This window comes from Hemitrygon akajei, chromosome 12 (assembly GCF_048418815.1).
Source record: "Hemitrygon akajei chromosome 12, sHemAka1.3, whole genome shotgun sequence".
NCBI lineage: Eukaryota > Metazoa > Chordata > Chondrichthyes > Myliobatiformes > Dasyatidae > Hemitrygon > Hemitrygon akajei.
In genome coordinates this window covers 82,637,875-82,882,737 of record NC_133135.1, presented here as the reverse complement: position 1 = coordinate 82,882,737, position 244,863 = coordinate 82,637,875, and the positions used below count along the sequence as shown (strand labels likewise).

The 244,863-nt window shown below is 39.6% G+C and overlaps 1 protein-coding gene across 2 annotated transcripts; it reads right to left on the bottom strand.

Moving 5' to 3' along the window:
* Window positions 1-26,404: 26,404 nt before the first annotated feature.
* On the bottom strand, window positions 26,405-236,540 carry acbd6 (acyl-CoA binding domain containing 6). 2 transcript variants are annotated; one of them, XM_073063610.1, is made up of 8 exons: window positions 236,195-236,540; window positions 224,299-224,363; window positions 223,276-223,372; window positions 176,504-176,583; window positions 160,504-160,606; window positions 157,836-157,925; window positions 45,643-45,673; window positions 26,405-26,677 (listed from the first exon to the last, which is right to left on the bottom strand). In XM_073063610.1, exons 1-8 carry the CDS (start codon window positions 236,399-236,401, stop codon window positions 26,523-26,525), a joined length of 828 nt encoding a protein of 275 aa, XP_072919711.1. In that variant the 5' UTR covers window positions 236,402-236,540; the 3' UTR covers window positions 26,405-26,522. The 2 variants fall into 2 exon arrangements, with proteins under 2 accessions (XP_072919711.1, XP_072919712.1); XM_073063611.1 differs by lacking the exons at window positions 26,405-26,677; window positions 45,643-45,673 and adding an exon at window positions 156,598-156,738.
* Window positions 236,541-244,863: the final 8,323 nt, after the last annotated feature.

Below are 244,863 nucleotides of genomic sequence, written 5' to 3'. Positions count from 1 at the left end.
CACATTACCTCATCTTCGTCTTTGTACATTCCTTGATTATCCACAGGAAATCAGAATGTACTGTTGAATAGACGTTCCTGCCTAATGATAGTATGAAATTGCTATACAGTCATTAAATAAGCTGATTTTAACACAGATAAGAACACCCAAGTGCTTACTGTCGATATTTATATCGACAGAATTTCTATCATCTTGAATTGATTTATCTTTTAATATTGTGCAAGTCATAAACGTTTCTGTTGTCTTTATACTATTTTAGTAAAGACTTTTTTCTCAATCATGTTTTTAAAACCTTTGCTGCTGACAATGCTAAGAGGCCCTAGACCACTCCAGCCATTAATGCAAAAGTATCAAGTAAGAACAGTAGGCCATTTTATAAAGGTTTCTCTGCTCTGCATATAAATTCCAGCTTCACTCCATAACCCCCTCCTTGCACCCCCAAAATGTGATGGAACACCCAATGTACTAAAAATCCACATTATATTTCTAAACTACCCTTATATTCTACATTCTTCTAGATTCAGCGGGTATTACTAAACAGTGAGAGCATTTAAGGTGTTATTCTTAAACCACTACAATGATAGATTGCAGTTAAATGCAAACTGGCAGCATATAAATAGTCTCTGCCAGACTAAAAGTCATACTAAACATTTGAAGTTCAGCTTCTCAAAAGTTGGTAATCTAAGAGACTATTCCCTATAGTACTGTTTGTTCTCTACAGCACATTTTGTTAAACACATCACTCATCAAGATGGTTGGGGGGGGGTGGTTTGCAAGGTGCTGGGAAAGAGGAGTGAGCATATGCAAGAGTTGAACAATAGTTCTAAAGTGACAAAGTTATTTTCAGCATTATTTTTCTAAGTACAGAGTGAATTCAACTAGCCAAGTGTCTTGGTAATGTGAAGATCACATAAAGCTGACTGCTTTCCATGGGTCTCTTAGGCAAGAGTTGATAGTTTGCATTAGAAATGTTGATCTATTTGTTTTGCTTGAAGGAAACATTAAAAAGCAGATTTATTTATTAGGTTGGGATGTAGAATATGGAGTTAGGGGAGTCACTCTACCCCACAACATTGCAGTTTTTATTTATTGATACACAGCCCTTCAAACTACACTGCCCAGAAACCTAGCCCTCCACACCCGATTTTAATCCTAGTCTAATCCCGTGACAAGTTACATTAACCAATTAACTTACCAACCAGTGTGTCTTTGGGCTGTGGCAGGAAACCAGAGCACCCAGAGGAAACCCACACGGTCAGGGGAGAATGTACAACAGGGACTGAACTCGGGTCACAGGTACTGTAAAGCATTGTGCTAACTACCATGCCATCACACACAGTGAGAGGGTACACCACTAGTTGGCACCTTTCTGGGTATCAATGGACTTGAAAAATATGAGATGATGCCTGAGGACTTCGTTTCTGCTCAAGCAGTCAAGGACAATGCTTCTAATAGCATGTGAACTCATGGAAAGGACATGAAGATGCTGACTAGTCTACTGTGCTTGCCTCTTCAATATTGTGGTATAGCATAGTGTTGCTATCTTAACTCACACTCATCACCTAACTCCATATTCTCCATCACAACCTAATCCCTTCAATATTTTAAATACAGTCAACAAACTTTCCCAAAGTGATGGCTTTGTTTGTTTCTCCCTGTCTTGTTAAGTGTAAGCTCTCAAAAGAGGGATTCATTTAGCTTCAGTCCATTGAAGAGTTTCTATGTTAATGCTCTGATGCTTTGATGTTGTTGCTTCAAACTCTTTGACATCATTCACAAATTCATTTTGAGTTTCTAGTTACCTTTGAGTGTCAGTAGCACCACGATGTCACCCCTTTGGTTCTGGCGCTATGGAGGAATCCTGCAATGATCAGCTCTTCAGGTTGGAATTTACTAGGGAGTGCTAGTAGGATTGCACCCAATTGCTAACAACTTCCCCATATGATTATAAAGATATAATCATAGAACTATGCTGCACAAAAACAATCTCTTCCACTCATCCACTGACCACCAACTGCCTCTCTATACTATTATCTTTCACCGGAACTTGTTCAATAGCCTTCTCTGTTTTGGAGATTCAAGTCCACATCTATATGGACTTTCTGAGAGTACTTGCCTCCACTACTCTCTCAGGCAGTGTTGCCGATTTCAACCACACTTTGGGTGAAATGATTTTTTTCTCAGATCCCATCTAAATCTCTTCCTCATCCTAAACCTAAGGCCTCTGACCTTGGACACCACTTCATGGGACAGAGTTTCTTACTTTCTCACAATATTGTAGACCTCCAACATGCTAGTCCTAAAATTGCGGGCCACCCTTTTGCTGGTGGTTTTGTGGTCCAGTGTTGGAGTCATTGTGGAGTTCAGCAGTGGAGACCAAGTTTTCTGCAGTTCCATAAAACAATAGAACCATTGAACATTACAGCACAGAAACAGGCCTTTTGGCCCTTCTTGACTGTGTTGAACCATTTTTCTGCTTGATCCCACTGACCTGCACCCAGCCAATATCCCTCCATACCCCTCTCATCCATGTACCTGTCCAAGCTTTTCTTAAATGTTAAAAGTGAGCCCGCATTTACCACTTCATCTGGCACCTCATTTCACACTCCCACCACTCTCAGTGTGAAGAAGCCCCCCCTAATATTCCCTTTAAACTTTTCCCCCTTCACCCTTAACCCATGTCCTCTGGTTTTTTTCTCCCCTGGCCTCAGTGGAAAAAGCCTGCTTGCATTCACTCTATCTATACCCATCATTATTTTATACACCTCTATCAAGTCTCCCCTCATTCTTCTACACTCCAGGGAATAAAGTCCTAACCTATTCAACCTTTCCTGGTAACTCAGTTTCTCAAGTCCCGGCAGCATCCTTGTAAACCTTCCCTGCACTCTTTCAACCTTGTCACTATCCTTCCTGTAATTCGGTGACCAAAACTGCACACAATACTCCAAATTCGGCCTCACCAATGCCTTATACAACCTCACCATAACATTCCAACTCAATACTTTGATTTATCAAGGCCAATGTACCAAAAGCTCTCTTTATGACCCTATCTACCTGTGACGCCACTTTTAGAGAATTGTGTATCTGTATTCCCAGATCCCTCTGTTCTGCTACACTCCTCAGTGCCCTACCATTTACCTTGCATGTTCTACCTTGGTTTTTCCTTCCAAAGTGCAATACCTCACACTTGTCTGTATTAAACTCCATCTGCCAATTTTCAGCCCATTTTTCCAGCTGGTCCAGATTCCTCTGCAAGCTTTGAAAACTTTCCTCACTGTCCACTACACCTCCAATCTTTGTATCATCAGCAAATTTGCTGATCCAATTTACCACATTATCATCCAGATCATTGATATAGATGACAAGTAACAATGAACCCAGCACTGATCCCTGTGGCACACCACTAGTCACAGGGTTACATCAGGTATCTAAGAGTTACATCAGGTATCTGCCCATTGAACCTAGTCAGACTTGTGCAGGAAAATGTCGGCCCATTAATGTATAAAGACAGCTGTAAAAAGCAATATGTCTTTTGAAAACAAATCTTATTTGCAACCACTTTGAAATGATTAAGAATGTTTCAGTGTTTAAGAGTTATAAAATGCTTTGAATTCTTTTTCTGAATATCAAGTTAGCTTCAGGCAAATGGTACAAATAACAAAATCACTGCTTTCCAGCTTCAGAAACCCAAATTCAATCCTGTTACCAGGTGCTATCTGTATGGAGTTTGCATGTTCTACCTGTGACTGTACGGGTTTCCTCCAGGTATCTTAGTGTCTTCCATATCCCAAGGACATGCAAATTGCCGGGTTAATTGACCACAATAAATCAATCTTGTATGTTTGTGAGCTGTAGAATGTGGGAAAAGTTGATGGAATTGTGGAAAGAATTTTATAGGATTAATGTAAAAGGTTGGCAAGTGGTTGATGTGGACTTGATAGGGTGTGGAGATGTACTGGTAGAATCAAAATGGTATTTTTGTATGTAACAAAATGGAACCTGTATTGTACCAGAGTGCTTTGCTAATGGTGTTCTTGCAACATTATGCAGATGGACTCTGAGAATACGACAAACTGTAGAAAGTTAAGTGGATTTGGTTGCTGGAAAAATGCCAAATATACTAAATAAACAGACTAACAGAATGCACCCTGTTCCTGAACTGGTGCAGGTAGATAACATTTGTGTATAAAAGAGTGACTACACTGGTTTTTCAAAGCTATCACCTACTGTTGTGTGCTGATGGCCTTCCCTTGCAGCAAAAAAAAATACGCTTAATATTGATACACTCTGTGTTAATAGTTGTTTGTTATAAGTCATAATGAAAAAGTGAACAAGGGTCTCCAAGTTTCTATGTCATTTGTCTGAATGACATAGCTGGTAGGTATGGCTTGGCTAGTAGGGGGTTTTGGATCACTATTGAGAATCCAGACAGCTTGGGCAGCCAACAGGACACTAAAGGGACTTGAAGTCTGATCATGCCACATAGGACCACAGTTAGTGTAGGCAGCAAGTTCTGATCCATATCTTGGAATCAACAAAAGCAATTTGCAATTGTTAAGCACACCCAAATGCATTGATATCTTGAGAACCTAGATCAGACTGATGAGTTACTAAATGAAATGCTCTGCTGCAACATTGTGGAGGAACTCAGCTGATCAGGCATCATCTATGGAAATAAATAAACAGTTGGCATTCTGGGCCAAGACCCTTCATCATGTGGCAATTCTCTGGAATGAACTGCCAGAGGAGGTGATAGAAGCAGACATGATTACTATTTTTTAAAAAGTACTGGGCATGTACCTGAATTGGAAGGGCATAGAGGGATATAGGCCCAAAGAAGGCAAAAGGGATTGGCATTGATGGTCATCATAAAAAACACAAAATGGCTGGTTTCCCTTCTGTATGCTTCTATAGTTCTGTAACAGTGCTAGGGAATTCCAGGAATGTGACTGTGCACTAACAAGAGAATGCTGGATGACTGGGAACCCAACTGGATCAGTCACACAATTACTCTGGATATAAGAGCTTCTCAGAGATTGGGTATCCTGTGGAAAATGAGTCACCAGTTGACATCCTAAAATTCCTCCACCACATTCAAGGCACACATGCAAATGCAGTCCCAATACAGCTCAATAAAGCTAAAACACCATCCAGGTCAATGCACCCCATTCACCACCATAAGGTTCATTCCCTTCCCCGCTGGTGTACTGTGTGTGTTATTCTCACTGCAACTCAGGAGTCTATTCAGTCCATCACTTCTCTACTGGCTCCTCATGGAGTAATCACAGCTGCTCTATTCTCTCTAATTTTCCTCTCACTCTGCAATTTTTTTTTGCTCTCACACTTGCATATCAGTTTCCCTTTAATTCTTTTTGGCATCAACCTACACTGATGGACGTTTTATAGACGTCAGTTAATTTCCCAGCTAATCGCTGGGATGTGCAGGAGAGGCAAAGTACCCATGGAAAACCATGCAGTTACATGGAGACCATGCCAACTTCACACAGACAGCAACAGAAATCAGGATCAAATTTGGGAGTCTGGGACCATCAGCCAGCAGTACTGACTGCTGCACAACCAACCTGCCTGTCAGCGCCATTCATAAGATTCACTTCAGTTCTCACCTATAGGTACACCATCACTTACAGTGGGCCCCGCACGTCGCACACCGTCCTCCTGACTTGTGAATGTATCACATTCACTGACTGAATCAAAATACTAGAATTCCCGAGTACCCGCACCATAAGTGTTGCAGGAGTCTCGGGGCCTTCTTGAGAACAGCCAGGATGGGCAATAACTCCTAGTCTTACAAGTGACAGTCACGTTCTGAGCCATAACAATATCAGGTGACCTGGAACTTCGGTGGCGGGGGAGTTATTCCGATGATATTGCTACTGTCAACTTTCTTGCTGGTTGATGTTAGTGGTAGATCAGTTACTTCAGACTATAAGGAACATGTCCTGCTGTTGTAGACACAGCAGTGATACATTGAAATTCCTGATATTGCTGGGGGGAGATCTGCCCAAAGTATTGCCTTCGAGGTGATGAGGAGATAATTGGGGTTTCTCATTAGTGCAGTTGCTTATTACTTAGCATTAATTGAGGGAATAAATATTATTGTCATTTGTTACCCTATGCTGAAGTGAACTGCAAGCTGAAGTGCATATATAAAAAAAACATTTTAATCAGATCTGTCCTTGAGCGATTGGCTTAGCATTATAATCATTGAGTGTTGACGCTTGAAAGCTGTGTTCCATTCTAAGGGAAACTGCAGGCATGTGGTCATTATGCTAAAGAGTCTGTTAGTTACTTGACCCTCATAACCAGTGTGGATGCAAGGCAGCATTAGAGAAACGCATATTTGCCAGGAATGCTGACCTTTCACAATAACAAATGCCAAATGGTGGTTATTGGAAGATGTGAGAATCAAGGAATAAATGCAGCATACAAAATATTCTTGCTTAAAATGAGCATTTTAAATAAATCACATTTAAAATTAGCAGAGCTTTGGCACATGAACTTGCACCGAAATAGCGCTGCCACAGGCAGTATCATTTCATTTTCTAGATTTTAAAGTATTTAATACATCAGCATTAAGAGATTTCAATGAGTGGATTGTGTCAGCTTTTGCTTTGCTATATTTAACAAATATGCATCAAGCACTTTACCCATCTCTAGTTAAGGATCAAAGCAATGTTTAAACATTATTTACTGGGATGTTTCGACAGGTTTTTGGAAAATAAAGCAGATTAAAAGATTTACAAGTGTTTTTGGCTAAGAGCCAGCCCCTCCAAATGGCCACAAAAATCATTCACAAATGCATTTGTGTCTGGAAAAATGACCCTGCTTTTACTAGGTGAGGTTGCTATCATTTGTTTCTCAGCTCTTTGCATATTCTGTTCATTGAGTAAATTGCAAAGCAAAATCCTGCAGTGGCTGAAAATCAGAAATAAAAACAGACTCCAAGGACACGTGATCTCTGTGTGGAGATACGCCTCACGTCACGCAGCTCTGATTGAGGGAGAAAAAGAATTAACATTCTAGCTCAACCAACTTTTATCTGCACAGATCATTGCACTGAAACATCAATTCAAATTGGGGAGAGGAGAAGCAACTTCACTTTAATTTCAGTTGGTCAACATGCTAGTTAGGGAACAGACATGGCATGAAGTCACCATATCATACTGTACACTTGGACCCAGTACTATCTTGAATGACATTCATTGACTTCTGCTTGTTCACTGACATGTATTTTTAAGCATGGATATGCTTTTATTTGTGTGCCTATGTATATTCATACTGTGATAGTCATTGGATAAAAGAATCAAGTAGAAAGTCTACTTTGTCATAATGTAATATCAGTATTTTGAAGACTCAATGTGAATTGATTCAATATTCTGTGTTGTAAATAAACTATAATCTCAAGATGTACATAAATAACATAAGAAATAGGAGATTGCTAGAGCCTTTACCAATTTCTTCATGCCCTCTTTAGCCATAGGTGTGGCCCTGGGGACTGACAAGTGGCTAATGTTGTTTTTATTATTCAAGAATGGAACCAGGATAATCCTGGAAACTATAGGCCAGAGATTCTCACATCAGTGGTAGGTTAAGTTACTGGAGAGAATTCTTAGATATAGGATTTATGAGCATTTGGAAAACCATGGCCTAATTAGGGAGTGCTAGCATAGCTTTGTACGGGGCAAGTCATGTCTTACTAATTTGATTGAGTTTTTGACATGGTGACGAAGATGATTGATGAAGGTAGAGCTATGGATGTTGTCTACGTAGATCTTAGTAAAGCATTTGACAAGATCTCCCACGGGAGGCTGAAACAGAAGATTAAGATGCAGAGGATCCATAGTGAATTGGCAGTTTGGATTCAGAACTGGTTTGCCCATAGAAGACATGGGGTAGTGTGTTTATGTGTGTACATAGTAAAGAGCTTCAGTTCCTAACTTTACCTGTCTTTATTAAGAACAAACATAACAGGTAGTGTTCAAAGGGACTTAATCTAACTGAAGGCTTAAGGTTAGTGGTGTTCAACAGGGATCTGTACTGGGATGTCTACTGACCTTGATGTTAATAAATGACCTAGATGAAAATGTAGATGAGGGGATGATACCAAGATCATTAGAGTTGTGGATAGCGTAGAAGACTGTCAGTGAACACAGTGGGATATAGATCAGTTGCAGATATGGGCAGAGAAATGGCAGATAGAGTTTAACCAGAAAAAATGTGACATGTTTCACCTTGACACGTCAAATGTAAACAGGCAGTACACTGTTAAGGATAAGACCTTTAAAAGTGTTGACGTGCAGAGGGATCTTAGAGTCCAAGTTCATTGGCCTAATTAATAGTTCAGCACAAACTAGATTGACTGATGGGCCATTTTCTGTGCTATAGTGTTCTATGATTGTATGGCTCCCTGAAAGTAGATATACAGGTTGGTAGACTGGTTAAGAAGGCATATGGCATGCTTGTTTTTAATAGGTGAGGCATTGAGTTCAATAAGACCATGGCTGATCTGGCCATAGATTCAAATCCACTTACCGGTCTTTTTCCCATAACCCTTAATTCCTCTGCTATTCAAAATTCTTAAATATGTTCCACAGATTCACTACTTTCTGGGAAAAGCAGCTTCTCCCACCTCAATCATAAATCTATTCCCTCATATCTTGAGGCTATGACCGCTTGCTCTAATCTCACATATCAGTGGAAACAACTCTCTAGCCTCTATCTTATTTATCCTTTTCATAATTTTATATAATTCTATAAGATTCCTTCTCATTCATCAGGATTCCAGCGTGTATAGTTGTAGGTGGCTCAAGCTCTCCTCATAGGCTAACTCCCTTATCTCCAGAATCAAACCTCGTGAGCCTCCTCTCTAGTGCCTCCAAAGTCAGTGTGCCTTTCTTCAAGTAGAAATATAGTACTCCACTGCAGCCTCACAAGCACAGTTGTAGCATTTACCTCCCTGTTTCTAAAGTCAATCCCTCTTGCAATGAAGGGCAACTTTCCATTTGCCATCTTGATAACTGGATGCACCAGCAAACCATCTTTTTGCAATTCATGCACCAGCACATTCAAGTCCTTCTGTACAACAGCATGCTGCAATCTTTCACCATTTGAATAATAATTCTATCTTCTACTTTCCCTTACAAAGTGGTTGACCTCGCATTTAACAACATCGTACTTCATCTGTCAGACCACTTGGCCACTCATTTTATTTATCTAGATCTCTCTGCAGGGTTTCCACATCCTCTGCACAATTTGTTTTTCCACTCAATTTAGTCTCGTCAGCAAACTTAGAAATGGTGCTCTTAGTACACACTTCTAAATTGGTAATGTGTGTTGTGAACAGATATGGGCCCACCGACCCCTGACCGTCAAATACTTATGCCAACTCTCTGCCACCTATTGATCAATAAATAACCTATCCGCGCTAAAATATTACCCCACACCATGTATTGTTCTCTATGAATCAGTGGCACTTTATTGATGCCTTTTGAAAATCCAAGAATACAATATCCACCAGTTCCCTTCTTTGATCGTATAGCATGTCCTAAAGAATTTATGAAGATATTATACACTACAACTCAGAACTCCCAGTCTCCTCTTTTTAAACCCTGCCTTGTATGAAGTACTGGTAGATAATTGTCTCAAAGCCGACAATTCAATTCCTCCCATGGCTGCTGGTTATCATTTCTTCCATCGTTCTCAATTTGAGCCTTTCAACTGCTCATCATACATTTGGTAATAATGGCTTACCCTTAATGGTCTTCTATACTAGGTCTGTTACTGAAAATGAGAAATTGGGGAATGTAAAAAAAAAGAGACCTTGTAGCTCCAGGGGCTTGTAACTAGGACAAAAATGTAGATAATCTCCTAACTTCTTCAACCCTTTACCACTTCCACCTATCATCTCCCTTCTTCTTCTATCATCGCCTTTCATCCCCCCTCCTCCGCTCACCCAACTTCCCCCTCACCAGGACCCAACTATCACCAGGTAGCTTGTGCTCCTCACCCACCCTCCTTTACATTCTGGTCTCTGCCCCCTTCCTTTCCAGTCCTAATGAAGGGTCTCAGCCTGAAACACCGATTGTTCTATTTATAGACGCTTCCTGACCTGCTGAGTTCCTCCAGCATTCTGTGTGTGTTGAAATGTAGATAGCTTGGTTAGTACCTCAGGCAATCAGGACAAAAATGTAAATAGTTTGAGTAGTAAATTTGCAGATGCCAGACTTTTATAAACCTACTGATTACCACAGCTATCTTGACTATGTCCCATCCTATTTCTCTGTAAAAATGCTATTCCCTTTTCTCAGTCCCTTCATTGCTGCCACATCTGTTCCCAGGATAAAGTTTTCATTTCCAAGATATCAGAAATGTCCTCCTCCTTCAAAGAATAGGTTTCCTTCCTCCACCATTGATGCTGCTCTCACCCATATCACCTCCATTGCCCAGATATCCACACTCACTCCTTCTTCCCACCACCTTAACAGGGATAGAGTTCCTCTCATACTCACCTATTATCCCTTGAGCCTCCACATCCAACTCATCATTCTCCACAACTTCTGCCATCTTTCAAAGAATTCTACCACCAAACACATCTTTACCGCCACCCACCCACCCCCCAGTTCTCTATCAGGATAATTTCCTGTGTAATTCACTTGTCCTGTCATCCCTCTACAATAATCTCCCTCCTAACATATATCCCTGCAAGTAAGAGAAATGCTACACCTGCCTATTCACCTCCTCCCTCAACTCCATTCAGGGCCCCAAACAGTCCTTCCAGGTGAAGGAACACTTCACCTTGGGGTTGTCTATTGTATCCAGTTCATTTGATGTGGCTTCCTCTACCTGACGTAAATTGGTCCCTTTTGGAGAGCACCTCAACTCCATCTGCCAAAAACGGAATTTCCCAGTGGCCAAACATTTTAATTCCTATCCTCATTCCTGTTCCAACATGTCAGTCCATGACCTTCTCTTTTGCCACAATGAGGCAACCCTCAGTTTTTTTCTTTATTTTTGTCTTTTCCCTTGACCCTTATCTTTTCTTCTATTCCCCACTCTAGCGTCTTATCTCTTCTCCGCACCTGCCATTTACCAGATCCCCCCCGCCACCCGGGTCCCCTCCTCCTTCCCTTTCCCCTATGGTCCGCTCTACTCTCCTGTCAGATTCCTTCTTCTCCTTCTCTTTACCTTTCCTACACAACTGGCTTCACCAATCACCTTCTAGCTTGTCCTCCCCACATTTTTATTCTGGCATGCTCCCCTTTTGTTTCCAGTCCTGATGAAGGGTCCCAGCACGAAATGTTCACTGTATGTTCATTTTTATAGATGCTGTCTGACCTGCTGTCTCCAGCATTTTGTCTGTGCAATTCCAGAATTTACAGAATCTTGTGTGTTTATGACAGGCTTTGTTGTTTTAATACTAAATGTTATGCTTCCTCCATAGTAGAAGGATGAAAGGCATCAGTAAGTTGATGGTAAACATTCTATCAAGAAAGAAGATTGATAAAATGTATATTATAGAAATAATGACTTGCAGATCAGTTTAAAATGTTGAGGTCATTTTTAAATGACGTCCAAGGAATGGTGACCTCTGGACAGTCTGCAACACCTGGATTAAGCAGGAAGATTATATGTATGAATGAAAGAGACCAATAAGGGATTGGAGCTATTTTGAAGCAAGAGGAAACCACACCAGGAAGAAGTCAGCGGAAATGTGAAGCAACTGAAGATGTTGGAATCTGGAGCACAAAAACAGCTGGAAGATCTCAAGGGGTATAACAACATCTGTGGAGATCTTTGGCTCCACAAACATAGTTCGACCTGCTGCATTCTTCTAGCAGTTAATTTTTGGCAAGAAGATGTCCTTGTAGAGTAGATTAATACAGGAGTGGCAAGTGGTTTAAAACACCAGGAAAAGTGGTGAGAAACAACTGTGTTCAGAATATTAATGACAATAAGATTAAGATTACATATTGAAATAAAATTGGAGAGCAATAGAAAGATGAAGCAGATGCTTCAAAACAAACAGTGATCTTCTTAAAAAAATATCTGTTTAGAGGAAAACATCAGTAAAATAAAGGGAACATGAGGGAAAATTGTTTAAAGCTCTGAAATCTGACAATCGGATTGAATGAATTAGTATATAATTATTTAAGATAAAACTAGTGGTTTGCTTATTAGTAGATGTTTAATAATAGCAATAACAAAACAGCTGAGAATCATAGTTTAATTGAGTAGAGTGTACTGCTGGCAAATGGAGTGAGCTGAGTAACATTATTAGCAAATAATTTTGTCAGACTAAAGCATAATAACATTCCAATGAGCTGACTTTAAACACCATTTATACCTAAAGATTTAACAAATGGGAAAAGAAGTGGTAAGAGCTCTTGGTGTATATTGCATGGCAGAAGCTATTGGAGTGGAGATGGCGATGGAAGGTGCCTCCATGTGTAATTAAAATGTGTTTTTGGAGATCATTTTCCTATGATATGAGTATGATCTTTCAATTTTCTTTCACACATATCTTCATGTCATTCCTGAATGGGATCTTAGAGGCAATGAGAATCGGTGATGGATCATAGTCAGCTGAGTGCTTGTAGCCTCAAAGGTCAGAAGTCTTATGAAGGCCTTGTTGGGGCAGGGTAGAGTGAGTTCTATCCTGCATTTAACCTACGATGCATTTGACCTGGGAGTGCTTCGGGCTGACACTGAGATACTAAAAGAAGAAGGGTGAAAAAATCAATCTAAAATGCCATCCTTCACATTGATTTATATAAAATAAAATGGAAACCATATTATGTTTTGTTTTCAAATTAAATGAATTGATATATAGGAGATGGAATGCACATTTGGCCTGGGCCATTGTGTGATAAAGGATTTTTATCAGGATTGCTGATGCACTTAACTACCAAGTGATCTTCATTAAGTGACAAAAGAGACTAAACAAACTAGGCAATGGTCAAATGTTCTGAGGTATTACTATTCTAAATTATGTCCCAATGCAGTATGACAATAAATGGGTCCCAATATATTGATGACTAATACATTAAATCTACCTATTATGCAATCAAAAGACTAGCTTTTGCAATTCATTCATTTTTTTTTATTTAGCCAATTATTTATTGCACTGTTAATACATTGCCCTGACTGAATTGATTGGCAAGGTAGCAGGTGTAAAGCATTTTATGGCACCATTAGCAGACAGGAAATAGATTTTAAAAATGAAAAATTCCCCCATCAATCTGAAGTAAATGTACAGATTGACTCTAATTTAAAATTTGGAAACAACATGTTTAGTGCACCTTGTAATAAACAGTGCTATTTTTGGCTGAAAAAGCACAGGGAATGTGATTTCATTCAGAACCAAAGTCAAATTCTGGGAAATAAAATAATTCTGATATATTAAAGTTTGTTTAAGTTGAGTAGATACAAAGAATGCTCCCATTTACGAGAAAAGCAAAATTGGAGCTGTCAATATCAGATAGTACGCAATCAAGAAACCAATCCGTCCGTGGAGTGGTTAGAATGCAGAACATGCCATTGTTGAGGGGAATTTCATTGTCCTTTTGAAGAAGCTCAATAAGCATCTGAAATAGAAGGGAATTGATGATTGTGCTAATCCAGTAATTAGCAGAGACCCGGAATAAAGCATATTGCCAGTACAGGCTGCTTCAGCCGTAATGACTTCTAGCCTGACAAAGTCTCAGTATTCATATTCTCATTCTTATACTCAGTTGAATCCCCCAACTGCATTTTTTTCACACAAGATCTCTTTAATCATCCAAATTTAATATCTTGTGCTTCCCCTAATTTCTTTACTGCATTGTTGGCAATTTGACATACAGTCAAATAAAAATCCCAATATCTGGAGTTGTCATTGCCTTCCCAACCCACAAACCATTTGGTTTTCCTTCTTTAAGATATTCCTTATAACAAAACACTTCACTGTTCTTCAATGGTGTTTATCACTTCTTTGGATCTGTTAGCCAATTATCTTACAATGAAGTTTTGATATTTACACAAGTTAAGAGTGTTTGGTAAAGAATATTTCTGATATATATATATATATATAAAAAAAGTTCTATAGCCAAGGCTTCCGATGCTCTCTGATTTATAAAATTATCAACTACATTAAAATATTGAGCTGGAAGAAATAAATATTAATAAATATGAAACCCTACATTTTATAATCCTGAAAGAAAGATTGGTTTTGAACTCCTGAGTATTTGGTATTATGTTTTTGCTACATTACCTACTGTGACCAAACATGATCCTCAAAAAGAGAGTTTCACTGACCTCTTGAGGCAGGGAAAGGATAGCAAGGTGAAGGAATTATGGTTGACAAGAGATTTGGAACATTTAGTGAAAAGGAAGAAGGAAGAATACTTAAGGTTTTGGAAGCAAAAATCAGACAGGGCTCTTGAGAGTTTTAAGATAGTCAGGAAGGAACTTAATAAGAGACTTAGGAGAGCTGGAAGGGAACATCAGAAGGTCTTAGTGATTAGGATTAAGGAAACCCCAAAGCATTCCATATGTATGTGAAGAACAGGGGGATGATGAAAGGATCAATCAGGAATGGAACAGGAAACATATGCCTGGAGTCAGAGGAGGTTGGGAAGATCCTGAATGAGAAACCTAATGTTTATCAAAGTCAAAGTGAAAGTCAAAGTAAATTTGCTATCTAAGTACATATATATCACCATATCCAATCATATCAAAAGTTCCAGTATATCCTTTTTCTTAACCTTGACATGTTCCAGCACATTAGCCTGTACTACGCTGACCTCACATTCATTAAGGTTCCAGTTATCATGGGAAGCGCCGGAAGATATTGCTGCCCTTTTGGCAAAGATGTTTGCAGGAGTACTACCAGAAGATTAGAGAATGGCAAATGTTATTCCTTTGTTCAAGAAAGGTAGTAGGGATAATCCTGGGAATTATACAGCAATAAGTCTTACATTTGCGGTGGTGGGAAAGCTGCTAGAGAGGATTTTTAAAAACAGGGTTTATAAACATTTGGAGGGGCATGGTCTGAATAGGGATAGCCAGCATGGCTTTCTGAGGGCAGGTCATGGCTCATAAGCCTGAATGACTTTTTCAAGGAAGTGACAAAGCAAATTGATGAAGGCAGAGCAGTGAATGTGGTGTATATGGATTTTAGAAGGTGCTTGACAAAGTTCCCATGGTTCGTTGGCTCAATCAGAATGTCAGGAGGCATGGGATCCAGGAAAATTTGGCTGCATAGATTTAGAACTAGTTGGAACATAAAAGGATTAGGGTGGAGGTAGATGGAGCATATTCTGCTTGAAGATCATTGAAAGTGGTGCCTGCGGGGATCTATCCTCGCTGCTGTTTGTGATTTTTATAAATGCCAGATGAGGAAATGGAAGAGTGTGTTAGTCTGCAGATGACACATAGATTGGTGGTGGTGTGGATAGTGTAGAATGTTGTTTCATGTTACAACTAATTAATAGCAATTGCTATTAAACATCAATTGTGTTAACGGCATCTCCAATTCCTAGTCTTATACCAGGGCTGTACAAATCTCATGACATTCAGAATTATGTAACCTCACCTTCCTATCTAATATCTTCATACCTCCGTACAACTTGGCACTCTCAAAAGGTAGCATTGTTTTTGTTTAGTTTAGCAAAATTTGCACAATACCTAATCTTTACCTTATCCATTTTCCTGCCTTCAAGCTTATTGAATACCATAAACATGAGAAAATCTGCAGATGCTGGAAATCCAAAGCAACACACACAAGATGCTGGAGGAACACAGTAGGTCAACAAAGAAAAAATCCCTCCCCCTCCTCTCTTCTTCTCTTCCCCACTTTGGCCTCTTACTTCTTCTCACCTGCCTGTCACCTCCTCCTGGGTCCCTTCCTTACTCCCTTTCTCCTATGGTCCACTCTTCTCTCCTATCAGATCCCTTCTTCTCCAGCCCTTCACCTTTCCTACAAATCTGGCTTTACTTATCAGCTTCTAGCTATCCTTCTTCCCCCCACCTTTATAGTTTGGTGTCTTTTCCCCTTCCTTTCCAGTCATGAAGAAGGATCTTGGCCTGAAACATTGACATTCATTTCCATAGATGCTGCCTGAACTGCTGAGTTCCTCCACCATTTTGTGTGTGTTATTATGGAATACCTTCTTATGGACAAAATAGGACTCAGTTCTTTACTTTTATTAGAGATGTTCTTAAAACAAATCTCTGAGAGTTGCCTGGATGTGATTTATTTTTGGTAGTCATGGTAGTTCTCTTGGTCTTGTATTTGTTAAAGTGTTCGAGGCTCAAACACTAATAACAGATTTTGGTACTTCCCACTCATAGTTAATGAACAGATCTTTCTTAATAGTTTATCCACCCTTAATGCAAATTTGTTAAACAACTGCAAAAGAAAAATCCCTGAATTAAGAGATTGAGGATAATGAAATTTACTTAACTACTTTTTAAAAAATGAACAGGTAAAATCATCAAGCCCTTGAAACATGATTTTTAAGTGTCATCACTCCAGTTTCTTAAGTTGTAATAGCCAAGGAGGGGGAGCCAGTTGTAGTGGGCATAAGCTTCCACTCCCAATAGTGTGCCTCTGGCCTTCACCTGTGGTTTAGATACTAAGCCTGGTGGAACCATTTCTACTTACAAGAAAAAGGGCAAAGGCAGGTTATTGTCAAGTCAAGTCACTTTTTATTGTCATTTTGACCATAACTGCTGGTACAGTACACAGTAAAAATGAGACAACGTTTTTCAGGACCATGGTGTTACATGAAACAATACAAAAACTACACTGAACTACGTAAAAACAACACAGAAAAAAAACTGCACTAGACTACAGACCTACCCAGGACTGCATAAAGTGCACAAAACAATGCAGGCATTACAATAAATGATAATCAAGACAATAGGCACAGTAGAGGGAAGTAAGCTGGTGTCATTCTAGGCTCTGGGTATTGAGGAGTCTGATAGCTTGGGGGAAGAAACTGTTATATAGTCTGGTCGTGAGAGCCCGAATGCTTCGGAGCCTTTTCCCAGACGGCAGGAGGGAGAAGAGTTTGTATGAGGGGTGCGTGGGGTCCTTCATAATGCTGCTTGCTTTGCCGATGCAGCGTGTAGTGTAAATGTCTGTCATGGCGGGAAGAGAGACCCCGATGATCTTCTCAGCTGATCTCACTATCCGCTGCAGAGTCTTGCGATCCGAGATGGTGCAATTTCCGAACCAGGCAGTGATGCAGCTGCTCAGGATGCTCTCAATACAACCCCTGTAGAATGTGATGAGGATGGGGGGTGGGAGATGGACTTTCCTCAGCCTTCGCAGAAAGTAAAGATGCTGCTAGCCAACTTTGCTATGGAGCTGGTGCTGGGAGACCAGGTGAGATTCTCCGCCAGGTGAACACCAAGAAATTTGGTGCTCTTAACAATCTCTACCGAGGAGCCGTCGATGTTCAGCAGAGAGTGGTCGCTCTGTGCCCTCCTGAAGTCAACAAATATCTCTTTTGTTTTGTTCACATTCAGAAACAGGTTGTTGGCTCTGCACCAGTCCATTAGCCGCTGCATCTCCTCTCTGTATGCTGACTCGTCGTTCTTGCTGATGAGACCCACCACGGTCGTGTCATCCACAAATTTGATGTAGTTCGAGCTTTGTGTTGCAGCACAGTCGTGGGTCAGCAGAGTGAACAGCAGTCCTGGGGGGCCCTCGTGCTCAGTGTGATGGTGTTGGAGATGCTGCCTCCAATCTGGACTGACTGAGGTCTCCCAGTCAGGAAGTCTATTATTCAGTTGCAGAGGGAGATGTTCAGGGTCAGTTGGCTCAGTTTTCCAATCAGTTGCCTTAAAGCCAATTGCTCCAGGCAGATAGGGCTTGTCAGCTGTGGTTGGCAGCTCATCTAGGAGCAGGAAGTCTCAGATCTCAAATCTCTGCTGCCTTGCAGCTATACCCACTCATGCAATGGCTTTGTGAATAAACTCTGAGGAAAAATCCGGAGCTGGAGTCCCTATGGCAGTCTTATGTTGAATTCAAAGCTGACTGGCAACTTTGGTGCTAAACCGTATCAGTCTCTGCCTTTCCTTTGAAATCATCAGCTTCATGGGGGGGGGGGGCAGAGACCTACTGCATGGGCAACAGCTTGCTCTCCGTATCATATTGCCCTGGCTTGTGCATCTTCTTTCACAGGTTGGACGCAATATCCACTCTTGACCTTGACCAACTGAGGGCCATATTTCATTTAGTTCTAATTTGTTTTTTGCTGAATTCATTTTGAGTACTTCTGTGACTAATTTGTTTTATCTTTTACAAGATCATTTACCTGTTTTCAACTGACCTTTACTCTTTGAGAGCATCCTGAGCAGCTGCCTGGTTCGGAAATTGCACCATCTTGGATTGCAAGACCCTGCAGCGGATAGTGAGGTCAGCTGAGAAAATCATCGGGGTCTCTCTTCCCGCCATCACGGACATTTACACTACATGCTGCATCCGCAAAGGAAACAGCATTATGAAGGACCCCATGCACCCCTCATACAATCTCTTCTCCCTCCTGCCGTCTGGGAAAAGGCTCCGAAGCATTCGGGCTCTCACGGCCAGACTATGTAACAGTTTCTTCCCCCAAGCTATCAGACTCCTCAATACCCAAAGCCTGGACTGACACCTTGCCCTGTTGTCCTGTTTATTATTTATTGTAATGCCTGCACTGTTTTTGTGCACTTTATGGTGTCCTGTGTAGGTCTGTAGTCTAGTGTAGCTTTCTCTGTGTTGTTTTTTTACGTAGTTCAGTCAAGTTTTTGTACTGTGTCATGTAGCACCATGGTCCTGAAAAACGTTGTCTCATTTTTACTATGCACTGTACCAGCAGTTATGGTCGAAATGAAAATAAAAGTGAATTGACTTGATTGACTTGACTTGACTCTTTAGTACATGATGAAAATAAATATCCTTTATGTTACTTAACTTTGCATCCATTTACTGATCTCTTTATCTTCCCTTTGCATATTTAACTAGTTTTACACTTGTATAAATGTGACTACATTCAACATTATCCGCATCACGTCACACTGATTGACATCCAGTGCGGAGAATCATATATTTTATTCACCAAAATAAGAACATCATGATCTTGAAGAGAGAGTAGAGATTTACAGAAACAGTAACAGAGATTTCATTCTTCTCAGGTTCTCGATATTTAATGCTTATTTATTACTATTATTATTATTGTGCTGTTTTTTTCCTCTTTTGTTTTTGCTCAGTTGTGTTTTGTACATTGGTTGTTTGCCCGCCCTGTTTAGTGTGGTCTTTCATTGGACTAACTGAGTATGCCTGCAAGAAGACGAACCTCAGACTAGTCTATGATGAAACCTTGATAATAAATTTACCTTGAATTTTGAGGTAGACCCCAGAGGTGAGGTTGCCCACCTTGGATCAAAGATTAACGGAACATTTGTTCACTGTGGTAGAAATTATGTACTGTACTGTTTTGAGAGACAGAAAGATAATATGCTAAGGAAGATTTACGATAATTGCAGAACAATATACAGAAGATTACCCTAATCAGGGAAGTGCAGCCGTTTTAAGATAACTAGTAACCAAAAAAAGATTGGGAAGATAATGTTTCTTTTCAGTTAAGCAAATTGTTACTGTTCGAAACACTTTGCCTAATATGATATTACAAGTAGAATTGTTAGCAACTTCCAAATATTCATTGAGCAAATTTGTATAACTATGAGAAAAGTGTGGAGTAAAGGAAGAGCTTTTTAGCCTGCTAGCACAGGCTTAAAAAGCCAAATGAACTCTTTCTCTGGTACATGGCTCTGCTGAAAGGATTCTAATCTCCCTGCAATATATCAACAATTATTTTAGTATATATTACATGTAATTCTGAAGGTATGTTGGAGGCCAAGAAAGAACTTTGATAACACGTGGTGTTCTGAAATACTTCTTGAATTACAATTTCTCCAAGCGAACTCATCTTCATTTATTACTTTTAGAGTCATTATTTGGAAGGCTAAAATTTTCTTAGATGAGAGTTAAGTGATTTGTGAATTACCTAGTTAAATGGAAAAGCAAGAACAGATTGTACATTTTAAGTGGCAATTTAAATTCCAAATTTCTAGGTATAATTTCCCATCCGAGCTAAAATTTATAGCAATTTAAAATTAATCTAAAATTGCTCAGTTCAGCTGTAATTAAATCCAGAAGACACTGAAAGCTGTTTGTGCTTTGCAGCTTTTATTAAGGGGCTCTCCTATCCCAAAGATGCTAATATTGGTTTTATTGGGAACAAATTGCTAATTGGAGGGTATTAATAGTACTTGACAATTTATAACTATATTGTATTCCCATTCCAAAGTTATTTGGGTGGGTGGAGTGGAGATACGTCTCTACCAAAGGAGGTGTAAGATGCACCTTCCCTCCACTAGCCTTGCAGGTCACCCCTGAGCAAGGTGAAGTACCTGCTTAGCCCCCCGTTCAGGGCCATGTGAAGCCATGGGAGCAAGTGCTGGATGGTCAGATGAGTAGCTGGTGCATATCACGTCCTGGTTATGTGACCACTGACACCAGGCAGACAACCTCTGAAGAGTATTGATATTACTCATCTTGTAAAGACACTGCTTAGAAGAAAGAAACGGCAAACTACTTCCGTAGAAAAATTTGCCAAGAACAATCATGGTCATAGAAACTTGATCATCGCCCACGCCATACGAGACGGTACAGAATGAATGAATGATTCCAACGTACAGTGTATAACAAAATAAGAGAAATACTATATCTCTTTGGGTGTGCAAAAACTCCTGTAAATGGGATTAAAAGGCAAAGGGAAGCTCCACTATTAGGAATGGAATATCTGCCAATTTGTTCCTCCAATGAAAACATTCAATCATCTCTGAAATGTTAGTGTCATGTTTTCTGTGACTCCTGACTTGTCCAGAAGGGTAACAGTATCATTGTGGTCAGATTTGCTGGAGTGAAGATTTGAGGATTTAGTCCTTTGAGGCTTCAGCGAGGAGAAGCTTGAGTGAGAGAAGGCGAAAAGCGGTAGGTAGATTTTTTTTCCGTTTAGTTATTGTTTCCTTCTTTACAATTGCACAATAAGAGCAGTAGAGATGTCAGTCAGAACAATGGAATTGTGGGATATGGGAAGGCAGGGATACTCTGATGAATTTACCTGCGAGGTGCATCCAGCTGCAGCTTCCAACATTCTGCATGAAGGAGTTGGAACTGGAACTGGATGAACTCTGGATCAATCAGGAGGCTGAGGGGCTGATAGATTGGACATATAGAGAGGTAGTTACATCCAAGGTGCAGGACACAAACAACTGGGTGACAGCCAGGAAGGTGAAGGATATTAAACAGCCAGTACAGAGTACCCCTGTGGCCATCCCCCTCAACAACAGATATACCACTTTGGATTCCATTAAGGTGATATGGTTTCTGGCACTGAGTCTGGTTCTGTGGCTCAGAGGGAAGGGAGAGAAGAGGCAATTGGTGGTGATAGGGGATTTGTTAGTTAGGGGAACGGAAAGGTGGTTCTGTGAATTAAAACAGGATTTCCAGATAGTATGTTGTCTCCAGGTGCCAGAGTTTGGGACATCCAGATTGAACCCTCATCATTTTTAAATGGGAGGATGAGCAGCCAGAGGTTCTGGTCCAAATATATTCAGGAATTTTTTCTTAATCAGTACATAGAAGTCCCATTGAGAGTGTGTGCAATGGTTGACCTGCTATTAGGAAATGAGACAGGGCAGATGACATAAGTTTGTGTAGGGGAAGAGTTTACATCTACTGATTATAATGCGATTAATTTTGAGATAATTATGTAAAAGGATAGATCTGGTCCTCGGGTTGAGACTAAATTGGAGAAAGGATAGGCTGTTTTGATTGGGCAGGCTGTTTTCTGGCAAAGTCGTGCTTGGTAAATGGGAAACTTTCAAAAGTGAAAATTTGAGAGTACAGAGCTACTTTGTGCCTTTCAGACTAAAAGACAAGGATAACAGGTTTAGCAACCTTGGTTTTTGGGAGATGTTGAGGCCCTGGTGAAAAAAAAAGAGGTGCATAGCAGGTATAGGCAGATAGGACCAAATGAGGTCCCTGAGGAGCAGAAGAAATGCAGAACACTTCAGAAAAAGATCAGGATAGTTTAAAAAAAAGGCACGAGGTTGCTCTAGCAGACAAGCTGAAGGAGGGCTTCTACAGATAAGTTTAGAGCAAAATGATTGCAATTGACATAACTGGTTCTCTGGAAGATCAGAATGGTAAACTATGCATGGAGCCAAAAGAGATGTGGGAGATCTTAAATAGATTTTTTTGCCTCTGTATTTACTTGGGAGATGGGCATAGAGTGTGGTAGAAGTGATACAAAGCAGCAGTGGGGTCATGAACCTGGAACAGATTACTGAGGAGGAGGTATTTGCTGTCTTGAGGTGAGTTAGGGTTGATAGATCCCCATGGCCTGACATGGTGCTCCCTCAGATCCCGTGGGATGCAGGTGCAGAAATTACAGTGGCACTAGGAGAGATAATTAAATTATCCTTAGTGACAGGAGAGATAAGAAAGGATTGGAAGATAGTTAATCTTGTCCTTTGTTTAAGAAGGGCTCTAAGAATAAACCAGGAAATTATAGGCCAGTGAGCCTGATATTAGAAGATGAAAATTATTGGAAGGTATTCTAAGGATCTGGATTGACAGGGACTTATTAAGTATAGTCAACATGCTTTTGTGTATGGTAGGTAGTGTCTAACCAACCTTATAGAGTTTTTCAAGAAATTTACCAGGAAAGTTGATGAAGGCAAGACAGTGTATATTGACCATGGACTTTAGCAAGACCTTTTACAAGGTCTCACTAGGGAGGTTCATCAAGAAGGTTCATTCACTTGGCATTCAAGATGAGATAGGAAATTGGATTAGACACTATCTTTGAGGGAGAAGCCAGAGTGGCAGTAAATGGCTGCCTCTCTGATTGGAAGCCTTTGACTAGTGACAGGGATTGGTGCTGGGTCCGTTTTATTTGTCATCTATATCAATGATCTGAATGATAATATGGTTAACTGGATCAGCAAATTTGCAGATGACATTGAGATTGGGAGTGTAGTGGACCGTGAGGAAGACTATTAAAGATTGATGTACAAAAAAGTTGGATGCACTCAGCAGGTCAGGCAGCATCCGTTGAAAGAAGTGGCTTCTTTCAATGGATGCTGCCCAACCTGCTGAGTTCATCCAGCTTTTTTGTACGTCTTGATTTGACCACAGCATCTGCAGTGTACTTTGTGTTTACTATTAAAGCTTGCAGTGGGATCAGGGACCACTGAAAAAATGGTTTGAAAAATGGCAGAAAAAATTTAATGCAGACAAATGAGAGGTGTTGCACTTTGGGAGGACCAGCCAGGGTAGGTCTTACACAAGGAGTGGTAGAGCACTGAGGACTATGGTAGAACAGAGGGATCTGGGAATATAGGTCCATTATTCGCTGAATGTGGCATCACATGTAGACAGGATCGTAGAGAAAGCTTTTGGCAAATTGGCTTTCAAAGATCAAAGGAGTTGAGACGTTATGTTGAAATTGTACAAGATGTCGGTGAGGCCTAATCTGGAGTGTTGTGTGTAGGTTTGGCCACTTACCTACGGGAAAGATGTAAATAAGATTGAAAGAGTATGGAGAAAATTTACAGGGATGTTGCTGGTGCTGAATAGGTTCCCTGAGTGTCAAGGGAAGATTGAATAGGTTAGAACTTAATTCTCTGGAATGTATAAGATGTAGGAGAGATTTGATAGAGGTATACAAAATTATGAGGCTTACAGATAGGGTAAATGTAAGGAGGCTTTTTACACAGAAGTTGGGTGAGACTACAACTAGAGGTTATGTGATAAGTGTGAAAGGTGAAAAGTTTAAGGGGAACATGAGGGGGATGCCATTTCTATTTCTAGACTTAAGAGAAGTTTGGATAGGTGGATGGGAGGGGTATGGAGGGCTATGGCTGGGTGCAGATTGATGGAACTAGGCAGTTTACATGGTTCAGCAGATACTAGATGGGCTGTGTTGTAGTTTTCCAATGACTGTTAGTGGATTAGAATTCTCAAGATGTAATCTAGTGAAGTATAATGGCAAATTAATTTACATTCAAAGTAATTAATTAAATAAAATCTCCAGAAAAGTGTATCAGTAATGCTAGCTATGAAACAGCTGCTTTGCCGTAAAAAAAAATCTATTTCATTCATTAATTCCTCCTGGGGAAGGAAACCAGCAACTTTTAACTAGTCATGAATTTCTGTGTGATTTCAGACCCTGCAGTATAGCCAGCTTTGAATTGTTCTTTGACATGGCTTCACAAACTAATTTATAGAAAGGACAATTCAAGATGGTGTGTATATACTGTCCTTGCCAATAATCACATCCCGTGAATGAATGGATAAAAATCCCTAATGTTAGAGAACTACAATTAAAATCTTGAGTGCAAAAAGATGTGAACAAGCTGTATGAAGGAGAATGAAAGGGGGAAAAAATGGTGAATTTAAATTGTACTCTTCATCCAGTCATATAGGATATGAAAGGCTGGACTAAAATCTGAAGGAGCATAGTCATTAGTACTTATCATGAGCTACAGTACATGGTAATTGAATGGAATTCAAAGTTTATAATTTACAATACCGTACAGATGATTGTATTAATTAGTGTTACACCATAAGTATAACAAAATCCATCAAATTTCATTTTACATCTCTTTTTACACACATTTTAAATAATTTTGAAGTTAGGGAAAAACCTTTACTGACTGTTATACTTTTGAATCTAATGTTGACTTATCTGAAGATCTAACTGACCAAAAAATGACTGGATGTGTTTCCATACTTCAATTTTCCCCCCTAAATTTATTACTCAGGACTGCAAAAGTACTAACCACTTTATTAAAAACACTCACTGCAATCAATTGCCTGTAACTTCTCTTTCAGAGTTGAGCTTTTGAATTGTTTGTACGCGTACAACCTGGAATTTTTGCATTGTGAACTTGAGTCTTGAAGGTGCAGGGTGGTTGAGGCATGGCTTGTACCAGCCGAATCAAGACGGCTTAGCCCAGGCACAAGAGCAGGGAATGAGCCACTGTTTGCCCATTGCTGGAGCGGATGGAGGCAATTCAATGTGGCTGAACCGAGGTGAGGTGAGCGGAAGTGAGCCAGAGCCCAGATCCGAGAGCAAGGAAAGATCTGAGGTTTGATTGATTTAAATGCTGGGCCTAATCAGAAAGGTGAGGTATGGGGTGAATCAAGACGGTGAGCCTGGACCTGAGAATCTCAAAGCAGTAGGGCACAGGTCTGAGAGCATATTGAAGCAGCAGGACCCAGGTCTGAAAGCAAGGAACGACTCTAAGTTTGGATGATTTAAGTGCCAGGCTAGATTGTCAGGTGTTGGGGCTGGAGGCAAGAAACAGGTCGGTTCTACCTACTGCTCTGTGAGGTTTACTCATCTCTGGGTTGAACTGATACCATGGCCTGCAACTGATGGGCTCCTGAATCAGCTGCTAGCTTCATGTCATGGACTCACTTTTAAGTGCTATCTGCTTGCTTTTATTGTTTGCATGATTTGTTATTTCCCTGAACACTGGGTGTGTGACGGTCTTTTCTTTAAATGGGTTCTACTGGGTTTCTTTCTTTTATGGTTGCCTGTCAGAAGACAAATCTCAAGGTTGTATACGGTATACATACTTAGATAATAAATGTCCTTTGAACTTTGAGAATAATTAATGTTTCTTGATTAATAGCGCCACTTTGGGAGGAATGAGGTTGAGAAACAGTAACTGAGATGACATCTTTGTACTGGGGTTAGACTTTTCAAAGTGTACCTTCTCTACATCAAATAATAAAATCTCAAGATGATACAGTACAGTTTATGAAAATGTGCAGACTGATAACATAACTGTGCAAATCTCATTCAGTGTATTGAAATAAAGGGATTATAATCATCCTGATAGTAATTACAACAGTTTTCTGGAGGTGCAAGAGGTGAGGGTGGTATCAAGGAGGGAAAATAGCTTAATTACTGACCCCATACCAGTATTTCCAATGCAGTAAACAAATAACTTGATTTGAAAATGCAGTAAGCAGGACAGATTTTCTAATTTATGATAAAGATTCTTTGATCTGAAATAGTATCTTTACCTAGCTATTGTCTGACCTGTTTCCAGCCTTTTCCTTTTTTCCAAGTTTTACAAAATCCTCTTGCTGTAAAGAAATTGTTCCATCCACTGACCATTAAGGTGCCAGAATGAAGTGTGTTCCATTCATATTGAATTAAAAATTGCTTAATATTACTTTCAAGTTGTCATGCATTAAAACTCTGTTTTTGGTCTGTTTAATTTGAAGTGTACAATATTTGCTCAAGAAAATAACCAGAAGAAAGCATAACACTGCAGCCATGAATAGCCATTTATTATTGCAGATAGTTAAGTAATAATTACCATGAAATACACTTCGATACACTTTGTCCCCATGCTGTTCATTTGGAGTCAGACACTTGACGATGGTGTCAGCCTTTAGATGAAGCATACTGTCGTAACATTTGTGAGATGTCTTTGGAGTCAGTCACCTCTTCAGGCAGACAACCTTCCCCATCCTGAATTGTAGGATCCGCACCAGAATTCAGTAATAACTCTACAATATCAGCAAATTCACAGGCAGAAGCTGCAAAAAGACAAAGAGAAGGGAGTATCTATTATGTTTCATTGACATAGTCAAAAACTATAAAATAATTGAAGTGAAAGAATCTCAATTTTTTTCTGCAGAAAGCTTAACATTTTTAATAAAATAACACTTCAAAAGGTAAGGAAGTGACTTCTTTGGGATCAGCAATAGTGTAATCAGAATGGTAATGAGGGTAAGTAAGTAAGCTCCTATATGAAATGTAGACAATACTTAAGCATGGGCTTTAAATTGCAAGTTACAATTGTGCCACACAAGTGTCATTCAATGCCTAACTTTTATGTTTAACTATATTACCATTGCTGAGACCTCCAGCTTCAATGGAGAGAGGGGTCACTACTCAACAAACAATTAAATCGAACAACCAAAAAGACATGAGCTGCAAGGGTAGATCACAGCTCAGGTTTTTGGAAGTTGGTGTCTCACTCCCTGACCAGTCAAAGTCTCTACATGGCAAACTATGTGAATGAAGATTTTTACTTGCCTGAATTAGTGCAGCTTCAAGAATAATGCGCATGGGATTTTGCTGGATATCAATCGCATATCTAGGATGACCCTCTCTCTCCTGAATGTATTTTCACTAACAGTTCCCATTAATAGATATGATTTTTAAATGACTATCTATCATCATTTATTGAAGAAAAAAGTGCAGAATACAAATGCTTAACGATAATGAATGACTGATAGATATCATTAATAACCAACATGGGATAACTGGAGTCAGATGGGAATATCAGTGCCAAATTGGGAGGGTGATACCAAATACCATTTTACTGGAAATATAAGAGACTTTATTGTGTGATTAAGGGGGATGGCAAAAGGGCAAATGATAAATCCTTGCTCATAGGAAGAAACTCAATTACTAGATTGCCTTTACAGAGGGATTCAATGTCATCATATGAACAAGGATGGACCTCACAGGCTCAAGGACAGCTTCTATCCCACTGTTATAAAGCTATTGAATGTTTCCTTAGAACAATAAGATGGACTCTTGATCTCACACTCTACCTCTTTGTGACTTTGTATCTTACTGTTTATAACCAGTACACTTTCTCTTTACTTTGCATGTTGTTCTTGTTTTCTCTTATATTACCTCAGTGCACATTCGTCTTTGGACTGTGGGAGTAACCTGGAGCACCCATAGGAAACCCATGTGCATATGGGAAGAACACATAAACTTTCTTACAGAATTGAACTCTAAACTCCAATGCCCCAAGCTATAATAGCGTCACACTATCTGCTATGCTAGCCTGATGCCCATCCAGGACAGAGAAGCCTTGGTACAACTTTACAAAGCATTGGTTAGGCCACAGCAGGAACACTGGTGTGCAGTTCTGTTTGCCACTATAGGAAGAACACGATTACATTGTAGAGGGTCTAAAGGAGATTCAACAGTAGGTTGCCTGAGGTGGAATGTTTTAGTTACGATAAGGATAGATACTCTGGGGGCTGTTTTCCTTGCAGCAGAGGAGGCGGTAGTGGGGAAGGGCAGAATAACTTCTTGTAGGTATATAAAATTAAGAGAGGGATAAATAGGGTAGCGGGCAAGAAATATTGCTTGACAGAAGCTTATTGGATGACAGGTCATAGGTTTAAAGTGATGAGAAAGAGGTTCAGAGGGAATCTGAGAAAAATTATTTTCATTCAGATAGTGGTAAAAATCTGGGACTCGCTGTCTGATAAGGTGGTGGAGACAAGAACTTTCACAATATTTTAATAGCATTTGGAGGAACAATAGCATCATCAAGGCACAGTAGGGTACAGACCAAGTGGTAGTAATTGGGATTAGTATACACAGATACTTGATGTTTACCATAGATAAGGTGGGTTGAAAGTCTTGTGCAACTCTAATAACAAGCATTCAAGTGCATTCTTGAATAATAAGAAAAATAGATCGGCCAGTTGAGTGGTGTCACAACCACAACCTTGCACTCAATGTCAGCAAGACCAAGCAACTGATTATAAAACTTCATGAAGGCGAAGTCCGGAGAACACAAACCAATTCTCATTGAGGAGTTAGCGATGGAATGGATGAGCAGTTTCAAGTTCCTGGGCGTCAACATCTCAGAGGATCTATCCTTGGTTCACCATATTCATGTACTCATGAAGATGGCATGCCAGTGGCTATACAGTACTGTTTTAGGACTTTGAGGAGATTTTGTATGTCACCAAGGTCCCTAGCAAATTTCAAAGAAGTACTGTGGAGAGCACTCTGACTAGTCACATCACAATCTAGCACAGAGACTCCAATACATGGGATCAGAGAGTTCAGAGGTTCTAGACTCAACCAGCCCAACTCAAGCACAAGGTTCCCCACCACTGAGAACATCTTCAATAGGCAGTGTCTCCAGAAGGTGGCATCCATCATTAAGGACCCACCCATCCAGGAAAAGCTCTCTTATCATTACTAATAGCCAAGGAGGTCGGGGGAGGTGGAGTACAGGAGCCTGAAGACCCAAGACCTCAGTATTTTAGGAACAGCTTCTTCCTCTCAGCCATCAGATCTCTGAATGGTCCATAAACACTACCTCGCTGTTCCTCTTTTAGCATTTTTAATTTATTCATTTATTGTAACATAACAATTTTGTATACCTGCACTGTACTGCTGCTACAAAAAAAGTAGATTTCACGACTGACGTCAGTGACAATAGACCTGATTCTGCTTATCATTTCCCTCACTTAGATGACATCAAAAGGATATATCACTCAGTTTTGGTTTCCCCATTAAAGATTTCTAAAGTTCAAAGTCCAAAATAACTTTTATTATTAAAGTACGTATATATCACCATTTACAGCTCTGAGATTCATTTTCCTGCAGGCATACCCAGCAAATCTATAGAGCAGTAACTATAACAGGATCAATGAAAGATCAAATAGAGTGTAGAAGACAACAAACTGTGCAAATGCAAATATAAATAAATAGCAATAAACAACAAGAACATGAAATAACAAGATAAAGAGTCCTTAAAGTGAAATCATTTGTTGTAGAAACATCTCAATAAATGGGCAAGTGAGTATAGAAATCTCCTTTTGTTCAAGACCCGGATGGTTGTGGGGTAGTAACTGTTCTTGAACCATGTGGTGCAAGTCCTGAGCCTCTTGTGCCTTCTACCTGATGGCAGCTGTGAGAAAAGAGCATGGCCTGGGTGGTGAGGATAGCTGACGGTGAATGTTGCATTCCTGTGACAGCCTTTCATGTAGATGTGCTCAGTGACTGGGAGGTTTTTACTCATGATGTACTGGGCTGAACCTCTTTTTTGTTCTTCCCACATCTCTTATTTTCTGTAATTTACAGCATACTTTCTCACTTTTCCGGATTTGAGAAGCAGTCACTCTCTTCACAGATCCTACATGACTAGTATTCCAAAGATTTCCAGTATCTGTGGTTGTTCTTGCTTTTAAAATACTCCTGTAGAGGTTGACAATTCAGTAGAAATGAAATCCTATCCTGGGACTGTACAAACCCCATCATATGAACTATCACTCTGGGCATCATATACAGTACATATTGATGTATATACAAAAGGGAATGCTAACAAATGGTAACACATTAATAGGGTAGTGTTACTTTTTTTATATTTTCTTACGATATGGAAAAATGTTATTTGTCCCAGTGAGTCTATGATGGCTCTCAGAATAATCTCAGTTATTTCCTAGTAATCTATTTTCTCTCATATGCATGTCAACACCACCCAGATTCTTCAAAGTTCAAAGTAAAGTTATTCTTCAAATATACATACGTCACCATATACAACCCTGAGATTGATCTTTTTGTAGGCATACTCAATAAATAAAGAAACACAATTGAATCAATGAAAAACTGCCCCCAATAGGATGGACAAAGTGCAAAAGACAACAAACTGTGCAAATACCAGAGGGGGAGAAAGAAAAATAACAATAAGTAATAAATAAACAATCAATCAATCAATTAATTAATTAATAGATATCACGGAATTTAGTTATAGAGTCTTTGAAAGTGAGTCCAAAGTTTGTGGGAACAGTTCACTGATGGGGTGAGTGAAGTTATCCACTCTGGTTCAAGAGCTTGATAGTTGATGAGTAATAACTTCCTGAATCTGGTGGTGTGAGTCCTGAGGATCCTGTACCTTCTTCCTGATGGCAGCAGTGAGAGCAGAGCATGGCCTGGGTGGTGGGAGTCACTGATGATCAATGCTGCTTTCCTGGCATAGATGTGCTCAATGGTGGGGAGGGCTTTACCCATGATGGACTGGGCTGTACCCACCACTTTTTGTAGGCTTTTCTGTTCAAGGGCATTGGCGTTTCCATACCAGATTCTGATGTGAAGAGTCAATATACTCTCCATCACACACCTATAGAGGTTTGTCAAGATTTCAGATGACATGCCAAATTTTTGCAAATTTCTAAGGAAGTCAAGGCACTGCAGTGCTTTCTTTGCAAAGGCACTTGCATATTGGACCCAGGACTGATCCTCTGACATGATAACATTGAGGAATTTAAAGTTGCTGACCCTCTCCACCTCTGATCCCCTGATGAGGATTGGCTTATGGACATCCAGTTTCCTCCTAATGATGTCAATAACCAGCTCCTTGGTCTTGCAGGCATTGAGTAAGAGGTTGTTGTTACGGTACCACCTAGCCAGATTTTCAATTTCTCTCTTTCTTTGTCACCACCTTTGGTTCAGCCAACGACATATGGCAGTGTGCTTGGTGACATGGTCATAAGTGTAAAATGATTAGAGCAGGGGTCTAAGCACCTGTGCTGATGGAGATTGTGGAAGAGATGTTGTTGCTAATCCAAACTGACTAGGGTCTGCCAGTGAGGAAATCAAAGATTCATTTACACAAAGAGTTATCAAGGCTTAGGTCTTGAAGCTTATTTATTAATTTTGAGGGGATGATAGTATTGAACGCCACGCTGTAGTCAATGAGGAGCATCCTGATGTATGCACCTCTGCTGTCCAGATGTTCCAGGATTGAGTGAAGAGCCAATGCTGTTGATATGTTGTGACGGTAGGCAAATTGGAGTGGATCCAAGTTGCATCTTAGGCAGAAGTTGATATGTTTCATTACCAGCTTCTCAAAATATTTCATCACAGTGGATACAAGTGCTATTGGGTGACAGTCCATGAGGGAGATTACCACTTTCTTCTTAGGCACCAGTATAATTGAAGCTTGCCTGAAGCAGGTGGTTACCTCAGAATGAAGCAAGAGGTTAAAGAAATTGGTGAACACTCCAGCCAGTTGATCAGCACCAGTGTTTAGCACTTGGTCAGGTATTTCATCCGGCCAGGATGTTTTCTGCAGGTTCACCCACCAGAAGGATGCTCTTACATTGACCTCAACATTCTGAAATCACAGGATCATCAGATGCACTGGGAGTTCATGAAGGTGTCTCCAAAGTAAGCATAAGTGTCACTGAACTCATCTGGGAGCCCAACCGTGTTGTTACCTATGCTGCATCATTTCACCTTGTAGGAGGTGATAGCATTCGAGCCTGCCACAACTGTCGAGCTTCCTTCAGTAATCCAAATTTAGTCTGGAATTGCCACTTTGCACATGAGATGGCTTTTCGGAGATTGTATTGCGACCTCTTGTATTTTACTTGGTCACCAAAATGACCTAAGTACCACTGATCTGGCCTGTAGCAGATTGCAGATTTCACGGTCTAAGGTTTTTGGTTAGGGAAGAGTCTCAATGATTTTATAGGGACAAACTCATTTACAACTGCTATAAATTATGTCTGTGATCACTGTGGTGTATTTGTTCAGATCCTCTGATGAGTCCTTGAACATGGCCCAGTGAACCAACTTGAAGGAATCCCGTAGCTACTCCTCCACCTCCCTCTTCATTGTCCTTACCTCTGAAGCCTTGCTCTTTAGCCTTTATCTGTATGCAGGGAGGATGAGGATAGCCATATAATCAGATTGCCCGAAATGCAGTAAGCATTCCTAATTCCAGCAAGCATACAGAAAGCATTCCTAATTGTAGTATAACAATGGTTGAGTGTGTTGGGATCCCTGGTGCTGCAGGCGACATGCTGATGATAATTGGGCAGGGATTTCTTCAAACAGTTCTGATTGAAGAACTCGACAGTAATTTGAAAGGTGTCAGTGTAGGCTGTTTCTTGTTTGTTGATGTTGGCACTCAGTACTGTAAGTACCTGCTTAACATTGGATTTTGCTGGTATGTAAACTGTGGTCAGGATTATGAAGGACAACTCTCTTGGTAAGTAGAATGATTGGCACTTCATTATTGGACGTTCCAGATCGGAGGAACAAGAATGCAACAAGACCGCTACATTCAAGCACCAAGAAGAATTTATCATGAAACACAGACCCCTACCATTTGTCTTTTCTGAATCAGTAATCCAGTCATTCCAGTGTATTGAGAAGCCTTTGGATGTCACCAATGTATCTGCTGTGCCTGGAGTGAGCCATTCATGGATTTCATAGATTCTTCTACCAACTACTTATTTAGTGGGCAATTGAGATACCGGCTGCACATCTTTGGGATATGAGAGGAAAGCTGAGCACTCCAGGGAAAGCCCTGGTGTCAAAGGGAGAAGATACAAACTCCACACAGATAGCAGCCAAGGTTAAGATCGAACTTGGTAAATGGAGCTGTGAGACAACTATGCAACATTGCACCATTTGGTTGCTGGAGATCAATGTTTTGAAAAAAAGAGATTTACCAAGGTTCCTGATTTTGGAAGAGTATATAGAGATCAGGCAAAAGAGAACTGGGATTGAATGTCATGCTCTCCATCACAGAGCTGGACAATGTCTCAGTGGTCAGTTATGCAGCGTGGACACTTAAGGAGGATGGCTAGCATTCATGAAATTGTACCCATCATTAGACTATCTTAAGACAGACAGTAGAAATACAGCATTCGTGTTACGTATTTGCATATGTGTTATTTATAACACAAATACATATACATACTCATTAAACATGCAAAAATTGTATTAACATAAATAATATTCTGAAAGCTTGCATTGTGCAAATTAATTCTATCATAGCAAGCTGTGTATAAAAATTGAAAATAGAAGCTGGCTTATATTAGAAGTCACAGTTCAAAGAATGTTCATGTAATGTATGTGTAAGACTCAGGAGGTTAAGAAGCTGAATTTATGGTGCACTGGGACCCCATTTATCAAATGACAGAACTTTGGCCTTGTGCAGAGAAAAGGGAAAATGAATGTGTGTCTCTGCTAAACTTCATCAACTTGCATTATGCCACTTGTTCAGCTCTTTCTGTCCCTTGATGTCAGGGTCTGTCCTGGTGGGACTGAGGCAGCACACAACAGCAGATGGTGTCTCTGAAGCAAAGGGCTCCGAGGACACAGAGCCCGCCTCATCCCTCTCATGCGAGTCCCTCTCCTCCTCCGAGAACAGCTTGATTTCCTCTGGGACTGCTTGTGGGCAATAACGTAATCTCAGGAGGGCTCTTGTCTACACATCAGGATATTGCTGATTGTTTGAATATACACAAAAAACATTCACACAAACACACATGGATGTCTGCTGGTTTAGAAATATCATCTCCACAATTTAAATCTGATGTTCAGATTACAGAACAGGTTCATTCACATAATCTATCAGAATCACTTAGGTGAGTTAATAGATAATGTGAAGAAGCAGAGTTATTTGCTCAGTCTATTGTGCAAGGTTTGGGGATAGCTGGGAAAATGCAGAGCTTGGGTTAAACTGCAGCTCAAAAGAAAACTGCTGCTGTCTAGAAACTTAATTTCTACGGTATATCTATACCAATTTGTTAACATATTAAGTTCATTTTTAAAACAGAACTCAATTTGCTTGAATAACAAAAATAATCTTTAAACACAACAACTGAGATAGCCAGAATTACACACTTACTTCATATAACCTTGGATTAAAAAATGTTGACCTATGTAGAATATGCATGTGACATAGCAGGCATCTGCAGCTACTTAAATGAAAACTTAGATCATAAGAATATCAGCCAGTATATTGTCAGCCTAATTGCATCCTGAATTTTCAAGCATAAATTTTGTGTATGCACAAAACCAAGCTGAAAGAGAGAGAATGCACAGACTAAGTTTGTGCTGTCATGAATTTGGATGATTATGAGACAATCTAACTGGAGTGTTTTAGATGATCAAATGAGTTGCTCAGATGGATGGTAAGGACCCATTTGCTCTTCTGTCAAGAGAACTGACCAAGGATTAGATGGCCCATCAAGAACAGGCAAAATTGCCAATGAAGTCTTTCCTCAAAATGCGATTAACGGTGGGAGTCAATTTAAAATTTCAAAACAGATTGATAATTCATGGAGTTCTCTATGTACTCCACAGCTTGTGAATGATTGACCTGCATACAAACAACCATTTAGTAAACAGGCCCCAGCGGCGCTGCAGGCATCTTCTGCCATGTGAGCACGAGGTTCCAAACTGCTGGCAGAGGTAGAACCCTAGTGTAACCTAAGGAAGATCTGTAAAGCTCAAGATAGAACCTTGAGCCCACTTAATCTGTCCATCAGCTATTCGTTTGCACTAATCCTGATTGATTCTCTGCACATCACGTAAAATTTTAGAAATCAAAACCACTGCAGCAACTCCTCTAATGAATTAGAGTGGTTCAATGCAGGGTATACTTTTGTCAGGTGAGTATTAAGGTGAGAAGCTGAATATGTGGATTATGGAGTAGCTAAAATATAAAAGAGTAACTGAGTTCTTGAGTGCCACTGCTACTGGTGCAGCAAAGCAGAAATGTGAGCCTTAAAGTACAACCTGAAATGAAGTCTTTTTCACATTTTCTAAACTAATGTAGCTGGGAAACATAAGTCGTGATTTTGACAAATTACTGATTACACATACTATGAACGCTATTCAAAATACACGTCAGAAATTCACCGAGTAAAACAAGACACGGCATCCCTGCTTGAAAATTCAGATTGGTTGTTTAAACAAAAAGAAAAAAAGTCATGCAAAGTTTTCAGTGAACCAACAACTATATCTTTCTGCTCATGGGTTTTTGTATTATACTGTATTCCTCTGCATTATGTTTGCTTAGGTTACAGAAATTCACCCATAAAGAATTTCCAAAACACTACCAAGAAGTTTGAGATACAGAATAAAAATTTGTTCTCATGGAATTTATTTGAGAAGAAAAAAATAACTAAATGAACACAAATTGCAAAATAATCACCAAATATAGCCAATTCTTGTTAAGATTTTCTTGGAATGCGACTCCTCCATAATGTGAGGGTAAACTCGACTTTTAATTCATTACTTCAAACCTAAATAGTCCACCCCTGTATTATATATTGTTTCCAGACACAACCCATTTATTGTTTTAACAGTTTAAAAGGATACAAGATAAAAATCATTGAACCTCACTTAAATCCTGGCACTATTTATGGCTTTATAAAGAAATTTAGCAAGTGAATTAAAATTCTGATGCCAGAATCTATTGTACAAGATGGAGGATTGATGAAGTATTATAAATATGTGGTAAACAAAGTGTGTTGTGAGCTGGGTTAGGAGTTAATTCCACCTAGTCCTGAGCTGAAGGGCACATCTGTAGTTCTCTGAGAATATTGTTACTGATGAAGGCACAATGAGGATTGTTCAGAGGAATTTTAATTTAGAAAGGAGGCAGAAGCCACAGACAGTACATGATTAAAGCTGTTATTCACCTTTACCCTGTTCCATCTTGGATCTAGCAGCTGCACACCCACCCACCAATATTTCACACTTTATCACCACAGGTGACAGCAAAAGGCCAATTCTGATAAAATGGCATTTAATAAGTACTGGAGTCAACAGCTTTAGCCACAATAAGCAAAGTCTGACTCTGAGTTATGCATGTGTTCAATATGTTCAATATGTTCAGTTGAACAATAGCTCCAGCAGGGCAAATAAGTGAAATAAATGCTTTTCACTGTTCCTATATTTCAGTAATTAAGAAAAAATATTTTTGTTCCACAGTTAGTGTGCTAACTTTCTGCAGTTTTCTGGAAGTTACATTGTAAATCTGGGGCAGGCCATTCCAATGGAGAGGAGTGGGCCTGAGGGAGATACAGAAGTTTCATACATTGTTGAATTAAGTTATTCAAAGGTACAGGGGTGCTAATAAGTTTGTGAACCCTGTAGACTTCTCTCTATTTCTGCATAAATATGACCTAAAATGCAATCAGATCTTCATGCAAGTCCTAAAACTAGATGAGAAAAAAAACCACAAAAACATTATACTTGTTCATTACTTATTGCGAAGAATGATCCAATATTACATGTATTTGTTGGAAAAAGTTCGTGAAACTCTGGGATAATGCCTTTTACAAAAGTTATTTGGAGTCTACATATGTTCCAATCAATGAGATGAGATTGGAGGGGAGGGTTGTAGAGGTGCCTTGCCCTACAAAAAAAAACATGCAAGTTACTGACAGAGTCTGCTCCTCTCAAATGTGCACCATGCCTCGATCAAAACAACTTTCAGAGGACCTTAGAAGAAGAATTGTAGAGATGCATGAAGCTGGAAAAGGCTACAATAAGATTTCTAAAGACCTGAGTGTCCATCAGTCCATAGTAAGAGAAATTGTCTACAAATGGAGGGAACTCATGCTGTTGCTACTCTCCATAGGAGTGGACATCCTGCAAAGATCACACCAAAAGCACAATGTGCAAAGCTGAAGGAGGTGAAAAAGAATCATGGGTAACAGCAAAAAGCCTGCAGAAATCTTTAGAACTTGCTGAAGTCTTTGTTCATGTGTCCACTACAAGAAAAACACTGAATAAGAATAGTGTCTACAGAGGAAACCACTGCTCTCCATAAAAAAACGACATTCCTGCATGTCTCAAGTTTGCAAAAGACCAATTGGATGTTCCGGAACACTTCTGGGACAATATTCTGCGGACAGATGAGACAAAAGTTGATCTTTTTGGTAGAAATGCACATTGCTATATTTGCAGGAAAAGGGGCACTGCACACCAACACCAAAACCTCATCCCACCTGTGAAGCATGGTAGAAGGAGTACTTTGGCATGGGGCTATTTTGCTGCCTCAAGGCCTGCAGAGTCTGAAATTGTTGAGGATACAATGAATTCAAAATTGTATCAAGACAATTTACAGGAGAATGTCAGGGCAGCAGTCTATCACCTGAACCTTAATTGAAGTTGGATAATGCAGTAAGACAATGATCCGAAAGTCAAGAGCAAATCAACAGCAGAATGGCTTAAAAAGAAAATTGGTAATTACAAATTTTTATTCCTAAATCTTTTTTTGACATTATTGACTCCAAAATATCCTCGTTATGTGTGGCAGAATAAAAATCCTAGATTAAGTAAAAAATATTTACAGAAGCCTAAGAAGGAAGGTGGTTTGGCTTTGCCAAACCTAAGATTTTACTACTGGGCAGTTAACATTCGATATTTAATATTTTGGACACAAGAATCGGTCATAGTACCTTGCCTACAATGGGTAAATTTGGAGTGTAAATCTGTACAAGACTTTTCATTGTTTTCTATTTTAGGATCTTCGCTTCCTTTTGCTTTATCTAAACTGAATAAACAAATAACTAATCCTACAGTTAAACATACATTACGAATATGGTTTCAATTTCGTAAATTCTTTGGCTTGAATAAGTTTATCTTATCGAGCCTTATTATATCTAACTTTTTTTTCCAGCCCTCTTTTATGGATCAAGCCTTTGTGTTATGGAAAACAAAAGGTATAACATGTTTCCGTGATTTATTTTTAGATAACAGTTTTATGTCCTTTGAACAGCTGTCCAATAAAAATAATTTGCCTAAAACTAATTTTTTTTAGATATTTGCAAGTTAGAAATTTTTTGAATAATATGTTACAGCCTTTTCTGAAAATATGTCCAATGGATATTATAGAAAAAATTCTAGCTCTGAATCCTTGCCAGAAGGGTTTAGTAGCCATCATTTATAATATGATCATGAAAATACAGCCAGGGGTATCAGAAAAAATTAAGAAGGAATGGGAAAAAGAACTTCACTGTCCTGAACCCACTGAGCAGTGGGAGAAAATTTTACAATTAGTTAATTCTTCTTCCATTTGTGCTAAACATGCCCTAATACAATTTAAGGTTGTACATAGGGCTCATATGTCCAAGGACAAACTTGCTCGATTTTATTCTCATGTTAATTCAACCTGTGACACATGTCGTTCTGAAGTCGCTTCATTGACCCACATGTTTTGGTCTTGCCCCTGTTTGCAAAATTATTGGAAAGATATTTTTGGTATTATTTCAACAGTTCTGAACATCAAATTACAACCGCATCCTATTACTGCAATTTTCAGTTTACCAATGGTGGATAATAGTTGTTTATCCCCCTCAGCCCGGTGGATGATTGCATTTGTTACATTAATGGCTAGAAGATCTATCCTATTGAACTGGAAAGAAATTAATCCCTAAACTACATTTCAATGGTTTTCTCAAACTATTTCTTGTTTGAGTTTAGAAAAATTTAGAAGTGTTGTCTTCGACCCTTCAGTTAAATTTGAAGAAACTTGGAGACCATTTATTCAACATTTTCATATGAGCTAAACTGACTTTTCCTAAACCTTATTCTTATCATCTTTAATTATTTGGATAGAGGTGCGGAGTTATTGACACTACTGTGTATATTTGATATAATGCAATGGACCATGTTGGTTAGGTTAGTTTTTTTTTGTTTTTTTTAATTTTTTCCATTTTCTGTAATCACTATGAGTTTGGGAGGTTATTATATATGGATTATTAACTATTCATATTTATACCTTAACCTATTAATTATGTACTCTCAAGCTATTTGTACTCAATGTTTCATTTATGTTTGTTTAAAATCAATGAAAAGATTTAAAAGAAAAAGAAGAAAATTTGTGTTTTTGAATAGCCAAGTCAATGTCCTGACCTTAATCATATAGAAATGTTGTGGAAGGACCTGAAGCAAGCAGTTCATGCAAGAAAGCCCACTAACATCCCAGAATTGAAGCGTTTTGTAAGGAGGAATGGCCTAAAGTTCCTCCAAGCCAATGTGCAGGACTGATCAACAGTTACCGGAAACATTTATAAAGTTATTGCTGTACAAGGCGGTCACACCAGTTGCTGAAAGCAAAGGTTCACATACTTTTTCCAAAAAATACACACAATATTGGATCATTTTTCTTAATAAATAAATGAACAAGTGTAATGCTTCTTGTGTTATTTATTTAATTGGGTTCTCTTTCTCTAGCTTTAGGATTTATGTGAAGATCTGATCATATTTTAGGTTATATTTATGCAGAAATAGAGAAAATTCTACAAGGTTCATAAACTTCCTAGCACCACTATACTTGATAGTGACATTTCAAATATTTTATATTTTAATTTTTGCTAGCACAATTAATTTCTAACAGTTCACTGCTTGTAAATATTTTTAACGTTCAAAGTCTTCATGGATGATAAGGCTAAAAGTGCAGTTTAATTGCCTCTCAAAGCAATTTTGTAGGAGAGTACTGCTTGCATAAATATAATCTGAAAAGCTGGTTTTTAAAACAAAAATTTCCAAGACATCTGTGTTTTGATTCCTTTTCACTTGTTATTATCACCTAGTTGCATCCAAGAGGCAGTTGTGTGTGCTGCCTCTCCACACAACCCAGATCCAGAGTCCCGATGTTGTTTGCGTGGAGTCTGCACGTTCTCTCTGTGATTGCAAAAGTACATGCCAAGACAATGTATAGTTGAGTTTTAGGATGGCAATGGAGGGGCGAATGTTGATGGAAATGTTGGGACAGTAAGCATACATCTAATGGAAAGGTTGGAGCACTGAGAGTTGGCATTCACTTGATGGATCAAATTGCATCCTTCTATGTTGTAAGGAAACAGAGAAACAATAGTTTTAAGATTTATTTCTGAAACTTCCCCGAGTCAATTGAAATGTACTAACATGTGTAAGATGTTTGCTACGGTCCATCTAAGTCTCAACTTGCATAACACATATTCTGTGGGTAGTAAGTCATTTGCTAACTATAGGTCTGTGTGATGGGGTTCAGCAAGCAAAGGGTAGACAACCTAGAAATGTTCCACAGGCAGCAAGCATCCAGTAGAAAGTGTACACTTTGTTCACAGCTTTAGACAATAATGATGAATACACAATTGCTATTAATTCACCTTAAATCATTATTTTCTCCATATTTTAATTCTTGGCAGTGGTTGAATGTAACAATCATAGAACTGATAGATTATAAACAATTAATATTTGAGATATTAGGTAGAATCTCTGACACCTCCTCTTACTTACGCCTGGAACAGGACCCCACCAAAAAACATCAAACCATTGTCTCCCATACCATCACTGCCCTATCAACTCTGGACACCTTCCATCCTCGGCCAAAAAACTCATAATTCCCACACCCCGCACTGCTCGGTTTTACCTCCTCCCCAAGATCCACAAGCCTGACTGTCCTGGTAGGCCTATAGTTTCCTGCCCTGCCCCACCAAACTTGTATCTGCCTACCTGGACTTCATTTTGTCACCCATAGTTCAGTCTCTCCCCACCTACATCCGGGATACAACCCATGCCCTCCATCTCTTCAATAACTTCTAGTTCCCTGGTCCCGACTGCTTCATTTTCACCATGAATGTCCAATCCTTATACACTTCAATTCCCAATTGAGAAGGCCTCAAAGCCCTCCTCCGCTACTTTTTTGACAATAGACCTCACCAATTCCCCAACACCACCACACTCCTCCGGTTGGCCGAACTGGTACTCACACTTAATAACTTCTCTTTCAGCTCTTCCCACTTTCTTCAGACCAAGGGTGTAGCTACGGGCACTCGCATGGGCTCCAGCTATGCCTGCCTCTTCGTGGGTTATATGGAACAGTCTGTGCTCCAAATCTATACTGGTACTGCTCTCCAACTTTTCCTTCGCTACATTGACAACTACATTGGTGCTGCTTCCTGCACCCATGCTGAGGTTGTCAATTTTATCGACTTTGCCTCTAACTTTCACCCAGCCCTCAAATTTACTTGGTCCATCTCGGACACTTCTCTCCCCTTTCTTGATCTCTGGGTCTCCATCTCTGGAGACAGACTATCCACTGACATCTTCTATAAACCCACTGACTCCCATAACTACCTTGATTATACCTCATCCCACCCTGCCAAATGTAAAAATGCTATTCCCCAGTTCCTCTGTCTCCGCCGCATCTGCTCCCAGGATGAGGCTTTCCGTTCCAGGACATCTCAAATGTCCTCTTTCTTTAAGAATCGTGGTTTCCCTTCTGCCGTCATCAATGATGCCCTCACCTGCATCTCCTCCATTTCCCACACTTCAGCCCTCACCCCATCCTCCCGTCACCACAACAGGGACCGTGTTCCCCTTGTCCTCACCTACCACCCCACCAGCCTCCAGATCAAGCATATTATCCTCCGCAACTTCTGCCACCTTCAACAGGACCCCACCACTAAGCACACCTTTCCCTCTCTACCCCTCTCTGCTTTTCGCAGGGATCGTTCCCTCTGCGACTGCCTGGTCCACAAGTCCCTCCCCACAGATCTCCCACCTGGTACTTACCTCTGTAAGTGTAAGTGCTACACCTGTCCCTACACCTCATCTCTTACCACCATTCAGGGCCCCAAACAGTCCTTCCAGGTGAGGCAACACTTCACTTGTGAGTCTGCTGGAGTCGTCTATTGCATCCGGTGCTCCCGGTGCAGCCTCCTCTACATCGGCGAGACCCGACGCAGATTAGGGGACCGCTTCGTCGAGCACCTCCGCTCCATCCGCCACAACAGACAGGATCTCCCGGTTGCCACCCACTTCAACTCTGCCTCTCATTCCCATCTAGATATGTCCATACATGGCCACCTCTACTGCTATGATGAGGTCAAACTCAGGTTGGAGGAGCAACATCTCATACATCGTCTGGGTAGTCTCCAGCCCCTTGGTATGAACAATGAATTCTTCAACTTACGGTAATTCCCTCCCTCTCCCTTCCCCATCACGCTTTCACTCTGCCTCCCCTTCTAGCTGCCTATCACCTCTCTCATGATTCTGCCTTCTTCTACTACCCTTAGTGCTTTCCCCTTACATTCCTTCTTCACCTCTCCTGCTTCCCCTCCCCCACCCCTTGATCTTTCCTCTGATTGGTTTTTCACCTGCACCATACCCCTCCCACCACCTTCTTTATAGGGCACCTGCCCCCTCCTCCTTCAGTCCTGACGAAGGGTCGCGGCCCGAAACGTTGACTGCTCCTTTCAACAGATGCTGCCCGACCTGCTGAGTTCATCCAGCTTGTTTGTACGTGTTTCTATGAACACTTATCTATTATTTAATTACAAATTCCTTTGCACACAACTAAAATTGAGGCAATCTACATAAATTAGGACCTAATACATTGTGGAGAATTTATTTTTACATTCTCCATTATAAAAAGGTGGAAAAATAATTCATAATAGAAATATAAATGAGGACCCTTCCCTTGTTCTGGCAACTATCTGAACCTGAATTAGCTGGGCCAGAGGTAGAGTGTCATGTTTGATTCCTGAGATGAACCATTTTTTGCTCTGCTACCAAGATCTGCCTAATTCTGCAGGCATTCCAATGGCACTTTACATCCTTATTTCAAAACTCTCATCAATCCACTCATATCATATCCTGGCTCTTTTTTGATAGTTTTACAGATTACACAAATTCCACTTATAGTCAGATGTCTGCAGGAAGAATGCATAACTCATGCTGAACAATAAATAGACAAAAAGGTTGTCTGAAATCCTATCCCAAGATGCTGTTGGACTCCGGTGTTGATATGGAACTTTGAAAACACACTGTTTTCATCCATGTGCATATTATTTGATAATGTCAGCAAAGTAACAAACCATTACAGAAATAACAAGATGACTTCAGAGTGTTTAGTTTTGTCCTTAATTGTCACTTGCTCAATATGAATGTTTGTGGAATCATACACGAACAAGTTTTAGACTGCTGATAGGTAACACACACAAAAAAAACTTTCCTGCATCAAAGCATCTTTGTTGCACTAATGGTTGAACATCAAGTATTCCTATCAAACAAACAGGATGGGATGTGGTACAATCAAAAGGATGGTTATGATGAGTAATACTTTTAGATTATAAGAGAGGAAGAGGGAGAAGAGAGAAAGTGTGACAGAGACAGAATCAGTGAAAAAGAGAAAGAGAGAGCCAGCAAGAGAGTGTATAAGTGAAAAGGAGAGGAAGATTCCTCACCCCTCATCAAATCCATTTTTACTGCAGAAATATTTTGAACAAATTTCACAATGGTTCTCTATATCGTCATAAAATCAGGTTGCATGTGTCTACTCTTTGACAGCAAACACATCTATAGCATAAGAAATCAGTTGCCATAATGGTAACTGTTCAACATGTGCCTATGCTGATTTGATTAGACTTTATTAAACTAAAGGTTGATGTTCTATACTTACTTAAGTTGTGCAGCCAAAAGCATGTTCAGAGCAAGGAAAGACTCCCCAGAAATGCTATTTACTGATATCATTGACATCTTACTGGCTTATGCTCTATTAATTGCTGCTAAAACTCCATAGGATGTTAATGCTACAGGAATTACTTAGAGTTGGTAACATCCACGGGGAGTGGTGCACAAGGTGCTGAAGGATTCTGTCTCAACTTCAAGCTTTTGCACAAATCAGCGTTGTTAATGAGCAGAAGTAAGGTGAATGGGTAAGAGCTCACAAAAGCAAGCTATGTTTACTCAGAGAACAAGTTTCCTTCCCAAGCCTACACAATCATTGTCACATTTGGATACCATCTGTGCCATCCTAGGCACCAATCTCACAGTAGGGTGAGAACCACTGCTCTTTGGACAATTTGGTTAGCTTTCTGCTGGTGCCGCCACAACAAATCAAAGGTTACCCAAAATGACCAGGTCTTGACAACGCTGCACACACTCACTAATGGATACAGACCTTTCCAAGCTGCCAAATATACAGGGGCTGAATCCTGTAATGCTTGGACAATATTTAATAATAATTCTGCCATTTACAGCATGTTGCTCTGGGAAAGCCCTGTAGTACCTTATAGAGTGGGTCTCAAGATTCAGGTTATCTTTGAAGCAGAAAAGTGAGGAGGAAGGAAAGAGATCTTGGGTAGATCGTCTCGAAGATCTGGATTAAAGTAAACATTGAGCAACATATCTTCAGTATGAGCAATAAAGTTCAATGTGCTGTGAGTTCTGAGATGCTCTTCTGCACACCACTGTTGTAATGTTGTAATTTGAGTTACTGTTACCTTCCTGTCAGCTTGAACCAGTCTAGTCATTCTTCTCTGACCTCTCTCATAAACAAGGCATTTTCACCCATAGAGCTGCTGCTTATTGTATGTTTTTTGAATCATTCTCTGTAAACTCTAGGGATTGTTCAGCATAAAAATCCCAGGAAATAAGCCGTTTCCGAGATACTCAAACCATTGTTTGGCACCAACAATCACTCCATGGTCAAAATCAATTGGATCACATAACTGTTTATAGTTACTGCTCTGTAGATTTGCTAAGTATGACCGCAGAAGTTGCGGTCATATGATTGGCTGATTAGATATTTACATTAATGAGCAGGTGTACAGGTGTAACTAATGAAGTGGCCATGGAGTGTACTTTATTGTGATTTGCCAACCCATCACGATGTAATAACTGATATATTTTCATTCATGGTCAAGAGAGAAAAACATGTAACTTAAGGGATTAAAATACAGAGAGAAAAAAATTCTGCCTATTATTTTAGAGTCAGCAGTACTACCATACAGTTGCTAGGGAGATACCAATATTAATATCACACTTAACTTGTAGTTTCCATTCTCATTATGACCATAAATCCAGAAATTATTTTGTTAATAAAATAAACTACTGAATTCGAAATTGATTTGATCTAGCCTTCCTTTCAAAATCTGGCAAATAATCTTTGCAATGCAGAATAATTAAAACAAAATCAAATTAACAGACTTACCATAGTGCAATGCTGTTTGTCCTTCACTATCCTGCAATCAGAAGAGACAAGTTTCATTGTATATAATTTGGAAAATCCAGAAAAATAATCTGTGAAACAATTAATACACTTCAATAATTTGACAGGCATTACATTACTGCTTTTATTTATGATACCAAATGAACGGAGAGGCTTTACTGAATTCTTATCCACTGGTTCTTCATTTTTGAGTTTGACTACGTTTCAATGAAACTCACCACACTAGTTGCAAAGGGAACAAAAGTGAAATGTTTTCTCTCATCGGCCCAAAGCGCAAAATGCAGAAGCAAGGCAAACAGCCCAGCAACTTTGAAAATTCTTGTATGTGTGGTTTATTTTTTGAGTCCATGAAAGCATTTGCATTGGGATTGGACAGCTCTGTACCACTTTGAAGGACATGCTGTCATACAAATACACAAATTTAGGATCAGAGTAGGACTCAGAGGCACTCAAGTCTGCTCTGCCATTTGATAATTTCATAGTCAATGTAAATGTAAACTCAGCTCTACCTTCATGGCTACCTGTGGTATTATTTCTTCCCTGGCTTATCTGTATAATAAAAAATATGCAAAGTCTCTACTACTACTGTCTTTTGAGGAAGAAATATACAAAGGCTGTGAAATGTCCAGGATAAACAAAATTCTCTGTCTTAAATGGGTGGCCCCATATATTTAAATGTTTCCATCTGGTCCTCAATTTTCCCTCAAGAGGAAACAACCTTCCATATTGACATTGTTAAATCCACTCAATTTTTTTTTTTAATACAAGAGTCAGGAAGTCATGCTGCAATTATATAAAACTTTGGTTAAGCCGCACTTGAAATATTGTGTGTAATCTGGTTGCCCCATTACAAGGACGTGAAGGCTTAGAAAGCTTGCAAAAGAATTTACCAGGGCACTGTCTGGATAAGAGGAGAAGAGGTTTGACAAACCTAGGATGATTTCTCCATCATCAAAAGCTGAGAAGAAAAATGACAGAGTTTTATAAAATTATAAGTCACAGAGAGGGTATTGAGTCAGAAACTTTTCCTCAGGCTTGAAATATCTAATACCAGAGAGCAAGCATTTAAGGTGAGAATGAGTAAGTTCATTGGAGATGTGTGGGGCAAGTTTATTTTTACACAGACTGGTAGATGCCTAGAAGAGGATGTCAGGGGCGGCAATGGAAAGAAACACAACTGTCGTATTCAAAAAACTTTCAGATACACGTATGAATGTGTAGGGAAATGTACAGATATGGTCATGTACAGGAAAAAGAGATTTAGTTTAATTTGGCATTATGTTTGGCACATACAACATGGGCTGAAGGGTCTGTTCCTGTGCTGTGCTGTACTGTTCTATGCTGTATCATTCCCTCTCAATCTTCTAAATTCCAGATGATACTTACCTAATCTTTCCGCATATGAAAACTCAGCTTTGAGTTTTATTATACCTATTCTGAACTGTTTCCAGTGTGTTACCATCCTACCTTAAATTAGGAGTCAAAGAGGTACTCTCATCCATGACCTTTTTAAATGAAGCATAACTCCCTGCTTTAGTGTTCAAATCGTTTGGCAGCAAACAGTTACATTATTAGCGATCCTCGTTATTTGCAGTACTTGCATACAAACCTTTTGTGAATCATGCAAAAGGATTTGTTATGCCCAGTAGGCAACCTTAAATAAGTGGATAACATTTAAAAAATAACAGCAGGAATACCCATCAGAAGCTGATTTTGGACCTATTTCTGGGCCAGTAATAGAAGGAGGTTTACTCTTTCAAACTGTGTTTGAGTTTAGGTTTGGAATACTTGATTATGATCCCATATATCTACAACTGATTCATTACCAGACTAACAATTCTCATCAAAATCTTCCATAACAAAAACTTACTTTTATGCTACTGTATGTCTGCATAAGTGGATTATTAGCAAAAATAAGTACCAAGACAAAGAAGGTTGCATTAGGACTAAATGACCGAGAGCTTGATGTACGTTGGTGTAGATTTTAAAGTAACTGTGGGAAAGAGAGGTGACAAGACAAAGGAGGGAAGTCCCCAGAATCAGAGGTTTGCTGTTAATTTTGAAGGAAATAGAGAGTTACAGAGGAAATAGATTATCTGAGTCTTTAGCCACTTCATGCAATACCTGGGCTAACCTGTGTTTGATAGAGGTTGAGTTGTTATCTAACATTGGTTGGACCACTAGAGTATTATGTTTAATTTTATTCAGCACATCAGATTCCATGGATTTAGGATTTCAGATATAAAGTTATGCTGGAGAAGTTGGAATGACTGTATTCCTCCACAGAAAGCTGGCAGGGACTCAATAGACTGAATGGCTGTCTCTTGTTCCAAAGCGATTCGATGATTTTTAATCTTTGCACATGTACAGTGTACAAACTCCATAACTAACTAGATGACATCATAACTAAAACAGAATATGTAGGAGAAATAGAGGAGTGTATATTGTCCTAAGAATCCCTGAAAATGTCCACACACTTCTTTACTTGTTCAATATTAATTTCAGAATCAGAATCAGAATCAGGTTTATTATCACCGGCGTGTGATGTGAAATTTGTTAACTTAGCAGCAGCAGTTCAATGCATTACATAACTTAGAAGAAAAAAACACAAAATAAAATAATAATAATAATAATAATAATACTAATAATTAATTAATAAATCGCAGTATATGTATGTTGAATAGATTAAAAATTGTGCAAAAACAGAAATACTAGGTATTAAAAAAGTGAGGTAGTGTCCAAGGGTTCAATATCTATTTAGGAATCGGATGGCAGAGGAGAAGAAGCTCTTCCTGAATGACTGAGTGTGTGCCTTTAGGCTTCTGTACCTTCTACGTGATGGTAACAGTGAGAAAAGGGCATGCATGTATCCAAAATGGAGCCATCTAAATTTACAACCCTCTGTAGCTTCTTTTGGTATTGTGCAGTAGCACCCCCGCGCTCCCTCCCCCATTTACCAGAGAGTGATGCAGCCTGTCAGAATGCTCTCCACAGTACATCCATAGCATTTTTTTAGTGTATTTGTTGATGTACCAAATCTCTTCAAACTCCTAATGAAGTATAGCTGCTGTCTTGCCTGGTCAGACCCCACTTGGGAGTACTGTGCTCAGTTCTGGTTGCCTCACTACAGGACGGATATGGAAGCCATAGAAAGGGTGCAGAGGAGATTTTCAAGGATGTTGCCTGGATTGGGGAGCATGCCTTATGAGAATAGGTTGAGTGAACTCGGCCTTTTCTTCTTGGAATGACAGAGGATGAGAGGTGACCTGATAGAGGTGTGTAAGATGATGAAAGGCATTGATCACGTGGACATTCAGAGGCTTTTTCCCAGGGCTGAAATGGTTGCCACAAGAGGACACAGGTTTAAGGTGCTGGGGAGATGTCAGAGGTAAGTTTTTTACTCAGAGAGTGGCAAGTGTGTGGAATGGGCTGCCGGCAACAGTGATGGAGGTGGATACATAGGGTTTTTTTAAGAGACTTTTGGATAGGTACATGGAGCTTAGAAAAATAGAGGGCTATGGGTAACCCTAGTAATTTCTAAGGTTGGGACATGTTTGGCACAACTTTGTGGGCCGAAGGGCCTGTATTGTGCTGTAGGTTTTCTATGTTTCTATGTTTTATAACTGCATCGATTCAACCATATATGAATATGGCCAAATGAAACTGCGTTCCTCTGGGGCCAGGTTGCAAAGTACATTACCAACAGCACAAAGTACACTGCAAATAGCACAAATAGCAAATATGGTTACGATTTCAGAAAAACATAGTCATAAAGAAAAAGAAAAAAAAAACATGGCAAAGTTTGTGAATGTCATGACTGTAGGTTGTCTTGGTCCAGCTTGTTCTTCCACTGAGTGAACACTGGAGAGCAGCATCGATGGGAGGTGCCAGCTCCCAACCCAGTACTGATTCCAGTGCAGCCACAGCAGCCCCTGCTCTCTCTCCCACGCCACCCCTAGGCGACTGCAACAGGCACCATTCCTTGCCACAATGGAGGATTAATGCTGTAATATTTCATTCTAATGCTGTTCTTTGTCCTGCATGGTGAGCTTATGTTCATTTGTGAATTGTCTAGTCAATTAATCCCTGAGGTCATGGTGAAAGTTTATTGGATTGGGCTGCACTCAGAGAAAAAATAAAGAACGCTTGCTGAGCAAAGTTGCACAGTATGTAAGTCTTTTATGATGACACTTCAAATACGTTAGTATAGTAGCTCCCTAAAGATGTTCTGTGGTTAAGTGTCATAATGAAGGTGAATTGAAATGTAATGTGATGTGTTTCTGATCCGTCATCCAAAGATCTGCAGCTGTAACAATAATTAAAAGTAGCACTGCCAAATCAGAACTGCAACATCACAGAAATACAGAGCAAGTCACGCTCCATCTGATACCACTGTGATGTCTAGAAAGATCTTCCAACAAACAGTTACCAGATACACTATTTTTCTTACTTCAGAAATATATTTCCAACTGTGTCATCAGTGACCATCTGTCAACAGTAAACTCTGGTAGTAGTGAACTGCAGTTCATTTGTTGTGAGGTAGCTATGAGACTAGGATGGGTGGGTGGAGAGGGATTAGTGGTGTTGGTGCATAGAGGTCAGGGATAAGGGAAACTTATTTTTCTCCCTGTCTAGAGTTAATATTCTCCATTAGGACATAGAACAGTGCAGCACAGGAAGAGGCCTTTCAACCCACAATGTTGTGCTGCAATAATCAAATTAGTAACCAACTAAGCTAATCCCTTCTGCCTGCATAATGTCCACATCTTTTCATTTCCTGCACACTCATGTGCCTAAAAGCCTCACAATACGGGTATTCAAGAGACTTCCATCACTAGCACAGGCAGCACATTTCAGGCACCTACCAATCTCTGTGTAAAGAAAACCTGCCCTGCACATCTCCTTTGAATTTACCCCCTCCCTTCTTAAAATGCATACCTTTTGATATTAGATATTTCAACTCCAGGAAAAAGATACCAGCTGCTTACTTTATCTATGGCTCTCATAATCTAAAAAACATCTAAGATCTCCCCTAAGCCTCCACTGCTCCAAAAGAAAGTCTGTCCAAACTCTCCTTATAGCATATGCCTTCTAATCAAGCAGCATCCTGGTAAACCTCGTCTGCACCCTTTCCAAGCCCTCAACATCCTTCCTACAATGGGGCAACCAGAATTGAATGCAGTACTCCAGATGTAGCCTATCTAGGGTTATATATTCCAAACTCTTGAACTCAGATCCTTGACTAATAAAACCAGTAGGGTCGTGCCTTCTTTACCACCCTATCAACCTGTGTAACCACCTTCTGGGAGCTAAGGACTCAGACCCAAACATCTCTCTGCAAATCAACACTGTTAAGGATCTTGTCACTGCAACACTACAACCACTCTTCAGTTGAAACAAGCTACTTGTATGTCAGACATTCAATCTAGAACCATCTGATTAGTATGGCTCTGTACCACAGTGATCAACAAGTAACTTAGAGCAATCAGGAAGCTTAGCTTTGGGTGTTTATTGGAGATTAATGACTGAATATTGAAGGACATGGAGGATAGGAAGATGACTGTTGAGATTATTAACATGCAAGGGAATTTTGAAGTAAAGAAGGAGCTAGTGTTGGGTCTCTTAAAGAGCATTAAGGTGGATATGCTCACAAGGCTAGAGGGAATATATCCCAGGTTTTGAAAGAGGCAAGAGAAGAGATTGCTGGGGCCTTGATCAGTATCTTCGTGCCTTCTCTAGACAAAGGCAAGGTCCTGAGAACTCCTGAGAGTAGCTAATGCTGCTCTATTATTCAAGCAGTGAACAAGGCATAATCCTGGAAATTACAGACTGGCGAGTCTCAAATTCGTGTTAGGGAAGTTACTGGATAGAATTCTTATGGATAGGATTTATGAACATTTGGAAAATCAAGGCCTTGGGAGAGCCAGTATGGCTTTGTGTAGGGTAAGTCACATCTTACTAAATTAACTGTGCTTTTTGACAAGATGATGAGGGTGATAGATGAATATAGAGCTATGGAGTTGCCTACATGGATTTTAGTAAGGATTTTGATAAGGTCCCTCATGGGAGGCTGAAATTGAGGATTATTTTATTTTTATTTTATTTATTTATCGATACTGCATGGAGTAGACCCTTCTGGCCCTTTATGCCACACCCACCTCAACAACCCCTGACAAACCTGAACTAATCAGGGTTAGATTTGCAATGACCAAGTAAACTACCCAGTACACCTTTGGATTGTGGGGGAGAAACCAGTAAAATACAAGGAATCCACCGTGAAATGGCCGTTTGTATTCAGAACTGGCTTGCCCATAGAAGTCAAAGGGTAGAGAGAAGGGACTTATTCTAGCTGGAGATCTGTAATTACTGGTGTTTTGCAAGAATCTGTATCGGGACCTCTGCTGTTTGTGATGTATACCAACCTAGATGAAAATGTAGATGGGTGGGTTAATAAGTTTGAAAATGATTTTTAAAAATTGGTGGTATAGTGGATAGCATAGAAGGTTGACAAAGAATGCAACACTGTATAGATCAGTTGTAGATACGGGAGGATAAAATGGCAGATGGAATTTAACCCAGCCAAATGTGAAGTGTTACACCTTGGTAGGTCAAATGTAAAGAGGCAAGACCCTTAAAAGTGTTGATCAGCAGAGGGATCTTGAGTTCAAGTTCATAGCTCCTGAAAGTGGTTAAGCAGGTTGACAGGGTGGTTAAAAAGGCTTATGGCATGCTCGCCTTTATTAGTCAAGGTACTGAGTTCCAAAGTCAGCTTTATGAAACTCTAGTTAGGCTGCATCTAGACTATTGCATACAATTCTGGTCGCCCCATTATACGAAGGATGTCAAGGCTTTGCAGAGGGTGCAGAAGAGGATGTTGCCTGGATTAGAGGACATATGCTATAACAAGAGGTTGGACAAATTTGGGTTGTTTTCTCTGGTGCACCAGAGACTGAGGAGAGATCCAATAGTTTTGTGAGATTATAGGGGGCACAGATAAAGCAGACAGACAATATCTTTTTCCAAGAGTTGAAATGTCTAATACCAGAGGGCTTGCATTTAAGGTGAGAGGGGTAATTTTAAAGGAGATGTGAGGAGCAAGTTTTTTTTAAACACAGAGTGGTGGGTGCCTGGAATGTGCTGTTTAGGATAGTTGTAGAGGCAGAAACATTACTTTTATAAGACATTTAGATATGCACATGGATGTGAGGAATGGATGAATATGGACATTGTGTAGGCAGTAGAGATTTGTTTAGTTGTCCATTTGATCACTAATTTAATTGGTTCGGCCTTACAGTGGAATGAAGGGTTTGTTCCTGTGCTGTGTTGGTCTGTTCTATGTTGTTGTTCTGGTTCTTTGTTCAGCAAACACTTCAGTGAATATGCTGACTTTTGAGAAACATGAACTTTAAGGCTACTCAATGTTTCACAGATCCTGGAATTCCTTTTTAAATGGTTGGGTTAGTTTAGTATATGATCAGGCAACTAAAAGCATATATGGTGAGCTTTGAGTTTGGGCTATAACAAAGTTACGGAGTAAAACGGCTTAAATTCACTCTAATTGTAATGTAAATGGATCTTAACATGCAGAGCAGAGCTCCATTTACAATCTCAATAATGGGATTTAACTTTGTGGCCAGTTTCCCCATGATTTCTGTGATCTCTGTCTCAGAGGCCAATGTCAGAACATCACTGAGAGGGTGAACCCTCACAAGGCATCAAGCCCAGACAGTGTTCTTGGAAGGGTACTAAATGAATATGGACACTGTGCAGGCAGTAGAGATTAGCTTAATTGGTCATTTGATTACTAATTCAGTTGGCCAACTGGATGGGGTGTTCAAAGACATCTTCAGCTCCTCATTGCTGCAGTCAGAGGATCTCACCTGCTTCAAAAGAGCATTGACCATGCCGGTGCTCAAGAGCAGGGGAGAGTTATCTCAATGCTTATTGCATAGTAGCCCTCACATCTGCTGTGATGAAGTGTTTTCAGAGTTTAGTCATGGTTAGAATCAATTCCTGCCTGAACAAGGACCTGGATCCACTGCAATTTGCCTACTGCCACAACAAATCAACAGCAGTGGCAATATCACTGGCTTTCCACATGAATTTGGAGCATTTAGAGAATGGCAAAACATTCATCAGGCTGTTGCTTATTAATTACAGCTCAGAGTTCAACACCATCAACCATTCAATTCCTATAAACAAGCTTCAAAACCTCCTTCTTCAACTAGATCATCAGCTTTTTAATTGGAGACCACAGTCACGTCACATCTCCTTCCTTGCTGACAATTAACAAGAGGTGCTCCTTAAGGTTGTGTGCTTAGCCCACTGCTCTACTCTCTCTACATTCAGGACTGTGGCTAAACACAGCTCAAATGCCATCTATGAATTCACCAATGACACTACTATTGTTGGCAGAATCACAAATGGTGACAAGAGTGAGCTAGATTGTTTGGTTGAATGGTATCACACACAGTGTCAGCAAGACCTAGGAACGGATTGTGGACTTCAGAAAGAGGACATCAATAAAATACACACTGTAGAAAGGGTGAGTGAGTAGCTTCAATTTTCTCAGCATCACCATCTCAGAAGATTTGTCGGGGTCCTAACATGACGCCATCACAAAAAGGGCACATCAGTGGCTGTACTTCATTAGGAGTTTGAGGAGATTCTCTTGAAAATTTTGACAATTATATGGTGGAGAGCATTCTGACTGGCTGCATCACTCTCCAAAGAGGAGGAAAAAAGAGGCAGCAGAGGGTTGTAGATTTAGCCAGCACCATCATAGGCTGAACCCGCCTCACTATTGAGGCCATCTTCAAAAGGCAGTACCTCAAAAAGATGCATCCATCTTTAAGGACCCTCATCATCTGGGACATGCCCTCTTCACTTTATTAATATCAGGAAGAATGTACAGGAGCCTGAAGACCCACAGTTAATGTTTTAGGAACTGTTCTTCCCCTCTGCCATCAGATTTCTGAATGGTCCATGAACCCATGTACTGTACACTACCTTGTTACTTCTTTTATTCACATTTTTTGGTAGCTTGTCATAATTTATATTTATTGCGCAAAACAGCAAAATAAATTTTGATTCTGATCTGAACCAACTTACTATGGCTCCTCTGATGAAGATTACCATTTGCACTCGGAAAGTATTTGTTCAATTTTCTGTCTCATATCTCAGCTGGATTTTGGCCCGTGTTTGATCTTACTCAATCTCCGTTATTTTAAATATTCAGAATATTAAATATAATCCACACATTGTCAAGTTTCAGCTGGTTTTATCAAGACACATTAGAGTTCTAATCACTTTGTACAAATTGGATTTTCTTTCAATTGAATAAAACAGATGAAAAAAAGAGGATTGGTTAGAAAAGTGGGTTAGAGAACTATCCTTTGGGATCCTCCAGTAGCTTAGTGGGCAAATGCACCATCTGGGATGATCCTCAACATTATGGACAAAGAAATCACAAGGTTACATGCTCAGTTGGTGCCGAATTTGTTAATGCATCCACTTGCCTTCCTCTTATCCAGGAGCACCAAGTCCAATTGTACCCTCTTTCAGACTGCTAAAACATACAATCTCAGTTAAAAAAAACAATATTTCAGTGGGGGTATTTTGGTCTTGAAATACAGGTTGGATTTAATACATATCTATCAAAGATATGCAAGTTAAACCATAGCAGCCAGCCAAATACAGTCAACAGGTCCTCTTGATGTTATTACAGTCAATCGAGACATTTCAAAAATTAAAAAAAGTGACATCTTACAAAAAATGGGCTCTATAAAATTATATAACAAGCTAACTCACAGCTGGTAGACACTTCTATATTTTTCTTCTCTTGTTCTTAGTATGACAATTATTAATGTTATGACTAAGAGTAAGTAGCACAGCTCACAAGCTATACACCAACAAGGGAGTCACTTGCAATGCAGCCGAACCCATCAGATAAGTTTTCTCATTTTTCTCCTAGTCTTTAACTCCTCTTTCAGAGCACTGATAGGATCACTTCAACTGAATTACATAACTGTAGCTGATCTGTATCTTGAATCTGTAACCTGCTTTCTCAAGCTGTTAAAGCAAGAGCTTGGATTAACTTAATCATAGCTATTTAATTTACCTTGGCTTTATCTCAAATTTGCAACATTCCAACATCCTGCATTATGGACTCTGGCTATTAATCAAAGAGTAGTCTTTCTTCTGATTAAGCTGAAGGAGTGCTCTTAGTTGTTCTTCCAGTTGAAGCATATGCAGAAGAACAGTGGAGTACACTATCAAACTCCCAGTTCAGGCCCTAATATAGTGAATAGCCTATGGGAGTAAGATATAGTGAAACCAATTTCCAAGAATGAGTTGTTTTTTTCAGGATATAGAGAGGGAGGTGACAAATGAATAATGGGAGCTCTTAACTCATTTTGAAGTAGCCAGCCTTAGTAGCTGTGCCTTGTAAATTGTTCTTTTTTCTTAATAAATATTAAGCTGTGTAAGGTTCTGCATGTCACGTCTTTGGTAAATTTATTGAAAGCAATCCACAATTTTATGGTGCTAAGTGGTAGAAGTGATAAGACTAATACAAATGATAACTGAAACAACTTTCTAGTGATCCTCGATGTTTGGTTGAGTTCCACTTGCAGGAATCAAAATTTAGAGGAGAAATGCAGAGATGGGTCTTGCTGCTTGCTCAAGAATTCCACTTATAGGAATTTAAAGGAGGTAAAGTAATTGCAACACACAAAAAATGCTGTAGGAACTCTGCTGGTCAGGCAGTATCTATTGAAAAAAATAAACAGTCAACATTTTGTGCCAAGACCTTTCTTCAACACTGGAAAGGAAGGGGAGAAGTAAGAGTAAGAGAGTGGGAGGGGGGAGGGGGGGAAGAAGTACAAAGTGTCAAATGATAGGTGAAACCAGGAGAGGGGGAGAGATGAAGTAAAGAGCTGGGAAGTTGATTCATGAAAGAGATAAAGGGCTGGAGAATAGGGAATCTGATAGGAGAGGACAGAAGATGATGGAAGAAAGGGAAGGGGAGGAGCACCAGAGGAAGGTGATGGGCAGGTAAAGAGATGAGGTGAGAGAGAAAAACAGGAATGGGGAATGGTGAAGGGTGGGGAGGGGGTGGAATTACCGTTACTGGAAATTCAAGAAATCAATGTTCAAGCCATCAGTTTGGAAGCTATGCAGACAGAATCTAAGGTTTTTCTCTTCCAACCTGACTGTGGCCTCATCCTGGCAGCACAGAAGGCCATGGACTGACATATCAGAACGGTAATGGGAAATAGAATTGAAATGGGTGGCCCAGGATCCCACTTTCTGTGTCAGCCAGAGCAAAAGAGTGTGGCAAAGTGAAAAGTCAGCTAATTTGTAGTTAATAGGTAATTGGCTAACTAGTTAAGTATCAGCAGCCAATAAAAAGAAGTTAGGCTCAAGTAGAGAGGCCATTTTGGGAGGGGAATGTTGGTTGTCTAACTATGCACTTTGGTGAGCAATAGAAGGTGAGGTAGGTCTTTCATTGTCTGTTTATCTCCTAAAAGGTTTTTAGTCATGGTTGGTGAGCTCAGAATTGTGTCATGCTCCTCTGGTGTTGGATGTTGGATCCTGGATCCCAGGAAGGCTTCCAGAGTGTCCAACTGAAGCTGCTGACTAATGCATGATGGCCCTGAAGCCATACATGGAGCATTCACATTATGAATGTTGTGGATAATACATTTAGTGAGTTGATCACACCCTCAGGGTTTTGGGAAAGATAGGGAATGAATAACAAACAGGCAGAGCAGTAATAGGAAGTTAGTACAGGAGGCCCCTGCAGTCATCTTGCCCCAAAGCAGATATATTGCTTTAGATACTTTGAGGGGTGATGGCATTTAAGGGGGAAGGTAACAGTAGCCAGGAAAAATATGGCAGGGATCTTAGTAGAGGGACAACTGGTAGTCCCATTTGCCACTATAGAACCTACAAACATTACCAGTTGGTGTGTTGTTTCCCTGATGCAAGAGTCAGGGATGCCCCAGTGTGGCTGCAGGGCATTCTGGAAGGGGAGGGTGAACAGCCAGTTGTCATGGTGCATGTAGGTGCTAATGGTATAGGAAAAAAATGGAAGGTGGTCCTAAAAGCTCAATTTAGAGAGCTAGGTGATAAATTTAATAACACACAAAAATACACCTCATCTACTGTCTGGGTAACCTCCAGCCTGGTGGTATGAACATTGAATTCTCCAATTTCTGGTAATTCTCTCCCCCTCCCCCTTCCCCTATCCCAGGTCCCTCTCTGCCTCTCTCCCCTTTCAACTTTCTGCTTCTTTAACGCTACAGTTCTTTCATGCTTATCCCCTCCCCATCCCCCCTTTATCTTTCCTCTGATTGGTTTTCCACCTGACGCCTCTAGGCCCTACACCCTCCCCTATCTCTATTACTGGGCTTCGGCCCTCTCTTCCCCCCCCCCCCCCCCCCCCATTCCTGATGAAGGGTCTCGGCCTGAAACATTGGCTACTCTTTTCTCACGGATGCTGCCTGACCTGCTGAGTTCTTCCAGTGTTGTGTACGTATTCATAAATTTAATAAATATGTTCTCAAAGGTAATTGCAGGATTGCTACCTATGTCAGATACTAGTGAGAATTGGATTAGCAGTAATTAGGATGAATATGTGGCTTGAACAGTGGTGCAGGAAGGAGGGTTTCAGATTCCTGGGACTTTGGAACAGGTTCTGGAGGTGGGACCAGTACAAAATGGATAGCTACACCTGAGCAAAAATGGGATCAATGTCCAGGGGAATTGTTACTTGTACTGTTGGGGAGAGTTTAAACTAATATGGCAGGTGGATTGGAATCCAGGCAGAAAAACAAGAAGTGATTATAGACACAAAAGCAAAATTTAGAGAAGAGAAAAATGAGTGGGGAGTACAGAAAAGTCAGATGTACTGAACATAAAGGTTACTAGATTCTAGAAGGCCACTGAGTGTAAGGGCACTTTATCTGAATGTCCATAGTATTCAAATGAGTTGAGAAAACTTGTAACACAAATCAGTACAGAGAGGTATGTTCTAGTGGCCATTACAGAAACATGGTTGCAGTGTGAAGATGATTAGGAATTAAATATCCAAGGGTATCAGGTAATATGGGAGGATAGGCAGGAAAGGTAAGGGAGCTGGAGTCACACTCTTAAGGATGCGATCAAGGTAATAGTGAGAGGCAATGTAGGATCTAAGGAGCAGAATGTTGAGGCCATTTGGGTAAAGATTAGTAATAATAAAGGGGGTAAAAATCATTGGTAGGAGTTGTCTTTAGGTCATTAAATAATATTACATTGGCATGGGCAATAAAAGCAATATCTGATGCATATACCGTAAGAAAGGAAATGCAGTTGTCATGAGGGGGGCTTTAACGTGCACATAGGTTAGGCAGATCAAGTCAATTGAACTAGTCTTGAAGAGGACTTCATAGAATACATCCACCACAGCTTTCTTGAACGTACTCGTGAATCTACAAGGGAATATACTATTTTAGATCTGGTCCTGTGCAATGTGATGGGTAATACTGATGATCTTGTAGTTAGGGATCCTCTTAGAAAGAATGACTAATAATGTGATTATAATTTAAAAAAAAATCCAGAAAAATGGAGGATACAATATATGATCTAAAACCAGTGTATTATGCCTAAACAAGGGAAACTACAAAAGGATGAGGGAGGAGCTGGCTAGCATAAACTAGAACACAGGATAAGTTGATGAACAGTGGAAGACTTTCAGATGGATTTTTCATGGTGCCAAACAGGTGTATTCTAGTTAAAAGCAAGGACGGTAAGGAAGAGGAGGAGAGTAAGCCTTAGATAATTAAGGGAAAAGGCATCAAACTAAAAGTACATGTATACAAAGTCACCAATAGTAATGCAAAACTAAAGATGGGAAAATATTAAAATGCAACAAAGAACCATTAAGCAAGCAATAAGGAAAGGTAAGATAGATTATGAAAGTACACTAGCACAAAGTATAAAGGCAGATAGTAACAGTTTTCATTACATAAAGCAGAAAAGGGTGACTGAAGTGAACATAGGTCCCTTGGAAAATTATAAGGGGGAAATGAATGTTGGGTAATTTGGAGAACTTGGTGGTTCACTATTTTATCCTTAATGATAGCTTCAAGCATTTACCTGACTACAGTCTAAGTAACCTTTAGTTACCTGCCTTTTGCCTACATCCTTTTAAACAGTGGCATACCATTCACTGTCTTTCACTCAAACAGTCCAGAGAATTTTTGTAAATTATCACAAACACATCTACAATAACTTTCATTTAATGCATCCCATTAGGACCAGGACACTGGCTGTCTTTACAGCCACCAGTTTTCTCATCATTACTTCTTTAGTGACAGCAATTGTATAGAGGTTCTTACTTCCCATTTCATGCATAACATATCTTTGGCAACTTAGATGTGACGTCCACTGTGATGATCAACAGGGAGGTTATGTGCAAGTGTGTAGGATACTGGTGAGGGTGCACCTGGAATACTGCATACAATTCTATTCTTTCTTGATGAAGATAAACTAGCTTTCAAGGTGGTGCAGAGGAGTTTCAAAAGGTTGATTCTGGAGATGAGGGATGTAGCCCATGAGGAGAGATGAAGTTACCTGGGGCTATACTTGCTGGAATTCAGAAGAATTACAAGGGATCCTTCAGAAACATAAAATTATAAAGGAATAGATAAGATAGAGGTAGTAAAGTTGTTTCTGCTGGTAGGTACAACTTAAACAAGGGAAAATGTCCTCAAGATTTGAGGGGTGGGATGAGGAGAATAGATTTAGGAAAGTTGAGGAGAAACTGCCTTTCCCAGAGTTGTAAATCTGTGGAATTCTCTGATCATGGAAGTAGTAGAGGTTACCTCATTAAATATATTTAAGATTTTTGCATAACGCGGGAATTAAAGGTTATGGGGAAAAGAAACGTAGATGAAGCTGAGTCAGCCATAACCTTATTGAATGGAAGGGCAGATTTGACAGGCCAGATGGACAATTCCTGCTCCTATTTCTTGTATAGTCAATTCCCCCATCATCTTTCTTGTTTATCATTTCCAATTTGCATTTATCTGAAATCAAAAAAGTTGCATTTATCTGGCACAATTATAACCTTAAATAATCCTAAGCAACACAGCTAAATTTGAAGAGGACGACGGAGGAGGAGGAGGAGAAGAAGAAAAAGGCCCTTAACTCTGAGTGGTCATCGGGACGCTGTCGTGATGGCGTTTTTTTAAAGTTTTTTTTTAGAAGGCTTTCTTATTTTTGAGTCCAAGTTGCTAGCTCAATGCTCGACCCAGCACAGATGGAAAGCGTGCAAGGGAGCTGGCTGGATTCGAACTCTGAAGTCTTCGCTCCGAAGTCCAGCGCCATTGCTACTACACCACCAGCCGGCACAAAGGGTTAATAGATTAAGCTAAATTTTGCTCCTAGAATCCTCTTCTGCTTTTCCGATGGTCAAATGGGGTGGGGGGGGGGGGGGTTCAAGGATAAAAATTTTAGAGCATCAAGCACTGCCAGCTGAAGGATGGTCATTGATGATGGAGTAATTCATATTGTTCAAAACTGAGAGTGCAGACATGACAGTAAGTTGCAGATCTGAGGGAATTTGCATAAGAGGGACAAGACCAGGAAGAAATTTTAAATAATAAGTTAATTTTGAAATCAGTGTTTCTGAGTTGGTGGATAATGAAAGCTGATTGCAATAAAAGTAAAGGATGAAGGTGATTAGGAACAAACATGGCAGACTTGAGCAGCCAGATCCAACATAAGCATGAGCAGGGTAACATGGTGCTGGTACTCCAAAGCCTTTTTGCCCATCTGACCCTCAAATCCCCTAGGCTGATGTATTTCAGAATGCAGTTAAGCCCACCACCCCTACTGAGGCATAGGCCTCTGACAGTAGCTCGCCAGAGTTCTCTGTCCTGGGCCAGTGATTCAAGTTATCCTCGGGTGTAGCCAATTTTTTAAAGATCCCTCCTTTCCCAAGGCTGAGATCTTCAGGATTTCTGTTGGCATTTCTGCAGCTCTGAGTTTTTACGGATGGGGCTGCTAGCTGGATGCTCAACCCTCCTCTTTTTGAGGCTCGGCTTCAAACGGTCCATTGTGGAGTTTGAATGTAGATGAACAAAGTTATTTGGTCTTGAATGTAATGAATGACTGAGTATCCACAGGACTCAAGTGCAGAGGACAGTAAAGATTCACAGCACTGAGTAAACAAAAATCTCATCTTAGTCATAAATCCTTAGACTCTCCAGTTCCAGAGAAACAACCTTGCAGTATTTACACTGTCAATCATTTACTGAACCTGACATGATTCAATAAGGAATCTTTTAATAAACATAATTTAAAAAGCACATCTGCGATGTCTCAAGTCTGAGCTTTAACTTTCCACAGGGTGTAAACAAACAGATTCAGTACCTTACCCACGATCTTGAAATGTCCTACTTCATTGACCTAATCTAACATGAGGCCTGACTCACATGGCATATAAACAAAATAGCAAGACTTATGTATATTCAATATATAGTAATGGCTTTCAACTTTAATGTGTATATTCTCATTAGAACAAGGTACTTGCATACACTCTTGTGTATAACCTAAGAAAAATGCACAGGTAGAATTCACACAAGGAAATAACAGCAGGATGTTTAAGAGGAGCATGACAGATTTCAAAACTGTTTAAATATATTTCCAAATCCAAGCTATATCTCAATATACAGTAGATTCCAGTTTATTGGAACACATTGGGACCAGTATATTTAGTACGACACTCAAATTTCTATAGTTGTGCCATGGAGAGCATTCTAACTGGTTGCAGCACTTTCTAGTATGGAAGAGCCACTGCATAGATAAAATGCTTCAGAGAGTGATAAACTCAGCTAGCTTCATCATAGACACTAGTCTTCCCAGCAGCAAGGACACCTTCAAAAGGTGATGCCTCAAATAGGTGGCATCCATCATTAATGACCCTTATTATTATTGATCCCCATCACCCAGGACATGGCCTCTTCTCATTGCTACCATCAAGGAGGAGGTACAAGAGCCTGAAAACACATTCAACATTTCAGGAACAGCTATTTTTGCTCAGCCATCAGATTTCTGAACAGACAGTGAACCCATGAACTATTTTTTTGCCCTTGCACTACTTAATTTAATTTTTCATTTTATATATATATATATATACATACACACACACAATATATATATGTATATGTATTTATGGTAATTTACAGTTTTTGATTATGAATTGCAATGTACTGCTGCCACAAAACAAATTTCATGACATTATGCAAGTAATATTAAACCTGATTCTGTATGCTGCCATGTTATTTTGACTGACTGTAAATAAACAAAATGATTGCAGATACGTGGAGCAGATAATAGATTGTTTTCATACAATGCTTCTGATGATTGCATCCTCCAAATCTTCATTTTCATTGTAACATTCAAGGTAATTATTGATACTTCCAAATTCTTTGTAATTTTGCTGAAGTTGTGAAGTCATTTCATATTCACACCTGGCTGTTTCTGGTATCTCCAAGTTTGAATGTTTGAAACAACAGAAAGCTTTACAGTTCCGTACTGTCCTAATGCTTATGCCTCACCAACAGTGATAAAAAAAATCACTGTTTTTTGAACACAAATACACACAACTGAAGCTATTTAAAAACTGTTCACTCTAGGCACAGTGTAATGTCTAACAGCCACACAAGTGCATGCAACTGATGCTAGTCAGAAACTGTTCCACTACGGTCTCCTTCCCCTACGGTATCCCAATGAACTAAGGAAGTCCCAGCAATTTTCTCAATAGCTCTTGTTCTTTAAGAGTTGTCCCAAATAAGCGAGTGCCCCAATTAACTGATGGCCCAAGTCATTGTATCCACTGTGTTTTTTATATATATGTGTGTATGTATGTATATTATATATATATATATACACACACACATCATACGTAGACTTTCAGTAGATTAAAGAACAACAAGCAGTAGTCAGTACTGGCATGCAAGCAAAACAGAATCCTTCCCAGAATTCTCCAAATAAGTAAGGATGCAATTAGGAATTACACCTGACACACAGTGCAGTGCTTTTAAACAATCTTGTGGCTGATCTAATTGCAGCACAGATGGGATGCAGGCCTGAAGCTGGTTTATCGATTGGGTGAAGTGCCTAATTCTCAACAGCTAAATGGAATATTAAGTCTCTGCTGGCTCAAGCCACAGCATGAAACTTGTTGCATTTAAGTGACATTGTTTAGTGTGTCCTTTAAAACAAATCCTAGAAATAAAAGGCTTAAACTTTCCAGATGCTATAGATTAATTAGTATCCTTTCTTTGTAACAAAAGCTACTGCATCAGACTCCATGAAAATAGATTCTAACCTCTGAAGCCAAGTATAGAAATATTTATATTTTGTCATGTAAATTCAGCACAGCAAATAATGCCAGGAAGTTAATTTTGGAGATAATCTTTACCTGTGAACAGCCTTGTTTATACTGGTATAAATACTGAGTGTGCCTTTCACTTCTTACATTTGACTTTTACCAACACTCTAGTTTTACTTCACCTTTTGAACACTTACTTGATTTTGGCAGGAGGCATTAGAAGACAAGAATAATGTAATTACTGTTACAAGAAGGTGTAAGATTGTCATCATGGAGAGGGGGCTGCATTCATTGCAGTGAATGGTAGGTATATCAGTGGTTTGCAAAAAGATTAGAAGAGTTTAACTGGAGAAGAATCAACCCATCGTGTCAATCTTTGAAGGAGCTACTCAGATAATCCCAGTCTCTTCTTTCCCACATCGTTGCAAGTTTTGTTTTGTTGCTTCAAGTATTCAACCAATTACCTTTTGAATGTTTTGCTTTAGTCTGTTTTCACAGTATTTCTGTATTCCAGATCATTACATTCTCCAAAACATGTTTTATCTCAATCATCACCCCAGCCACCCAGATTTGGTTAGTGAAATATCAAAATTCAATGGGCTCTCATCATTTATAATGCTGCCAATGAAGTAATCTTGCCCTATCTACAAAAATGTCATTCTTTTGAACTTTTCATGGAACTGTACCACAACATTCTCTTTTCTATGGGGAACAATCTCAGCTTCTCCTGTCAATTACTGAAATCCCACACTCCTAGTACTATAGACTTTAATGCACTTTCAGATTATTTACTTGCCAGATTCCCAAGACTTTGTCACCCTGGATCTGCTATCATGCATTTGAGTAAATTTGCTGTGCAACCGGTTAAGTTGAGAATGTTATGATACGATACACTGCTATTTCTCCTGTATACTTTGATTAACAGATCACTACAAAATAATTACATCAATCAGAAAATGTAAGAGCATCAAACATCTAATCCATGCTGCCAATGCAATGGATTACTAAGGCAATGGTACATTATCAGGCGTGCCATTTTCAAATACCACTCAGAATTAACACTTACTCTGAAAGTTCCAGCTATACAGGCAGGTGCATTTTAAGACATCTGGGGAGTCTTCTGAGCATCAGTTCCAAATTTCTTCCAAAGACCATAAGTGGATTTAAAGGGAATTATAGATGCATGAGAGAGGAGCTGACTAAGGTTGATCGGAAGAGGACACCAGCAGGGATGAGGACAGAACAGCAATAATTGGAGTTTCTGAAAGCAATTTGGAAGGTGCAGAACAGATACGTCCCAAAGGAGAGGTAGTACTCTAAATGCAGGATGATGCAACCATGGTTGACGAAGGAAGTCAAAGCCAACGTAAAGGTAAAAGATAGGGCATATGTAGGGCAAAAATTAGTGGAAAGCTAGAAGCTTTTACAACCCAACAGAAAGCAACTAAAAAACCATAAGGAGGGAGAAGATGAAATACGTATGAAGGTCAGGGAGCCAATAATATTCAAGAGGATGTCAAAAGTTTTTTCAGATATATAAATAGTATAAGAGAAGTGAGAATAGATATCAGACGGCTGGAAAGTGATATTAGAGAGGTAGTAGTAGGGGACAAGGAAATGGTGGACAGACTAATTAAGTAGTTTGCATCTGACTTCACTATGGAATGCACTAGCTGTATGCCAGAAGTTCAAGAGTGTCAGGGGGCAGAAATGAGTGCAATCGCTATTACTAAGGAGAAGGTGCTTGGGAAGTTGAAAGGGCTGAAGGTGGATAAGTCACCTGGACCAGATAGACTACACCCCAGGGTTCTGAAAGAGGTGCCTGGGGAGGCATTAGTAACGGTCTTTCATGAATCACTAGATTCTGGCATGGTTCCAGAAAAATGGAACATTGTAAATGTAACTTCACTCTTCAAGAAGAGAGGGAGGCAGACGAAAAGGAATTATAGGCCAGTTAGCCTGACCTCAGTGGTTGGGAAGTTGGAGGTGATTGTTAAGATGAGGTCTCAGTTTACTTGGAGGCACATGATAAAATAGGCCAAAGGCAGCATGGTTTCTTTAGGGGAAAATTTTGCCTGATAAAATCTGTTGGAATTCTTTGAAGAAATAACAAGCAGTACAGACAACATCAGTGGATGGTGTGTACTTAGACTTTCATAAGGCCTTTGAAAAAATACTGCACATGAGGCTGCTTAACAAGATATGAGCCCATAGTATTACATGAAAGATACTAGCATGGATAGAGGATTGGTTGATTGGCAGGAGGCAAAGGGTGGGAATAAAGGGAGCCGTTTCTGGTTGGCTACTGGTGACTAATGGTATTCCACAGGGTTCAGTGTTGAGACTGCTTCTTTTTACATTTGTAACCCCCTGGGTCGCCTCAGGCTTGCTCAGCTCATTCTCGTCTAGGGGAGCAGCCTTCGGCCCCGCCAAACTGGGTAATCAGCTTGTGTGGATGCTGTGTGATGTCCCCACCTCGCCAAAGAACAAACAGGACACCATATGCGATTAAATGATTACAGTTTATAAAGATTATTATAACTAAGTAATTAATAACGATACAGTATACATGAAAGAAAAGAAAGAAAAGGCACCAAACTTATCAAAGTCCAAACCACTTTGTGCACAACCATTGGAGCTCAATTACTGAAGTCTTCTGGCCACCATTCAATCCCCTCCGAACTCCTCGACTCGCAGCTCAGGACCACCTGAAGTGGTCAACCAAGCACATCTATCTTCATCTCCTCTCCTCGGGGTACCTCCTGGCCTTGGACCCCTGCTTGTGGTCTGTTCCTCACCCAGTTTACAGTATCACGTCCTCTCTCTCTCACCCCCTCGCCCCGAATCTCCCCAAAAGCCCGCCAACAATAGCTTACAGACTCAAGAAAGAACAACGTTAATCCCAATTGGTTTACAAAGGAATACAATTCTCGATATCAGTAAATTTTAACCCAAACAAGCTTCCAACACTCTCTCGCAACAAAGAAGCATTCCTACTTCTAACAAAACAAAGAAGCCATTTTGATTAACATACGCAGTAACAAAGAAAAAGAAGACACCCCCCTTTACACATTATATTACAGTGATGTTGGAATTGATGGCTTTGTGTTGTGGCCAAGTTTGTAGATGATACAAAGACAGGTGGAGGGGCAGGTAGTGTTGAAAAAGCAGAGAGGCTGCAGAAGGACAGACAGCTTAGGATGATGGGCCAAGATGGAATACAGTGTTGGGAAGTGTATGGTCATGCACTTTGGTAGAAGGAATGAAAATTATATTTTCTAAACAGGCAGAAAATTCAAAAATCTAAACTGCAAAGGGACTTAAGAGTCTTCATGTAGGATTCCCTTAAGGTTAACTTGCAGGTTGAGTTGGTGTTGAGGAAGGCAAATGCAACGTTAGCTTTCATTTCAAGAGGACTTGAATATAAAAGGATGTAATGCTGAGGCTTTGTAAGGGACCAGTGAGGCCTCACAGACTATTGTGAGCATTTTTGGGCCTCTTATCTAAGACAGGATGTACTTGACTTTGGAGAGAGGGTTCAGTGCGATTCATGAGAATTATTCCAGATTATCGTATGAGCAGCATTTGATGGCTCTGGGCTTCTTCTTGCTGGAAATGAGAAGAATGATAGGGGAATCTCACTGAAACCTATTTACTGTTGAAGGCCTAAATAAAGTGGGCGTAGAGAGGATGCTTCCTATAGTGGGGAGTCAAGAACCAGAGGGCACAATCTCAGACTAGAGGGACATCCATTTACAGTATAACAGAGATAAGGAGGAGTTTCTTTAGCCAGAGGATGGTGAATCTGTGAAATTAATTCCCAGGTCATTGGGTGTATTTAAGGTGGAGGTTGATAGGTTCTTAATTTGTCAGGGCATGAAAGGTTATGGGGAGAAGGCAGGAGAATGGGGTTGAGAGAGAAAAGGGATCAGTCATGATGAAATGGCAGAGCAGACTCAATGGGCTGAATTATCTAATTCTGTTCTTATATTTTATAGTCTTATGGTCTTTATAACTGCAAGTTCCTCCTTTTACCATTACAGGAAACGTTAAGTCAAAATAATGCAAAATAAAACTACCTAGAACTGAATGCCAGTGAATAACTGTAGGCTATCAACGTGACTTACAACACTCATTATTTTCAGATCTGAAATTTATGTAATTTGAATTTCATTATTGTCTCTTACTCTCTCCTAGCCATTTCTTTTTTCTATTATATTCAAAATATATAAGCCTCTTTGATCAGGTATAGACCCTGTTATTTATTCTCACTTATACATTATTATATGTATAAACTATTCAGAATCTCCCACTAACATCCTGTGAAATTCTAGGTTTCTCTCTCTGACCTCCATTATTTAATATACTATCTATCTGAACAACCACCATCTTCCTTCACATTGTGATTTTACAAGGCTATCTTAGTCCATCAGTATGTTAATGCACACTGATTATTAAAAGTGGTGCTTTTAATAATCAGAGTTTCATTTAGAACCCATAATCACAAAATCAATATTGTTTCATAAGCTCACAATTCCCTTTGGCCCCTCAATTACTTTATATTTTTATATTTCCCGAATAGCTTCTGAGTAAAGTACTCAGTAGAGATCCTGGACAACAAATTGGAGAAGTAATGGGATAGGATATGTGTTTGTCCTGCAGATCAGACCAGAATTACTTCTAATATTTGAAGGTTAAATGACCTGTTCCCAGTAATCCATTTGAATAATCACAGCTATACAGTTTACAAAGTTGTGGTCAGGTGGTTCAGTACAAATATATCTCACCTACCTCAACCCAGAGATTAAAAAAAAACAAACAATAGATGTAAGATAAATGGAAGTAGTGCAACCCTCTGCTTCACTCACCTTCCCACAATTTTCAAAAACCACAGGGAATAAATATGTGCTTTGTAAACTGTTGAGATAAAGAACAGAGTACACCAAAGTCCTGGTTCTAATAGATAGATAGATAGATAGATAGATAGATAGATAGATAGATAGATAGATACTTTATTCATCCCCATGGGGAAATTCAACTTTTTTTCCAATGTCCCATACACTTGTTGTAGTATAACTAATTACATACAATACTTAACTCAGTAAAAAAATATTATATGCATCTAAATCACTATCTCAAAAAGCAATACATAATACATATGTATACCATGGTTGAAAATACTCTGTGGGATATTTTACTGAATCAGATCATTGATCTGATCTTATATGGGAGCGCTTGTCAGCATTTTTTTTAAAAAAAGGAATCGAGTCAGTAACAAACTCCATCTTACAATTTCTTGTAACTTTTCATTTTTTGAGAGTTAGGCATCACTAAAAGGGTTAGTATGTATTGACCAGCCATAATTCAAGTTCCGGTTCAAGTTTATTCTAATTTAGCTGTACACATGTATACCACCAAATGAAACAATGTTCCTCAGACCAAGGTGCACAACACAATACAAATAACTCACATAAAACACAAAGTAATATTACCACAAACAAGTTAACAAATAATATTTAGCATTAGGTGCATTTACAACACAAGATAAAAAGTAAATAATAGAATGCTACTGGTGCTTCATACTAGATGAGACCAGGGTGATGGCAGGGAGTTCAGTAATCTCACAATTTGAGGGTGTCACATACACGTAACCCTGTAAAAGTATCAGCAACAACAGAACACACCTGGAGTCTGGTTTCGCTGTTAACAAAACATTATTTTACTAGTAACTATGTCATATAGTAACTTAAACCAGGTAAATCAAGAGTTAAAGGTGTTATGCATATATAGGTGTAAATAAAGTTCCCAAACTTATTGAAGCTCAGGTGGCAAAAGTTACAGTCTTACGAGGGTATGTAAGAAATGTTCAGTTCAGATGCATGGGATTGAAGTGAGAGAGAGAGAGAGAGAGATACTTGTAAGCTGAATAGACAGGTGTCGTAGATCCTCCTCTATGTCCTCCAAATCTTCCAAGTCAGCCAAACGTGTCCAACTTAAGAGCGCCATCTTCAAGTGATAATCTACCAACCCAGGCAAGGGTTAGACACACCAGTAGATTCCACAGGGTTGCCCCTTACACGCACTAATAGTCACGGATTGATTCAAGTTCCACGACATATGAAATAACTTCAACAGTGATTTGCCACAGGGGTGCCTTTCTTCAGTGAACTACCACACCCAGACAAAGGGTAAACACACACATGGTATTCACAAATGTTTTCCCCTCACCAAAGAACCCACTCCTGTTGTTTAACTAAGTGACAATCACACTTTCGCATTTGAATGGAAACAAACTCACCTTCACGGGCTACTTAGAGAGAGTCATTTATCAATAGTATCGATCTTAACTCATCCTTTTTGGGCTACTGAAAGTTTAAACCAGCGAACGACTCACTGGTGTCTTCCATTGACCAAATCCATCTTGACTCTAAATGTGTCTTTCTATGTGTCTGTGACTGTCCTTGTAAATTCAAAACAAGCTGCAGAGAAACCATAACATCGATTGTCCATCAAATAACTCCACCTCTCTCCACCATGGTAACCAAGCAACTCTGCAGTCAGCAGAAATCCAAGTGTCCAAAAGTCAGTCTCATTCTCCTGGCGTTTTAAAGTGACAGTCCACAGAAACAATGAACCCTAGGGGTACATAACAGGGGAAGAAGCTATTTCCAATCCTAACAGTTCATGTCCTAATGCTATGGTATCTCCTGCTGATGGCAGGTGTTCAAAGAGATTTTGGGATAAAGGGGAGGTATCCATGACAATGTTAAGGGCTTTGCATATACAGCACTCCTGATAAATTTCTTGAATGGGTGATAGAAAGACGCTGGTGATTCTCTCAGCAGTCCTCACAATCTTTTATAGAGTCTTATGGTCAGATACCTTGCAATTCCTGTACTAGATGGTGAAGTAGCTAGTCAGGACATTTCAGTGGTGATCCTGTAAAAATAGGTTAGAATTGAATAAACTCTTCTCGGGCTTCCAGCCAGGTACAGGTATCGATTTAACTGACATTTTGATGACCAACTCTGCCATCTTCATCAGGGTATGTCTAGTCCAGTGGTATTTATAACTCCTTAGTCCGAACCTCTTGATTGGTTAGCCCTCATCCAATCAGGTTTCTGCTCTCCCACCTTGTTTACAATCAAATTCCAGTTCTTACTTAAAGCCAGAGCTTTGTCTTTGTTAAAATTCTTTTTCCTCTAGTTTTATTTCAATGGCTTCCTTTACCAGGAGGTTCCAAAAGTTATTGGTGTCACACAGTAGTTTTGTGCTGTCGGTCAATCCTACGGCCATTGCGAATGCAATGTTCTGCTACTGCCGATTTCTCCGGCTAACCCAAACAGATACATCTCCTGTGCTCCTTGATGTAGGTTTCCACCGTGCATCCCATCTGGCTGATGTACGCTGCTACACATTCATGAGGAATCTGGTAAACATCAGCCAACCTGGAAATTAGTAAGAATGGTGGGGGATGGGGTGCAGTGGAGCCTCACTTGCCTCAATCTCCTCAAGAAGTGGCATTTGAGAAGGTGATTAAAGCTGCCTTCTTGAAGAACTGCAGCATTTCAGGTGAATACACTGCCAACAGTGTTGTTGAGGAGGGACTTCCAGGATTTGACCTAGTAACAGTAATGGAATAGAAATTTACTTCCAAATCAGAATGATGTGTGACATGGAGAATCAGATCCTGTGTTCCAATTGATGAAATTTTCTTTCTTGGAGGTAAGGGTAGCAAAGGTAAAGGAACAAGAGAAGGAAAAGCAAAGGGGAAATGAGAGATTGAGAGGTGGAAAGAAAGGTCTGGAACAGTGGAGGCAAAATGGGGAGGGAGGAGCCAGGAAGAATAAGACAGTAAGAGAATATGCTGAGGTTAGATATGTGTAGTTATAAGATAAATGGCAGTGATATATACAATACCTCCATAGGTCTTAAATATAGCAGAAAACTCAACTAGTTGCTCCCCTAGTTTCACTGTTTCCTCTTATTTGTTTCAGGGGTAACAACTCAAAAAGTAATACATTGCCATATACTTGTCTACTAGCTCCCCTCAATGGTTGTAACTGGCGATTGTAGGAAACAGATCCATTTAATTTTGTTCTATAGCAAAGTTCCATGTTATAATATATTATTTGTATATGCATTATGTGCACTCCTAAAATTCTACATCTAATGAGAGCTAACAATCTGAGTCATAAGAACAACTCTTCAACACCAATATCAATACTTATAATACAGCACTGAAATCAAACAGTTTCCCATCATAGTTTAACAAGTCCTAAGTACAGTAATTATTCATTTTTTTTCATGGATCTTCTAACTTTTTTATTAAGTATCTCCATTGCATAGGATTATCTTCCCAGAAACTGGAAAACTACAGTATATAATTGTTTAAAGAAATTTAATTTAATAAAAATCGACACACAATGCACAAAACCTTAAAAAACTATCACCTGCATTTTTTTCTACTGACACCTTGTTCTGGGAAACACTCTGAAAAGGTTGACAGTAATTATGAGTGCAAAGCTTTGATGCAAGAAAATGAAAATTCACTTGAAGGATACAGAATTGTTGGGAGCTTGCTTTCCCCAATTTAGGTCGATATGCGCACAAATCTCAAGAGACAGGGGCCCATAATCCACATCAATGCTTGTGTAAAAAGTATGGATATTGATTTCAAAATAATTTGCCCTGCCTCTTATCCAGCAATATCAATTACTTTTAGGCCTAGGTCAGTCATAGTCCATACTTAAAAACTGACAAATATGAATAATACTGAACGACAGATCGATTGAGCATAAAGGTTCTGTAAATATGACCCAGTCTCTTCTGGAAACCTCAAGCAATCGACTGCAATCGAGAGATAGAATTTAATGCTTAACTTGCGAAAGGGTTAAGTTTCAGCCACTGTCTAATAATATAAGGAGCTAAAACAAATTTCAATCTAAAATCACACATATTCCCTTCAGATGTAGAATTATTTTTTTAACCTTGTCAACAAATAAAGGATTTGACCTTTCCAAGCGTTTAAACATTAAAATGAAAATCTAAAATGATTGAATAAAGGTACAAAATGTTGCTTCAAAGCAGAGAGTTATTTCTGATAATAAATACAGATCAATCTGCAAGAAACCCAGATTGGATCGTGTGGCCCAGACACTTTAAAATGACTGACCTGTCACCGAAAATGTGACAAATAATTCCATTAGAAATGCCCAAAAGTTTGAGCTAGTGTATGTCAGATTGATACAAAGCTTTAGAAACTGTAGTTACATGGTTAAAAGCCATGTAATTTGGATAGGCCCTTGCCTGTATAGTTTGCCATCCAATTTAGTGCAGCAATGAAATTAATGTAATTGGTTACAGTGCCTGGATTGGTAAAAGTAAAAAAAAAGACAAGATGGAATTGAATTCCTGATTATTGTCCAATGCTCCTGCTGGAAATGCCTGTGTGTTGGCAGGACCAGCTGTCACCTATCAGGGCAGAGACGATGATTAATAGTTTGGTGTTGTACCTCATAATACCGCTGAAAAACATCTTGACTGACACATGACAGCACATTCAGATGGGTGAAGATTTCATTTCTTACAATATAGGAGAGGCCATTCAGTTCACTGAGTGAATGCTACCTTTCAGAACAATACCATCAGTCCCACTGTATACCCAGCAGCTCTCAAGATGAAGATCCTTAATTCTCTGCCATCTATCTACACAAGGGAGTTATAGTACAGCACTAAATATCAAACAAGTGATTCCACATGTCAGAATCTCATTAGTTCTTCAGAAATTGAAAAAAAATCTGATTAGCACTATTGTGTTAGAGTTGACATTGAAGACTGCAGTAAATTAAATATTTCTCCAATGAACTATACCAAAGAATGACAGCAGGATTCCTGAATGGCCACATAGCTATGAATAAAGTGCGAATCAGAAATATAGGACACAAACTAGCTGCCATACCTTCTGACTATGAGTAAGACAGAAAAATGCTGTCAGGCAGCATCTATGGAGGGGAATAAATAGTATATGTTTTGTCCTGAGACCTTTCATTAGGACTGGAAATGAATGGGGAAGAAGCCAAAATAAGAAAGTGGGGAAAGAAAAAGGATATAAGCTGGAAGGTGATAGGTGAAGCCAGGAAAGGGGAAAAGGGGGTGAAGTAAGAAGCTGGAGGTGAAAGATAGAAAAGGTAAATAGTTGAAGGAGGAGGAATCTGATAGGACAGGAAAGTGAATGATGGGATAAAGGGAAGGACACCAGAGGGAGGTGATAGGCAGATGAGAAGAAGGGGTAAGAGGGAAGACAGAATGGGGAATGAAGAAGAAAAGGGGGTGGGGATGAAATTACCAGAAGTTGGAGTACTGAAGCTCTGGATACCGAACTGTAAAATGAAGTGTTATTCCTCCAACCTGAGAGCCCTCTGACTCTCAGTCAGATAGTCTGAGGTAGGTCCTCTGACTATGAGCACTATTAGAACACATCCAAACACCAGGAAAAATTTCACAACAAAGCAATTATTCAGGATTTTCCCACCATTATCTTTGGGTCATAATCATTAAGGTGCTTTCACTTTGCACCAACAGGCAGGAATGTGGCCATTCTTAGAGCAGTTAAAGCACAACATGGGGCTGGAGAGAAGATTAAACACAATACCTCTGGAATCAGTGCTGGGACCACTCCATAAATCTGCTAGATACACAAATTTCAACAACTGTTTGAATTTGCTGATGATGCCCAGATCTACAATCTCTCTATTTTGTCTAAATGCAGTATCTTTCCCACATCCTCCTTAATGGCAAATAATCCAGATGTACCATCATTCACTATCTTTGCATTCTCCTCATACATCATCCTTATAACCAAGCTTCATCTGCCTTCTGACCTGCAGCCTTCAAACTAACTCCATTTCTCTCCCTGGTCATTCTCCGCCAACAGTATTTTTGTAACCTCAGTGATTTTTTTTCATCTTTTAAAGATAGTCATGTGATCAGTTCATTTTAGAAATTTTCTTCTCATTCTCTGTTACTCTTTTTTTCAATAACTAACTGCAAATAAAAAATAGGAGCAGGAGTAGGCCTATTGATCCTGCTCCGCCATTCAATAAGATTGTGGCTGATCTGGCCATGGACTCATCTCCACCTATCTGCCTTTTCTCCACAACCCTTAATGCCCCTATTATGCAAAAATCTATCTAACCTTGTCTTAAATATAGTTACTGAGGTAGGCTCCACGGCTTCATTGGGTAGAAAATTCCACAGATTCACCACTCTTTGTAAAAAACAGTTCCTCCTCATCTCTATCCTAAATCTACTCCCCAGAATCTTGAGGCTATATCCCTTTGTTCTCGTCTCATCTACCAGTGGAAACAATTTTCCTGCCTCTATCTTATCCATCCCTTTCATAATTTTATATGCTTTATAAAATCTCCTTCATTCTTCTGAATTCTAGCGAGTACAGTACTAGGCAACTCAATCTCTCCTCATAGTCTAACGCCGTCATCTCTGGAATCAACCTGGTGAACCTCCTCTGCACTGCCTCCAAGGCCAGTATATCCTTTTTCAATAAGGAGACCAGAACTGCACGTAGTACTCCAGCTGCGGCCTCACCAGTACCCAGTACAGAAGCAGCAAAACCTCCCTGCTCTTAAATTCAGTCCCTCTACCACTGAAGACCAACATTCCATTTGCCTTCTTGATAGCCTGCTGCACCTGCAAACCAACCTTTTGTGATTCATGCACAAGGACTTCCAAGTCCCTCTGCACAGCAACATGCTGCAATCTTTTCCCATTTAAATGATAATCTGCTCTTGCATTTTCCCTTCCAAAGTGGATGACCTCGCATTTACCAACATTGTACCTTGCCCACTCACTTAATCTATCTATATCTCTCTGCAGCTCTCCGTATCTTCTGCACATATTCTTAAGTCAAGTCTTACCATTTTAATGATTTTTACATTGTTGTGACTTCAGATATAGGCAACACAATGCAGAAAATATTACTCATTACTTCAAACTGATTTAGTAGTGCTGCTTATGATGTCTGAAGGTGAAGTTCCTGGACCATTAAAAGACAGATCCAAATTGAAAATTATACAATAATGACTCAACTTTCAAAAAATTTCTTGAAGTTCCACACATAAGACAATTGATTAAACTCAGAACTTTGAGAATGCACAAGAAATTTATAAAATAGGAAAGAAGGAATGTTTTCTAGATGAGCCTATAGCACAGCCTGTGAGAGAAGAGGAGAATAAGATGTCTCCCCCCCCCCCCCCCCCCACCTTTCCAGTCCTGAAGAAGGGTCTCGTCCCAAAACATTGACTGTTTGTTCCATGAATGCTGCCTGACTTGCTGAGTTCCTCCAGCATTTCAGCACTTGGTGTTTAAACACAACAGAATCTAAGTGAAGAGGCAGTAATCAAATATTATTTCACTTTAGCATCCCCCACCCATTTCTGGTTGTCAAGGTACAAGAGAAATTTTCCTGCCCTGAGTTCATACAGAAACAGGGTGAAAGACTAATTCCTCTGTCAGGGATCCACTTTATGAGGAAAGATGGCAGAAAGATGAGTTTATTCAGTTTTAAAGAATGCATCCAAAGGATCAATAAATTCAGTTATCAAAATAGGGAAAAACTGTGCAATTATTTAAAAAAATGTTTAAGCTTAAAATAATCTCCAGTTATATTGTTAAAGGTTATTTCACAATTGGAGAAAGACTAAATTTTCACATATCTTTTAAGCCTTTCCAAAATACTGGTGACAACACTCCAGTTCAATCTGATGTCCAGTCATCTCTTCTCTTACCATGGTATCTTTTTGCACTACCTTACTTTCCCTTTTCTGTTTTCTAATTATGATTGATAATTAATTTTTAAAAAATTATATTTACTTTGATTTGTACTCCAGAGAGCGCGAAGTGCAGAATCAAATATCACTGTGATGATTGTACGCTCTAGTATCAATTGTCTGGTGACGATAAAGTAAAGTATCTAGTCTTCACTAGCTACTATAATCCTGTTTATCACCAACAATGATGAGACAGCCTAGAGTGGAGGTGTAAGAGCTTGAGGTCTGGTGCCAGGCAAATAACTTCTTCCTTAACGTCCAAAGTCAAAGTAAATTTATTATCAAAGTACATATATTGTATTCACCATATGCAACGCAAAGTTTTGTTTCCTTCTGGACATACTCAATAAATCCAATAACCATAATTGAATTAATGGAAGACCACAACCAGCAGGACAGACAGTGTGCAAAAGACAACAAACTGTGCAAATACAAAAGAAAAATAATAATACATACATACATAAATAAGTAATAAATACTGAGAACATAAGATGAAAAGTCCTTGAAAGTGAGTCCATAGGTTGTGGGAACAGTTCAGAGATGGGGCAAGTGAAGTTGACTGAAGTTATCCTCCCTGTTTCAAGAGCCTGATGGTTGAGGGGTAATAACTGTTCATGAACCTGGTGGTGTGAGTCCTGAGGTTCCTGTGCCTTCTTCCTGATGGTAGCAGCAAGAAGAGGGCATGGCCTGGGTGGTGGTCCCTGATAATGTCAACAAGACAAAGGAGATGGTTATTGACTTTAGCAGAACACGCACCACTCACCCCTATACATCGGTGAAAAAAGCAGTTTCAAACTCCTGGGAGTGTACATCTCACATAACCTCTCGTGGTGCCAGAACACATCCAACACTGTCAGCAAAACTCACCAACACCTCTACTTTCTGAACAAGCTGAAGAGAGCTGGACTATAAACATCCATTCTCATGTCATTCTATAGATGTGCAGTGGAGAGCATCCCAACAAACTGTGTCACTACTCAGTATGGTGGACAGGAAGGCTCTACTATGGATAGGCAAAACTGCCCATTGCCTCACTGGCACCAGCCTACCTACCATCAAGAAGATATAAACACACACACACACACACACACACACCTACACCTACACGCTGGAAATGGACTAGTGACATCCTGAAGGGTTTCATCCACCCTTCTCATGGACTGTATGTCCCACTCCCATTAAGAAGGAGGCTACGTAGCATCCACATCAGGACCACCAGACTCAAAACCAGTTACTTTCCCCAAGCAATAAGGCTGATTAACACCTCTACCCACTAACCCACCTCTCCATGCCCTCAACCACCACTATATAATTTCCTGTCAGCCACCTTATATACAGTCACTCCTCATGGACACACAATTAATCCAAGTATAAAAGCTATCTCATGTATTTATATTTATTGTCTTTTTTGTTATTATTATGCTTTTTATCTTTTGTGGATATTTTGCTGCATCAGATCCGAAGTAACAATTATTTTGTTCTCCTTTGCACATGTGTACAGGAAAGGACATTAAGCAACCTTGAATCTTTGAAATAGATACAACTTGTACTTTGTGAAGAGACTTTGTTTGCTGCTTCTGTCTGGATCCAATATTTTTTTCTCCATCTTTCTTACAAAGCCTGAGTGGTACTAAAATGCTTCTAAAGAATGCTACCACAATTTATATGTGCTTTGATCCAATGGCCGCAACCCCAACTACTTTATCATATATCACTTACAGACATGCCTGATAGTACTGTAATGCCATTTATCCAGCAACTTACTCCTTTATTCATTTTCCATGTAGAAAACCATCTTGTGTGTCTAATCTCATGAGCAGTTAGACTGCTCCAGTACAGCCAGTACTGATCTTGTTAGGTCCTAATAAAAATGTACTATAGTGTACACTGCTTTTAACTCCCTAACAGAGTTGAGTTTCTATGACACAAGCAATGCAACAATATGAATGGCTGTTTTTACTGTGCCCAGTAAATAGCTTAGCCTTGAACTGTTTTTTTATATATTTTTGACCAACCCATCAGCCGAGGGTCAGGGTCTTTTTTTGTGGATCATGAGCTAATGCTTCATGTGAGATTGATGGAATCAAGAAAATTGGATTGTGTCCACATTTAGTGGGCCATATAGTCATCCTATTAGGGGAACAGCAACAAAAAAGCCTTTCAAATGCCAGTGAATCTTTAGAGTAGTAAGTAATAAAAATGTTAAAATGCAATAAATAAGTGTCAAAAAGTGCAATGCTGATACTAGAAATCTATATACAAAATCAAAAGTTTTGAACACCATCCTCCTAAGTTCCCCTGCAATACACCAATTTTCATTTAGGAAGAGACATAATCACCCACCATGCAAATAAAGGTAACTTTAAACTCAGTCTGCTAAATGCTTGCAAAATCAATGTATTCACAATTCACCAAACATGGTTTGTGAATTGAATCCCAGAGGTCAGTGAGTTAGTGGCTGGTCCACGCTGCATCCCTCAGACCTCGCGTCTGTGCACAGACCACAATTAATCCTTCAGAAGCTCAGCAAGTATGTACTCCAGAAAGCATCTTTCACATTGTGAACCACCGTACACCACACTGCTTCCTTCCAACTCAGAGTCAATACTTAAATCACATAGCATTCCAAAGACAATGGGCCATTGTCAGACAGAACTTTTCTCTGACCGTGAGCCAGTGCTCAACCTAAGTTACCTTGCACCAGTACATGACCCACACCTCCTGCCAACATGTCCATGCATAACCTTTGCTGTCTCCCTTTACCATTAGCCAATAACCAGCCTATACTACACTGTAGTTGGCAATGTCCTCGCAGACATGTGCCAGTAGACAACCCACACTGCTTCTCAGATTGGGAGCACTTCAGAGCCAGCACCACTTAGACTTTGGGGCAAGTGCACATATCAAATCAATTTACAAATACTGAGAACCAGTATACATTGCACATTACTCCTCAGATACTGAGCTTACCGTACTGTTTGTATAAGTAGCTGATCAACTGTAAAACACTATGAAGTAGGATTTCATAATCCTCCATTCCCCTATAAACAAATGGAAGGGTGAAAGGATGCTGAGAGCATTTCAATAAAATATAATGTCAGACATCATAAAATAATTCAGTGTCTAGTGTTGTCAAGACTCTAAAGGGTAAATAATTCTTAGGACATGTGAATCATAAATCGAAGTATTTCTGATACAATTATGGAAACTAATCCACCCCACCAATTAAATGAATGGTACTAGAAGCCTATGAATATATTATAGGCAATTGAACTAACGAGGAGATCGACGTTCCAGTGAAATTGTGCATTAACTGCACATCAAGGTTGTCACAAATTATGTGAATTTCCTCATTGAATAAGCACCTTAGAATTGAAAATTATTGAATCAGATATGATCCTATATTGGTTAGCAATGAAGTTGATCTGATGCAGAATACTGGATCACTATTATGAATAAATGACTTTGGTAAAAGGCAGAATGGTGATAAGTCATTAGTTTAGATGTTCCCCAATGTGTAAAAAAAAATGGCATTAAGATGGTACTGCATGCCAGATCTGTGATTGTCTTGATTCAGGTTGGAGAGGACAGACATTCTGCCTCACATGAATCAGGACTCTGCAGCCACCTAGCATAAAAAATACATCCTCAACTTAAAATCAGATAAGCTGGAAAACAATCCATGAGGTGCTTTGCAGTGGATTTTCCACAAGGTATATGGGAATAATATACTGGGCATGAAGTGTATCTAGTGGGCAACTATACGCTGTGGCAGAGGTGAATTTAGTGGATTCTGGTTAATTGGAACACATTGGGTCCAGTGCATTTTGACCCCATTAAGCGACTGCCCCAATTAGCCAAAATTTTATGGAAATAGTTCAAAGATATAATAGACAAACTACTGTTTAATTGACTAAAAATTTATATATTTAAATGAAATACAGAACAAATTAGTATGCTGCCAATACCTCTGCAGTACTTTAAAACTGTAATTAGTTCCTAATAGTTATCGATGGAGGAACTCGTCTGCCTTGTTCCTTTGACTGTAAATAAACAAAATTAGCACAGTCACCCAGTGCAGATAAAGGACTGCTTTCATACAATGCTTTAGACGATTGCATCCTCCAAATCTTCATTTACATTGTAACATTCAAAATGACTGTAGATACCTTCAAATTCTTTGTAATTCCTAACTTGTTGTAGTGAAATTGTTTCATTTCCACTCCCAGATGGCTCTAGCATCTCTAAGCCTGAATGCTTGAAACCACAGTGAGCAAAACAATTCAGATTTGTCTTACTGCTTATTTCTTGCCAATTATCAGTGACAAAAATCTGTCTTTTTGAACACAAACTCATGCAACTGACGCTATTTCAAAACTGATCACCCTTAGCACAGTGTAGTGTCTAATGGCCATGCAAATGCACACGACTGACGCAAGTTAGAAACTGTTTGGCAACAGTTCTGCCCTAATTAAGCAGCATGTGTCCCAAATAAATAAAGGAAATCCCGACTAGTTTCTTGATTTAAACAAAAAAACAGCTACCCCTATTAACCAGTAGCCCAATTGACTGGAATCCAATGCATTTGGAACAGAAATCATGATAGTCACAACCCTTTCTCATGTAGAAAAGATTCTACCTTGAAAAATACTCCTTGGAACGCCCTGGAAGATTAAAGTAGAATCTTCACTACTAGATATCCACACAGTGGATCAAGCTGGGTTGGAGCCCTTAAGTAATACAACTGCAAACCCTGAACTTCAACAACAGCACATTGGTCTGTTTTAACTCACAATCCTTTCAGTTCTGGTTTATCTATCCAAATTTAACCCAGCACATTGGAAGGAGAGAAAATTCTACTTTCAACTATTTGTAGAGATTTTGCATGAAATGAGATTTGATGGCCTCAAGCAACTAAACCAAAAAATGAATTTGTCCAAAATACCTCAAATGACCAGTTTTGGAGAAGCTATTAAAATGCCCCGAACAGAGTTAGGAAAAGTTATTTTGGTACACTAAGGATTTTAATTTCTGGTTGGTATTACAAAGCAAAACTGTGTGAGCTGGTTTAGCACTGGACCACAGATTAATTGTAAAGAAGTATCAAAAACTTAAACAAATGATAAAAAGGTAAAACCTTCCATTTCTAAGACTGAAATCCAAGCACTAGAACATAGAATAGTACAGAGTGGAACCAGGCCCTTCAGCCCACAATATTATGCCAAACTAAATACATTAGTAAACAAATGGCCAACTAAACTAATCCCCTTGAGCTACACAACGTCCATATCCTTTCTGAATCCTCACATTCATGTGCCTATCTAAATGTCTCTTAAAAGTCTCTAATATATCTGCCTCATCACCACTGTAAAAATACTTGCCCCTCACATCTCCTTTGAATTTACCCCACTTCTCCTTAAATGCATGCCCTCTGGTTTTAGACATATCAATCACAGGAAACAGATACAGTTTATCTATGCCTCCCCTAATCTTATAAACCTCTATCAGATTTCCCCTTTGGCTCCGCAGCTCCAAAAAAAAAAACAACCAAGTTTATTCAACCTCTCATTATAGCACATGCCCTCCTAATCCAGACAGCATCCTGATAATCCTCTTCTGCACCCTCTCTAAAGCCTTGACATTCTTCCTATAATGAGGCAACTAGGACTGTATGCAAAACTCCAGATGCAACCAAACTAGAGTTTTATGAAGTTGAAACATAACTTCCTGACTTTTGAAGTCAGTGCTTTCACTAATAAGAGCAAGCATGCCATATGCATTCTTAACTCTATTAAGAGTTAATAGATCTATTAACTCTATGAACCTGTGTACCACTTTCAGGAAGATATGAACTTAGATCCTAGATCCCTCTGCTCATCAACACTATTAAAGGTCTTGCCCTTACAGTGTACTGTCTTTTTGCATTTGGCTGGGTTAAACTCAATTTGACATTTCTCCGCTGTCATCTGCAACTCATCTATATCCCACTGTATTCTTTGCCAGTCTTCTACGCTATCTACAATATCACTGATCTTCATACAATCTGCAAACTTACTAACCCACCCATTTATATATATCATAAACAGCAGAGGTCCCAGTACAGATCCCTGCGGAACACCATTAACCACAGATCTCTCGCTAGAATAAGTCCCTTCAACCTCTACCCTCTGCCTTCTATGGACACGCCAGTTCTGTATCCAAACCGCCAATTCACCATTGATCCCACATATCTTAATCATCTGAATGAACCTCCCATGACGGACCTTGTCAAATGCCTTAATAGAATCCACGTAGACAACATCCACAGCTCAGTCTTCACCAATCACCTTCGTCAATCAAATCTCAGTCATAAGACATGACTTGCCCCAAACAAAGCCCTGATGGGTCTCCCTTATTAGGCCATGGTTTTCCAAATGCTTATAATTCTTACCCTAAGAATTCTCTCCAGTGACTTCCCTGCTTCTGATGTGAGACTCACCAGTTTATAGTTTCTAGGATTATCCCTGGTTCCCTTCTTGAATAATAGAACAACATTAGTGACTCGCCTGTCCTCCAGGACATCACCTGTACCTAGGCAGGACACAAAGACATTGGTCAAGGCCTCAGCATCTCTTCACTTGCCTCTCTTAGTAACCTGAAGTATATCCCATCAGCTCCAGGGGATCTATCCACCTTAATGCTCTTTAAGGTATAGAGGTGTACAAGATATTAAGAGGAATAGACAGAGTGGACAGCCAGCGCCTCTTCCCCAGGGCACCACTGCTCAGTACAAGAGGACGTGGCTTTAAGGTAAGGGGAGAGAAGTTCAAGGGGGATATTAGAGGAAGGTTTTTCACTCAGAGAGTGGTTGGAGCGTGGAATGCACTGCGTGGAGTCAGTGGTGAAGGCAGATACACTAGTGAAGTTTAAGAGACTGTTAGGTATATGGAGGAATTTAAGGTGGGGGGGTTATATGGGAGGCAGGGTTTGAGGGTCAGCACAACATTGTGGGCCGAAGGGCCTGTAATGTGCTGTACTATTCTATGTTCTAAGAGATCCAGCACCACTTCTTCCTTTACCTGAAAATGTATTTGCATATTAATACTCTTGGCACTGATCTCCCATTCCTCCATGTCCTTCTTCTTGGTAAATATTGATGTAAAGTACTCATTAAGGACCTACCCCCAACTTATTTTACCCTCCCCCCTTTCTATCTATTTCTAAAACATCCAAACCCTGGGAAATTAAGCACCATTTCCCGTCCCTCTCTCAATCAAGTCTCTACAATGGTCACAACATCATAGTTCCATGTGCTGATCCATGCTCTACATTCATCACCTTTACGCATAATATTCCTAGGATCAAAGTACAAATACTTCAAACTATCCACCCATCATATCTATACTTGGCTTCTGTCCATTTTTAGTGGTCCTGACATCTACCTTCCACTTTCTGACCCGATGCTCTGTTTCCAATCTCCTTCTCAAACTAGTTAGCACCAGTAGCACTAGTTAGCACTCCCAAGTAGCACCAGCAAATTTCCCGTATTCGTCTGCCTCCAGTTTAGGTGCAACCAGTCCCTCTTATGTAGGTCACACCAGCCCTAGAAAAGATTCCAATGATCTAACAACCTCAAACCCATTCTATTCTATCATCTTGTTCTTGCTCTGACTAGCACTTGTCCCTAGGATAATCCAGAGATTACAACCTTGGAGTTCCTGCTCTTCAGCCTCTTCCCTAACTCCCTGTACTCCATGCGCAGGACCTCTTCCTCTTTCTACCAATGTCAATGGTGCCAATATGTATCATGACTTCTGGTTTCTCAAACTCCCCCTTGAGGATATTCTGCAGCTTCTCTGAGAAATGCTGGAACCTAGTATCAAGAAGGCAACACACCATCCTGGCTTCTCCTTTGCAATCACAAAATCTCCTGTTCATTAACATAATCAATTCTCTTATCTCTATCATTCTGCCTGACTTTACCCTTCTCTAATAACTCAAGAGCCAGCCACAGTACCAATGGTTTGGTTGCTGCTGCTGTAACCTGAGTGGATACCGCTGGGGGGGAGGGGGAGGCATGACCCAAGAGATATACTTGTTGCTGAGGGGAATGGTCACAGGGGAACCCTGTGCTGATTGATTATTCCCCTTACTTCTCCTGGTGGTCAATCAGCTACTAACTGAAGACTACACTCTGTGACCATTTCAGTAAAAGTTTCATCTTTGAGGTTTTCTCAAAGATGGTCCTGAGTACACCCAGCTCCGGCTGCAGTTCTTTGCCCTGTCAGTCTGGAGCACTTCCTGTCAGTTGGATACACTTCCTGCAGCTATAGTCATCAGGGAGACTGCTAGCTTGCCTACCCTTTGGCCCCAAATTCTCAAACCCAAGTTCCATAATCAAAACAAATGATAGCAAGTGACTCAGCACCCTTAGCCTCTGCCTGTTCTCGCTGAAGCCTGTTGAGCCAAAGCCTGACCACTCTAACAGTGTCCCACTCACAGTGGGATTATCTCACTGATAAGCTTAAAAACAGAAATGACTTCTTTGTTAGCAGATGAAAAAGCAAGGCCTCAGTTTGACATGAAGGAGGATTAGATTCAATTTTGTAAATATATTTACATTCAATATTCATAGTCATAGAGTCATGAAGCACTACAGCACATAAAAAGGCCCTTTGGCCCATCTAGTCTGTGCCAAACCACTAATCTGCCTAATCCCATAGACCTGCACCTGGACCCATAGCCCTCCATACCCTTCCTATCCAAATATCTATCCAAACTTCTCTTAAATGTTGAAAGTGAACCCACATCCACCACTTGTGCTGGTAGCTCATTCCACACCCACCACCCCCTGAATGAAGAAGTTCTCCCTTATATTCTCCTTAAGTGTTTTACCTTTCATCCTTTATCTACTTGTAGTCTCACCCACATCAGTGGGAAAAAAACCGCTGGCATTTACCCTATCTATATCTCTCATAATTTTGAATACAGTACCTGTATCAAATCTCCCCTCAATCTTCTCAGTTCTAGGAAATAAAATCCTAAACCTATTCAACCTTTCCTTTTAACTCAGCTCCTCAAGTCCTGGCAACATCCTTGAAAATTTTCTCTGCACACTTTCAGTCTTATTCACATCTTTGCTATTGGTAGGCGACCAAAACTTCAAACAATACTCCAAATTAGGCCCCACCAACATCTTACACCATTTAACATAGCATCACAATCCCTGTACTCACTACATTGAGTTATAGATAGATAGATAGATAGATAGATAGATACTTTATTCATCCCCATGGGGAAATTCCAACTTTTTTCCAATGTCCCATACACTTGTTGTAGCAAAACTAATTACATACAATACTTAACTCAGTAAAAAATATGATATGCATCTAAATCACTATCTCAAAAGCATTAATAATAGCTTTTAAAAAGTTCTTAAGTCCTGGCGGTAGAATTGTAAAGCCTAATGGCATTGGGGAGTATTGACCTCTTCATCCTGTCTGAGGAGCATTGCATCGATAGTAACCTGTCGCTGAAACTGCTTCTCTGTCTCTGGATGGTGCTATGTAGAGGATGTTCAGAGTTATCCATAATTGACCGTAGCCTACTCAGCGCCCTTCGCTCAGCTACCGATGTTAAACTCTCCAGTACTTTGCCCACGACAGAGCCCGCCTTCCTTACCAGCTTATTAAGACGTGAGGCGTCCCTCTTCTTGATGCTTCCTCCCCAACACGCCACCACAAAGAAGAGGGCGCTCTCCACAACTGACCTATAGAACATCTTCAGCATCTCACCACAGACATTGAATGACGCCAACCTTCTTAGGAAGTACAGTCGCCTCTGTGCCTTCCTGCACAAGGCATCTGTGTTGGCAGTCCAGTCTAGCTTCTCGTCTAACTGTACTCCCAGATACTTGTAGGTCTTAACCTGCTCCACACATTCTCCATTAATGATCACTGGCTCCATATGAGGCCTAGATCTCCTAAAGTCCACCACCATCTCCTTGGTCTTGGTGATATTGAGACGCAGGTAGTTTGAGTTGCACCATATCACAAAGTCCTGTATCAGTTTCCTATACTCCTCCTCCTGTCCATTCCTGACACACCCCACTATGGCCATGTCATCAGCGAACTTCTGCACATGGCAGGACTCCGAGTTATATTGGAAGTCTGATGTGTACAGGGTGAACAGGACTGGAGAGAGTACGGTTCCCTGCGGCGCCCCTGTGCTGCTGACCACCGTGTCAGACCTACAGTCTCCCAACCGCACATACTGAGGTCTATCTGTCAAGTAGTCCACTATCCAATCCACCATGTGAGAGTCTACTCCCATCTCCGTTAGTTTGTGCCTTAAGATCTTGGGCTGGATGGTGTTAAAGGCACTAGAGAAGTCAAGGAATGTAATCCTCACAGCACAACTGACCCCCTCTAGGTGAGAGAGTGATTTGTGCAGCAAATACGTGATAGCATCCTCCACTCCCACCCTCTCCTTATACGCAAACTGAAGAGGATCCTGGGCGTGCCTGGTTTGTGGCCTATGAAGGCCAATGCGCCAAAAGCTTTCTTTACGACCATATCTACCTGTAACATGACTTACAAGGAATTATAGATTTGTATTCCCAGATCTCTCTGTTCTACCACACTCCTCTGTGCCCTACCGCTCACTGTCTAAGACCTACCCTGGACGGTCCTTCCAAAGTGCAACACCTCACATCCGTCTGCATGAAATTCAATCTGGCACTTTGTAGCCCATTTTTCCAGGTGGTCCAGATCCTGCTGCAAGCTTTGATAGTCTTCTTCACTGTCCACTACACTCCTACTCTTGGGGTCATCCATAAATTTGCTGATCCAGTTCAGCACATTATCATCCAGGTCATTGATATTGATGAAGAACACCAATAGTCTTTGCCCTTTCATTTTATGGCTAATAAATTCAATGTTTTGCAGTAATTCAATCAGGTCCTCATGGACCAATTTATTTTCACAAGAAAAAAAGCACTGCCTGGGGTTATGTCTTGGAAAGTTCCTGCTCCAATCTTCTATCTGCACTGATTTGCTTAACCACAGCTGGTACAACAGCTAGAGTATTGTAACCTTGTTCTTAGGCTGTGTATAGGTGAAATAAAAATCAATTATGACTCCTATTCCTGACTGTAGTTTCCACTGAACAACCCCCTGTGCTGCTTTTGACCAAGGAGAGGGTTAACTCCAGCAACGACAGTTCTGTGATCTGTCACTGTCAGAGTTTGCATGGTAGGATAGTATATGGGTGTTAATGATCCTTGAAGATCAGAAGATGAGTAGACATTATCAAGTCACAGGAGGAAAGAAGATGCCTGAAAAAAAAATCAGGATCATATTCTTCACCACTTTCTTCATTGGAATAAATGTATTAATTTGTTTATAAGAAAATCCTTTCAGTACACTCACCCCAAACTACTGCTTGGAAAGAACACTCTTTCAGGATTATGACCCTCCCATTCCTTTATCCCCATCCTCATTTCCTACCTTGGCATTTACCAAAGGTAATCTGTACATTTTGGGTGCGTCTGCAATGCTTTGCTATCAAGATGGGGTGATGTGAGTCTCCATAGAGCTGGGATTCCCACCTGGGGTCCACGGACCACTCAGTTAATGATATGGTATAAAAATGGTTGTGGAACCCCTGCCATAGAGCTACTTCAGAGGTACTGCTGAGGAAAATATTTGCAGATTGGAAGATGCTTGTGAACAAAGAACAATAAATGCAAGGTCACAGCAGTATCAGTGACGAAGGAAACAGAATCAATGTTTCAGGTCAAGGACCCTTTATCAGAACTGGAAGTATACTATGACAAGCATAATGAGTTGTGGTGAGGGGGTAGGTGGGGTTAGGGATGGAGAATAAAGGGAATGCCTGCGACAGTTTGAGGACCAAAGTTGTCACAAGAACAATAACTTTTAAAATGAGCAAAAGAAGAAAGAAACAAAAAGGAAATTGTAGCAGAGACAGAAACTAATATCTAACAAAATACTTGTAGAATCTTAGCTCCTATTCATGAGGACAAGGGAAGCAAGATCCTAAAAACTAACAGGAAAATTACTGTGTTGCTTAATTCTTTTAATCTATGAAGCAGTAAGAATGGATGTGATCAGTTCTATCTTGCAATTGTCATTATATCATCAGAATGCAATCATATTGGGATCTTCCTTTTTACTGACACCAGGTATCAGACTTTCTTATTCACAGTCTCTACCTGCTAGTCTCAGCAAGACCAGTTTCTAGATGAATGTAACATTTGCATTGATGGAAGTTATGGACAATATTTTAACGATAACGTCTGAATGTGTTTTGTCTGTTCAGTAAATATCTACAAACCCCATTTCCAGAAAAGTTGGGATATTTTCCAAAATGCAATAAAAACAAAAATCTGTGATATGTTAATTCACGTGAACCTTTATTTAACTGACAAAAGTACAAAGAAAAGATTTTCAATAGTTTTACTGACCAACTTAATTGTATTTTGTAAATATACACAAATTTAGAATTTGATGGCTGCAACACACTCAACAAAAGTTGGGACAGAGTTCAAATAAGATTGAAAAGTGCACAAAATATTCAAGTAACACCGGTTTGGAAGACACCACATTAAGCAGGCTAATTGTTAGCAGGTGAGGTATCATGACTGGGTATAAAAGTAGCGTCCATCAAAGGCTCAGTCTTTGCAAGGATGGGTCATGGCTCACCCCTTCGTGCTAAAATTCGTGAGAGAATTGTTAGTCAGTTCAAAAGGAACATTTCTCAACGCAAGTTTGCAGAGAATTTAGGTTTTTCAACATCTACAGTACATAATATTGTGAAAAGATTCAGAGAATTCAGAGACATCTCAGTGCGTAAAGGGCAAGGTCGGAAACCACTGTTGAATGCGCGTGATCTTCGAGCCCTCAGGCAGCACTACCGAAGAAACCGTCATGCTACTGTGACAATTATAGCCACCTGGGCTCAGGAGTACTTCGGAAAACCATTGTCACTAAACACAGTCCGTCGCTGCATCCAGAAATGCAACTTGAAACTGTATTACGCAAGGAGGAAGCCATACATCAACTCTATGCAGAAACGCCGGCGAGTTCTCTGGGCCCGAGCTCATCTCAAATGGACCGAAAGACTGTGGAACCGTGTGCTGTGGTCAGATGAGTCCACATTTCAGCTAGTTTTCGGAAAAAACGGGCGTCGAGTTCTCTGTGCCAAAGATGAAAACGACCATCCTGATTGTTGTCAGCAAAAGGTGCAAAAGCCAGCACCTGTGATGGTATGGGGGTGCATCAGTGCCCACGGCATGGGTGAGTTGCATGTATGTGAAGGTACCATTGACTCTGAGGCATATATTAGGATTTGAGAGAGACATATGTTGCCATCAAGGCGACGTCTCTTCCCGGGACATCCATGCTTATTTCAGCAGGACAATGCCAGACCACATTCTGTACGGCTACAACAGCGTGGCTTTATAGACACAGAGTGCGTGTGCTTGACTGGCCTGCTGCCAGTCCAGATCTATCTCCTATTGAAAATGTATGGCGCATCATGAAGAGGAGAATCAGACAACGGAGACCACAGACTGTTGAGCAGCTGAAGACTTATATCAACCAAGAATGGACAAAATTTCCAATTGCTAATCTACTACAATTAGTATCCTCAGTTCCAAAATGATTAAAAAGTGTTGTTAAAAGGAAAGGTGATGTAACACAATGGTAAACGTGCCTCTGTCCCAACTTTTGTTGAGTGTGTTGCAGCCATCAAATTCTAAATTTGTGTATATTTACAAAATACAATTAAGTTGGTCAGTAAAACTATTGAAAATCTTTTCTTTGTACTTTTGTCAGTTAAATAAAGGTTCACGTGAATTAACATATCACAGATTTTTGTTTTTATTGCATTTTGGAAAATATCCCAACTTTTCTGGAAATGGGGTTTGTACTTTTACCTTATTTATTTTTGAAGGTCTTAATATTTCCAGCCTTGCAAAGAACTTCAGATTAGTGTGGATGGATATTCGGTTGGTAGGCCCATGGATGAGGGCTGATGATGCCCCCAGGTCAGTGAGTCCAAGGATCAAAGGTCTGTGCAGTCAAAGTCTGAAGGTTGAAAACTAAAGTGAGCAAGCCCGGCAGTCGAAGTCTGATGTTCACATATCTAAGCCGGGGACTGGAGTTTGAAGGACCTTTTGGAGGTTGGAGACCTATTGGTGAGTGGGAAAGAGCCAAGGGACTTGCTTTGCTGTTGTTTTTGTTTTGTTCCTGTTACTGCGTTGTTGTTATTGTTGGTGCTGTTCTGCTAAACGTTGAGCGTGCTGGAAAATGTAGTGACACTTGTGGGCTGAAATGTACTTGGGTTAAATAAATCTGATCTGGTATGTTATCAATTAAAAGCATGGTCAAAGCTCACTTATAGGAGTAGTATCAATTTTCAGACTATCTGTAAAAATCTGCAAATCTCTTTTGGTACGTCATTATGCTTCATGGCTGATTCCCTTTTGTTTCTATTGTGCTTTTCTCTTCAGGAAATTGTCTTCAACTTAGGCTTAGGTAAAATTCTATAACAAATCCCTACAATTTGATTGTTCAATGAAATGCTTGATGGATGTTAGAATTGCACCAGATAAAGAATATTCTATTAAGAGTCCCTGGACAGGTAAAATAATAAATTTCACAATGTTTTAAAATGGAAGGACGGATGGCAGATTAATAAATTAGATGATAGATGGGTCAGAAGATAAAGTGATGAATGCTTGACAGATAGCTCAGGCAATACTATCTGCTTAATTAAAATAAAAATATATATTTCTATAGAAAGTTTTTTTTACACCAGACAGAGGTGCAGTTAGTGATACTAATATGCATGACTCAGGAAATAACTTATCAATGAAAATCAAGCAAATTTAATACTCAGCAGACTTTGTTTCTGTGATAGGTTACACAACAAATGTTCTGCTTGTAACATACTGTACTCTTCAGACCCAGGGATGCTCAGAATTTCTTTCACAAAGAACCTTACAGCACAGACACAAATCATTTTGCCTAATTGCTGTCTATGCCAGACTTAGTACTCCTAGGATTCATCCACTTCCTTCCTCTAACCCCATCAACATGATTTTCTATTCCTCACTTTCTGTTGTGTTTGTCTAACTTCCTATTATTTTGCCCAATTCACCTCAGTGACCCTTTATGGTTACAATTTCTATATTCCAACCACTCCCTGGGGAACAAAATATTCTTCTGAATTTCTTTTTGGATTTATTGTAATATCTTTTATCTATGAATCTTAATTTTAGATTAATCCACATTAGAAAAGTCTGTCCTGGTCTGTGCTAGGTTAGCCAAATGAACAATGCACTGTGGAGGCAAAATGGTTGAATCATGATTGGTTAGAGGTTACCCCTCCCTCAACCATGGGGCCACTTGATCTTTCATTGATCCAGTCATAGTTACTATTCTATAGATTTGCTGACCATGACCACAGGAAAAATAATTGTATGTGGTGACATATATGTATTCTGATAATAAAATTGACTTTGACTTTGATTAGCAAATAGAAGATGTATCCAATTTTCCACCAACTATTCTAGGCTTATTGCATTCACTGCTTCTCTGAGAGTACTTTTTGAAAGTGATGACTCACAATGAAAAATGAGATGCTGCTCATTCTTGGATACCTGTTGTGAATCGCCACCTCAGGTGATTCCTCTTTTCATGCTTGTTCACTTTCCAGGTTAGTTAGGACACTGACTACCATAAAGCCTTGATAGCTATTCTGCTTGAGAATGATGAACAATGACTATTCATCCAAAATTATCTCCTGGTTTGTTTGTGTTGGTATTATACTACCAAATCCTTAGTGCCTCCTATATGGAACTCTGAAAGGAAAATCTAGTGGGCCTACTTCTGACATAAACACCAGAAAATAAAAAGGCAGAGTGCATCTAATAAATGTAGAAAACTGTTTGCCAGCTGATCCTTAACTTCTTTGAATGAAGACTGTATGAGCCTTAGTGATATATTTTTTAAAATAGTACAACCTCAACATGATAAAAATATTTTCTTGAATCAGTTGCACAAAATTGCTTAACATTATAAATTAATGTGCTTTTCTCCTCTTTACATGACATCTAAGTTAGAGGGACTCAGTTTTAGTAAAACTTTTTTATACATTTCTTAAATATAGATGAAGTGGAAGAAAATTAACTCAATATTTCTGTGCATTACTAGAGATAAAACACTGAACCAATTGGAGCCAATGTAAACTATAGCAGATTAGTCCTTGGACCTGATGGATGCTATTTCAAATTGAATGCAACACCATTGAACACATTTCTGTTTGTATAGTTAAAAGGCAAAAAATTGCAGAGACTGTAAATCTGAAATAAAAGCAGAAGATGTTGAATAACTCAGGTCAGTCAGCATCTGTAGAGAGAGAAATAGAATTAATATCTTACATCATCAACAAAATAGGAAAGTGAGAAAGTAAGCATGCTTTATGATGCAAGTATGAGAGAACAAAGGAAGTAATGCTTCTGATTACACCTAGTTAATGGATAAATTTAGGGAAAAGAGAAAAAGAAAGCTGGGACACTGAGAGGCAGAAGTTGTCAGAAATCAGAAACAAAAGACAAGATTGGAAATTCTTAGCTAAAACGAGTCACATCTGTGGAGAGAGAAAAATTGAGATGATGTTACAGGTGGATCACCTTACATCAGACAGGCCAGTTTTAGAACCAAAACATTTTGGATACAGAACATCAACATTGTTGTCTCTCCATAGATACTGCCTGACCTGAAAAGTATTTCCAACACTTTCAGAATTCCAGCATCTGCCACTGTTTGACTTTCAATTCTCTTTGTCCTATCCCACCCCTCCTTCTCCCTGCAACTTAAACCTTACTTTTCCATTTCTTATGAGGAATCTCTGAATTGAAGGAGTAACTATGTTTCTTTGTTCACAAATGCTGCCTAACCTATGGAACAACTGCAAAACTTTGCCTTTATTTCTGGATTGTTAAACAGCAAACTTTATAATTGACTTCACTCCTATAACTTTCCTAGAACTCTCCAATTCTGATCTCAGGTATACCTGAATTCCTCCATTCCATCACACCTTCAACTGTTCTTGCATGAATCTCCAAAACATCCCCCGCCCCCCCCCCCCCCCGAAAATCTAGTCTGCTTTAAAATATTCTCTGCATCCTAACTCTTTAGTCATTTCTGATCATTCAGCTCAATAACTCTTTTGGATCAGGTTTCATTTAATCTACTCCTGTGAAGCACTTTAGGATATTCTATTAAGTTAAAGCCTCTGGTAACACAGGTTGTTGTTAGGTAAAACACAATCTTATAAAGAATGGCTAACCTTTGACTGAGTAAAACCAGCCATACAAGCCTAGTGCAACCTATGTAAGTGAGGCAGACATAACATTTCCTTTAAAAATGCCAACTTATTTCAAATGAAAAACTTTCACAGACTTACATTTAGAAAGGTGATAAAGAGCTAAGTTATAATGCAGTAAACTAAATTGATTGGTTTTACCACCGTAGGTGATAAAAGAGAACAGAGGCACACAATTCAATGATTGCTTAACATTCACCGCTGGACATCTGTTACATAATTTATTGTTTATTTAAAACTTTTATATTTATTTTTGAGTTATTATTACAGGATAGCATAATGTAGTTGAAGGTATAATAAAGTGATGGTGGATTTGCATCACGTACTACCTTATGCAGTATTCTGAGTATTCAGCAGCAAGTTACCAGGAGAATGCACTTTGATGCAAAATCATTGGATGGATGGAGATAACTTCGTTGTGATTTAGTTTGGTCTATGGACTTTGTGATTTGAGTGTTTTTTTTTGCCGTGCAATATTTTAAAGAAAACAGACTTAAGAAAAGGCAGATGACCTTCGTAAATATTGTAAGATAGTTACTGAAAGGATTAATGCTTCTCATACTCTATCAAAGTCACAATTACAATTGCACACAGATACACTGTATATAGCTTCCAATGTAAGTTAGGTCTCTTGATTTCATGGTCATGGGCAAATTTCATCTACAATTCAAGTGTGTGCAAACTTCCTTTCCTGTCTCTGTGTGATGCTTCAAATTTAGTGTGAAAATTACTTGACTGTTCCTGGGTCACAGGCTATGTTAAGAGGATCAGGCAGGAGAGTGAGCTAATCAAATCAGAGAAGCTCATTGAAGAAACTCCAGCCTGTTTTGTACCTCTTAACATTAACCTTGCCAATCAAAAAGCAAGCAGGAGCGTGCCTGTGCACATTAACTCCTACCCTGTCCTTGAACCAGTACAAAAACCAAACCAATAAGGCCTTCATTCCCTGTGCCAAGAGAGCCCTGGAGATAACTCCAATTCTATTAAAAGAGCTCTCAAGAAAGGCACGCATATTCTTCAGTGCAAGGTCCTGAAAAGAGCTGATGCCATACATATTTATTAGTGCCACCAAAGGAAAACAAATTAAACAGAATAGCCATATATATTGGCCACTGACTATTACCCTTTCTAGCCTATGATGTTAGTGTGTCAAATTCTTTCATTCCCTTATTTAAGTATACAAGCATTTAGGGGCTTCAAGGTTACTCAGTTAATCACATAACCAAATACTGAGGTCCTAACCAGTTAACTATATAAATCAGATAGCCATTTCAATGCTGATTCAGTACATATTCTATGCAGTTAAATCCACTTATCATCATACGCTATTAGCCATAATACATATTCTGAGAGAGTGTGCGTTATGACACACCAAGTGGGATTCAGCAAGAACCTGTTAACAGCCATGTGGGAGTAAGTAACTTTAAATATAATCCAAAATGCTAGGATGATAAAGTACATTTTCCACTCAGCTGTATTAGTGGAGTTAAAAGTAGCCCACAATAAGCAAGCTCCTCAGGGACCAGCAAAGAAAACGAGAAAGCTAACGTAACATATAAATCCAACATAAACTTCAATAGCTCACATATAAATAAAGGCATACAGTGTGTTTACTTTGGTATGACACTGCATTGTGCTGAATTCTGACATAACACCTTATTTTTTTTTAAAAACAAATAAATATTAATGTTAATGCTCCTTCATGCAGTACATTTGGCATTTTATCCTGGTTTACCTTTGCCTTAATCTTTTCTCAGTAAATGAATGTTTTGTAAATGAACTAAAATGATATTTTAGTGGCCACCAGCCAACACAATGGCCAGGCTATTAGATTACTTAAAATTTCAGGTGTTTAAAATTTTCTCCTTTCTTCCTACTCTAACTAAAAGATAATTAATGCCTTTATGAAAGAACTCTAAATAACCAGCGGGTAGATGATGCCCAGATCAATAATTTCCTCTCCTAATCTGTTAGAAATCCTCTCCCTTCTACATGATGCCTCACCAAATAAATATATCATTTGATTGTGGTATGGTTACTTTCACTTTATTGGATTCCAGTTAGGAACAAGAAATTCTAATCCAAAGAGAAATTTAACATCCATTAATAATGACCTAATAAAAATTAGCAAATTCATCCTTGACCAATGATCACACATGGAAATCTCATTTTTTTTCCCCATAGCTGCTGCGTGACCTGCTGAGTTCCTCCAGCGTTTTGTGTGTGTTCCTTAAGGAAGGATATACTGACTTTGGAAGCTGTGCAGAGGAGGTTCACCAGGTTGATTCCAGAGATGAGGGGGTCAGACTATGAGGAGAGATTGAGTAACCTGGAACTGTACTCACTGCAATTTAGAAGGATGAAAGGAGATCTTACAGAAACATATAAAATTATGAAAGGGATAGATAAGATAGAGGCATGAAAGTTGTTTCCACTGGTAGGTGAGACTAGAACTTGGGGACATAGGCTCAAAATTCCGGAGAGTAAATTTAGGACGGAGATGAGGAGGAACTGCTTTTCACATAGAGTGGTGAATCAGTGGAATTCTCTACCCAATGAAACATCAATAAATATATTTAAGACAAGGTTAGATAGATTTTTGCATAGTAGAGGAAGTAATAGTTATGGGGAAAAGGCAGGTAAGTGGAGATGAGTTCACAGTCAGATCAGATGATCATTGAATGTGGAGCATGCTTGAAGGGCCAAATGGCCTACTCCTGCTCCTATTTCTTATATTCTTATGTTCGGAGGACCTGTCCTGGGTCCAGCATATATGTGCAATTATGAACTTGTGCTCAGGGATGTGTGCTTTGCCCACTGCTCTACTCTCTTGACAACCATAACTGTGTGGTTAAGAACAGCTCAGATGCCATCTATAAATTTGCTAACAACTATTGTTGGCAGAATTTCAAATGGTGACAAAAGGGCAGACAGGTGCGAGATATGTCAGCAACAGCCTTGCATTCAACGTCGGTAAGACCAAAGAACTGATTGTGGACTTGAGAAAGGGTAAGATGAGGGAACACACACTAGTCCTCATACAGGGATCAGAAGTGGAAGGAGTGAGCAATTTCTGTGTGTCAACATCTCTGAGGTTTCTATCCTGGGCTCAACATATCAATACAGCTACAAAGAAGGCATGACAGCTAATATATCTCATTAGAAGTTTGAGGAGATTCTGGATGTCACCTGAAACACTCTCAAATTTCTACAGATGCACTGTGGAGAGCAGTCTAACTAGCTGCATCACCATCTGGTATAGAAGAGAGCTACGATACAGGATCAAAATAAGCTGCAGAGAGTTGAACAGTCAGCTCCACCACAGGCATTAATGTCTGTAGTATCCAGGACACTCAAGTAATGATGCCTCAAGAGGCAGCATCCATAATTAAGAACCCCCATCACACAAGACATGCCTATTCTTATTGCTACCATTAGGAAGGAGGTACAGGAGTCTGAAGGCACACCGTCAAAGATTCAGGACCAGCTTCTTCCCCTCTGCCATCCAAATATTCCTTGAAACATAGAAGATTGTGAGGAGATTTAATAGAGGTATACAAAAATATGAGGGGTATAAATGGGGTAATTGCAAGCAAGCTTTTTCCACTGAGGTTGGGTGGGATTACAACCAGAGGTCATGGGTTAAGGGTGAAAGGTGAAATGTTTAAGAGGAACATGAAAGGAAACTTCCTCACTCAGAGAGTCATGAGAATGTGGAACGAGCTGCCAGCACAAGTGGTGCATTTCAACTTTTAAGAGAAGTTTGCAAAAGCACATGGATGGTAGGGATATTGAGAACTATGGTCTCAGTGCAGATCAATGGAAGTAAGCAGCTTAAATAGTTTGGCACAGACTAGATGGGGAAAAGGGCCTGTTTCTGTGCTGTACTTTTCTACGACTATTTCTGAATGGACATTGAACCCATGAACAGTACTTCACTACTTTTTTTATTTTTTATTTTTGCACTACTTATTTAACTACCTTTTAAATATATATATTAACTGTAATTCAGTTTTATTTCTCTATTATTATGTATTGCATTGAACTGCTGCTGCAAAGACACAAATTACATGACATAGGCCGGTGATATTAAACCTGACTCCGATTCTGAAGAAATCCAGCAGCGCCTTTATTTCCTTGGAAGTTTGCGAAGATTCAACATGACATCTAAAACTCTCACAAATTTCTATAGATGTGGAGAGTATAATGACTAGCTGCATCGCAGCTTGTTCTGGAAACATCGTTGCCTTTCAACATGAAATCCTAATAAAAGTAGTGGATAGGGCCCAGTCCATTACAAGAAAGCCCTCCCCATCACTGTGCACTGAGTGTTGTTGCAGGAAAGCAGCATCCATCATCATGGACCCCCACCACCAGGTCACGCTCTTCTCTCACTACAGCCATCAAGAAGGTGGTATAGGAGACTCAGGACTCACATCACCAGGTTTAGGAACAATTATTACTACAGGCTATTGAATCAGAGGGCTAACTTCACTCATCACATCACTGAACCACAACCTATGGATTCACTTTCAAGGATTCTTCATCTCATATTCTCGAGGTTAGCTTGTTTGTTTTTTTATTTATTCATTTATTGAGTATGTTTACAAGAAAATGAATCCCAGGGTTGTATGTGGTGACATGACTGTAATTTGATAACAAATTTACTTTAAACTTTTGGATATGATCCTACAGACTGCAATTCCAATAATTCAGTATTTCCAATAATTCACTATTTCCTCACTGCTACCTAAATCAAGTGCCAGTGGGCTCAGGTGCACAAACATCTGACCCAAGAATAAAAAGTGCAGAGGAAAGCTCCCACAAGACACAACTTTTCCTGCTGTACTTTCACATTAGCTTCTTGCAAAACATCATGGACGGACGGTATGGTAGGACGGCACAGTAGCATAGTGATCAGTGTAACACTATTACGGTGCCAGCATGGGTTTCCTTTGGGTGCTTCAGTTTCCTCTCACATTCCAAAGACACATGGTTAGTGTGACTGAGTAATGGACATGTGATGTTGGCACTGAAAGCGTGGAGACCCTTGCCCAGTACAATCCTTGTTGGTTTGATTTGACACAAAATGATGCACTTCACAATACATTTCAATGTTTTGATTCACATGTGACAAATAAAGCTAATCTTTATCTTTAAATCTTTAAACATCAATCACAATAATAAACATTCAAAGCATCAAACTATAACTGCAAGAACAGAGAAAAAACTATTTAAAAATGTTACCTTCCAATAAATAATACTATTCAGTTTATCTTTGCTAGCCTGCTCAATGTAATGGTCTCTTATAAATTTGTAAATTAAGAAGCACAAATAGTACTACTTACACAATAAAAAATATGCAATTGTATAGGAAAAATTATGACAAATTCAGATACACCAGTAAGCATGTGCTTGAATGGCATAAATGATAATTGTCCAACTTTGTCAAAATTCAGCTGTCACCTGACTAAATATTATACCTGTTTACAGTATTCCACTTCTCAGGCCAGCCCTAGCCATTAAGCATCAAGATCATAATGATGCTCTCTTTGTAGGGATGCTCCAGTACTGTTGTGCATTTAAGATAGAGGATGGCAGTTTCAGGGAGCAAATCAGAAAAAAGTTCTCGATTGGATCTCCAGGCAAGATATTTTTAACCAAGTATAGACCAATTTCAAAGATCCATTTGGAACAGAGCAAAAAAGAAAGAACATAACGAATGCACCAAATGGCTGAAGCAACATGATGGTTTGTCCTATTGTTCCTGTTCTCAAGTACTTGCTCCAAAACACTAATTCCTTTAATGTAATTAGATAATAAATCACATCTCTTGGTGATGTTAAGGAAAGAACATCTGTGAAATTTTGGAACATCCCCTTTCATCAATTCACATTTCTGATTTCCATTCAAATGTGACCAAACACAGAAATCCAAATCAACCGGATGATTACATGTTCCTACTCTATCACTGCACTCATCACCAATGTTCTGGGAAAAGAGGCTGACTGTGGAGTGCTTAAAACTTACCCAAAATTGACTGGAGTAGTGATGTTAATCTCAGTCATCGGCACTGAACTTTTGATCTCATGGAGAAAGGTAAGTGTTGATAAGTGTTTGAATGTTCTTATTATAACAATTTTTAAAAAGTGCTTTACAGTGTTCAAAATCAGAATCAGGTTTAATATCACCAGAATTTGTCATGAAATTTGTTTTATTACTTTTTAAACATTAAATTATATCTGAATGAACTGTTTTAAAATGTCTTGTACTTTAAAAGTTGCTGACAACTCTGGTCAAGATGGGTGTCTGCGTATAACACTCCTTTGGCTGACATCTGGACAGATCATGCAACCATACATTTCAGTTTTTTTAATGTCTTTCACGTTTGTTTTTTGTCTTGGATATGATTCTGGAACTGTTGGAGCCTGTGATTTGCTGTTTGGAGATAGTTTGGGTGTTCCAGTGCTCTGCAGTCTCCAAGAGGGAGAGGGAGCATGCAGGAACATCACGGTGGGCAGGCTGTGAACCAATATTCAACTCCATTTTGCCGATTAAAGTTTTCATTGTTCACCGAGTAAAACAACAAGGGAGATTGAAGCATTGATGCAAGTGCGAAGGCTGAGTGCTGGCTGCCCATCTTTCGTTGGCTCTACTATGGATAGGGAATGGTCTGTGCTGTGCCCAGAGAGTGCTGCCCGGGGTTTCTGCATTTTGTAGACTTGGGCTACAGAGTTCTTTCCAGTTTTATAGTTTTTTATATTCTGTGTTTTTCCACCCGATGTTTCTTGTGTTTTATTGTGTGGGGTGGGAATTTGCAGGTCAATGTACCCGTTCCATTTTGTTTGTTTTTCTTTGTGCGAGAGGAGGAACTTGGGCTTTGATGAGCCTGTTCTGTTTTGTTCATTTTTTTGTGCAGGAGGAGGGATTTGGGGGTTGATGTGTCTTTTGCGTTTTTTTTCTCCAGGTTTTTTGCGCAGGAGGAGGGATTTGGGGGTTGATGTGTCTGTTCTGTTTTTGTTTGTCTTTTGTGCAGGGAGGGGTGTTTTTTGGGATCATACTGCCTTTCTTTTCTTTCTTGATTTCATGGCTACCTCGAGAAGAATTTCAAGTTGTGTACTTTGATAATAAATGAACCTTCGAATGTTTCACAGGATGGTTCTTGGACATGCGGAGTTAGCTTATTCTGCCTTCACATCTGGGTAAGTTATCTGCAAGCCTGCACCTACCACAGACAGTAGACTCAATCCACAACTAGTTCCAAGATAATGTAATCTATTATCAACATCATTGGATGGTAGTGAGTGGTCAACCAGTATTGAGAGCTTTGGATCGGCCATAAATGCTGGCCAAAATGCCCTCAACCCTTTAAAGATTAAAAAAAATTGCATCTCACATGCACGATGCTTTGACAGGCAAGCGAGTGAGAAAAGTAGATGAGAAAAAGCAGTCAGAATAAAGTGGCAGAGTGGCCCATAGAGAGATACTATTTTCAGAGCACGACACAAGGCAGAAGGACAGGGTAGAAAGGACTTACAACTTTTATGCCCTTAGCATCTCTTAAAGTATATTACAAACCACTAGGGATTACTGAAGCAATCACATTCTCTGTAGACTAAGGTGAAATCCAAATTGCAATGAGATAAATAACCAACTACCTCGCTCTGGTGGCATAGATCAAGAAGTCTTAAAGTAGTGGCAGCATTGCAAACAACAGCTCATCCCTTCTCAATGCACTCTATGTACATTTTGAAAAGAAGGGGATTGGAATGTCACCACCCATTCTTACAGCATGCAATGTAACTGAACCCACGCTCATCATGGCAGACACAAGATGAATCTTTCAGAGAGTGAACCTGCAGAAAACATTTTGCTGAATGGTGGCCCTGGCCATCCCTTAGATCCTATGCAGATCAACTGATAGGGGTAGTTACAGACCTTTTAATCTCTCCCTGCTTTAATCTGAGATTCTCGCCTGCTCAAAAGACCATTATCAATCCCATAACTAAGTAAAACAAGATAATGTGCCTTGATGACATAGAAACATAGAAAATAGGTGCAGGAGTAGGCCATTCGGCCCTTCGAGCCTGCACCGCCATTCAGTATGATCATGGCTGATCATCCAACTCAGAACCCTGTACTTGCTTTCTCTCCATACCCCCCGATCCCTTTAGCCACAAGGGCCATATCTAACTTCCTCTTAAATATAGCCAATGAACCAGCCTCAACTGTTTCCTGTGGCAGAAGATTCCACAGATTCACCACACTCTGTGTGAAGAAGTTTTTCCGCATCGCGGTTCTAAAAGGCTTCCCCTTTATCCTTAAACTGTGACCCCTCATTCTGGACTTCCCCAACATCAGAAACAATCTTCCTGCATCTAGCCTGTCCAATCCCTTTAGAATTTTATACGTTTCAATAAGATCCCCCCCTCAATCTTCTAAATTCCAGTGAGTATAAGCCTAGTCGATCCAGTCTTTCTTCATATGAAAGTCCTGCCATCCCAGGAATCAATCTGGTGAACCTTCTCTGTACTCCCTCTATGGCAAGAATGTCTTTCCTCAGATTAGGGGACCAAAACTGCACACAATATTCTAGGTGTGGTCTCACCAAGGCCTTGTACAACTGCAGTAGAACCTCCCTGCTCCCGTACTCAAATCCTTTTGCTATGAATGCCAACATACCATTTGCCTTCTTCACCGCCTGCTGTACCTGCATGCCCACCTTCAATGACTTGTGTACAATAACACCCAGGTCTCGTTGCATCTCCCCTTTTCCTAATCGGTCACCGTTCAGTTAATAATCTGTTTTCCTGTTCTTGCAACCAAAGTGGATAACCTCACATTTATCCAAATTAAATTGCATCTGCCATGAATTTGCCCACTCACCTAACCTATCCAAGTCACCCTGCATCCTCTTAGCATCCTCCTCACAGCTAACACCGCCGCCCAGCTTCGTGTCATCCGCAAACTTGGAGATGCTGCATTTAATTCCCTCGTCTAAATCATTAATATATATTGTAAACAACTGGGGTCCCAGCACTGAGCCTCGCGGTACCCCACTAGTCACTGCCTGCCATTCTGAAAAGGTCCCGTTTACTCCCACTCTTTGCTTCCTGTCTGCCAACCAATTCTCTATCCACATCAATACCATACCCCCAATACCGTGTGCTTTAAGTTTGCACACTAATCTCCTGTGTGAGACCTTGTCAAAAGCCTTTTGAAAATCTAAATATACCATATCCACTGGCTCTCCCCTATCCACTCTACTAGTTACATCTTTAAAAAATTCTATAAGATTCGTCAGACATGATTTTCCTTTCACAAATCCATGCTGACTTTGTCCGATGATTTCACCTCTTTCCAAATGTGCTGTTATCACATCTTTGATAACCGACTCTAGCATTTTCCCCACCACCGATGTCAGACTAACCGGTCTATAATTACCCGGTTTCTCTCTCCCTCCTTTTTTAAAAAGTGGGGTTACATTAGCCACCCTCCAATCCTCAGGAACGAATCCAGAATCTAAGGAGTTTTGAAAAATTATCACTAATGCATCCACTATTTCTTGGGCTACTTCCTTAAGCACTCTGGGACATTGCTGACTACTGCTGACATTGTGGCTACAACACTCCGGCCAGACATAGTCCTGTGGTCCACAACAGCCAAGCTGGCATATGTTGTGGAATTGACAGTACCATGGGAAGATGGTGTTGAAGAAGCTTATGAGAGGAAAAAGACCAAGTACTCTGAACTGGCAACTGAAGCTGCTCAGAACGGCTGGAAGACCAAGATTTTCCCTGTAGAAGTGGGATGCAGGGGATTCGTTGCTACATCTACGACCAGTCTATTGAAGAAGGTGGGGTGAGGGGTGTCTCCCTCCAACAAGCAATCAAGTCCTTGTCAAATGCAGCAGAGGAAAGCAGCAATTGGATTTGGATTAAAAGGAAAGACAACAACTGGGCTGCAAAATGAAGACAGGAGGGTACGGAACTGAGGGGGGGTGTATCTGGGACGCCAGGTAGCACCGTTGAGCCCTCTGGAGATGTCATGGGCTTATCAACGAAACGTCAAAGAAGGAGGGTGCCCACCTGATGACCCCGATGAAGTAGCTACCCTCCTCGTCACCACTCCAAGCCTACTGCCAACATCGAGAGTGCCGACTTTATCATTGGGATTGAAACTTTATCATCAAGTCCTATTAGCTCTACTGCTCATTGGCTCTGATATACATAATCAGGAAGTGCTTCAAGAGGTAGGTTATGGCACTCTTCAACTCCAGCCTACCAGACAGCGTGGACACACTGCAATTCACCTACTGCCACTAACATGTTTATGGCAGGCACTCCCTCGATGGCCCTACATTTGTCTCTGGAGCACCTGGACAGTAAAGATGACTTACTTAGTTCACTGACTACAGTTCCACCTAAAGTACCACTTATTCCAAGTTTTCGTCTCTGAACTCCTAGATCTGGAAGTCAACACCTCCCTTTGCAACAGGATCCTTGACTAACAGCCCCCAATTAGTAACGACAGCAGCAACACCTCTGCCACGTTTATCAGCAAAGCATAACTAGGATGATAATGGTCTCTTAAAGAGGTAAGAACCTCAGATTAAAGCAGAGAGAGGTCAAAAATATCTTCAAATACCAGCAAAGCTGAGTCTGCAGCCACTGACTCTACACCCCGTACACTCATGACTGCATGGTCAGCTCCATCTACTAGTTTGCAGATGATACCACTGTAGTGGGCTGTATTTCTTGACCTCACAACCTACCTCATCATGACTTTGCAACTTATTGTCTATCTGTATTGCAGTTTCTCTGTAGCTGTAACACTTTATTCTGCACTCTGTTACTGTTTCATCTTGTACTACCTCAATGCACAGTTGTAATGAACTGATCTGTATCTTCGTGCATGTGACAATAACAAACCAATTTACCATAGCGGCATAGTTCTAATGTTTCATATGTAAAACAAAACTCTGGTTGTATCCTTAAAGCCTGGCAATATGAGGTACTAACTACAAAGGAGCTGTCAGCAGAAGCAGCCAAACAAACTGGTGAAAATTTGAAGTATTAATTTTATAGAGGAAGTAACATTCACATTTAGCAGGAGCATAGGTCAGAATTTTCCAAAAATTAAATTTGCATAAATTTTCACGAGCACATTTGTTTTCAAATTTGTTACTCTTGTTCATAAATCTTTGTTTTGTGGCTGCCTGAAAGGAGACGAATCTCAAAGTTGTATATAGTATATATTGATAATAAATGTATTTTGAACTTTGATGTACACACTCCAGTTTTGCTTACCTGTGTTTGCACTGCAGTAATCCTGGCTTTCAGGCACCTCTGACTCCAGGTTGCCAAGTCTCCATAGAGAAATGGCAGTGAGAAATGTTTGCCAAGTCTACCCATAATAAAGGCTATATATCTTAAGAGTGATATTGATCTTCCACTAGAAAGCCAAATATCTTGTAAGATGAAGTTCAATAGGACAATACAGACTTCCTTTTGGTTCCTTGCGTTCTGCTGGAAAACCCACTGTTGGAGGTTAAACTGCATTAGACTCAATAAAAGTACATAAGTGAAAACATAGTGTGAGGCAAAGATAGTCAAAGTATTTTCCCAAGGCAGTGTTTTCAGATTCAAGATGAGAGAACGAGGTTTCTTAAGGGCAAGTGTTTCTTTTAAGCACAGAATTATTGATACTGGGAACACACTGTCTGAGAAATCAGGTACAATTGTTATGTTTAAGAGGCATTTAGACCGACACTCAAATAGGTAAAGCCTAGAAACATACAATCCTAATGAGGGTTAATGGGATTAGCATAGCTGGGAATTAAGATAAGCATGGATGTGGTAGGCGGAAGGGCCCATTTCCATTCTGTACAACTCTGTGCATGTCACAATTGATGGTTTATGAAAAGTAAGGACAGTGCGATGTAATGTTTCACAGCTCTGCTGTGCCCCTAATAATACTGTGCTTCATGGGAAGTAAAATTATTGCTTTAATAAGTAAAACACATACTGATTATTTCATCATGCATTACAACTGCCAACAGTGTAAAAGGCTGGAGGTGCCAGCCATGGTTGTCAAAAAGCATAGGAATACTTCCCTCAAATCCTCCTCCATTTAACAGATGTGAAGGAGAAAATGGACAACAAAAAGCTTTTCACTGAAGATTTGGATAATACAAATTCAGCTGCTAAGTAAATGCAGGAGGAGCACAAATCTGTACACAAATAGAAACAAACCCTCAAGTAAGCTAAGGATCTAAACACACTACCTGACATTGGAAGGAACATACAATTTACTTTAAACCATACAAAATAAACTCTTGAGTGAACAATAAAGGAATTTGTTTTCCCTTTTAACCAAAATCCATTCTGTGCTACTTCTATACTTACAATATACATACTTTACTGTAATAATTCACAGAAAAGGCATATGACTGAAGTTCTTAGATCAGTAAAAAAAAATCTCAACAAGGTAATAGAAACTTGTTGAAGGGGACTAAATTGCGAAATATTAAACGAAAGCATATTTTTCATAATTTAAAAAATCTAAATTAGTAAATTTATCAATTTTGATAAGCATTCATCTTTAACACAGTCCCCAAATCAAATCTGTTTGTCTGCAGCAGGCTCTGAAAGGTTCCCAAATTTCTACCTCCATGTATCCTCAAGAGACACCTCCAAATCCATTAAGTAATTTTGTAGGGGCAAAAGTAGCAGAAAATTAACATCAGCACGCTAAGAGGTTTCAGGCTCATGTATTTCAAGAGAGGGAAAAAAATCAATCAAACTGCCTGAATTGTCACTATACGGTACAACCCTGTCATAATTTAGAAATTAATAATGAGCACCTAAAGAGCCTTCCAGAGGATTTAGTCACAGAGTACCCTGAATGATTACATAATTATGCAGTAAACAGATTGGTAAATGCATTTGGGGAAGTTAGATTTTAAAAAATACACAATAGAAACATAGCTGCATTATGACTGATTATATCAGGCTGTATAAAATGATTGATCCATTAGTTAAAGACCCACAGGGTAAAGGTATAAATTACACTTTTATTTGTGATATCAGAAATGCTCAAATACTCCTTTTATAAAATTATAATTAATTATTTGATGAAAAGCCTTAACCCCGTTACTTACACTGGAAGAAAACTATGTCAACCCAATTTCAGGAAATGATTCACAGCCCTTCATTCATACAATTTACATGAAAAATATACACGCACAAATACTGGCTCTTTTTATACATCAAATGTTATTGAATTTAATATTTTCACTAAAAGCATCAGTGAATATGCAGCTTTTCTTCCTGGTATACAACTGCTATTGCGTAAACACAAAAGATGCCACCACAGGATGCAGCACCATTATGAATCTAAAGCATACATTAACATCTACTAGTAATTACAGCACTGTTTATTCTCAATTTAGAATAAACCACACTATATACTGGAATACTGTTCCACGTACTTACAGCAATAACACATTCTGTATAGTCTGGCTGATGTTAGGTATTTATAAAGAATACTTTTTGGGATTGCAAAGAACAATCATGAAACGCTGTACTCTGCCATCAACTGGCAGTAGATCTGCAAATCTCGGAATGGCAACAATGGAACATTTTAGCACACAATCCAGGAGCTAGAATTTCTTTCCTCGAACTTCTCTTGACAAATGTAAAGCTTGAAAGCTGCTGCTATGTGTTAAATGACCATAGTTATGAATTAGTGTTTTTCCTCTCCCACAAAAATCTTCCTCGACTTTTAAACTGCCCACTGTCTATAGACGCAATCATACTCTTGATCCCTTTCCAAGAGAGCGTATTTCCCCCACATGGCCAAGGCAATGATTAAAGAAGGGATACTGAACCATCATCCAGTCCTGACCTGACATGTAACCTATCCTGTAAGACTCAGACATGAATAACTACAAATTAAACATCAATGCTGATATTTTAAAATATATCCTGACTGAATTCAAGACATAGCTAAAGGAAATTGATTTATTTGGCAGTGTAAAAATCTGACTTTTCTCAAAACATTTTTAAAACAACTTATTTTAAGAAATTGTTGTGTCCTCACTTGTGCATACAATCTTCACAATATGTTTCACATTGAGTTTTGATGAATTTGCTGTGCTTGCGTTTATCGATTATATGATCAGTCCATTAATCCATCAGTGATTGCTGTGATTAATTATCTAGTCAAATCTTAAGAAATATGATTAAAAGGAGATTAATGTTATTTCACTAAACAGTGGTATGTATTTATAGCAGATGAATTCACTTGCCAATCTACAACAACTCTTAAAGCCACTAAAACATATTAAAATAAATTTAACATATTCATACAATGAAGTTAAGTGATGACAGTGCTAGAAAATATCCAATCAGTAACCAATAGATTCATACAATTATTTTGCTCAAGATGAATGCAGACTTCTTGATGAGCTGAATCTTGCGGGATTGCTCAAAATGTTTAATCAGATACTTAAAACAAAAGGGCTTCCTCTTTCTTTACAGACACAATACAAGGTCCAACACTGCTCGACTCTTTCCTATAATTATCAGTACAGTTATTACTTTTGAATATGTTTAGACCATGATATTAAACTATTTGGCTGCAGATGACATCACAAGTAAAACACACACAAATCTTTCAGCAAGAACACCACAAATAGAAGAAGAAATATGGTCAATTGTTTTCTCTTACACTGGTGGTAAGAAAAGGATTCCTGGCTCATTGATACCTGATAAGTCTGATTCTGCTTTCACTTTGAGCTCTTTTGCTTCAACCACCTACACTGTTTCGCTGAAGCTCAAAACAGGCTCAGGGTGCAAATCAAATTACCTCTCGGCATGCACAACCTTCTCAACATAGAATTTGTAAGATTTTGAACTTCTCATTTAAAGTCTCTTCTTCACTCATTTTTTGTTCCTTTAACACATCCTTTTACCACACTACCTCTATCACCATTGCAAAAGGAATGTTTCTACAATTTATTTTAGGGTAATGCCACAACTTCTAAGATCTCCATTGGTGTTACAGGAAAATCTATCAGTATGACTTCAAATTAAGGCTACATCAGGAAAGGAGACTTGGGAGTCATATCAATGGGTCATGGTTTTAAACTGGGTTTTAAAACATTAATCATGTTTCAGAAATCAACAATTAGAGTGCATCTGCAAAAGACTTCATTTATGGTAAGTTATGCACCAGATCAGGGAGCTGTAATCACACAACTTTTTGGTGCTGTGGTAAGTGCAGTTACTACATCTTTGCAGTAAATTAAGAAAACCATCTAGTTACACGAAGCAGCAGGATGAGTTCTGCTAATCAACCATAAATCAAGATAACAGAAGGCCTTCTGGCTGTATACTCTCTTCTTTGTCCTTTCACTTTAAAATAACAACCATATAACCATATAACAATTACAGCACGGAAACAGGCCATCTCGGCCCTTCTAGTCCATGCCGAATGCTTACTCTCACCTAGTCCCACCGACCTGCCCATAACCCTCCATTCCTTTCCTGTCCATATACCTATCCAATTTTACTTTAAATGATAATATCGAATCTGCCTCTACCACTTCTACTGGAAGCTCGTACCACACAGCTACCACTCTCTGAGTAAAGTCTTGTGTTAACCCTAAACTTCTGCCCCCTAACTCTCAACTCATGTCCTCTTGTTTGAATCTCCCCTATTCTCAATGGAAAAAGCCTATTGATGCACCATCAATAACTCTCCGAGACATGTGGCGAGATATAGGCTTTTATTAGCTGGAAGAAAGAATTGACCACCACACTACATCCTGGAGACTGAGGCTGGGGCTCAGGCTCCAATCGCCTTTCGTGGTTCGTGGGAGGAGCCACGGTCAGTGGGAGGAGCCACAGGAGCAGTCAGCGGGGGGGGGGGGGGGCGTGTCCAGACAGGTATATGTAGTTCACCACATTCACCCCCCCCCCTTTGTTTTAAAAGAGAGTCCCCATGGGGCAAAGTTTCTTACAAGTATATTTACAGGTTAAGTCTATCAGGTTGACCATATCTGCGATGCGGGGTAGGGGGTACGCGTCAAGCTGCATGAACCTATTGATGGTCTGGCTCTCGTCCACGACCATCCTATTTTTCTGCCCGGTCCGAACAACAACCACCTGGGCCCTCCAATGACTTGTGCTTGGCTCAACGATCCCCTCCCTGAGCAGCCACTGCACCTCCGACTGAATGAAGGTCCTGTCCCCTGCGCTGTACCTCCTGCTTTTAGTTGCCACAGGTTTACAGTCAGGGGTCGGGTTGGCGAACAGCGGTGGGGGAGGGATCTTGAGGGTGGAGAGGCTGCAAGTGGTGTCAGTAGCGCAGCTGTCGGCATGGTGCTGGGTGGGATGTGTGGGTCGGTGTGAGTGTGTTGTCAGTAGCGGGGTATATGACGAGGTCCCACAAAACTGAGGATTCCTGACAGTGAGTGGTGGGAGGGGCCCGTCATATGCCATAGTCACACTTTCGAGGTGGCTCTGGAAGTCCAGCCCCAATAGCACAGGCGTGCACAGTTGAGGCATGACCAGTAGTGCAAAGTTCCGATATTCTGTGCCCTGCACCACCAATGTCGCTACACAACCCTCCCCGGATGTCTGTGGAATGCGACCTAGAAGCCATGGTGACCCTCTGGCTTACCGGCCGTGTCACGAGTCCGCAGCATTGCACCGTGTCCGGGTCAATAAAACTCTCAGTGCTGCCCGTGTCAAACAGGCAGCTAGTCCTGTGCCCCTCCACCAGGATATCCATCATTGACCTTGCAAGCTGGTGTGGGGTGCTTTGGTCGAGGGTTACGGAGGCCAGCGTCTTGGTGCCCGGTAAGCACCGATGGGTCGGGGGCGGGGCAAGGTGGCGCCGACAAAGATGGCCGCCCCCATGTCTCGCACGAGGCGGGCAGGCAAGATGGCGACCCCCATGCCTCACATGCAGTGCTGCCCGACCCCGCTCGTGCTTCAGACTTACAGACCTTGGCGAAATGGCCCTTCCTTCTGCAGCTGGAGCAGGTCGCTTCTTGGGCCGGACAGCGTTTTCGGGGGTGATTTTCGAGTCTGCAGAAGTAACACTGCGCGGACTTGCGACTGGCAGCAGCTGTGGTCGGTTTCGGGGAGTTCATGGACTCGCGACTGGCAGCGGCGGTGGTGAATTCGCTCGTGGGTGGCGGGGTCTGCAGCGACCACGGAACTGGTGGAGGATCGCGTAGCTGGACAGCGTCAGCGTTGTGCAGAGCAGCCTCCAGCGTGTCAGCTCTCTCGATCGCCGATCGTAAGGTAAGATCGGCATTTTCCAGCAGCCGCTGGCGCACATACACTGACCTGATCCCCGTAACGAAGGCGTCTCTTACCAGCAGCTCCGAATGTTGTTCTGCCGTCAGTCCCTTGCAGTCGCAAATTCGCACGAGTGCCTGTAGGGCTCGGAGAAACTGCCCGCTCAACTCGCTGGGTCGCTGCCGTCGCGTCGCTAAGCGATGTCTTGCGTAGACGGTGTTCACCGGCCGCAGGTACTGTCTTTTAAGGGCGTCCAGTGCCCCTTGGTAGGTCGGCAGGTCCCTGATAAGGGAGTAAACTTTCGGGGTGACCCTCGAAAGGAGGATTCTGTGCATAATAGCGGGCTTAGTCACGGGAATCTGTTCCAAGTATGATTGGAAGCATGCAAGCCAGAGTTCAAAGGCAAGAGCTGCTTCTGAGTCTTGAGGATCAATGTCCAGTTTTTCCGGACGTAAAATGCTTTCTATGTTTTAAATCTTCCAGCCAATAAAATTGATGCACCATCAATAACTTTCGGAGACGTGAGGCGAGATATAGGCTTTAATTGGCTGGAAGAAAGAACAAGCAGCAATTGACCACCACACTACATCCTGGAGACTGAGGCCAGGGCTCAGGCTCCAATCGCCTTTATACCGGGGTCCGTGGGAGGAGCCACAGGAGCAGTCAGCGGGGGGGGCATGTCCAGACAGGTATATGTAGTTCACCACACCTATCCACGTCAACTCTGTCTATCCCCTCTCATAATTTTAAATACCTCTATCAAGTCCCCCTTTAACCTTCTACGCTCAAAAGAATAAAGACCTAACTTGTTCAACCTTTCTCTGTAACTTAGGTGCTGAAACCCAGGTAACATTCCAGTAAATCTCCTCTGTACTCTCTATTTTGTTAACATCTTTCCTATAATTCGGTGACCAGAACTGTACACAATACTCCAAATTTGGCCTTACCAATGCCTTGTACAATTTTAACATTGCATCCCAACTCCTATACTCAATGCTCTGATTTATAAAGGCCAGCATACCAAAAGCTTTCTTCACCACCCTATCCACATGAGATTCCACCTTCAGGGAACTATGCACCATTATTCCTAGATCACTCTGTTCTTCTGCATTCTTCAATGCCCTACCATTTACCATGTATGTCCTATTTGGATTATTCCTACCAAAATGTAGCATCTCACACTTATCAGCATTAAACTACATCTGCAATCTTTCAGCCCACTCTTCTAACTGGCCTAAATCTCTCTGCAAGCTTTGAAAACCTACTTCATTATCCACAACGCCACCTATCTCCGTATCATCTGCATACTTACTAATCCAATTTACCACCCCATCACCCAGATCATTAATGTATATGACAAACAACACTGGACCCAGTACAGATCCCTGGGGCACACCACTAGTCACCGGCCTCCAACCTGACAAATAGTTATCCACCAGTACTCTCTGGCATCTCCCATCCAGCCACTGGTGAATCCATTTTACTTCTTCAATATTAACACCTAAAGATTGAACCTTCCTAACTAACATTCCGTGCGGAACCTTGTCAAAGGCCTTACTGAAGTCCATATAGATAACATCCACTGCTTTACCCTCGTCAACTTTCCTAGTAATCTCTTCAAAAAATTCAATAAGATTTGTCGAACGTGACCTTCCACGCACAAATCCATGTTGACTGTTCTTAATGAGACCCTGTCTATCCAGATAATTAGATATACCATCTCTAAGAATACTTTCCATTAATTTACCCAACACCAACGTCAAACATACGGGCCTATAATGGCTAGGTTTACTCTTAGAACCCTTTTTAAACAATGGAACAACATGAGCAATACGCCAATCCTCCAGCACCATTCCAGTTTCTAATGACATTTGAAATATTTCTGTCAGAGCCCCTGCTGTCTCTACACTAACTTCCCTCAAGGTCCGAGGGAATATCCTGTCAGGATCCGGAGATTTATCCACTTTTATATTCTTTAAAAGCGCTAGTACTTCCTCCTCTTTAATCGTCATAGTTTCCATAACTTCCCTACTTGTTTCCCTTACCTTACACAATTCAATACCTTCTCCTTAGTGAATACTGAAGAAAAGAAATTGTTCAAAATCTCCCCCATCTCTTTTGGCTCCACACATAGCTGTCCACTCTGATTCTCTAAGGGACAAATTTTATCCCTCACTATCCTTTTGCTATTAATATAACTGTAGAAACCCTTTGGATTTATTTTCACCTTACTTGCCAAAGCAACCTCGTATTTCTTTTAGCTTTTCTAATTTCTTTCTTAAGTTTCTTTTTACATTCTTTATATTCCTCAAGCACCTCATTTACTCTATTCTGCCTATATTTATTGTAGATATCTCTCGTTTTCCAAACCAAGTTTCCAATATCCCTTGAAAACCATGGCTCTCTCAAACTTTTAACCTTTCCTTTCAACCTAACAGGAACATAAAAATTCTGTACCCTCAAAATTTCACCTTTAAATGACCTCCATTTCTCTATTACATCCTTCCCATAAAACAAATAGTTCCAATCCACTCCTTCTAAATCCTTTCGCATCTCCTCAAAGTTAGCCTTTCTCCAATCAAAAATCTCAACCCTGGGTCCAGTCCTATCCTTCTCCATAATTATATTGAAACTAATGGCATTGATATCAAAGTGCTCCTCAACACATACCTCCGTCACCTGACCTATCTCATTCCCTAACAGGAGATCCAACATTGATATTGATATTGATCCTGTAAAAACAGTTGCTGACATGTGCAATGGGATTCTACACCTAAACCTGAAGGTATGGCAAACACTTTACAGGGTATTGGCAGAATACAATGGAAACTATAGTTATGATGACAGACAGCATTGACAACGATTAGAAAATCAAGGGCACTTTTGGAAAATAAATGAAAATTAGATTTTGGATGAATGTGAAATTTGAGAAACAGGTTACAAAGATAATTTCTGGTGCAAGCTTACCTTGTAACTGAGGGTCATGTGAAAACGTGTCCTTTGGAATATCTTCTTCTTCTTCTTCTTAAAATGACTTCTATACCCACAGCAGTTTTTTTGTTTATCTGAAGCGTTCCTATCATCTTCACTCTTTCTCTTTCATACTTCTTACATTTTATCAATACATGTTCAACTATTTCTGGTTGATTACAGTATTCACACAAACCAGTTGGATGTTTCCCTATTTTGTATAATGTGTAATTAAGACTTGTGTGACCAATTCTTAAACAACTGATGACTGGTTTGATTTGTAACTGACATAATCTACATTCCAGAATACTTCATTAAAGGTAGCCATGATGATGTCCAATCACAAATGTTCCCTTTGTCCTATCTATTGGAAGAATGGGCAAAAAAGTGCCCAATGGAACATAGTGCTGGGATATATGTTATAATGCATTTTGGTAAAAGGAACAATAGTGCAAATTATTAGCTAAATGGGGAGAAAATTCAAACATCAGAGGGACATAAGAGAGTCCCAGAGGCTAATTCACAGATTGAGTTTATGGTAAAGGAGGCAAATGCTATGTTGGCATTTATTTCAAGGGGAATAGAATATACCGTAGATTTCGCACTACAGAGCGCACCTGATTAAAAGCCGCTGGCTCTAATTTTAGAAATAAAATCAATTTTGTACTTGTACAAGCCGCACCGGATTTTAGGCCGCACCGGATTTTCGGCCGCAGGTGTCCCACGTTGTAATATGAGATATTTACACAGAAAGATATTACATGTGAGGATTTTTTAACTTTTAATTAAATCCATATGGTAACATAAACAAATACATATTGCAAATGCTTTTTTTCGAACCGTGCTTGTAACGCGGCTACTTTTAAATATACGTTGCGTATACTTTTTTACTGAACAACATTCCAATATCTCCTAACGACTGGTAAAAAATATATATACTGCAGCCTACCAGGAAAAGTTATTGATCGCCTTTAACTTAAAAGCAGCGTTTTGGCTCCGCCGCTCGCCCCCCGCCTTCCCGTTTATCGCAAACCGGTATTTCCCACAAGACGCGGCGAAACCGGGTATGACGTCATAGCATCCCGGGATGTAGTACAGAAAACAAATATAGTTAAAACACTTCTAACTTTAACTAACAAATGAATTACTAAGCGAAAATATTATAAACTAAATAACTGCCATAAAGGCAGCACAATGCTTTTCTTCGAGTGTTTTCCATGTTGATGAGTACAAATGACTGATTTACAATAATTTAATTGTGAAAGTGTGCTTGATTTATCGTACAATTTCATTGGACCTCTGTGAACTACTCATCAATTTTATTGGTCTACTGTTACGAGGCAAAATGTTTTTGGCGGCATGAAAAAAAATCATGCATTAGCCACACCGTAGTAAAGGCCGGTGTTCAAAGCTGTTCAAAATGTGGGAAAAAAGTAGCGGCTTATAATCCGACATCTACGGTAAGTAATAGAACAGAATGAGTGACGGAGGATGAGAGGTGACCTGATAGAGGTATATAAAATGATGAGAGGCATTGATCATATGGATAGTTAGAGGCTTTTTCCAAAGTTGAAATGGTTGCCACAAGAGGACACAGGTTTAAGGTGCTGGGGAGTAGATACAGAAGAAATGTCAGGGGTAAGTTTTTTTACTCAGGGAGTGGTGAGTGCATGGAATGGGCTGCCGGTAGTGGTGGTGGAGGCAGATACGATAGGGTCTTTTAAGGGACTTTCTGATAGGTACATGGAGCTTAGAAAAATAGAGGGCTATAGGTAAGCCTAGTAATTTCTAAGGTAGGGACATGTTCGGCACAACTTTGTGGGCCAAAAGGCCTGTATTGTGCTGTAAGTTTTCTATGTTCTATAAAAACAAGAAGATAATGCTGAAGCTTTATAAGACCCTGGACAGGCTGCACTTAGTGTATTGTTAACAGTTCTGGGCCTTATTTCAGAAAGGATGTATTGTCTTTGGAGAGAGTCCAGAGGAGGTTCAAGGATGATTCCGGGAATGAAGAAGTTAACATATGAGGAGCGTTTGGTAGTTTTGGGCCTGTATTCTCTGGAACTTAGAAGAATGCGTGGGGATCTCATTGAAACCTACCAAATGTTGAAAGGATTAAATAAGGTGGATGTGGAGAGGATGTTTCCTCTGGTGGGGGTATCCAGAACTAGAGAGCACAGCCTCAAAATTGAGGGGTGACCTTTTAGAACAGAAGTAAGGAGGAATTTTTTTAGCCGAAGAGTGGTGAATCTGTGGAATGCTCAGCCATTGTCCGTGGTGGAGGCCAAGTTCGTGGGAATATTCATAGCTAAAATTGATAGGCTTCTGATTCATCATGGGATATGGTGAGAGGGCAGGTGTATGGGGTTCAATGGTATCTGGGATCAGCCATGATGAAATGGCAAAGTGGACTCAATGGGCTGAATAGCCTAATTCTGCTCCTATGTCTTACGGTCTTTTACTTCCCCTACACTGTGCTACTTAAAGCTAATTTATTTTCTCTTCTTCCCAGTTTCGAAGGATCATCAGCAGTTTACTTTCTGCCAATGTTGTCTGGTCTGCTAAGTGTTTCAGTTATTTTCCATATTTAAAAGTATCATTTACTCACTCTGGTTACCATGGTAATGCATCACATTTTATACTGACATCATGCTACATCATGTCTGTATGATGGTGAGATCTATGGCTAGATGTTTACAGTCCTCCATTTTGATATGTGGAAGGTATCGTCCCTGTTGTGGTGATATCATGTGTAAGAACATGATTGGAGAGAGTTCTGAGGATGCGCAGAAATGATAGAAAGATCTGGAAGCATGGCGCTGTAAGACACATGTGGTTGTTGCTGTTAAATAAAAGTTCTATTTCTTCCAGAATATGGTTCTTTATTAGAAACCCACGGAACATATAAATATAAAGAACACAACATCGTGTCAGAAGTCGGTCTGGAAGAATAATACATTACCTAACACGGGAGAATCGAAGATAATCGAAAAGAATTCGAACTGTTTTGGTGTTTGCTAACAGTTTTGCAAATGGAAAGGCTGCAACCTCCACCGACACTCCAATTGTCTGGGAATGTAGCGGATTACTGGAGAAAATGTAAATGTTTTCAATTATATTATCGGCAATTGGAGCAGATCAAAAATCGGAGAGAACGAAAGCTGTGCTTCTACTCTACGTAATAGGTGACAACACATTTGAGGTATATAACCACTTTACTTTTGAAAATGGAGATAAATTTAAATCTAAAATCGATAATGGACAAATTTGAAGCATATTGTATACTGAAGCGTAATGTGACGTATGAGTGATACAGATTTTTTACATGTAAGCAGAGAGCTGGTGAAACTATTGATCAATAGTTACTGAGTTGAGACACCGGAGTAAAACATGTGAGTTTGGAGAACTGACAGACTCTCGCATTAAAGACAGAATTGTTTGTGGCATTCTGGATAATGGTCTGAGAGAAAGACTGTTAAGGGAACAAGACACAGATTTGGAAAAAGCTTTGATGCTCTGCAAAGCTTCAGAAACAGTGATGTCACAGGCTAAAGAACTTTTCATTGAGAACTGCAAAGTACACGCTGTGAGAAAGCATGAACATATTAGAAAAAATAATAAAACGACAACAAAAATGACAGAGAGCAAGACGTCATCTGAGAGAAAAAAACTATGTGATCGCTGTGGGCGGCAACATCAGTCAAAAGAGTGTCCAGCTTATGGGAAAATGTGGAATGACTGTGGTAAGAGTAATCATTTTTCACGCTGTTGCAGAAGTGGAAAGAAAATAAAACAAGTAAATGCAGTGCTTGAAAATGAACATGAGGAGTTCTATATAGATGTTCTTTGTGAAAACAAACAAAGTAATAATGACTGGACTATTCCATTGTAACTGAACCAAAATATTCTGTTTAAACTTGGTACTGGAGTGCAAGTAAATGTTCTTGTAGAATCTGAGTTTAATGCATTAAAGCCAACACCAAAGTCACATAAGACAAATATAAAAGTGACTGAGTATTCAGGTGCAGACATTCCAGTTAAAGGAACATGTGTGGCAAAAGTATCACACAAAAATATTGAGCACACGCTTTCATTTGTGGTAGTGCCAAGGAATGTACAGTCAATAATGGGTTTATCTGCCTGTGAGAGACTGAATTTGGTGAAAAGAGTCTTAGTCCTGGACAGTGACACAGAGTCAGAATACAGTGATTTGATGAAAGAGTATAAGGACTTGTTCAAAGGGCTTGGTTATCTTCCAGGAGAGAATATGATTAAAATTGACAACACAGTGCCACCTGTTGTACATCCATGTAGAAAAGTGCCTTTGTATTATGTCATCAACTGAAAACAGAGCTTGACAGAATGGAATGGCTAGAAGTCATAAACAAAGCTCCCAGACTCATCCCTTTGTTACCAGCATCTGACAAAGTATTGCCACCAAAACCAGGAGTTGCAATTTTGCCCTCTAGAAGTAATGCACATACATCAATGGGCTATGCATTCCATCACAATCTCACCTCTGCAGGAGGACAGAGGCCAGACTTGCCGGTACAGTACAATACTGATCTGAAGCCAAAGAGTGACAACAATCAGGATCAAATTAAAGAACTGAAAGCACAAGTGAAGGAATTGAGAAGCTTTATTGAAATGGTGAATTCTCAGCATAAAAAAAGAGATTACACAGTTAATGAATGAATTAGATGAAGAAAAGAAGATTCATATTTCATTACAAATGGAAGTGGAAGGAGCAGTGTGAAGAAGAAATCATAAAGACCTCAAGAAAGAGCCAACTTCAGAGTTTCAGTTAACTGATGCAGACCAGACAAAACATGGAAATAACAACGGAACACAAGAACTACGTGAACCACTGAGAAGGTCTACTCGTGTTCATAAACTCACAGAGAGACTGATAGGGACATGTTAAATTATGCATTTGTTCTGGTCAATGTTGCTAATTGTTTTTCTTTTTAAGGAAAGGAAGATGTGGTGATATCACATGTAAGAACGTGATTGGAGAGAGTTCTGAGCATGCGCAGAAATGATAGAAAGATCTGGAAGTATGATGCTGTAAAACACGTGTGGTTGTTGCTGTTAATAAAAGTTCTATTTCTTCCAGAATATGGTTCTTTATTAGAAACCCACGGTACGCATAAATATAAAGAACACAACACCTGTACTACTTCAGTCCTCTTGCAGACCATTAAGCTGACCATTGGTGAAGTCAGGCTGAGTCCAAGCATTTAAGCATTTAATACACTGTGTGTGAAGTACAGAGACAAATAATGACCAAAATTAATTAAAGTAACAACTATTCTTAAGCATTTAATTACAGACACCACACTTTTCCATGTTTAATTTGCTTCATTGTACCTTTAAAGTTCTACTACAAAGCTTTCACTTCACTGCTTACCAAAAGCCCTTTGCTATCACCTGTATCCTTTTATCCTCATCACTAATGTATTAATAGACATTTCAAATTTATGGTCCTGATTTCATAGGCATAGTAAAATAATTACTGTTCAGACTTCTGGAAAAGCCATTCTATTTACCAAATTAACTGTCCTGAGAATGCTCTGGTCAGAACAAATTAGAAGTCTTCTTCCTCCTACTTGCAGTAACAAAACAGAATCCATTAGGAATACAGAGATTTTCAGGTAAATCCAGTTTTCAATTATGAACCGGTACTCACTGAAGGAGTAGGACAACATCTCATGCAGCCCAGCCTTGCAGGCAGGTACAGGCCATTGAAAGAATTCCTTGTGATTCACAAAATGTGATTTCCTTGTTATATGAAAATTTATCTATTCCATCGAGAGCAGCTCTGATTGATCTTGCGAATGGTCATGTGTATGTATAATTTACCAGCTTATAAGAAAACAATTAATTATGCCTGCTTCTCTGTAAAAAAAAACCTTTATTCCATTTGCCATTGTGTATCTATAAATGAATATACTGGTATATTTTTGTAAAATAATTTATCACTTTCATATACAGATCTCCTCTTGCCTTTTCAATAAATGAATAATGATACCAGTTACTGCAGGCTCTTAAATCATTAGTGGAAATCGCTAACCCATTAGCTCACTTCCCCCATGAATTATGTTTTCTGTGGCATATGCTGTAATATGTGGCCGGTTGGGACCCTTGAGTGAGCATAAATTTTTTGAAAAGTCCTATTAGTGGTTGTATGGTCTGATGGGTGTCCATTGCCACTGGTAAATAAAACAAACATTAAATGCGACTATTTTCCCTCCTTTTCCTCATCCAAAACTTACCATTTAATGGATAAGTAGCCTTACAGGATCTTGTCCATGTGGTCATCTTCTTGTACAATCTTACGCAGAGAGTGTCATTAAGCTATTGTATATGTGGAAGAAACTGGGTTTCAATGTGCTCTCATTCAAACGTGCTTGCCACCACATTTAGAAATATTATATTTAAATAGTGAACAGCACAGGCTGAGATCAGGAAACTCAGTAGTCCAGGAATTGCCCTGGATTCTACTTCCACCACCGAAATCAAGCAGCTTTATACCCAGTAAGCTATGAAGGAACTGGAACTGTGTAACACAAAATTCAGTACGGTAATTGTTCCTCAAAATAAAACAAGGAAAATTCAGATACCAGAGGAGGACCACATGAATAGGCATCTGATTACCTCTTAGAGTGCAAGTTCTATTGTTGAAACATATTTTATTTAATTTCTACAAACTTCTTGTGGAATACATTGTCATATTTATTGGAATTATTCTGTTATAAACAGTTTTTTTCCACAACAATCCTTCTGCTGATTCCCAGAGAACCGAGGGAAGTTCTCGAGTCACTGCTTGCAGATGCTGTGACCCTGAATGGAGATCTAACTGTTGGTGATTGGAAACCTATAACAACATCACCTTGGATATAGCAGGGTATCACAGGCAGCTCTGCAGAGAGCTGCAAGTATTTGACCATGCAAGTAAAAACAGGCCCACAACTTCGAGAACACATTTTGTGGCAAATTTTCCAATTCTTAGAGTCAGCAGCAGGACAGAAAATTCCAGAACTCATGCACTAAACCTGTGCTCAATGCAGAGGTATACTCATTCGTTCCAAAGGAGAGGAACCAAAAATAAAAGTATTACATAATTTATACTTTTCTGGTAACAATCAAAAGACACACTTATAAATCGTTATACCTATGTAATTCTGCACAAGCAATAAATTTTATTGTGAGCAGCGTGTTTTGTAAAATACTTTCAAAATAGGACAGTGAATAAAGCATTGCTCAATTGTTTACAATAGAATATACTGATCGGTGAAATGACTGGAATAATTTGGGAAATTTTGTGAAGAAAAGGTGTGCAGCAATTAATAATGTTGAATACCCAGGTTAGCTGCTTTGGGTGCAATTCAGTACAAAAGCAAAATACCTAATTGTGCCAAATAATAACTAAATAAACACACCTAACAACTGAATCATTCAAGCCTGTTCCAAAGTTACACAGTGAAACTAAACACCATGAGGCTAACAGTTTTCCTCACATTGAACAACCTTGTTTGACAGCCAAGAGCAGAGGTGTCAGCAAATGATTTTCCATACACTTTCCCCTCTCCATCTCTTTCTCATTTCCACTTCCCTCTGCTCACATCCACTCATGGTGTTTTTTGACACATAATACAAGCAAACTCCACTTCAGCTAATAGGATCCACCTTCATCTCTGTCAGAGATTTTCAGCATGGCTGTATACCTTGCTATGCTGCACCCCTGAAACACATTATATGTCAATACAAGACATTCCACTGCCAGGTACCACTTGCATACTGTATCAGGCCATGTACATCTCTCACAATACACACACTTCAATGAATAGGTGGAATATAATACTCCAAATTCTGTTAGTTTGATGCATCCAATGAGATAATCATTATGTTCAGTATCAAAGACATCAACATCTCCCAATACAAATTCTAAAATCTACTAACACTAAACAACAAATATCTTCAAAAGATAGCCCCCCCCCCCCCCCCAACCTCCAAGAAGGCAGCATCTATCATTAAGGACGCTCACCATCCGGGACAAGCCTTCTTCTCATTACTACCATCAGAGAAGAGTTACAGAAGCTTGAAGACTCACAACTTTCAGAAACAGTTTTTTCCCCTCTGCCGTCAGATTTCTGAAGAATCCGTTTTTTTATTTTATATTTTTATATTGAAACTTACGGTACATTTTTATGACTTGCACTGTATTGCTGCCACAAATCAACAAATTTCAAGACATATGTCAGTGATAATAAACCTGATTCTGATTCAATCAGAATCAGAAGGGGACTCTCCAAGCTGACTTCTTGGGGTAAATGGGAAATAGAAGCAACAGTGAACATTTGCTCTCTTCTCAACCAAAGCAACAGATCAGGAACAGGAATTTACTAATAAATGAATGGAACATGATCAGAGTTCAGGAAAAGTAACAAACCCCTTCTTTACTTGTACAGGTGGATGTGTGAAAACTTGTCAAATTTCTCATGTGTATTTCCATTTCTATCAAGATTATGGTTTTAACGAAATTCACCCTCTTCAATGTTCAGAGTTCAAAGTAAATTTATTATCAAATTACATATATGACAGCAAATACAACCCAGAGATTCATTTTTTGCAGGCATTCACACAAGAACAAAGTAGAATAGAATCAATGAAAATTGACAAAATGCAAAAAGAAGCAAATAATAATAATAATTTGAGTTGTAGAGTCTTTGAAAGTGAGTTCAGTGATCAGTTCAGTGTTGTGGCGAGTCAAGATGTCCACACTGGTTGACGTTGAAGAGTAATAACTGCTCCTGAATTTGTTGGTGTTGGACCTAGGGCTCCTATACCTCCTTCCTGATGGTAGCAGTAAGAAAAGAACATGGCCTGGATGGTGAAGATCCTTGACTGATTCGTCCTGACGAAGGGTCTTGGCCCGAAACGTCGACAGTGCTTCTCCCTATAGATACTGCCGGCCTGCTGTGTTCCACCAGCATTTTGTGTGTGTTGCTTGATTACTGATGCTGCTTTCCAGTGGCAGCACTCTTTGTAGATTGCTCAATGGTGGGGAGGGTTTTTCCTGTGATGGACTGGGCTGTATCCACCATTTTTTGTGGGCTTTACCATTCTTGAAGCATTGGTGTTTCCATATCAGGTTGTGATGCAACCAGTCAGGATACCCATCAATGTGCACCTATAGAATTTTGTCAAAGTTTTAGATACATTTCTGAGAAAGTAGAGGGGCTGCTGTGCTTTCTTTGAAATGGCATTATGACCCTCTAGTACGATAACACTCAAGAATTTAAAGTTACTAACCCACTCCACCTCTGATCCCCTAATGAGCACGGACTGGCTCATGGACCCTCAATTTCTTCCTTGTGTAGTCAATAATCAGCTCTTTGGTTTTGCTGACATTGCGTGAGACATTGTTATAGCACCAATCAACCAGATTTTCAGTTAACCTCCTATATTCCAATTCATCAGTACTTTTGATTCGGCCAACAATTGGTGTCCTCAGCAAACTTAAATATGAAATGTCAGCTGCACAGCCGCTGAGCGACAAGACCTTTATCGCGTGGTGAAGGCAGCCCAGCAAATTGTCAGGATGGAGCTCCCAGGACTGGACACCATCTATTCCAGCAGACTCAGGAGGAAAGCAATCAACATAACCAGAGACACCACACACCCCGGCCACTCCCTGTTTGACCCGCTGCCGTCCAGCAAAAGGTTCAGGACACTAAAAGCCAGAACAAATAGACTGAGGAACAGCTTCTACCCCAGAGCTGTGGCCTCCATTACACCTCCCACAGAACAATGACTGAAACTGTGAGCACACACATGCACACACAAGGATTCAAATTCTTGCACTAACGGCACTTTGTGCATTACTGTGATATTCTGGTGCTGCTGTAACTTATTTTCTGCTACTTATCTATTTAATGCTGTTTTTCTAATACTGTCTTGTCTTTATCTACCACTTTGTTTGATTGCCTGAGAGGAAGCCAAACAGAGTTTCATTGTACCCATGTATAATAACAATAAAGATCATTCAAGGTTGGAGCTGTACTTAGCCTCACAGTCATAAGTAGAATAGAGGGCTAAGCACTTAGACTTGCGCTGATGGTCATTGTGGAGGAGATGTTGTTGCCAAGTCCAGGTCTTAGAGTTCATTGATTCCTTTTGAGGGGATGACAGTGTTAAATGCTGAGCTGTAGACAGAGCATCTGATGTGTGCATCTTCATCATCCAAAGTTGAGCAGAGAGGCAATGAGATGGCATGTACAGTTGACCTGTTGTGACTGTAAGCAAATTGGAACAGATCCAATGTCAATCTTCAGGCAGGAGTTGATATGCTTCATGACCAACTCTCAAAGCACTTCATCACAGTGGATATAAGTCCTACTGGACAATAGTCATTGAGGCAAGTTACCATTTTTCCTTGGGCACCAGTATGACTAAAGCTTGCTTGTGGCAGGTGGGTAGCTCAGAGTGCTGAAGTGAGAGGTTACAGATCTCATAAACCCTCCAGCCAGTTAATTAGCAGCAGTTTTCAGTATTTGGCAAGGTACATTGTCCTGGGTCAGATATTCGGTCTCAGAGACTGAAACTATAGGGTCACCAGGGGCTGTGGGAGTTTGTGAAGGTGTCTCCATATTCTGTTGGCCAAAGCAAGCATAAAAGGCATCGAGCTCATCTGGGAGCAAAACCTTTAGGTCATTTTAGTCACTTGGTTTTGCTTTGTAGGAAGTGATGGTATTCAAGACCTGCCACAGCTATCAAGCATCCTTCTATATTTCAAGTTTGGTCCAGAATTGTCACTCCGCATGTGGGATGGTTTTCTAGAAGTCATACTTGGACTCTCCTGAGATGCCAGACTTGAAAAGCCACCATACTAATCCTCAACGGATTTCCGATTTCTTGATTCATTCAGGGCTTCTAGTTGGGGAAGAGGGAAGAGTCTGAATAACTTCATGGGTATTCACTCCTGCATGAGTTTTTTATGAAGTCCATGGAACCATGGTATATTTACTCGGGTCCTCTGATGAGTTCCTGAACATGGCCCAGTCCGCCGACTCAAAGTAATCTTGTAGCCAGTCCTCTGCCTCCAGTGACCACCTTGTTATTGTCCTCACATCTAGTGCCTTACTCTTTATGCTCTGCCTGTATGCAGGTAGGAGAAGGACAGCCAGATTATTAGATTTCCCAAAATGCAGTAAAGAGATGGAATAATAGGCATTCCTACTGGAACACAGAAAAGGAATTCCAGTTTTTAACTTCCCTTTGGTGGTGCTTATTATAAAACATGTATTTTATTGCACAATACAGAAGTCGGTGCACAGATTTTGAGACTGAATGACTGCATGTAATGAAACAATATTTCAATAGGACCAGCTGAAAAGTTTCAAAAGCACAATAAAAAATCCTGAGAAGCTTAATATATTTTATACTTGTGCTGTATACAGTAAATTGATTTTCTTTGGCAATAGTTAGGAGATAAATTCTCTCCTTTTGTTCCTGACATCTTACCTTTGGTGCACAGAGTGCAACACATAGCTGAAACTCTGCCATGGATACCATTAAAGTCCCTCATACAGAGAACAATCTGTACACTAAAGGCTTTTTATTTCAACAGACTGATGTATATTTAAATGATGGAATAAAACAAGAGTACCTCTTAGTGGTAATTTTTAAGGGCAATAAATCACCCATGAGTAAACAGAGTAATAAGCTCAAGATCTTTAAATATTAGTATTGAGTGCAGCAGTGGGAAATGGCAGAGATTTTTTTATTATTTATCCCTGTGGACAGAAATGAAAACCTAACAGAGGGATTTTATTTTCCTCAAGGTGAGGTATAAGACTGAACCCAGCAATAGAAAATATTGTACAGTGATGAAATCTGTCATTTTAATTTAGCCCTTCCTCAAATGTAACAGATTTTCATGACTGAAGCAACAAGTGAACAAAACAAAATCATAAAACACTGGAAACACTCAGCTAGTAATTCAGCATCCATGGGGAGAAAATCTTAGTCAATGTTTCATGTCAGCGAGCCTTTATCAGAACTGGATAAATGGACAAAAGAGAAGTATTTTAAGTTGCATAAAGTGAAGACCAAAGTTGTTAAGATAGCAATTACTTTAAATTCCAATAGTTAGACAAGATAATAAAGAAACAAAGAAACAGACTGCAAATGAAATACCCAGTAACATCTGTGGAATGAGAGATACAAAGGTGGTCATCTGAAATTGCTGAATTAAATGTTAAGTCTATAAGGCTACAATCTAGTCATATGGAAGAAGAGGTGTTGTCCCGTAGGCTTTCATTTGGCATCTTGGAGCTACGTAGGAGGCTAGAGATATTGGTCAGAATGGAATGAAAAGTTAAAGTGACAGGTCTCAGTTTTCCCCTTACAGAGGTTATTTTGAAAACTATGCTCTGCATCATATCAGATATTCTCTACGCTCTTCTCAATCTACAACCAAGCACACTTGTCTTCTCACTTTTCCAGTTCTGATGAAGGGTCACTGATTCGGAAGTTCAACTAGTTTCAGTTTCCAGATGCCACCTGATTTGTTACTTTCTTCCACTATTTTCAGTTTGTGAAAATAAGCACAAAAAAAATGATTTTGCCAACCATCAAAAATTGCCAAATCTTTTGTTTTAATATAAACTAGTTGCTGTTTTTCTCTGGTAAGTGGGGAGATATCCAACTTCACCCCTAAAACCAGACATCTCTAACAGCTCAGTGTGTAAGATCTCAATGAGCCAAATAATTAACAATAACATAAAAAGGAATTTGTTTCTATAGATACTGAACCACACAGCGTTGTAAAAATTTTGCAATTTGAATCCATGCAGATGTAAGCAGCAAGTGATAGGAGACACTCTTATACCAATGTCTCAAAGATTTGATTTAGAGCTGCAAAATCATAAAAATCATCAACTAAGAAATAGGCCCTTTAACCCACCATGTTATAGACAACCATTATACATGCAAATCTGGAACTCATTTTATGATAAAATCACAAAAGATGTCATAGTAGCTCAATACTGTTGTTAGAATGTTCAGTGTAGAATATTAGTATTATAGATTTTTAAAAAAGCCTTCTGGGCAATCTTTTATTATTGATATATAATTACAAAGGCCTGGCAAATTGTGCAGTATTTGCCTTTGTTACATTGAAAAGCTGATGGCAGGAAGGACATCCTGGCTGTAGAGGAAGTGCAGCGTAGATTCACGAGGTTAATTCCTGGGATGTCTGGACTGTCTTACGCAGAGAGGTTAGAGAGACTGGGCTTGTACACGCTGGAATTAAGGAGATTGAGAGGGGATCTGATTGAAACATATAAGATTATTAAAGGATTGGACAAGATAGAGGCAGGAAATATGTTCCAGATGCTGGGAGAGTCCAGTACCAGAGGGCATGGTTTGAGAATAAGGGGTAGGTCATTTAGGACAGAGTTAAGGAAAAACTTCTTCTCCCAGAGAGTTGTGGGGGTCTGGAATGCACTGCCTCGGAAGGTAGTGGAGGCCAATTCTCTGGATGCTTTCAAGAAGGAGCTAGATAGGTATCTTATGGATAGGGGAATCAAGGGATATGGGGACAAGGCGGGAGCCGGGTATTGATAGTAATTGATCAGCCATGATCTCAAAATGGTGGTGCAGGCTCGAAGGGCCAAATGGTCTACTTCTGCACCTATTGTCTATTGTCTAAACACTGAAGTGAATTAGCCTCTGTAACTGATATGCTGGCTCTCCAAAGAGTACACATTTGCTGTCTTCGTGAATGCAACCAACTCAAAGTAATTTAAAATAAACTTCGACATTTTGCAGGCCACACTGTTAAAAAGTAACGTATTTATCTGCAGGCAATAAATCTAAATGATTGTTTCATCAGGAAAGTAAACCCTGAACGCAGGAAAGTCATAGCAACCACTTAAGTGTATTTTTCACCAAGCAGAGCACTTACACCGAGAGTGTGTCTGAGCATACAGGTGCCTGTAACTTATACACTGTGTTTCCATTCACACTTCTCTACCTTGGGCTTCCAAACTATTCCAGTGAAACTCAATGCAGACTTGAGGAAGAACACACCTTCCAACTAACTCCAAAGTCAACATTGTCCAATAATTGTTAATTCAGTAATCATTTTATTATATTACTTCACCTTCTTCTATCATCCCTTCTTATCCTTTAATTTCTCCTGTTTTCCATCCAAATATAGACCTTCCTCTACATTCTCTCCTACCCTTTTCCAATTGTGATGAAACATCATCAATGTGAGCAACAGGATGCTTATCTATCAAAGAACTAGTCCTTAGTTATTTGAGGACCATTAAGTCTGACAGATGTCATCCTTGATTCTGATAGTACACAACAAAATATGACAGAATAAGTCAAATACAGTGATTAAAAAGGAACACAAAATGTATTATTTTGCTAGCTAAGGCACAGAATAGAAGAACAAGATTACACTGGACAGTAAATTTTTTTGGAACTGTTTCTTCCTCAGAAATTTTGTGGTTATGATAGACCTCTTGAAGATGGCCACAAAAACAATTTTAGACTACAGTACTTGTATCACGAGAAACAAGAAATTAACTTTTATTGAATATAATGCGATAATTGCTAACAATGCTGAGACTTTGCAATAGTTCAACTAAGTTAAAAATGTATTATTGATGATTTTTTGTTTGTAGTCGGTGTCTGCGGCTTCTTGCTTAAGTGTCAAGCAATAATCAGCCAGCATTGATGGGTTCTAGTTGCCCTGATACCACATTACCATGCTCATCACCAACAGCGCCAAGATTTGCAGGGAAGAAGTCAAAATGGGAATGCAGTGACATTTTGCATTTCATGGTTTTGTATGATTGAAGCATGTTGTCAACCAGCTGCGCGAAGTTTGGTGCTCTGTAGTTACCAAGAAAATTTTCAACAACATTCTTGATTGTCTTTCATGTGATTTTCTCCAGTACCACTAGTAGTTCTTCAAATTGCCTATCATTGATGACCTGTTTGATTTCTGGACCAACAAAAAATGTCTTTCTTAATTTTAGCATCAATTATTCTGGGTAACATTTGTCTCGAATATCAAAATTCTTCATGAAAATTTTTGTACCTGGTGACAGCAGATTCCATCCTTGCAGTCTTGACCCCAGTAATTCTGGGTTCAAACCAAAGTCTCTGACCAGGTCATTTAACTCAGACTGAGTTATCAGATGAGGATCACTTGACATAAAGGGTTCAAAATCTTTATCAGTTTCGATTTCCATTCCTGGTATATGCTTCATGGCATCTTCATCTGCCTCATCTAGACTTCATGTCTCTCGTAGTTTCAGCACTGGAAGATTATCATCAATCAGTACAGGTCTCATGGCTGGATGGAGATTGGGGTATTCAATGGATTTTGTGCTTTTTGCAGAGAAACCAGACACATTGGTCAGACAGAAGCAGCAGCCCCCCTGCTTTTGCCATATCATCGGGACGGCAAACGGCATTGATTTCTGAGTACCTCTAAACCAAGCTCTATGATCGACAGCGCATTTGTGCAACAAATGTGAGAAGCCCAGGTTTTGTCTTGGTCACCAATTTTACACCCAAAGTAGAGTCCCTAGTCTTTCTTAATGAGAGGAGTCATGCTCCTTCTTTGAGATTTAAGCGTATTCTTCCCACAAACATAACCGAAAGTATCACAGCTTTTGAAACATTGGCGAGACACTTTGCTACTACAAATAATCCTGAAAATATAATTACTTTATTATAATGTGTACATACAATATACTATGCACGTAGAGCATGTACATCAATGTGATTGCAAACCGATATACGTGCAAATGCAATGCATAGAATGGTGTGTGTATGATGCTTTTAAAGTCTTTCTAAAACCTGTCCTGCCATACAGAATCCACCCTGCCTAAGCATGCCTAGGCACGCAAGCCAAGATAGAAAACATTACAGCTTACATTTTGGGGACTATTTTAATAGACACGAATAATGAATATAGGTGATTATAATAAAATGATGCTTGATAGGGAAATGTTACAGTGATTTTTATGATCAGGAACCCAAAATCCATAAGATACACCCAAAAGTATTCAGGAATCAAAACATTTGTTGTCCAGTGTTATGCTAGAAAACTAGCATAACTACACACTAGGCACACTACCACAGATTGAAACAGCAGAGTTCTAGCCACCAGATTAGAGAAAAGATAAGACTGTACTGGAGATTTTAGTGCAGTTTAGATGTGAAGGTGTTGCCATTTTAAATGTGAATGAAGATTGGATAAACTGGGAATGAAAATGTTTTAAAATGTTCAGATACTGATCTCTATGAGAATGGGATTTTTATGTCATATCTGGATTTGCAGAGGGAATATAACTTTGTAGATAAAGGGAATTTCTGGAAGTATTTACAAATAAGACATTGCGTTAGTAGCATATTCAAGAATGGTAGCCCACAAAGTAACCCTTTAACTGAATACTTTATACTACCACAGGACGTACATAAAGCATCAGTGTTTTATAAAATGTTCAAGCACTCTGCAGCTTTGTCTCCTGGATGATACCTAATGTAAACAGTGAGAAATTTACTATTTTAAAGGTGGGTCTCTTCACAGCTGCAAGAATTATATTGCAAAACTGGAAAAAACCCAATGTCCCACTAGAGGGAATGGACTGAGGAAAACATTAAGATTTCATCATATGAACACATGTTGGGAAGAATTAACAGTGAGGGAAAAGTGCAAGACAGGTGGGATCAATTTTGGTTGTATGTTAATTTAAACTTAAATTAGAAGTTTTTTTCTGTTTCTTAGTTTTATATGTTTTCCTGTCATGGGATGTCTGTGTAAATATGCTGTACTGTATCTGCTCTATGATATGCTGTGCTGCTTTGTAAACTAAGAATAAATAATAATAAAAATTTGAATTACAAAAAAAAATGTTCAGGTACTTAAATAAAAGATAACGTTCAAGCAAAAAGACCTTGAGATAAAACCTACAGTTTGATTATTTTTACTAATAACATTAACATGGCATGGATGCAAACATACGAGAATGCATGAACCAGTTTACAAATTGCTACCTCCCATATACCATCTGAATGTCAGACAATGGGAATTAATTTACACTTTCAAATGATTAACTGAATCCAAGATGGCAGGAGCATGCTTACATGAATCCCCATGCAATAGGGAGGAATGAATTTGATAGGCAGGTTGGCTGGAAAGGACTAATAAACATGTTATAGTCATTGACAAACAAGAGAAAATCTGCAGATGCTGGAAACCCAAGCAACACACACAAAATGCTGGAGGAATTCAGCAGACCAGGCAGCATCTATGGAAAAGAGTATAGTCAGTATTTCGACACAAGGGGCTTTAATAATAGCAAGGGGTGTATTTAATTACATGCTTAAAAATACAAGACTCTGTTGTTATGTGTAGGCAGATTTGTGAATAACCTAGTTATAAAGCAAAACTACAATCCGAGAAAGCTGAAATGAAAAAAGAGATTCAAGATTCAAAATTCAATTTTTTTATCATATGTACATTGAAACATTTATATTATATTAAAACTAACACTCCTGAGGATGTACTAAGGGCAGTCCATGTGTCGCCGTAATCCTGGCGCCAATGTAGCACACCTACAATGCTCGGCAGAACAACACAGAGCACAAGTACTAGACAGCAGCAAAATAAACCCTGTTCCTCCCTCCCCTCTCACGCACATACACAGTCTTCCACTCAGTCTTGAAGCTTGGCTTTGACCTCCCCAGCGGAATCACAATGATTTGCAGACTCAGAGCTCTGGACAATGGGCCTTGATTTTCAGACTTCCAATCGATCCTTAGGCCTTACATTGATCCCAGGACCCAACCAATCATCGAACCCTGGGTCTAAAACTCTGGACTTGCCACAGAACACCAGTGGACTCTGGACATATAACACCAGGCACTAAACTTTACAGACTCGCCACTGATGGGACCCTGAACACGAGGCCTTGAATTTCATTCTCACCAATTCATGCACTCGGGGGTCAGAGGACCTCATTCCTCCTGCCACATGGAACTCCTACTCTGAAACCTTTTGCCAACTTGCTGAATTTTGGTGGAATGGGGGGGGGGGGGGTGTGGAGTCAACCCTTATCCACACTGGTCTGCTGTCCAATATACAAAATGTGTCCATGATGTCACACGTCCTCATCGCTGGCCTTGGAATGCGGAGTGGAGGCTCAGAATCTGGCCTGACCCCACAGCCCTGTCCCTAAACCCTTAACTCCCATCTCTATCCAAATACCTTCTGTATGAACCTAAAAAACAAATCGAAAGAACAACTTCATTGAGCCGCAATCGCAGCAGAGACCGCAGCTCAGTTCCATCTTGAAATCAGCTTCCATTGAAAAACAACAAAAACATCTTGAGAACAGAAGCCAGTGAAAATGCTCAGCAGGGAGTTCCTTGGAGAGAGAATCTATGCTGAAAATTTAAGGTTGTTAACAATTCATGAGAATCTTTAATGATAGGCCATTGTTTCTCCCTCCTTGGATGTAGCCTACCCTGCTCAGCATTTCCAGCAATCATTTAGTTACCGGACAGGTAGAATAATCTTGACATAATAAAAATTAAAATACCTAAGAAATAGTGGAATTTTGAAATCATTCTTTGATATGTTGTTATGTGAAATGTACAGAAAATAAACACTGTTATTAATGAAAATATAGAATAGAAAAGATACAAGTTGCAAGAAGAAGTTTGTGAACCCTTTGCAGCTACCTGGTTTTCTACATTAATTAGTCATAAAATGTTATCTGATCTTTATCTAAGTCACAATAATAGACAAACACAATCTGCCTAAACTAATAACACACAAACAATTGTACTTTTCAAGCCTTTACTGAACACATTGTTTAATTATTCACAGTCCAGACTGGAAAAAGTATGTGAACCCTTGTATTTAATAACTTGTAGAACATCCTTCATCAGCAATAACCTCCACCAAATGTTTCCTGTAGCTGCTGATCAGACTTGCACAGAGGCGAGGAGGAATTTTAGACCATTCCTCCACACAAAACTGTTTTGAATTCATTGTTCCCTCTACAAATGGTGTTCATGGAAGGACACCACAGAGGAAACCACTGCTCTTCAAAAAAAACATTACTGCAAGTGTCAAGTTTGCAAAAGCCCACCTGGATGTTCCACAATGCTTCTGGGACAATGTTCTGTGGACAGATGAGATAAAAGTTGACTTTTTTCGCAAAAATCTGCACCGCTATGTTTGGAGGAAAAAGGGCACTTCACACAAATACCAAAATCTCATCCTAACTGTACAGCATGGTGGAAAGAGCATCATGGTTTTGGGGTTGCTTTGCTGCCTCAGGGCATGGATAACTCATGGATAACAATCATTGAGGGAACAATGAATTCAAAATTGTATCAAGACATTTTATAGGGAATGTCAGGGTAGCAGTCTGTCATGTGGAGCTTAATAGAGTTCGATGATCTAAAACACAAGAGTAAATCAACAACAGATTGGTTTAAAAAGAAGAAAATTCATGTTTTGGAATGGCCAAGTCAGAATCCAGACCTTAACTCAATTGAGATGCTGTGGCATGACCTGAAGAGGGCTGTTCATGCAAGGTATCCCAGAAATATTGATGAACTGAAACAGTTTTGTATGGAGGAATGGCTTAAAATTCCTCCTTGCCTTTGTGCAAGTCTGATCAGCAGCTACAGGGAATGTTTGGTGGAGGTTATTGCTGCTAACAGAGGTTCTACCAGTTATTAAATACAAGGGTTCACATACTTTTTCCAATCTGGACCGTGAATGATTAAACAATGTGTTCAATAAAGACAGGAAAAGTACAATTGTTTGTGTGTTAATTGTTTACGCAGATTGTTTGTCTATTATTGTGATTTAGATGAATATCAGACCACATTTTATGAGTAATTAATATAGAAAACCAGGTAATTGCAAAGGCTTCACAAACTTTTCCTTGCAACTGTAGATTGTGTGACCTTAAGGACATATTTAAATGAAGTCTGTGTGTTAGCAATTCCAGCTCCAAGGAGATAAGCAGCAATAATCTATAAATTACTCTTGAGATTAGATCAGTTGTCATTTATGTAATTTTCTTTATTTCCGAAGTATTCACTAAATATTTTCAGTACAGTTCACCAGTGATTAAAAAAAAGATCAAATCCTTTGCCTGCTATGCTTACCTATCAGGATACTTTCTTACAAATACCTAAAAATTTTATTATTTGCTGTTGCTCTATGAATTACTTAGTTCTTACAAGTTTCTTTTACAAGGTACAAAATCCACACACCAGAAAAAAAGCAGCTTTTCTTAAAAGTTCTCTGGTCCATAAGAATGATTGTTTTCCCTACACTACAACCAGGACTTCAATTCAGGGTCACCATTCAAAACACAATGGGGGGGGGGGGGTTAAAGGTATAATGTCTGTGTGTTGGAGGCAATCAAATCTTCTCTTTCCTTTTGCAGAATGAAGCAAAGTAATCTGTGTAGTCACCATAATTGCATTGTTTTTGGGAAGTTGTCTAAATTTAAAAAGTTATATTCAAATTCTAAAGGTTGCTACTTTTTCAACAGTTTGCATTATTGTGTTAAGATTACCGGTATATCAAATTGCAAAAACACATATAAATGATTTATGGCTATTTCCAACTGCAGTTTACATCATGAAAAAGAAGTAACTTCCATTTAAAAAGGTCATTATACAAGTGACCCATACTTTGGCCATTCCCCAATAGGGAATTCAAGATAAATGACAATTCTCATACTCTGGCAATTGTGAAGCCTGGTGGTTATAAGAGTGCAGCTTCCGGCAACAACGAAAGAATGATCAAAGTGCTTTCCCCAACAAGCTGTCAGTTTAGCTTTCTATTAAATTCTGTCTATCAAACAGGAATACATTTTGGTATATAGCATTTGCAAACAAACTTAACTCATTGATAACACAGCACTGAAATTATTGGCCATGCGATTTGACTCAAATTAAAGTTTTCTAGGAGACAAAACAACTTTTAAAAAGAATAAATTTCATTACTAATTGGCTAGTTGAAGCCAGTATTAAACATTGAAAAGCTGAGTTAAGGAAAAAAAACTACAATAAATAATAACTTAACTTTTCCATTTATTAATTTAGTGAATATTGTTGTTCCAATGGTGCATTCTGTTGACATCACTGGATAATTAGATTTTGAGCAGTTAACGAACCCAACTTTGTTAGCCTGCTAAATTAATTAAGCAACTAGTTTAATCTAGGGAAGTTTTATGATTGCATCACTTCAGCTTTTTTCAGTGTTCTTAAAATGTGGCGTCAGGATTTGCACCATACATTATAAAAAATACTGAAATTTGAAAATAGGTGCTAAATTGATTATTAAATTTACTCTTCCTTCAAAAGAGGAAAGGAATTGCCACTGAAAGGAAAAAAAGGTTGTTGCTCAAATAATTCAGTTAATGTTCAAAAATAATTCCTAATCTAACTGAAACTACAAAATTTATTGTGCAATTCTGTATTTTTGCAGATGGTCGAGTGATGCCATAAAAGGAATACGATTCGGATAGAAATTTGGGCATAGTATTGGCAGATGGAACTTAATCCTGACAAATGAAAGGAGTTCCATTTTGTGAAGTCAAATAGTGGTAGGGCATATGCAGTAAAATGGTACAACGCTAAGGAATGTCGATAAACTAGTAGACCTTGGGAGCTCAATTACATAGTTCCCTGACAGTAGCAACACAGCTAGATAGGGTAGGAAATAATGCATATGGCATGCTTGCCTTCAAAGGTCAGAGCAATGAATATAAAAGTTGAGTGGTTATGTTGCATCATAACAAAACACTGGTGAAGAGTATCACGTGCAGTTCTGTATCAGCACAATATTGGAAGGATATGGTTGTGCTTTACAGAATACAAAAGAGTTTTGCATGGATGCTGCCAGGATTGGAGGACTTTAGTTATTGAAGAGTGATCTGATAGACTTAGCTTCTGTTCCCTTGAGCAAAGGAGGCCAAAGGATGACCTGATAGTAGCATACCGAGTGGATAGTCGGAATCTTTTTCCCATGGTAGAGATGTCAAAAACAAGAGGTCATGGGTTTAAGATGAGAGGATGGAGTTTTAAAGGGGATTTGAAGGGGTTTTGTTCTGCTACACAAAGACTAATTGATAGCTGGAATGCACTACCAAAAGAAGTGGGGGAATCAGACATAATCATTTTGTTTAAGAGACATTTAAACAAGCACCTGAATAGGCAGGGCAAAGAAGAACACAAAGCTAATAAAGGCAAATGGAATTAGTGTAGATGGATAAACAGTTTGGTATGTACATGGGGAGGTTGCAGGGCCCATTTCTATGCTGTACAATCTATACTTCCATCTATGTGTATTCAATAGCAAATAGGCTGAATGAAATGGAATTGCTCCTCTAAAGGACAAAAGTCCTCCCAAACTGATAATTAACAAAATAATCAAGGTTAAACAACATAAACACAAAAATAAATCTTTAAAAAGCCACACCAGTTGAAACAGAATTAATATTCATTTAGTCAATGGAATACAAGTCCAGGTTTATTTTGCTAAATTGGCCACTGATGCATTGATATATTTCTTTAATTGCTGTGGCACCATGAACAATATAAATAGTTCCCTTCACAGCATCCCCATTATCACTCTCATAAGTGTGCCCTGACAGATGATCAGTGTCTGAGCTAACATAGGAGGCAACATCTATGCTGAAGCACCATTCCATTTCCACCATTCACCGCTCAACAGTATGGAGTTTAGACAGTAGAAAAGATGCAGCAAATTTTGCAATTGTCCCAGGCAAGACAAAATGGGAACAAATGTGTAATTCCAACATTATTGAACTGGATTGATATACAACACCAAAATCGATCTACTTTCTCCTCTGAACTCACTCATTGTCCTTCTCTATGATTGCCATTAGTCTTGTATTGTTTCTGAAAGTCCCAGTGAAGCATGGGAAACAATATTTACACCTGATCCAAATTTTCCCATTAAGTCAACAGAGGCCATGGGATAAAACTGGGAATCCTCAATACAATCACAATTCACTAACAAAAACAACCAGTGACACCATCATCTAATTAAATCTGAATGACCTGGTAATGCACTGTGGAGAGTGCAGCAGAAGATATGAAAAAGGAATTTGATTCCACCATCACTCTCACTCATGAAGCAAATCTTGCTTTGATCTAATGTAGCAGAATGAATTACCTCACACTTGACATAGGTAAACTACTTCTTGCATTCCTTGGTTCACCTCCCTAGTTTATCTGGATCCTGTTGTAATCTTAGATAACCTTCTCTGGTCACTACAGTACTAATTTTGGTATAATCTAAAAATGTACTAACCATGTTAACAACATTTTATTATCCAAATCATTAATATAGATGACAAACAGTGGATCCAATACTGTCACACCACTGGTCACAAGTCTCCAAGCTGAATTATAATCTTTCACTAACATCCTCTATCTCCTTCCATTAAGCTAATTTTGTATCCTATCACTTATCGATTACAGCTTGGCATTGAACACAATCATCCCCAAAATACTCATCAACAACCTTCAACACCTGGGCCTCTGTACCTCTCTCTCCAACTGGATCCTTGACTTTCTCATCAGGAAACAAGTCCATGTATCTTAAAATCTCCTCCTCACTGACAATTAACACAAGCACACCTCATGGATGGGTGCATAGTCCACTGTTCTACTCTCTAATACACTCATGACTTTGTGGCTAAGCGCAACTCAAATGCTATCTATAAATTCACCAATGACACCACTGTTATTGGCAGAATCACAATGGTATCAAGGAGGTGTACAGGAGTGGCATTGATCAGCTGGCTGAGTGGCGTTGCAACAACTATCCCACACTCAGTGTCATCAAGACCAAGAAAATGATTGAAGACTTCAGGAACAAACACCAATCTTCACTGACGGGTCAGTGCTGGAAAGGGTGAGTAGCTTCAAGTTCCTTGGCGTCAACATTTCGGAGGATCAATACTGCCCCAACACACCAATGGAATCACAATGAAGATGTGCCAGCAGCTTTGTTTCATTACAAATTTGAAGAGATTCAGTATGTCACCAACAACTTTTGTAGATTTCTAAAATGTACGATGGAGAGCACTCTGATGTTGCATCAGACTGCTATGGAGCCTCCAAAACACAGTAATGCAAGAAACTGCAGAGGGTTGTAGACTCAGCCAACTCCATCACGAGTACAACCTTTCTCACTATTGAGGTCGTCTTCAAAAGGCAACGCCTCAAGAAAGCACCATCCATCATTAAAGACCCTTACCATCTGAGATATGCCCACTTTGTGCTACTACCATCAGGGAGGAGGTACAGGAGCCCGAAGACCCACACTCAACATTCAAAGAACAGCTACTTTCCATGTGCCATCAGATTTCTGAACCGTCCATGAACACTCTCTTGATATTTATCTTTTACACTATTTATTTTTGTAGCTTAGAGTAAGTTTTGTCTTGCATTTTGCTGCTGCAAAACAACACATTTCACAACATATGTCAGTGATAATAAGCATGATTTTGTTTTCATCCTGGATCCCAAGTGAGCTTATCTTCCAGACTAACCCACCACAAGGGACCCTGTCAAGGGTCCTGTTAAAGTCCAAGTTGACAAGGCCAACTGTCTTGCTCTCAAAATCTTCAAAGCGTCTTCAAAAAAATCAAATTTGTGAGGTACCATTTCCCTCATTCAAAATTATACCAATCATTCCTTTTCAGCCCCTGCCTTTCCAAATGCTAGCAAACTTTCAGAATCCCCTCTAGTAACTTTATCCATGTCAGACAACAGATGTATGTTGACTTTTTTCTTCCTTGTTCTACTTCATGTTTCCAGTCCAAGAAAGGCTCTTTATTGTTTACTCTTGTTTGGTCAAAGCAGCCCCAGAGTTCACTGGTAGTGAAACCAAGATTATCTTCACAAGTTCTAAATGGACATAAAGTTCAAAGTATGATTTATTATCAGAGTACCTACATGTCACCACATACAACCCTGAGAATTTTTTTCTGTGGATTAGCAAATCTATAGAGGAGTAACTGTAAACATTGTGCAAATATGGATATAAATAAACAGCAATAAATAACAAGCATTTAAATAACAATATAACAGAGTCCTTAAATGAGCGTAGCTATCCTCTTTTGTTCAAGAGCCTGATGGTTGAAGGGTAGCAACTGTTCTTGAACCTGGTGATGTGAGCCCTGAGGCACCTGTACTTTATACCTGTACCTTATACCTGATGGCAGCAGCAAAAAAAAAAGAGTATGGCCTGAGTGGTGAGGATCTTTGATGATGGATGCTGCTTTTCTATTGCAACATTTCATGTTGATGTGCTCAATGGTTGGGAGGGTCTTACCCATGATATTCTCAGCCAAATCCACTACCTTTTGTAGGATCTTCCATTCAAAGGTAATCTGCTCCCATACCAGGCCGTAATGCAGCCAGTCAGCACACTTTCCACCACACATCTATAGAAGTTTTCATGCTGAGCCTCTGCAGACTCCTGAAGATGCAGAGCTGCTGTTGTGCTTTCTTTGCAATAATATTTATATGATGGATCCAGGCCAGGTCCTCTTATATAGTGACATCCACGAATTTAAAGTTACTGACCCTCTCCACCTCTGATCCTCTGACTTAATCAAATTAAAAGCTCATGTGTACAAAGTCGCAAAGTGTAGTGGGAGACTGGGGGATTGGGAAAACTTTAAAAAGCAATAAAGAACAACTAAACAAGAAATAAGGAAAGGGAAGATACCTTATGAAAGTAAATTAGCACAAAATATAAAAACAGATAGCAAAAGTTTTTATAAATATATAAACCGGAAGAGGGTGGCTAAAGTCAATGTGTAGGTCGCTTGGAAGACGAGAAGGGGAAATTGATATTGGGTAGTAGGGTAATGGCTGAGGCATTGAACAAATATTTTGTGTCGGTCTTCATGGTGGAGGGCACATCTAATATGCCAAAGAATGATGTTGTGGACAAAATGGGAGGTGAGGACCTCAATAAAATCACTGTCACTAAAGAGATAGTGATGAGCAAACTAGAGGGCCTGAAGGTAGATATGTCCCCTGGTCCTGATGGGATGTATCCCAGGGTGCTGAGGGAATTGGCGGAAGTAATAGTAGATGCGTTGGTAATCATTTACCAAAATTCACTAGACACTGGGTAGGTCCCAGCGGATTGGAAGACAATGTCACGCTACTTTTTTAAAAAGGATGTAGATAAAAGATGGGCAACTATAGGCCAGTTAGCTTAACATCTGTAGTCGGGAAAATGCTTGAAGCTGTCATTAAGGAAGAAATAACGAAACATTTAGAAAGGAGTGGTTCCATTAGACAGACACAGCATGGATTCAGAAATGGCAGGTCCTGTCTGACAAACTTACTGGAGTTCTTTGAGGACATAATGAGTGCGGTGGATAGACGGGAACAGGTGGATGTCGTATACTTGGATTTCCAGAAGGCGTTCGATAAGATGCCACACAAGAGACTTATAAATTAAAGATATGGATGCATGGAGTCAGAGGAAGTGTATCAGCATGGATAGTGGATTGCTTAACCAATAGAAGGCAGAGAGTTGGTATAAATGGGTGTTTCTCCAGTTGACAGTCAGTGGTGAGTGGGGTGCCGCAGGGGTCGGTGCTGGGCCCGCAGCTGTTTACCATTTACACTGATGATTTGGAAGAGGGGACTGAGTGTAGCATAGCAAAATTTGCTGATGACACTGAGTGGAAAAGCAAATTGTACAGAGGATGTGGAGAATCTGCAGAGGGATATAAATAGGTTAAGTGAGACGGCCAAGGTCTGGTAGGTGGAATACAATGTTGGTAAATGCGAGATCATCCACATTGGAAGGAATAATAGAAGAGCAGATTATTATTTAAATGATGAAAGATTGCAGCATGCTGTTGTGCAGAGGGACTTGGGAATGCTTGTGCATGAAATGCAAAAAGTTGACTTGCAGGTGCAACAGGTTATTAAGAAGGCAAATGGAATGTTGGCCTTCATTGCTAGAGGGATTGAATTCAAGAGCAGGGAGGTCATGCTGCAATTATACAGGGTACTGGTGAGGCTGCACCAGGAGTACTGTGTACAGTTCTGGTCTCCGTACTTGAGGAAGGATGTACTGGCTTTGGAAGCAGTGCAGAGGAGGTTCACCAGGCTGATTCCAGAGATGAAGGAGTTAACTTATGAGGAGAGATTGAGTCACCTGGGACTATACTCTCTGGAATTCAGAAGAATGAGTGGGGATCTTATAGAAACATACCAAATTTTGAAAGGGATAGATAAGATAGAAGTAGGAAAGTTGTTTCCATTGGTAGGTGAGACTAGAACTAGAGGACATTGCCTCAAGATTCAGGGGAGAAGATTTAGGATGGAGATGAGAAGAAACTGGTTTTCACAGAGAGTGATGAATCTGTGGAATTCTCTGCCTAGGGAAGCAGTTGAGGCTTCTTCACTAAATATATTTAAGATACAGTTAGATAGATTTTTACATAGTAGGGGAATTAAGGGTTATATGGAAAAGGCAGGTAGATGGAGCTGAGTTTACGGACAGATCAGCCATGATCCTATTGAATGGCGGGGCAGGTTCGATGAGCCGGAAGGCCCACTCCTGTTCCTGATGTTCTTAATCAAACTTTCTCTGCAGTGACTTTAACAATAATATTCATGTATTTCACGGCTGTTTAAGTTAATGGTGCTGAGGTCAAGAGGTCTGAGAGCTTCAAGTTCCTAGGAGTAAACATTAGCAATACAATAAACATGGCCAAGAAAATGCACCGCCATCTTTATTTTCACGGGAGGTTGAAGAAATTCAGCATGTTCCCACTGATTTTAATAGATGCACCACAGAAAGCATCCTATCAAGATGCATCTTAGCTTGCTGGGGCAACTGCTGTTGTGGACAGAATTCAGAACAGCATAAAAACCAGCCTCTCTTCCACTGACTCTATTTCTCGCTGCAGTAAAACAGACAGCATAACATACTCTCAACTTTTTCTTTGTATCATATGGAATGAATGGGGTGTATAGCTCACCAAAATTTGGTCTCCATTGGATACTCAGCTCTTACCTGTTGCTCCAAGTAGTTGCTTGCATGCAACAGTGGTCACACCCCGATCACTGCTTCAAAAGTGAGCTAAACCAGTGAGAGTAACCAGCGGGCCTCATACCTCAGTGAGATAGGGATATGCCTGTCCTAGCACATGAATTCAGCTCCAGCAGATTGGGCAGATGAGATCTACAGGTGGTTTAGCAGCACTTCATGGAGAGTAAAGAACATGGCAAGACATAGAAGTAGTCATGGTCATCCACTGCAGCCAAGGAAGGCCCCAGTTATAGCGACTACTCGTACCACTGGACCCCGACTTCTGAGGTCGAGAGAGTGGAACTGTCCTAATGCAACAGCTTCTCCACTTCAAAAACTTTCTTGCATGTTTGCTCTCATCGTCGAATACGACGGTAACCACTATTCCCATGGAGTGAATTGAGATGTCTACGAAAGCGATGAGGAGACAGCAGTGAGAAGGCTCTGTCTGGTTGCTTTTAGATCAACCTTAATCTTGGAATTTAGATTAGGATTCACCACTGTTGAGAAAGCAGATCTTTTTGGATCGTCTTCCTTTTATTAGTTCCCTAAGTGGTATTGTCTACAGCTCTGCCTTCAATACTATAATTCCAAGTAAACTCATCTCCAAACTACTAAACCTGGGACTCAACACCTCCTTTTGCATCTGGATCCCTGACTTAGTGTCCAACAGACTACAATCAGTAAGAATAGGCAGCAACACCTCCACCACAATTATTTTCAGCAGTGGTGCCCCACAGGGCTGCATTCTCAGCCCCTTATTCTTCTCCCTATACACTCACAACCACATGGCTGGGTTCTGCTCCAACTCCATCTACACGTTTGCAGATGCTACTATTGTAATACGCCATATCTCAGATAACGATGAGATAGAGGGCAGGAAAGAGGTAGGGAACTTAGTGAAACTGTGTCATGACAACAACTTTTCCCACAATGTCAGCAAAACAAAACAGCTGATCATTGACTTTAGGAAGTGGAGATTTATGGTGCACATGCTCCTGTTTACATCAATAGTACTAAGGCTGAGAGCTTCAAGTTCCGAGGAGAGAACATCACTAATAGTCTATCCTGATCCAACTTTGTAGATGCCACGAACAAGAAAGCTCACCGAGGTGAAACAGAAGAAAGAGAGGACAAAGGGACCAAGGCACAATTTACATGAGAGGAAGGTGAGAATAAGGAAGGGGGTATTAAGGGAGAGCTGGGGTAGGGAAAATTGAAAGAGAGGAGTCTCAGGGAAGGAGTAGGGAAAATCAATGGTCAGTGGCAAGACAGTGTGCAAGAATATCTGCACCTGAACTTATGTATAAGTGCATCCATACGGAGAGGCACCCAAATCTGTGTCCAGTTAGAAGTGCAAGTTAATGTCAATGCAATAAAGCCCAGTCTCTCTAATTGGCCTGAGATAAACAGTGCACTTGCAACACACAAGGGCAGATGCTCTTCCATTCTATCTACACAGTAAGAAATTTAGTTGATTTTGACATTTGACATCAATATGATCTCATGCCCAAAGAGAAGTGTTTCAATAAGAGTGGTGACTTGTTTGTTGAGCCAAACACTTGAACTTTCTGATTTAGGAGGGCTGGTATTCTCTTTTCATTTCTTTCTCTTGGACACAATGTTTCTGTCTGGCAGCAATCTACAATCTATCCCAGTTTACTTTGATATAGCTAAAAGAGGGAGGCTTTGACAATGGACCTTTATTATTTTTCATAGCTAGGAGAATTAAGCAGACTAACTGTGGAAAGTACATTGTGGTCATTCAATTATGTTATAGAAAACATAATAGATTGTTTTGTTGAGGTACTCACTTGCCTCAATTAAGTATTTTAAACTTTATAATTCATAAATAAAAGATAATTCAGTGCCAGCATACTTCTGGTCTTACTATTGTTTGATATTAGGCAGCAAAAGGTAAGCTCTCAAGCACAAAGGATGAATAATCTGCTCACAGATGCAATAAGACATCAACTCAAGGCACCACTGCCATACAAATAGCTCTGCTGAACACAGGGAATGTTATGAATCTCTGGCTAATATCTTCCAAGGTCAGCATAGTTGAGATGCATTAAAAAGTTTGTCCTGAAAGTTATGAAGATTAAATTATCTTTCTTTAAGAAACATTTAATATTAATAAATGTAGGAAACATTTTGTTTTTATAAATGTTGTGGGTATGCACACTGCTACTATTAACTATTTTATTTCATTTTCTTATTTTGTCACCCACTCAACAATAAAAACAATCATAACCTGGTTAAACAGTCATGCCTGTGATTACTTAAACCTTACTTTTGTTCTTCCTGCTAATTTTGTTTTCTTTCCAGGGTTTTGTAGCTTTGATTAAAAGAGCCCATATGCTAAAAGTAGGTGTGAAGTCAACAAATCAATTGCAGTATTATTACATTACTAGCACCAGGTCACGAGGGAGAAAACTGCCACCATTGCAAACACTATTTATTTGTCAAAATGGTTAAAGCTTTCATCCTTGAGCTCCATAGTGTGTGAGAAACAGTTTTCCTACATATGTACACACAATGTTGTGGGCAAGATTAATCCTTAACTGTGCTCTGCTGCACAGTTGAAATTACTCCAGTCCCTAGGAGTCTCCAGACTCCAGTCCACAATTCAGATAAAAATAGGAGGTAGCACAACACTGGGTAAAAATGCAACCACAACAACAATAAGTTACATTATTGTGCAGTAATGGAGAATGAAGCACTCATGTTCATTTGGCTTAAAGTCAAATTCAATCACTGACGGACAAAGAGTTTTGTCCTACTTTAGCTGCCATAGAATAGGAATAAGAATGTAAAACAGGAAGTAGTCCATATGCCCTTGGAATAGAAATACGGAAACGCTAAGCAAAGGTTAGTAAATGGAATGTAATACCAGCGTTGGCATATTTGAGCTAACAGCTGCTACAAAAAGCAGAACACCTAGAAATGTTGGCAGGTATTTCATGCTTCTCAAAGTCTGCAATTTTGTTCAAATGCGATAAGGTGTCCAAAGGGATTAATGACTCCATGAACAATTAAGATATTTTTATTAAAAATAAGATGAAAGGCCTTCATGGTGGCATTCTGGTTATGCTTAGTTTGTCTTTTGTTTATCTCCCAGCAGGACAACTGAAAGATTGCAAGGATCCTACCAATCATATTAATCGATCATTGACCAATCATGGCATGTCTGGCAGCTCGGTTAGTTCCCAGTCCAAATGTTTCTCAATCTCCACAGACCATGCTAATCCCTCACAATAAACTGCTTGTAGTTTAGCCAGATATTTATTACTATTGATCAGACCTGTCCCTGCTAAGACTTTTGTTCTCTGAGCTCTGGACTCTGACCTCAATTAAGTTATGAATTTCAATCCAATAGACTGCCTCACTAACTCTCCTGCTTGCTCTGACTGTAGCAATTATAATTAGCAAACACAGGAGTCATGGAAAGAGCAGCATATGGATCATGTTATTTCAATAACAAATAAAGCTCTGGTGGCAAATAGTGCAAACAATATCTTAAGAAATTATACATTCCATCATTTGGAAAGCTTGATTTTTTTTGGCAATATGAAATAAAACTTAAGCTTCACAAAAATAACTCCAGTGAGCAGGTCAAGACTTTACAATATTAAACAACAACCTGTATATCCACCAGAAGGGAAAGTATTTTATATACTGGGCAAAAGAATAATCCATTCACATCCATACTCTGGATATGTATCAAATATTAATATTAATGTTCTAACGCAGTCTGATTAAAGTTTGTATTCTGAATGGGATGGTAATTATGTCACCATTCATCACACTTACTTCATAGAAGTATATATAAAAATAAATTAAATCAGTAGTACAAAAAGAAAGGGGAAAAATACCAAGGAAGAGTTCATGGGCCTGACTCCATGGATTCAAATTTCAGCAGTAGAGAACTTAGTATTCATTGTATTAGCAATTAAGGATAAATAACTATCCCAATTTATATTGTAATACAAAGTATAAATTATCAGAATCAGGTTTATTGTTATTGACATATGTTTTAAAATTTGTTGTTTTACAGTGCAAAACTATAAGTAATAATAAATATATATTTAAGAATAATACAAAAGGAGTGCAAGATAGTGAGATTGTATTTATGGGTTCAAGGAGCATTCAGTAATCTGATAATGGAGGGAGAAGAAGCTGTTTCTAAAGCATTAAATGTGCAACTTCAGATTTCTGTACCTCCTCTCTGATGGTAATGATGAGAAGAGGGCATGTCCTGGATGGTGAAAGTCCTTAATAATAGATACCACCTTCCCGAGGCACCACCTTTTGAAAATGTCCTCAATGATGGGAAGGCTAGTGCCTATGATGATGCTGGCTCAGTCTACAACCCTCTGCAGAGTTTTTTTCTACCTGGTGCAATACAGCGTCCAAAGCAGGCAGTAATGCAACTAGTCAGAATGCTCTCATAGTACAGCACATCTGCAGAAATTTGCTAGAGCCTTTGGTGTCATAGCAAATCTCCTCAAACTCGGAAGGAAAGATAGCCACTAGTGTGCCTTCTTTGCGTTTGCATCAATCTGCTACACCCAGGATTGGTCCAAGGCCGAGTGGAGAACCAGTGAGATTGCATCTGCTGTCAACCTATTTGTACACTACATTTGATTATATATTGAGAATCCAATATGATCACCTGGTACAATTCACACATCTGGAACTTTTTGGGTCATAGTCAACTTCTATATACAAGTACAATGGACCAGAATAGATATCCTCACTATAACCAAAAAGAATAGGAAGGTTGGGGAGCTTATAGGGAAATAACAATTACCATTACAAATATGTGTAATTATGCTCTTGGAGGACAGCTCCTATGCAACTGGTGCTTAAACGTAGATTGAAATTGGTGCAAATTCAAAATACATTATCCCATCTTCAAATCAATTACAATATCCCTATGTCACACAGTGCAATGAAAACTCCAAATTAAATCTGATCAATGCAAAAGAAATCATAATGAAGTTTCCCTGGGACCAGGAAACAACAGTACAATGCCAGACTCAGAATTCATTAGAAATCAAATTGCTGAGTGCTCTGTTTTCCAAATTATACTAGTTGTGCCACAAACCAATGGATCCTCAAAAAGGAGTATCTCAGAACCAACTTAAGAAAAGCCAAAGATTGTGCTTTTACCTTCAAACTATGTTATTAGCAAAAAACAAGCTGCAGCTGCTCAATTGGTCAGGTTGCATCAGTAGAGTGAAATGGACAGTCAGCATTTGGCTGAGACTTCCATCACAATAGAGAGTAGAGGTAGCCAAACAAGATGCTGCCTTACCTATTGAGTTTCCAGAAACTTGTTTTTTTTTTAAATTCCATATTCCAGCATCTGCAGTTTCTTGTGCTTCTAAGTAAAAAGCAAGTTTTTCTGATAAAATTAATAACAAGTTACTAAATGTGACAATGTCAGACAGCCAAACATTAAAACAAAACTGTTAAAGTACAAAGCAACCCAAAGTCATGGTGCTAACAGATCTATTAACAGGCATGAGCAGCGCTACATGTCACCTCTTTTGATGGTATCATTAGCAATAATGCCGTCATCGGGCAGAAATCAAGAAAGGATTGCAAAGGCCATACCTATTATTGATTTTATGTTAATAGTAATTTATGACACTCTTCAATACTGTAAAGATTTACCTTTCTGCAAAGGGGTGAAAAATCTGGTTTACTACTACAAATAGCAGGAAGTGTTACACTAAGAGACCAGCTTCAGTGAACATGCCAGCAATGGAAAATAAGACCACTCATTTGGATCTGATTGTAATACAAATTGGTTTAGTGTTGCATGCAACCAGCCCACCCCAAACCCCTATGGATTAAGGTAAAATTGTAGGCTTCAGGCAATTTTTTGAAGGGAGTGCGATGAAGTGTAAGAAGTCCTATATACTATTAGTGTTGTATTTCAGGAGGCTGAATAGCTGTTGTTTTCACTTCTGAACTACCTGTCCCATGTACACCTGTAGCAGATAAAGAACATCAAACAATACTACCACAAATCACACAGACAATTTAACAAATCACGCAAATTTTGCTATGTTTAACCCTGCTCAAATCAGCAGAATGTTTAATGACCAGCTGTACAGATGAATTATATGTTTCATGGAAGAAAAACAATGCATTTCAATTTTAGTCATTTTGAAGTTAATGAGATTTTTAGAACTATATATATTAGTACATAAAACTAAATATTGCTAAACACAGGGAAAAAAAGGACTTTGCCAGAAAATACTTCTGTTAAGGTTCTCTGGTAGAAGATGCTTCAATTAAAGAAGTTAGAACAAAATCACCAAGTTCAAAGAAATTACCTAATACATTTGTCATAACTAACATGGCAATGACCAAGAGAAAGATTTTCACACATTTCATAGATAAAACTACTTTAAAAAAATACATCACTATCATTAAAGTTTTGAGGCATGAGCCCAGGCTAACCTTGAAATATATTTCAATAAATCAAATTTATTCAGCAGATCTTGCAAACTACAGCTTGAAACAATTAAGGATAATACAACTTCAACATAGCAAGAAAGAAAACTGTACCTTATCATTCCTTACTTTTTTTTTAAATCAGGATGCAATCCTGTCTTCCTTTAACTCCAGAGATCCTGCAAATATCCCAGTTATTACAAACCACGGATGCTGGAATGCAAATTTTCTGTCCCCTCTAAGCTTCGTTCTTTTAGTCTTTCTGAGCTTTAAGGAATGCATGCTACACGTCACTTCTCATATCCATATACCAGTATCACCAATCACTGCATTTTCACATACTGTTAATCCATCCCAGGGCATTAAAGCTACATAAATGTTATTGTACTTTCACTTATCTCTCTTGATTCCATCAATGCACAAGGTTCTAGAACCCAGATGTAACCTTATCTAACCAAAGTGTCTCAATTTAATTCTTCATACTTTGACAGTTCACCAACCTTGACTGAGATGAACCTTGTTTACAAATCATTGTAGGGTGACCATTCATGTAAAGTATTGCTTGGTATCCACAGCTCCTGTGGTAAACAGTATAATCGCAAAGGAAGTACTCACTTGACAGAGCTCAGCTAAGTCTTTTATCGGCCAAGAAACAAAAGAAAACAAATTAATGAAACATATTTGTTGTTAAGCTAAGAAGCAGTTCAGCTTCCCCACAGACCAGATTCAATTTGGATTTTCATTCCGCTGTTTTCCAACCCCTCTTGAAGTGATGAGACAACAGAAGAGATTTGAATTTTCTACACTGGCTCATCTCAGTCTGACAAACTCTTTTACAGTCAGGTTAGAAACATAACATACATCAAAACATCAAAAGATGTTTTTGTCTAGTGCCTGGAATCCTTCTGCATTTAATTATATTCAAAATTCATGAAGCCTTTTCAGTTGATACACTGGAGTACTCAAGAGTACCAGAGGTTATCCAAAATTCATAAGCTATCACACATCAACATGTGATAACCAAAGTTTCAAGCAATAATGGCTGAATTTGGCTCAAGTTTCCAAAAGGAGGGTGAACCCACTGAAAGCATCTGGTCACCTGGCTGAGTACTGTAGATCTGTGCTAATCAACTGGCCAAAAAAATGGTGACAAATCAGCCCATAGGAGGGGAGATTAAAATCTGGCTGAGTGGTGCCACAACACTAACCTCTCACTCAATACATACAAAATGCTGGTAGAACGCAGCAGGCCAAGCAGCATCTATAGGAAGAAGTACAGTCGACGTTTCGGGCCAAGACCCTTCGTCAGGACTTCGCCCAAAACATCAGCTGTACTTCTTCCTATAGATGCTGCCTGGCCTGCTGCGTTCCACCAGCATTTTGTGTGTGTTGCTTGAATTTCCAGCATCTGCAGATTTCCTCGTGTTTACCTCTCACTCAATGCTAGCAAGACCAAAAAGCTGATTATTGACTAGAGGAGGAGGAAACAGAAGGTCCATCACCAAGTCCTCATTAGGGAATCAGAGGTGGCGAGGGCCAGCAATTTTTAATTCCTTAGTGTTATCATTTCACATGATCTGTCTTGAGCCCAGCATGTAAGGGTCCTAATGAAGAAAGCACAGCAGTGCCTCAAATTTCTTAGAAATTTCCAATGATTTGGCATGTCATCTAAAACTCTGGCAAGGTTCTACAGATGCGCAATGGAGAGTATACTGACTGGTTGCATCATAACCTCATATGGAAATACCAATCCCCTTGAATGGAGAAGCCTACAAAAAGTAGTGAATGCAGCCCTGTCCATCGCAGGTGAAGTCTTCTCCATCACAAGAAACCAGCATTCATCATCAAGGACCACCATGCAAGCCAGGGACTCTTCTCACTGCTGCCATCAGGAAGGAGGTACAGGAGCCTTTAATCCCAAACCACTAGATTCAGGAACAGTTATTATCCCTCAACCATCAGGCTCCTGAACCAGAATGGATAACATCACTCACCCTAACACGGAACTATGGACTCACTTTCAAGGTTTCTACAACTCATGTTCTTAATCTTTATTACTTATTTATTTATTATTTTTTCTTTCTTTTTGTATTTGCATAATTTGTTGTCTTTTGCACATCAGTTATTCATCTTTCTTAGTGTGCAGTTGTTCATGGATTTTATTGATTTTCTTTGTATCTACTGTGATGTCCATAACAAAATTAATCTCGAGGTAGTATACGGTGACAAATGTGTACTTTGATGATAAATTTCTTTGAACTTTGAATAACACAGGACAAAGTTATCCCCAATGAACCCACAGAAAAATTTGTCCCTTTAGCAGGCCCAAATGCCGTAATGAGTATTTCTTTATAGATTCCACTCTATTTAAGGCACAGCAATGGGAAGACAAAGTTATATTTATTAAAGTGGAGATGGCATGAAATAAGACTTTTCATTGACTTCACAATGTAAAATACTTTTTGGTTTATAAGGGCTGCATTGGAAATGAAGCAATTTCCAGGATGAGGGAGCATATCTCTCCCATCCTAGCTACTCTGTATTGGCTTCCTGTATTTTTTTAAGAATTGATTTTAAAGATCTCTTACTTGTTTTTAAAGCTCTTGATGGTCTGGAACAGGAGTACATCACAGAATCGTTTTTGTTTTATAATCCCGCTTGAGCTCTCAGGACTTGTCCCACTGGTCTCTTAAACATAAATAATCTTCCTCAGAAGATAATTGGCAGGTCAGCTTTTTTGAATTTTGTTCCTAAACTGTGGAATTCAACGCCTAAAACTAAGAGATGCAAACTCAGTTGACACTTTTAAACACCAGCTCAAAAGCTATTCATTTAAACTTGCTTTTAGCATTTTTTTTACTTTTATTTTCATGGTTATTTTATGCTATTTTATTTTCATGTTTGCACTTAGAACTACATTCTTTATATGAAAAGTGCTAAAGTTATTATTATTAATTTCAAAAAAGAATTAAAGTTATAACAGAGAAATCACAATTTAAGCAAATACAACTGTGCTGTCAAATCAAATTGCAAGGTGCTAAAAGTGAATTGGGTTTCTTGCTTTTTAAAAAAATATATTTAAATCTCAAAACTTTATTTTCAGTCACCTTCCCATTTACAAAGAAGTGTTAAAAAAAGGCACTGTTTGGAATGCTCCACTGTTTTTCTCAGTAATTCCAAAACACTATAGTTTGTTAAAAGGGTTCAAAATGCCAACAAAAGAGTTAAGTAGCATTGTCCAACTAAACAATATTATCAGAGCAATTGTTCACTGATAATTGTGGAAAATACCTATTTCCATACCTGTAGCCAGCACTGGAATGTGATCCTATCCAGATCCCTGGGTATGTATACCAGCAAGGGATATTTAACAAGGTGTCATCTCTCACACTCAGAGAGAAAGAAAGCTTAATCAAAACCCTCACAAATAGGAAATCTGAATCCAAGAGGTGTGAAAGAAACTTAAGGTGTGAACCTTAAGTGCAGCAAAACAGAAAAATATTTCACACAGGTTAGTCTCCTTGTATACAAGCTGCTTCCACATCTATATACCTCAATACTTTTCATGCTTACTCATTGAAGAAACTGAATTAACATTTGGGCAAAATTTGTTTAAGATGCATTTATATCAGAAAATTGGGACTTACGTGTAGCAAATCTTATGGAGCTTCTCAAATAAGAGATGTGGTACAGCTGTAAATTAAGAGTGTTCAGCAGCATCCTCAATTCATCCTCAAATAGTCTCTTTATTCGGAGTTTGTTCTAATACGTGGCAGCACAAGTGCTTCCAGCTCTTATATATCTTTAGTGGTAATGAAAGGTAGAGGTGCAAGAAAATGTGAAATGAAGCAAAGAAGGTCAGCCATCAATAAGATTCAGCCCAATTGGGATCAGATGAGTGATATAAAAAATAATGGGATACAGAAGATATCAATTGATTTAAATGTGTCAGGACAAGAAGAAGCAAGCTGAGATTGTGTAGAGCAAGTTGAAGACAGAATCAGAGCCATATGTCCATTTAAACAAAACAAGATGCTACAGTAAGATACTACTAAGGTTAAAACTCAGTGGAAAGTACTTTGAATTAGAATTAGAATCAGGTTTCATTTCATCAGCAAAAGTTGTGAAATTTGGTGCTTTGTGACAGCAGTACAATGCAATACATACTAATAAAAAATATAAGTTACAAGTCAAGTCAGGTCACTTTTATTGTCAATTCAACCATAACTGTTGGTACAGTACATAGTAAAAATGAGAGAACATTTTTTCAGGACCATGGTGTTACACGACACAGTACAAAAACTAGACTGAACTACATAAGAAACAACACAGAGAGAAAAAAAACAAATACACTAGACTACAGACTTAAAAAGTCTATAATACTTAAAAAGTAAAATAAATAAGTTGTGCAAACGAGAAGGAAAAAAAAACTGAGGAAGTGTTCATGGGATCATTACCCATTCAGAAATCTGATAACACAGGGGAAGAAGCTGTTCTGAAATGCTGAATGCGTGTCTTCAGACTCCTATACCTCCTCCTCGTTGGTAGCAATAAGAGGGCACGTCTGGGTGATGGGGATCCTTATTGATGGATGCCACCTTTTTGAGGCATTGCCTTTTGAAGATGTCCTGGATGCTGGAACTGGTTGAGTTTACAACTTTCTGCAGATCTTTCTGATCCTGTGCAGGGGCTCCTCCATACCAGATTATTCAGTATTTATTTCTTGATTGATTGATTCGCTGAATGATTGAGATGTGGTGTGGAATAGGCACAGCAAGGGTTCACCCTCTTGAAAGATGTTCTATCAGCTTCCAAGACAGAGGTCATAGGATCACTGGATGCTGGAGGGATTTGCATAGATGTAGTACTGTTCTTGAAGGCACACACTCATCCACACAGGTTTTAATGAAGTCGGTGATAACTATGGCGTAGTCAATCAGGCTTGAAGATGAATCCCTGAAAATTATCCAGTCCACCGATTCGGAGCGGTACTGTAAACAATCCTCGGGCTCCCTTAACCATACCTTCTTGGTCCTCAGCATGGATGCTGCGCTCTTTAGTTTCTGCCTATATGCTGGGAATAGAAGTACAGCCAGGTGATCAGACTTTCCAAAGTGTGGGTTTGGGATGACATGATGGTACTATAAGAGTGCTCAAGTCTGTTAGCTCCTCGGGTTCAACAGGTGATATGTAGTTGTTCAGAGATTTCTTCAAGCTGGCCTGGTTGAAATCTCTCACAATGATAGGGAAGGGAACCGGCTGTGCAGTTTCCAGCCTGCTGATTACGTTGCTCAGCTTCTCCAGAGCCTGCCTATGTTGAATGTACACCACTACCAGGAAGATGCACAAAATTTCCTCGGCAGATAAATGACGGCATCTGACCATTATGAAGCATACTCCACTTCATCTGCCTTTAAAAGACTGAGCTGTCTGACTTAGCAGAGAATGGTGAAACCATTGAGCTGCAGCGCTGTGTCCGAAAAGATGTTGGGGACAGCAGTCCCTGATGTCCCTCTGGTACAGAAACCTTGCTCTAAGGACTTCAATTTTATTTTCCAGAGACTGTATATTCACCAGCAGTTTAGTCATGGGCATTTCAAATTAACTTATGGACTGAAGCAACGTCCCCACTTGTTTTCTTACAGTGAAATGCTTGTCATGACCCAAGTCTGCTGTCCAAGGCTCGATTTCGTGTATCAATAGATTTCTTTCAATGTCTTAAAATGATGCTGCTTACAGAAGTACCCATGGCTGTTGCTGTGGATTTCAGCTGCAGTAACCCTTATTGGTAACATCTGATGATTTAATCGGAGCTACACGCAAATAGTCTTTGTTATCCAAAGCTTTCTGCTTCTTACACTGGTTCAAATGGGTAATACTTTCCACTCTTGATCAAGTTATATGCTGAGTGCTCAGTTCAGAGACCTGAGCTCAAAAATCATTGCTGACATGCCAATCTAATGCCGAGGGAATGCTATGTGGTCAGAGGCACAGTGTTCAAACAAGACTTTAAAATAAAGTTCAATATCTTCCAGTTGAGTTTATAAAGTATCCTGCAGCCCTATTTTAAAAAAGGGCCACAGATTTAACCTCAGTGACCTTGCCACTATTTTTCATTCAATAAATATCACTAATTACTAACAGTTACTCTATCTGGCCATTATCAGATTGTGAGAGCATGCCGTACTTATTTGCAGCCATGTTTCCTACATTTTCAATAGAGACAATAATTTAAAAATAGTTCAGTACTGTAAGGAGCTTTGGAAAGCCATCATATCATAAAAGCAAGTTTTTATTTTGATTGTATTATTTCTTGACAAGTGAAACTGTAGGAACGACTGAATAACGTCATCCACACTTTATTTTTGTAGCAGTCTCTCAATCAGCTTTCCAAATCTCCAGAGCCATCTTGCCACAAAGGCAGATACTAATGGTAAAATTCATATCCACTGCCTCACCACAGCCTTTGGCTATCGGAGAAGAAAAGAGCATTTGTAAATCAACACTTCAAGCAAAGCTCTAAACACATGGTATACTGACAGCAATGATCCTTGCTCTCATGTATGCTTGGTAGATGTAGACTACTTGAAAACCCCAAAACACAAGAGAGATACCACTTCACAAAATCTTCCAAATCGACAGGCAGAATAAGCAAACCGATATCTGCAATTTTTCCCTGGCTAACATTTTCAGCAAATAATTCAATTTGATTAAGTCATCCACATTGCTGATGTGCCTCTGCCTGACAAGAGCATGGAGCAAACAGTTCATGTTTTGAAAGGTTCCTTCAAAGGAAGGCTAATCAACTCATGGGAATCCCTGCTAAACGTTCACTCAAAGCAGAGAAGGAGCACTCAGGAGAACATGAATGCTAAGTAAAAACTGTGTGAAGTCATCATCTCCCATTTTGCCCACCCACCTGTTTAAACATCTTTTGTCTCATCCATGGCACCACCTAAGAACAAGTGTGGAAGCAAGTGATATTTGACTTTGAGGGACAACAAAGGATGATGAAAAGCAAAGAGTGCAGTTGTTTTGCAAAAATTCCAACTGCTTTGAAAGCTGCCCTACAAATAAATAGGCCAATTTCTACAATAAAAGAATAAAGTGGTACTACTTAAAAACAGTGCACTTAAATGAGTGAGCCGTAAGATATCATTTCAAGATAATCATTTTAAACTAACTCAAAGCACTGTAACTGCAATGAAAATAACAAAATGCTTACTGTTTATACAGTGAGATTCTTTACGCTCTTCTGACTACACGGGTACATGCCACTTGATCATTACACGTCTTACACGTAAATAGGTATTGGGGCATTAATGGGCACAGTCATTTCTCACAAAATCACAGTTATACAAGCATTTTATTGCCTTGGTAACAGGGTTGATGACTGCAATAACTGTAGCCATTACACTAAGTGTGGTAATCTTTTAATATCAAAATCAGAATCAGGTTTATTATCACTGGCATGTGACGTGAAATGTGTTAACGTAGCTGCAGCAGTTCAATGCAACACATAATCTAGCAGAGAGAGAGAGAAAAAATAAAATAAAACATAATAAATAAACAAGTAAATCAATTACGTATTTTACAAATGTGCAAAAACAGAAATACTGTATATTTAAAAAAAGATATTAAAAATATCTGCAAAAATGGTCCTTCCAAACATACAAAATAAGGGAAGAATGATAAAAATGGTCACATTACCATTGGCTACATCCTAGGAACAGTATTAAAATATTTTTCCATTAAGATAAAAGAGTTGTTTAGTATGGTACCTTTTCATAGGTTACCAGGAATTGGAATGTACCACCTGCTGGTGCAGTTTTTCCATAATATTGCAGATATTGTTCCATCAGAATTCAAAGCGACTCCAAAAATCTAAAGAGCAGCTGTTTTCAGACTAGTTACTTCGCATATTAGATTTTCAGTATCATGAATCATTGTCTCTGACTATCTCTGGGGAAATTGGAAATACCAACAAGTAAGGTGCTGTGCCTATGAGGGGTTTATTAATGGCTTAAGTTCCCAAGTGTGGACTAATTAGATGTATTTACCCCAGAGGGGAAGCAAACTCAACAATTCACCTTCATTGGCACCACATATTCTGTATCATTTACACATCTATTTTTATTTCAAGCTAAAAGAAACAAGGGATTTGACAAAATGCTGTATCTTATTCATCATAAAGTAAAAAGGACAGTGGCAAATGCCAATAGTTTTACAAGAAAATAAATTATGTTTCCTTTTACATGCTGACTGACCAGCAGCACATTTGCTGTTATATTTCATAGAGCTTGCAGAACAGCAATGCAGGTTCATACAACAATGAGAATACGGAACTCAAGACCAGAAAAAGATTAAAGAAATAGTATGGATATAGTTAAAAGAAAGGCTAGATATGCAAATGAGAGAGAAGGTAGGGTTCTGTTTCTCTGCAATGCAACGTAATCCTATGTAATGAGGCCACAGAATTTGACCCACTGTTTCCACCTGTGACATAATACAAATCATTTTAAATATTTTTCTATGTGTATACTTCCTTTCAAAAAATAAACCAGATCAATCATTTGTGCAAACTGCTGCTGCAATAATGTAAAGGTGCCATCCAAATTTACCTGACTATTGATTTCAGCTTTTTGTTGAAGCAACATTCCAACCAGCTCTTTATGTCCTCGGTCACATGCCCAATGCAGTAATGCTCTGCCCTAGAGATGGAAATTAATGCATGCTTATTTACAAGGCATTACATGCAAAATCATCCACATTGCTAAAGGAAATAGAAAACAGGATATTTGTAAATTATGAAAAAATGAGAGTTCTTGAAGTTGAAGTGCCCTTGACATCAAGAAAAGAACGACCAAACATGGCAGCTGTAATCCATCAATGCACTTTTCCCCTCTGTCTTATATTTCTTGTTTACTTACTTAAAACTTTCTGCAGCTCTAATTTTTTTCAGGATAAAAATTATCTTCAATGTTAACTTTGTTTATCTCTTCTGGTGCGGTCCGAGTGTTTCTAGTACAGGCAGTTCTGGATTATGGACACTCAAATTAAGTACACCACTACATATGAATGAGCCCCTTCTTATTAAATTCAGAAGTCTGATGTAAATAACTATGTTTACAAACAGCAGAACTAGTCTCTTATCTCTCTTCATTTTTACTTATTATTCTTATCAGTCTTGGGTATTTTTGATGTCATTCATAACAATATCATGGAGTTACTGCATGGAGTGAAATTTATTGTATTTTCCTACTTATGAACAAAACTGACACAAGGACATCTGCAAAAACAGAATCTGTTCATTACGCAGGAATGGGTTGGGTTTTGTTTTAGCTCAGAATATCAGCGTCTGTGATATTTTGCTATTAAATAAGTTTCACCCCACTGACTATAGATGCCATCAAGAAAATTGCACTTGATTTGCAAACTCTAAATATGAGGGGAAAGGCCAACTCAATAACATGGGGCACGAGAGTAAATAATTAACTAAAATAGCAAAGTTCAAGCTTTCAAAATAAAAGAGAAGGGCTGAAGTGACTTATTGGGCTGGTCACAAATTCTATGGTTACAATGAAGGCATGTTTTGCTGTATAGTTACATGTATACTATACAACACACCATTAAGTTACATAAATTCTTAGTAAGTATGAGGTAATGGATCCGGTTGGGTTAAATTTTAACCATAGTTGCATAACACAAATCAGGAAGAAAATATGAGAGAGATTTCTACACTAAGACTGAGATAGACAACTCAGCCGAATATGATTTTTGCACCTGCTAATTTTCTCTCAGAACCTACTAATATATTTTGTTTATCAAGTATTACAGATAACCCTTATAATCCTATCAACTGGCTTGATTAAGGTATTTTGATTAGTTGTTGTAATTTATGTCATGCATATTTGTTTTGTTATGATTGTGGACAATTAACTAAAAGGTAATTGAGAATTCATATTGATGTGCATTGGAGATCACCAATCACTCACTCAAAAACTACCACATTTTCAGGACATCTAACTGCCTAAATAAAATTTAAGCTACTAGTTTAGACACACTAAGTTAATGTTATCCAAAGCACAACGATAGGTTTACGTTAAGGAAGGATTAAACTCTCAGTGAAGATCATGCATGAGCTTTCTCTGTGTACAGCACAATTTCAATACCATAGCATGATACAAAATTTAAGCAATTGCTAAAATTATATCAAATATCAGAAGAGTAGTTATGGTTAAAAAGGCAGATAATTGATCTGTGTTTTCAAATGAACCCTGCTGACTTCCACGTCTCAATCCATGAATGTGTAAGGACTAAAGTTGTTTAAGTGTGTGACACATTTTATTCTTTTTAAGTGGGTGATGAGGATGAAGAGAGGAAATGGAGATTTCCTTAGTCATTATTAGACTGCTTTGATTTGCTGCAATAGATACTGCCCTCTACTGCTGATGCTTTGCCAATTCCTGTTCAATAAACAGTCTAAACTGCTCACTGTTCCTACAAATCTTGCACTGACATTACAGGAGACAATTAAATGGGCAACCATTTAAAAAATGTATATAAAATGTATGTAACTGAGCAAGATTTGGATGATTTTGTGTCATAGTAATAGACTGCTATGAGGTACTTACAGTATTAACAACACATCACAGCAGCATGCTATGCTACTGTGGAAAGGTAGGAATGCTGTCTATCACTTGGTTTACTCAAAACTTCTGCTTGGATTCAGCAATCTCTTCAGTAGAAATTATCTTTTTCTTTGGAACTCCAAACAGTTCACAAATAATAAATGTCAAATGTTGGATTTGCTACTGACCCTTCAGTGGTACTTGGATTTAAAGAAATTCCTTCCCAAAGCAGGAATATAGTGGGCTCAGAGGCAAAGTATATTTCAAAAGTTTTAAGACTTAATCCAGGTTTTATTTTTTATAGAAATGCAATGCTGATTGGACCTATAATTGGTTTCCTTCACAGAGATATCATTAAAAACAAGGGGAGGACAATATACATACAAAAATCAATATAATGAATATTGCTACATTGTTATTTAAGGAAACTAAAAATGTACTGCAATTCACAAATAATTTAATTATAGAAATATACCAGAATATGTTTTAAACAATCCCTGTATGTGACAAATCAATATTTTGATGTGAAGTTCTAACAAGTAGGCAAAACTATTGAAAATGTATATGTACAGATAAAATGTATAAAATATATCTACAGAATAGAGGCAAAAAATTTAATGCATGCAATGAATTGAGAAACTATCACTAAAAAATGTACCTCCTCATCCTTCAGGTTAACATCCACATTGTTAGATAGAGCTTTTAAAACATGATCAATGTTGTTCTCTCTGCAGTGATCAAATATAGTTTTGTCTTCTTCCCTGCAAAATAAAGGAAGTAAAACATTTTAATACAGGCTGCACAGAGAGATTGCAAAATAATTGGAAAAGCGTTGAGATGATGGATGACAGAAGTGAATATAACCAACTTCTACTTCAATAGTCTAGACAAAACCATCAGAATATTTAACTTTCCCTTTCCTCTAAAATCCTTATGAAAATACAATCTTCATCTTTAGTTCCAGTGCTTCATGAGCTCAACAAAAATAAGTTCAATGGACTCACAATCAACTATGTTTCAAAATATTCTGGACAGTGACCCCACTGCAGAATTTTGAAGGCAGTCTAAGCTGGCAATTCAATGAAACATATTGTGAGTACTGCATTATTCACAGCATCAATACTGAATTGAGAATTTAAACCAGGCTTCTTCTGGTCCATTCTAAGAATATGACACCAGGAGTATGTTCATTTCCCTCCTTGACCAACAACCCTTCCTTAATCATTTCCTATTAGTCATATTTTCACAGAACAACGAATAATATAATGAATGAATATTTGAAAGCTAATGTTAATTCAATGCTGCTAGTGCATGATTTTTTAGATATATGATGAGGTTAATATGCTTTGAAAATTGAACCGGATGAATCAAGCATCACTGAGCTTCTGGAGGTATTTCTCACCAGTTTTCCTCCTGTACAATTGAAAAAAGTTGAGCCAATAACTGTCAAATGGGGTTGGCTTGCCTTTAGGAGGGAAGCAAATGTCAGGCCATCCTTACATTTTACTACATTGGATGCTGTTCAACACAAATTAAGGGTTATCATGAGCACATATGCTATAACAGTGATGGATCAATTTGCATGTACCAAAATTGTGGAATACAAAACAATATCATAATGATTGTACACTAATTATAATCCAATCTCATCATTAAAATTATTCCTTATGAATAGAAAGGAAAGTAATGGGTAAAGAAAATAGACTAAAACCTTCACAGGATTTGAAACAGATTAGGATACTCAAGAATCTGTGTCTTGGATGTTTGCTGCCATAAAACACACTGTAAACACTTCGAAATAATTTTAAAGAAACTATTAATTTATTCAGCTGCTATTAAATGCAAATTCTACCATGTCCACAAAACATTTCAACCATGAGATAAACTGGCAGGAAGAGAATAAAGCGATAAAGATCAGATGATCTCTTCTTCATTTGTTCTTGAAATGCGACTAACACAGGTTGCAACTGGTTGCTCCAAGAATTAAAGAATTGGTATCAAGCCATCCTGTGTTAGCACATTTCATTATGTTAAAATTGTGGAATTGTAATAATATGTAGGCTGAGACGAATAGATTTTGATTCCTGGGGAGAACAATGATTAACTACTGTCATTTTAGTGTTACTGGGCTTCACATGTTTCTAGATTTAGTGAATTATTTTCAAGACTTAGATGGAGCTATCTAAGCTCTCAAGCTATAACTTGTTAATCAGTAATATAGCCACTCATACATTCTGTATTTGTTGTAACTCATAACAAAGGAACATTGCAGTGATACATTTACATACCGTCACACATTTCTATTTCAGTTGTTTTAACCAATAATCTTTTTTGAATGCCAAACTTATTGTCAAGAGTAACTGATGGCAGAAAGGGAAAGGCAAAACGATTTCCCTATTATCCTATAATTATGTAACCTACTGCAGTAATTAAACTAATCTGCATACAAGTTGAATACCCCTTGTTTGAAAACTCCAAAATCCAAAAACCTCCAGTATCCGAATTTTTTTCAAGCACTGACAGACATCAAAAATGAAAAATTGCACAAGGCACTGGGAAAGCTCCCAGGCAATGCACAAAAAGCGAAAAATGAAGATCTCGATCGTGTATTGAACGAATGCATTCATCAGCATCTGTGAACATAGGCCGCTTTATGGTATGCTGATCATGAAACAAGCAAAGATCTAAAACGAACTAGAAAATTGAAGGTAACTGTGAATATTCAGCAGGCTGGTTGCAAAAATTTAAGAAAAGGCTCGGCATTAAATTTTTAATAATTTAAAAAATTTTTAAAGGTGAGCACAAAGCACTGGCAAGTTTGCGAAGATTGCCACTGATGAAAATCTAACACCAGAACATCTCAACAATGCTGATTGGTTCCATAAATTACAAAAAAAAAAAGCAAAATACAAATACAATGAACTGTAACCTTTCAATCAAAACAAGGCATTGTAGGTAGAGACTGAAAGCCTGCCAATTCAGGTATTCTCCCAACACTGCTGAGCTGTTTTTATTACCCTGCACACATTATATTTTCATTATATTAATGTTGTATAATAATTTTTACTGTTAAGTGCATATGTGTGATGAACAATTGTAAGACAAAGACTGCTTACCGGTAGTACTTAAATTCAGAGTCAGAAATGATGGCAAACCCAAGCTACATATCTCATTATATAGCAACACACACAAATCCTGGAGGAACTCAGTAGGCCAGGCGGCATCTTTGGAAAAGAATAAACAGGCAATGTTTCATGCCAAGACCCTTCATCAAATGCAGACTGTTCACACTTTTCCATAGATGCTGCCTGACCTGCTGAGTTGTTTTGTGTGTGTTACATTGGATTTTCAGCATCTGCAGATTTTCCCGTGATTGTGTATCTCATTATACATTCTAAAATCTGAAAAAAATCCAAATTCTGAAACACTTCTGGTCCCAAGCATTTCAGAGAAGGGGTATTCAACCTATACTACCTTAAATTTCATACTTAATAACAACTAATCTCTACACTGATACAAAGGGTGTGACTTGATGGCACTAATAGTCATTTGCTGCAATGTAATATGTCCATGTGCTCTATCTTGCCATGACATGGTTACAGTACAACACTCAATTTGTTGACTGTAAACGTTACAACCCATATCAAATTTCACTGTACATTCACTATCGTATTTAGTGGTGGTGCACACGTTTATAGTTCAAAGTTTAAATATTTTGGATCCTGATAGCATTGTTCAGTCTGTTGGAAAGTAATACATAATAGAATAAAGGAAGTTCATGAGATCATATACATCCAGTATTGCACCGGAAGGAAACAACAATGGGGAGAAAGATCCAGCAATGTTATAATGTATTATTGGTGTAAACAACATTTCTCAACCTGCTACTGGAGTGATGTTACCGAAAGATGACACATGAGCAGAACATATTCAAGAGTGAGCTCACATAGGATTCCTGCAATAGTTATTGTTTATGTTGAGACATCCCCTGGGAGAAATTTTCACTTAATCTATAATTATCTCTCCACTTTAATCACTTTCCTACTTCAGAGGCTACAGTGCACAGGCTGCAAGAAAGCTCATTAACTTAGCGCATTTCTTCTCCCCTGTCACTGCCACTGTTTAATTGCAATGTGCGAATATTATCTATAGCCACAACTGTGGTTTTATTCATAATAAAGTGGAGGGGGGATGGGGGTATGAGGAGGGTCTCCAAGGCACAAGTCACAGCCGATTCACAGCTTTTTAATTATTTTGTGGCCAGACGCTTCTTGCAAGTTGAATAAATTGGTAACTGAGTTTATTCCCTCTTGCGCCCAGATGTCAGTTCCTGAAAAGAGATTGCAGGGGGTGGGTGGCAAAGCATTCGATACTCTGTGTAATGTGTAAATAGCCCTCCACCTCACTGGTAAATTAGGATGAGCTGCCAAAACAGTTCATCTGTCTGTCAGAGTAACTAATCAGCCCATCACTAATACCCAGTGGATAAGTGAAGATTGGTCCCTGGGACCAGTTGGCTGCAGGAGTCAGTGGTGAAATGGTGTGGAGTTCAAGTTCAGTTACAACACAATCAATGCACACGGTATTCCAGAAAGACTTAAGGTTCAAGATAGATTTAAAACTCATCCCAGCTGAAACTGATAGGTGAGCACTAATTGAAACAATTAAACCCATGACTTTGCTCAGCTCATCTGTTCACTGAGAAGCCCACTCACAAAATAAACAGATGCCAAACTTTTTGTTTGTGTCATAACTAATTTACAGTGATGAAAATACTGTTTACACACAATAAAAAGTTCTTTTGTAAGCTCATTTATATAAGCAAATCTGCCCTAATTCAGCAGAACCCACACATCTTTTTGAAGACCCTTTAACATTAACTCAGTTTCTCTCTCCACAGATGTTGTCTGACCTGCACAGTGTTTCAGCATTGTTTGTTTTCAGATTTCCAACATCTGTAACGTTTTGACATTTCCTTGCATCAACTGTTTCAATCATTACACCAGGAAGGTTCTTAGTGGAAGTGGCCAAGCTCATCCATTCTCAAAACTAATACTTGCTCAAAGACCATAGAGATAATTTGTTTCTGGAAACTAATATTTATTTATTTATTTATTGAGATACAATGCAGAATACGCGCCTCTGGCCCTATGAGCCACAGCGCTCACAATCCCCAATTTATCCCTAACCTAATAACAGGACAATTTACAATGACCAATTAGCCTACCAAATGGTAAGTCTTTGGACTGTGGGAGGGAACAGGAGCACCTGGAGGAAACACATGCAGACATGGGAGAAGGTACAAACTCCTTACAGACAGCAGGAGGAAATGAACCCAGGTCACTGGTACCATAAAGCACTGTGCTAAACACTATACTACCATGCTGCCCCATTGGCACAAGGGGGAATACTCAGGACTAGAATACTTAAGCCACAATTCCAGCTGCTCGTAAGGAGCACTTTATCAATGACATTATATCAGACAATGATGGTAAAAGTATTGTTATGTCATCCTGCAAGAAAGAATGGAGAACTTGGAAGAAAAACAGATAAAGATCAGAATCCTTGGACACATCTCTACTACTTTCCACTCCATCCCTACTATTTTGCTCAAAATTTTATGCAAGTCTTATTTCATTACAGAATCCCACCCCTCCCGGCTTTTAAAATCTTCAGCTTTAACTTTGAGAAGAAAAACTGTATCTGTCTTTTCTCCTCTAGACTGTTGTATTTACAAAAGTACCATTCCCAGCTCACAAACCATAATGGTTACCTATTTTATGATCTCTGTTAATGAGACTAGTATTATTCAACACAGCTTTAATACTGGATTAATCTGGTAGGGAATGCTCTTTCACCATAATTCCAAGCATCCAAATCAGGATGAAGAGAAGTGAAAATAGAGCAATAGGTACTCTCATCAGTGACCATCCAAAAATCCCAGCTTTAAACTAAGATGGCATCATAACGTTAAACAAAAATGCCAAGTTGGACAAGTAATAATTCCACTCCAGGAGGCAAACCAATGTCCAAAACAAAACTCTTAGGATTATTCGCATCACATTATTCAGGGTTGAGTTACAAACTGCTTCAAGCAAGTTACTGAAAGTGTGTTAATCTACAGCTCCATCAAATTCCCCAACTAATTCTACCTCAGAGACGAAGGTGATCCTTATTTTTCTTTCTCCTCCTTGGTTCCCACATGGTACAGCAGTAACAGAATTTGGCCAGGTGGGACTCACAGGTACAAACATAAGCACAGTGCACCGAGAGCGACAAAGCACACTGCGATAAAGCGTTCATCATAATCATTTCAGCTCCATTAAACAACAATTTTTTTTTAAATCCTTGTATGATCTTTAATACACAATTCTGAAAAGCACTTATATCTTTTTGAAAGAGTTTAAATTAACCTTAATTCTACTTGGAAAGTTACAGCTGAATTCCAAAAACATTCTATGCATCTTAGGTGAAAAACTCAATTTTTCACATTTTCTCTGACATAAATGTATTGTTTTTAATATCAGATGGACACCTCTCCCAAATTTTTTGTCCACTGTCAGAATTTATTTTGTAAACATAAAATCCCCTTTTGATTGAGATGTTTATTGAAGTGATTTCATCAGATGATCAGGGATTAAATAAATATGAAAAATAAAGCTTTTGTTTCTTCTTTCCCTTCTTTTCCCCCCTTTCCTATCAACATGTACATTTGGTAAAACTCAGGACCAGCATCCGAAAAAGTGTCACATCAGAAGGAAAATAGAAGCAATGGAAACATCCATTTACACTCAGCCTAATACGTTTACCAAGAGAGTTCTCCTCTGTGAACCTGACTGGAGTTTACATACCGCCAAAAGAAGATGTTAAACAAGCACTCAATGCATTAAGAGCCGTGACTGGCAAACAAGAAACAGCCTACCTGACGCCTTTCAAATCAATCTGCTGAGGGCCAGATCAGAGGCATTCAAACATGGTGACCAAGAAAGTCAGAAGAGGTCCAGGTATGATCGGAAAGTCATCTCATGGGCGAAGTGTGAATTCCAGATTAATCTTGAATCAACGAAAGATGCTTGGCATTTGAGGCAGAGATTGAATACTATCTCTTCTTATAAAGTTAAATCAAGTGACAGCACGGCTTTGTTTCCAGATGAGCCCAATGCCTTCTATATTCGCTTTGCCCTCAAAACCTGGAGAAGCCATCAGGAACTCATACTGCCCCCGATGATCCTGTTACTTCAGTCTCTGAGGCTGACATGAGAGCATCTTTCAGGAGAGTGAACCCACAGAAAACATCCAGCCTAGATGGGCTACCTGGCCGAATACTAAAGACCTGTGCTGATTAACTGGCTGGAGTGTTCACCAATTGGTGCAATCAATCACTTCAGCGGACTGTGGTACCCACCTGCTTCAAACAGACTTCAATCATATCGGTGCCTAAGAAGAACATGGTGACCTACCTCAATGACTTTCATCCAGTAGCACTTATGTGATAAAGTGCTTTGAGAGGTTGGTGATGAAACAATTCGATTCCTGCCTGAGAAGTGACTTGGGTTTGCTCCAATTTGCTTACTGTCACAACAGGTCAACAGCAGATGCCATTTCACTAGCACTTAATCTTGGAATATCTGGACAGCAAAGATGCATAAATCAGGATGTTCTTCATTGACAAGAGAAAATCTGTAGATGCTGTAAATCAAAGCAATACACACAAAATGCTGGAGGAACTCAGCAGGCCAATCAGCATCTACGAAAAAGAATAAACAGTTGATGTTTCGGGCAAGTCCCTTCATCAGAACTGGGAAAAAAAGACTTAGAAAAGTCAGAATAAGAAGGTGGTGGGATGGGAGGAAGAAGTACAAGGTAGTTAGTGATAGTTGAAACCAGGAGGGGACGGGTGAAGTAAAGAGTTGGGAAGTCAATTGGTGGAACTGGATCTTCTATTTTCCTCACTTGCAGCCACTAATCTCCTCCACAAACTCCCTCAGCACCAGTGCACCTACAAGGCTTTATGTTTAACCACATGGTCTACTTGCTTTATACTTATAACTGTGAGGCTAAGCACAGCTCCAATGTCATGTTTAAGTTTGCCAACAACTTTACTATCGTTGGCCGAATCAAAAGTGGTGACAAGTCAGCATATAGGAGGGAATCTGAAAATCTGGCTGAGTGGTGCCATAATAACCTCTCATTCAATGTCATCAAGGCCAAGGAGAAGATTATTGACCTCAGGAGGAGAATCTGGAGGTCCATGAGCCAGTTCTTTCTGGGGTATCAGAGGAGGAGAGGGTCAGCAACTTTAAATTCCTCAGTGTTATCATTTCAGAGGATTTGTTCTGGATAAGTGCCATTACGAAGAAAGCATGGCAAAGCCTCTATACTTCTTAGAAGTTTGTGAAAATTCGGCATGCAATCTAAAACTTTGATAATCTTCTATAGATGTGTGGTGGAGAGTATATTGACTGGTTCCATCATGGCCTGTATAGAAGCACCAATGCCCTTGTATGCAAAAGCCTACAAAAAGTAGTGGATCCATCATGAGTAAAGCCCTCCCCTCCACTGAACACATCTACATGGAGTGCCATCATAAGAAAGCAACATCTACCCTCAAAGACCTACACTATCCAAGCCATGCTCTCTTCTTGCTGCTGCCATCTGAGAGGCGGTGCAGGAGCCTCAAGGGCCATGCCACCACGTTCAGAAACAGCTATTACCTTTCAACCATCAGGCTCTTAAACCATAAGGGATAACTTCATTCAGCTTCGCTTGCCCCATCACTGAACTGTTCTCACAAACTATGGATTCACTTTCGAGAACTCTTCATTTCATGTTCTCAGTATTTATTGCTTCTTAATTTATTAATATTATTATTTCCTTTATTTTTCTCTTTTTTTTGTATTTGCAGTTTGTTATTTTTTGCTCATTGGTTGTCGTCCATCCTGTTGGGTGTGGTCTCTCATTGATTCTATTATGTTTCTTGTATATACTGGGACTATCCACAAGAAAATGTACCTCTCAGGTTTGTATATGGTGACATATATGTACTTTGTTAGTAAGTTTACTTTGAACTCTGAAGCACAGAGTTTTATCAGAAAATATCTTCAAAGCTATTCATGATGAGGAAATTAAAACAACACAAAGTTAGGCCAAGTAAGGAAGAATAGAAGATATTTTGGAAAAGGGATCTGGGGAAAACTTGAAAAGGAAAATCTTGCAAGGATTCTTTTGGGTAGGACAATGGTGCAGGAAGTAGAGCTGCTGTCTCACAGTCCCACAAACCCAGGTTCAATGCTGACCTTGAGAGCCATCCAGGTGAAATTTGCATGTTGTTGTTTTGTGTAAGTTTCCTTTGAGCTTTCCAATGTGTGTGTTTTTTTCGGGGCATTGAGAATACCTTCAATTTTTTTTCCTCTATCCATTTGATAATCCCCTCCCACAACAGTTCTGAATACTGTTTCAGGGGTATGATGACAGACACAGAAAAACTATCGAGTTTTGTTCAAGATATCCAGGGAGTCAGATATAAACCTTTAAATTTTGAACTTTTCCCTTAGTTGTAAAATCAGGAAATCTTCTTTCCCCTTTAAAATGTAGCAGAAAATCTAAAAAACATCTTCTTCCAAAAGGGTGCAGATGTTGGATCAACTAAAATCTTCGTGACCAAAGCAGCCAAATGCTTTTGCCTAAAGCTATGAAGACACAGGTGAGACAAGTTGAAGCAACAATCAAAATGCTGCTCCAGTGCGATCTCATTGCAGTGCACCTTCAGGTGTATGCTCTTGGGGCTAAAGAGCCCAATCCTGTAACTATGAGCTGTATATAAGTAAAAACAAAAACAAAAACAAAATAATGTAGACTAGTGCAATGTCCTAGGACATTGTGGGAAAGCTAGAGAAGAATGATTGCTAATCCTGTGGTTTATTTAAGAAGCGATGTAATGAAAACCCAGGGCACTATAGGCTGGTCAGCCTAACACCAGCAATGGTAAAGTTACTGGAGGGGAACAGGATCTATCAACATTTAGAAAAGCAAGGATTGATAAAGGATAGTCATCATGACTTTGTGCATGGGAAATAGAAACTTACACATTTGATTGAGTTTGAGGATATAATGAAGAAAACTGATGACAGCAAGGCAGTAAACAAGTCTATATGGACTTTAGTCAGGCCTTTGTCAAAGTAGGTTAGCATGGAAGGTTAGATCATATGGAATTCAGAGTAAGCTAGATAGAGTTTGCTTTGTGGAAGGGGATAGAGAGAGGGTAGTAGTGCAGAGTTGCTACTAGGTTGGAGGCATGTGACCACTGCTGTACTGTATGCATCAGTGCTGTTGGTCATCATCTATATTAATGATTTGAATGACAATGATGCTAACGTGGCTTTTAACTTTGTGGTTGACACTAAAGTTGGTCATCTGGTGGACAGTGAAGAAGGTTGTCTAAGGTTACAACAGGATCTGGCTGAATTAAGGAAGTGAGCTAAGGAACAACAGAAGGAATCTAACTTGGACAAGATGCAAATGCAAGAGTTGCATTTTGCAAGTTAAACCAGGACAGGGCTTAACACAGGAGAACTGCAAAACAGAGGGACCTGTGAATACAGGTACTTAGTTCTTGCAAGTGGAAACAGAGGGTGGTGAAGAAGCAGTTTGGCCTACTTGTCCACTGGTTAGACATATCATGTTGCAAATTTGCAATCTTTTGGTAAAATCACACTTGGAGTACTGTGTGCACTGCTGGTTGCCAAGATACAGGAAAAATGTCATGAAACTGGGAACGGTGCATAAAAGGTTCATGAGGATGCTACCACAATAGGGAGCCTTCAACTATAAGGGGAGGCAGGATAGGCTGGGACTTTATTCCAAGGAACATAGGAAGCTCAAAGGTGAACGTATAGAGGTGTGTAAAATCATGAGGGGCACAGATAAGGTGAATAAGAAGTCTACACTATGAGGCATGATTTAAAATACCGTAGATTCCGGATTTTAAGCCGCTACTTTTTTCCCCACATTTTGAACAGCTTTGAACTTTGCGGCCTTTAAAACGGAGCGGCTAATACATGATTTTTTTCATGCCGCCTCGTAAACATTTTGCCTCATAACAGTAGACCAATAAAATTGATGAGTAGTTCACAGAGGTCCAATGAAATTGTACGATAAATCAAGCGCACTTTCACAATTAAATTATTGTAAATCAGTCATTTGTACTCACCCTCATCAACATGGAAAACACTCGAAGAAAAGCATTGTGCTGCCTTTATGGCAGTTACTTAGTTTATAATATTTTCGCTTAGTAATTCATTTTCTAGTTAAAGTTAGAAGAGTTTTAACTATATTTGTTTTCTGTACTACATCGCGGGATGCTATGACGTCACACCCGGTTTCGCCGCATCTTGTGGGAAAAATGCCGTTTGCGATAAAACGGGACAGAGGGAGGGAGCGCATTACGCGAGCGGCTTTGGATCTGAGCGAACGCTGCTTTTAAGTTAAAGGCGATCAATAACTTTTCCTGGTAGGCTGCAGTATATATATTTTTTACCAGTCATTAGGAGATATTGGAATGTTGTTCAGTAAAGAAGTATACGCAACGTATATTTAAAAGTAGCCGCGTTACGGGCACGGTTCGAAAAAAAGCATTTGCAATATGTATTTGTTTTTGTTACCATATGGATTTAATTAAAAGTTAAAAAATCCTCACGTGTAATATCTTTCTGTGTAAATATCTCATATTACAACGTGGGACACCTGCGGCCGAAAATCCGGTGCGGCCTGTACAATTAAAAAATTGATTTTATTTCTAAAATTAGAGCCAACGGCTTTTAATCAGGTGCGCTCTGTAGTCCGGAATCTACGGTAGGTGGGGAATGATTTAAAAGGGATCTGAAGGGAATCTTTTTCATACAGTGGGTGGTGAATATATGGACTCAGCTGCCAAAGGAAGTTATATAGGTGGGTACATTTACAATATTTAATAACTATATGCTTTTACTGCAAACAACCACTTCAGGCCAATTCCATGTGTTAGTATTTTGCAACGACTATTCAGGTTCATGGAGAGATAGTCTTACAATCTGCAAGACTTATCTTCCCAACTCTGTTTATGCACAGTAAAGTAACTCTTTACCACACCACCTCACCCCACCCCACCCCACCCCACCTTCCTTCACAAAATGCAATGTGCTCATAGATGATTTGTTTGCTAATTTGAAAAAATCTAAGTAACTGCTTCAGCTACTCAGCTCTTCCACTTCCAACCTCCAAAATAACTGTGTTTCATTGCTTCCATCTTGTTCCAGCACAACCTTCCAGTACACTGGAATCTCAGGCAACCAACCTTGATGACAACATTCACTAACACAACAAATGTGTCAGTAGACATGCCAATGTTACCCAGCAACAGCTCTCTCCAACTCATCTCGGTCTCATTCCTGCTTCTATGCTCTCAAGGCAAAAATATCTATTCACATTAAGGAAAGCATCCTTTGCCTTTAAGATCAATCAAAGGACTTGCTTCCCTTCACATAAGGGATCAAGAAAGATTACTCAAGCAAATACAAGCTGTTTTTGAAAAGTAATAAAAATCATTGCACCCAGCAACTATTTTGTTTTTGGATATTTGTACAAGAAATTGCAGAAGAAAACATGAGCTTTTTTTGTTATCTGCAATCTGGTATGCTCTTATAACTGCAGCAATTTTCCCTTGGGTGTTGATGCAATAGAACAAATATAACAAGTGAAGCGATAAAATGCAGGGTTTTGCTTCATTACTACACATTAACAAAAGGGACCTCAGGCAAGCACTTGTACCAATGAAAATAGCTCGAAGGCCTATATATCATAACTTTCCCTTAAATAGGAAAAACCAAAATCCCTGCTGGATTGTAGAAAACACTAAACACAAGATAACGGGAGACAAAGAAATGGCAGACAAACCAAGTACAGTATTTTGTGTCAGTCTTCACTGTGGAAGACACTAGCAGAATGCTCAAAAGCAGCATCAGGGGGTGTCAGGGGGCAGAGAAACTGTCTGCGAAATAGAGGAGATGCATTTGAGGCCATCATTAATGGTGGAGAAAGGGAAACCCGGTTTTTAGAAGAAGGACATATCTGATGTCCTGGATAGAAAAGCCTCATCCTGGAAACAGATGCAGCAGACATGAAGGAACTAGGAAAAGGGAATAGCATTTCAATGTTCAAAGTAAATTATTATTATTAAAGAACATATATGTCACCATATACAACCCTGAGATACATTTTCTTGTGGGCATACTCAATAAATCTACAGAATAGTAACCATAACAGAATCATTGAAAGACCACCCAACTAGGGTGTTCAAACAGAATGCAGAAAACAATAAATGCAATATTTATAAAATAAATAGCAAAGAATATCAAGAACATGAGATAAAGAGTCCTTGAAAATGAGTCCATTGGTTAAGGGAACATTTCAATGATGGAGTTCATGATATGAGTGAAGTTATTCCCTTTTGTTCAAGAGCCTGATGGTTGAAGGGTAGTAACTGTTCCTGAACTGGTGGTGAAAGTCCTGAGGCTTTTGTACCTTCTACCTGCAGTGAGAAGACAGCATGATCTGGAAAGTGGAGATCCCTGATGATGGATGCCACTTTCCTACAACAGCGTTTCATGTAGATGTATGCAATGGTTGGGATGGACTGGGCCAAATACAGTACTTTTTGTAGTATTTTCTGTTCAAGGGCATTAGTGTTTCCATATCAGGCTTTGATGCAGCCACAAAATATACTCTCCACTACACATGGATAGAAGTTTGGCAAAATTTTAGATGTCATGCTGAATCTCTACAAACTCCCAAGGAAGTAGAGGTACTGCCATGCGTTCTTTGTACTTGCATTTCCATGCTGGGCCCAGGACAGATCCTCTGAAATAGTAACAGCTAGGAATCTAAAGTTGCTAGCCCTCTCTACCGCTGATCCTCCAATGAGGACTGGCTCATGGACCTCTGCTGAAGTCTACAATCAGTTCCTTGCTCTTGCTGAAATTGAGTGAGAGATTGTTGTTATGACACCACTCAGCCTGTTTTTCAATCTCCCTCCTATATGCTGATTCATCAACACCTTAGATTCAGACAATGACAGTGGTGTCATCAGCAAACTTGAATACAGCATTTGAGCTGTACTTAGCCACAGTCTTAAGTATAAAGCAGCAGTTAAGCACACAGCCTTGTGGTGCACCTGAACTGATGGTGATCATGGAGATGTTGCTGCCAGTCTGAACTGACTGGGGTCTACAAGTGAGGAATCCCAGATCCAATTGCATATGAGGTCTTGAGGCCAAGGTCTTGGAGCTTATTGATCAGTTTTGAGGGGATACGGTATTGAATGCGGGACTGTAGTCCGTGAAGGTCGTCCTGATGTAAGCATCTTCACTGTCCAGGTGTTTCAGAGTTGAGTGAAGAGCCAATAAGATGCCATCTTCTGTGGAGTTATTGCTCCGGTAGACAAACTGAAGCTATCTCTCAAGCAGGAGCTGATATGTTATCTCACCAACCTCTCAAAATGCTTCATCACTGTGGGTGTAAGTACAACTGGGTGATAATCATTGAGGCATGTCACCACATTCTTCTTGGACACCAGTATAATTGAAGCCTGCCTGAAGAAGGTGAGTACCACACATTACCAAAGTGACAGATTAATGAACTCAGAGAATACACCAGTCAGTTGATCAGCATAAATCTTTAGTATGTGATAAGGTACCCTGTCCAGTCCGGATGCCTTTCATGGGTTCACCCTCCTGAAGGCAGCCCACACGTCAGCTTCAGAGACTGAAACTGTAGGATCACAAGGGGATGTAGGAGTTTGCGATGGTTCCTCAATGTTCTGAGGGTCAAAGCAAGCATAGTGCCTCATTTGATGACCCAGTTGCTGAATGGCACACTTTCACATTTTAGGAGTAACATACTTACCTAGCATTATACCAAATAGTAATTTTAATATTTTGTGAAGAAGGGTCTCAGCCTGAAATGTTGACTGTTCACTTCCATAGATGCGGCCTGACCTGCTGAGATCCTCCAGCATTTTGTGTGTTGCTTTGGATTTCCAGTATCTGCAAAATATCTTGTGTTTGTAATACTTTGCATTATTTACAAATATTCCTAAATTTGTGACTTATCAAGCTTTCAATATCTCTGTGGGATGATAAGTGGGATGATTTATTCTGAACAGCATCCAGTTTTTTGAGAGCTGTTGGAACTGCACACATTCAGGCAAGTGAAGAATATTTTTGATGTGCCTTTTAGAAAGTGCAAAGGCATTTAGGCAGCAGGTTACCCGATGAATGATGACCGATGGGATACTGGGGGACCTCAGCAATTACTGTAGCATTGAATGTCAAGGGTAGGGTGTTAATATTCTTGCTTGTTGGAGACAGTCATTGCCTGGCACTTCTGTGCTGCAAATCTTACTTGCTATTTATCAGCCCATGCATCAACGTTGAAATTATCTTGACCAGTTACATAATGGTGTGGTACAATAATTGGAACGTACAGCAACATAAGGAGCTGTAGATAGAAAGGGACTCAGCATATACATCCCTCCCCCACCTTCGGTAGTATCGACATGCGGCACTGCTTCAAGAAGACAACATGTACCAATATACAATCATGGACATGCCATCAGGCTGGAGGTACAGAAGTCCCACACTACCAGTTTCAAAACAACTACTTCCCTTCAACCATTCAGTTCTTCAGCCAACAGGCACACTAACTAAAATGGACTTATTTTGTTCTAATTGTGTTCTTTCTTGTAAATATTGCACATAAATTTTACTTAATTTATGTTTTTCTTGTGAATGCTGCTAATCTAATGCTAAGTGCCTGTGATACCGATGCAAGTAAATTTTTCATTACACCTGTACATACATGTACTTATGTATATGACAATAAACTCTGCTTCGACTTCTAAGTTCTATTGCATGTGAGAGGTACTTAATTTTACTGCATCAATAATTACATACCCTGAAACAGAAGCTAACAAATGAAAATTCAGCAGAACTTCTTTTTGTGAGACAGTTGACAAACTCAGTCTTTCTTGGGCTTCCTCATGAAATCTTAGGTTGACTATGGTACCGTTTTAACAAAATTTCAAAGTAATAAAGCACTTTTTGATGAATAATGGAGTCAACTGTCATTTCAAATAGATTCTAGTTTCTTAAGAGTCCATTCACCTTTCTTACCTCATAAGAATCAGAGCAAAGATAAAGACATAATTTTCAATCACGTACTGCACATTTATTAAAATATAATTTACCAAATAAATGCATGGCAGACCTTGAATTTGAAAATAATAGCAGAGAACAGAGCAGATTGTTCCCAACCCAATTATATGACCATAAGTAGATGAATTTAAGAAATGAGCAGATCCTTCAGACATGAAATTGCTAGACCAGGAGAAATTACAATTGAACAGTCCATATAATAAATAATTGCAAGGTGCAATTTGACATATGGAAGTAAAACGTGAGAATAAACTTACAATTTTTTCTGCACTTAAATCCAGGACTACCTTAATATGTTAAAACTACAATACAAAGCTACTGCCATTGGCAAATTTATCAATTTATGTGCGCAACTGGAAATGCAGCCATTTAGTTAAATATATTCACGTGAAAGTCATTCAGTTAACATACCTAATCGTTTCCTCCTGGTAAAGACTGCTGACAACTGGACCACCAAATCGTACTTTCAGACCAGACTCCTTCAATAAATCCTGAAACACAATCAAAGAAGTTAATATAACCGTAATTCTTGCAATGTTAAAGGCACTGTTAGAATATCTTCACACTTATTACATTGAGCAAACATTCTTGAAAAGGTTGTTGGTGTGGTCTAGTTGAAATGTAGTCCAGCAACATATATTTATAAACCTGCCAATCATTTGCTTTGGTCAATTGTAGACACTTTAACACTATAATGATTTAAGTAAAACCTCATCTTAAGTAAAGAATAGTTCACTAGGAGATTCCAACTTACTGATCTGAGGTAAAAAGGAAATTAAAAATCCTATGTATTAGCTTCTACAATCCTGACGTGCAATCTTAGTTGTCCTCCAACTGATGGCCACGGCCTTGTGCTGCACTGTTACCTTATATTAATCCACATCTGATTTTATGAAAGATTTAGGATTCTTCAGTATAAATCATCATAGGAAATCATCATTTATTATTCACTGCTGCTTCATTCTCTAAATATCCAGTGATCTGTACAAGAACACCCTGGTCTCATTGATAATCTAGAACTTTCAGTCTCTCATCATTTAAAAATGCTCTGCTGTTCTATTTTTACATTTCTGTAAACATAATTTCCACATTATTTTCTCGTTCCTATGCCTTTGCCTCTTTATAGGATCTTCCATTTCCATGTGAAACCTGTGTACATTGTAATTCACAACTCCACCCAGCATTTTTAATCAAGAGCATACCACTTAATCCCCGAATCCAAATCAATGATACAGATTATAAATAGCTGGAACCCTGGCACGAATTTTGATCAGCCTACTATCACAGGACTTCACCCATTCAAGGGACCATTTTGTTCAGTCAGCAATGAATTATAAAATCATCACAAAGTATCACAAAAAAATCAAGTATATGCTACCAGCATGAAATGCAAATGTCTAAGCACACCATCCAAATATCCATTGACAGAATATTATCTTATTTATGCCCTAAGGTTGATCCTGTCATTCCTAGCACCGTCCTTCCACAAGACTCCGCAGTTTAAATCACAGTCGAATGAATCTATAGCTGACTGCTTTTGGAGGGAGATGTTAAGTACACATTTTTATATCTTTACAAACTTATGCACATGACTTTACCAGTGTTATGACTATAGTTCAGTGCATATCCCTACTGGCATCATACTACACACACACCCCGTTTGAAACAATAATGCTCCTCACTGTCTGTGCTTCAACCTGCCTTTTCTCAGCAATTCTTTTCACGGCATATTAATAGTTGTTCAAAAATTCAAGATATTTGCTGAAAGGGAAGTCCTTAGCTGCTCTGGCCATCTGGCAGAGAAATGAGGAGAGAGAAAAATCACAGAGAAAGGAACAAAATCAGGGAGAGAGAACCAACCAAATTACAACAGCTTTACCAACAACATATAAGAATCAAGAAAAGCCTGCTCAGAAGAAGGGAAGTTTAAAAGAATGATCAGAATTAAATTTTCAAAAATAATTTTCAAAAAATCCAGTTGTTTATAATATTTAGCTGTCTTTTTCACTGAAATTTAGAATATCATACATGCCTGCTTGCCACCAAGAGACTGTTTAAGTGTTTTATATGTTATGGAAAAATATTTATTAAAGAGTAAGCACAGCAATTTGCAGGTTTATAGTGCTTAACTTTGAAAATTACAAGGAAACAATCAAAAACAGAGTAGATGTTAAGCAGAAAACAGTCAATATTTTTATTCCAATGCAAATGTGGATGTCAGTGACAAGAGCTGTATTTATTGCTTATTGTAAATTTTTCCAGAGATTGGTGGTAAGCCATCAGTCTGATGTACTGAAATCTGTACAGTTAAGGTATTTTTATAGTGCTTTTAAGGTAAAGAGCTCAAGGATTTTGAGCCAGAAAATATAAATAAAGTCATATTCAAATTAGAAGAGTACACTATTTGTAGTGGTAATTGCAGCTGTTTTTTTTCTAAATTGCTTGCTGCCCTTGTCCTTCTAGGCAGTAGAGGTTGGAAGATTTGGAGGTGCTGTTGAAAATGCAGCAGTGCTCCATGTAACTAGATTCCGTTCATAATCTAGATTGTTAGAACATGTTTCTGGAGAGATTTAAAAAGAGGGAAATGGAAAGTTTTAGAGAGGGAATTCTAAAGCAAGTGGCTTATTCATTTCCACCAAAAATACACTATTAAAATATGATAGACCAAGAACAGTAGAATTAAGCACACAATTGCTCTAAGGGCATTTTTTGCAATTAAATCTTTTTTCCATAGATTTACTCTAATATCAAATACCGAAAATTAACAGCATCAGCAGCAAGCTTCCGATTTCTTCCCATTGACATAAACAGAAAAAAGGCATTTTCAAAAGAACCTCCAGAAAAACACACAAAATGCAGTGAACTAAACCAACACACCTCTAAGACTGCAGAGTTCCTGTAACTGTCCAAACTAACAGCAATAAAACAAAACTACATAACTTCTGTCATGGAAATAACTAAACTCCTGTCAGAATAATAGCCTAATCTCTTTTCCAACAAGAACAAACAGAATCAATTATCTTCCATGGTTAATTTTTGTATGCCAGTTGTGTTTTGATCTCTTGCCCCTAGACAACATCATGTGCTCTGTGGGTTGGAATGACATTTCTAGAAGGTTTAGAAAGCTTCACAAGAGGTCTCAGTTATGCAAGTCAACAAATCAGCAACATCAAATAATGTTTGCAAACGCTTTTCCTATAACACCAGTTTCCAAAAACAAGTTAGATTAGAGCTGTCAAATAAACATTGTACTCTGCATTTCTCTCATGATTAAGGTAAGACAATTAAATGTTTTCGGGACACTTCAGTGAAACCTTCAATTTGAAGGCTTCAATGGAAATACATACTGACAAGATCAGTTTTGCTCTATCAGCTACCTACTGTCCAAAATTCAGTTGAGCTATGTAGGAAGAGTTGTCAAAAGGCATATTAGTCCAATGCAGTAGAAATTACATATTCCCACAAAATACAGCAACCCAAAATGAGTGCAATTTTGGTTTGTTAACATCTGCCCTACAATTTTTCCACTCCTCATTGATGTGGATACTATAGAGAGAGTGCAGAGGAGATTTACAAGGATGTTGCCTGGATTGGACAGTGTGCCTTATGAGAATAGATTGAGTGAACTTGGCCTTTTCTCCTTGGAGCGACAGAGAATGAGAGGTGACCTGATAGAGGTGTATGAAGATGATGATAGGCATTGATCATGTGTATAGCCAGAGACTTTTTCCCCAGAGCTGAAATAGCTAATGTGAGGGGGCATAGTTTTAAGGTGCTTGGAAGTAAGTACATAGGGGATGTCAGAGGTAAGTTTTTCACATAGCGAGACATGGGTGGGTGGAACACACTGCCAGCGAAGGTGGTAGATGAGATATAATAGGGTCTTTTAAGAGACTCTTAGATAAGTACATGGAGCTTAGGAAAATAGAGGGTTGTGCGGTAGGGAAATTCTGGGCAGTTTTTAGTGTAGGTTACATGGTCGGCACAACATTGTGGGCAGAAGGGCCTGTAAAATGCTGTAGATTTCTATGTTTCTATTTAGGGGCCCCAACTTGACAGTGTGATGCTGGATCTCCAATTAGGAAATCAGACAGGGCAGGTGACACAAGTGTGTGTAGGGGAACACAAACTGTTTCAGCTGCTACCATCTGGCAAAGCATTAAGGCCAGGACCAACAGGCTTTGGAACGGTTTCTTTCACCAGGCTATCAGATTTATCAATACACATCGATCTGATTGCATTCCTGACTGTACATTGATCTGACTGTGTATCTGATGACACATACATGTATACAAAACAATTATGTATACAATCATAGCATTTGGGCAATATCCTCCCACATTTGCCCTTTCTATTGCTTGTACATTGCAATGGAGACGCAATGTAAAGTACTTTTACTCCCTTGAATGAAAGAAATAAAATAAATACAAATACTTTGTATCTAGTGATCATAACTAGATACAAGGAGAGCAATTACTAGAAGCTTGAGAAATCGATGTTTATGCCATCAGGTTGGAGGCTACCCAGACAGAGTATAAGCTGTTAATCCTCCATCCTGAGCGTGGCCTCATTGCAGCAGCAGTGGAGGTCATGGACTCATATGCCGGAATGAGAATGGGAAGTAGAATTGAAAGGGATAGCCACAGGGAGATCCCGTTTTTTTCTGGCGGACGGAGCATAGGTGCTTGACAAAGGACTCCAACCTATGTTGGGTACGACCTTGGAGCAGTACTACTACAGCAGCATGATGACACTTGGCGACCTGTGGTCTATACATCAAAGACTTTAACAAGTACAGAAGCCAACTATGCACAGATAGAGAAAGAGCTTCATGCCAGCACATAGGCATGTGGAAGGTTCCACTAGTATAGCTTTAGACAAGCTACTGAAATCATAAACCTCTGGCCTCAATTATGTCCAAATCACTGACTGACTGTCTCATGAGTATGCAGCGCATGCTGACAAGGCTGTAGAAATATGATGTGAAGACCATAAGACCAAAAGATATAAGAGCAGAATTAGGCCATTTGGTCCATCGAGTCTGTTCCACCATTTCATCATGGCTGATCTATTTTCCCTCTCAGCCCCTCTCCAGTGTCAGCAGATTCTTTCTAAGATAAGGGGCCTAAAACTGCTCACAGTACTCCAAGTGCTTTATAAAGAATGCTAACATCACACGCCTTCCTCACCACCAATTCAACATGCAAATTAACCTTAATGAAATCCTGCACAAGAACTCCCAAGTCATCAATTCCGTCATCTAAGTCATTAACACATAACATTAAAAGAAGTTCTCGCAACACAGACCCCTATGGAACACCACTTGTCACCAGCAGCCAACCAGAAAAGGCTCTCTTTGCCTCCTGTCAATCAGCCACTGCTTTATCCATGCTAGTATCTTTCCTGTAATACAATAGGCTCTTAACTTGTTAAGCAGCCTCATGTCAAAAGCCTTCTGGAAATCCAAGTACACAACATCCACTGATTCTCCTTTATCCTGCTTATTTCTTCAAAGAATTCCAACGGATTTGTCAGGTAAGATTTTCCCTTGAGGAAACCATACTGACTATGGCCTATTTTATTATATGCCTCCAAGTACTTATTCAGTTCGTCCACCATTTCCTTGTCCCCATTACTACCTCTCCAGTATCGTTTTCCAGTGGTCCAATATCCACTCTCGCCTCCCCTTCACTTATCTGAAGAAACTTTTGGTATCCCCTTTAATATTATTGGCTAGCTTACTATCGTATTCCATCTTTTCCTTCTTAATGACTTTTTAGTTGCCTTCTGTTGATTTTTAAAAGCTTCCCAATCCATTAACTTCCCATTAATTTTTGCTTTATTTTATTCCCTCTCTTTGGTTTTTACATGGCTTTGACTTCTCTTGTTCTCCTCAGTTGTGTCATCTTTTCTTTAGAATACTTCTTTCTTTTGGGGATGTATATATCCTGCACCTTCTGAATTGCTCCCAGAAATTCCAGCCCTTGCTGCTCTGCCATCATCCCTGCCAGTGATCTTTTCCAATCAATTCTGACCAACTCTTCTCTCATGCCTCTGTAATTCCCTTTACTCTATGTAATACCACTACATCTGGCTTTAGCCTTCAATTACATCATGATCATGTTTCCCTAAGGGTTCTTTTACCTTAAGCTCTCTAATCAATTCCTGATCACTGCACAACACCCAATATGGAATAGCTGGTCCCCTCATGGGCTTAACCATGCTGCTCTAAAAAGCCTTCTCATAGGCATTCTAGAAATTCCCCCTCTTGGGATCCGGCACTGATTTTCTGATTTTCTCAATCTACCTCATATTGAAATCCCACATGACTATTGTATCACTGCCCTTTTGGCATGAATTTTCTATCTCCCATTGTAATTTGTAGACCGCATCCTGACAATCTTTCGCATCATCATCCAAATCAACAATCCGAATTTACAACTCATGCTTAAAATAAACCACCAATCCCATCTCTTAACTTTTGAATACAATTCCCTCATGTGGGACTTTATCAAAGATCTTCTGAAAGTCCAGATTCATCACACTCACTGGCTTCCTCTTTTTATTCTACGAGTTATATGCTCAAAATATTCCCGTGGGCATGTCAAACACAGTTTCACTTCATACTTTATAAAAGATGCTGGCATTTTCCCTACCACTCATCGTAAGATAACTGTTCTGCATTTGTCACCTTCCAATAAGAAGTAATTTTCCTCTAACCTACTGAATTTCAATAGCTGTCAGTCAATACATCTATTAGTTACATCGCTGTTTCTTTTACTATTTGGGGTTTGTAGATTATCAGACCCTGGAGTTTCATTGATTCCAGTCCTATTAATTTATCCAACATGATGCTTTTATTGAATATTAACATCAGGTAATCCTGTGGATGCTAGAAAACTAAAATTTAAAAAAAAACAAAAATACTTGAAATACTCAGCAGGTCGGGCCATATTTATGGTAAATGTACTGAGTACTTCCAGCATTTTCATTTCTTGTTTTAGATTTCCAACATCTGTAGGCTTTTTTTTAAATTCTGCTACACAATTTCAGGAATAAACACATGAGCAATTAAAATTCAACTCCAGAAGTTGCTATCAGGGACTGTCTACTGCTCCACAGTTTTGCAGATTTAATTTTTTATATGTAGTATTTCTGACCCTAAGAATCTATGAATCAATGCCAGGTGTTTATGAATTAGTATAGCTTCAAAATATCCTGAAAATAGTGCATACAAAGCAAAAATTGATTAAGATGGAAATATGAACCTAAAACAGAAAATAACAGAGGTAGACAGCTGGTTAGTCAGCACCTGTGGAGAAAAAAAACTGAGTTAATGTTCCAAGTCAATACTTTACATCAGGCCTATTTTGATAAAAGCTCATTGATCTGAAAGGTTAACTCTGTTTCCCTTACCACAGGTACTACCCAAATTGGCACATATTATTGTATGAAATATATGTTTAAGTACTGACCTATTTACTTCCATTTGATTAACTAAATTGTGGGAGCTACAATCATCAAGCTGCAGCCACCATGCTGCAAATCAAATTCAACCACATAAACCAAGATACAATCATCTGTGCAATCATCATGTGAATAACAAGTGATCAAATAGATTCAAAGAGTGATACATTTGAATCCATATATGACTTTGCCTCGATATTTACCTTGATATAACACCAAATTGCACACTTTCTTTCAAATCCACATAGGAAAACTAGAAGGAAAGACAGTATGTAAGCCAGCATCATCTGGAAGGTTGGAATCCCCTAAGGGGAAGAACTTGGAGCCAGAATCACAACATCTACATTCACCCTTCCTTATTCCAATACCAAGTTCACCTGCCTCAGATAAGAATACTATATCCACACAGAAATGAGGGAGATACATGACAAAGAGATTGCTAGATCCAGGCCTATGGCTTCCAGTTAATTGGGATACACAAAAGACCAGTACATTTTGACTCAATTAAGCAGCTGCCCCAATTATCCAAAGTCTCATGGACATAGTTAAAAAGATACATAAAGACAAACTGAGTAACAAATTATGTATTTAAATGAAATACAGCATAAATTAATACACTACCAATAGTATTACAGTATGATAAAACTGTAGATGGAGGAGCTCCTGTCTTTAGATAGAGGAGTTCATCCAGTGTCCACTGCTATGTTCTTTTGATTGACTGTCAATGAACAGACACCTGGGCAGATAATGGACTGCTTTAATACAATCCATTTGACAATTGCATCCTCCAAATCTTCATTGTAACATTCAAGATGATTGCTGATACATTTATTCATAGTTCCTAACTTGTTGAACTAGTGAAATTGTTACGGTTTCACCCCGGCCAATTCTGACATCTCCAAGCCTACGTACTTGAAACTCCAATGAGCAAAGCAGTTCCAAATTGTCTTACTGCTTATTTCTTGCCAACTATCAGTGCCAAAAATTGCTGCTTTTGAACACAAACAGAAGCACGATGTGGTGTCTAACGGCCGCGCAAGTACACACGGCAAACGCTAGTCAGAACCTGTTCAGCAACAGTCTCCTATCGAATTAAGCAGCAAATAAACGAAAGGAATCCCAGCTATGTTTTTCGATTAGTTTTTGTTCTTTAAAAGTTGTCCCAAATAAGCAGCTACCCTGATTGACCAAAGGGCCCAATTAACTGGAATTCACTGTACTTGTCTGTGTGCTGCTTCTCGGACAGAGACAAAAGTGAAAGGAACTGCACAGTACAAAAACATAACAGTGCACCGGGTCTTTAAATCCAACCATCTTTAAAGTGACAAATACCCAAATGATTTAATTATTTTCCAGTAAGAAGTGATTTTGGATGATGAGTGCAGCAAATTGGAATAACAGCTTACTATAAGTATAGTTTCCAAAGGACTCAAACCTGTTCAAAGACTATGAACAGTCTGTGTTCCGGTCCTGAGTAAAGCTCTACACATACCAGTTAAAAATTAAACTGCACTGTAATCATCCTGTGTCTTGGTCAGCAATTCCAAACTATAGTTATGATTGAAAATGTTATTATATAGATTACAATTTATGCTTCAAAGTTTATCTGGAGTCAACATCAATTTGTGCTTTTCCAAACTACCTCTTCAGTTCAATCTGGATCTGTGTGCTGCACTCTTACCCGAAACACTCTAAATATTCCATTATACTCAATATTTCTGATGACTTAAACAAGAAGTTTGAAATATCAAGTGGCAGGTCTAGACATTCTATCATAGATTTCCAAAGGGTCAATTCGATTTCAGTCAAATCAAAGGTGATTACATCATGCCTTCAGAACCCAATTTGTCAATAAAATCAAGACTGAAATTCCTTCTTTGCTGCAATTCTACGTGACAGTCTGTCACAACACTGCCCATACGCACTTGTCACTGACAGACAAGTTACAATTGTTATGTAAATGTACAGCTTACTTCAAAAGATGGGGCCCAGTCCTTTATAAGCAACTATAGAATCATTGGTATTCAATGTAAGCTACAGTACAGGCCGACAGGCATCAAATCCACTGATGTATGACTGGATTTTTTTTATTGTTATTAAACCTGCAAGCATTTATGGTAGCATAAGTTATTTCACATCTAAATAAGCAGAGGAGAATTATTAACCACTTGCAGAAGAAAGTCATATTATTCTAAAACTTCTGGTCCTGCTTTTACTTGTGATCACCAAACCATGTCCTATTTTGGAATAGAGACTAAACTTCAAAGAATTTCCTAAGTGATAAATTGCTTTAGGACCAGATAATGAAAAGTGCTTTACAACAGCATGTTTGCATTCCTTAAAACAAACACTACAATGGAAATCAACTCATATCCAACTGTGCATGTTTTAGACTTTGGAAGTTGAATTCCCTCAAACCAAATATAAAGATCCCTGGTGTGCAGCTGTGCCGTGTAGAATATAATGTTCTTAAATTCATTTACACAATTTGTGCACACCTGAGTAGAATATTTGATTTTAATTGGTCCATAATTTTAAACAGTAACCAAATTTTGTGGAGAACTTTGTTTCACTCCATGTTATATTGCTTTCCTGAATGCTGTTATATCACTAGGTTTAAACAGTATAATTACCTAAACATCCCAATCTAATTGCAAATTTCATGCAACCAGCACATGACAAACTTTTTTCTATATGCACAACTTTTGTTATTATCTTGTGCATTTACTGCTCTGACAGCAGCATTCTATTGTTTAGTTTAAAAGCAGGAACTGTATTTTATATTTTATACAGTTTCTATCCATGAAACTCTCTCTTACAATGAACAAATGTATCAGAGGTAGAACTCCTTTAAATTCATCAAGGCTCATATTAACAAGGAATGGCACACTAGAAAACATATTACTTTATTTGGAAAAAAAGTCAATAAATCAGAGATGCTATGGTTAAAGCTGATTAAAATTTGTCATCCGTGTTTAAAATTCCCTTTTCAATTTGCTTTCAAGATTAGAATGCATGCTGAATGAATAACCTGAACCACTACATCTTGTGACTTAAGAATGATACTCGAAGAATATGAAAATATTGCTAAGTGGGTAATCAATAAAACTCCATAATCAATATGAACTTCCATGTGATATGCCAACATATTTGCATATGTGAAATGTAGTATCCATAATTGTGGAAGTGCATTACAGAGTGAGGGTTAAACAATCAAAGTTTATTCCCATCATTCTTTTGCTACATCATTGCTTATTAAAAAAAACTTATTCTGACAGCATATTTGGAATGACAAATAATGAAAAACATTGCAATGCAACTAAACATAAGCTTTCAGGCTCACTTAAAGAAAAGAGTTACTTCTGCTGTCTCATCCTGTAAAACATTCTGCTCAATGCAACCAAATCAGTTTCTTAGATAACAGGAACTAATTAAAACATGTTAGTGTAACATTTGCAGACAGGGGATTTTGTGCTTTGTCTAAAGGAGACATTACAAGCCTGAGCATGCTTGTTGCAGGCATGCCTAACTACTCTCAAGTGCAGCAAAGCTGAAAGCTTTCTAAATGGAGCACAAGTAGGTATAGTCCATCCTCTCCAAAAATGAACAACACAAGTTGATCACAGTATAGTCTCATCAAGTTCAACAACAGGTAGGTCCAACTGAACTCTGTAAACAAATAGCATTAGCTATTCAATTGACTTCACTCTCCTAGTCTTCCCACATTTATTTTTCCCTTTACAGCACAAATGCAATTTCCTTTCACAAGTCAGCTCATTATTTGCTTGCACGGACCCTCTCAATTGCAGCCTGCATTTATATGGTTTCTTTAACATTACAAGCAATGCACTCCAGATACTGTATTATATACTGTAACACTGAAAGGACCTTATCTTTTCTCTAGTCTTCTACTGTTTATTTTCAATCCATGCCACCTGCCAGAGAAGCTGACTTCTCCCTAATTGATTAAGCTCTGAACATGCCCATGAGATCATTCCTCAGCCATCAGCACAGCAAACCATTCCAGCAGTCTAGTGCTTCCCTATAACCAAAATTATTGCTTCCAGGATTGTTCTGATTAAGTTTCTACGGAAATGCTCCATCTTTATTTTAGGGAATGACCTTAATTGATTGAAAAGGAACTTGCAAAAGTTTCTATCCAAAAATAGATTCAAAACAAGTGAGAAGGGTTGGAGTAGGGCTGCAGGGAAAGACCAAGAGATTGAGTGACTGAATAGATTGATCTATAACCATCCAACAATGATTCTAAGCAAGGGCAATCCAGCTGGTCCCACATTTCTGCCTTCTTCCCATATTTTTTTTTCATTTCAAGTACTTCAACAATTGTACAGAGTAAAAGGGAATACGGAGTACAGAGAAGGTTCACCAGATTGATTCCTGGGATGGCAGGACTTTCATATGAAGGAAGACTGGATCAACTAGGCTTATACTCACTGGAATTTAGAAGATTGAGGGGGGATCTTATTGAAACGTATAAAATTCTAAAGGGATTGGACAGGCTAGATGCAGGAAGATTGTTTCCGATGTTGGGGAAGTCCAGAATGAGGGGTCACAGTTTAAGGATAAAGGGGAAGCCTTTTAGGACCGAGATAAGGAAAAACTTCTTCACACAGAGAGTGGTGAATCTGTGGAATTCTCTGCCACAGGAAACAGTTGAGGCCGGTTCATTGGTTATATTTAAGAGGAAGTTAGATATGGCCCTTGTGGCTAAAAGGATCAGGGGGTATGGAGAGAAAGCAGGTACAGGGTTCTGAGTTGGATGATCAGCCATGATCATACTGAATGGCGGTGCAGGCTCGAAGGGCCGAATGGCCTACTCCTGCACCTATTTTCTATGTTTCTATTCCCTTTTGAAAATCCAATATCCATCCCAGCAGTGAAATCCAGTCCTAACCACTTACTGCAAGATAAAAATTATTATCTTGTGTCAATCTTGGTTTTTTTCCAATCATCTTTGTTACATTCACTCTCTGATCTTGACCTTCACACTATTGAGAATAATTTTTTCCTTCTCTTCATGTCTTGAAATACCTCCCCTTCTACTTCCTCAGTTCCAAGTAGTATAGCCACAGATTTTCCAGTCAATCCACGGAACCAAAGTCCCTTATTCAGGGAAACAGCACAGTAAATCTCTCTGCAACCTTTTCTAAGACTATTACATCTGCTCTAAATCCGGGTGCTCAAATCAAAATTGTTTCTCTAAAAGCCTAGGAAAGGTTTGAAAGCAATATATAAAACAGTGAATGGACAGAGTGGATAGTGAAAGGTTGTTGCCTTGTGATGGAAAGACTAGTCTAACTACATCTTCTTGAAATTTATCTTCTCAGTTGCATTCACAAGGCATTCCCTAATGTTTCCAATTATTGTTTCTAAAAGTGCAATATTACATAGGAACACCGAACATGGATTTGGAATGCATCACATCCAGATGGGACTTCTGAATAACACACAGATCTAACAGCAAACCATGGAACACTACTTATCCTTCAATTACTTGTTGCTATGGTGCAGACTAACCAGATAAAGATGGGCAGCAACCTTTCCCGAAAGACACTGATAATCTGAGTTTTTACAACCAGCCAGTAGATTTCCTAAATCAATTTTAACCCAGAAGTTGTCAAATGTACAAGATACTAAATTGACTTGAGAAATTTAACCAAAGCCTCTATTAAGTTATTGTACATGACATTTTTTAATAGAGGGACAGACTTCTTACTTAATGATAATGTCCTAAGTAAAGTTTATCTCAGCCTTTAAGCGAGAGAATAGTTAAAGAAAGCCAAAGTTGTTTGCACCATAGTAATTCCATTTAACAGTACACAACATTACTTTCATTTATGAAACTCAGAAAATCTCTCCCTAATGTGCTACAATACCCTCAGCATACAGCTGCAATATACAAATATCCCGTGGGCACAACATCTATGTTAGATTACAAGAGCACACACCTTGTCCAACACTATGCCTTTGTAAACAGGAATACCATATGGAACAGACATGAACTAATGTGAATTATTTCCTTGTGAATTAACAAAATCCCCAATGTCAGCAAGTTCTATTTAGATGGGAATCCCTTTTGTTTTTTTTAAACTACAATGTGGATAAGTACTACAAGCCTTCAAGGCATTATTTGATCAAAATTAAAATAGAGGTAATGAGCTACTGATATAAGCTACTGATGAAATTCTACACAAATGGAAACTTAATTTGTTTACTGGGACATTGTATATGCTAGAGATCTTTCAGTTGATTATGAAAGGCTCACACTCTTTTTGGTTTTGATGTCGAGGACTTGGTTCAGCCCTCTTCTGTGAGCTTTGCCAAGGAACCCTCTCCATTTGTTTATTTTAACAGAAAGGTAGCACTATACAAATGGAAAGGGCTTTTTGATAAAGGTAAGTTTTCTAAGTCAAAAGGAGATATGCCCCCAAAATTTTAACCTCATTATCAAGTGTCCTACATAAGCCACAACAACAATCAATAAAGATTTGTAATTGTACATAATCTGCACAAGGATGAAACAGGTACAGTAGTTTGTTGCTTTAGTAATTCAAAAGCCTGGTTTGTTAATAATCAAGCTAAATTCTGCCATTAAAGTTTGACAATTCAATTCATCATAACTGAAAATGCAAGCTTGTTTTAAATCAGTAAAAGTGTCCATGAGAAACTGTTGTACAAGGACCAGTCAGATCACCCTGGGAAGTAAACCTAATGTTTGTACAGAGCCTGCTCAACATGTTACTCCTGTACTAGGCCAATGTGTAATCCTTGAAATTGCTTTTCACCTGATTCCTTGAAATGGTTCAGCACTCTTCTCCATTGTTCTCCACCTAAAAACCTGGACACAAGCACAGCCAGCATATTTTCATTACAAGTAGCTAGATACAGAATCATTACGGCAATTCAGGCAGCAACCCTTCAGCCACCAGTTGTTAGGTGGAAAACTGGAGACAAACTTCTGGAGTAACCATAAGAAGATCTGTCCCCTTTATTGAAGGAAATTATTCTGACATAATATTCCCAAGCATGGGGTTTGATGTGAATTTATATCTGAAGCTTCTCTCCATCAAGTTTTAGAATATGAACAGAATTAGAAACAGGTTTAATATCACTGGCATATGTCATGGAATTTGGTGTTTTGCGGCAGCAGTACATTGCAATTTTTAATAATAAAAAACTGTAACTTACAGTAAGTATATAAAAAAATTAAATTAAATAAGTAATGCCAAAAGAGAAGAAAAAATTAGTGACTCATTGTTCATTCAGAAATCTGATGGCGGTAGGAAGGAAGCTGTTCCTGAAACATTCAGCGTGTGTCTTCAATTTCCTATACCTCCTTCTAATGCTAGAAATGAGAAGATGATGTTCTGGGTGATGGGGGCCTTAAAGATAGATGCTACCTTTTTGAAACATTGCCTTTTGAAGGAGTCCTCAATGCTGGGGAGCCTAGTGCCCAGGATGGAGCCGGCTGAGTTTACAACTTCATGCAGCATTTTCCCGATCCTGGGCAGTGGCCCCTCCATACCAGATGGTGATGCAATCAATTAGAATACACTCCACAGTACATCTGTAGAATTTGCAAGTACCGAGTCTCATCAAACTCCTAATAAAATATAGCTACTGGCATTCCTTCTTTGTAATGATATCAATATGTTGAGCCCAGGATAGATCCTCAGAAATGTTGACACCCAGGAACTTGAAACTACTCACCCTTGAAATTGCTGATCCCTCAACGAGGACTGATACGCATTTCTTTGACTGACCTTTCCTAAAATCCACAATCAATTCCTTAGTCTCACTGACATTGGGAGCAAGGTTGTTATTGCGACACCATTCAACCAGTTGATCTATCTTGCTCCTGTACACCTTCTCGTCACCATCAGACATTCTAAGAACAAGTGTTATGTCATCAGCAAATTTATAGATGGCTTTTGAGCTGTGTCTAGTCACACAGTCATGGGTGTAGAGTGTAGAGCAGTGTGTTAAGCACAAATCCTTGAGATGCAGCAGTGCTGATTGTCAGCAAGGTAACTTTATTTCCAATCCGCACAGACTGTGGTGTCCCCATGAAGAAATAAAGAATCCAATTGCAGACGGGGGTACAGAGGCCCAGGTTTTGAAGTTAGTTGATTAGAACTGCATGTATGACAACATACCATCTGTTCCTGAGCCCTCAATGGCCTTATGAATTGACTGCTAGTCTGGGGTGTTGGTAAGGTCAATCAGGCGAATTGCAGTAAAAGAAGTCAAGGACACTCACGTTAAGAAGACTTCCAATTGTAGAATTTCTGCCCATTTTAATTTAACCAATCCTGTCCTGGTGGTTTCTGGTAAAGAAGCTAAGAATGTAGCTACCTAGAGGCACAGCAGACATGATTCTTCATAATGTAACAACTTCAAGAAAAACATATGGAGCAGCACCAGTATGTCTATTTCGAACTCACAACAGCTTTTGACTCCCTTAATCAGAGAATCTACGATAGTGGTCACCAACTCGTCGATCTTTGAGACTTTCCAGTAGATCCCAAAAAAAATGAAAAATAAATACACAAATACTGTTGAGAGATTGTTTCCGGGTTGTGGGGTTTTAGTTCCGTTCTTTCTGCCCAGTGCGCATGCGCATAGCTTCCCCACACTACACAGTGTACTTCAGTGGTTCCCAATATGAGGAAACAATATGAGTCAACTGCACCTTTCCTCATTCCCTGTCACGCCCACTGAACCCACGTGAGGTCATCAGTCACCTAAACGCAGTGATACCCTTGCACGGCCGGCATGAACTGTTGATGCTACTGGCCCGGAGCGCGGCCGGCAGGAAGTGCCAATGCTACTGGCCTGGAGCGCGGCCGGCAGGAAGTGCCAATGCTACTGGCCTGGAGCGTGGCCGGCAGGAAGTACCAATGCTACTGGCCTGGAGCGCGGCCGGCAGGAAGTACCAATGCTACTGGCCTGGAGCGCGGCCGGCAGGAAGTACCAATGCTACTGGCCTGGAGCGTGGCCGGCAGGAAGTACCAATGCTACTGGCCTGGAGCGCGGCCGGCAGGAAGTACCAATGCTACTGGCCTGGAGCGCGGCCGGCAGGAAGTACCAATGCTACTGGCCTGGAGCGCGGCCGGCAGGAAGTACCAATGCTACTGGCCTGAAGCGTGGCCGGCAGGAAGTGCCAATGCTACTGGCCTGGAGCGCGGCCGGCAGGAAGTGCCAATGCTACTGGCCTGGAGCGCGGCCGGCAGGAAGTGCCAATGCTACTGGCCTGGAGCGCGGCCGGCAGGAAGTGCCAATGCTACTGGCCTGGAGCGCGGCCGGCAGGAAGTGCCAATGCTACTGGCCTGGAGTGCAGACAGATGGGTGCCAACTCTGAACCCGTTTAGCACACCGAATGTTCGTGGGGAACCTGGTGCTAAAATATTCACAGACGACCTAATTCAGGCTCAGGGTTTCATAAGTAGCAGAGCAGCTACCTCACTGCGATCTGCTGAAGCAAACTTTTGTCAGCCAATAGATCCTACAAGGGGTGTGGGCGTGGGCCTGTTGCTCTCCTCACTCGGTCAGTTGGTCGCTCTCTCTGGACTGCGACCGCCGCGGCTCCGGTACGGGGACCTCTGGCCCTGACCTTGTCCTCTCACCCCACCCACAACCAGCTGCACCTGGCCAGGACGTCTGGCGGTAGGTGGGCAGAGGCTGGAGTTCCGGCTGGGAGGCTGTCTAATGAGGCAATGAAGCCCTCAAAACTGCTTCGGTACCCTGAGTCCAAGCACCCTGCATTTAAGGACGAACCCGCTGAGTTTTTTCTGTGGAAAAAACGTGAGCAGTGCGGGACAGCAGCTAAGTGCCGAGAGCCGCAAAAACTAAATTATGGAATAGACTGGACATAAGGAACCTGCTTCGAGTATCGCTGTGTTCCCGTAGTGTTTAACCATCCTCCCCGTCAGGCAGTCTGCAAGAATATTGTCAATATTAAACTGGTCCACGGTGCAAAAAACGGTGGGTACCCCTGGTGTTTATGCATTATTTCTACTTCTGGATTGCGGGGTTTTACTTCCCATCTTTTCTGCTCAGTGCACATGCGTGTAACTAATCGATCTGGGGTCGATCTCGCCTTTCACTAAGGCTGAGGTAGGGGATCTTGGGCTTAAAAAGGTTGGGTGTCCACTAATCCAGGACATCCTCCTTAAACATGGCATCTTATCTTAATCCTGTGTCTGACATACGAAAGCATGCAGACTCTGATTTCAATCAACACGTTCTGCAATAGACCAATGTCAGTGCAGAATGGCATCAAGCAAGGCAGCATCATTGCCCCAATCTTTTTCTTGACATTTTCCACTCCAAGCTGCTCCTCACCACCAAAGTGTTCCTTGCTAAAGTCGAGCTAACCAACAGAACAAAAGGAAATTCATTGTTCCATGTCTGAACTAAGATCAAGCAAACTGTGGCACACAGCTGATTCACTGATGTACAGTGGAAAGCACAGCACCCAGTACGGAAATTCAAATGCACGGGAAGATACGAAACTACAAAAAATAGTGAACTCAGCCAGATCCATCATAGATTCAGCTCTCAGTACCGTCAAAAACAATCTACAAGAGGCAGTGTATTAGGAAGGTGACATTGATCACCAGGGATCACCACCATCCAGACCAGACCCTCTTCTCAATGCTGCCACCAGGTAGGAAGTACAGAAGCCTGAAGACACATACCTCAAGGTTCAAAAACATCTTCCCCAGTGCATCAGATTCCTGAATTAATCTGAAAAACACTGACACTACCTCAAACTGTATCTCTCTCCCTCCCTCTGCCTCTTGCACTAGTAGCATTATGGTGACTTTGTAAGGCAAGTTATGTATAATTTAAACTAATTTAAGTTTACGTTAAATTATGATTGCAATGCTATATGTACTGTGCTGCTGCTGCAAAAAGCTCATTTTCATGGCATTTATATCCTATGTAAGTACACCTATAACAATAAACTTAAACTTGTTCATGGGCATATTTAGAAGATATGCTCAAAATCATTTCAGTGAAATAGCCAAGAGAATGCACTTTACAATGAAGAACATTTGCCTGGCAATTTGTTCCTGTTAGATGATATCCCCCTCCCCCCACCAATAAAGAGACACCCTGGAGAGCCTAGATCATTTTCTGTATCTCAGGATCCAGCTCTCAATGAGGACAAACACTGATGATAAAATTCAGCATTACCCTCAGTGCTCTACCCTTTCCTCCATTTTTTAATACTGGCTATTTCGCTCTATACTTCAGTCCAGAAGAGTCTTAACCCAAAATATTAACTTCAGCTTCCATTTCCCTTCATAGATGCTGCCTGACATAAACACAAGACAGTATGCGGATGCTAGAAATCCAGAGCAACACACAGAAAATGGTGAAGGGACTCAGGTCAGGCAGCATCCATAAACAGTTGACATTTTGGGCCAAGATCCTACAAGACTGGAAGGAAGGGGGAAGAAGCCAGAACAAGAAAGGGGGAAGGGAAGTTCACCTCAAACCAGGTGAAGGAGAAGTTGATGGGTGGGGAAGGGGATAAAGTGAATAGCTGTGTGGTGGAAGAGGAAAAAAACTAAAAAAGAATGAATCTAATAGGATAGCGGACCATGGAATAAAAGGAAGGAGGAGGGGTACCAGAGAGAGGTAATGGGCAGATGAGGAGAAATAAAGGGGTAAGAGAAGCCACAATGGGGAATGTAAGAAGAGAGAAAGAGGAGGGGGTTGATAAAAGCTGCCTGACTTGGCTGAGTTCTTCCAGTGCCTTATAGGTTGCACTAACCCTTATTGCCTACTACTCAGCAGTGATCCTTCTGCATGCTTCTGAAACATAAGCTACCTATAGCAGACAACTCAAAGTATTGGGAAAATACTTTCAACAATGACTCCTCCAAGGAAAACATAAACTGTTGGACAAACTCAGTGGGTTGAGCAGCATTGGTGGAGAAATTCAGATTCACTGGAGAATTTATCCTATTATCTAACAATAAGCACTGAAATAGAAGTTTGTTCAGGTATGAATGGGAGTAACAGCTAGTAGTCCTGATAATCTGTATCTAGTGCTACTAAATCCTAACAATGCTGGATTATTTACTGTTCATACCAAATTTGCATGTGCTTGGTCCAAATTTTCTGTCATTTAAAGTGGTAAGATTTTTGCTAAGAGCTACAGCTTCTAAAAGATACTCCACCTATGAGATGAGCAGCAATTGAATTGCAGAGACAGATATAAGCAGCATTGGACAACCTACTGACAAATGGTTTCCCTGCCTCCAGTACAATGAAGAGCATGTCATCAACCCTTTCAAGAAAGCTTTCTTCGCCTACTTTTACAAAAGATGTCAACCTCACCTTTGCTACAAACATTTAGCGCATTCAGACGATAATTAGCTACAAGCAACTATAGAGAGAACAAATAGAAATGGCTTACAGAAAAGCATATATTTTTTAAAGAAATCAAACTTGTCACAGAATGTGACAGCTGTGTTCATCATTGCCTGAAACATCTTGTGGCAGCATATGGAGAAAATCAATCCTTTGCTCCTTAGTTTCATCAAATACTGTTTAGGCAAAGAAACTGGTAAGACTGGCCCATTGCATGTGACATTTTATCCATTGCAATAGGTTCCCTGTGGGCTTTAAACAGGGCAGCACAAGTTACCATAATCTAAAGATAAACCATCAGGATTAGATTAACCACATAAGTGCTAATACATCTGCACTTCAATGATTATGGATTTCATTTCCAAAGGAAAGAGTGAATCACTGAAAATCCCAATTGCCGCAGTATACATTATCCATCGATAGGTTTGGAATTTACTTGAGGCATTGTAGCACACATTCTAGAGAACTCGTACTCAATGAAGCTTTGGGAAAACTTTAAAAACATGGAGATGTACTAGATTAAGAATGGTTTAAATAAAAACAATTCAATGTTAAGACTGAAGCTCTGAGCCATAATTACTTGCCTCCACTCTATTTCAAAAGGATCTGAGGTGAAATAGAAAGTGATCATGGGACATTTAGGCTCCGTGACAGGTGGAACAGGAAATGAATGACAGAATCAGCAGATGAGTAACATTTGAAGCTGCGTATACATTCAGTCATTTACCCAGTGTTTCTGTATGCTCCCAAAGCAGGTGCTTGAGGTTATAATTACCAACCCAGATGTTCATTCTCTGTTTTGAGTTGATCATGAATAAGGGACTCCTAGGAGTCAGTGGGGAAGTTTGACTTTTCAAGGTAGGTTCTTGTAACTTATCTTCTGTCCATTACAGAGCTCGCAATAGAGTGCCTCTTTTGGGAGTCTGGAGCTGGGCATGCAAATGCTGTGCTTTGCCTCATTACGTCAACAATGTAATCACTAACTCAGTACAAGATTTGTCAGCCTGGGAAGGAGCTGATGGTGGTTTGCTTTACTGCAAGAGGATTAGAAGAATTTTTGAAAAAAAACATATTGATGCTACCTCTGCAGTGTTTTCAGGGTAGAGCATATACCTTAGATGAATAAGACAAAATTACATTGGCTGTCTAAATTGTGAGATCTTGATCTCTAAACTTTTTACCTCAAGTGACAAAGGCGTGTTAAATGTCTTCCTTTGTCAAGACTTGGCTCAAAATACAGCAAGTGATCTAAGTTTTCTACAATCACTTTATGATTGGAAGTTAGTGTTGTATTGTGGGATCAGGCTGGTAGAAAACATTGAATTGAATTGACTTTATTATTTACATCCTTCATATACATGAGGAGTGAAAATCTTTACGTTACGTCTCTGTCTAAATGTGCAATTTATAGTAATTTATAATAAATATTACGTACAACAGGACAGTCAATATAACAGAGAAATACAGTTGCATCAGCATGAATTAAGCAGTCTGATGGCCTAGTAGAAGCAGCTGTCCCAGAGCCTGCTGGTCTTGGCTTTTATGCTGCGGTACCATTTCTCGGATGATAGTATTTGAAACAGTTTGTGGTTTGGGTGACTCAGGTCCCCAATGATCATTCGGGCCTTTTTTTACACACCTGTCTTTGTAAGTGTCCTGAATAGTGGGAAGTTCACATCTACACATGCACTGGGCTGTCTGCTCCACTCTCTGCAAAGTCCTGCGATTGAGAGAAATACAGTTCCCATACCAGGCAGTGATGCAGCCAGTCAGGATGCTCTCAATTCTGTGTCCCTATAGAAAGTTCTTAGGATTTGGGGGCCAATACCAAACTTCTTCAACTGTCTGAGGTGAAAGAGGCGTTGTTGTGCCTTTTTCACCACACAAACAGTATGTACAGCCGCGTGAGATCCTCGGCGATGTGGATGCCGAGGAATTTAAAGCTGTTCACCCTCTCAACCCCAGATCCATTGATGTCAATAGGGGCTTGCCTGTTCCATTCCTCCTGTTGTCCACAACCAGCTCCTCTGTCTTTGTGACATTGGGGCAGAGGTTGTTTTCTTGACACCACTGTGTCAGGCTGATGACTTATTCTCTGTACGCTGGTTTGTAGGCATATAATGCATATTCCTCTCATTTGTAAGTCAAACTCTGTGCAAATACATACAAAAGCCCCATTGTCAAAGTGCAAATCATCTACTGTAGCTGATATGATCTTGGGTCTGGAATGGTGTGGAATAGGTTGAATAATTTGTCATTACACGTATAGATTGTCTCCACTCCAGTGAGAAAGCTGTTGGAGATAAAGTGCCACATTGCAACAAGGAAGAGTGAAAAGAGTTTCAAAGTGATGACACAGTGTTGCTTGACATCACTCTACACTGAGATTGGAAACATTGTAGATTAATTGGTTAGTTTGCACTTTGCATGCCATTGTGAAGCAAATGGAAAATTGAGACCAATTTCTGCAGGCAACTAGATTTGAAGATGTTCCACTGACCCTCTCAAATGGTGGAGTCAAAGGCTCTAGTTGAGATCAAAACATTCTATGTACAGTGGTTGATCCTGTCTCCTGCACTTTTTCCTGGAGTTGTTCTAAAGGGATTTCATGTCCACTGTGACTTCACATGGATGGATTTTTCACTTCAATTTGAGGAGCAGTTCTTCAGCCAAAACAGAGGGTACTATTGAAGAAGTTCCACATGGCAACTTCCCCAGTGGCAGACAATGTGGAAAATTATCTATGGACACAACAGTTACCGGTATATCTGTCTTCTTTCTTGAAGATGATTATGACTACCCTCTGCGATTTGCTAGCATGTCCTTTTCCTCCTACAAACAAGAATTAAAGCAGTGAATTTGCAGCAGAGTTTTTTGAACTTCAGCAAGGATACTGTCCGCTTCAGAGAGCTAGTCGTTTTTCACTGGCAACAGGATCTTTTCAATACTGTCTGTCGAGTAGCAATGATGCTGAACTGGATAGTTCGCTGTGAAACGGGATCAAAGTTGTTTACATCAAAGACTGTGACAGTTGTGAAGATCTCTGAAATGTTCCTGCCAATCAACACAGACTGCCACCCTGGGTTGGTCAAATGGCCTTGACAGTGCTAAAGAATCCATGCATTTCATAGTCACCAGCAAGTTGCTGTATCTTTAATACTCTTTCTGCTCATCATCTGTTCTTTAAAACATTCATGCTTTTATGATCTCAACCTACAGATGTTTGTTGGTGCTCTTTCTTTTGTAGCATGATGGAGCTTCTAGTCATATCAAAAGCTTACACTTGAAGTTGATTACCTCCTGATCTGTATTCATTATTCACATCAGACCAAACATTGTTCTTTCTCGTGGAGAAGCCACTGTAAATACTAATCAGAGGCTTGTGGCCGTTTACAGCTTCTGTTCATTGGCAGTAATACAGTCGGTGAGGCACTCTCTAACAACAGCTGCCTTTCTAGATTCCTTGAGACCTTCAACATTTAATTACTTGCATTAAAACATTTTTCAAGCTGTTGTGTATGTAATCAATGCCCATCCTAGAATGGCATCAGATGCAACTCCTAAAGCTGCACAATTCTTCCTTCCACCTCCCCCCACCCCACCCCAAGTCTGGTCTCAACAGTTAAGTCTACTGAATGCAATCTCATAATACGTCAAACAAGAAGGATGTTAGAACCAGTGTTTCTTCTTCCTTATCACAGAGTACTAGTTTGTTAAACCAAATTATCAACCCATTCTTTCTCACACAATCTTCCTGACAGCACAGATAAATGAAAGAATATAGAGGATCCCATGCTTCATTGTACAATAGCACTCCCTCTAATCAGAAACATTGGAATTCAGTTCTTCAGGGATTTTGGCTAGAAGACTCAACATGCACTTTTACATCTATTAAGGCCTACAAATTCAGATGAACAAGAAAGTAAACTAGGGAATGAAATACAGTGAGCTTAAGCAAACCAGCTAAACCCATTAGATTACCTGGACCTAACATTTTAACACTTGGGGACTAATATTCAGTGGTAGATGTGGAGCTGGGCAGGACCTGCAGCTTTTCTATCTATCAGTACATCAGATGGGAAACTTTAGGAAGCAGCTAATTGTATTTGACAACCATAATTACCTAGAACACAGAGGATCACATGAATGTCAATAATTACAGATTTATTTTCCCCTGGAGGGTAGAAAAGAAGATTGGATTTGGAAATGTAAGATTCACCTTGACTGCAGGTGGTCTTGAATTCAAGCCTTAAAGTGCATCTAGAGACAGTTCACAAACACAGGTTAGCATCTTTGCAGGAACTCTGCCAGAGCATGAAATTGGAAAAAATACTTTACCTAATGGAATATAAAGAGGTGAATCCCTTAGAAATCCATCACTGTCCCAAGTATTGGCTATTATGAAATTATATCTATTTTCCTATTTGACCAGTTCCCTCAACCCCCATAATAGTTTGTGCAGTAATGTAATTACTCCAGAACTACAAAAATGTAGTAAGAATTCTAAAAGAATGAGTACACGTAATGGCCCAGTGACTGAACTGCACCAGACAACTACTGGCAACTATAAATTACTTAAAATACGATGAGTATGTTTCTCTTTTTTAAGTAAAACTTTTACCAAGTCACTGCTGGGGAACTTTTAGGTAATTCGCCACACTTATATCAATGACTGGATCCTTCTCCTCACCATGGTCTATTCCTCTTGTGCAGGCTCCTAATGATTTTGTGTACTGGGGAGAAATAATGTAATGATTTTCTTGGTTGTGAATTTTCCTTTATTCACACTGCTACTACAATTGAAATACTTTAATCCAACTGCTGCTTGATTAGGAGGTTCTTTGGGAAACTGGATATATTCCACAGTGACATCAAATGTTTTCTTGCTTTATCAACATTAAAAGTGATGAAGAGTGTATTTCTGAAGTGCTTTTTGCAACCTCAGAATTGGGAAGTTTCAGATAACAAATTGCCTTTGAGCTGCATTCAGGTATGATATCTTGCATTCAGTTCTTAGCTTGACACAAAAAAAAACATTTAAAGGCACACTCTCAGGAGACTAACAGAGATCTGGTTGCGAAGGAGGGCACAGCAACAGGAAATTAATGGAATCAGCAACAATAGGAACAAAGGGATCATCAACCAGTTGAACAAGGTAACAAATATTATTTCTGAAGGTAGAACTGATATGTGTATTTTGGCAGTGCAGCCAGGAGATCTCAAAGGGAAAGAGGCAAGAGACTTAAACAGAGCCAGGCATGATACAGAAGAGTAGCATAAATAGCATGACTAGAGGAATATTCATAATGATAAATTCATTCATGTGCCTTTTAATAAACATGTAGAAAGCCCCTGCCATATTTCACCCATTAAGCACTGGAATTTGATTGGACATTGCCATTGGTGAAACAGTGACAGCGATGTCAACTCTAAATAATGAAGAAAAACATTGAAATAGCACAAGCTATTAAAATTTCAAAAGCTTGACAGATCAGAACTTGTTAACCATTAGCAGTCAGATATAGTACCCTACCCTAACTGTAACCCTAACCACAGGAATCAAAATTGTCTACAGAATAGATCGCAGACTTTTCAACCTTGCCCATCTCAAGTCCAAAAACAAGACATCCACAAGTTCCTTCATCGAGTTCCAATATGCAGATGACAACAGTGCTGCAGCTCTCTCAGAAAACCACCTACAACAGATTCTGACTGCCTTCAACCGTGCATACACGAAACTTGGACTTACCATCAATTCCAAGAAGACTCAGATCATCTACCAACCGTCACCAACTGAGAAAAATCAGATAGAACCAACAAACACGAGGAAATCTGCAGATGCTGGAAATTCAAATAACACACACAAAATGCTGGTGGAACACAGCAGGCCAGGCAGCATCTATAGGGAGAAGCGCTGTCGATGTTTCGGGCCGAGACCCTTCGTCAGGACTAACTGAAAGGAAAGATAGTAAGAGATTTGAAAGTAGTGGGGGGAGGGGGAAATGCGAAATGATAGGAGAAGACCGGAGGGGGTGGGGTGAAGCTAAGAGCTGGAAAGGTGATTGGCGAAAGTGATACAGAGCTGGAGAAGGGAAAGGATCATGGGACGGGAGGCCTCGGGAGAAAAAAAAGGGGGAGAGGAGCACCAGAAGGAGATGGAGAACAGGCAGAGTGATGGGCAGAGAGAGAGAAAAAAAACAAACAACTAAATATTTCAGGGATGGGATAAGAAGGGGAGGAGGGGCATTAACGGAAGTTAGAGAAGTCAATGGTCATGCCATCAGGTTGGAGGCTACCCAGCCGGTATATAAGGTGTTGTTCCTCCAACCTGAATGTGGCTTCATCTTGACAGTAGAGGAGGCCATGGATAGACATATCAGAATGGGAATGGGACATGGAATTAAAATGTGTGGCCATTGGGAGATCCTGCTTTCTCTAGCGGACAGAGTGTAGGTGTTCAGCGAAACGGTCTCCCAGTCTGTGTCGGGTCTCACCAATATATAAAAGACCACACCGGGAGCACTGGACATAGTATACCACACCAGCCGACTCACAGGTGAAGTGTTGGCTCACCTGGAAGGACTGTCTGGGGCCCTGAATGGTGGTGAGGGAGGAAGTGTAAGGGCAGGTGTAGCACTTGTTCCATTTACAAAGATAAGTGCCAGGAGGGAGATTGGTGGGAAGGGATGGAGGGGAATGAGTGGACAAGGGAGTTGCGTAGAGAGCGATCCCTGCAGAAAGCAGAAAGAGGGGGGGAGGGAAAGATGTGCTTGGTAGTGGAATCCCGTTGGAGGTGGCAGAAGTTACGGAGAATTATACGTTGGACCTGGAGGCTGGTGAGGTAGTAGGTGAGGACAAGGGGAACCCTATCCCGAGTGGGGTGGTGGGCGGATGGGGTGAGGGCAGATGTGCGGGAAATGGGAGAGATGAGTTTGAGAGCAGAGTTGATGGTGGAAGAAGGGAGGCCCCTTTGTTTAAAAAAGGAAGACACCTCCTTCGTCCTGGAATGAAAAGCCTCATCCTGAGAGCAGATATGGTGGAGACGGAGGATTTGTGAGACAGGGTGGTAAGAGGAATAGTAAGAGGAATAGTTCAGGTAGCAAATTCAACTTGGCGAGACAACCATGGAAAACATGGACCACTTTCCATATCTTGGAAGTCACCTCTCCTCCAACGTCAACCTTAATGACGAGATGCAATATCGTCTTAAATGCGCTGGAACAGCTTTTGGACGTCTCCGAACAAGAGTCTTTCATGATCGTGACATCCGAACAGACACCAGAATGTTAGTGTACAAAACTGTGGTAATCCCAACGCTCCTGTATGTATCAGAAACCTGGACAACATACCGACGACATCTGAAGGCACTTGAAAAGTTCCATCAACTCTATCTTCGAAACATCTTAAATATCAGCTGGGAAGATAGAAGAACCAACGTCAGCATGCTAAATGAAGCAAAAACAACAAGCATTGAAACCTACGTCATCAAGAACCAGCTAAGATGGAGTGGTCATGTTGTTCGGATGAAAGACGAACTTCTGCCAAAACAAATCTTCTACTCCCAGCTTAAAGAAAGCAAACGTAAAAGAGGCGGACAACAGAAGAGATTCAAAGACATCTTAAAAGCCAACATGAAGAAATGTAACATTGACATCAACAATTGGGATACCAATGCCAAGGACAGGAAACTCTGGCAAGCCATCATCCGAGAAGGAACAGCAACTTTCAAACCCAACAGATGTGCAGAATTAGAAGAAAAGAGAAGAAAATGGAAAGAGAGGCAGCAACAACCAAAGCCTGATCTGCCATCTGGAACTACCTGTCCTGAATGCGGAAGAACTTTCAAAGCCAAGATTGGACTCGTAAGCCACTTGAGAGCCCATAAATAGATCAACAGAACGAAGACCATCATCCTCGACCTCGAGGGATAGCCACGACGACGACGATAGTGGCCATATCAAACAGAAGAACTGAATTAAGTTAGCTCCAAAAATATTAAGCAATGCTTTAAATCCATTTATAATTTATATGTTCTATTTGCAATTTATAGTTATAAAGTGGTAAATAAGGCTTGCAATATAACAAAAGCAAACAAAATTATTATTTCATGAGTCTAATTAACTAACCATCAAAATAGCCTGAATATTTTAAGATCTGTTTTACTTAAATTTCTCTCAAAAGCTCGGGATTAAAGAAACTACAAGTTGGCTAGTCTTAGTAGATATAACTTCATTTATAACCTTCCAGCATGTTTTATTCAGAGCAATAATTAGTAGTCTCTCCACCACACTGACTTTTTAAAATTTTACCAAAGCATCAAAAGACCAATGGGGAATTCTGGAATTGTTTTCAACCAAGGTATCAAAAGAGTGAAATATTTAACAAGACCAATAACTGCTAGCATTGCCAGAGATGCAAGAAAAATGAGCGGATTATGTTATTTACGTTAATTTACTTCATCTGAGAGATCAGTAAGACAAAACAGGCAGGCAAGGTATCTATATCAGTAAAATCTTCAGCTCTGCTGATGGTCTATTAAGAGCTTAAACAAGTGCTTGCCTGGAGTTGAGCTTTGGACTATAAACCAAGATGCCAATTTATGTTTTTATATGGGATATATTAAATAACTCAATACCAGAAAGTGAAGTAATTTAAAGTCTGCTGATATATCTCATGTTATAACTGATTTACCTACAGTACTTAAAGTAGTACTGCTTTTTATTTGATTAGTACATGAACCTATAAATTATCATCAAGCCTTAGAATTTAGGCTAAATACACCAGTTTTAATATTCTTATGAAAAAATACACTAAATATAACTGACTTCTCACAAAACATTTGGGTAGAAATTATTTCTCAGTTGAATGCAGTGAAAATATGATCTTGAAACATATGTACAATGTACTTCTGCTTCCAAAGAAATCAGTCCCGTTGAAACCAAAGGAACTGCAAACGAGGAGCTGAACACAAATATGAAACTCTAATTCATGTGACAGAGTTCTAAGTTCTAACCCAATGTCTCCTTTTACAAATTCACAAACAACAAAATGTGAATCCACCCAAAGTCGATCTAGGCAAAGATAATTGATTTCCTACTTTTTGCATCAGTCTCACTTGAGTGTATACATATAAACACATGTACATCATATAAATCAGTGATAATAAACCTGATTTGATTTTGACATGAACTTGACCATACAAATCCACAGCAGGAGCAGATCACTTGGCTTGTCAAGGATTTTTCACCATTTAATAAAAACATGGATGATCTAACTGTATCCTCAAATCCACTTTCCTGTTTAACCTGGCAACATTTCAGCCCCTTACTTTATAGGTATTTATCTATGTCTACCTTAAAAATATTCAGACTCTGCTTCCACTGTCCTTTAAGAAGTTTTCCCAAAAGTCCAACATCCTCTGAGAAAAAGCATCACCTCACCTCTGTCATAAAGAAGAGGACAAAAGGTGGGGGTCTGTGTTACATGATAAATTCACTGTACCCAGGACATCTTCAGGGAGCAGTGTCTCAGTAAGGCAGCTTCCATTTTTTAATCTATTCAATATACGTATACCATAGTTGATTTACTTATTTATTATTTTTTAATTTTATTTCAGAATCCCAGAATCAGGTTTATTATCACTGGCATGTGACGTGAAATGTGTTAACTTAGCAGCAGCAGTTAATTGCAATACATAATCGAGCAGAGAGAAACAAATAAATTCAATGTCCACTTAGGAATCGGATGGCAAAGGGGAAGAAGCTGTTCCTGAAACGCTGAGTGTATGCCTTCAGGCTTCTGTACCTTCTACCTGATGGTAACAGTGAGAAAAGGGCATGCCCTGGGTGCTGGAGGTCCTTAATAATGGACGCTGCCTTTCTGAGACACCGCTCCCTGAAGATGTCCTGGGTACTTTGTAGGCTAGTACCCAAGATGGAGCTGACTAGATCTACAACCTTCTGCAGCTTCTTTCGGTCCTGTGCAGTAGCTCCTCCATACCAGAGAGTGATGAAGCCTGTCAAAATGCTCTCCACTGTACAACTACAGAAGTTTTTGAGTGTATTTGTTGACATGCCAAATCTTTTCAAACTCCTAATAAAGTATAGCTGCTGTCTTGCCTTCTTTATAACAACATCGATAGTAGATCCTCAGAGATCTTTACACTCAAGAACTTGAAGCTGTTCACTCTCTACACTTTGAATCCCTCTACGAGGACTGGTATGTATTCCTTCATCTTACCCTTCTTGAAGTCCACAGTCAGCTCTTTTGACTTACTGACGTTGTGTGCCAGATTGTTGATGCAGCACCACTCTACTATTTGGCAATCTCACTCTTGTATGCCCTCTCATCACCACCTGAGATTGTACCAACAATGGTTGTATCGTCAGCAAATTTACAGATGGTATTTGAGCTATGCCTAGCCACACAGTCATGGGTATATAGAAAGTACAGCAGTGAGCAAAGGTGCGACAGTGTTGATCATCAGCGAGGAGGATATGTTAACACCAATCCGCACAGATTGTGGTCTTCCAGTTAGGAAGTCGAGGATCCAATTGCAGAGGGAGGTTCAGAGGCTCAGGTTCTACAACTTCTCGATCAGGATTGTAGGAATGATGGCATTAAATGCTGAGCTATAGTCAACGAACAGCATCCTAACATAGGTGTTTGTGTTGTCCAGGTGGTCTAAAGAACTGTGGAGAGCCATTGAGATTGCGTCTGCCGTTACCTATTGTGGCGATAGGCAAATTGCAATGGGTCCAGGTCCTTGCTGAGGCAGGAGTTCAGTCTAGTCATGACCAACCTCTCAAAGCATTTCATAATTATTATTACTTTTGTCTCTGCTAAATTATGTATAGCATGGAACTGCTGCTGCTAAGTTAACAAATTTCATGTCACATGCTGGTGATAATAAACCTAATTCTGATTCTGGTGCTGGGACATAGCAGTCTTGTTGCACTCTTGTTACTCTGACCTGGAACATCTACTGATTATGTGCCAACTGTACCACTTTCCAAGAGAGCTCTCATCCGTGATCCTGACTGCAGTTGCCAAAGACCAATGTTAGGTAGGTATTCGAGGTATTGAATGCAACAATTAGCAAACAAGGAACAGCCTACCCCGACACCTTTCAAATCATTGTTGGGGACTTCAGTCAGGCTTATTTGAAGAAATCTATGCCCAATTGTCATCAACATATCACCTGTAGCACCAAAGGTCCCAACAGACTTGACCACCATTATACTACTTTTAGGAATGCCTACCGTTCCATCCTAGACCGCATTTTAGGAATTCAGACAATCTAGCTGAACCACTACCTGCCTACAGGCAGAGGCTAATAAGCAAGACTCTAGAGATAAGGACATGAAAGGGAGAGGAACAGCTATGGGATTGCATCAAGTTGTTCAAGGACTTCGAGGATCTAAACAAATAGGACACAGCTGTCACTGACTTTATAATAATAGTCATGGATGAGTGTGTCTTCCACAATCAGAAGCACTGGATGTACCAAGAGATCCGTAATCTGCTGAGGCCCACATCAGTGGCTTTCAGGACTGGCAACCAAGTAAAATACAAGCAATCCAGGTACGACTTTCATTAAGTCATGTCACACGCGAAGTGGCAATTCTGGACCAAACTTGAATCACTGAAAGATGCTTAGCATCTGTGGCAGGGCTTGATGTTATCACCTCCGACAAAGTGAAGCCAAGTGACATATGTGACAACAAGATTTCACTCCCAGATGAGCTCAATGCTGTTTATGCATTCATGCGGAGGGGTGCGGGAGTTCATCTTTGTGAACTCTCACGGCTACCAACGATCCTGTGATATCAGTCTCTGGGGCCAACATGAGAGCATCCTTCTGGAGGGTGAACCCACGGAGAGCATCCGGCACAGACAGGGTACCTGGCTGAATACCGAAGACCTGTGCTGACCAACTGGCTGGAGTGTTCACTGATATCTTTAACCTCTCTCTTTGCCAGTCTGAGGTATCCACCTGTTTCAAGCAAGTTTCAATTGTACTTGCTTTATACTTATGACTGTGAGGCTAAGCACAGCTCCAATGTCATATTTATGTCATTACCTCTCAACTATCACGCTCTTGAACCAGAGGGGATAACTTCACTTACCTGAACATCGAACTGTTCCCACTACCTGTGGACTCACTTTCAAGGACTCTTCACCTCATGTTCACGATATTTATTGTTTATTTATTTATTTATTATTATTATTTTCTTCTTTTTGTTTTTACTGTCAATGCACATAAGAAATGCATCACAAAGTTGTATATGGTGACATACATGTACTTCCATACTACATTTACAAAATAAATTTACATTGTACTTCGAAGCAGATAATCCTTTAGGTTGAAAGAGTGCTCAGAAGAAACATCCTCTCCCCTACCACCCTGTATGGATTTTCTAAGTTTCAACTGTCAATTCAATTCGCTTTTCTAAACATCAACCACTACAACCCAAGCCTGTTCCAGCCTTCCTCACAAGACAACCTGGGATATTATTACACCATTAATGAGAACACCAAATCTCTCAATTATCTTACAACGTTCCTCACTCTTTTCAAGGGCTTATGATGCACAATGTCTTGTTTTTTAAGACAGAGAATTATAACTTCTCACTACAAACCAGTATGAAAATTTGAGTTCACTCAGTAATTTGTTTTTCAGTTAGACAATCAGATGCCCTCAAATGCAATCCAAAATTAGAAATTACCTTTAAGCATTATCAGCAAATGCAGCAAGTTTTAAAGCATTATCTGCAATATTTTATAGTAACTTGTAGCCAAAGAAGCTATCCCGTATAAACCATGTTCTTCATGACTACATCACAATACAGTTTACAGTTCCTGTAGAATACATTCAAATTCTGGAAGTGAACAGTATTTATGTTTAATAGAGTGAAAATCATTGGATCAGGAGTTAAAGTTGTGTACTTCATCCACCAATCATTATTATAGAATATTCTCTGCTCCAAAGTCCAAAGCTCATATTTCACTTGACTATATTAGAAAGGATAGCCATGCCACTTATAAACCAGTTTTCTTTTTACAAGCTGGTGTGTAATATCAATGGGAAAACTGAGAATGAACTATCTTACAAGTTTGCAATTGCTCATTGAATTAGATATTTTCATCACTCATACACCTGTAAGAGGCAACATTGTGGCACAATGTTGAGAATTACACTTCTCAAAAAGAGACCCGAACCAGCAGAACTGAAGAAACTTGCTGAAATCAGAAACAGCATTAATTCTGAACCACCAATAGGGGAAAGAATTTGTGCTTTGCTCCAAAGCTTTCTCCTTGTGATATCAAGCACATCGCAGAATTTGTATAATTCCTATAAATCCCGTTATCACTACAACATACTATTCCTGTGAAAGACACAGATCTGTGAGTAATGAAGGGAAGTGTTAGGACATGCCATGGGCGTTGTCTAAGTATTGAAATGGGCTAAGTTTTGAGGAAAAAGTACAGCAACTGCAATATGTTGTTAATTTATTAGGACACTTCACTAAATTGATTATGTCACAACCAGAAAGAGAATTCAAAGGGCTGAATGATTCACTGGAAAACAGAGAGAAAAAAATTCTGTTTTTTGCCTGAGCTCTTGCTGAGAGCCAAGAAATCCATCCAAAGAAAAAGGAATATTACCTGGACCTTTGAAAGTCAAGATGCTCTTCGTTTCAACCATCCATTTTCCCAATCTCTAAATTACATCCCCACATGGCAAATGCACAATTTAAAAGAAATATTATAGACACACACACCATTGCTAAAATACATCCACTGCCAAAACAACAAGTTCGCATTGACTGTCTACCCTTCTCTAAAATGAAAAGCCCGAGGAAGATTATGCTGCCTAATTAGAGTCCATCAGAGCAGTAGGGAGAAGGCTCAGGTTACGTCCACACTAGACCGGATAATTTTGAAAACGTCGGTTTCGCGTAAGAACGACAGGCGTCCACACTATGCGTTTTTAAAAATATCTCTGTCCACATTAAAATGGATATTTCGGCAAATCTCCTCCTACTGCGCACGTTCAGGACACATCTACCGAAAACAAGCAACATGTTTGGTGTCAAATCTCGCCTTGAAAGTGTGTGTTTGTGCAGTTACAGACTAGAAAAACTTAAACGACGGACAGCTGTTAGCTCTCGCGCAGGAGGACTTAAAAGTAAAAAAAAACAAATACTGGAGCGTATGGTGGCAACCGACAGGGAGTTCACGGACAGTATGACCCGGCTGACAACGAACATTGAAAAACTGACTAATTCTGTTGCATTAATAAAGCACTTTGTTAAATGTATAAAACATGTCTGCATCAGTATTATCTTGTATTTCCATACAATGTTACATTATGCTGCTACACATCTTTTGTCAGAGAAGCACTTGCACAAATAGGTAAACCACCTTCATACGAGCAAGGACAGAAAATAGGGCAAAGTGAGTATACTTATTTATTCAGTAAGTTACGGGTCAAAGTATTTGGTGACTACATTTCTAACTCTTCTGGCTTCAGTCTCGTTGCCGTCTGTTCTGAAATTGTTAGGCTGCGTTCAGGAAAACAATGAAATGGCGCGCTACCGTCACCATCTGTTCCGGCACATCATGACAGCATTTTTAGATTTCTCCGGTTACCCCGTCCACACTGCTCCGGCAAATCCGGTGTTTTCAAAATTACACACCCTGGAGAGCGTTTCTGAAAATCTCCGGTTTCGGGGGACAAAAACGCCACTTTAGTGTAGACGGAGAGTAAAAATGAAGAGAAAAAACTTCATTATGGATTTATCCGGTGTAGTGTGGACATAGCCACAGTCTGCAGAGGCAGCAAGTTTTACTATGGCCTTGGGGCAATGCCAACACTGAAAGACGAGACCTGCAAGGATACCTGTGAAAGTCTCAGCTTTAGTGATGGTATTAGCGCAGAAGATCTGACCCAACTTTTTTTTTTTAAAACAGTTTTGATTTCTGCAATAACAACATCTGCTCTTCAAAATCAATACATTTGATTTTCTTCCATCCAGCCGAAGGATTAGCCAAAATCACAACTTAATGCCTCATCAGAAAGATAACATTTGAAGGAGAGAGTGCTGCATAATGTAGGAGAAGCAGTTTACAAAGCAGGGTTGTTATATGCACTTGTGAACAAGAAATATATTGAGCAATTTTTGTAACTTTTAACTTCCTGTGAAATAACTTTCCATCCCTTTTCATTTCTACACCTCCATTCATTGTTTGTCTGTTCAACTGAATCAGCTCAATCCCGGATGCTATGATGCACTTGAATCAGAATCAGATTTATTATCACTTACTTATGACATGACACACATAAAATGCTAGAGGAACTCAGCAGGTCAGGCAGCATCTATGGAAATGAATAAACAGTTGACATTTCAGACTGAGACCCTTCATCAGGACTGGAAAGGAGGGAGGAAGACTTCAAAATAAAAAGGTGGAGGGAGGGGAAGGAGGACAGCTAGAAGGTAATAGGTGAAGCCAGCTGGGTGGGAAAGGGTAAAGGACTAGAGAAGGAATCTGATAAGAGAGGAGAGTGGACCATGGGACAAAGAGAAGAAGGAGGGACACCGGGGGATGTATTAGACAGGTATGGAGAAGAGGTAACAGGCCAGAGTGGGGAATAGAAAAAAAGGGAAGAGGGAGGAAAGAGCAATCGATGTTCATACCATCAGGGTGGAGGCTACCTAGACGGAATATGAGGTGTTGCTCCTCCACCCTGGAGTTGGTCTCATCATGGCACAAGAGGAGGCCATGGACCAACATGTTGGAATGGGAATGGGGATAAGCTGGCCACCAGGAAAATCCACTTTTGGCAGATGGAGTTGAGGTGCTCGACAAAACAGTCCCCCAAATTTACGTAGGGTCTTACCAATCTACAGGAGGCTGCATCAGGAGCACTGGATACAATAGACAACATCAACAGATTCACAGCTGAAGTCTTACTCACTTGGAAGAACTACTTGGGGCTCTGAATGGAGGTAAAGGAGGTGAAATGGGCAGGAATAGCATTTCTGTCACTTGCAGGGATATGTGCCACAAGTGGACAAGGAAATCACAGAGGGAGCAATCCCTGCGGAAACAGGAGGCTGGGGTGGGGGGAGGTAAAGATGTGTTTGGTCATATATATCCCCATTGAAGATGGCAGAGGTTGCAGAGAATGATGTGTTGGTTGTGGAGGTTCATGTGGTGGCAGGCAAGCAGAGAAACTCTATCCCTCTTAAGGCAGTGGGAAGATACGGTGAAAGCAGATGTCCGGGAAATGGAGAAGATAAAGGTGAGGGCAGCATTACTGGTAGAAGAAGTGAAATCCCTTTTTTTTAAAATATATTTTTATTGAAGGAATGACACGATACAGAATACATAATGGATTACATTTTCCTCCATTTTGCTTGTATATCTTACCCCTAAACAAACCTCCCCCTCACCCGCCCTCCCCGAACATACCATGGCAGCTAATGTATTTACAATATAACAATTCACAAATACAAGTACAGACATTTCACAGCCACACCCCCACACTACTTCAGGACGAAGGCCCACACACATCCACAACATGTCAGATGATCCAAAATACACTCATATTACAATTCATCAACCACCCTGTGAGGTAAACCATATGCGTGTTAAAAGGTAGGCAACTTCCCAAGTACAATCAAATGCCCTCAACTAGTAGGTAATTCCTTAAGACTTCCAAAATATGACAAGAAAGGTCCCCATTTCGAATAGAACTTTTTCACAGACCCCCTCAAAGTGAATTTAATCTTTTCTAATTTCAGAAAAAACATTACGTCCTCTAACCAAGCAGCAGCAGATGGGGGAGTGGCAGATTTCCAGACCAGCAAGATTCTCCTACGGGCCAAAAGCGATGTAAATGCAACGATATCCGACTGGTTTGCATTTAAACCCAAAGCATCATCTGCCACACCAAATACAGCTATAAGCGGGCAAGGTCTCAGTGTCACCCCCAAAACCTCACTGATAATTTTAAAAACCAGTGCCCAATAGCCATCAAGCTGAGGGCAAGACCAAAATGCATGCACTGTCAACCGGAGAGAAGGAACACCTGTCACAGCCAGTGTCTGTCCCGGGATATATGTCAGCAAGCCTGGCTTTACTTAAATACACTCTGTGTAAAACTTTAAATTGTATGAGCCCCCGACTAGCACCTGATGACAAGGAATGAACCCTATTCAATGCTTTTGCCCAATATTCCTCAGCCAGATCCATACCTCCCACCTAATCTTAGTTTTGTTTAGATCTTGAACTCCCAAAGACATCAGCTGAGAGTATAGTACAGAGATCAGCCTTTTATTATTAAAGCTAAGAGTGAGTTTTTCCCACAACATAGCATGTTGTAGATCAGGAAAAGAGGGAAATTTTTCTTTGACAAAGTGGTGAATCTGCAGGTATTTTAAAAAATGATTATGCGGAAGGCCATATTTACTGCACAGGTTACCAAAACTAACAAATATGTTATCAGTATACAAATACTTAATGCACATAAGACCGTTCAAACCCCATTGTCTAAAAACTGAATCGAGTGTGGAAGGAAGAAATAGATGGTTTCTATGAATGGGACCCAAAACTGAAGCTGATGTGAACTTATAGTGGCAGCGAAATTGATTAAAAATTTTGAGGGTGGACAGCACGACCGGGTTAGATGTGAATTGAGAGGATTTCAATGGCAAGGAAGAATACACTAAAGCTGGGAGAGATGAGGAGTGGCAAGACCGTGCCTCAAGCAGGCACCATTTTATATCTGGCCGGTGGAGCCATAATAATACCTTTTGAATGTTCGGTGCCCAGTAATAATGAATATCACCAAGACCAAGGAGATGGTGGTGGACTTTAGGAGATCTAGGCCTCATATGGAGCCAGTGATCATTAATGGAGAATGTGTGGAGCAGGTTAAGACCTACAAGTATCTGGGAGTACAGTTAGACGAGAAGCTAGACTGGACTGCCAACACAGATGCATTGTGCAGGAAGGCACAGAGCGACTGTACTTCCTTAGAAGGTTGGCGTCATTCAATGTCTGTAGTGAGATGCTGAAGATGTTCTATAGGTCAGTTGTGGAGAGCGCCCTCTTCTTTGTGGTGGCGTGTTGGGGAGGAAGCATTAAGAAGAGGGACGCCTCACGTCTTAATAAGCTGGTAAGGAAGGCGGGCTCTGTCGTGGGCAAAGTGCTGGAGAGTTTAACATCGGTAGCTGAACGAAGGGCGCTGAGTAGGCTACGGTCAATTATGGAAAACCCTGAACATCCTCTACATAGCACCATCCAGAGACAGAGAAGCAGTTTCAGCGACAGGTTACTATCGATGCAATGCTCCTCAGACAGGATGAAGAGGTCAATACTCCCCAATGCCATTAGGCTTTACAATTCAACTGCCAGGACTTAAGAACTTTTTTTTTAAGCTATTATTAATGCTTTTTGAGTTAGTGATTTAGATGCATATCATATTTTTACTGAGTTAAGTATTGTATGTAATTAGTTTTTGCTACAACAAGTGTATGGGACATTGGAAAAAAGGTTGAATTTCCCCATGGGGATGAATGAAGTATCTATCTATCTATCTATCTATCTAAAGGTGAAACCCATTCCACCTACGTCACGACCTCTTTGGAGAGTGTGTTTATTAACCCTTGGGACCTTATCTTCCCAAATAAAGAGGTTATAGCTTGGTCGACTGATTTGAAAAATAACTTAGAAAACTGGCAAGCACTGGAACAAACAAGAAATCTGGGAAGTATAGTCATTTTCACTGATTGAAGAAATCCCATTTTTTGAAGAAGGAGGTCATCTGTGACGTCCTGGCAAAGAAATTCTCTTCCTGGGACCAGGTGCAGCAGAGGAGGAGGAATTGAGAAAAGGGAATAACATTTTTACATGACACAGGGTAGGAAGAGGTATAGTCACTGATCACTGGTAGGTTTATAAAGGATATTGGAAGACAGTTTATCTCCAAAGATGGAGACAGAAAGATCAAGAAAGGGGAGCAAGGTGTCAGAAACAGATCAAGTGAATTTAAGGGCAGGATGAAAGTTGGAGGCAAAGTTTATGAAATTACAAGCTCAGCATGGGTGTATGAAGCAGCACCAATGTGTCAATGAAGCCCAGTAGGAGTTGGGGAGCATTACCAGGAAAGGCTTGGAACATAGACTGTTCTATGTAGCCAATGAAAAGGCAGGCATAGCCAAAACCTACACAGGTGTCCATGGCCACCCTTTAAGCTTGGAGAAAGTTAGAGAAGCCAAAGGACAAATTGTTGAGGGTGAGGACCTGTTCTGCTAGACAGAAGAGGGTGGTGATGGAATCGATCTGGTTGGGTGTTTTGTCAAAAAAGAAGCAGAGAGCTTTAAGGCCTCTTTGATGGGGGATGGAAGGATGTAGGGACTGGGTATCCATGGTGAAAATGAGGCGGTCAGGGCCTGGGAATTGAAAGTTGTTGAGGAGTCGCAAGTGAAGTATTGTGATGTAGGTGGGATGGGAGTGAACCAAGCAGGAGGAGGTAGAATCAAGTTGAGGTATGCGAACATGAGTTCAGTGGGGCAAGAGCAGGCAGAAATAATGGGCATACCAGAAATTCATGTTTGTGGATCTTGGGTGGTAGGTAGAAATAAGCAGTGCGGGGTTAGGGAACCATGAGTTTGGCGGCAATGGATGGGAGATATCCAGGGTTGATGAAATTAGTGATGGTGTTGGAGACCATTTTCTGATGATCCGGAGTGGGGTCCTTTTCAAGGGGTAAGTAAGAGGTGTCTGAGAATTGTCACCTGGCCTCAGCAAGGTAAAGGTCAGTTTAACACAGTACAACACACCGGGTCTGATGGTAAGATTGCAATTGGTACAGTGAGGGTAGGGGGCAATGCATTCAGAGGGTGTAAGCTTTGAGGAGAAGGGAGGAGTACTAAAGTTGAGCCGATTGATGTCTCATCAGCAATTAGAAATGAAAAGATCCAGAGCAGGCAGAGTACCAGGGTGGGTGTCCAAGAGGAGGAGAAGGAGGGTTGGAGATGGAGGAAGGGGTCATTAGTTTAGGGTGGGGAATTCTTACCAAAGAAGTGGGCTTGGAGACAGAGGCAACAGAAGAAAAGCTCAGAACTTACCAAGGTGCGGGAGAATGGGGACAAAGGTAAGACTGTAGCTTAAGACAGAACACCCCACCTCGGAGAGGGGAAGGTTGGAAGGACGTGAAATTTGTTATTTTCCAGCAGCAGCACAAAGACATAAAAATCTATAAATTACAAAAATAAATGAATAGTGAGAAAAAAAAGTGTTCATTGGTTCATGGACTGTTCAGGAATCTGATGGTGGAGGGGAAGAAACTGTTCCAAAATCGTTGAGTGTGTCCCTTTAGGCTCCTGTACCTACTCCCTGATGGTAAAGGAGAAAACTTGCTGCTCCAGATTTTGTGAGTCCTTTGTGATGGATGCTTGCTTCTAGAGGTACCACCTCTTGATGATGTCCTCAATTGTGGGGGAAATTGTGCCCATGATGGAACTGGCGAAGTTTATAACCATCTGCAACTCTTGTGATCCTGTGCATTGGATACCAGCTTATGATGCAATCAGATTATTCTCTACCATTCATCTACAGGAATTTGTAGGAGCCTTTGTTGACATATTCAATCTCTGCAAACTTCTAATGAAAAATAGCCACTGACATGCCTTCTTTGTGACTGCATGAAGTATTAGGCCCAAGATAGATCTACTGAGGTACTCAGGAACTTGAAGGTGCTCCCCTTTCCACCACTGACCTCTCAAAGAGGTGTGTTCTCCTGGCTTCCCCTTCTTGAAGTCCACAATTGTTTCCTTGGTCTTGCTGATGTTGAGTGTGAGGTTGTTGTTGCCAGTCTATCTCAGTTAAGGACTGCCTTATTGTTCTGGCTGAGTACTTATTTAGTGGACTAGGCTGGCATGAATGTGCAAAGTATATTTGGAAGAATTGTTCCATGCTGGATACATCCACCAAAAATAAAAGCAAACTAAGCATGCTTGCCTAATATTTGAGGCAGAGATTTCATCCCAACATTTCAGATTGGAATCAAACCTACAATTCAAATACAATGCCCACCTACTAGTCTTTCATTTTTAAGCTTTATATTTTTGTTTCAAAATCAGCCAAAGTACTGAACTACCAGCTTCACTATTTGTTGTTATTTTCTTTCTTCTTGCAACATATCATCTCTTAGCATTTCAGGTGCAAAATATAAACTGCTTGTTGGAAGAACTCAGTGGGTCATGCAACATTGGTAGAGGTAAAGAGATGGTCGATGTTTCAGTTGAAGACCATCCCTTTGCCTCCACAGATGCTACTGGATCTGCTGAGTTCTTCCAGCAATTTGCTTTTGTGATCCAGAATCCAACATCTGCAGTCTCTTGTGTCTCCTAGGAAAATCCAAAATCATTTTAGAATGATCTAGGACCACAGGGTTCAATATCCCACTTCCACTAAAAAAAAGTAACAACGACCAACCATGAAAATCTACTATTCAGCACCAACAAAGTCCTAAGATTATCATAATTTTACTACATTTGAAATGCTTACAGTAAAAATGATTCCAAAGCTTTCCTGCACTGTTATATGCATTAGGATCAACTGAAAACAAAATGGAGAGAAGTGGTGCAAGAAGAACCCACACCACATTAATTTCACTAATGTGATACAACAGTGACACCTCATGGAGGAGACGATTAGCCACATGTACAATCTAGTGAAGTACTAACCTGACTAAGTGAAAGATGAAGTCTCTGAGGTAAGATTATTCATGTCAGCTAGAATGATGGAATATAAAATACTGAATTCCACTTCCAGCAAAAATCAATTTGGGTTACCTGCCTCCATTGTATATTTAACTATAATACATATTTTGCCATTGACTATTTAGCTAAAACATTTGTAGATTTGGCATGGGGTTGCAGCAAAACTTAACTATATTGGGAAGTAGTGGTTTACTGAGATGTAAGAGCTCATCTGTTAAAAGAACACTTCAACACTCAAACATTACTTTGCTCTATTGGAAAAGTAAACCAAACTTATTTATCATTACTTATTCTTAATGGATAAATCTTAAATTAAAAAAAAGCACATAGTGAGGTTAGTTGTTTAAAGTAAACTCAGAATTCTCCTGAAAGCAATAAAAAAAGCTTTCCTTCCATCATTCAACAATTCATCATTCCAACGACAATAATAATCACAATTTATGCAATAAATAAATGGATACAATGCAAAAAAAAGCAAGAAACAGTAGCATCTTAATGCCGATGATATTGAGCACTTCTTTCATTGTTGGTTGTAACTTGCCTCATTTAGTCAAATGAATATACCAAAACTAACACAACAGCATGCATTCATTAACAAAATGAGCGTGGGACTATACAAAAGGTACGATTATCTGAAGTATGGTTGTGACTACCATGCAGTAGTCAATAAACTAGTAGTCTATCAAAATGCTATAACTTTCATTATATTTAACCCTCAGAAATCAGAATTGGTTTATTAATGTCACATTCTTAGAATTGCAGAAAAGCTTGTCTTTCGTAAAAATCAGATCTTTACACAGAGTATTGAGGTAGAACAATGCAGAATAATTAAGTAAGTGCAATTACGAAGAAAGCATGGAAGTGCCTCTACTTAGGAGTTTGCGAAGATTTGACATGACATCTAAAACTTTGTCGAACTTCCATTGATTATGTTATGGTTATCATTCTATGGATTTATTGAGTAGGTCCACAAGAAAATTAATCTCAAGACTGTGTATGGTGACATACATTTACTTTGGTAATAAATTTATGAACTTTGAATAATGTGTAACAGTACAGAGAAAGTACAGTGCAGGTAAACAATAAGGCTTAACAGCATAATGAAGTGGATTGTGACATCAAAAGTCCATCTTGTCAAACTTATAAAAGCAGGGTGGAAGCTGTCCTTGAGCCTGGTACGTACATGCTCTCGGGCTTTTGGATCTTCTGATCAATGGAAGATTGGAGAGGATGTCCAGGTTACAATGGTGTCTTTGATTATGATGGCTGCTTTACTGAGGCAGCAAGAACTACTGATATATCCATAGAGGGGAGGTTGGTTTCCATGATGTGCTGAGCTGTGTCCACAACTATGCAGATTCTTTTAGTAATGTGCAGAATAGTTGTCATACCAAACTGTTATTCATCCAGATAGGATGCTTCTTAGAATTCAGAGATTCAAAATAATTCCAAAGGAATAAAAGAGAGATGAGAATAAATCCTTCACATGGTAGGCTGTTATGAAATACACTACCTGACAGTGTAGAGAAACTGATGTAACTGAAACTTGAAGATAATTGGAACGTACATGAAAAGCTGGTCATCATTCCACATTATAGGATATGCCAGCACTCTTAAGAAAGAATTAGCTAAAACATTGTACAACTGTATGTTCTCTACAGAAGCAAACAAACTATTCGCATCTTTCAGGATATCAAATGGTATTTGATAATGTTTACCAAAATGCCATGGGCTTTTATCTTGTCATAATGGGTGCTACATAAGATATTAAGCATAGATGTTTATTCTTTTCACAGGTTCATCTTCAATATCTTTGAAGACAAATAACTGGAAAACAAAATAATTCATTTCACAAGGAAAGTCCAAATACTTTCAGATAGTGATAATAAAATTAGAAATGCACTACACTTGCCCAATTGAATTGATCATTTGTAAACTATTGAAAACATAACCTGAGATTATCAAACAGCATTCTGAAGACTTACTGCATCAGTACTTTTCAAATCTCAACAAATAGTTACTAATGGTGTCACAGTGCCAGTACTGTTTCACAGCTCCAGCATAATGGAGTTCAGTTCTGAGCTCCACTACAATCTGTATGAAGTTTGTATGTTCTCCTAGCTATCAGCATGCACTTCCTCTGGGTGTTCCAGTTTCCTATATATCCCAAAGAGATGCTAGCTGCTAGGTTAATTGCCTGTTGTAAAAAGGCGGCTAATAAAACAATCTAGAGGGGACTAACAAGCCTATATGAAAGAAAAGGATACATGGAAAAAAAAGGGAGTGATGGATTGCCTTGAGAGCCAGCAAATATTCAGCAGGCCAAATAGTCACCCTCCATTTTGTAAAGAAATACAAAATATGAAATGGTAAACACACTTTAAAATGTATATCCACAATCAAGCAAGCCAAAGATTTCCTGTATTGTGTCAAGCACATTGGGAATCATCCTGGACTCCAAAATGTATTACGCAAAGTAAGAATTATTTTCCTTTACACAAGAACTTTACCATATATCACTAAACAAATTGGGTTTGCTTTAAAGTTGCTAGTAGATTAGTTTATGTCCTGTACATTTCCTAGCCTGTGTTTTCTCTTTAACCTGAATTGCAGTTCCCTTGAACATCTGCAATTACCCTTCCATTGTCAGCACCTACTGACGACTGCTTAAAAACAAGGCCATTCCCAATCCCACTCTCTCTCTCCTACCCATTCTGCAGCCAGCACTAACACACCAAACATCGCTTTTTTTCCCCTTTACCTTAACATTAATTTAATAAATATCTTTTGTTTGTAATTCCTGTTGTGGCCTGACTCCTTTGGGTTACTTTCTGAAAGTCAAGGCTGTAACAAACCATAACCCTCTGGTCTTTCTCTGCAGCATAAGGAATTCTAATCAGCATTTTATGCGATGGTTTATTCCTGGAGGGGTTTGACCTGAAACTTTGCCATGTCTGTGGAAGGGACAATGTGCTAGCAGATGCCCTTTGGAAGTTGTAAGTGTACCTGGAGTCTGCTTACATCCTATATCCTTTATTGATCATACTGTATGCATTATCGGGGTAGCTTTAGGTTGCCCCAGAGGAGCTTTTTTAAGGGTGGGTGTGTTATGTCCTGTACATTTCTTGGTCTGTGTTTCCTCTTTACCCTGTATTGCAGTTCCCTGGGACACCTGCAATTACACTTCCATTGCTGGCACCAGCTGGGGAATATTTAAAAACATAGTCATTCCCACTCTCTTTCTCTCTCCCTGCCATTCTACAGCCAGTATTACCACACCACACATCACCCTTTTTCCCTTTACCTTATCATTAATAAATAACTTCTGTTTGTAATTTCTGTTGTGGCCTGACTCCTTTGTAACAATTAGTAAACAGAGTTGGTCAATTATTATCCCACTTAGTGATCCTCTGATGTATTTAAAATAAAGTAATTTCACTGCAGTTACATTTCAAATAAATTGCTGCTTCAGAATACTCTAGACTGCATACCTATAGTTGCTTCAAAGCTATTTGCCTGGAGAATTTGTTCAGTCTGAGAGGAAGGACTATTCTGAGCACAACTGGCCTATAGATTCCTTGACCAAATAAAAGACAATAGGCAGTCTTCACTAACATGAGAAAATCTGCAGATGCTGGAAATCCAAGCAACACACTGGAGGAACTCAGCAGGCCAGGCAGTCTTCACAGATCACTCTTAATTTCTCCTCCATTTGAGTATTCAAGTAGACCTTTCCCTCTAAAAGATATAGGTACACCCACTAAGTAATATTAATTATTGAGAGCTACCAAGTAAATTAGTATCGGTAAGGCTGAATGGAGATCTGATAAAAGTTTGTAGAATTATGAGTAAGCACTGACAGAATAGACAGCTCAAAATGTCAAGGTCAAGATGTCTAATACGAGGGCATGGATTCAGGCAGAGAGGAGAGAAGTTCAAAGGAGATGTGTGGGACAAGTTTTTCTTTTACACAGAGAGTGGTGGGTGTCTGGAATACACTTCCAGGGGTGGTAAAGGAGGCATAAGGACTGAAGGCAGCAGGAATGCATCTAGTTAGGTGTTTAATTACTAGATGAAATAGTCTGGCACAGCATTGTAGGCTGAAGGGCTTACTCCTGTGATGTACTGCTCTATATTCTATTAAAAACAATTAAATTCTATCTTACTTGCTTCCATGGTAAGAGAATTCTGGGAACCACTGCTGAGGTGCAATTCCAAGGACTCTGTATGTACCCTCTAAAGCAGCGTTTGTCAACTGTTTTTATGCCATGGACCCCTAACAGTAACCGAGGTGTTTGTGGCTCCCAGGTTGGGAACCCCTGCTCTAAAACCTCACAAATGAATTGTGATAACCACTGCACCCCTCCATTTTATCAGCTTACTGTTCTATCTCTAATCAGTATGCTATGGCACAACACACTGGTTAATGTTATTAGATGCTTTTAACTAGCTGCAGGCAACTGAATTTACTAGTTATTTTAAATGTATCCAATGTTCACATACTAATCAATGTACTTTTTCATATTTTTGTATTCGGTCACGATGGTGTTTGAGAGGTTGAGAGGCATCAAAGGGAAGGGTGGAATCAGGTTATGCGCATTAAAAAGTAGAGTGATCACAAAGAAAAGGGAAATCAATATGAAGAAAGGCAATGAATAATAAGAATATGGAGTTTCCTCCGAACCATCAACTTGAAGATGCAAGGGATTCTGCTTAACTGGATCATTGGTTAATCTGGAGAGCCTTTTTTTTTGGGACAACTGTTACACAAAAAAAAATCCAGAAAATTGCTGGTATTCCCTTTGTTTATTTGGGACACTATGTCACTTAATTGGGACAGAAGACTGTTGCGGAACAGTTTCTAACTGGTGTCAGTTGTGTATACTTGCATGGTTGTTAAGACACTACACTGTGTTTAGAACGATCAGTTTTGAAATAGTGTCAGTTGCATGTGTTTGTGTTCAAAAAGCAGTGATTTTTGTCACTGACATCTGCAGAGAAATAAGCTGTACGGCAACTCAGAACTGTTTTGCTCACCATGGCTTTAAGCATTCAGACTTGGAGATGCCAGAAGTGGCCAGGAGTTAAAATGAATCAATTTCAATATTTTAACATATTAAGAATTACAAAGAATTTGAAGGTATTGACAATCAACTTGAATGCTACAATGAAAATGAAGATTTGGAGGATGCAATCGTCAAAAGCATTTTATGAAGGCAGTCCATTATCTGACCCAGGTTTCTGCACTGATTTTGTTCATATACAGTCAATAAAAAGAACATGGCAGAGGAATTCCACCATCGATAACTATTACGAACTAATACACAGCTTTATAGTACAGTAAAGGTATTGGCAGCTCTAATTTGTTGTGTATTTCATTTAAATTCATAATCTATTACTCATTTAAATAGTAATTCATCTTTTTAATTGCGCCAAAATGTACTGGTGCCAATGTGCCCCAATTAACCAAATCCACTGTATTTAATCTTGCTTTTCTCCATGTAACATTACCTTAGTCTGCCATTCTGGGTCTAATTCCTTTACAGCTGCAACATATTCCTCCATAGCCTGTTGTGCAGTCATATCACCCAACTCCTTCCATGCTTCCCTGTCAGTGAATAAAAAGCTAATTAAATTGGAGAAACTTAAAAGAAAACAAAGTGTTTCGGTTCAGGTTGTCTCATCAGATATCCTTCTGGTCAGAAACTTTAGTTCCCACACTACATTGCCTCCTCATATCTGATGGGATAGTTCTGATACCATCTCCCCTCCCATAATTCAACAGCAACATCCTGGACAAACAAGCCTCATCAGTGAGTCTATTCAAACTACTTGACTGTAGAGGTATTACCAATCAGTCCCCAGAAGCAAAGTGGGCAGGTTTCTAATATTGCCTCAATTCAAATTTCTATAGGAAGCATATGCTAATATTACTTAAAGAGAAGTGCTCAAATTTGAGCAGTAAAAAAAGGTTATCTTTTAACATATAGAACAATTTTAAAAACTCAAACTAATATATTGACAAAATGAAAGACAATTGCCAAGCATTGAGATGATTTTCTCTAAGAGGGCCACAACCTTGTTGTTGGGTTTGGAGGCTTATGTGCCTTAATGACCCGGAGAGCTACGTTGGCTGGAATCAGGGCTTTGTGCTTTGGCTCTTGTTAGGGTCACCCATGCCGAACAGGTCACAGGGTAGAGGCCAGAATAAGAGACATCCACTGATCCTCCAGATTCGGGGATTCAGCTTAGGGCTAACTACCCTGACTGGTCAAAAAACAATTGTTACAGAAACAGCAACGAAGAATCCTTCTACCGTCAGAGATGGAGGACCGTCATTGCTGCCCTAAACATCAGCGACATAACGATCAGTAAGTAATAGATGGTTTTGTTTTCATTTCAAGGCTTCATCAAATCTCAGAATGAATTCTTTCCTACTATATTCAGTTTACTTTATCCTTCTATTCTCTGAAAAATACTTTTGCTGTTTTTAAAACAGATCTATTAAAAAATGTTTCAGTTTTATGTACTTACCATTTCTGTCTGCCTTCAAAGTCAAAGAATCCAGGCTTTGGAATATTGCATTTTCCAAATTTGGCCTACAAACAGAACATAAGGATAACTGATCAAACTGTTGATAATTACAATAGAAATAGGTCCAATATAATAAAAATCATGTTACAGAAAATATGCAGAATTGTTTATCCTTTGCTTTTAACTGTCTTTATTGTTTAGATCCTCCAAGTAAGAGACAAGAAACAGTTCATAACTAAAAGAGAATGCAAGAAACATTAATAGTTTAGATTGTTTCTACGGCAAGAGGAGCAGTCAATGTTCTATATCAATAACCCTTCATCACATGGTGAAATATGATGAGGGAAAATAGTAATTAACCCGGAATAGTAATTCTGTTTCTCTCTCCACATTGGCTGACTATTCCTAGCATTTACTGTTTTTGTTTCTGTGGTGAACTACATATACCTGTCTGGACACGTCCCCCACCCCCCCCCCACCCCCGCTGACTGATCCTGTGACTCCTCCCACAGACCCCGGTATAAAGGCGATTGGAGCCACAGACCCTTCCTCAGTCTCCAGGATGTTGTGTGATGGTCACTTGCTGCTTGTGCTTTCTTCCAGCCAATAAAAGCCTACCTTAACCCACGTCTCAGAGTTATTGATGGTGCATCAGTTTCAGATTTCAGCATCTCAAGTATTTATTTCATCTGCAATAAAATTATTCAATCTCATTTCACTGGTCTGGTGTAAAGAAAAAGTTATATTATATTCCTTCTTTGTATTTGCTAAAATGTGTGACCAAAATGGAAGTTTGTAAGACAAAATGGTGTTGGTCTGGAATGTAGGGATGAGGAACTACAAGGGAACCAGTCCACAGGAATGTTTTAAGAACTTATTGTGAATTCCAGTCTGCAGCCTTGAGAATAGATGATAGTGAAAAACATGTTAGTCTGAATAAAGGGCCTTGAATGGTATAAAAAGGTGCAATTTCTTTGTGCAAGTGGGAGTCTTCACTTAGGATATGTCACAACTAGTACTAAGAGCTAAAGACAAGGACATCAAGACTGCAAGAAAGCACAAGAGAAAGCCGGTGTAACTTACATACCACAAATGTTGTCTGACAATTGATGAGTTAATTCAGCTATAGGGGCCTTCTTCAATTGCACAGTTCATTTTTCTCAGTAGTGATTTTCAACCAGATTAACATGCTATGATTTACAAGAAGATCTCTGGGCTAAATTACATAGCACATAGAACATTGAACAGTACAGCACAGTGCAGGCCCATCAGCCCTCAATGTTGTGCAACCCTTTTAATGTACTCTGCAATCAATCTAACCCTTTGCTCCCATATAGGCCTCCATTTTTCTTTCATCCATGTGCCGATCTTAGAGTCTCTTAAATGTCCCTACTATATCTGCTTCTACCACCAGCCCTGGCAGTGCATTCCTTGGACTTACTATCTTGTGTAGAAAGCCTACCTCCAACATGCCTACTGTACTTTCCTCCAAACACCTTAAACTACTGCCACTCTGGGAAAGGTGCAGGGTGTCCAACTATCTATGCCTCTGTACACCTCTATCAAGTCACCTCCCATCCTCCTTTGCTCCATAGAGTAAAACCCTAACTTGCTCAACCTTTCCTCATAAAACATGCTCTCTAATCCAGGCAGCATTCTGATAAATCTCCTCTGCGCTCTCTCAAAAGCTTCCAAATCTTTGACCAGAACTGAACACAAAATTCCAAGTGTGATCTAACCTGAGTTTTATAGAGCTGCAGCATTTTCTCCTGACTGATGAACTCCATCCCCTGATTAATGAAGACAAACGCACCATACCCCTTCTTAACCACACATTCAATCTGTGCAATAACTTTGAGCTGACTCACTGGTATATTATTCCCAGGGTTATCACTATTATCTTTCTTGAGCAAAGGAATAACATTTGACATCCTCCAATCTTCTGCTGCTACTCCTGTGGCCAGTGAGGACACAAAAATCATCACTAATAGCTCCAGGGACTTATCTATCCTAATGTTTTCAAAAGTTCCAACACAAAGTTCTTCTTTCTTAACCTCAACTGGTTCCAGCACATTAGCTTGTTCTACCTTGACCTGACCATCATCAAACTCCCTCTCACTGATGAATACTGAAGCAAAATGTTCATTAAGGACCTCCCTTACCTACTTTGACTGCAGGCACATTTTCTTACTCTTCCCATATCAGTCCTACCCTCACTCTAATCATCCTCCAGTTCTTCATGTATGTGTAGAATGTCTTGGATGACTAGAAATTAAACAAGTAAACGTTGCTTAATTTCATCACTGTGGATTATAGATTCCTTCCTCTGGTTTTCTTTGACACAGTGAGTGTTCAGATTAATTACAGGACTAATCAATTAATGTTAAAGCCTTAAAAAAAAAAAACTACAACCAGATTCTCAGAATATATATATAAATTTATATCCCATTTTTATATATAAAAATAAGTAGCACAAAAATAGACCAAGAAAAGAAGTATACAGTACTGAAGTACTGTTCCTGAAATGTGTGTGTATCTTCAGGCCCCTGTACCTCCTCCTTGAGAACAGCAATGAAAAGAGGGCTTATCCTGCGTGATGGGGATCCTTAATGATGGATGCAGCCTTTTAGAGGCATCGCCCTTTGAAGATGTCCTCAATACTGGGGTGGCTCGTGCTCAGATGGAGCTGGCTGAGTTTGCAACTTTTGCAGCTTTCTCCAATCCTGTGCAGTACCCCCCCCCCCACCCACCCACCAGATGCTGAACCACCAGTTAGATTCCTCTCTACGGTACGTCTGTAGAAATGTGTATGTTTTTGGTGACATACCAAGATTTTTCAAACTCCTAATAAAATGGAGCCACTGTTGTACCTTCTTTGTAATTGCATCAGTATGTTGGGCCCAGGATAGATCTTCAGAAATGCTGAACCCAAGAATTTGAAACTGCTCACCCTTTCCCTTAATGAGGACTGGCACGTGTTCCCTCGACTTCCTATCCCTGAAGTCCATAATCAATTCCCTGGTCTTACTCATGTTGACTGCAAGGTTGTAGTTGTGATACCACTCAACCAGCAGATCTATCTCCCTCCTGAATGCCTCCTCGTCACCATCCAAAATTCTGTCAACAATAGTGGTGTCTCCGGCAAGTTTATAGATGGTGTTTGAGCTATGCCTAGCCACACAATCATGAGTGTAGAGGGAGTACAGCAGTGGGCTGAGCACACATCCTTGAAGTGCACAAGTTTTGGTTGTCAGTGAGGAAGAGATGTTATTTCTGATCCACACTGACTGTGGTCTCCCACTGAGGTAGACAAGGATCCAATGGCAGAGGGAGGTACACAGGCCCAGGTTTTGGAGCTTGTTGATAAGTACTGAGGGTATTTAAGAAAACAACCCTACCACTGCCAATCAACTTCTTTTTAAAAACAATGGTTATTACTAGAGTACTAAAGTTGACCTCAGATCTAAGAGTTTGACAAGAAACAATGCATGATGGAATAACAAAAATGTCCAATCGTATCCAAATAGTGAAGACAGATTCATGCTGGGTTAGAACATTCCACTCTGCCTCTGTTCTAAAGAAATGTTTCAATCATCCCCCCCCCCCCCCCAGCCCCCAATTCCCACAACTGGCTAACATTAGCTGACAATTTCTATATTCTCATCCTCCAACTTTGCAGCCCTACCCTGAGCCATCAACAGTGATTCTCTCAGAATAATACAGCACTGATTGAGATTTTCCAATTCATTCTTAAGACTTGCTATCGTTTTACACTGATGTTGTACAATCGCTGCAAACAGCCAGAAAGCATCCCACTGGCTATCTTTTCTCCTGGGAAAACCCAATGATTTGTATGGAAACAATGTGAAGTCCCAATTCAACTTTGGCAAAATTTAACTGGTCTGACCAATCAACCAGCATTCCATAACCCATCAGCAGGTTAGCAAGCCTTCCAAAGCCTTCACTATTATCTGTCCACCCTGGGGCTCTGCATCTCACATACGAGGGTCACCTTTTTTACATAACCTTTCAAAGAACTCCATTTCTGCTCAAAAAGCCAGATCCTACTCGCTCAGAGCACCAAAATGTAATGTTGAATCAGTTTTGTGGGTCTGGCAAGTGTTAATAAGTATATGAATCATTGATTTACAAGCAGTAAAAATTCAACCAAACATTCATGTTCCCCAAATTATAGACACTACAAAGCTGAACATTCAACAAACATACTTACTAAAAAGCATGCGCAGAGCATACCTTCCCAATGGTTATGTGCTCTGCTTGCCTTAAACAAAGGAAGACAGAAAGAACCTTCCACACGTGCTCCCTATACACCAAGATATTTGAAACTGGACCCAGGCAGTTAACCGATGGGAAAAGCAGCTGCAGTTTCTAAATTAACCAATCACAATGGAAGTTACTTTTGACATAGAATAAACCACGCCCCCGTTGGACACATCTCTACTGTAGTGTCCAGATCTGCCCTGAGAGCGTTTCCAGGAATGTCATCTGGACCAGCTGCTTAACCATTTTTTTTTGCAGCTTTATTGCTTTCCTGTTCGCCTCTCTGGTAGGCTTGTCACAGTTTATAGGCAGGTGGAGGGATGTCAGGTGGGTTTAGAGATGTGGGTCTGTTCGGCAGATCTTCAAAGTTTTCAGCCTACCTGTTCAGCTGCAGCTCTGTTCCCACCCTTCTTTTTCCATCCTTGTCCTTGATTGGCCCTCAAGATTACTGTACTTGCCGATTCTAGGTGTTGTCGTACAGCTTCCTCATGTTGTTACACCTCATTGCTTGATCTGCTTTGTCTGCCTGGCCATCTATGTAACTATGATTGTCTGCTTTATTACTTTTCTTCGCTGTCCTGTGAGCCATTACATTATCTTCCTGTGCTTGCTCCTTTCCCACTCTAGTCCTGCTGTTATTCATGACTGCTCTCTTCTGCCTCCTCACTTCAATCTTGCGTATCAATTCAGCTGAGATTCATTCTTCCTGTTGATTATTTTTGCCAGCTAGTACCTCTTGACATGTCAAGAGCAGCCTCCCCTTAACTTTATGCCATTTGTTGTGTAGATCCAAGCAGTTCCTATAGCATTTGGAACTTGTTGTTGAGGACCAATTTAAATATTTCTTGAGATTGCATGTTACACACAAGGTCAATGTTGAATCTCTACCTTGTTAATGCCAATTCTTCTTTGTTTCAGCTTCACAAAGGCGTGGTCAGATGCAACAACTGCTCCTCTTCTCACTCTGATATCTTGAAGTGATCGCTTGAATTTCTTGGATATACAGATGTGGTCTGTTTGGTTCTCTGTTATGTGGTCAGGTGACACCCAAGTGATCTTGTATATTCTTTTGTGGAGGAAGATGCTGCCTCTGATGACCATGTTATTCAATGCGCACATGTTGGCAAGGTGTTCTCCATTCTCAGTCCACATGTTCCTTAGTTTTTCTTGCTGCAATTAATTTCCTATTTATATCTAATATGCTAGCATTATAGTATTTTAGTAGAGAATAACATATCCTGCCTTTAAAAAAAAGTGCTTTCTTTGTAACTTTCATTTGGGATGCATGTTTATAAAGAAATTAATGTCATTTCAATACATTAGCCAACTGCCAGATTCAGCAAAAAAACAGCACACAACTCATGAAGGAAGCTCCTCGAAGATCGTATTTTTAAAAAAGCAACACCAAGTTTTCCACTTTGTAACGCAGTACAATACCAAAAGTCAGTAGAATGTGACAAAGAAAAGCAAAGAACTCAATAATTCTTTTTTAAAAAAGCAGGTCTTCACATAAGTTGGACCTACATCACATTCCTTTTCCCACACTGCCAACTATTTCCCCTCTCTCCTAATGCTGCTGGTTCCTTGCTATGGTATGATTCCTTTAGTGCTACGTATGTTCAAATGAGGACTGTCTGTATTTATTACTGGCAATCCATCTTCCCAGTAGGAGCCTCTCACCAGAACTAAACTTTGTATATTCTTTTTCAACTGGGTAGTACTCAGGATTGGCTTAAAGTTCTGTTTTCTGCAGCATTTTGCTCAATAAACTTATAGGGTTAAACATGCTGGGAATGCCCCTGAAATAATGGCTCAGTTAAGAGTTTAAAATTCTATTTCTTACCACATGCATAACTGAAGCTTTAAAATACTATGTCAGGATTTGAATACATTAGTCCACAATGAATTTGAAAGGATTTGAATCAGAAATAGAGCAATAGCATAGTTAATAGGTAATTAATAAATTAAGTTTTGTTATTTCAAAACCTGGTTCATTTCAGCACTGAGGTATTTCCGTTGTATGGGAAGACTACAAAAACTGAAATTGTTAACCTTAATGTTAGTCAAAGGCATCACAGATTTCAGACATAAAAGAGTATATTTTAAGATTGAGCAGGGACTATTGCCAAAATTAAGTGGTTGGCAGCAGAAAACACAGATTTAAAATAATTGTCAAAAAAACTAGTGGATTACAGGGAGAAATGTTGTTCTGTTCTGGAAAGCATTAGCTGAAAGGGTTGTGTTTGGAATCTGATACAAAGACAAAGTGTAAGATTTGAAAAGAGAAAACTTACAATGATATAGGAAAGGTAGGGAATCAGACCAATTAACAAATATTTCAAAGAACTAACACAGGCATAATAGGCCACTCTTCCTTGGCATTATATTATTCAATGATCAGCACAGGCTATTCATGCCACAACCATTACCTGTAATAACCAAATCCCTTCAAGACGCAATTCAAATCTAGAAAAGCAAAACTTTAATGCTGGTTGTTTTCTGTCCTTCAGCTGGATTTAATGCAGAAAAACCGCACAGCTCTGCTTAAAAAATTAGTTTTGTCCGTTTTGAATATTTAACATTAATTTTGTACTGAATTAAACAGACTTCATTTAGTAATTAGTCAATCATGCATAGGTCTCGGCCTCAGATCTATAAAGTATGAGATGCTAAGATCAGCAAAATAAATATCAAAGAATCAATTGTTCAAGTTATTCAAGGCCAGTTCATAATGGTTAATCCTCTAAGCCAGGGTTTCTCAATGGGGCTTCTGAGAGGTCGTGATTAAAAAGTATAAAGACCTTTTTTGAACTTCGCGCACGATGCTAATGCTCGCAGCAATGGGCAGAGACCAAGCAGTTCCATTAGCAATCTTGTTAGAGGTCTCTCAGCCCAGTATGGCAGTGCTGAGTAAGACTGTGTTTATTTGACTGAGTCCATTCTCAGTCTTTGACTGGGAGATAGGGCAGGCCATTGATAATTGGTGAGCGCTGTATTGCACAGAGGGGAGGATACTAGGCTGATGAGGAGCGTGAAGTGCATTTTCCAAGCATTGAATGGACTCGCCCAACTTGGGCTGTGAAGTCAGTCTCTCCCTCCTGAACTACTTCCCCCAATTTCCCTTTACACAATAGTGACTGACTTATGGGAGCGATCAAACTCTACCGGTGTAGTAGAAAATTGGAGGGAAATTACACTCTAAAGAAGGAATTTTTACATGTTGCAACTCAACTGCTGGCCTGCCATTTTGCTACTGTAGTAAATGTTGCAAAAGTTGGATCGTATAAGTTAGAAGTGAATTGTATTATGAAATTTTTGTATCATTTGCGACTATTTCGTTTACTTATTTATTATGCCAACTCCAGCAAAACTGAAAAGACACGTAACTATAAATCAAAGCCATATGACACATAAAAGTGATGATTATTTTAAATAGCTAATGGAATCTCAAAACGAACAGGATAAAGCTTTTGTTAATAACATCACAGTCCATAAAAGGATTCAGGAAGCAAGTTATCTAGTAGCAGAACTTATTACCCAGAAAAGAAAAAGTCACACAGTTGGTACCTAACAATGCCAGCATGTAAAATTATGGTGGGTAAAATGCTAGGACAAGATGCAGTACAAGAAATTGTAAAGGTTTCACTCTCAAACAATTTGATAAGTCGACATATTGATGTCACGTCACATGATGCTGAAGATGTTTTGTGTGAAACAACAGCTTCTCTATCCAGGTTGATAAGTCAATAGATTTCACCAATAAATGTCATGTTGTAGCATTTGCAAGATTTGTAAATGATGGTGAAATTCAAGAATATGTTTTCTGTTGCAAAGAGCTGTCAAAGCAAGCAAAGGCCAAGATATACGTAATGTTTTGACTTCATATCTGGAAAAAATATGGTCGGTCTTGGAGGAACTGTGTTGGCATCCATACTGATGATGCCCCATCAATGGTTGGCTCCATGAGAGGTTTTGTTTCTCCTGTTAAAAAAAGGAAAATCCTGATGTTGTCACAACACACTCCTTTCTTCAGAGAGGTGCTAATGATCAAAAACTCTTGAAGATTAAATGAAAAAAAAGTTCTGAATGATGCTACAAAAATGGTTAACTTTATTAAAGACCAGTTCACTCGAGAATGTTTAAAAAGCTGTGTGAAAACCTGGACAAAGAGCACACCAATCTCCTGCTACACACAGAAATCCAGTGGCTTAGCAGAGAAAGTTCTCAACTGGGTGTTTGAGCTGAAAGGTGAATTGCAGGAATACTTTCAAGAGAATAGTAGACCAGGTTTTGCTGAGTGCTTTGAAGATGAAAAATGGCTGCAGAAACTAGCCTACTTACAGACATTTTTCATCATATGAACCAGTTGAACAAGTCTCTGCAAGGCCCTGGAAAAATGTTTTGACTTCAAATGACAAGATTCTTGGATTTAAAAAGAAATTGAATCTTTGAAAAAATCACGTTGAAAAAGGAAATCTTGAAATGCCGCCACTGTTGCTTGGGCTTGAGAGTGAGGAAGGATATCAGAAAGTCTTGAGTCTTATTGAAAACCACCTGGAAGAACTGCAGAACAAAATTGGACAGTATTTTTCCTCCCTTTCAACACAAGTGTATGACTGGGTGAGGGACCCTTTCTCTGAATCTTTTGCTCAGCCTGAGAACTTGACTGTGAAAGAAGAGGTAGAACTTTGTGAACTGCAGTCCAATTGTGCACTCAAGATGAGATTTATGACCTGTCCCTAGACAAGTTCTGGATTTTCTGTAAAAACATAGCAACATTGAAAACCTACAGCACAATATCGGCCCTTCGGCCCACAAAGTTGTGCCGAACATGTCCCTACCTTAGAAATTACTAATATCCTCTATTTTTCTAAGCTCCAATGTACCTATCCAAAAGTCTCTTAAAAGATCCTATTGTATCCGCCTCCACCACCGTTGCTGGCAACCCATTCCATGCACTCACCACTCTCTGCGTAAAAAACTTACCCCTGACATTTCCTCTGTACCTACTCCCCAGCACCTTAAACCTGTTTCCTTTTGTGGCAACCATTTCAGCCCTGGGAAAAAGCCTCTGGCTATCCATACGATCAATGCCTTTCATCATCTTATGCACTTCTATCAGGTCACCTCTCATCCTCCGTCACTCCAAGGAAAATAGACCAAGTTCACTCAACCTGTTTTCATAAGGCATGCTCCCCAATCCAGGCAATATCCTTATAAATCTCCTCTGCACCCTTTCTATGGTTTCCACATCCTTCCTGCAGTGAAGTGACCAGAACTGAGAACAGCACTCCAAGTGGGTCTGACCAGGGTCCTATATAGCTGCAACATTACCTCTTGGCTCCTAAATTCAATCCCACGATTGATGAAAGCCAATACACCATATGCCTTCTTAACCACAGTCAACCTGCGCAGCTGCTTTGAGCATCCTATGGACTCAGACCCCAAGATCCTTCTGATACTCCACACTGCCAAAAGTCTTACCATTACTAGTATATTCTGGCATCATATTTGACCTACCAAAATGAACCACGTCAGAAGAAGAGTTTCCTGCCATTCATAGAAAAGCAATGAATATTTTGCTGCAGTTTTCAATTTCTTATATGTGTGAGCAAGCTTTTTTTGTCTAACAAGCATGAAGAACAAGGCTAGAAATCGTCTCATTTCAGCTAGTGAAATCCGTGCACTTATCTCAAGTCTGACCCAGAATTGAATACTTGTGCATGCTGGTCCTACGTTTGAACCTGATCATGTCACTTAGTAAGAAAATGTTTTTTCGAAGTCTTGTATAAAATTGTCTTAGGCTATATTTTCATTCATATTGCTTTGGCTTATAGTATTTAGTAACTTTACTTTTAAACGATCAATAAATTTTCATGTTGTAAATAGTATTAATCAAAATAAATTTACAACCTTTATTTAAATTAAATCTACCAAGCCTACCTTTGGAAAAATTAAATCCCATTTTGGCTTAAGCCAGTTATTTAACAGAAACTTATTATTATGCTTGCCACATGAGTTTTTAAAATTTATGAAAGGGAAAGAAAGAGATTAAATTCAGAAAAGGTAAACTAAGCTTAACGACCTGTGTTTTTCAAGAAATGTTGTCTAAAAATTCATACTGTACTCAAAATAGCATTGACAATTAGTTTTGGATTATTATATCTACAACTTTCTGATCACTAATGTACTGTAAGCTGTAGATATAATAATTTTTACACAGGGGCTCCCTGAGAACTGAAAATTATTTCAAGAATTCCTGCAGGGCAGAAAGGTTGAGAAAGGCTGCTCTAAGCAATTGACAAAAAATGGAATTTTAATAAATGACAGTTTCACTTTTTTATAGCAAATATAGTATCTGTATTTAGCAATCGGAGCCAATTTCCATCTACTCTTATCTTTAACAAGCAATAAAGCTGTTAATTGTGTTTAAATGCATTAACGCCACTACGAAAAATATTGCACTTAAGAAACCACTTTTTAGTTATTGCACAGTAGCATGCAGAAACTTTAGTGTAAGAAGGAACATGCAGAGCAACTTGAATCTAACTGATCAAAACCTATTGCGTTGGTGACAAATGCATCTGTACTCCTCAGCATTACTCTGTAAAACTGTCAACTTCTGAATTCTGCACGTTCAGAAACGTGAAACTACTGTCCATGACATATTGCCCTTCCACAGTGTGCTGTCCCAATCTTTACAGATGCACTCAGTGCCAAATCAATGAACTAATTTAAACTGCAACATTTGCCACTCAATTCTCACTATAAAATCCAAGAAGTCGCCTGTGTTGATTTAATGTTTAAATTATATGCTAAGCCTTAACAACTGCAGACTGCTTTCAACTATGTAGATCCTTGTTTTCACAAATCATTTGATAATGAATCAACTTTAAATATAAAAGGTGCCGAACATTTATTTAGTATCAAACACGAGGAAATCTGCAGATGCTGGAAATTCAAACAACACACACAAAATGCTGGTGGAACACGGCAGGCCAGGCAGCATCTATAGGGAGAAGCGATGTCGACGTTTCGGGCCGAGACCCTTCGTCAGGACTTCAGTTTCCACCCTGAAGTTTATGTTCCAATCAGTTCTTGGGGGTAATCACTATTCACATTTGTCATGGCCGAGGATTGATCCCCACTCACGCCCATTCTGGTCACAGGTAATCCAAATTCACACTTGTCTGGCGGTGGATGTGGCAAAAGGCACAAAGAAGAAATCAGTCACCAGTCACACATTTCCAGAGCACTGGTCTTGAGAAGTTAGTGGTTACTGTTGGCAACTGTTCCGGGGTGGTGTGTGTATGTGCCTCTTCTGGACTGATTGGGGGTGGGGGGTGCTATTCCATATTTGCATCTGTCCTGACTGCATATTCACATGTCCTCTGTATACATCTGCCTTGGGGAGCAGCATTCACTGTGCATACCTATCCTGGTAGGTGAGAGTATGATTATCTTTACACAGCTGCCGTAGATGGAGGGGTTTTCTCCTCACCGTCTCAGTCCCTGATAACCCCCGTTCCAGTGTTGGTGTGGATTTTTGAGGGTTTGGGAGGAACTGGTGTTTTGTTTTTGGGGGGACAGGGGTATATTTGAGGGTGGGCTTTACCTGTTTGAACCTGCTGTACAGGTAGAGCAGCTTTTCCCGGTTCGCCACGTGTGCGAGCTTGATCACGTGATCGGCCGCATCCTCGAACTCCGCGCGGAGCGCGCTCCCGCTGCAGCCGCCGTCGTCCTCCTCCTCTCCTTCCTCCGGCTCTCCCCCGGCCGCACGCGGCCGCTCCTCGCTACCACCGCCCGCCGCCGCCGCCGCCATCCTCTCGTGAGCTGTCGTTGCCGCCCAACACCCAACCAGAAACCAGCCGCTTCACTAGTCGGCTAGAGTCTGGTTACCTCACTAACTACCAACACTGGGAGGCCGCTAACGATCCAGCTCCATCAACCCTCCGGATGGAGCCCCCGTTCCTGTATGAAGGTTCCGCTTGTGCAGCCCTAACCCCACCCCGGGGCTGATCTATCACATTTTTATACAGTCCATTGTGTGAGGAAGTAGTTAACTGTACTTTCATTCTTATTCTCACTATAATTTCACTTATCAGCCAGAGACTGGATAGGCTGTGACTAGTCTGCTATAGTTTAACACTACCACTCTCATTTATCTCATCCACAACAGTGAAGAACCATCAAATCATGAGAGGCATAAATAGGGTGAATGCAGACAGTCTTTTTCTCCAGGGTAGAAAATCTAAAATTAGAAGGTATAAGTTTAAGGTGAGAGGGTAAAGGTTTAAAAAGGACGTGAGGGACAAGTTGGTCAGAGTGCAGTGATTATGTGGAAGGAGATGCCAGAGGAAGTGATCGAGTCAGGAACAGTCACAACATTTAAAGTACATTTGTGTAGGTGCGTGAACAGAAGGTTCATGTTACGGGCAAAATGCAGGCAAATTGGACTACCTCAAGTAGGCAATTTAGTTGGCCTACTGAATAACTATAACTTTAGGAATCCTGTTGCTTAGATGGCTTGACTAGTGAAGTGCATTAGTTTATCAGTTGCACCATTTTCACTCTTAATTACCGCACCTTGTTTTGAATAATATAACGATTTTTAATGCGCTTGACTTCGCTGCAGGATCAGTGCACATTTTTTCTTTTAATTTACGGGCAGACCACCGCCCCCCCCCCCCCCACTCTGTTGGAGCACAGATATGTCAAAGAAGGAAAACAGTGTTTTGCTATCAATGCTTACCCCCTTAGTATTTTTATCGCCCACTGAATTCTTCCTATAACTATCTGATGGCCATTTTCTTACATCATAGATCAAGTTGTTTCAATTCTGATTGAGACATTGAGTTATACAGCATGGAAACAGATCATTCTGCCCATCAGCTTACACTGGCCAGTGACCTACCATCCGTATTAATCCGCAGCACTTGGCTCATTGTCTTCTATGTCTAAGCGATTTAATGCCCATCTAGACACTTTAAATATTTTGAAAATGTTCTTGATATACTCAGAAAGTTGTCAACTTTTTCACTTCAAGCATCTCGTGCACAGTACAAGTAAAGACAAACATAACCTAAACATAAATTAACATCAACTTAACATAATTTACACATGTAGGCTTTTTAAAATAACAGGTACTTGATCAGAAAAGGGTGACTCCTTCCTGAAGAATTCAAGATCATCCCAAAAACATGAGGATTGGTACATTAGTTAGCCACTGTAAATTGTCCCTACTGTGTAGACAAGTAGCAGAATCTGGGGATGGGATGATGGAGTTGATGAAAATGAAGGGAGAGTAAAAAATGCAATTAATGTATGTGGGTGGTTGCTGCCAGTATATTGAATTACCTGTTTCCATGCACTATCTCTACGACGTTAACATTATATTTACATCATCAGTACAGCATTCATTTGCACTTGTTTTATCTCCCTGTGGACCTCAGTAAAATGGGTTTAAGCTTAAGAAGGGATGGCATAATCTACAAATAATCCACAAGAGAAATTGCAGTGAAAAAGGGAAGTTCCAAAGGACCACAAGGTCACATGGTAGCTGTTCTTTGCACATCATAACATGCACAACAAAGAACTTGTATGTCAATGTGTCTATGTATAGAATTGTTCAAAGTTTGTGCAGTAATATATAATTATACTTGTATAATTCCTGCCTCTGCCTATGAGGAGTTTATCTGTTCTCCCTGTGACTGTGTGGGTTTCCTCCGGATGCTCTGGTTTCCTCCCACATTCCAAAGACGTACTGGTTGGTAGGTTAACTGGTCATTGTAATTTGTCCTGTGATTAGGCTCTGATTAAGTTGGATTGCTGAGCTGCATGGTTCGAGGGGCCAGGGGAAACTATTCCACACTGTATGTCAATAAATAAATATGACAAAAGATCTAAAGCTGATTTCATTTGTTGTAATTTGTAAATCTTGTATGACAGTCTGAGACAACATATAAAGGAAACAATAACAAAGTGTACTTAGGAGGTTAAAGCTGGGTTTTTGTCATATGCACAAGTACATGTGTGTATAAATGCAATAAAAACTTACTCGCAGCAGCATCTTGGGGCCAAATCGAAGCGGCAGGGCCCGGATCCAAGAACAAGGAACAAGCTGGTGTTTGCCCAATTTCAGGGCAGGGCCTGATTGAAGAGGTCGATATGTCGGGGCTGGAGGTGAGGGATGGGCTCATCGCTTTGTCTCTGCACTGAACTGAGGCTGTGGCCTGCAGCTGATGGGTTCCTAGACCCAGTGCAACAATGAACTGCCTCTGAGGTAATGGACTCACTTTTGTGAACTTTAATTCTGAATGTAATTTGTTTACTTTTTATTGTTTACACGATTTGTTCTTTTTTTCACACATTGGGTGTTTGACAGTCTTTTTTAATAGTTTCTATTGGGTTTCTTTGTGAGGCTGCCTGTAAGAAAACAAATTTCAAGGTTATACATAGTATACATGGAAACATAGAAAACCTACAGCACAACACAGGCCCTTCAGCCCACAAAGCTGTGCCAAACATGTCCTTACCTTAGAACTACCTAGGCTTACCCACAGCCCTCTATTTTTCTAAGCTCCATGTAGCCATCCATGAGTCTCCTAAAAGACCCTATCGTTTCCACTTCTACCACCACCACTGGCAGCCCATTCCATGCACTCACCACTCTCTGTGTAAAAAAAACTTACCCTTGACATCTCCTCTGTTCCTACTTCCAAGCACCTTAAAAATATGCTCTCTTATGCTAGCCATTTCAGCCCTGGGACAAAGCCTCTGACTATCCACAGGATCAATGCCTCTTATTATCTTGTACACTTCTATCAAGTCACCTCTCATCCTCCGTCGCTCCAAGGAGAAAAGGCCAAGTTCACTCAATCTATTCTCATAAGGCATGCTTCCCAATCCAGGAAATATCCTTGTAAATCTCCTCTGCACCCTTTCTATGGTTTCCACATCCTTCCTATAGTGAGGCGACCAGAATTGAGCACAGTACTCCAAGTGGGGTCTGACCAAGGTCCTATATAGCTGCAACATTACCTCTCAGCTCTTAAACTCAGTCCCATGGTTGATGAAGGCCAATGCACCGTATGCTTTCTTAACCACAGAGTCAACCTGCGTAGCAGCTTTGAGTATCTTTTGGACTCAGACCCCAAGATCCCTCTGATCCTCCACACTGTCAAGAGTCTTGCCATTAATGCTATATTCTGCCATCATATTTGACCTGCCAAAATGAACCACTTCACACTTATCTGGGTTGAACTCCATCTGCCACTTCTCTGCCCAGTTTTACATCCTATCAATGTCCACTGTAACCTCTGACAGCCCTCCACACTATCCACAACACCAACAACCTTTGTGTCATCAGCAAATTTACTAACCCATCCCTCCACTTCCTCATCCAGGTCATTTATTAAAATCACAAAGAGAAGGGGTCCCAGAACAAATCCCTGATGCACACCACTGGTCACCGACCTCCATGCAGAACATGACCCATCTACAACCATTCTTTGCCTTCTGTGGGAAAGCCGGTTTTAGATCCACAAAGCAATGTCCCTTTGGATCCCATGCCTCCTTACTTTCTCAATAAGCCTTGCATGGGGTACCTTGTTAAATGCCTTGCTAAAATCCATATACACTACATCTATGGCTCTACCTTCATCAATGTGTTTAGTCACATCCTCGAAAATTCAATCAGGCTCGGAAGGCACAACCTGCCTTTCACAAAGCTGTGCTGACCATTCCTAATCATATTATGCCTCTCATAATCTTCATAAATACTCATAAATCCTGCCTCTCAGGATCTTCTCCATCAGCATACCAACCACTGAAGTAAGACTCACTGGTCTATAATTTCCTGGGCTATCCCTATTCCCTTTCTTGAATAAGGAAACAGCATCCACAACCCTCGAATCCTCCGGAACCTCTCAAAGTATACATACTTCGATAATAGATTAACTTTGATATAATATTATAAACAGCATTCAACAAGAAAAGCATAAATATTCAAGAAAGAACAATTAGAAAAAAATACAAATTGAGTGCAAAAAAACAGATTATTTGGCCAAATAAACACGCACAACATGCTGGAGGAACTTAGCAGGTTGGGCAGCATCTGTGGAAACAAACTTGTTTCCACAGATGCTGCCCGACCTGCTGAGTTCCTCCAGCGTGTTGTTCGTGTTGCTTTGACCCCAGCATCTGCAGAGTATTTTGTGTTTGTTATTTGGCCAAATAGATCTTCATTAGCATTTATCTTCACTTGAGACACCCCCATAAACATATCCAATTTTCTTTCCTCCTCATACACTTATCTAGCCTCCCATTAAAAACATCTATGCTTTTTTGCCCCTACTACTTCTAGCAATAGTGATTTTTCTCTGCCAGTCTATTATAGGAACCCTTTATTGGTTCAACACCAAAACTTCATGGCCAGATAGGACGGCATGGTAGCGAGGTGGTTAGCACAATGCTTAACAGCCCAGGCAATCTGGGTTCAATTCCCACTACTGCCTGTAATCAGCTTATATGTTCTTCCCATGACCACATGGATTACCTCTGGGTGCTCTGGTTTCTCCCACATTCCAAAAGATGTACCAGATGGTAGAATAATTGGACATAGTAAAGTGTGCCATGATTAGTTTTGGATTAAATCAGGGAGGGGGGGGGGATTGCTGGGCACTGTGGATTGAAGAGCCTATTCCACACTGTATCTCAATAAATTCTGAGAACAAGGAGGTATTTGCAGAGTTTGACTAACAACTAAATGTAGAAGAACAATAATGTGGTTCCAAATGATTAATTGAGCATTACAAATAGGGCAGCACCTATATTGGAAGATGAAAGCAGAAGTCAGAATAATAAGTGGCCTGAAGACACATACTCAATATTTTAGGAACAGTTTCTTCCTCTCTGCCATCAAATTTCTGAACCAACTCATCTACACTGACTCACTATTTTTGCTCTCTTTGCACTACTCATTAATTTATTTTTTATGTACTTCTTATCATGATTTATAGTTTTTTATGTTTTGTACTGTACTGCTGCCACAAGACAATACATTTCTCAATGTATGTCAGTGATATTAAACCTGATTCTGATTCTGTACATATGACAGTAATAAACCAATTTCAATTCCATTCCTTTTGCTCCATTGTTTGACGATTAGTCATCATGTTTAAAATAGAATCATCACTTTTTGTCATTAATCTTGTCAAACTTAAATATCTGCCTAACTTCTTCAGATTACTTAAAGGATTAATTTCTACATCTCATCAGGTAGGTAGAGTTTCCAGTCGGAATGTACTTTACCTCCACTTTATAAATCTTTCTCTCCTAATTCAATTCCATGACTGAAGTCAAAAACAAGAGATTCTGCAGGTACTGGAAATCCAGAGTAACACATTAAAAAATGTTGATGAAGGGTGTTGCCCCAGAATATCGACTGTTTATTCCTTTCGTTAGAGATTGCCTGATATCCTAAGTTCCTCCAGCAGTTTGTATGTCTCCCCATTACTGATGTTATTGATCATTCACCACTTCTCGGTTCTTTTCTATCTGTACTATCAGTCCTGCACAGACAGACACCTCCCAGTCTCCACCCAGCTAACAAGAGTTACTTACCATTCATTTCCCACTCATCACCTGCAACCTATTTAAATCCAGCTGTCATCCACAAACCTTATTCACCCATTGAACCACCCAACGTTAACCAGTTCCTCTGAGCCTTCCGATACCTTGTGCCTTACCATGTTAAGTATCCATTCTCTCTTGTTGTGTGGTCCCTCATAGCTTAATATTTTGTAGTTTATATTAAAGAGAGCGCTCACCACTAAATCTCTGCTATTCTGTGTTTGGATCAGGCCTCTTCTACATTTTCTTATATACTATATCCCTTATTCTCTTAAAAACTTTTAATAGATTGCCTCTTAGACTTTGTTGATTCAAAAACACTATTATCTTTACAATCTTGCCTCATAACTGAAGTCCTTTGTTCCTGGTAATATCTTCTAAGCCTTCTCTGGGCCTAGCAGATTTTCTTGAAATAAGGAGCTCAGAATCATTCAAATGTCTCCTACTGAGGCCCAGCCATTTATGAATTCTCACATGATCCCTTTTCCTTAATATTTTATTCATCTGTTTATTAATTCACCATGTGCTAACTTAACTTCACATATATTCGCTTCAACAGATATAATCTTAAACAAAAAAAACTCACAATGTTTAATTCTTTAGTTTTCCTTGGGGAGTACTAACATTTTTTGATAAAGATGGAATAGTCATATGAGCAGACCTGTAATATCCCTAGTCAAACAAGAGAAAATTCCACCAAATTCCATCAGTATGTGGACTTTACAACGAGAGGGGAGAACGCATTGGACCTGGTTTACACAAACATCCCCGACATGTACCGGGCAGAGCCCCGCTCCCACCTCGGATACTCAGACCACATCTCTGTTATGCTAATCCCAGCATACAGACCGCTCGTCAGGCGCTCCAGACCAGTTCAGAAGCAGGTGAAAACCTGGCCAGCAGGAGCCATCTCTGCTCTTCAAGACTGCTTTGAGAACACTGACTGGCACATGTTCAGGGAGGCTGTAACTGATGGCAACTCTACCAACTTAGAGGAGTACACAGCATCAGTGACCAGCTACATCAGCAAGTGCATTGATGATGTTACTCTGTCCAAGACCATCACTATACGTGCCAACCAGAAGCCATGGATGACCGCAGAGGTGCGTGCGCTGCTGAGGTCCCGTGACTCCACCTTCAGATCAGGCGACAAGGCAGCTCTAACAACAGTGAGGGCCAAACTATCCTGAGCCATCAGAGGGGCAAAGCGTGCACATGCCCAGCTAATCCACAGTTACTTCCAGGACAGCAGCGACACGCAGCACATGTGGAAGGGCATCCAGGACATCATCAATTACAGGACAACATCACCTGACTGTGCAGGTGATGCCTCCCTCCCAAATGCGCTGAATAACTTCTACGCCCGGTTTGAGGCGGAAAATGATGTGGCGGCGAGGAAGTCCACCCCTCCTATGAATGACGAGGTGCTGTGTCTCACCGTGGCCGACGTGAGAAGAACCCTGTGCAGGGTCAACCCACGGAAGGCTGCTGGACCAGACAAAATCCCTGGTAGAGGGCTCAGAGGATGTGCAGACCAGTTAGCAGATGTTCTCACTGATATCTTCAACATCTCCCTGAGCAGCGCCACCATTCCAACGTGCTTCAAGGCCGCCACCATCATCCCCGTGCCGAAGAAATCTTCAGTGTCTTGCCCAAGTGACTACCGTCCCGTTGCACTCACATCCATCATCATGAAGTGTTTCAAGAGGCTCGTCATGAGGCATATCACGACCCTGCTGCCCCCTCACTGGACCCCCTGCAGTTTGCGTACCATCCCAACCGCTCAACAGATGACGCTATTGCCACCACCCTCCACCTGGCCCTAACCCTCCTGGACAAAAAAGACACATACGTTCGGATGCTGTTCATAGACTTCAGTTCAGTATTCAACACAATCATCCCTCAGAAACTGATTGGAAAGCTGAGCCTACTGGGCCTGAACACCTCCCTCTGCAACTGTATCCTAGACTTCCTGACTGGGAGACCTCAGTCAATCCGGATTGGGAGCAGCATCTCCAACACCATCACACTGAACATGGGCGCTGCCCAGGGTTGCGTGCTCAGTCCACTGCTGTTCACTCTGCTGACCCACGACTGTGCTGCAACACACAGCTCGAATCATATCATCAAGTTCACCGATAACATGACTGTGGTGGGTCTCATCAGCAAGAACGACGAGTCAGCTTACAGAGAGGAGGTGCAGCGGCTAACGGACTGGTGCAGAGCCAACAACCTGTCTCTTAATGTGAACAAAACAAAAGAGATGGTTGTTGACTTCAGGAGGGCACGGAGCGACCACTCCCCGCTGAACATCGACGGCTCCTCGGTAGAGATCGTAAAGAGCACCAAATTTCTTGGTGTTCACCTGACGGAGAATCTCAACTGGTCCCTCAACACCAGCTCCATAGCAAAGAAAGCCCAGCAGCGTCACTACTTTTTGAGAAGGCTCAGGAGAGTCCATCTCCCACCCCCCATCCTCATCACATTCTACAGGGGTTGTATTGAGAGCACCCTGAGCAGCTGCATCACTGCCTGGTTCGGAAATTGCACCATCTCGGATCGCAAGACCCTGCAGCGGATAGTGAGATCAGCTGAGAAGAACATTAGGGTCTCTCTTCCCACCATTACAGACATTTACACTGCACGCTGCAT

What these genes read in the sequence shown, in the direction of transcription:
- acbd6 (XM_073063610.1), bottom strand. Translation starts at nt 236,401, where the DNA reads ATGGCGGCGGCGGCGGCGGGCGGTGGTAGCGAGGAGCGGCCGCGTGCG. An exon ending in TGTACAGCAGGTTCAAACAG is followed by an intron (nt 224,364 to 236,194) that starts GTAAAGCCCACC and finishes TTCTGTTTGTAG; the next exon opens with GCCAAATTTGGAAAATGCAA. An exon ending in TACCAGGAGGAAACGATTAG is followed by an intron (nt 160,607 to 176,503) that starts GTATGTTAACTG and finishes TTTATTTTGCAG; the next exon opens with GGAAGAAGACAAAACTATAT.